At 39.9% G+C, this 263,113-nt stretch overlaps 1 protein-coding gene across 1 annotated transcript; it reads left to right on the top strand.

Moving 5' to 3' along the window:
• Positions 1-25,131: 25,131 nt before the first annotated feature.
• On the top strand, positions 25,132-180,736 carry DDX10 (DEAD-box helicase 10). Its single transcript, XM_036388796.2, has 18 exons — positions 25,132-25,343; positions 29,664-29,724; positions 29,966-30,096; positions 31,689-31,847; positions 32,295-32,415; positions 33,543-33,732; positions 35,762-35,888; positions 37,178-37,340; positions 38,614-38,698; positions 51,241-51,342; positions 58,044-58,131; positions 63,730-63,818; positions 71,676-72,144; positions 123,335-123,448; positions 125,644-125,805; positions 139,782-139,838; positions 170,460-170,593; positions 180,047-180,736. The coding sequence occupies exons 1-18, from the start codon at positions 25,158-25,160 to the stop codon at positions 180,234-180,236; spliced, it is 2,628 nt and encodes an 875-aa protein (XP_036244689.1). The 5' UTR covers positions 25,132-25,157; the 3' UTR covers positions 180,237-180,736.
• The last annotated feature ends 82,377 nt before the right edge of the window (positions 180,737-263,113 follow it).

Genomic DNA, 263,113 nt, shown 5'->3' with positions numbered 1-263,113 from the left:
GACCAGGCTGAGCAGGCTGTGGGGTGCAGATCATCACTGACCACCCTGTAAATGCCATGGGCAACAGTTCTGCTCCCACAGGGACAGCCAGTCTTCAAGGTACACTGTGTTCCCAAGTCACATCTTGCAGCCTGTGTGGCTGCAGACTGCTCCTTTTCACAATCTCCTCAAGCACTTCCTCTTGCTGAGTCTGTCATTCACCTGCTTCTTTTTCCCTCCCCATCCCTGGAGTGTGGGCTGCTCCCTTCCCCCACTTTTAGACTCTGTTCTGCCCACACAGCACATTTCCTCACCTTACAAGTACTGCTTGCTGCTGCTGCCTCTTGCTCTAAGGCCTTCCTGCCCCATCCATTGCCAATATGGACTCCTCAATTTGTTTCCTGTGTAGGGTTGTTTCTGCTGAAATAGACTTCTTGATCCCTTAGAATGACTTAAGGACATCAAAATATGATCTGGTTTTTGCCTACCAGAAGAAAGGTAAGAGCAATGTCCCCAAAGCATATTAGCATTGCATAGCAGCAAGGAAAGGTGGTCATGAGAGAAATCTCTGAAATGGTCAGACTCTGCAGTCTGACCCTGGCACTTCATGACACTACCCTCTGTGTATTTGGTGCTGCTTTGGAAAATGAATCCATGAGACCCCTTTGTTTTGCTTTCTCCTTATGACTGACCATCCTTCTTCCTCCCTTATTTTTAGGATTCAGTTAATCACTAATTTCATTTGTAATACTCACTTTCTCTGGATGGGAGAGAAGAGAATATTGTGAGTAGGATCCCCCTCAGAGGGCAAGGCAGATTTGGCTTGTAGGGTGTTGCTGCAGAGAGCTGCAGCCCAGAGAGGCATACAAAACAGATTGTTACCTTTACAGCTCTGGAGTATGGGAGGGTGAACTTGTTTGGTTGAAATTATGCAGGGTTTCTGCTTTTTTAGAGGTCTGATGTCTTGACTGTCAGAGCCATAGGTTGGCTAGTACTGCATGTAACATCTGCTCTCTTGGCAGAAACTAGGCAACCTTTTCTTCCTCTTTAACTAATATGTGCATAAACATAATCACCAGAGGCCAATACCTGGGACATGGCAGAATTATACATTTAATATATTTAGGTCATATGCCAGTGCATGCAACCTATTAAGACAGGCTTGAGTAAAGGTACAAAGAACCAGGCGTGACTAAACCATAAGGAAAAGATGTCATCAGAAGCAAGAAGGCAACCTTTAAAACACGGTAGTCATATCCAAATGAGGAAAATAGAGCAATTCATAAATCCTGGCTGATAACATATTTTAAAAAAGGGGAAAAAAAATATGGGAGGAACAACTTGCTGAAGATCTCTAAATGAGGACTAAACCCTTCTTCAGCACATCAAGAAACTCATCAGAGAGTCTGTAGGGCAGGTCAATGAATGCTATATAAAAGAAGCACTAAGGAAGACTCAGTATGACTTCTAAAAACAAAACTCCTAGTTGACAGTGCTCTTTTTGAAGGATGGCAGCAAATATTTGGACAAAGCCAAGTTGATGTAATCTGCTTGTACTTTTAAAGACATTTCATAGCACTATCATCAGCAGCTTCCAAGGCAACTTAGTATTATGAGATTAAATAAAAAGTCATTTTATGGGTCAATAACAGGTTACAACTTGGGAAAGAGAGGGTAAGAAGACAGGTTACTTATTATAGTGGAAAGTCAGTGGTAAAAACTGGTCACAACCACTGGTAACCATTGATTTTCCCAAAGCTCTGTGCACACTCTTAGGTGACCTGGAAAAGAAATGAGCAGTGAGGTGAGCAAGATTGCTGGTGTGGTGGTAAAATTTGTGATATGAAGACATTCAGGATAGTAAGGACAAAGGCATACTGTGAGGGACCACAAGCGGCCTTTGTAAGACAGAATGACTAGGAAATATAGTGGAAAAAAAAATCCTGGCTTCACCAGGATTCATAAAAGCAGCTTTCACCAGTAAGCAGTGGACTGTGAGCTGACTATTACCATTTGGATTCAAGGTCTTTATGATACGCATAACTTGTGAAAACATCAGAAAAGGAACCCAAATATTGTGACTTATTAGAAAAGGAAAAAATTCCATAGTTTTCTTACAGCTTATAATGAATATGGAATTCTGTATGGAACATAGATTATATTACATATTCCTATACCATATGAATATAGATTTCTGCATATATATTCTGATTATAAATTCATATATATTCCATATAAATGAGGGAATTAGAATATGGAGTTCTGTATATTCTATATTTCTATAGAAAAGATGGAAAGGAATTAACTTTGGTGTTTCTTCAAGTATAAGAATGAGGGACCATCATTCTGAATTCCAGATCCATGGCTGTAATCAGGAGTATGTGTTGAATGTGGCTGTGGAAGGCTCCTTGTCTTAGAAAAAAAGTTCATGAGGATTCCTCTTCTTTTACACCTAGCTGTTCTGCTAATGTGATCATGACCAGCTGCCATGAGATGCCATGACCAGCCACGAGATTTTGTTGGAGTGGCAGTCCTCAAATAGTTTTTGGATATTTACTACTAGAAGACGTAACCTTAGGAGCCAACAGATCCCCTCTTGATACCAAACTGTTCTTCATCATCAGAGTCTTAAAAATTTTGCAGTTTACCAGCTGGCTGAAAGAGGGGTATCAGAGTTGAAGCAGAGTGGTGTCAAGATATGGATAGATGAGGCTGCTCTGTATGATGGGACAACTTTATAGGATTGGGAATAGACCAATTCAAATGAGCTGTGCATTTTTGCATCCAAACTGCTTTCAGGAATTAAATTCAAACTCAAAATTTCTCTAGTTGTACCTTAATTTCTTATCAAGGCAGTTTTCATGCTTATGCTAGATTCAGGTTCATGTGAACCAGCACATGAGAAACATAGGCAAGGCATGCAAACTCAAGTGAAATCTCATGTGACAGTGAAGACATACTCAAATGTCCTTGTGCTTCCCTCTGCATGTGCAGATAAAAGCTAGCCCAAATCTGTCTGCTGCATCTGGCCTGGTTTTGGCTGGGATAGATAGATAATTTTCTTCTTAGTACCTGGTATCTTGTTGCGCTTTGGATTTAGTATGATAAGACATTGATGTCTTTAGGTTTCTAAGTAGTGTTTCTGTCAAGTAAAGACTTTCCAGCTTCTCATGCCCTGCCAGCAAGAAGGCTGGAGGGGCACAAGAAGTTGGGAAGAGACAGAACCAGGGCAGCTGACCCTAAAGACCAAAAGGATATTCAGTACCACATGCCATCATGCTGTATATAAATTATGGCAAAAGCTGGTCAGGGGCTGCTCTTGGGAAATGGCTGGGCATCACTCAGTAAGTGGAGAGCAGCTGTATTGTGTACCACTTCTTTTCTATATTCTACTTCCTATTATTATGGTAATTAACACTACGATGATTTACTTCCTCTTCTGTTTCATTAAACTGAAACTGTTTTTATCTCAACCCACAAGGTCTCACTTTTACTCTTCTGATTCTGTGCCTCTGGGACTCAACTTCCTTGCTGGATGGGGTTAAAGCAGGACAGCATCATGCCATCTATAGTTCCTGAATGATGAAATGGAATGCATCCTCATAGCAGGTAGGGAAAAGATGGCATGCTGGAGGATCAGGGGGATCTCAACAGGCTAGAGAAATAGCCTGACAGAAACTTGAAGTTCAAAAAGGGAAATTAAAAAAACTAATCAAGCAAACAAAAAAGCCATTTAAAAAAGGCAAGTAAAGCCTCATCTAAAGCTCTATGACACAATGCCGCTGTACAATCTGACAGGCTAGAACAGAGTCTTTTGGGAAAGAAACTGGGGGGTCATGGTGAACAACCCAAACATGAGCCAGCAATGTGCCCTTGCAGCAACAAAGCCTAACTGCATGCTGGCCTGCTTTATTAAGGGTGAAGCTAGCAGGCCAGGGAAAGTGACTTCCTTGTGAACTCAAGAGGCTGTGTCTGGAGCATTGTGTCCAGTTTTGGACTCCCAAATACAAGAAACATTAGCACACAGGGACAAGTCCAGTAGAGAAGCATAAGACTGACCAGAGGACTGTAGCCTGTGACACTTGAGTAGAGGTGAGGTAAATGGGTATGTGTAGTCTGAAGAAAAGGTTAAAAAAATTTACTTGTGTACAACTTTTTAGTGGATGGTTACAGATCTCCTTGGGGGTGCAACAAAAAAGGACAAGTAATAATAGACATAAATTCCCTGAAAAAGTTCTAAGTCACCATTATTAAAAAAAAAAAAAAAACACATCTTGGATTTATTTGGGTTGAAAGGGACTTTTAAAGATCATTTGGTTCGTCTCTCCCAGCCATGGGCAGGGATGTTATTGTTCACTAACTCAAGTTGCTCAAAACTTCACATTGCCTGACCTTGAAAACTTCCTGTGATGGAATCATGGCTGATCCAAGTTGTCTAAGAAAGTTGCAGATGTATAAAACTGGGGAAGGGACTGAGCATCTAACATCAGAGTTAGCCCTGCTTTGAGAGGGGGTTCAACCTGACAAGATCCCAGAGTGCATGTAGATTACTTTATGCTTCTGTGATTGCAAGTAGTTTATAGCATATATGTCACATTTAACTCCTCAAAACAAAAATTATCAGAGACAGAAAATGCTTCTGTGTACTGACTGCAAGATGTAAATGTAATCCATCGTGAGGAAGTTTGTTTCATAATATAGATCAGGTCATCTCTTACTAGAGACTAATAATCAGATTATCAGAGAGAGTCACCAGCAGCAACCCTGATTAGTATCCATAGAATTTAATGATTGCCATCACTGGGTGGAGAAGAAAGGTAATAAATTTTACAAAAAATATTACTTCAATTTTAATTTAATTAAGACAATTAAAAAAAATGAAGCACAATTAAAAAGTCTCAAAATCTATAAAATAAAGTTGCATAAGAAAAAATCTTAATGATATCTTTAGTCAAATTATTTTTGAGCTAAAATCATATCATGCTCTGTTTAAACCCTGAAGCAAGTACAATTATTAATGCCCCAGAGAAAACTCCAGCTTTATTTACTTGCTCTGTCTCAGAGAACAAGGTACAGCAAGTATGATACAGCTAAATCAGAATGCCTCTGTGAATATGCCAGGGGAAATTAATATAAATTATGGCATGAAAATGCCTTTCATTCCAGCAAAGCAGCAGATTATCTTGAACTTAATTATATCACAGATAATTCTGTGTCATTTTTAGCACTTAACTCCAAGAGTGCTTTTATTGCAAGAGAATCACAAGAATTAGGCCAAATCCTTACTTTACCTTCCCTCCTGTGTTTGCATAAACACCCTTAACAGTGGAGGGGAAGGAGTAGCTCATTCACATCCTTCTTTTAAATATCAGTTACTTTTGATGTTGGTCAGCTACAAATACAGCAGATCAGAAGAATAAAGAGCATTATTGAGTAAAAAATATTTTACCTTTGCTTTGTATAGCAATCAAGTGTCATCTGAAAGATCAGGTAAAATATACACTTCTACTTCAGTACCACTACCTAACTTATCCTCATCTACACACATTGATGATGAGTCTAAATACCTTCATCTGCCAAAGAAAGTAATCATTTTCCTAAATATAAACACTTGTGCTGCAGACAGCTCCCTTTAAATGAATTAGCCTAATTACTTTTATTTTCAATGAAGAACACCAAATGGTTATAGTACACAATTTATCTCGTTCCAAAGTAGACATTTAAATAGGTCAGATGAATCATGCCTTAAGAGAGGCTGTTTCTCTCTATTGAGTATAAAGGGAGTCTGGCATGACTAGCTCCAAATTGTAAACTGTATGCATCTAAAGTTAGGTGAGAGGAATCTCATCCCACCTGTTTGTGCACTTAATAAAAGAAGAATACCAATACAGTATAAAATTGAACAAACTGTCCCCAGGCTTTGAAAGAAGTTGTTTTAATCTTGAAGCAATCTGGCTCTTAATTTAGGGTTTGATTTAACTCCCACTGAAGTCCATAGCTGTATGTTTTAAGGGGAATTTAATGAGTCTTGTCAATTACTGCTGTTCACTCTCTAATCGAGTATACTTAATTAAATTCAAGGAGAAATGGATACTCAATGCTTAATGAGAAACAATATTCTATAAATACAGGATTTTTTTGTAAATTAGTTTTTCCCCCTCCATCTTAAAAATTAAATATGTAAGCCGTATAGATAAACCCTTGGTTTAACAATTCTAATTCAAGTTACATCAGGAAATACATATGTTTTTACCTTCCACAGGATTATTAGCTCTTTAATTAATACTTGGAATGTATTAAATAAAGTCCAGCAGGATGTTATCGCTCTGTTTAAGTGACACCTCTGAAACTTGTTTCACACTGTCACTTTTGCAGAGCTCCTCAGTGCTGCACCCCAGGTAACAGTAGGCTTATTGTACTATTTATACACAGAGTGCAATGGAGTTGCACTGGAGTTCGAAAATCTGATAGAAACTTTTGGAGTTCGAAAATCTGATAGAAACTTTTGGGCTCTACTATCAGAGATGGAAATGAATGGCTATCCAAATGAAACCATTGAAAATTTACTGTGTGGCCAGGGTGTGGTTCTAGTCCTGGTCTTCATGTGGGGAACTGAGGAAACAGTGGGTGTGCATTACATGACTGTGACCATGGCATGTAACACAGGGCCTTTGCTGGGAGAGATGAAGCCAGAAGATTTGCATCTCTTTCCTCCTTGATGAATTCCTGCGAAATACCTAACTGGCTTCACAGCTCATTGATTTAATGTGCAAGTGGTATGGAGGTCTTGAAGGAGGAGAGAGAGAGAACTCTGTGAAAGGAAGGAGCTAGCACCTGAGTGATATTTACAAACCCTGTAGTTAAACACTACACATCTATTCTCTAATTCAGTTTCCATTTCTACCTGTAAATCTGCTTCAGAGTAACACATGTTTGAGAAGACAGAACGTTACCAGGAGCTGCATGAGGGAGAGGAGGCTGCCTTGCTTTGGCTCTTTGCTGAGAATTGTGTGTTTCAAGTTCCCCAGAAAACCCTTTTTGGCAACCCTAATGCAAAGGCAAAAGAGGTCAGCTTGGAAGGATTTAAAACATATTAAAAATGAAGTAGCAACTCTGCATATTAATAACAGGATTAAATTAAATAAATGGATCAGTACAGAGGGGCTGAAAGCAAAAGAGTCTCTCCAGTGCACCTGGCAGTTAATGAAGAGGATTTAAGTAGGTGGGGAAATAGAAGCAACTTCAATACATTAGAAACACTGATGCGAAATTGAATGTTTTTTCTTTTATTTAGCCTACCCCATTCTTGTGGTATGAGATTTTCTGCTAAACAAGCAGCTCTCCTATAAACAAGCTCTTCTGTTCCATTTCTAGCTTCAATCCACACAACAACCTTTATTGTGGCACCTGATCCAGACACTGATGAATAGTTGGTCTGTGTAAGCCTGTAAGGGAGAACTGTGTGTTCTGCAGAGCTTTTTAGTGGGGAGCACTGGAGATGATAGCTTGTAATGTTAGCAGGGAACTTCAGCCTCTTTGGTACTCTCCTTCTGGGTAAATCTGTGCTTCAATTGTTCTAAATGTGTCAACATGTATTTAAAAACATTTGGTGCAGACTAAGTAAAACCCTGGGTCCTGAAGGGATGCAGGATGAAGAAGTTTTTCCTGTTCCAATTGAAGTAACGACATTGGTAGTTTTCTTGCAATTTAACACTTTTTTAATGAACCATACAGACTTGGTATTTCATACTGAAAAGAATGTGAAGTTTCTGTGAATTAAAAAGTGACTGTGCTATGAAATCCATTACTAATTTTTTCATGAGGAATAATGAAAAACTGAGAAATTGTATCAATACCCCACAGGGAAGGCATTAGAGGCTACACACACACACATAAATTATGGTTACATTCAAGTATATAATCAAGTTATGTTGGTATAACTGCAGCATTTTCTGGTATTTTTTGGTACAGTGACCAGTGGCATGCTGAAAAATTTATATATGTTCTCATTTTCCTGTAATACCATCCATAAATTTTGCCTTATACTGGTCTATTTCATCAGATGACACAAGTTTTATAACACTATAAAGATAGGATGAGTCTGGCTACTTTAATTACTAGCCCAAAAATGCTAGTAAAAGTAATTTTGATGGCACAAGAGATGTCAAAGCAACTTAATCAGTTTTAACTTCTCATTTTATTTACAAGCTTACGAAATCTACATAGAAGCTTCTTTCTTAAGAGCAAAAGAAAAATACAGAACCAAGATGGCACAGCCTTTAGTAATGGCTTGGCTTTAAAGGCAAAGGGATTTATGAGATGTACACGTTAAGTAAACAATCACATTTATGTACTTGTCTGGGTTTGATGGAAATATTGCCACAGGTTTGGCATGGCAACAGACATTACCAAATCAGTGGAATTGTGCAATAATGATTTTGTGCCATATATAGAATGGAAATTCTATCTGCTCTCATGGGCTAATTTTGCAATGACTTGCCTACCCTGCAGGCTCTTGTATACCAGACCCATTGCAGTATAGAGATCCTTATATAGTGGTGCTAATCTTCTATTGGGTAATGATTCTCAGTCATTCTCTTCTCTTGAGCTGTGGGCTTTGGGAGTCAGTGGGCCCTGAGCCATGGTCAGTCTCCCACTACCAGAATTACCTTTCCCCAGCTGAGGCTGATTCAGCAGAGTTGCTGAGTTGGATTTATTTTTTTCCTTATCTTGTCCATTCTGCCAAATTTCCTGGTGGCCCACAGATTCTGCATTCTTTGAGTTCACTCTCAGTGGTACACTCTCCTTCCTATGTTTTAGTAATGTTCCCCTGGATCTGAGATCATTGAAGCTTGTCAAGCCCTAAACCTTAACAATGCAGTGCTACCAACAACTAACTTGTCCTTCTAACACCCAGACATCCCTTAGAGCTTGTTAGCTGCTATCTGTTTCATGGATTCAATTTCCTTTCTTTTTATTAGGCCTGAAATGACACAAAGATCAAACATCAAAGAACATACCTTCTTAAGAAAATTTTATATATGCCACATTTTGCAACACTGGGACACCTAATAGCATGTTTTGGGGATCAGTTGCTGCCCCAGAAGGTAGAAAAAGGCACTTATAGAATTGACTACTGTAATCTGGCAGAATGGACTATCTGAGTGCCATAGCACATTGAAAAGTGTTGCATCACCTGGGTGACACACACCTGGACAAATAAATAATATGGAGGCAGTTAGGAGCTGCCTATCACCCTTAACTTCTATCCCATGTATGGACAGCCTCTGGTAATAGTATCTAGTATTTTGTGTGATCTTAAATGTCATGATCTTGTTAGGAGCTGGATATGCTGTCCAGGGGATGGGGATGAGAAGACTGGTAATGTAAAAGCAGACAGTTCCTAAGGAGGAGCTAAGTCCTTTTACCCAGAACAGCAAAAAATTCTCCTCTCTCCTTAATTTCCTTGGCACTGTGATGCTTGGTAGAAGATGCTCAAAAAGGAGGAAGAAATAATTATTTGCCTTTGCAATTAACCCTTGCCATGTGCAATTAAGTCAGAGTACCAGAAATGCTTTTTCATTCAAACACCTCCTCATTCAAGGTGAGAGGCAAAACCAGTTCTTCATCCATATCCTGTTGGGGACACGTGTACCTGTTTTCCATCAGCCCCAATGGCAAAGAACAGATCTATATTCATTCAGGACAACAAAAAGACTTTGTCAGCCAAGGCAAAAGTAGTCTGTGTGCTGTAGTGGCTGACCTTGAGCCTAGACTTAGTCTGTTGCTCACTTCTCCCAAGAGAAATGGGAGAGAGACTTGGATGTGCAAAAGCTGAAAATTTGGATTGAGATAAAGAGTTTCATAGATGAAGAAAAATTATTTGCGGAAGCAAAGCAGAATAAAGAATTAATTCACTACTTCCCATCGGCAGAAGGTGTCCAGCTACTTCCCGGGAAGCAGGACCTCACCACATGTAACAGTTACTTGTAATGACAAATGCTTTAACCACAAACATCCCTCTTTCTCATTGATTTCATAGTAGATCACAATGTTATATGGCATGGAAAATCCCTTCAGTCAATCTGAGTCATGTGTCCTGGTTGTGTCCCCTCCCATCTTCCTGTGTACCCCCAGATTATTTGCTGGTGGGGCAGAATAGAGGGGGAAAAAAAAGCCACCCTGGGGCTTTACAAACACTGAGCAGCAACATCCAAACTGATGTGTTTCTAACACCTTCTCATCTCAAACAGCTAACACAGTAGGCTATGAAGAAAGTTAACTCCATCCCAGCCAGACCCATTGCAAGGGATGATCATGTTCTGCTCCTGCAAAAGATGCTGTTGTGAGAGGAGAGGAGCCCCTGTGCCAGCAGACATACCTATGGAGGAGCCTGATATGTCTGGGTATCACTGTAAACCTACAAATCAATTAAAAATCCATGACTTGTGGGTGTCTGACTGATGCAGCCCATGTTGTCTCCTTGTTTCAAGCAGAGCGAGTAATGAATGTATCTGTGTATCTGTTTTATTTGCATTCAAAATTCAACATATCAAGCACTAAACCTTGATGGAGCCAAGCTGTGTTCCACTGCTGGGAAATGCATGGAGGAAGCTGGCAGGGAAGCACAGGGCCAAGGGTGTGTGGAGGAGCCCAGTCCAGGCAGGGCCAACAGAGAGTGTTGTGGCCAGGACCAGGAGTGGCTCCACAGCAGGGGTGTAGAGAGAGGTGCGGCCCCAGGCATGGCTCCAGAGGTGAGGCAGGCAAGAACACATGAGGTCCAGGGTGGGGTGGAAGAGCAGCATGTGTGCTGGCAAAATGCCCAGGTCCTGGCTCCATGCCCAGAAAATGACAAAAGAGGGAACCAGGAAAGGACCTACCAAATGACCTTCTTGCCTGGGAAACCTAATTATGGCTCCAGCGTGGGCTGTGGTGACACCTTGCTGGTGCAGGGTGAGGGTGGAAGCAATAGTGAGGGCTGAGGGTGGAAAAAAACAGGCTATGAGGAAGGCAGATGTGTGGAGAGATTGAGTAAGAGATTAGGAAGACGCCAACTAAGTGTAATTTGATGTTAAAGCAAAATTTTAAATTGGTACTTGCAGCATCCAGACCCAATAGTCACCAGAATCAGTGAGTAGGAGGGAGAGTCAGAGAAACTGATGAAAAGGATGAGACAGCTGCAGATATCACTGGCACAGAGAGGCAATGCCTAATGTGACAAAGCCTACTAGTTGACCCAGCAACATACTTGGAGTAACTTTGAGCTGGGAAAATACTTTTGACTGGGTCATTGATTTGTGTCATGAAGGTAAAGTATTGACCCACTTGTGTGAGGCTTCAGCTCCACTCTAGCGGATGATCAGACCAGAGTGACTCTTAGAACAGGGAGTGGATTTGGTTGCATGAGAATCACACAGTGTAGGTGTACAAAAGCAACCAGGAGATTAGAAAGAGCATTAGAGACCTCTGGAAGTGTGACCTGAAGGAGAACCCAAAAGAAGGAGCAAGTCTTTGTCACTGCCTTCCAGCCCACTTCAAATCTTTTACTGGATTTTTAATTCATATTACTTAATGACATATAATTCTCTGTCATTGCTCTCTTAGAATGACATACTTCTCATTTAACAAAAAATAGTAAACATCAAATTGTTTTCATGCCTATATTCCACTACCAAAATACACCAATAAAATCTATACTTGTAATTCAACATGTATCAAAAATTTTGAACTCAGACCTATCTGGAAAAAGAGGTTAGGCTTCTGAGTATGGAGGTTACCCTCCTGCTATTGTGTATTATTATTGTATTTAAGAAACAGGACTCTGGGTAGATGATTTGCACAGCCAGGGCAATGCAGAGATAAAGCAGGTGTTTTCCTTCCAGTGAAAATGATCCAACAAAATAATCCTGAATACTCTCTAACTGCCTGAGTCAAGGGTAAAAGCAGTTTATGTATACTGAGATATTTGCAAGTTGGCTGAGTAGCTTGTTAAATGAAGATCTACTTAACCATATGCTCACTCTCAATAATTTGTTAGTAACTTGATGAAAGTAGATCTTGTTCCAGTGCAAAGTGACTGTTAATTGCAAGCATTGTTAATAACAATAGCAGTGTATTGTACTCATGTGGTGATAACCCAAACTACTGTTCAAAGTACAAGGCAATAGAGCCATTGAGGATTTTTCTTATCTTCTGTCTAGTCCTCAGTCCCCTGAATATTACTGTTTCATGCACTCCTCCTAACTGATAAAGAGATAAACCCCGTTTTTCCAGTGAAACTGCATATGCTTACTGAGTTTCTAGAGGATTGGAATCTTGTTATGCAGTGTTCTTCGAGTCAAATTGCTAGTGAATTTTTTTCCATAATGTTTATGTGTATCTGTAGGAAGAGTTTGTTTCTCTGTCACCATTACACATAGAAGCCTTTGCAGAATACTAATGAAATAAATTTATCTCACTAAACAGGACGTCAAAGCAGGTATCCATTTAAACATTTGTGAATGATGACACTTCAACAGATGTAGACCTTCTATATATCAATCTACATATCCTCGTATGTAGCTGTACTATGGATATTATAAGTGGCAAATGAGATAAAAAACTACTGTGGTATCTTAGAAAACACAGAGCAACTTTATTGCTCTAATCTGAAGCTCTTGGAATACCAAAATGACAAATTACTAAATAAGTGCATAAATAATTGTAAAATTATTTAAAAGCAAACCAGCATATGCCACTGCCTTTGAAGGATCCATTACCTAAGAAAGAAAAAAGTGGCTTTGTTTATTTTGAAACTCAGGAGAAGAATGTATCTATTACCAGTTCTCATCTCTTTGTAAAATGATCTGGTTAAATGAACAGGATAATAAAACATGAACTTATGTTCAGATAATGGTCTCCTGCTTCTGAAGAAAATAAGTAAACCTAAGAAATTTATTTTGATGTCAATCTAAACCATTTTTGGAGCAAAATTTACACTTTGTCAAGGTTAATCCTAGACCTCAGAATGCGCAAGGAGATCAAGCTTCAAGGTTGCCAGGGCAGCTTCTCTCTCTTTAACAGGAAGAAGTTAACCCAACACAGGAATGTCAAATGAGACTATTGAGATAGTTCAAAAGTAATATACTGTGAATGCTACTTGCACATTTAAGCTGCTAGAGGCAACAGAAATGGTCATAAATACAGTGGAGACTTTTAAAAATCTGCAGCTTATAGTAAACTTAGCTGTTCACAAGAGTTTTAATACTCTGAGTACAGCTGCTTCCTGGCAGACGTGCGGAAGAGTCTCTGTGAACCCATGCTCTTCCAACACTCCCTTGCAGTGTGATGCCCAGCTGCCAAAAATCAGGGAAATGCACTGAATCCCATCATTTTGTGTGCAAGCTGGGTTTGAGACCAGGTACTGCAAGGAACTATTTACCTGAACTCCTTGGATACATGTTTTGTACAGTAGAGATAGCCTGTAATTCCTTTTAAAGATGCAATTTGCTATGTTTATCACAGGATTAACTGGGAGGAACTGCTGACTCCCTCCAAGGCAGGGAGGCCATGTAGAGAGACCTCAACAAATGAGAGGGCTGGGCAATCACCAACCAGATGAAGTTCAAGAAGTGAAAGTTCTGGATTCTGCACCTGGGATGGGGCAACCCTGGATGTACGGGCAGACTGGGGAATGAGAGGCTGGAGAGCAGTGCCACACAAAGGGACCTGGGGCTCCTGGTCTGTGGCAGGTTGAACATGAGCCAGCCGTGCCCTGGCAGCCAGGAGGGCCAACCCTGTCCTGGGGACATCAGGCACAGCAGGGCCAGCTGGGCAAGGGAGGGGATTGTCCTGCTCTGGGGTAGCCTCACCTCCAGTGCTGGGGGCAGTTCTGGGTGCCATGATATAAAAAAGACATTAAACTATGTGAGTGTCCAAAGGAGGGCAACAAGGATGGGAAAAGGCTTTGAGGGAAAGCCATATGAGGAGTGGCTGAGGTCACTGGATGCGTTCAGCTTGGAGGAGACTGAGGGGAGACGTCATTGGGGTCTGCAGTTTCCTCATGAGGGGAAGAGAAGGGGCAGGCACTGATTTCTTCTCTGTTGTGACCAGTGACAGAACCTGAGGGAATGGCCTCAGGTTGTGTCAGGGGAGGTTTGGGTTCAATATTGGAAAAAGGTTCTTCACCCAGAGGGTGGTTGGGCACTGGAACAGGCTCCCCAGGGAGTGGTCACAGCACCAGCCTGACAGAGTTCAAGAAGTGTTTGGACAGCACTCTGAGACACATGGTGTGACTCTTGGTAATAGTGCTGTGCATTATGCTGTGATTGTGAGATTCTGTGATTTACAAAGGGTTTTCTGGCTGTCTAGGAAGAGTATGTTTTTCAGTGGCTTATTTTTCACTACATTTTTCAAAATTCAAATTGATGTTCATGTCCTTCATGAATTACAATGTATCTCCAAGGTCTTTATTTTGCAAAGCATATTTTTCCAATCCATACTGTCTAAGAACTAACACTGATTGTTTTCATCCTCTAGAAGGATTTTGCGGGACCTTAGAAAATGCATTTACCTGCATATTCCAACATATAGCAGTTGCCTTGCCTGCCTCAGAATCTTGAAGACTCAGAGCAGCTTTTAAAAATCCATCTGTAACACCAAACTGCTTTTCCTGCTGCATTTGTTGCCAAATGAACCCCTCCCTGAAGCTGCAGTAATTGGATTTATTGCAGAAAGGCATCCAGAAACAGGAAGTTTCTCTTTAATATTACTGCAAGGAATGGGGTGGAGTGATTTGAATGAAGATGCAAAATAGCTGTTATCAGGAGTGAAGATCAAAGAGAAGGTGATGAATGGGCAGTTTCAGTTGTTATTGCTTTTGAGAGGCGACTGAAGGGAAAACAAAGCAAAACACACACATAAATTGTTGCCAGTAAGTTAAAGGTGTTGGTCTGGATTCTTTGTACACCAAGTTCACTCACTCTGCAGTCCTTAAAACAACTCAACAATAAGGAAAATAAACCTTTTTATTCTTTTCTGTAAGAACATAAATAGTAACTCAAATGCCTCTTCCTTTTCCCTAAACTTAAACTGAAAACCCTCACTGTGTATCCTGGCTTTTCTCCTCTGATCTCTTATTTTCAAGGATGTCTCTTGCTATCTTTGTATCTCATTCAATATCATAATATGCCATATTATGCTGATATATATTACGCCAGTTTTTGTGGCCCAACAGGCAGTAAGCACAGATTTACAATGAAACAGAATAACAATAATAAATGGGAGGAAAAACCAGAAACTTTTTGTGAATCCAAATTTGAGTCCATATTGTTTTCTTCTGAACCTGTCCAAACTACCCCAAGCAGAGGGGCAATGCCAGGTGAAAGAGAACATTCTTGCCAGGACATACTTCTGTGACCACTCAATGTGATTAGATGTGCTCATTACAGTTTTATTAATCCCTAAAAGGAGCTACCTTCTTCCCATGTCTGGAGCATTGCAATCAGAATAAATCCTAAGCCTCGTGTACATCTACAGCAAAACTACGAGCGCTAGATTTCAAATTTTTGCAGTATTTGCATTGCTATATTTAAAAGGAAGCAGGCTAAGCCACTGAGATGCTGTCTGCTTCATTTACCCTTTCTGTGCAAAGTGCTACTGTTTCCCTGATGTCACAAGGCTGGATGCTTTGAACACTCCAAACCAACTGATAGAGGCTGATGGAATGAATGCATGCAATTTTCCTCTGTCTCAGATGTGGAAAGCCAGAACATGGTGTACTCCCTTTGAAATTTTCTGAGTGACACAGCAGTATAAATTCCTCACAGACTGTTTACAGTCTGGGGCAGAAAGTTGAGCAGTGTTACCATTAAATCTCTACATGCAGCCATCCAGCTGGACAACACTCACACACACGACAGAGCACTGGGGCTTTTGTTGCTTTTGCTTTCAGTCACTATTTGTACCTCACAGGATAGCTTCTAGTTAGACAGATAAAAATGCCTAAATAAGAATCTTATGATAGAAACAGTTTCATTATAACACCCAAATTTTATGAGCAGTAAAAAATCAACTAGGCAGCCATCATTGGTACATATACGGTTGGACAGTTTTCCTCGTGTATAATTTAATGTTTAATTACTTTGAATTTTAATTGTTGTTTTATTATCTAGCTAGTTCTTCTACAGTCTTCACAGAAAATCCTTTGACACAATAGAACATACTGTGGAACAGTGAGCCAGGAGTGCAGAGTGAAAGTGAGGCAGGTGAGGACAGTGTCCTCCTCCCTGACAAGGCACAATCCCCCAGTGCCTGAGCAGGGCAAGCAGACCTGGTCCTGTGGCGGTCACCGAGCTCAGCCACATGCCAGTGACCACCAGACACACAAGTTTGTGGTGATCCAAGGTCCAAGGCCAAGCCATGTCCCGTCTGGAAGCCACGAATCCGAGCTCTGCGGTAGGAAGTTTTTTCTGCCAAACCCCATTGAGTGGCAGAGCCTGTTAGCTTAGACTGGGTGGCTGTGACTGTCAAGCTCCTGAATGTGGCAGGAGCCAATCCTTTGTAGAACTGTGTAGAGCTTTTATGGGTTCTGTGTTTGTTTTTATGAGTTGTTGAACCGGTCTAATTTAAGTCTGAAACAGAGATGCTAATATCATTAAAGAATACCGAACATTTTCTGAACTGGATCCAAAAAGTAGCCACTGAAAGATCTGTTAGATTTGTTTTAGGCTTTAAGTTTGTGAATCAACCACATTTGCTGAAACCTGTTTCCTGAGTGTCATTATTGATGGTGATTTAAAGGATTGCTAAATGAAGTGAAACTGGAACACTAAACTGCTAAGAAGCTCAGTGAAGCTTTTTATGCCCGTGTCTTCACACACCTTTTATCAAATCTTTACATTTGGTGAACATTAAACTCTTTGGGGAGGGATAGGGGGCAGTCAGCTCTAGCTTGGAGGCACTTTAATTTCCTGTCTACATGTCATGTTCCCATTATAGTGAGTGGAAATCCAGTCAATTCAGCTAATGGACTCTGCAGGGGGATTCGGGGGTCTCTTTCAAAATGAGTCAAATAGCTGTACAGTTTCCAGTGGGACTGAGGATAAGCATTCAATACTCTAGGATACAGAAGCAAAAGGCTGGCACATATAGTGTGGGGTATATGGGAGATCTGTGTCCTTCTGGAGAAGCAGCTGGGGCTCAGGCAGGGTGCCTTACAGCACCTCAGGTGGCAACTAAGCAATTGAACCAAGCCCCTCCATTTAGATGCCTATATATACATATATCTGTGATCTGGAGCTGAATCCCACACCCGAGGTTTGATTGTTCAGAAATTTTAAATCATTATGTTCGTTTGCCAAACAAAAGTAGCCAGAATCTCCCATGAAAAATGTTATTTTTCTTAACATAGTTTCTGGTTTTGCTTTTTACCATGTTCTTACAACCAGAGGAAGTACAGAAATGTTATTGTAAGATTTAGAAATCCAGCTATTTAGGCACATGTCTTTACTCCATCATCATGAACTGGCCTTTGGTAGAGAACTGTAGACAAATCCACACAACTTCATCATCACATCCTGAAAGAAACCCTTCTAACCTTTCCTTGCATTTGTAATTGTGAAGATGAGGAGATTTAGCACAGCAGCTTTTCTGTCTCTAGTTTTTAGAATGCTGTGATCACTCTGAAGTTTGGAGGTCATGTGGCTACTCATGCTATAGCGACAGCTTCCTTTTCACCTGAGCCTTGTCAGCACCTTCTACTTGAGAAACTGAATGCAACTGAAATAATAAAGCATGAAGATAAATTTATTTTTTATGAGACTTTGCAGTTATTTAAGGATAATTTGGTTTGACAACTTTACAGGTCATGCAGCTGTTGCCCATGCAGGTCCACACAGGACTCCTACAAGTACAGGGATTGTCAGCAGGAATGGCTGAATGGTAGGGACATGGGCATGGGTCCAGTCTCACCTCTGGCAGCATAAGTAGGCACTACCAGGGTAGCTTATCTTCAGTTTCCTTTGCCTTCCCACATTGCCTCTCTGTCACTGACTTCCAGCCTATATCTCGTCTCAAATTTGTCTCATGACCCATTACTATAAAATATCAGTCTAATGAGTCTAAACTTTTGAAACTAATTTAACTTCTACAGTCAGAAACGTGCAGATAGATAAGGCGGGCTGGGTGGCTTACACTTCCCAGTCACAAAAAGAGGTGTTATTAAATCATCATAACTAGGAAGGAAATGTGCACTTCAGAGTTGAGCAATACACCTGGTGAATAAACTAGAGGATCAAAATAATAAACTATGACTCTTTCTCCAAATGCAAAAATAATCAAGCACATAAAAACAAGGATAATAAGGCATAAGTGCTTGTGGCATAAAGCTGCTGTGCCTTTTTTTACATATCTGACAAACCAAGTATATTGTACTATGCTAATGATCTGGGAAAAACAATACATAAATTGTCTCCTGAAATTATTCTGAAATACAGAAAGGCCAAGAACTGTGCTAAATAAAAATGCTTTTTTTCTACAGAGTGCCTTGATAATTAAAGGACAACATTGAAGCATGTCATTTTAATATTAAGCTTCAGTAGCACCACAGTGTGTACTATTCTGTTTGGGGAATGGCATTCTTCCAAAATGTGTGATCATCTGAAAGGTTAACTCATCTTTTGTAATTTCATTTGTCAAGTCTGCATCTCAGTCAGGAAATCAGCTCAGTTGTGAAAGAACTGTCAAGCGTGTTCAAGATGAATTGCATATTTATGGAGTTCCCTGCATTGGAATAACTGCCTGTGCCCTGGGACTGTACAGAGATCCCAGCCATCAGGAAAAGGCAGGCTTGATGAGTTAATGGTCATTCTCAGGATGGTGTGTCTGTTATGATCCCAGTTTATTACTCATTTTTATTTCTCCAGGTCTGTCACGGCCCCTAGTGGCTCAGAGACACCCAGACACCACCGTGGGCCCGGCACCAGCAGCCTGGAGAAGGGTGAAGCGCTGCAGGGCAAACTGTGGGAAGGGGTGAAGTGATGGGGCCTGGGAAGCCTGGGTGTGTTCAACAGCTCTGTGAGTGAAAACAAGTTCCAGCAAATCCCATCATATATTTCTTGCAAGATTGGTCATGCTTATAATTTTCAATAAAAATATTTTTGTTGACTTAAAGGAAAACTGGTTTGATTTTGTATTTGTTTTAACATTCATCTTATGTTTTTATTTAAAGAAACTATGTGTCATAACATTTTGAAGAAGCAGATGATTTATTTTAAACACTGAAAGCATGACACAGTAAGTAATTAATTTTTAAAATTGCTTTCTGTTTTATAGGTTATCTTGTCTGACAATCTGAGTGAAAGCTTTTCTTCTTGTCCATGGAATTGTTCTTGTTGGCCATAGTTTACATCACAGCTTTCCCAATGTTCAGTTGGGCTTTCATTGGCAAAAAGTTCATTCTATGGGCCCTGCAGACTAAATCAGGAATATTCTCAGTCCTCTAGAAAACAAAAAGTACTCTGGCATTCTGGGAGAAATGTGTTTATGCCATTCTAGTTATGGCATCCTTAGCTTTTGGATTGTCTACCTAAATCCAAAGTCCTGTAATTTATATGCTTGGTAAAAGCATTCTTGTTTTATCAGTTCCCCAAGAAGAAATGCATTTGCAAATTCATATTTGTTTCATTGTTGGGAAATAGCTGTTCATTACTTAGAGGAAAATACAAGATCTCAAGTACACCACACAATATTCTTGGTAATAACTGACTGTTTATCCATGACAACTAACCCATTTGCTCAGACCAGGAATTATTGAAACAGTGTTTCTACTGTGTTTTTGAAAATCCATTGTAACTTTCAACTTCAAAAATATAATTTCTTGGTAGCCTTTTATTATGGGGCTACCCAATACAGGAAAAAACAATTCTCTGGGTTTTATTTTTTTTTTTTCCTCTACCTTTTCTCTTTTATTGATTGCTCTCCATCCCAAACACCAACTGTGACTCCTTTTTAGAGTTGGTTATCCTGGGTCCACATGAGAGTATTGAAATTTCTGTTTTGAACTGAGAGCATTGATTTTCTTCTCAGCCTGCAGTACTCAGACTAATACCACTTGGCTAAGCTGAAATGGAGTCCTGAGACCATGGGCAGAAGTTGGGAGAGACCCTGGGGGAAGCTTAGCAGGGATAATAAGGTCCAATAGTGCCCTCAGGGCCCTGACATCTACTCTAACACCCATTTATTCTCTGAACAAGTCTGTCCATCACACCTAATAATGCTAATTTTAAAGTGATTTTTCTTTTTCCAAACAAGATTATAATTTTTCTATGTCATATTGTACATCCTTTGGACAGATAAAATTTCTTAATAATGTCTGATAGGAACATAACCTCTGTTAAAAATAACTTACAAATCTGACTGCTGCTTCCATACTTTTTCCAAACTGCTCTGAATCTGCATCATAGTAGTGCAAATATTACATTGAAGATCCACCCTTTCACTGTGGGTGTCTCATTCAGAGACAGTCAGGCAGAATATTCTCACGTGCTTTCTCTCAAATCTCCTGAAGCACAGCAAGTGAGCCTCGGAAGATAAGAGTACTGAGAGCCATTGAGGAAATTCTCCTAGCACGTGGTTGTTTTACTGAGAAGGGTTTTAATGGTATTTCACTGACAAATGGTCACTTCCTCTGGTTTGCTGATTACTTCTTTAGGTATATAATCAAAATGGTGTAGAAAAATGGAAAGTAAGCATGTTAGTATAAAACAATCAAGGATTTAATGTGAATGCCAAAGTTTAACTTAAACACAGTGATAATTAAAAAAAATATTATAAAATAAAATCAACCTTTACTTATCTTAAATTCCTGTAGAGATTTGCAGAGGAAATATTTAACTGGGGTATGTGGTATGTGAATGAGAGTCTATGTGGCTGTATGAGGCACCAGGAGAAATGGTAGAGCAGGAGTGCAGGGAGTGATGCACTTGCAACAGATTATGACCAACCACAAAATGCAAGAAGGAATATAGGTCAGAATGGAGAATTGGCAACATCTGGGTGTTGGGGCAACTGTTCTAAATCCTTGGCATGAAGAAAGCCCCATGAAACACAGTTCTATAGCTGTGTGGTACAACTCAGCTTGGCCCTGAGGTTTTCTCAAGAGAGAATATCAAGGATACCAGAGATTGCGAACCATTGTCACCATTCAGGATGAACCCAGAAAGTGATGAGGGCTTGATTGTCAGGGCACAGCCAGGACTGGCTGCTCCCTAAGAGCCAGGATCACACAACCCATGAGTGAGGGAGCAGGGTGTGCTCACAGCTGGCAGCTGTGGTCAACCAAGAGTCCACCTCATCAAACACATCTGAAGCAGGTGCAAGGTCAAGCTGGAAAAATCAGTTCCTGGTCAGGGACAGGATAAGGAAGAGAATCAGGATGAGGTCTGGTGGCCATAATGAGGGTCAGATATAGTCACTGATGACTGGGCATGTCCACAGTGACAAAGCAGGATGGAGGTCAAGCCAGGAAGTCATTTTGCAGCTCAGGGTCCCAGCCAGTGGGATCTATGGCCATGGCCATGGCTGAGCTGGGGACCAACATGACATGTGACATAACTCAGACAGGCCCTGAAACTGCAGGGTGAAGCTGTGCCAGGGTGTAGGAGGAGGACTGAGGTGAGGCTGGTCAGGGCCATTAAGGTCTATGAGTGCCCTCAGGGCCCTGACCTTGATACTTGGTGCCCCTTGTCCTCCTCACCATAAAGAACTCTTTCGAAACACACAGATGTTCATGCTTATGAGTAGGAAAGATTGAGTATGCATGAAAGTGAAATCTATGGAGAATGACTGTTCCTAAAATAGGTCTTGTTTAAAGTGAAAAATTGCTGCCTTCTTCTCTGTGGTTGTGTATAGGGCTTTGCTACTTTTATTGTTACAGCTGTAATCCATTTCTTCAAATTACAAGAAAACAACTGTGCTTGAATAATTTATTTGAATCATTTCTCATTTGTCTCTCTCAATCTCTCTCAGAAGGACCTCTGGTTTTGCCACAGTTTTAGGGATAGTACTATTACAAGACAACTAAAATTTCAAATGTCTTATTAGAAATTTTACAAGGTAGAGTTTGTTCCTGTATAAAAGAGAAGCTTTCACAAACCCCTGATTGTTTCTCAGGCAGGCCCGTCACAGTGAGAGGACCAGAGAAATTAGAAGGGCAGTTCCAGAGCCTGGAGCTCCATCCAGCATTTTACCTTGTACTGTGGGACACAGAACAAGACCGTTTTGACTTTCTGTTTTCCTTTCCTGGTATATGGACCTCTTGGCTAATGAGCATATTAATCATTAAAAAAGCATCAGCATGCTTTCATGCTTTTCAGAACCTCTTCAAAGCGTTCATGACAGTAGCATAAAAAGTTGTTTTAGAAATAGGATGGCAAAATATGATTTTACTTTTTTTTTTTTTAATTGAGGATTTATGTCTGTCATGACTCACAGAATACTGCTGCTGTTCTGTTATGAAAGAGATGAGCCCTGCAGGCAAAACACAGACCAGGTGAGCAAAGACAGCATGTTCAAACACAACACTTCTACTGTGCATTTACTCAGGAAAAGAGTAGACTTACTCCAGTGCTTGGACAGCACTGGACAGGAGGGACAGGAGGGTTTTTGCTTGTATGTTTTTCTATTACAGGCAGACATAAAATGCTTAAACTGGCAGCTGAGCCCTGTGACAGTCTGACTGTGCTAGACTGGGACTTTGTTTTGTATGTCACAGTAATGTGCTGTAACTGTGGGAAACATGAGCCATCCCCCAAAGCACACCCTTCATGGTGGATCAGCATCTCCTGCAAACAGCTATTTATCAGGTAGTTTTGGATAAAATAATTTTTGTTTCAAGAACAAAACCTTCAGTTTTATTTATGAATACTTACTTATTCATCTGCACAGCAATAAACCCCTAGAAACAAAACATTGCATTTAAAGCTGTACCTGGGAGGAGAGATCTCCCTGGGGTATATTTAAGGGAGATTTTTCCATTCCCTCCTGAAATTAGTAACTTCATGGATTTTAAAGGGAAACCAAACATTTCTATGATCATAGGTTTCCCTGATCTCAGGGAAGAGGGAAAACATCTTTCAGTGATACACTCAACATATGTATGGCAAAAGTGGAGCTAATTAAGAGACACTCCCTTTTCCCTTGGCTTTCTGGAATTCCAAACCCTCATCAGAGACAGCAATTATTTTGGGAGTCTTTCACTGTTCCCCTCATCAAGGTGTTTACTTCCGTCTTATGCCATTGCATAAATATGTTTGTAATTTTCTCTTCCTGATGTGGCACAATAATTCCACAGCCTGTTTTTGTTTTGAATTCTGTGTGCTGATGAAGGGCTAAAGCTCACTCAGCGAATTGTTTCTGACCGCTGAACAACTGCAGAGCAATGCAGACCTTCTTGTTGGGAGGGGTTAAAAATTGGTGAACGTAAAGATAGTGTAATATAAATCTGCAGGTTGGTTAAATCTAGTTTGTTGAGAGATATGTGCCTCTTACAGACACCAGCATTACATCACGCAGTGTAAGACAACTTTGTCTGTTTGTGGTTTTCCCTGTGACTTTCTGCCAACACTTTGCATAGTTCAAGGCTCTGAGCCAAGGCCATTAAGGCTGACTACAACTGTATTATGAAGGGTCAAAGCGATGTCAGAGCTTAAACCCAGCACCTTAAACACGAGTCCTACTCTGTCTTTCAACTGAGTTTTGATTTTTCCAAATTTCTCAGTTTTTCCCTGTACTGAATGAGCAAATAAAGGATTAACAGCCTTGCCACAGAATTCTTCCCCCTGATTCCAGCTCCAGACTACTCATTCCAGCTCTGGGGTCCTCAGGACAAGAAAGACATGGACCTGTTGGAATAAGTCCAGAGGAGGCCATGAAAGATGATCAAAGTGACAGAGCACCTCTCCTATGAAGACAGGCTGAGAGAGCTGTTTAGGCTGGAAAGAGAAGGCTCCAGGGAGACCTTATAATAGCTTTCCAGTATCTAAAAAGGGGCTTATGACACCAAGCTGGGCGGTGCAGCTGACACACTTCAGGGATGGGATGCCATCCAGAGGGAGCCGGATAAGCTTGAGAACTGGGCCTGTGAGACTTTCATCAGGTTTAAATGCACCAAGTGCAATGTGCTTCACATAGGTCTGGGCAACTCCTGATGAAACAGATGGAGAGCAGCCCTGCTGAGAAGGACTTGGGGGTGCTGGAGGATGAGAGGCTGGCCATGAGCTGTCAGTGTGCTCCCACAGCCCAGAGAGCCAAACGTGTCCTGGGCTGCATCCATGGTGGGCAGCAGGGCCAGGGAGGGGATTCTGCCCCTCTGCTCTGCTCAGAGCCCACCTGCAGGGCTGCACCAGCTCTGGGGCACCAGCACAGGGAGGACAGGGACCTGCTGGAGTTGGTACAGAGGAGGGGCACCAGGATAATCAGAGGGATGGAGAACCTCTCCTGTGAAGAAAGGCTGAGAGAATTTGGATTTTTCAGTCTGGAAAAGAGAAAGCTTTGGGGTGACCTAGCTGTAGCCTTCCAGTACCTGGTAGGGGGCCTACAAGAAAGGTGGAGAGGGACTTTTCTCAAAAGCAGGTAGAGATACAACAAGGTGAACGTATTCAAACTAAAAGAGGGCAGATTTAAATTAGACATTTGGAAGAAATTTTTCACTGTCAGCATGGTGAGGCACGGGAACAGGTTGCCCAGAGAAGCTGTGGATGCCCAATCCCTGGAAGTATCCAAGGCCAGGGTGGATGGGGCTTTGAACAACCTGCTGTAGTGACCGGTGCCCCTGCCCACACCAGAGAGGCTGCAACTGGATAATCTTTAAGGTCCTTTCCAACCAAATCCATTTCATGGTTTTGTGATTCCCCCACACCAATCACACTGCTGAGGACAAAATTTACGCCAGCACTAAACACATACCCCTTTTCTATCAAGGCTTTAATTTTTTTCCCTTTCCGTTTCATAATCTTTATCAGTAACTTGCAGTAATTTCCTCGCTGCGGCACGAACTCATCTCTTTGGGATACATTCCACACTTCCCACCCTGGCGGCGGCCGGGCCGGGGCGGTGCCTGCCGGCGGCGCCGCCCCGGGAGTGACGCGCTCCGGCTGCGCCCGACCCGGCCGTGCGCGACCCACGCGGGGCGGAGGGGCAGCATGGGCCGGCCTGGCGGCGGTGGGGCTGCGGCGGCCGCCATGGACCCCGTGCGCAGCTTCGAGCGCTGGAAGAAGAAGTACACCCGGCGGACGAAGAGGCTGCGGCTGCAGCGCAAGGAGAGGAAGCGGCCCGAGTGGCAGGTGGAGCGGGAGAACATCGGCCGCCTGGTGCAGCGCTACCCCGAGGTACGGCCGGGCCGGGAGCCAGGGGCTGTGCGCGGCTGGCGGGCGCGGCGGTCTATGGAAAAGTGGCTCCTTCCTCGTGTGGCGTGTATGTGGATAGAACCGGGAGGAGGGACGGTATCTGTAGGTCCATGGTCGGCAGGGCTGTTGGAGGTGCCCGTAGGTAAGAGGCGTGCTGGGTGGCACTGCTCTGCGGCGGGCAGCCGGCTCTTACTGTCTCGAGGTCGGGATGGAGCTCTGTTCTTTATCCCCAGGCAGAGGAGCCAGGGGCCGGCAGCCGCAGTTCAGGGGTTTTGGTGGAGGTGACTGGACAGGCTGTGGAGCCGGGGCAGTGGGACCCTCAGGTGGGGGAGTTTGTGGTTTAAAGGGCAGCGAGGAGGAGGAGAGGCTGGAGCAGGTTCTAACCAGGGGCGCTTGGCCCTTCTCACCAGGCAACGTGGGTATCTCCGTGTTGGAGATAGCACACGTTTGTCTCCTTAGAAGACGCACGACGGGCAAACCATCAGTATGAATGAATGTGATGTTTAGCCTCAAGCCAGGAAATAGGTGTTTGAATGCGAGACCTGAAGTGAGTGGTGTTGGTTTTGTTTCTCAGAGCCCCTTGGATTCCTGCGGGAGATAGTCGGCTTTGGAATCACACTGATCAGTGGAAAGCGCTGTAATTGTGAATAACGGGTTAGATGTGTGCTGCTCTGCCTCCTGCCAGCTTTTGCTGAGTTTGCAGGGCAGTTGTTCGTAGTTATGCAGCACTCAGCACAGCTGGTGGTAATGACTTTTTGGTGGTTGTAACTTGATTGAGCAGAAAGTAATGACAAAGATGTGTAGAAGAAACACATCTGTTACCATAAAGAGGTCATGTTAGCTCCATTAGTTAAGATTCAGCAAGTTAGTATTCTTGAGCTTCACTGGATCATTTGCTTTGCTGTTTGAAAACAAACGGCATGTTCCTCTACTCCTAATCTTGGCTATGTGAATGCCTGTGGATGTTTCTGTGTCACTAATGTGACTGCACATGTATCTGTTTCTGGGCCTGGGCGATAGTTCTGCTTCATTGTGCAGCTTGGGGCAGCATAGGTGGGGGTTGGATGGTGGAAGGTTGTGTTTGTGTATGTTTTTGGGTGTTGAAGAAAAGAGGCTTGTAACATTGAGGCATGTTTTCATCAGAATTAAGAAAGAGTAAATGTATGTTTGTGTTAGGATTGTTCTGGGGGCTCATGGTCTCACTTCTTCTGGAGCTTTGCTGTCCTTTTGCTCCAGGATTCTCCTGCCTGTGAACAGACAGTTGAATGTGCACCTAACTTTCTGTCTTCAGTCCTTCAGATAGTCTTTTCTGGTCCTTGACAAGGTTTTCTACTGTGTCTCCAGTGTTTCTTCCATATTACCCTGGATCTGGTTAGAGTAGGAGTGGGAATTGTGAAGAAGTGCCATGTGCTTGGGTCATCAGCGATCTCCAGTGAGTTCTGCGTGATGCAGATCCCTTAGGGACAAGGTAGTAGAAGCTTTTGGGTGAGCTCCTCTCTGTGAAGAGCAGTGGCTGGGGTCTCTGGCACACAGGCTGTGCCTGGGTTAGATTTATGTGTGCATGGAATAGTGGTAGAATGGCTGATGGATCCAAGATGATCCAGCTTGACCTCCTGTCCATGATTTCATGTGTGAGAATGACTGCAGTGGATAAACAAGACAAAATTAATAATGAAGACTCAACCACTATACTTTGTTACTGGATTTTTTTTTTTCCATGTGATGACCTGTGATGGCAAGCGTGTGGCAGCATAGATGGAAAATGTAAAATTTAGTTTCAGTGTGTCCATATCATGGGACCATTTTCTGTGTTATATGTTCATAGATGAGCTTTTTTTCTGTTGATTCAGTAACTTTGTTGCCTGACTGTCAGGCCATTGATGGACCTGGTCTATTCCAAACAGTTGTGCTCATGAAAAGCATTAACAGCCTAACTCATGTGCTGGGGAGCTGTTTGTGAAAAATCCTTTCTAGTCTGCTTGGTGTCAAATTAGTCAAGTTAGATCAAAATATTTGAAATATTTGAAATGAGCTGGCTGCTCTCATATGGAGGTGATTGGAGAGAGCTCATGGTTACAGCTTCCCAGCAGATGAGCAGAGGTAGTAACTTTGGAGAAGGAAGCAAACTGAAAAAGTAGAAGTTGGTGGTGTTTTCCACTGGTGCATGTAGATGTGGAATAGGATTATCAGAAGATCTACCTTAGACATCAGTCCTTATGCCTTCCATTTGGACATGACTTAAAAATATATCAGTACCTTCAGAGTTCAAGTGTTCTACAACATAACATTATTCAGCTCCTGGAAATATGCAGGGCAGAGAAATAATACAAGAAGCTTTGTGACGTGGCCTTTCCCAACATTCCTTGCATTTTCAATACTGTTCTCACTTTTTTTTTCTTGGACATCCTTGAAGGAGCTAGGCTTATGCTTGTAATGATTTTTAAATTGATTTGCAGAAGTTGAGGTTAGAAGAGTGGAACAATATTTGTCTTCTTTTTTGATTAATACATCTGTTCTTACTGAGTCATCTAAAATTAAAAAGAAATTGACTACTGAAATACTTCAATTATTTAGAACAATTTCAGATTGCTGATAGCCTATTTGATGTATCACAAACCTGTTAAAATCTATCCCTTTAGCTGCACATAATCGATTGCATGAATTCTTTTTTGATGTGAGTAAAATGCTTTTCCCTCCTGTAGGCCTACTGTTTTTCTATGCAGAGAGTCTCTTGGCTGAAATGAACCAGAAACTGTACACATCACTGAGTTGTAAATATTTAGCATGCAAAATAGTAAGACTGGGAAATACCAACTGAATTTGAAAGTATTTGTCAAGAATTCCAGTTTATGAAAGTCAAAAAAAGACCTTTTTTATGGTGATTCTGGTAGGATTTTTTCCCTCCTCCAAAATGATGTTTGGCAAAAGTTTAGTTGCTCTGTTAGGACACAGTGAAAGCTTGAAATCTATCTTGCTAGTGCTTTGCCTTGAAATGTATCAAAACCAGGTTTTATTAAGAGCATTTTAACTTTTTACCTGTTTTTACCTTTTATTTATAGAGATTAAATTCATGTGTTAAGTTACTTGTCTTGATTTTACTGGAGAGACTTAGGCTGAAAAGAGTGCTGTTGTGATTTAGATGCTTCAAACAGCTACAACCTCTCAGTTTTCCATAACAGGCAGAGCCTGTAAAATGCTTGGTACTTCAAGGAGATACAAGGCTGATCTGACAGCTCAGTAGCTCTTTATCTGAAACCTTTTCTGGAATCGTTAGCACAAGATGTCAGGAGGGTCTGAAGACTATTTTGCTTGGTCCCTGATTTGGGAGACTTCTGTTCGGCAGTTTGTTAGAGATAAACAATACCTATTAGAAATGCGTGAGTTGTAAGCTCCAAGTTTGATATTTAGAAATCTGGGTTTATGGGTTTTAGTCAGCATGCATTCAAAGCTGTGTAGTCTGGCTTCTTTTTCAGGCTTTATAAATTCAGTAGTCTCTATGTTTTCTTGAGTTTTGTGGTTTTTTTTGTCCTGCTACTATTAGTTGTGAAATTTGCCAGTGAGAGCTGTTCACATCTGCTAGAACAGCCTTGAAAACACTACATTTTTTCCAACAGCTCTACTTGACACCTCATCTTTGTAAATCATTGAGCAAACTCATGGACTCAAACACTTTTTATTGGGAACTCTGTGTGTGTGTGTAATTAACAGCTCTCAAATATGGGTGCATACAGAGAATTAAGTTAGTAGGTGCCAGGACAATCAACTACTTTTTTAGTATTTTTTTAACCCTGTAGGACAGTTCTAAAAAATTAAATTCACCGAGTGCTAGAGGTTGTTGAATCTGGTGAGCTTCAGGACATAAGTGAACTCTTGTCAGTCAGGTAGATGTAATATTGCTGCAGCTCTGAGTACACAAATACATGCTGCAGAGAGGATGAGATATAATCCCAAGCAAATCCCTGCTGGGATCTGAAAACACAGATCTGAAAAAGACATCTGGGCTCTAGTAAGGTGTAGACCATGGACCTCCTGAGGGCCTCTTCAGTCTAAATTTCTCAGTGACTTCATGATGTCTGAGCTTTAAATTGTGCTATTAGCCTGCATTATTCAAGTATATAATTACTTACTAATAGTTTATGGTAAATCTGTGGTTTAGATTAGGTCAAACTAGTATAGATTGCCTGACTAGCTAACTTGAATCAAGTCATACTGAACAATATGTTCACACCAACTTGTAGAATGCTATTCAGTTCCTCTCTTATGGTTGGATTGTAAGCATTGATTAAAATTATTTTGTTTCAGATAAATGCAAGTGAAATCCAAAGATTTTCAGATTTTCCATTGTCAAAGAAAACCCTAAAAGGTGAGTATAGAACTTTTCTTTAGAAAAATAATATAAGTAAAAGGGAATACATAATTTATCTGCATCTGAACATTTTTTTTTTCTTTAAACTAAGTTTTAGGTAAGTATTGCCATGTACAGCATTTTCTAAGCAGAGCAATGCAGTTGTGGACCAGACAAAATTGACTAGCTTTTTTTCTTTCTTCTTTTTTTTGTTCCTCTTCCCCTCCCACCCTCTCTCTTCCCACCCTGCAAATACCAGGACTGCAGGAATCTCAGTATCGTGTGGTAACAGAGATTCAGAGGCAGACCATAGGTTTGGCTTTACAAGGTAAAGATGTACTTGGAGCTGCAAAGACTGGATCGGGCAAAACGTTGGCCTTTATTGTTCCAGTAAGTAATTTACATCCTTCTATTTCTACTCAAACCACGTTATCTCTGAAATACTGATGTCAGTCAGTTTACATTAGTAGATCCTGAGAGAAAAGTTAAAATCCAATTGGTCTGTTTCAGGAAAGCCAAGATACTTAGGAATTGAATAAAGCTGCTTGAGCTTCGGAAAGAAGTGTATTTTTTGTGCTAGGAATATTCTGCGACTTAAAAGTTTCATTTTGATCCTTACATTAGTAGACCCTGTGTGGTTTAGAAAGTGCTTTGTTTTTCTCTCAAGGATGTTTTCCTGGTGCAACTCTAGTTGTCCAATTTTTCTGGCATTTGAAAACTAGCTGTTTGAAACAGAATGGTGGATTTTCAGTTCCTTAGATTTTTTAATGACTGGTTTTCACTCCTTTAAAATGTTACAATTTGGACCTTACATAACAAAGTTAACCTTAGTGATTGTGGACTTCCTGTCAACTCCTTGGAAATCACTTCTAGGGCCAAGCAGAAAAGTGGGATGAAAATCCCTGTAATGGATGTACACATCTGACAGTTTTACTCAAAGCATCATGATCTGCATTTCATTTCTTCAGTTGAGACGTGTGCTTAAAGTGCACATATAAATGGATACAAACCCCAGAGGGGAGAATTTTTTTTTTTATGGAGTTACTCTGTTGAACATTACTTGCATTTTTGTAAGCATAAATTTCTTTGCAGCCTATTACTGTGAGAACGGTAGTAGGTGCTTTGAATACCCTCTCTAGTAAAGAAGATTTATGCTGCTTAAAAAAAAAAATCTCATTAGTAGAGAATAAGAAAATGTAGATGGCTTCACCAGTCTTGTGAATTTAAGAAACAAGTGAGATTACTATTTAATATAAGAGTAGATGTACTTAGTTTTACAAACATTATTTTAAAACAGTTTTAGAGAAGAGGGCTAAGAGAGGAGCTGAAGAGCTGAGAAGTGGAAAAAAATTCATTGTGCAAGTATGAATTACCAGCTCTCTGTATTTCTTCAGATATAAGGCTTCAGATATTCATACCTTAAAGTCCTTGTGTTAGGATTAGCTGACTGATAGAGTGTTTCTGCAGCATCAATTCATAAGAAGGGAAATAATCCTCCAACTTTAGTTGGAACATTCTATATGTAATATGTAGATAGACTGCTTCAAGTCTATAAGCCAGAATGAAAGCTTCAATAATTAATGTTCTTCCAGGTGCTCACTGTATTCCTGGTTCCCACAAAACCTCATGAGCAGAGAAATTTCTCATGTTTTTCTGTACTGATTCCTATTATCATATAAATGGCCTAATTTCCAGAATTTAGCAGAGTAGGATTAATTGTGCAGTGAAGTGTTTATGATTTTCCACTCATTGCTGTCTGTCTTAGATTGGTACTGGAGAATTTTGCTTAACAGCAAGTGTCATTACCATTAGTTAGAATTTATATATCATCAACCATATAAAGTGTGCACTGATGTTTCTTCATATCATTATTTTAATTAACGTGGCTTTGTCTTTTTTTTTTTAAATTACACTTTGATACCAACTTATTGCACATTTTCCTTGTGAGATTTTTGTGGTGATAACATGGTCGCTTCTTTCAGGCTTTGGAGCTCCTCTATCGGCAGCAGTGGACTTCAGCTGATGGCCTGGGGGTGTTGATCATCTCACCTACCCGGGAGCTGGCCTATCAAACCTTCAAGGTTCTGCGCAAAGTGGGGAAGAACCATGAGTTCTCAGCTGGCCTTATCATTGGAGGAAAGGTGTGTGTCCTCTCTTGGAGTTTGCTGTATGCAAGCATAGTTGAGTGCTGTATTAAGTGCTAGTTAAGGAAGGAAACCCTGGGCTTGGAAAGTCAAGGAGGAGAGTGGTTAATGGGAGCCTATCAGTGACCCACTATTTTCTTGTGTGTATTCTGTGTCTTTTCTGAAGCTTTTTGAGGCATATTTAAGGTCTTTGCAGTGTCTGTGGCTGGATGGACCTTCCTGCCAAGTCTTCCAGGACTATCCTCTTAATTTAGATTACTCTGAAATACCTTTTCCTCAAGCCACAGATGTGAACATGCTGAAGAATGGTGGCATATCTGTGGGAAGAGGAGAGCTGCTCCTTGACTATTCTTTCTAAGAGCTGTTAATAGGTTAAACTGGCCTAACTGGTACTGGACTTGTAGTCTGAGCAACTAGAGCTAAGATGGATTAACTCCATTTCAGGATCTGAAAGAGGAGTCTGAAAGAATCCACCACATAAATATGCTAATTTGCACTCCAGGACGGCTTTTACAACACATGGATGAAACATCATATTTCTATGCATCTGATCTGCAAATGTTGAGTAAGTTTTTTAAGTACTTGAAAGTACTCAAGAATATATTGTAACAACTCATAACTGTGTGCAGCACTTCTTTGCATAAAAAGTTTATTCTTGTCATGTTATGTAGATGAAATGGCATTTAAACTTGCACATGTTCAGATTAAATAAGAAAACAGCAAAATCCCTTTCTTGTGTGTACTTTATCTGAAGCAGTTGATGAGCATGCCATCCCTAGGATGAAAAGAAGCAGGGGATTTAGTAAGGAACCCAAACCCCAATGTAGTGCCCCATATAATCTTTTACATTTGTCTTTACTAATGCTAAACTTACCTTTCTGGCTATGGCTCTTGTGTCTTTCCTGACATGATAATTGACTAGCTATATAGGATATCCATTGCAGTGTGTGTATTTTGGACCAGTTCTAGAAAACATAGTCTTTGTTTTAAGACAGATTTCCACTCCTTTTATTCTTTTGTTTGCATTGTTACCATTATTTGTTTTCATCTTTCCAGTCTGAACAAAAATTTTCAGTGTAATGAAAAGGTTTGCCTGCTTCTAAGAGCTGCATAATCTTAGCATAGCTTGAGGAACTTAAAAGCAATTAAGAAGCTAATGAAGCTAATAAAATGTGAAATTATGCTTGCTACACTTAGTACAATTCATGACAGACAAGAATTGCATTAAATGTAGGCGCTTTTAAAGCTTTGTCTCTGTGCTGCTTGGTTTATACCCTATATTTCAATGGTAAATTTAGCTTAGGTGGAGGAGAGTGTTTTGCTCTGTCACAAATACTACAACATTGTTTTACGTTCCGTGCTTTTATTTCAGTAAAAGGACAGGGAGTCTGTTTGCAAATTGCCAAACTGTTCACTTGAGATGCTGATCTTTTTCCTTCTGCATGTGAAACTGAGGGCTGTAGTGCACAGATTATGGGAAATGCTATGATTTCTGTTGCAGGTATTTTTAAAAACATGTTTTATGAAGTACAGGGATATCTAAAGAGATTGCTGTCATGTACAGTAGTTAATTTAATCTCTGCATTTTAAGTACAGATAGAATTTTGTCCTACATGAATTTAATGTAGATTTTTAAAAATAAATAAATAAATCTAAACCCATTTTTTTTGTCAAATTCATCTTTCAATCCAGTTCTTGATGAAGCTGACAGAATTCTAGACATGGGGTTTGCTGATACAATGAATGCAATCATAGAAAATCTACCTAAGAAACGCCAGACCTTGCTTTTTTCCGCAACACAAACAAAATCTGTGAAGGATCTTGCACGGCTGAGTCTGAAAGATCCAGAATATGTTTGGGTTCATGAGAAAGCCAAATTCAGGTATGTTGGGATTTTTTTTTTCACCTTGTGGAAGGTTAGATAGTGATCCTATTTAACTGCTGCTCTGACAGTTCCCTGAATCAGAGGTAGCATTGTGCGTCCATCACTGGATCAGTGTCTGATCCTGCTGTCTGCCTTCCTGAAAGCAAGGAATTTCCAGAGGGGACTAGTTCTGACTGAATCATGCAGGGAGGCTGAACCTGTGCTTGTCTTGACTCCTCAGGCAGCTTCTCAGACTGGAAATCCTTTTCCTCAGGAGAAGGCTGCAGAGTGGATTATAGCCAGTGTGCTGGGTCTAGCAGCACTCAGTTCTGAGTAACTCCTTTTCTGCAGTTCAGCATCCTTGCCTCCCATATGTGTGTGCTTACTGTGCAAAAGCACCACAGATAGTTTGTCTGTGTGCCATTTGTAAATCTGGCTTTCCAAGGATGTGCTTTCCTCTTGGGAAAGTGCAGAATGGCAGTCTTGCTTGTGTATTCAGTATTAGGTGCCCAAAAGAAAGCTTGTGCTGTTAGTTGATGCGTGGTAACTCCTGTGGCTTCCTGATGTGCTGCGTTTTCTATGCATGTTTAGGGCTCTGGCCCTGTGTGCACTAAATAGATTTGTCCTGCCCTACAGTTAGGAGTAGGATGGGAGGTCCTTGCTGGAAGGGAAGTATGTGGTGTGCCATACTCAAAAAATGTAATGTATCACTAAATGAATGTTGCTTTTTGGCACATAATTTTCTTTTGAAATCCAAATGAAGAATGTTATTTTGCATTTCTGTGGGCTCGATCATCTGAGTGTCAAATTACTTATGAGCATGGATGATTCTTTTTCTGCTCTTCTCTGAAATATGCATATATTTCCATACGTGAGATGCAGGAGAAAGGTGAAGCACAGAGATAAAAATGGTTTTCCTGGGAGCAAACAAGAAATCGTCAGGAAAATGCATGGCAGAACCATGCAATTGAATCTTGAAGAAGTTTTTACTATTTGATTTGATTATCTTTGTATTGTACTTCAAATACCTTTTTTTAATCAGTAGTACTATCAAAGGCATCTTAAATAAACATGATTGCCAGAAAAAAAAAGTATGGCTAATACCCTTTTATCAGAAGAGAATGTACAAGCCTCGTATGCAGTCTTCATTTTGGTGACTATCTATTTCACAGATCTCCCATGTTCAGTGAAGTCTATTTTAAAGTACATTTAATTTTTTTAAATATTTGGGAGAATGCAATTAGATAACAAACCAAATTAAAAGAAAGGTAAGTATTAATTTGTTTTAGAGTTTACTGCCTTAGGTTATTGCCTTATAAAAGCAATTTCCTCTGAAAGATGTAGAAAGCAAAAAGTGCTGTGGCGTAATTCAAATTAAATAGCAGAATGAAAACTGGAGGGGTCTCTTGTAATTTCATCCTCCCAAGTGACCACCTTAGAAAGGTAATTTTGAATACCCACAGTCTGTTTAGGGTGAAGTCAAGGAAGATGAGCCTTTAGGTGTGTTTCAAGGGCAAATATCCCAAATAATTTTTCTTGTTGTATTTCTGCTTTTAAGAGCAGAAATGTGAGTTCAGATGACAATTCAGAGCTTTAGAAAGTCACTTTGCATCTCAGTGTAATCAGTAGAAGTACATCAATGCTCTCTTTTTGTGCGTGATTAGACTCTGCTTTGACATTGCCTTAAGCACAAATGATGCTTTAATAGGACTAATAGACAAAACTGCATTTTAAGTCAAGGCAATTTGAATGTCGCTGCTTAGACAAGAAAAGTTTGCCTTGCTGGAAGTAAATGAATTTAGAAGTAACGTCAAAAGTCATCTGTCCCTCCCCACTGGCTTTTAATAAGGGAATTGATGTAGCTTTCAAATGAAACTGATAAAGACTTGTTTCTCCAAGTGGGAGAGCTTGCCAGCCTGATTCCTTTTCTTTTCTCCTTTTTCTGAGTATGTATAAGACACTCTTGGCTTAAAAGAAAGGTGAGATATTTCTGTGATTTATCTAAATGAACTTTTTGGATGTGGGTTTTTTTTTTTTCCTTCCTTAGTACCCCAGCAACTTTGGATCAGAATTATGTTGTCTGTGAGCTTCAGCAAAAAGTAAACATGTTATACTCTTTCCTGAGAACTCATTTGAAAAAGAAGAGCATTGTATTTTTTGCAAGCTGTAAAGAGGTATGTTTTTTCTCTCCCTTCTTCTGCCCCAGAATTTAAAAAATGATAAATGAAGGTATTCATATAGGTATCAATGCATCAGACAGGTGAGATTGTGGACTAATTTGCAACAGGAAATTGGAGGAACAAAACATCACCTACTGCTGTATGTCATTCGGGACCTGGCTTCGAGGCATTTCAGTGACCCAGGCTCAGTGCAGGAAGGTTCTGGAGACCTGAGTGTTCTCAGCCATTTTTGTGGTCTGCTGTTCAAAATGAATGCTAAAAGTTAATGTCAGTAAGGCCCAGCTATTTCAGTTCTGTCTTTTGACATGTTTCATAGTTAGCTTACAAAGTATTTCAGTAATTGTACTTGCTTTCCTTACAAGCTTTTAAATGGGCCTGTTTGAGAAGGTATGATTGTGAAATAGTACTGGCAAAGGTTTTTCTTACATAGGAAGTAATCCTTCAAATACCTGCTTGTGTAAGTGTCCTGGGACCATTCTGTTGAAGCTATTTGCATGTGTTTGTTTGGCACAGGTATTTGTACCTATAACTACTGCATGTATCAAGTATTTTACAGTGCAGGTATTGCTTACTAGTGTAATACAAGGCTAGTATTTTACAATAATAGACCATTTTACAATGGCCTAGTAAATATTCATTGCAGTTCTTTCACCTGTGGAAGAGGTTGTGATATTTTTGTTGTTCTGCAGTTGACTGGGGGCACTGAAGTGGTCAGCTTAGTTGTGCAGAAATTTTTGGAGTTGCAGCTGTTCAGCAGTATACACAATTTATGTAACTACTTTCTTAAAAAGATGCTAGGTAGCTGCCTGCTGTAAAACAATGCTGCATCATGGGTACTGTAGGTAAGAGTAAACAGGCTGATTTTATAAGAGAACATGTTGAAACTTGAAATAGTAAACTGAGACTGTAGACTGATTTAAGTTGCAAGTATAAAACACAGCACCCCTCCAGTACTGTCTAAAAGAAGTGCTTCTCATGGACTTTTCAGAAGGACTTTGGTCCTTTGCATACAGCCTAAGTACTCATGTCCCAAGTTGTTCTTGCTGTTACCTCCTCTGGTTTCCTTTAGGAAATGCCATCAAAGGGCCTGGCAGTCTTTTGCCACAATTGCTTTCATCTTTTAGTACTTGGTTGTGTAACAAGGTCTCAACATCTTTTTTCTCTGATGTGGAGAAAAGTTTATGTAATTTGATGTACAGTTTCAGTTGCTATATACACTGTATATGATCTTAACATGTTTAACAGTGCATGGTAATTCTTTTCCCCCTTGATTTGTTGGGTAGGTTCAGTATCTGTTCAGAGTGTTTTGTAAGCTTCAGCCTGGTCTTCCTGTCCTGGCACTCCATGGCAAGCAGCAGCAGATGAAGAGAATGGAAGTCTACACTTGTTTTGTTCGGAAAAAGGCAGCAGTGCTTTTCGCTACAGATATCGCAGCTCGTGGCCTGGGTAGGTATCCACCTAGGAGGGGAGCAGCAGCTAAACCTGTTGAAGCTTTATCAGACATTATACTCTGAAGACTGACCCAGTTTTTGAAAAACGAAGCTGTAGTTTGCTTAGGAGCTCAAAATAGAGATGCTTCTTAGAGTTCTGCTGTTCCTTTACTGAAGTGGCCCACTTCGTCTGTTCTTATATTTTCTTTTTATCCAAGAGAAATGTGGTAGGTAAACAGTGATGTATCAAGGATGTATTTTTTTACTTGTAAGACAAGATTCCAGCAGTTTTAAGTATTTCTGATATGCTTTCTGATATGCTGTGGGTTATTTCAAAGGATATGAAAAATTGCTAACCTACTGATATGTGGAAATGGAAACCTGAAATTTTAATGTCTGATAGATGAGTGGCATTGTAGGACTGTATTGATAAGGAGACAGAAAAATAAATGAGGGTAAAATAATTTTTTTTCTTTTAGTTCTTGAGGCATTTAAGTATAACACAAGACTTTTCAGGAGTCCAGTCATTCTTTGAGATAGCAAAGTCTGTTGTCCAAAATGTGAGGTTTAGTCACTGTGTTACAAAAAGAAAGAAGGTGCTCTAAAAACTGAAGTCAGGAATGAAACTGGTACTCATACCTTCCATACTGCTGAAATCTCACCAGTGACTATCTAATTTGGGTATGGTTAGTTTGGTTTAGAGTGTGGGTATAATTCTGGAATACTGTATAGCTGCAGATTTGGTTTCAGTGCAAAGCATGCTGCTGCTGAGTGAAGTGCAGCAGTTGGAAAATGCTTATTATTAATACCATTGACAGTCAAGGCTGACTTTTGTCAGGCTTGGTCACCCCCTCCCACTTTTAAGAGGGGCTGTTGTATTTCTGTATGTGACAGCTGAAGTGATGCAGTCTCACCACAGCTAACTTCAGACCCCAGTGGTGTAGCATATTAACAGTAAGGATTAAAAGTGGGTCAGATATTGTTGTATAATTATTAACCATAGGGTGTTTTATCATCTGTGTGATACAAAACATGTCTATTCTTGTCAAGTGTGAAATTATGTTCCATTCATTGCACTGTCATAATTTAGGAAATGAACACACAATTAATTTAACTTACTTTGATGAAGAGAGTGATTGTTTATGTATGCTAATGCATGCAACATTTCAGAGTTTGCACCTAGTGTCTGTAAGTGGGTCCAAGTGATGGTTCTTACAGGAATTAATGCTCTTGCATAGGAGGGTTTTGAGTCCAGTGAACTTCCTTATTGTATTTTCTTCTTTACACAGATTTTCCAGCAGTGAATTGGGTCATTCAGTTTGATTGTCCAGAAGATGCAAACACATATATCCACAGAGTGGGAAGAACAGCCAGGTTTGTTTTCACTTTTCATTAGTATTTTAATGTTTAAAACAAGATTTCTGTAGGGACAGATCACTGGCTAAAGACTCATTGAAAAAAATTAAGATATAAATTAGAAAGAAAAAGGCTGTTATCACTAAGAGACCCTTTTGATTAGTAAGGAGTAATGATTTAACTTAATAATTTCTTAGTGAGCTTCAGAGACTTGTTACAGCAGACAAAAGTATCCCTGATTGTTCCATCTGATTAGGAACGATTATTGGGGGAAATAGAAAACCTTTTTCCCTTGGCAGGATTGCCTCAAAGGATGAGTTGAGTCTGTGTATGTGAGTGGAAAAGCTTGTATTGCTACTGACATTTACAGATAAGTAATGTTTTACACTGTGGATCCAATTTCTTTGTGAAGACTCTTCAAAAGAATGGAACTATTTCTTCCTTATTTTAACTTGGGAGGAAGGAATCAAATGTTAATTACAGGTTAAATTTTCAATTTTCTAAGTCTTTTGTGAAATTATATACTTAAGCATAGCTTTAGTTAAAATATTTGTGGCTAAGCTTTTATGATGGGAGTTACCCAGATACACTGTTGTAAACCAGGTCCTTCATCTCTGAAGTAGATTTTTAAGTGAAATAGAAGCTGTTACTGCATATAATTCAGGAGATCAAAAACCTCATGCAATTATCTGAAGGACGAAATGCAAGGCCTAGCATTATATCTTGTCTCTAATTTAATTTGTTTGTAGTAGAGCTTGCAATACAGGCAGTTGTCAAACCTAATGACAGAGCAGTTACTAGGACTAGGATTTCAACACTATAACAATTTGAGATCTGTGTTCCTGGATCAGAAGACTGTAAATTTTGGTGACTGTACCATGCCAATGCACTTCTCGCACTCTTTCAAAATGTAGATGTTTTAGCCATGTTTTCATTGTAATTGGTGACATTTCTGCCCCATTCTGTCTCTCTGCTCTCAGTTTTCTGATCTTCTATGATAGAAGGGAATGATAAATTTTTAAATGACTGAAAAAAACCTGTCAATGTACAAAGTCAGTGAGTGTTGTATATAATTAGATAAAACACGTAGCTATTTTGCTAATTTAAAATTTAGATGTAATCTTTTGAGAGAAAAGCATATAGGCTTGGTTAGAGTTCTGTTAAATTTTCTTTTTTCTCTTTTTTTTTTTTTTTTAATCCTGAGTGGATTCACAGAAGGCTTGTAATTTTGTCTTCATGGCACACTGTCATCATGGAAGGAAAACAATGTATTTGGCACTGTTTAATTGGCAGGGTTTAGGATACTGGTTGATATTCTTTCTGAGCCATGTCACTCAGTTAAAGCACCTTCCTGGAGTTGTAATCCTCAGGCCTTTTCCCTATTCTCAGTAGGAGCTGAGAAGAGCAATTTTAACTAAGTTTAGCATGGGGAAACAGCTCTAAAGAGATGCAAAGTCAAACAACTCTTTGTCATAATGCTTTTATTCAAATGTCCTCTGAGAGGACTTTAGCCTGGCAACCTTAAGGGTCTGTCTTCAGTGGCCTCTTAAGTGCAGCCTTCTGTGATTGCTTGAGGGACAGATTTAGACAGAAAATTGGGGCAGGGTGTCTGTCGCAGGGACTGTGGGCTGTGCTGGATGCCTTGCTGGGATGTTGACTGCATTTCCTTCTATGTCAATTTTTCAGTAGGGAGACCTTACAGAAATTGGGAGTACATCTGAGCAAGTTGTGTGAGCTGGAGGTTGTTGACTGACAGTGAAAAAAAAAAAATCTTTTCTGTAGGAAAAGCTTCATGGGTATTTTCTCTTTCCTAATCTCAAACAAGGATCAGCAGGTTCTGCCTATACTGGGCATTCATTTTGAAGAAACATACAGGCTGTCTCCATCCTTAAGGTAAAACAGTCCTAGAAGGAAATTTGTTTAGGAAACTTAATAGCATGAAATAAATCTTCAAAAATAAAACAAGGGAGATGTCTAATAATTTTAAGTAAATACTATGCAATAAGTAAATATGCTAATGCAGTTTTTGATGTGGGTAATTGAGAATGTACTTCTCATTGAAATCTAAGTGTTGCGGAGGAAGCTTCATTTGTTTTCAATAGCTAAAGTTCACATGAGAAGCTTGTGTTTCTTCTGGAAACTTGATAAAAATGAAGTGAACTGCAATTTAGTAGTCCTCATTAATGAGGTTCGAGATAATTACAAATTTTCATGGGTTATGAGAATATAATTGCATAGAATGAAAGCTAAATTAAATATCTCATCTAATTAAGGGGCTGTGTTAAACTGTAATTAAAACTGGGATGCCAAATAGTGTTTACTTTTGAAGTCAAATTATTTTGTGATATGAAAGTAAATATGAAAGGAGAGAAAATATGTTGGGGAAGGGGCTGGAAAACCTTTGACTAACAATCATGGACGTGTTCCCACATACATCTTACAATTTTGCAAAGCTTGATCTAAAACAAGAGGTAGCAGTTTATTTTTAAGTGGATAAGGCCACTGTGTTCCCTAAGAAACATTTCATTTGCATTTTACCCTGCTGAAGAACATAAGTTGCAACTCCTGCATTTTTGATTTATTAAGTAAGATTGAGAAAATCTGAGTGTAATCCAGTAATGCTTTTGCTTTATAGTAGAATTGACATATATTGAGTGGGGTTTTTTTTAATAAACTTGAAAGGTATGCTACAATTAGAGTGACTAGAAGCTATTTCTTCCAGTTGCTTTCAAAGTCTTAAATAGTTCACTGACAGACTTTCTAAAATACTGACAATGTCATGGGCAGTCTAGTAAATACTTTTAGTGTTATATTTGCCACACAATTTCTTAGAAGAGTCAGTGGTTTAAAACACTAGATTACAGTGTTTCCTCTGGGATTTAGTTTCAAAAACTCTAAATAAAAGCTGCTTGTAGCAATTGCCTGCAAAACTAATTTCTTCTGGCTTTTAATTTCTATTGATGCCTTCTATTCTGTAACCTATGAAGCCTACAGATGAAAGTATTCTTTCATGAATTTTGTGAAAGAAGTTACGGTGCCACTAGGGGACAGCAGAAGACAATAATTTTTGAAGCACCCTGATGCTCATTTTTTCCCCCAACTGTTTTTCCAAACATAATGTCCAAGTTGTATGGCATGAAAAAAGTCCATAGGGATGTTTGTCTTCCAGTCATGATTGCATTGGTGAGACAAGATACCAAAAAGTTTATTTTATCTTTTTGTTCATGCATAACTACCTTCAAGTTTGGATGTACCTATATCCTGGCAAGTCTCAGTAATTAATTTCTTTCTTTCCTGGCATTGCATTCATCCCTCCACTTAATGTTTAATTTTTTTTTTTTTTGCTTCAGAAGCAACTACTGCTGCTTGAATTAAGTGATTTTCATGTCATGAGTCTTTTTTTAAAGGCATTGGCACTGGAATGCTAAACAGAATAAGCATTTTTGTTCTGCAGTTTTTATCTGTGGTATGTCTGGAGCTATATATGATTTAGATCTCACTGGTTCAGACTTCTGATGGTATTTAATCCAGCCTCGTTGGTTAGCTTTCTTAGGTGCTTACACTGACTTAGGAAAGTAATTGTAATTCTGTTGTTGTCAGCAAACAGGCATGCTTCTTTTCTTTTAGTAAATTATATTTCTGAAAATAAATGGAGTAATTAAACTCCATCTTCCCAAAGCAGAATACTCTGTTACCTGCCATTTTTGTGGTGGCTGTTAGGATGATTAGACTGAAAGAGGTATGACTAAAGCCTCTTAAGAAGAATGTGTATTTTGATGCTTTGTGAGTACTGGAGAACACACACCTATCAAATTATAGGCAAGTGAAAGGGGCAGGTGATAGAATGATCTTACTCTGTCATGCAGTGATAAGCTTTGAAGCTCATTAATGCTCTTTGGGGCTCTCCTTAAGTAATTAATTTCACACATTATATGTGTGAAAGTGAGACTATTAAGCCTTAAGAGTAATGTGACAATAAAGTATTTAAAAATGCAAATGGCTTAATATTATCTTTTTCAATGGTGGAAGCTTGATTTTTATTTCTCTTTTTAATTGGGAAAAATATTTCAGGGATATATGTCTTGGGTCCTGAATAATCTGGGCAGCCAAGATGACAACTCCTTGTTTTGATTATTTTTCTATTTTTAAGACCCACTGAAGCACTTCGAATGTTGTTTAAAAATAAATACTGTATTAAGACCCTCTCACAGTCAAGTCATCATCCTAACTCAAGTTAAGTAAAAATAGCTGCCAGTGGAGGTCACAAGATACTGTTGACATCACATTTAACTTGGAATTCACTTTATTAAATTCTCTAAAATTAAACACTGTATCCTAGCTACATTCTTGACAGTGGCCTCTGATGCTGCATTTGTACTGACTGGCACTGTGTTATCTGCTAGAATTCGCTTCCTAATGGAATGGCAGGAATGTTCCTGTGCACTGAACGATTAAGTGGCCAAGGTTATTACCTGCTGACAGGAAGCTATGCTGTTTGCTGGAGTAACAGAATAAACAAGCACATGTATTTTAACTCAGCAGAGTGGACACAGCTGCTGTGGGTAATGGATTGCTTCCAGGGTAGGCTGGAGCAGTCAACAACCTCCCAAGGCCTTTTGAAATCAGTTTATTCTAAGACTAACTTGATAAGATTGGTGAGCCACAAGAACCAATAATGATTTTTGTCAATTATTTCTTGTGACCAAGACTGGCAAGCAGGGACACTCACGCAGTATGACTGAATGGAGGGGACTGTGGTTCTGTGGGGAGAGTAGAACTCAGATGGTTCTCTGAACTTGGCTACTTTCCAGACAGAAAAATGACATTAAATGGTCAGTGGAAAAGAAAATATAAACTGAATCAATTAATTTCTGACTTCATAGCAAAATTTACTGGTTATTTTTTGGGGATTCTGAACCACAGTGTATTCAATGGAGAATAGAAGTGATCTAAAGCAAAACTAATAAAGGAAGCCAGTTCACATTTTGTTGTTTAAATGCTCTGTGGAATGTCAGACTGTTCACAACCCATGGGAAGAAGCTTCTTTTCCTGGATGAATTAAAGACTTTGCAGTGAACTCTGGCTGTCTGCTGCACTGGGTCAGCTGTGAATAGTCAGACACTTTCTGGTCTCCTGTAACTTTTATTGGGCTGCTTTGGTAGGACTTGCTGTAGATGGTACAGCACAGTTTCAGATTGCAGTGCACCCAGATATCTTATTAAAGGTTTGTTGCTTTAAGCAGAAATGCATATTACAGAAAGAGGCCATTGATCATGTAGATGGGATAGAAATTCCAGTACGCATTTATTTTCTGTGCTCATTTGTCATTTTAAAAAACCAGCAAATCTGTATTATGAAAGAAACCTGGCAGTGTAGAAGTTATAATAAATGGCAGATAAAACTCTTCCTATTCCCACCTGGAAAAATACCGTTTTCTTGGTTTGAAGCTTAGATTTCACCAGTCCTCATTATGTCACAAAGCCCAGAAGGTATTATGATTGGAAATAAATTTCACCTGAACTGAGCCTGGTATTGGAGACCTAAAACTGTTACTTTGTTTAAGAAATATGTTTAGAAATAGTAGCTTATGCAGTCAAATTTAATGGTTGTGTTTTAAAACAAAATATGAATTACTGTGTTCCTGTAGAAGCCCTTGGGGGTAGATTTGGATTTTAGTTTCTCTTTGTTAAAGGATAATGTGTGGGTGAACATATTTATTTGTTATGTGTATCAGATTGAAACAGATCTGCTCAGAATAAAACTATCCATTCTGATATTTTTTTGATATATTTTTATAGAGGTCTTACATTGTTCCATTATACAAAAAGTGCAACACAGAAAATGTCTGCTTCAACTGAATGCTTTTTCCTTCACTTCTGTAGTTGTTTTAAAAAAAATTAAAAACAGTTTCAAAATTAAATATAAATTACATAGTAGAAATAATATAACTTTACTCGCTCTAGCTTTTTTCCTAATCTATCTTGTATTAAGCATGATTGTTAGCTTATTAGCTAATAATTCACTGCTGTTTCTTTCAAGTCTTTGCAGGGGCAAATCTTTGCAAGAGAAACAGGAGTCTGTGCTGCTTTATGTATTTTGCTCACCAGTTTTTCTGCATGATGAAATAGTCTTGTTCTTGACTATTGAAACTAAAATTATGTGCAAAGATTTAAAGAGCATTACTTTTGCAAAATCAAGTTGTCCAGATGATTTCTGTTCTGAGAAGGGTGTGAATGGTTTGTAGTGAATAAATGATTGCCTTACATAGTGAGTAACTTGGTTTCACAGTGGAAATAATTATTCAATAGTTTTGTATTTATAGTTTTGCAAGTATGTATGATAAACAAAGGGTCCATTAGAAGAAGAATGAAAATATATAATTAAAGTGTATCATCATGCACATGCAAAATCAGGCACATTTATTTGGATTGGTTTTGATGTTCTTCCAAATGCTTAACTTATTGTCTTTAGCATTTTGAAGAGAGCAGTGTCTTACTTGCTCCTGATAAATCTCTAGCAGATTTGATCTGGGTGAGAATGAGGCAGTTGAGCAGTTGATCTGGCATCTCTAGTGCTCAATTTCCTTTCTCTGAAAAGATTTTGCTGTTTTTGAGTTTCTGCAATGCTAAAGGTATCTGAAGGTGGCTTGTTGGCTTGGAATGTGATACTTTTGGAAATGGGCTTTGATTTAAGCTCACAAGCTTTGCAATGATACCTTACTTCCTTCTATGTCTTTTGACAGATAAGATGATAGCATATGTTGATGCTATCCATGCTGGCCCAGTTAGGCTAAAATTAGATCTTTAACCTAGTCAACCTGATAAAGTCCTGGTAAATTCAAGTTACAGATTAAAAAAAAAAACAAACCCACAAAAAGCTTGTTTTTTAATTATGGTGGTAAATGTGTGACGTTCAAAGTATAAAAAAAATCATCCTTACTTTTCCTGCATGTTCATGTGTGATAAATATCTTCAAAAACGTAATCACTTCCTGTATATTGCATTTTCTCTAATGGGAAATACTCCAATTCAGGAAACTGTTATGCAAGTATCTTTTTATCTGTAACCCTCCTCCCCCAAATTTTATGACTGTCTCATCCTCTGTTTTGTCCTTTGCCAGTTTTTAAAATAGATGATTTTTTCTTGCCAAGCAAAGAAATACTGCCTTTAACTCTGGTAATTTGGCATCAACTTATGTCTTCTGAAATACAAACGTTAGGGAAACATGTTGTAATACATCTGTTGGAGACAACCTGTATAACATTTTCTATAATGTCTGCATATCTGTGCACCTTATCCTTACAGTTCCTTTTCCATAACTTTTTTCCTACTGGATATTTGCTTTTACAGCAGAACACTGCTGCCTGATGATCATCATGAGATGGTTCCCATTCCTGTTTTATTCTGTTACAACCACAACTCATATGTCACTGACAATTAAAATGTGGTGCATTTGACTGAACCCTGTGTTACATTGGTCATGGCAAGGATGTAGAAGTACTCTGAATGTGGTTACAACAAGCTCAATTCTGGCTGCTTGGCCAGGTGGAATTGATTAACAATCAGTATTGCTATCATTTACTGCCTTTGTGGTAATGGTAATGTTTAATTTAATGATATTGCCTAGGGGTATATGCAGCTGTGGACTGGATCTGATCAAGGATGGGTTAAGATGGGGTAAAATTAGGGAAGAATTGAGTGTCTGTTTGTCGTGCATGAAAGCCATTTTTTCCTCATCCTGTCTTCACTGGACTGTTGCCATTCTGTTTCTTCATGTTTGATACCAGCTGTTGGCTCAGGGTGATTTTTAGAAGTTTAAGATAGATTCTGTCATGGTGCGTAAACTACCCTCTTAGTTTTAGTGGGTTTTTTTCTTTTGGTGTTTTTTTTTTTTTTTTTAATCAAGTGAAGCTATTTGGCAACACTTTGTGTTTCTTTGCTAAGGAAATGGTGTTGTGAACATTTTAAAACCATTTTTCTCTACTGGTAATTAGCCACTACCACATTGTTGTAAGTAATTAATCCCACTTCCTTTTTGTCTGCCTTTGGCACTTGCTCTTGATTGTAGGCATCTTTCTTTTTCTCATCTGCAGTCGCTGTAAATATAACCCTTTGCTTTATAGAACTAATGATGATTTTCACAGCTTCCTGCTTGCAAGTCGTGATTGAGTTGCAGAGAAGTTGTTTGCCTTTTTCAAACATATTGATGTCAGTAGACTCTAGAAAACAAAGCAGATATGAACTAGAAGTGGTTTTTTTTTTTTCCCTCCAAAGACTTTCTGCAAGTAAGATACAGTTTTCCATGGACTTGGAATAAATCATATACCCTTAGAGACTCTTAAGATCACAGTGCAAAGATGAGTCCCTTCTCTGGTTTCTTGATCACCTTGAAGAGATGACAGGATATCATCAATTATTACACAGTCCAAGAAAGTTTGATTACTTTCAGGTTTTTAATTTACTTTTCTTCAGCAGAGTCAAAGTGCATACTTATTGGATAATAAATCACCAGAGTAAATTAGCATTTTAGGACAGATGTTTGGTTTTGGTGATGATGGACAACTTGAAGGCTGCAGTGAGCAAGAATAGGGAGAACTTCTAATATTGTCTCATCTGCAGAGGTAGTCCTCTTGCTGAAGAATTACAGTAACCAAGGTTGTTTTTTCGTTGCTTTATCATCTGTAAAGGTTTAAGCACTTTATTTGTGTGCTGAAAATAATTACAGAGATGTTCCTTTGGTTGCTTTAGTGGAGAACTTTATTCCTGTAGGATAGTAAGGGGTGTTCTTTTCTTCTTCTTTAGGCATTGTAATGGAAACAAATTCTTAGCAGGTCCAACTGTTTTTGTTACTGTTTATGCCAGTTTTTAGTAGCTTGTCCTTTCCTAAGTTTGCCAGTATGGAAGCTTTTAGTAAGAAATATGCAGAGGGAACACTTTGGAAAAGTTAAATTTTACACTGAAGCCTCTCTTCTTGAGATGATTTTTAACACAATATTTTTATTATTAGCACATTATGAGGTTGGGTTTTTTTTTTTTTTTTGAGAAATAAGATAATACTCTGCCCAACTAAATCTCCTTTTTTATAGGCTGCATTTTGCTTTCTTTAACTGAACGTCCACTGAATCGATACAGATCTTCCCAGATGGTATTTAAGATCCTTTGGTTTTTAGCTTTATCAATTCTGTGATGTTTTCATTTTTGTGTTTAGCTCTGAAGAACAGTGTTGTTATTAAACTGTTTGTTTTCATTAAGTCACGATTATGGTATAAAGGGCAAAGACTGTTCCTCCTTAACTTCAAATATTTTTAAACTATTAGCATTTAAAAGAGAATGTTTCCAAAACATGTATGGGAAAGGATTGCACTGCATTAGTTACTAGATGTCTTTCAGTCCTTTAGAATTTCTGAAGACTTAGCTCTGAGAAATATTTCTATGCTGCTTTTTTTTTCCTCCTTAATCGGTGGAAAAAAGAGAAAGTAGAGGTGCTTGAAAACCTCTCTTTTCCAGATCTATATTTTCATGTGGTTGTTTGTTTACTTATCTGTGCTACTACTTTGTCTACATAAAGGCTTTGCAGGACTTAATGTAAACATTGAAATAGTTGGTGTCCATAAATACCAGATGTGATGCTTGGCTTTTTTGGCATATTACCTATGGAATGTGCCTTTAGCATTTGTACTTTATGAAGCAACTACTGACTCTGCATACAAAGAGTTTAGCACTAATAACACAAAATCAATTTTTAAGGGTCAGAGTGAAGGTTTATCTGATCCTGAATCCTGTTTCAGAGAGGCCTCTTGGATACTGCTGGAAAGCTATAAAAACAAAACAGGCATAGAATGGTTTTTGCTGTACTGTATCATTGCAGATTTTGGTTTTGTGGCTTGTAGAGAGGATATCTGCACTCTCTGCCCTTTGAGTATTTCTTCTTAATTTCTATGACACTGGCCTTTTGCAGTGTTTTGCACACTGAATAAAAGAGATATGACAAAGAAACAATTTAATAATGCCAAGTCAGGCACTCTGGGGTAAGAAATACCATGAGCAACAAAACTACACAAATCCATGCCTTTGGCTAACTCTAAGGAATCTGAAAACATTTGTATGTTTATACAGTGCAATCAAGACTTTTCTTGACAAATGACAAAGACTGTTAAGAGATTTAAGAGATATTTTTTGCAGATACCAGATCATTCACGTAGCTCTTGTTGGAGTCCTATCCTTTCATATAATCTACTTTGGAGAGAAAAGTAGAACTGCATTATTCTGTGCTCTAAATTGGTGAGACTGATATTGGCAGCAATATTATCTTTGTATTCCTTTTTGATAGATACAAGAGAATATTTTTTCCAACAGTGCTCTGAGAGCTCAGCTTCTTTTGATGAGTAATTGGGTGTCTTGGTAGTATGATCATCAGTTTTTACAATAAAATACAAAGTCCTCTAAGGTTCAGTGGCTTTCCAGGATTTCATTGCTTGTTCAGATAGTGGCAGTGTCCAACGGGTACCCACCTTGTAGGTATGTAATTTGTAATTTGGTTAGGTTGAAATATATAGAACTTCTGTAAAAGGTGCACTTGGTCCATGTAATCAAGTTCTTTCCAACCTTAGTTATTGTATAAAGGGTGCAGACATTCCATGGGATGTTTGGTCAGCTGGGACAGCATGCTTGGTAAAGATAATAAATAAGGACAAACATATGTATTGCTTTAGAACTCTTTTTTGATAGATGTACAAGCTGATATTTTTTGTATTGAGAACATTGTAGGTCTACTAATGAAATGGATTTAAAGCGTTATAGTTTTTGTACAGTAACAACGTACTTTTATCAATCCATTTATAGTCAGTAAATTTACATGATGTTGGCATGTAACTGAGATTCTTCTCTTGTATCAATTTTATTTCCATGTAAAATTTCAAAATCTAGAATGTAAAGTTTAAAATTTCATGATGTAAACATTTACTAGACACTTGTAGATGATCTTCAGAAGCTGGTATCCAAGCCTATCATACATACATTGAAGAAAAAAAAATCCCAGGCATCCAAGAGCATTTTGTTGTGATTTTTCAAATTCATCAAATGAAAGCAGAAAGCTGTAATAAAAGCTGTCAGACTGTTTTAACTGCAGATTTTGTTTCTACTTGCATTGCTTACTGTGCTGTGACAGATAGTGTTTATAGTTTTCAAACAATTCTGCAGTACTGTTTTTGCCAAGTGATAACTGTTTATCCTTGGAGAAATGTAGGCTCCCTGTATTCCACTAGAAATGATTTTTATCAGTTTTAATGGTATGATTCATGTTTGGTGTGCCTGAGAATATCCTTCTGTGCTCCCTGGCCTCTCTAAAGAAGGGATTTTAAAGCTGCTCTACAGAGCAGCTTACCAGTTTTGTTTTGCTTTGTCCTGCACATTGCTCTCATCAGTTGGTGATGAGTTGAATTCTGTCCAATTCTGGCATATTTCTGAAATTCAGTTGGAATTTTGTTTTTGTAATGAGGGACTGTGCAGTATTTTCTTATCAATCTGTACTCTTAAGAAGTATTTGTAAATATAAACAAGGAAACAGTGTATACAGTGTTACAGTGGATAGAGACTTGGTGCCTGCAAGCTCATCATTACCCACTTCTTCAGGAGATCTTAAACCCACTGTGTTGTTTGCTTGCTAATGCTATTGGGTACTTTTTCCACATGAATGTCCTGAAGTCAGTAAATGTGCCAAAAGCACGAACTGGTATTTTCTTGCACAAAGAGAAAATGCTCAGGAAGATGCTTTAAGCATAAATTAGCTGATTTTTTAATGTCTTTGCTAACCATGTATCTTGAGTAATTACCAGCTCATCTACATTTGATACAGCTGTTAAGTGCACTGAAGAGTGAATGCTAGATACATTCTTATGGCATCAGTCTGATTGTATCTTTTGTTTTGCATCTGGAAGCTGCTTCTATAAATGAAAGAGCTCCTATTTTTATGCTTTACTTTCCTTGATGTCACTGTGACCTGTTAGCCGTTACTGAACATGCAACAAGGGGTTGTTATTTGAGACCAAGGCATTTATCCTTTTTTAACCTTTCCCTGTCTTTGGCTTGCAGAATATGCAAAGAGAATCAGTTTTTACCAAGTGTTAAACCTTATCTATTTGATTTCTTCTCAAAATCAAACCTTACCTATTTGATTACCTATTGAAACCTTAGCTGGCAAATGCTGAATGCAAGTAGCTGGATTTTCTAGTCCTGTAGCCAAAGTACACTTTGATCAAGTGCTATTTGTTTGTCACTAATACTCAAACTGAGGGAGGAGAAGATTCACTGGTCTGAACCCATGTCTTAGCCCCAGATGTTCAGAACTCCAGGCATAGTTTTAAAATCAGCTCAAGTAGGGATATTGGCAAGTCACTTAACTGGTTTACCTCTTCTTTTCCCTTTGTTAAGTGAGAAGTTTTGTTCGTTCTTTGGACTGTTTATAAGGAATCAAATGTAAATTCTCATTGGCTCTTGAAAACATCAGCAAAAACTAATTTTTTCACGTTTGCTTGAGGTTTCTTTTTTTCCCCTTTTGATCAGGTACAAAGAAGGTGGTGAAGCTTTGTTGGTATTGCTTCCTTCAGAAGAAAAAGGGATGGTGGAACAGCTGGCACAGAGGAAAGTACCTATCAGTGAAATCAAGTAAGTGGCTAATGCCCTGCTGCCCTGCCTGTTATTCAACCTTCTTTCTGCAAGAGTAATCTGTGACGAGTCTATGACAATCTTGATAAAGTATTTTTATTGCCTGAAGCTGGACAAATCAGGGAAATGAATTAGTTTTGGTAGTGTTGTAGAAGGAAAAGACCTTGAGAGGTTACCTATTTTATTGCTGTTCCCATAGGCAGGATGAGCTGCACAAATCATTATTATCAGATGCCAATTAATATATTCACAGTTTCCCAAAGAGACCTCATCTGTACTCAACAGTTACTACCTTTAACATTTTTTCTTCAAGTGTCTGATAAGACTTGTAAGTAATTTAAATGAAATATTTCTTTTGCCTTGTGCCAAGAATATATGGAATGTGATGTATTCTCTTACTCTCTGCAGCTTCTTTTTATGTAATTGAACATGATAATGCTCTCTTTCTCTTTTGCAGATTAAACAATTACAATTTCTTTAATCTGTCCCTGTATGTTTTTATAGCTGTTATCATTTTTGTTTCTCTTATCTGTTTTTTCTTTAGTTCTGGACTTTTTCTTCAACTTGTCATGACCTTTCTGAATCAGTTAGTTGAAAGACAGGAAGTGAAAGATGGTAATTTTACATACTAAAAAGAGTGTTCCAAGGGAAACCTGTAAGGAGCTATGTTATCTGTACAAATAGAACTGCTTTTGAAGGAGTTGCAGCAGCATATAACAATACCAGGTGAAAATAAAAAAGCATGTTTCCATTTTCTGTTAAATGCAGAGTAATGGATATGTAGGAAACACAAAAATCCTAACTGTAAAAAATATTAAAAGAAAAGACCACCACTAAAAAATCGATGGTAGTTTCTTATTTAGCAGCTATAGGCAGGAAGGAGTTTACTGTTTTCTGAGCCTGTCGGTCTGATGTTGAATTAAGAGAGAAAAGAGAATGTGAAGGAAATATGGAAGAATTGAAAACAAGCCAGAAAATGTGATATCAGCCTGACTCCATTTTTAACACTTTAAAAGTTCAGGTCACACCATGCCAAAAATTGTAAAGCAGAGATAAAAGAAATCAGAGAGGGATGACAAGGTAGAAAATGTAAGTTTCTGTATGAGTGGATATGAGCAAAGCTAGGCTTGTTTTACTTTGAAAAGCTGTGATTTGCATGTGAAGATACAGATATCTAAGCAAAGAAGGCAATTACCTATACTGAATTTCTACGTAGAACAATTGTTTTTGAGAAGAAATCAAATTAGGACGAAACCTTAGGTGGTTATTTACACCTCATTGCTTAATCTTCAGGTTTGCTCAAAATGTACAGGTGAACATTTCTTCAGAGAACAGAAACAATGCATATAGCACTTTCTGCATTTAAAGTTTAATTTTACTTTTTAAAGTATTTTTGTTGTATAGGATATGCCATTTCAAAGGCTCTTCTGAACTGTACCTGTGACTGCTATTTCTGTGCAACAAACTGAGTACACAGCAGCTGGTGAAATAAATCCACCTTTTCTCATTAAACACTTATCAAATCCATGCAGGATGTGGACCAACTTCAAATATAAACAATTTTTGCTAAAACAGTGAAATAAGGACTAGAATGCAGTCCAACAACTACTTAATGACAACCCAAACAAAACCTCACCAACTGTGGATAATATCGGTAAAGGAACTGAAGTCTGGCATTTTCTTTTCCATTAAGCATCATAGTGCTTTAGAAGGATCTGTTGTATAACCACTGCAGTAAATTTTCTCCTTCCAAACTTCCATCTTTTTTCCATCTTAAAATGGTAGTTATTGAAGTAATTTATCTTTCTTTTATATTCAGTAAATAGATGTCTGATCTCATGCACATTATAAATATTTCTCCTTTCCTGTTTCTTTGTCAGCTACACTTTTAACTTTGTAAGTAATGGTGTTGTTTGACCAGCTTATCAAAGGAAGTGGTAAAATAACCTCTTTAGGCTGTATTTATCCATGTAAATAGAAATACATGTTTTTGTACAGGGATAATAATCCAATTTTAATAGGGCAAATATTTCACCCCCAATAAATGCACATTATATTTATTATCCAAGTTAGGTGAGTCTCTAGAGAGACATTAATGGTTGCATCTCTTAACGTATTGTTGTTAATGTGATGTTACTTTGATGGAAAACTCTGCTGCTTTATTTTTTTTTTAATAATACCCCAGAAATTCCTTCTTGTATCAAGCCACTAGGACATATGTATTTTAAGTACATTTAAGAAATATTCTTAATTGGAATCATTATTAGAAAAGTCAAGGGTTTTGATTAATAACATATTTTAACATCCTGCCCCAATATCCAGATTTTCAATCTGCAAAATAAACTTTAATAGAATTTATAACATTATAATGAAGGGGAATGCTTTCACTTAGAATTGTCTGCCTAGTGTGTTATGATTTAAAATTTGTAGCATTGTCCTTCTAAAAGGCTAACTAAAATCCTTAAAAAGTTATGCTTGTAATTACTTGTGGATTGCAAACCAATTTAATTCTAGAAGTTTTTAACTACAGATTTTCTCACACTGTTTGCTTCCAGCCAGTTTCCCAATTAATATAAGGCCAGTTTGTTTTGTCAGTTTATAAGTTGTTTAAGAAGTTGCATGAACCCATAGATCATGTTCCAGGTCTTGTGGTGAAGTCTTCTCCTGTTGTTTGTGCTTATTCACCTAATTATAGATTCTTAAGAATTCTAACTTGGGAATTAGAAGATAATGAGCATTGCTCACTCCCAACAGAATTTAACTGTTCAAGTTTCTGAAATTCATTCTGAAAGCTTTTATTCAAAAGCTTGTTTCTAAAATGTTGTATATTCAAGTGTTTGTTTGGCTGTTCTTATTGACCTGTTGTCTGGTACAGTGGTCGTAAGAATGCTGTTACTTTCCTTATTTTGTATTTTTTTATTTGCAAACTATTTTTGATGTTGTTTTATTTCATCTAGATAGACCTTTTAAAACAGTTCCATAATTTGAAAGGAGAGAAAGGAAGAACTTTCCTTGATACCTGTTCAAAGGACTAGGGTTTAGGCTCTTTTCTTAATTTTCAATTTTAGATCTAAGCTGCCAGTAGAGGTTTTCAGTAAACTAGTCCCTTCTAATTAGCACAAGCTGCCATATTACAGGTAGTGCTTTTAACAGTACGTAACTTCTTCATTATTCCAAAAGAGCAAGAGAAAGTGCAAAATATGCAATAATAAATACAATAGCTTAGAGCGTTTAAATATGGCAAAAAGGTACTCTGAAAGTATTAAATGGTTTGTACATTTTTTAAAGGAGTCTGTAATCTCCGAGTTTACCATGCAAGCTGTAAATTTAAATTATGTTTGGTAGTATTTTGAGGTTACTTTGTTGCATCTAACTTTGTTGGGTAAAAAGATAAGAGCTGCTTCCTCACGGGTTGCCATAACAGATTTTGTGTCTAGAAAATTTTACCAAAGGAAGTGCAAGTATATAGATACCCATGATGTAGTATCACTTTCTTTAATTTTATGGCAAAAAAGGTGTTTTTTGAGGAAAACAGCAAAAACAACAACAAAACACCTTTTTTCCCTTCTTTTTTCTTTCTCACAGTGGATAACGTTTGGATGTGTATCCCACACGTTGGTAGTATTAATATAGGGGATCTGTTAAAACTGACTGCCTCCCAGTTGCCATAGTTACTGTAAGACTGGTGTCACTGTTCAGTGTGATTCTACACCGGTGTGTGATGTGCTGGGTGAGCCTTCCTTAGGTGCCAGCCCTTCCCCCTCCCTCCAGCCTTCAGGGTGTCTAGTGTAACCATAGGGAGCCACGTTCACACTGAGAGCGCAGAGCAAAACCTGCTGCTGCTGCCTGGAAGCTGGATGGAAATCTGGAAACTGTTCTGCTGCAACAGGGCAACAGGGTCTTTTAGGTGGTTGTTGATCTTTTTTGCTTAAATTCTGTTTTGGAGAAGAGTGGGGGAAGACAATGCCTAGTTAAAACAGTGCTTGTACCCTAGTGTATAGACCAGGGATAATGAGAGGAAATCAAAATGTGTATCAACCAGAAAATTTGGAGATTGCTGTCTGATCATACATAAGGCCAGGCAAGCTGGGTTCGTGTTTACATCATGGCATAGTCAAGTGTGGCCATGCAACTGGTAGGCAAAACTGTAGCTTCAGAAAGTTCTACTACTCCTTAAAGGTAAGATATGTGATCACAGAGTAAGAAATAACCAGCCTACTTAAAATGGCAGACCATGTTGTAAAATCCCCTTCTAGCCTTTGTATAGTAGGTTTTAGCTCATTGGTTCTTGCCATTTAGGCAAGCATATAAATTATGATAACTAATTTCACTGTTTAGCTTTTAGGCTTGCTTCTCCTAATAGTCACATGTATACAATTTATTGTAAAGAGTTTTATTTTTTCAGAAAGAAATAACATACAAACTCATTATAGCCAAAATCCAGTTTAACAGTGGCCAGCTTTCTCATTTTTTGAATCTGAGCGTGAGAGGAAGATGACAGTGGATGACTGTCATGATACAGTGGTGGAGAAGAGAGAATTCAGTACTGCTTCTGTTTTTTGGTAGTCAGTGCTGCAAATTTGCTCATTCATTAACAAACACATAAGCTCAAAATGTGCCTAGGGTACCACGTTCTTAGTTGACATTGCTTAGATTTATACCACATTATCTAGCCATTCTTTTAAATGTGAAGGGTCTTGTTCTTGTTTTTGGGGTTTTTGTCTTTTTCAAACCCTTTTCTTGCAAATTTCCATCAAATTACTCAAAATTTGGATGCAGTCTACAAAATGTGACTGTATTTTGTGTCGAATTGTTGTCTATTATGCTTGGAGCCTCAATGACACATAGTCTCTTAGGAATAATGAATCATATTCCTACAATAATCAAGTCATAGAAAATAATGAGTAATAGCATGTCCAGGTGAAAATTGGAACTTCATAAGCATTTTGAGTTTGACAGTGGCAACAGGAAGTAGTTTGCAGTCTCAGCTACTCTTTGAGAAGTGCTCCAAGGGCATTTTTTCATTAAAGATTTCACATAGACCATGTTTCCCTATTTTATGAGAATGTACCACTGCCAGATACTTTCCTGAAACCAAACGCAACATCTACTATTTCTTTCTCATTCTTAAAACCTGCTAATGCTGCTATGGAGGATAATCAAACAGATGAATCATATTTTGCTTCTGACTAAGCTGTGTTAGGTGTTGTGGATTTGCTTATTTTATTTAGGTCCTTACAAATTAGGTTTGTTTGGTATCAAGAAAAAGTTAAACAATTAACTTCCTTTTTGCCCCTTTTGAATATGAGCACTGTATTTATATGGCCTTTTGGATAGGATTTTTTTTTCCTTCATCTTGATGAGTTGTTAAGATTAGGTACAACTGTGACTCCAAGTGCTTTTACTTTCTCTAGTTGCTATGGAGCAATTTCTTCTGACCCAGCTGATTTATCAGAGTACTTGGTCTCCCATGATTTTGATTCTGGTGTGAGCTTGCACTCTGCTGTAGCTGTTGTTAGCTGACTGACTGCAGCTGCCACTTGGAGTGAATCAAGGAAAAAAGGCACTGGCTAATTTTAGGGCTTTGAGGTCATCTCTTAATATCCTTCCCATAACTTAGCAGCAATCCAACGCTTTTCTGGACTGTCTTACTACTGGTGTTCATATTAATTTTTTATAACTCATGCTATCCCTTCTTTACTTTTTGTATCATTATATTTCAGAGATTTGTTGGTCACTTTGTCCCCCACTCAATTTTTCACGCTTCTTTTTTTCTGTCTTATGCTTTTAAATTTTTAGAGCAAATTATGTGTTGTCTGGAAACTGGAACTCGTGCTTTTTGGTCTTTCACTAAAACGGTCGCTAATACTGCTTCTGTACAGTGTAGTTTTCCCCTGGCTGTATCTGAACAGAGTGAAGAAATTGAAATTGTAAGGGAAAGAAGCTTGATATCTGTTTTCATATTTAGTAAGAATAACTTCCCACCATGTTTGCTAGGTTTTATGATACACTGGGGTGGCAGTAGCAGCTCAAAAGTAGATGAGATCTGGGCAAATAAATCTGCAATAATGTAGGTATCACTGGAATAAGTTTAAAAATTCAGAATCTGGGAGAGGACCAGATATCTTTTTAGTAGGTTTAATGACGATTTTTATAGTGCAGTCAATATTCTTTATTTACTTGAGAAGCTCTTAAATCTGTTTAATCTCAATGTCCTTTATTATTGCTCACCTGGCTATTTTTTCTATGAAGTACTTAAATTTCAGTATTCCTGGCACAATGAATCTTATTTAAGCTTTTAAAAATGCTGACATTTTCCTTATGAAGACTTTTATTTCAGTATAAAGTACTACTATAATTCATTATGCTGTTTCTGTATTTTTGCAGTATTTTTATAAAATCAAGAAGTTCTTTTCTGCCGATTTCTGCTTTGCTTTGTAGTTTCACTACCTTCCGTGAAAGCTGTCTGAATAAAACAGCTGCCATTTGTCTTTTCTGCATTATTTGTTTGAGGAGTGTAATCTTCATCCTTAATATGGTTCCATTCTCTGCTATTTCAGTGGTAATAGCTCTGTGCATATTAAAACAATGCAAAAGATGTGAAGATGCTCCTGAGAACCTAACAGGTGCTTATTTTGAAATCTTATAATAATTAAAGCTTGTTTTTTTTCTTTTTTTGTTTTTCTTTTTCTTTAAATTAGAATTAATCCTGAAAAACTTACAGATATTCAAAAGAGGCTGCAAGCATTCTTAGCTCAAGATCAGGAGTTAAAAGAGAAAGCTCAAAGGGTAAGTCACCTGCTGTAATTCTTGGGGCATGTTGGTTGAGTAGAACTGCAGTTGGAGTAACTGACCAGCTCAGACATGCCCTAGAAGCAGTGATTGGAACTGAAGAACCACCAGAGATAATTGAACACTTGTATTAGGAGAGAAACATAATTTAGAGAGAACCAGAGTCTTCTGAGTGATGTCCAGTGACAGAAGAGGAGGCAACAGGCACAAATTTCTGTACAAAAAGCTCAATTTAAACCCATAAAAAGCCTTTCTTTGTGAGAATGGCTGAACACTAGAACAGCGAGGCTGTGCAGTCTCCAAATGCTGGTTATTAAAAACTGGGTTCCTTCCTGGGCAGCCTGCCCTAGCTGACCTTGGTTTGAGCAGGGGCTTGCACTAGATGGTCTCTGAAGTTTCTTCTCAACTTCAACTACTTTGAGTTTCTTGGGAAGATGGTACAAAAAATGTCAAAATAATGCTACTAATAAAAAAGGTGACTCTAAAAATAGCAGATCACATTACTTGACTTGAAAAGTTAGAGATACAAAACCATGTAGGCCTCAACATGCCCACCTTGATAAATTTTTATTGTCAGGTATCCTGCATATATGTGACAATTTGTCCTTTCTCAGGGTAAAATCGAATGCATTGAATAAAGCATTTTAACTTTTGTTTGGATTTGAATGATCAGCAAAATAGCTTAGAATAGCTCTTCTGGGTAAGATGGAGAATTATGTGAATGGTTTTATGAATGGGATTTCTTTGCCGTGCTGATTAACGCTGGGAGACTTCATGGACAGACAATATGTGCATTTCACCACATGTTTATCAGGTTTGGGGAAGGTAGGGACCCTTCAAATAACTAAGTAGGTTCCTGGATGAGAATGAACTTGGTTGAAAAAGATACTTTCTGTGAAAAGTAGCCTGTGAAACATTTCTGGAAATTGCACTGCCTCTTGCCATCACTAAACGTGTTTGCTGACCTTTCCCTGGTTTTATAATGTTTTTAGGCCACGAACTCTTTGGAATAGAGCTTGCTACTTTTTTTATTGAAGCCCTGCAACATGTTTGTTTTCTGAGGCTGGTTGGTTTGTTGGGGTTTGGCTTTGTTTTTGAATTGTGTATGTCATTAGCCTGTGAATTCCGTAGTTGTATCAAGTCTCTTCAAAACTATACAAAATCAAAAGCTCAAATTGAGATGCAGGAAAACACAGTCTGAAGGATAATAGGCAAATCTTTAATGTAATTTTTTCTTATATATATATATAGGTCAAATTAAAAGTGTACCATCAAAGGCCACATGGTGAGAAATCCAGAAATGCCAAAGCCTGAGAAATACATGATTGCAGAGATTCTGGATTAGTGTTAATAACTTTTTATTTGTATGAGCTAGTGTGGACACTAATGACACTTGAAGGTATACTGGTGAATCTGAGTGGTAGGATAAAATGAGAGGAGGATTGTGAAAGCTTACAGAAACCAAGAGTTTTAAGCTTTCTGTTGAACTGGGACGTAAAATGAGTCAAGTTGAAATATTTAAAACTCTTGAGATTCATCTCACCTAGCTTTAGATGTCCTCTGTGAGTTAGTCTGCCTGAACTTTCTTTTATAGCTGATAGGGTGGAATAAGCACTTCTACAATGCCTCCTGGCACAGATACCTTAAAACCCCTTTGGGATGCATGGATGAATGGTGGTTTTTTTGTGCTACAGCAGAGGTAGGCTGTGTGATGTGACCTATCCTGGAGGCCTGCAGTAGGGACACTTAGTGAGTCAGAGGAATGCCATTCTTACTTCCCTAAAGAAGGAGATTTAAATCAAAGTGCCTGAGGAGCTCAGTGTGAGCTTTGTGAATAAAATGTCTAAGGCAGTGTTCCAAGGGAATGCTTTTAAAAACTATTTTTGGCATTTAGGTATTCCAGGTTTTTGTAGTGCATAAAGCATTACTTGGAGCAGTGGGGAATGTCAGTGCAAGAAGCTTCATCCTTGCTGCACAAACCAGAGGCACTGGTGTCACATTCATCTCCAGCTGCCACGGGAAGTTGCAGCTACACCAATTTATGTCAGAAGTGACAGAGCAGCTGGCTGGGGGAGGATGAGAGTAGGAGTAATCCAGCATCATTTTACTTGGAATGAAAACACCAACAAACCTCTGTTTCTGCCTTTGGCTTTTTAAGATCTCTTAAAAGGCAGAGAAGGATCATTCTGAATTGAGCAGAGGAATGATAAAATTTCAAAATAGCTCAAGAATAAAATGAAACATGGGCTGTCTGTCAGTATTGCAGATACAAACTTAAATTCATTTGGAAAGATTTTAATTGCCATATAATTACCATTTGAGGCTATTTTTGTTTCAGTTTTTAATTTATGGATAGCAGAGAAGTGTTATTCTTGCAGGCAAGCTGTAAATACATTCAGTTTTTGAAAAACCTGAAGTATGGACGAGTGGTTTATCACAGAAGTGTCCCTCCTTAATAAGGTTTAACTATGAATGTTCAGACATACTATGCAAATGTGTCCAAGTAGTCTTACATGTCAATGTGAATTAAACAATAAAATGCATGCAAATGAAATCCTGACCTTGGATCCTTATCTGAAATGCTGGATTTCTCAGAGGCAGGGGTGTTACATTGTCTAGCCTGTCTGTTGCAAGCTGCCAAGTTCTTGACATTTGTAGTGTAAGAAATAAATTCCCAACCTGCATGGATGAGATAGCAGTGAAACAGCACAGCTGTGCACAGAAGTTAGGATAGGATGGTACTCTACCATTGTGTGTTGAGGGCATGAGGCCTAACTTACTGTGTCCTCTAAGCTTGTTGATTTACTTCAAGGTGCCTTTACTTTTTTTGAAAAGAGAAAGTTCTTGATTACTAATTGCTTCAACAAACTTCATGGTTCATTTAGTTGGACATGGCTCCCCTGCTCTTGCTTGGAAAGACAGTTTGAATCAGATCAGGGCTTTTTTGAAACCTTTGCAGTTCTTCTCATGGACTGATGCTGCCTTTTGGCATTTCTTGTAATTTTAATATTTAATATGTCAGTTCAGCCAGTTCTGGAAAACAGCTTAAAAAAAGAATCTTTTTTCTTGTTAGTTTGAATGTTATTGTGGCACTGATGTGATGTCTGTTCATTAAATGCTTCATCACACCCAGAGGGATGTGCAGGGTGTTACAGCTTGAGATTCCAGCCACACCCTGTTGCTTTTGAATTACTGTCAAAACAGCACATCAATTGAATTGTGTGCATTTTAATACTTACAACAGTTATCCAGGAAATAGATCACTAAGTCAAAATTTGGAGGTAGTAAATTCCATGAGCATGGTACTTTTTCCTTATGTATTTCCAGTACTTGTACAATAATCTCCACTGCTTTTGGAGACCTGTGGCTACTATTGTAGTAGAATTGTAATATATTAATGATGCCCAACCATAACATTTTCCATAGAAATTACTGCATATAATATTTCTGCATTGTTCAGTTATTTAAAAAAAGCCTTGAAAGTCATATCAAACAGCAGATATGGCAGGGGACAACAGCAATTGTAAAATAGCAGGGGAAAAGTTCAGACTGACTAAACTTGTTCTCCCTCAGCTCCAGTGTGTGTAAGCAGGCTGAGGAAGTCTCAGGATAACTGAATAAAATCCAACTGAGATGACAGAGTTTTAGACAGAGGTTGAAGCCAACACACTGAAATCAAATTAAAAAATCAAAGCAAATGGCTTGATTTCTCTTGTAAAGTAGAAAGCTCTTCTATGCATTTGTTTGGTGTTTCAATCTTAGTTATTTTGGGGCTTGAAAAGTGTGCAAAAGGTGTGTTCTTTCTGCCCTTTATAGTTTGTTAATTTCTAGACCACGTGTACGAAATACATGTTAGTAAGCTAAGTGGATGGCTTTATCAGTTATCCAACAGATAATGAGATTTCAACCCTGTAGCAAGTAGTGACTCATGCAGATATTCAGATCTGCAAATCTTAGATTCACAGGAAGGATACTTCTTTTTTAATCTCCCTTTTTTCATCTGTCACTGCAGAGAAAAAAAGAGGCTTGCATTGATTTTTGTCACTTGCTAGACAGCAGTAGATTAATGAGATCTGTCAAATTTGAAGCCTTTTCCTAAACATTCTAATTACCTTTGTAAAATGATTAATAATTCAATGTGAGCAGAGAAGTGTTTGATGTAAGTATTCCACATCTCAATCTTGGTAGCAGCTGAATGAATTGAGCTCACACTTTCCACAGCTAAAATTAATTGAAAGACATAATCAGGAAGGAAGCTTTACCCAAAAACCCCTCAGCATTAGGAAAAACAAACAAATGAAAATTTCTTTTCATAGTGAATTAATGGGCAGCTCGCAAAGTATATCTCTTAGCTCTACATACCTTAATCATATTTTATTTAGCTCTACATACCTTAATCAATAGTTTTTATTTCTTTTTACTCAGGAGAAAAGAATGAGTTTATAACATTGCTTAATTTACTGTCTTATCTTTCATTTTACCTTTTAAATGTGTTTTTTCTCTTACAAGCATTTAAAGAATCCCCATAAGACATCAGTGCTCCTGACTTTTGGGTGTTTGCTCCTCTATCTGAGGTTAACAAGAAATATTTTTTTTAAAAAATTCCACATGAATTATTAATACAGTAGTTTTCTCCAATAGGTGCCTGTACATAACAGAACAAGGGTGTGATTATAGGATGCTTGAATATAACTCTGTGAGCTTAACTTCCTGTTGTTATTAGTGTTTGATGGTTTAAGCCTCATGGTAGGAGTTCTGGCATGTGTTAGAAATAAGGTTATGAACAACAGAAATCCAAGGATCTCTTCTGATACTTGAAATATTCCAGTATTTATGCTGCTAGGTAGAACTAGACTATGTAAAAGAAGCATGAGAAGAAGAAGAAGAAGAATCTTTCCTTTTGGGAAGATGCAATGCAAGATTAAGTTATTCTCCTGTGTAGTGCTTCCAGTTTTTTGGAGAAAGTCTATGATTAATTGAGACTTCAACCTTGGATTGGTCTTAGTAGGTGTTGTATAGTGAATTTGTCATGATCAGCTGAGTTGCATTCATTGACTGTGTGCATGTGATGAGTTGATGGTAAATGCAAGGTAATATGAATCATCTTAGACCACAGTGAAGGGCAGCTATATTGAGTTAAATAACTTCCTGCTTATGGCTAAGATTAAGTCAGGACAGCTCAGTTTGATAGCAACAAAGTCTGTTTGAAGTTCCACATAATTTAGATATTAGAATAGCATAACAACATTCAGAAAAGCAAGGAGAAAAAAAATCAAATTGAATCAGTGATGTTTCCTTCTGACTAATATGTCATATTTTTTTCTAGGAAAATATAACATGACATACTGTTGGGAAATTCAGTCAATTCAGCCAATGTGAATGTAATGAAATATTTGAGCACTTGAAGTTGCATCATTTCTGTAATAATAATAAAGTTTTGTCTGATGAGTATTTTAAAATTTCCGTCTGAAATCAATGTTAGACTACCTAATAGTGAAATTATATTTTGTGTTTAGAGCAACAATATAATGTTTGTTTCTTGTGTTGGTAATTGAATGGTGTCTTTTTTGTTGAATACTTCCATTTTTCTTTCAGTGTTTTGTATCCTACTTGCGTTCAGTTTACTTAATGAAGAACAAGGAAGTATTTGATGTTTTCAAATTGCCTCTAGCAGAATATGCTCTGTAAGTATGGTCAACTTAAAATATGAAAGCTGTATAGTGAGATGTTTTGCAGTCTTTAAATAGCTGTATTGATTGTGTTAACACAGAATTGGACTTCTAGTCTTCTAGTGTATTTAGTTTCATATTTATGCTGAGCTTTTGCATATTTTCAAGAGCATTCTAAATGGAAATATGTGTAAAGGCAATAAATGCTGTACAGAGAAATAACTTAGGGCACAAGGTACATTTGCTATATATACTAGAAGACATAACTTCTGAAGTAAAAGGATAGAGAATAATGTTTTGGTGTTTTTTCCCTTCCCAGATTTGCCCTTCAGCCTCATCGCTTAATACCAGCCTGTAAAGTGTATTATTAAAAAAGAAATTGGAGCTATCTAAAGACTATCTATTGGAGTCTTTTTTGAGTATAATCATACTCTTTTTGAGTATGATTCAGATATTTCTCTTTGGCCATCAATTACTTTTCAGAAGATTCTGTGTGTTTGGTAACGATGAAGCATCTGCACTAGACTGAATAGCATCTATTTTGCTATGTCTATTTTTGTACACCTATGTGAATCATTCCATATTTTGTATGGGAGGGAAATTAATTTTGACAGGTTGACTGTACAGATGACAGCCCCTTGAAATTGTTTAAAGATGTAAATTTTTTGAAATCTCATGGGGACACAGGGTAGTCGTAAGGGAGCAGCAAGGTGTTCAAAGGTTCACAGTAAATTAATTTGATATGTGTGGGATTTCATACAGAGAAGGCTAATTTGCCAGCACATGGTATAATGAACTAAAATGTGACAAATTACTAGACTCTGGAACACCTGGTCTTTCTGTGCTGTGCTGTCATTAACATGATTATGCTTTTTAAGATACATAAGCCTATTAGAAAAGATGCTTTTTAACTTCATAGGCTGAGACATTTTGAAAAAGGAGAACTAGCATAAGCTCAAAAATTTTTGCTACATGCAATGCCTGACCATTCTCTTGTGTGGTTTCTCAGCATCTTTAAAATCAGTTGTAGGTCTTACTGTGCTATGAATATAAGGAATAGTGGCAGAAAATTAGGGCTAAGAGGGATAACCGTGCAAATTCAGCCAGTGTTAGAAACAGACTAGCAGATGGTGGTAATGCTGAATTTTCAGAATCCTAGTGCCTCTTTCTGGATTTCAGCATGGTTTGCCATCTAGTATCTGTAGATGGAGTAGTCTGCAGTTCTGTTCTTCTCAGGTCTGTGTGCCCAGATTTGGACCTTCCTCAAAATAGTTCTGAGTCTCAGCTTTGGAAAGCTACTAATGTCATTTCTGTAATAAAATGCAAGAAACCAGTCAGTTGTTTGGAGAGAGTAGGAAAGGTTTAGTCAAGGCTGTGAAATATGTGGCAGTATAATCAAAAAGTCAGAAGATAATAAATCTGGGAGATAATTTGGAGATTCTCTTCTAGTTTGGTGGCACTATTCTTCCCCACTCTCCAGACTGCTAGTCTAACTAAAATACACCCTGCAGTTCAGTGCAGAGCCACTGATACATGGATCAGCCGTCTTCATTTATATGAAAGTCCCTCAAAGTCTGGTATGTTTGAATTTTGCATCCAAACCGACCTTGGTTTCCATTCTGCACACAAATTTATGGCAAAACCTGAAATGAGAATCCTTTCTTCCCTTTACCTTGTGTGCATTTTCTGAAAGTACTTAAGCCTTTCCGTGGAGATTTACTGCTAACTTGATAGATGTTGCTCCACTAAAAATCCTGCAGAGAAAATAGGCTGCTTAATGCCCCTGTCAGGTTTGCATTGCAGGCTGTTGCCCACATTCCCCATTGCTCTCCTGCTTTACATGTCTATGCACTGAGATTCTCTTAAGCTCTGTTGATTAAGTCTGCAGAAAAGCAAGTATTTTTCATTTTTATATCTTAGATAAGATCATGTATATATAAGATATATAAAACAAAATATATAAAAAAACGTATGCACACACACATACATATATTCTAGCGATTGATCACCTTTAAGCTAGGGTGCATTACTATTCTCTCCAGTATTCACTCATTATAAATTGCTATCAAGAATAATTTGCTGGAGGAAGACTTGTGTAGGCCTTGTGTTAACATAGGCAGCCTTTAAGTCTGATGAAGGAGAAGCTCAATGCTGCATTAAAAAGAGAAATTTGTCTTTTGATTGCAAAGGATAGCTCTGAAAGCATAAGAAAAGGTAAACAAACAACAGGGTGAAAAGGAATAATTACATAGTCTGGTCTCCTGGAGAGGAGGCAGTGTTTTGAAATATTTTCTTTCTCGGGCACTTTGTTGCTGGCTGCTAACACATACATATATCTATACATTGTTCTCCAGGGGCAGATCTTATCAGGTGAGTGTGCTGGATGGACAGGTTAGTGACAGTTCTAAGGGGCTGCCAGGGAAGGTAATTTCCTTTGTGACTGTAGTCATGTCTTTCAGGAGAAATGGAGCATATTTTCCTGTTTCTGTATTGGTACATAGAGAATAAATAAAACAAGTTGAAGCCAAATTATTGGGAAAATGTCAGATACACACTCCTTAGTATCCAGATAGTTCTGCAAGTATTGCTTGCAGATCAGTATTAAAAAGCAGTAGGTAGCTGCAGGTGCTGTCAGGACTGAAATGGGTGATAGCAGAATATCTGCTATCATGATCCATCTGTCCACCTCTGTCTGTCCTTTCACTAACCAGGGAAAACACCCACTGCACTCTAATCACCACCCCTGGCCTGACCCTTACTGCATGGTCAGGGCAGAAGGTTTTATTTGTTACCTTGCTCACAGCTGTCTGTCTCATCCTCAGACAGTGCCCATTGCGGTCTTTGCATGTCTTGTCGTCTCTTTGTTGGTTCTTGGCCCTCCTTCTGGCTCTCCTTATACTTACTTTTCTACATGCTAATCTCCTAACTATAAAGATAGCTCCTAATTACTTTTCCCTTGTTGTTTCCAGTCTTCATGCACCTGTAACCAGACTTAGTATTTCTCATGCTGTTACCTGGTTAATGTCAGCCTTGTATGCTATTGCTCATACATACCCCAGCATTCCCTCCAGTCATTTGCAGAGTTTGGGTGTTCCTCATTGAGCTCCCCCTCAGACACCTGAGATCCAGCTGTCCCTTCCTGAGCTTCTGTAACTACTTCTGTAAACTTCTGCCTACAGCTTTCTGCAGAAGCTGCAGTCTCCTCTTTCAAAGTCCAGGGTCATTATTCTCTTAGTCATCATCCTCATTTCTTCTAGGATCTTGAGCTATCTTTCCTCATTCTGCAGCCAAGCTGGCTATTGACCTTCAGTCACCTTGGAAGCGAATGTACTTGCATATGCATGAGTAGCAGTTCCAGTAGAGTGCCTATCAGAGTTGGCTAAGCCAGCTAACTTGGAGAAAGGGTTTTTAATGCACTCTAGAAAACCTTGTTGCTTGTGCTCTGCTGTGTTGCCCTCTGAGCAGGTGTCAGGGTGGCTCAGGTACCAAGGAGCACCACCAGGGTTTGGAACTGCAATGTGGAGGTTCCTTTTCCTTTGGTAAGGAAGGCTGCATCTTGGTCTTCTGAATTATTAGATTGTGACCATGACATCCTCTTTGTTCTCCTTCTCTTTGCTCCTGACCCATGAAGTCTTGAATAGCTTGGCCCTCCTTATTATTAATAGGGTGCCAGGCATTTGAACTCCTTGATGGAGAGGAATAAAGCTGGCTGGTAAAGTAAATAGCACAGCAAACAGAATTTCTCTGTTCATTTCGGTTATTAATCAGAACATCTGGATAGCCTGTTAGTTCAGATTTGTGTCTTTTCAGTTGATGTGATTTCTCCTGTTTTCAAACGGTTGCTCATCCTCTCTTCTGATAACATTTTAAATGTTAAATGTGGATGTAGCATGTATTGCTAGGCAAGTAATACGTATTTCTTCTCTTGAAATAGCTTCTGGGAGTATTTAACCTTTTCCAACCTATTTTAGGTCTTTGTCTGAATCTGTACCACAGTAAAAGTAATCTCTGTGATGTGTTTTTATGCGTTCACATCATTCTGAAGTAGTTCACTAACGGAATATGTCTATATTTAGTAAATGTGCTAAGTTAATATCAGACTAAATCAGTAACTTGTGTAAAATTGTTCTGAAGCAGTTTACAGCTGGCTCATGTTGTAAAAAGGACTAGTAATCTTCTAGGAGCAAATTAGGAGCATTTGTCAAACTTTAAAATTTTAAGTTTTTCTGGTCTTAGATTTGTTTTTTGCAAAGATAGATATTGCTTTGAGTGTCTAAGATTTGGTCTTTCTAAAGAGTTGAGAGATGTCAAGTTTTTCTCTCATCCCAGTAGAGGCAAAGTTACCATGTTAATATAAACACACTCCAGGCCTTTGTATAAGCACAGTTCACAAGCCTTAGAAGAGGCAGTATTTAAAGTCCGTTACACCGTTCATTTAAATTCATTTAAAAAAAAGTTAATTGACACTTGATCTTCAGTATTCACTGGAAACAAAAGTGGAATTCTCCTTAAAGCCATACAGTGTTACTTCTTTGCAGTTTTACTCTTTTAATTTATTTCCTGGAAGTCCTTGTGAACTTGCTACTAAATTAAAAAAGGTACATGAGCATTATAGGTCATTTGTGTAGTTACTTCTATGCATTCCCTAATCAGTGTTAGGGAATGCTGATGTCTAGCCACCTTGGTTTCAGCTGAGGAACTGAACCCATAGAACTGTCAGCTGTACTTTGATTTATAGTAGTGAAACACTCCCTTAGTTTCAGTATTGTCTTTAGAAACTGATTTCAAATGTCTTTCTAGAAAAGCTTGCTCTTAAGAAGTCATTGCATTTCACACCGAAATACAAAACAGGATTTTTTGGTTTGTCAGCTGAGTTGTTGTTGCCATTTAAAGGCTACCATAGTCTGAAGACTACACTGTGGTGTTACTGTGTTTTTAGTGTTGTCTGTTAGGATTTATGAAATCTCATTAAATAACTTACCTGCTTTTTGTCTGTCTTCATCAGAAAACCCTGCATATCTCTTATTCCAGATGAGTATGTGAAATGGTTGCACTAAAGTAAAAAAATATCTGCAACTTCAGTCATAGTAGGATTGTGATCTGAGTGGCATCTAATGAACTATTGAGAACTAATAATGCCCTTTGTAGTTTATGAAAAGGCTGGTTCATACATTGAGTTGTTTCAGTATGACTGAACTATAGATTTGGTGAATAATTAAGAAATAGTTTCAAAAGAAACTATCTTAAAATATGGGGAAGCTTTTAGCAGTAGTAGAATGTCCAGATTTTTCTCCATTTGGAATATACTATGAAAAAGAGGCAGTAATGGACCAAAAGACTGACATTTCTTTGAGAAGTTATGTAATTAAAAGTATTTAATACACTTTTTCTAAGCTTATCTACTATTACTGTCTTACCAAATAAATGTGACCTTTTCTCTCCCTTCTGCCTGAGGTCTGTATTCTTTTGGAAGTAATTTGAATTCTGATAGCACTAGTCTTTTCTTGGTAGGCTTGCTAAGCAGTGAATAAAAAATTGCCAAGACTAACTGACAATTAATTTTATTCAATTATTAAAGTAAGACATCAGTGCATTACAGCAGTCTGGCAAGTGGAATTTCATACTTGAATGAAAAAAAGATCTGTGATATGAAGTCCTGTCCACATCGTGGGCTGCTCTTTCTGTTTTGTAACTTTTGCTGAACAGAGAATAGTTTTTCACCTTGTCAGACTTTTCTATGCATGTGTATTCCTGATCTTTGATGCTAGCTCTGGAGGTGTAGAAGAAAAGCTCTGATAAAATCAGAGTTTTCAACCCTGTGTACCTTGTGCCTGTCTGCTTGAGAAAGAGAAGTGAGGACTGATTGTGTAGTTGCCATACAGTATTGCTGCTTGCATTGCTTTGTCAACACTTGACAGCAATACTTTATGTAGAATAATGTGATATCTGGAAAAGCAAAAAGCATTTGTCTTCCAAAGGATTTGATTTTTGCAACTTCGATCTCCTTGCTGAAGAGATTGAATGCAGCAATCTCTTGATGAGCGTTTTACTGTGCCTGGTGTTAAGGCCCAATTCCAGGTTTGAATGGCTTCCAGCTGCTGCAGTGAAGCATTACATCTGCTGTTTGGTTATTTCCATTACAGTTAGTCAATAGGCCAAACTTTAACACATCATTTCATTGCAAAGGTAATTAGTGTTTGCTGTCAAACAGTAAAATGAGTTTAAGATCTCTAGTTGCTCCAATTTCAGTTCCCAACAGTGTTATCCTCTGCACTGTCAGTAAATATGCAAAATACATTGGATAAAAACTTCCTTTGATATTTTAAAATAAAATTCTATTTGTTTTGTTATTGCTGTTAATTGCATGTAGAACAGTACTGAATTATCAGAAACACAAAACCAAAATTTTTACATTAAAAATAAACTTTATTTGTTGGAATATTTGTTCTTCATCCTAACATTGTGGATTGCTGTTTGGGTTTGTGTCTATTTTTAACCTGTGGCTGGTACCAAAAGTGCCCTCTTTAAGCACAGGTGTGATTACAATTGGGTTTTTTTGTTTGTTTAACCAGGACACTCCTTTTGACTAGCATTTCCCATTGGCTACCATTAAAAGTTCAAGGCTCTCCAGAAGCTACAGTGCACTCTTGCTGCTCTGCAGTGTCTTTTGGGTGCTTAATCAACTTTTTATGACATTTCTGCTGGGTAGTATGAATTAGATATTTCTCCTGTGCTATAACGTGGGTTTTTTTCACAGGCTGTATAGTGAAAATAATAAATTATGCTATCTACTCGAACAGCATTGAGAGGAAAGGTGGTGTATAGCTGTGCATGTTTTGAGTTGAAAGAAGCTGGTCTTTAACAGGTGTGGATGCCTGTAGTCACTGTACATGGTTAAATCCTTTATTCCTTTTGAAGTGCATGTACAAGCACCAGGTACTACTTTCAGTTCTGTATCATGGATTCTCTGTGTGTTCCTTGCACCAGTACCAGTGTCCCCTCACATTTTTTATTCACCTAATGAGATGGCTTATGAACTCTGAAATCAGAGTTGTTTTTTTTTTTTTAAATTTGGAATTGACAGGGTCAGGTGTAATAACAGTGGACAGTCACAAAGTCAGATGGGCTGTTGGAGTCAAGGTATCTGTTCCCATGCAGTGCTCTCCACTATTTTTTCTAGACAGAATTTTTGCTTTTTCTGCAATTTTTGCCCCTTCGTGTAATGCTTATTAGTATAACTTTGAATTGTCATGAATAACTGGGTAAAATAACAGCTTTGCTGGCACTGTTAGTTATGTATGCCATGCAGGTAAAGCCTTGCTGTAGAGAGGTGGAAGCAGATGAAATTGCCTTTAAGGGAGAAATGTCTCTCCCCTAGCTTTCTCTGCAGTTGGTTATTCATCCATACCATGTTTGTTCTGCTGATCTCAGTCACTGCGAGGGCAGGGGGATAATGTTCTGGGTGTGCTTCCAGTAGTGAAGGACACTTGACAGATCAGTGTTATCTTAGTCCTTGACATGAAATACATGTATTTTCAATACCAAATTACATTGGTGTTTCTTCCACCATGTTTTACTGTGAATCATAGATAGTTAATTGGCTCTTATCTGCAACTTAGCAGCTTCTTTGTTTGCTTTCCTTCCTGGGAGGCTTGTAATTGTTATTGAGAGTTCTCAGTTATTTCATCTTGCTTCCCCTTCCAATGTTTACTTGTATTTTAGACTTTTCTAAATGTGTTGATCAAATGTATCAATATGAATGATAATTGAAATTGAATCACTTGAGCCATCAATGGGAGCTTCGAATTGATGCTCTAAATTTTGTGTATCTGCCTTTTAAATTTATTCTTTCTTGTTAATTCCATGTTTTAGGTCACTTGGTCTTGCAATGGCACCTCGTGTGAGATTCCTTCAAAGAGTTCAGAAGCAGCTGTGTGCAAACAAGGCAGCCAATGGGGCAGACCCATTGGAGGAGACAGAGCAAAATGAGAATGCCCTCACCTTGGTAAATGAGGAAACAGTGGAGAAATGTGGAACTAATTTCAGTGGAAAAACATCAGTTAACAAAACAAAAGAGAAGAAGAGAAGAAAAGAAGCTAAGGAATGTTCTGTTTCCAGTGGAAGTGCTGAGGAGAGTAGTGAGTCTGAGGATGAATCAAAAGAAGTGTCTGAGGAGGAGGAAAAAGAAGTTCATGTACCCAACAGATTACCAAACTCAGACTCCATGCAGTTCTTTGAAGATGATGATGATGATGACGAGGATGATACTGAAGGTGTTGATTTGCTGACAGTGAAACAACGGGATGTTTTTGGTGTGGAAGCTAAAGAGAATCCAGCACCGGTAAGTGTGCTTTATAGTAAGGCTTGTGAATCTTAATCATTTTTATTGGACTTGCTCCAAGGAAGGAGGAGAGGAAGAAAGGATATTCTGCTCTTAGCAGAATACTTGTTTGAAGTTGGACGTGTTGTGCATATGTATCAGAGGTCATAAATACTCCCAGAGGATCAGTGATGTGACTGAGCTTTTATCATTTTATGCTGTTAGCACAGTTTTACCTGCATAACAAATATCCTTGTACTCGCTTAAATTTATGAATAATGTGACTTGAAAACCTGGGAAATTTTGACAGTTTTAATTCTCATCCCTTCCTAATTTGCTTGTACCTCTCTAAATAGCTGCCACTTTCAGTCATAATTTTGATGCTGAACCACAGTTTATAGCACTGGGAACTGAATTGCAATACACAATGAGCCACTTCCCAACAGAAATCATAGCAGAATGATCTTTACCAGAGTGTAACCTTCAAACAAGGACTTTTGCTTTCAACAGGACCATTCCTATTAGAATTGAGCCAGTATCAGAGAGAGAGGAAGTGCACATGTTTCTTATGAGGCATGGCTATAAAGGTTTATGGAAAGTATTCATGTAAATCTTTCATTTCCTTGGTGCGTAGCTTTATAATTTTGATTTCTTTGTCCTTGCTATTCTGAGAAATATTTATTTCTTTTAATCTTTAAATACAGGTTACAGGAAGGGGAGTTTTGGTTTTTTTAAAATTTTTTTTGTAATTTCTGTAAAGCAGATTTGGTATGTGCATATTGGGATTTTTTTTTTTGGTGTATCATTTGCTATCTAGCAACTGTATTTCTGTAGTAAAAAGATACAAGCAAAATAACCATCTGGTTTGGCAAGGTTTTCTTCTGCACTTGAATGCATTCAAGGGCAACCTCCTGTTAAGCAAAGTGTTTATTTTTCCAACTGGTATTTTAAATCTTTCTTTTTCTGGACTATTACTTAACACAGGGCACTTACCATGACCTTGAAGCTAATCATCTTACTAGCTGCATTAATAAGCAGCATCTTTCCTTTGGTATGTAGTGAAGTATGAACTAGTTTTATCAGCTGTCATTGTCACAGATGAGCAGTTGCACAGTGATCTGACTGCTGCCTGCACTCTCCTCTCTACTGTGAGGAGGCTGGCACAGGTTGCAATCTCATCTGAGAACTGTGGAAACAGAGTTAACTTTCTCTTCCTGGTATTGTCAGCCTGAGTGGTTCTGCTCAGGCATGGCCACTGCCTGGCAGGAGCTTATATTTATTAATAAATTTCAGTTTTGTGTAGAAAAGAACTTTGTGTTTTAAAAGCAAAGAGGAGTAAAACATCTCTGCCTTATTTAAAGAATGATCATCTCATGGCTTTCTTATTGCTTTTACAATTTTGCATGCTGAAATACGCAAACAATTTAATGCTGATTTTACTTTGTTGCAAGGTTTTGTTGTGGAAATGGTAGAAGGTGAAAGTTTGAGGTAAAAGAATGAACAGAAAAAATTTAATGAAAAATATAAGCGGTTTAGAAAGTAATTTGTAACCATACTGGCTAACCTTTTAAGAGTTTTCCAGCATTAAGCATTTGTAGTTTAGTTTATGTTCAGGTAACTCAGACATTACTTTCTGTGATAAGTGTGGAATAGCTGCTGTAAGGGTTAGTAGTTCATGATTGGTGTGCAAGTGCAGAAGACTTTGTACCACCTAAAAGCTCTGGTATATGGGGGCATAATAAGAAAATACTAAGTTTCTCTTCTAAGCAGCTGAGAATAAAAAAAAATGGAAAGTTTCAAGATCTGTGTCATTAAAAATTTAAATGATATTTAAATAAACTCCTGCAGAAATGCCTATAGTAGTGAAATACGTGGCTTTTAGAAAGTCAAAATGCAGAGCATACTCTGCTTAACTTGATCAACGCATGCAGTGGTGTGGGGTTTATTACCATATGATACTGTGAAAATTATTGATAAATTATGGAATGCTTTAAATGCAAGGATTCTATTTTTAGTAAGAATAAGAGAATAACAGTTTTTGTCACTAACCATATTAACTTTTAAAGTTTTGTTACAGAAATGCAACATAGTAGAAATTACATTAAAAGACTTGGGCATTGCGGATTTTTATTTGACAGAACTCAGCTCCTCATTTTCTGACTGTTAAGACAAAATTGATTATATGCAACAGCTTTTATATTTTTTCCCCATTTCTTTATTTCTTGGATAGAAGTTCTGAAGTTCTTGGATAGGAAGTTCTGAAGTGGTTATTATTGCATTAAAACAGATCAGTTAATATTTAAAGCATTAGCATTCTGGGGTGTGAGAAGCACTGAGCAGTGTGAATGCAGTTTTCCTGGTGCTGTGTGTTGCAGTGTCCTTCTAGGAAGGACTCAGGAACCAGTTTGCTGCATTAATTAGTACTAGGAAAGGCTGCAGAGTGTCTGGGACTATGAGCATAGAGTGTATACTCAGCTGCATTAGTTAGGAGGATTTTTTAGAAAATCTGTTCTGTGTGCTAAATAAGATAGGAGTCCTTTGCAAACCCTGGCATGTGGTTATCTAATTTGGGGTTTGTCAATATGCCCACAAAGATTGAATTCAGTTTGCATTTATGCTTTTAATGTGTATAATTGATTGTGCAATTTCACTATTTCTGCTTTAGGCTTCTCATCCTAAAAGCAGCTCCAAAGCAGTCCTGCTGTGATTATTGAGCTCCAGAACATTTTTTGTAAATGGAAACATTAGGTTTAGTTTCAGTTTTTGAATTGCTGTTGTTAGAGACACCATTACTTCCTCATCCTTGTCTCTACCCTAGTCCCTCCAATGGAAGAAGGAGCAAAGGGAAGTGTTAGACTGGCTCTGATGTAGAGCCCTGACCCTTGATTGCAAGTGGGGTTGGCTCATCCATCTTTGTACCAAAGGAAAGGAACTGGTCAAGAAGAGCAGGGGTTATTTAAACTGATGACGGTCGCAAAGGGGATTTGTGGGATTTTCGTAGAACAGTTTTTTTTTGATGAATGTACACGATACCCAGCCCAACTGTAGAAGAGGTTATGGTGTGAATTGTGACACATCCAGTGTTAATCCTTCTAACAGTGGGACTTGTGGCTCAATTTCACTCTTTCCCTTTCTTGGTGTGTGTCCCTTGGCTGCATGTGTACTTGTGAGAGACTGTGTCTCTGTCATTTTGTGATAACACATATAAAAGAAAAATCTGTTTTCTGCATTGCTGTATAAAAGGAGAAACCTTGAATAAGTTGAAAGACCTTGGCAGATATTGCAATTTTGTTCTGAGCTTTCTAGCTCATTTTTTTAAGCGATAGTCACTGGCTGCTCTTTTTATGAATTTTACTTTGATATGTCAGGATTTTTAGCTGGTGGTCTAACTCATGGGACTTTAGATAAGTACAGTGTTCTTATGCATAAAAAGAAGGTCAGCTATATGCATAGAGCCATTAGCAGATAGGCAGTATTTAGCTGTTGTGTTAACATTATGGAAATTATTCTTTTAAAGTGCGTTTAACAGTATTAGCAGTATTGATGTTGCAAAGACTATAAGTACTCCCTGGTTACAAACTTTGTTTCTAATGCTAATTTTATGAAATTGCTTTTTGCATTTGGCAGTTCAAAAGCTCTACTTGTTCAACTTCTATTATTATTTATTTTGAGAACTAAGGTTAAACCTATAATATTTTTATTGGGTTTGTTTATACTTTAATTTTAGTCAACTTGTCAAACATATTACATACTGTCAGACTTCTCTTCTGCTGTTGAATTTTCTGTTCTAGTGAGGAAACATTACTGAATTCTTAGAATTGCTCTGGCTTCCTCCCTGCTTCCCCATCCCTTGGGCTCCTAAAACTTCTCAGGTGTATTCAACAATTTCTGCTTGGAACACTGTAAGAAGCAAAAGCGTACAGGGGGTTGCCTTGAATAGTACTTGCAGTTTCCTTGGCGTTACTCTGGCTCTTGGAGAGCATGCTGTTTGAATATTGTGGCTAGGGAAGGAAATTATTTTATGTGCTGTGATTCTGTCTGAGCTATCTGGCTTGACTTACAATCCATTTTTATTATTACATACAGTGAAATTTTATTAACCTCTCAAACACATGAAACAAACACTGTAAACTGGCATATCATGACCTGGATATGTACATACTGATAAAAGAAGGAAAGAAAGAATGAGAAAAAGGTAAATCTCCCTAACTAGGATGATGGGTGAGTCTGTACCAAGAAACAGAGAGTGCTAGCTCCTTGTAATGTGGACTTTGCATATGACAAAGATCAGGAAAACATGGTATAATATGCACCAAAATGAGGACATAATCCCTGGAATTTTCTTCTGTGATGTTGAGAAGAAAGCTTGTTACACTCCACAGAAATTGAAATTAATTTTCAGAGATGTGATTTATCTAGATTGCTTCTCTTACACTGTCTTTTCTCTCTGCATGGGATTTCTTTCCTCCTGTTACATGTTATGAGAGAGCTTTTCACCACTCTTATGTTTATATACTGCTTTTTTTGGCATGAAATATCTTCTCGTTCTTCTCACCACCTCTTACTGGCTATTATTCTTATGCTTTCATATTAATATATTTTAATTAGTTGACTTTGTCTCCTTGAAGCTTTTCAGGGGACAGCAAGGTAAAAAATACCCAAAGGATGGAAGAAGCAAGGAAACATGCTGGCTGGCTCTGACAGTGGCATTTCCCTTAGGGGTAGCCTGCTTTGCTCCTGCTGTAGCGGTGTGCTGTGTCCAAGAGAAGAAAGCTGCTCCGGGCAGCCTGCTGGCTCTGAAGAGAGCATAATTCCTTAGAGACATGTTGCAAAGTGAGCAGTCTGGCAGAGAAAATAGAGAAGTTACTTATTTGTAAGTTAAATAAAAGTCAATAGTGTGATGCATTACGTACCATAAAGTCTCCTTCCTAAAGGATCTAAGTGCTTTAGGTTCTCAGCCCAGTAACAGAGTGCTAATATATTTCTAGTTGAATTGCAGCAAGTAATAATTTATATGAAGAACAAAATATTTGCATACAAATGAACCAGGCCTACATTTAGATATTAGCCAAAGTGCTTCCAAGATTCCAGTGTTAGAAAAAGTTATCACCCATGAATGGAGATGAAACCTGCTGATGGTACCTCAAGCCTCTTTATGCAGAGCAGTCATCACAGAACACATTCTGTGAACTGCATAGAAAATTTTAAAGAAGTCACATTTTCTTTCAAAGCAATTTCAGTAACTTCTTCAATGCATCTCAGACTTGTTTTTTTAAGTATGTTTATGATGTCCAGTTTTATGTTCTATGTAGTTTTTAAAAGTCCTGTTAGTCAGGACTCCTTCTGTGGGCCACAAAAAGGACAGAGCAAACCCATTTACTTGTCTTCTTGGACAACTTCTATTTTTTGGATTTGCAGAAAAATTCATTCTCCTGGCTCTACTATTTTTGTGTAGAACACTCGTGACTTGCTTGCTAGATTAAACTGTGCAGCAGAGGCTTTTCAGGCAATCCCTTGTAAACACCCATTACCTACATAAGCTCCAGCTCTGTAGATCAGTCATTGGTTTAGACTTTCTTCATTGCTTTCTCAAGTTAGCTGCTTTAGCACTCTTCTGTTGGCTTCACATGCATCTTCAAATTTCCCTCTAAAGATTTCTATTTCAATTGCATTTTTACCAGCTTACTAAGAACTTCTGTAGTTTATGAAAAAATCCCTGTAAGTTTTTAGATTTCTCATACCTATAAGACAGCACTCCAGGTATTTGTGCTAATCCCTGTGATGCTTAGGTTAATTTAAAAAATCTACAATTAGAAGTCTTGGAATTACTGGTAAACGGTGTATTTGAAATAAAAGGATGCTATATATCCCTTAAAGGATATATGTTCAAGACTGTCATTCTAAATACTTGAATCATGTTGAAAACCTGGATAAAAATATGGGGCTTTTATGAATATTTAAGAATTGTATTTGATATATCTGCCTCTGTCACAGATACTAGCTTCCTGTATCATAGGTTATGGAGTACATAATTCTCATGTGCTGGGCTTTGCTTCTGTGGAGAATTTAACGTGTTGGGGTGCTTTTGAACCACTGTGAATTATGGTCCTTTTGATGCCCACAATCTGTCCTCTTGGCATTTGTTACTCTTGTAAGTAGGAATCAGGCGTAGAAAGATGGTAGATGAGTAGGAAACCTGCTTTGAGGAGCCTGATTTGAGCCAGGAAAGGCTTTCCCAGGTCTTTCCCAGGGACTTGTTCACAAGTCAGTGGCTTTTCCAGCTGGCTGAAATGTACTGCTTGCCATCTAGAGCAAGGGATGTTGACAAGTCAGTAGCCGCAATCTGAATTTTGAACCTGGATGGAAGATATACTAAGCAAGTTCCCAGATGGTACAAAACTGGAAGGAGCTGCTGACTCCCTCCAAGGCAGAGAGGCCGTGTAGAGAGACCTCAACAAATGAGAGGGCTGGGCAATAATGTTCCACAAGGGAAAGTTCTGGATTCTGCACCTGGGATGGGGCAACCCTGGATGTATGAGCAGACTGGGAAATGAGATGCTGGAGAGCAGTGCTGCAGAAAGGGACCTGGGGGTCCTGGTCTGTGGCAAGTTGAACCTGAACCAGCAGTGCCCTGGCAGCCAGGAGGGCCAACCCTGTCCTGGGGGCATCAGGCACAGCATGGCCAGCTGGGCAAGGGAGGAGATTGTCCTGCTCTGCTCTGCTCTGGGGCAGCCTCACCTCCAGTGCTGGGGGCAGTTCTGGGTGCCACAACATAAAAAAGACATTAAACTATGGGAGAGGGTCCAAAGGAGGGCAACAAAGGTGAAGGGCCTTGAGGAGAAGTCGTATGAGGGACAGTTGAAATCACTTGGTGTGTTCAGCCTGGAGGAGACTGAGAGGAGACCCCATTGCATCTCCAGCTTCCTTGTGAGGAGAAGAGGAGGGGGAGGCATTGATCTGTTCTCTGTGGTGAGCAGTGAATGGCCTGAATCTGCCTCGGGGGAGGTTTAGTTTGGTTATTGGGAAAAGGTTCTTCACCCAGAGGGTGGTTGGGCCCTGGAACAGGCTCCCCAGGGAGTGGTCACAGCACCAGCCTGGCAGAGTTCCAGAAGTGTTTGGACAGCACTCTCAGGTGCATGGTGTGACTCTTGGGTATGGTCCTGTGCAGGGCCAGGAGTTGGATTCTGATCCTTGAGGGTTTCCTTTCCAACTCAGGAATTTATGTGATTCTGTAATCTTTTCAGGTTATTGATGATTCATGCTGTGCAGAGTGCTCTGAGCAGGCTGGGCTATTATTTGTGTGCTCAGGTTTCAGCATCTGGTGCAAATTCAGGCTGAAATGAGGTGTGTGCTTTATCTCTCAGTTGAATCGACCTGAAATGAATGAGAGAGATGCATGGTCTTTTATATCAAGAAATATAGAGTATGACTTGTATGACTTGAAATATTTCACTAAAATCTTACTAATTACTAATTTAATACTTCTAGTAGGTTACTCAAGCCTGCACTAATATCTTCAGTTTTATTTGTTCTTTATCACTTATAGCCTTGTTTAATAAATTGCAGCAGTTTCATAGATAAGGGTGAATGAGCAAAATACTCTGCATTAAATCTGCCTAGTTTTGACCAGTATTCTCTAAATATGGAGGATTTGTTAACTATTAAAATGTCACAGTTTCCTTTAAAATCATTAGTCCCTGAATGGTTGATGAGCGATGCCATTGGAAATCTTTATAACTATGACATAATTTTGGATAAGTGTTCTGGAAGTTGAATGCTAAAATTATGAAATACTACTAAAAATTATACAACACTAACTTTTAAAGGAATGCTACTTCCTGAAATTGTAATAATGCAGACCAGCTATCCAGTATGTATCTGGAGCCTTCTATCTGTCAGCAAAGTTAAAATTTTGAGAATTATTCTTTATTGTAGAGTGACTTCTCTGATACAGACATCTGCTACTGTAAGCATTGCTTAACAAACTACCCATGCACATTTTAAACAATACTTTGAGGCACATTTCTAAATTTCTGTCTGAGCTGTGTAATTTTCAGATGGAATAATTTGATAACTTGAAAATAAAATTTGTCGGTGATGATTCATCAGCTATTAATCAAAGTGAGTTCTGGGGAATTCATTACACTATCACTGACATTCTGCAGATTGTAATTTAATGGCTATTTTAAAAAGGAAAAATGTGATGCTCTTTTGGAATAGCAACCTGCTGACTGACCAGGAGCTAGGAATTCTGCTTAGTTGCATGGAGCAGATATTCCATGTTTCCATGAGGCTGTGGTTCGTCCCAGCTGGGAGGAGTTGTACAGCATCCTAACTGGGATGGACTCTCTCACTTTTTACAGCCTGGTCTCTCTGCTCTCCATCTTGGAGAAAGCAGTACCTGCATCCTCTGGGGATAAAATTCTCACAAAGGAGCATTACTTTGAATGAGTGAAAGGAAATTAAACCAATTAAGACTGCACCCTCTAGCTTTATTTCAGTAAAAAACAAATTAAGTATAAATCTCTTTGGGCTAGCCTGGTGGGGAAGTCTTAGAGGTCTTCTCATTCTTCATTACCACACTGTTCCTGTGGTAGTTTTCCATGTATTTCAGTGCAGGGTGGTTTCTCTCCTTTGCCTGAGCTACATGTGTGCTTGTTCCTCTTGCTAGAAATCTTCATCTAGCTGATGCTCAGTGTATCAAGATAAACTGCTTTGCCTGCTCCTTATGGCCCATATGTTCTGTATGGACCTCTGTAAAGTAACAGGGTTGTGCTTGCAAAGAGAGGCAGCTGGCAAACATGCCTCAAGAAAATGAGGTGCATTAGTAAATCCCTGAAAAAAGCATAGATGGGTGACCTTGAGTGGGAAAACAAAATGACACATGGAGCTTTTTGAGGAGCTAAATGGCAGTATGATTTCCCTCAGATTTGTCCCCTGTGTGACCAAGACCACAAAGCATTTTTTAAAACTGTCTTTCATGGTATTTTTCTGTGGTTATATTGTCTATGCTTCTTGCAGAGAGGCTGTGCATGTGAGCCACTGGAGAAAAAAAGCCAATGTCAAGCCATGAAACCACTAGTATTGTGTTTTTTGAAATTAGTTTTACCTGCTAGCAGAGTAGAAGAGGAGTGTGTTTGAGGTACTTGTGCAATGCAGATCTTGCTGTGAGTTCTCAGGGAGGGGAACACAAGAACTATACTCATTTAATAATGAGTAGCTAATACTGACACCATTCATTTTAAACTGGAGTTGTTGAAGGTGCCTTTCATGTTTCCGTAATGTCCACACTGAACAAAATTAATATTAGTTGTTTTATTTTTGTTGACTCTTACCTGAGTAAGAGTGGGAGAATTATGAAACACCAGCTGTGTGGTAGCAGCTTTCCAGCAGCTTTGCAACAGAGACCACATCTTGCAGAGCATAAAATGACAGTATGTGTTTCTTTCTCCACAGGTCTGTATGCATATACATGTAATGCATATACCTCTTACTTCTGGGAAAAATACTGTTTTTGCAGTCACTATTCCTCTGCTGTAAATACATACAATTCTAATACATTCTAATTCTTCTGGTGTCTGAACTTGTGGGTGATATTCTTGCATTTGGATACTTCAGATTGCACTAATGCAAAGCAGGGGTCCTTCTGGTGAGGGCACAACGAATCCCAAAATCCCAGTGTTATTCCCAAGTGTTTTTTGTGGGTTTTTTTTGTTTGTTTTTCTGTTTGTTTTTTAATGGAAGGGAAGAGAAGAACAAGCTGATAATACTAAAATGTGTATTGGCAGCTGCATCTGAGGCTTGTTTGCATTGAGATGCACTGAATACCAAAGTGTACTTCAGCCATAGCTATTTACATGCTTGTAAAGCAATAAGCACATTTTCTGCTGGGTTCTGTTATATTCCAACCATAGGAACTCACTGTGGGCTTGCAGAAATCAGTAGTTCATCATTGTGTATTTTGAGAATAGCCTGCTGACCTAGAATCACATCATTTCTGCTAAAGAACTCTGTGTGAACTGTTGCTGTCATTTCCTGTGATGTCTGCTTCGTGTGAAATTGAGCATGGGAAGAAAGCAACTTCCAAGGAGTTTCATGAAAGTTTACATGTCCTGGCTCACAGATGAGTGCTGTATTTGCAAGACAGGTCTTCACTGTGTTTTGCCATGTCCTGTTTCTTGAGGTTTCCACTTCAGGTTCAAATTTGAGACACACTTGACACATAGATGGGAAGCATAATTGCAAACTAAAGTTAAAATTTTGTGTGTGTTTTGATCAGTGGATTGACAAGAAATACTCATCTCCAGCTTTGGAACACATTCTGAGTGGGAGTTTCTAGCACATGTAGGTTTTACATCAGTTTAGAAACAGTGTTTGAAGATAGAGGCACATTGTGAGGGAAAGCTTTGTAAGTATCTGTCACAGAAGCTATTGGGTCCAATGTCAAGAGGGGATTGAAGGGAGATAGGAGAATAAGGCGAGAAACCTGAGCTGAAAGGCAGTAGTTTTGTATGGGCGTGACAAAGCCATGAAGCATCTTTAGAACCTGACCCTTGGGGAGCCCACAGGATACTGTCTGCAGGTTTCTGTCTCTCTTAACTTCATGTTTCATAAAAACTTCTACCACCCCTTTTGCAGTCATATTTGCATATATGTTTGTGTCTTGCTCACTACCACAGTTTTGAATATTGACTGTTCTACTAATATGTAGTTTATTTTTCTACAGCTTTTTAGTGCTACAGTAGTTGCATTTTATAGATGTAAAGGGACGTGGTCATCTGATCTGACCTTCCTGGGTATTATAACCATGTTGTGTTACTCAATCACTCCTGTATTGAATGCAAAAATTGAATTTTGCATAAGTGTACCTTTCAAAAGGCATCCTTTTTAGTTCTGAAGAGATGAAGAGATGTAAAATCTGCCTCAACTAGTTACTTTTCTCAGTGGTTTAACTCATATGTTCATGTTGTATTGAAGAGGTCGGTATGGGATTGAAGAAAAAAGACAACAGGGGACATAATAAAAGGACAGCAGTGGAGAATGAAGATATTCTAGCAAATACTCCTTTGGCCTTACAAGAGAGACTTTATTTTAGCACAGAGAAGAATGTGAGAAGAAAATGTGATAATGTTATGGAGGAGGTGAATGACATGATATAAATTGGAAATGCAGTGTGCAAATGCAAATTAAGGCAGCTTTTAGTTTATGGACAATTCGTTGCTGAATGTCAGCAAAAGTGATTTGGATGGCCTCCCATAGTTCCTTAGGTGTGGAAAGGGCAGTGTGGGAGTTGAAGATGTATGTTTTGACTGAGTGAACTTGAGTCAAATTTCTGCTCCTTGCTGGTTCAAGTATTATAATTATCTTAACAAGGAAAGCCTTAAAAGAAAGAGAAAAATTGCATATATCACATCTGCAGGTAATTTTTCTCTCTTTGGTTGTAAGATCAGCATGTACTGTAAGCCGAGGAAATGTTATGTTTTCATTAACCAGTTTTGTTCTTGTGGCTCTACTTTCATAATCCCTTTTTAACATAGGAAATTTAAAACATAAATTACTTTGACTTCTCTACATTTTCAAGAAGTATTTTACTGTTTTTAGTGCAGATTAATTTTTCAGTGGGTCATTGAAGATAATCAATCTTGAAATTTCTCTGTTACTGCTAATCTTCTTTTGCTCTTGGAAAAATAACATTCATATTTTATTTTTCCCGTGAACACTTTTGAAGCACTTACAACCAACAATACTCTTCTAAAACATTTAGTGATGTAATGTAGAATAGCTACTAGTGATTAAAATCAAGATGGTTATAATGGAATATTTACTGGGTAAATCCAAAAGAGACTAACTGGTAAATAGTGGTATGAGAAACATTAAATTCTTTTAGTGGAAAAACATCAGAGAATTGGAATGTAATTTTAGCTTGAGTCTTTTATCAAGCACGAGCATTTCATTGAAATGTAAATGCTGACATGTTGCTTTCATTTTTTTCTTTTCTTAATGAAATAATAGTTAAAAGGTATTTCAATTATGCTATTGTTACCTGCTCAGCTTAGTGTAGCGTGAGTGTTGTGGTCTCTGAAATGGATAGGGCTGTCGTGGTATCCACACTGGGCTGGTGTTGGCATGGGAGGTAATGGATGTAGTTGAAAACTGATTGCACTTGTCCTGCTCCCACGGGTCTTCAGCTTGATGAATTCCTTGCCTATGTGTGGGTTCAGGCATCTCTGATTTCCTTTCCTTGCATTATATTCTCTGGTGTTGGAACTTCTGGACTGTAATATCTAGGACCAGGCAGTTCCTCAGAACTTGAAGAAAGGATGGGAAGTACGTTGGAAGAGATTTAATTTTACGTTATGATTTTCTGCCTGTCTGGAGCTCAGGAGGGAATCTAGAAAGGGGCATGTTTCCTGCTCATGTGAGATGCTGGCTCCCAAGCTGATGCAGCAGGTGGTGGGAGAGGAGGGGGCTGGGCTGCAGGAGCTGTGCTGTGCTGGCTGCAGGCTCCTTCCTGCTGCAGTGAGAGGCTCAGTGGGCAGGGCTGGGGCTTTGCCGCTGACTCAGGGCTCGAAACTCGTGCTTGCCCTCTGGCACCGAAGGGGTCGAGCTACCCTGACAGGAGACATCTCTTCTTCCCTTTGTCTCATCTCTGTCTGCCTCTTTAGCTTTTTTCAGGAGCAAAATGCTGCAGCATTTCTTCTCTCCTGAAGAGGTGACTTGGTTACCTAATTCCTGATTGGTTATATGGTAACTGAAGGTTGGCACCCAATGAAATAAAGGGGCGTTAATGGCAAGGAGTTAAGCATTTAAAGTGGAGGAATACTTTGTGCTTGTACTGCTGCTTCCTCTCTCTCAAGTCTGAAGGTAATAAGGATGCTAGGTGAAATTAAAAAAAAATTAGCAAATCCAGTTTTTCTGCACATATAACTGTGTCTGAAGATTTTACAGCTAAAGAATCATTAGCTCTTGTTTTCAGTTAATCATCCAAGCAATGCAGTGCTTCTAAAAGACATGTTCCCAACTAAATTTGTTCACATTTTTTCAGTAGGAAGGCTCAAATCTACATTAAAGTATTATTAGCAAGATTAAATATAAAGTCATATGGATGTTCAGTACATGCTTGGGAGGTTAATGCTTGTATTTACCATTCTAACTTTTAAAACTGAGTTATTGGTTTTATGGTTTAACCCCAGCTGGCAATTAAACACCTCATAGCTATTTGCCCACTCCACTTCAGTGGAACAGGGGAGAGAATCAGAAGAGTTAAAGTGAAAAAACCTCCTGCTTTGAGGTAACAGGTAAAACAAAAGCTGTGCTTGCAATTAAAGCAAACCAAGGAATTAATTTACCACTCCCCATGGGCAGGCAGGTGTTCAGCCATGTCCAGGAGAGCAGGGCTCCATAATGCATACCAGTGACTTAGGAAGACAAAGACCATCGCTGCAAATGTTCCCTCTTCCTTCTTGGTCCCTCAGCTTTATATACTGAACATGATGCTGTCTGGTTTGGAATATGTCTTTGGTCACTTGAAGTCAGCTGTCCTGGCTGTTTCCCCTCCCAGCTCCTTGTGCACTCCCAACCTACTCACTGGTGGGGTGGGGTGAGAGGCAGGAAAGGCCTTAACTCTCTGCAAACTGTGCTCAGCAGTAACTAAAACATCCCTGTGTTGCCAACACTGTTTCCAGTACAAATCCGAAAAATAACCCCATACTACCTACTGTGGAAAAAAATAATTCTCCTCCAGTCAAAAGCAGCACACTAGGCTAAAAATGTTGCCACAAAATCAATGAAATAGTGAGTATTTAATTTCTGAAAGCCACAACTACTAAATCTGTTTCAGGAGTGAACCCAAACTTCATATTCTTAATTCTCTTACCCTTTTCATCAATTCCCTTAGAATTCCATCCTCTCTGACATGTGGTGGGCAGGCATTTGTGATTCACACAAAAAGTGCCATATGTTGCTGAAAGCTGTATATACATTTGGAAAGAGGTGTGAAGCTCTCAGATCTCAATACTGCCTTTATAGATGTCACTGGCCAGGGTTTACCTTGAGAATGTTTAATGAGGTGGCTCAGCATAAGAACAAACCACTTGTTAAGATAGGGGTGACTTGTTTAGGGCGTGATGATATTAATGTATGGTGACTCAAGTTCTTCAGTCATGAGAGCTTATATAGTGGTAAAGGACATTTAAGGTGATGGGAGAAACCAGATTATTTCTAACTATAAAGCTGTAACTTGTTTGTTTTCCTCTATTTGGTTTGTTTACTTTGAGAAAATTCTATGAGCTTAATTTCTATGCTGTGTAAAAATTTTTTTTTTTGTTTACACATAGGTTACTTAAAATTCATTGAGCAATTCTGTGTACTTTAATGTCTGGTATTTGTGGGCTGGGTTTTTGCATTTGCAAAATGACAGAAACCTGTTGAAGGTGAAAGCTTAGGTCTCATGGTAATCTATAATGTGAGTTTGAACAGTGCGTTCAGGCTTTTTAAACTTACCTTTTTTATTTACTATTTTTGTATATAACAAGGAAAAGCTTTATGCTTTATCTCTGGAGTTCTCTGAAATCTTTCTCTCTGCCTAGATCAGTCACTTATGACTGAGATTCCCTGTCCTTGGACAAACTTCTGCTGTTCTCCTGCGTTCAGCCAGAGGCTAATAGACAGGCCTTAACTGCTCTTGTTGGTGGCTGTAGAATAAACCTATTTTTGTACGTGAGCTGTGCCTTACTTTGTGTTCCCTTCTCTCATACTGCCTTTATGTTGTTTTTTATTGCTGACTCTGTCACAAATGCAGGAATTAGCTGACATGGGGGAGAGAGTTTCTCACCAGTCAGTCTTCTTTGTGCAGAAAGATAAATCTGGATTTATCAGTCTTGTATTTAGTCTGAATGTTTGTTGTCAGCTTTTCAGGAAAGAGAGAGAGTTGATACCATATTGAGCTCATTTTTACACATAAGCAAGGCCGAATGCAAAGGTTTCCTATTCATTCTGAACAATGGTAGGAGCTCCTGAACCACTCTGCAGAAATTACTGTAACATAAGCAATCCACCTTACCTTCAGGTGTACATTGAGACATGGAGGATGTGGCTGTATGTAGTAGTGAGTAGCTAGGCTGAAAGAAATCCAACTTATCTCTTTTGGGCCATACAACCAACATGATTTCCTTCAGTGTATGTGGTTATGGTTAGTAGCTGGAACTTCTGCAGATCCCCACTGTGTGCCAGGAGCAGCAGAAGTCACCTACCTGTTGCTAAGCATTAGCTCTAATTACTCACAGGGAGGGAAGGGGTTAGAGTTTTTTAGTTTTGTTTTGTTTAAGGCCAATTTCAGAGAAGGTATTGATAACCAAAAGGCATATACAGTAATGATATAAGAAAAAGTGTGTAGGGATAATAGACTTGAAGAGAGAAGATAAAACCACACTGATACTCAAACAGAATGGGAGCTTACCAGTGGCAATTAGAATTCTTTAGTACTGTGGGGACATGAGCTAATTTAAAATGTGTGAATTGTTAATACTTCACCTTTTTACTGTACTCCTTACTTTGTGTCAGATATGCTAATGGCAGTTAAGGCAGTGAAAACCTACTTTCTGTTTTATCAGAAAGCTGTTGCAGTTGTTAGACATTACTTTATGAACATCTGTCACTTTTAATATTGAGTTGGCAACCCCCCAAATTGTTAATGAATATATGAATTCTAAGATCTGAATGGGTTGTGCTTGTATTGGAAAGCTTTGGTGGCTAGCTGCATACACAGCAGGCATCACTTCTAAATACTGGGTCTAGACTAATTAGGTTGTTCTAATAGATGGGTTGTTGATGAAAGCACTTAAAACTTTTGTTGAAAGAATCTTCAAACAAGCAACAACAACAACAACAACAAAACCCTATCCAAGAACTCCCTCTTGAGCTTCAAATCAAGAAGTGTTGCTAATCCCAGCTGTGTAGTCAGAGTAATGTGCCAGCTGTCCCAGACCTGCATTTGACAGCTGACTGCTGTAGGCAGAGTGACAAGTTGTAGACAGCTGTAGAGACAATTTTTGATAATGTCTGGGGTGAGGGGGAAAGTGCATAAAATATTTTTTTAAATGGTTATTCAGCACAGAATGAGGAAACACTGAAACAACAGCAGCATCCCTTACTCTCCACAGAGGTATTGGCAAACTGAGTGCATCCAGGTGCTGCATTGAATAAGTGTGGTTTTTTGGGAGATGAACTGTTCAGTTCTTGAAGCTACAAAAGAGGTTATTACTTTTTTTCAGTATTTTTAAGGGCATTGTGATACACGGTTTAAGATGGATGAAATATTTTGGGTAGACACAGAGGTGAAAAAAGATAACTCCTTGAGAAGGAGAGAAAATTTCCTTTAAGAAGTGTTAGAGGCCTTTCTGCGTGGCCTAGAGCAGGTCAGCAAATCCTTCTGGCCCTTTTGCCAAGTATTTAATGTATGTGCTTATGCTTGGATGGTTATTTCTCTAAGTGCATTCACAGATGATTACAGGGATGAAGCACCTTTTCTGTGAGGAAAGGCTGAGACAACTGGGTTTGCTCAGCTTGGAGAAGAGAAGGCATGGGGTGCCCTAACTGTGGGCTTCTAGTAACTAAAGGGGGCCTACAGGAAAGCTGGAGAGAGACTATTTACAAGAGCATGTAGTGACAGGACAAGGGAGAATAGATTCAAACTGAAAATAGGGTAGGTTTAGATTAAATATTAGGAGAAAAAATCTTCACCATCAAGGTGATGGGACAATGGAACAGGTTTTCCAGAGAAGTTGTGGCTGCCCCATCCCTGGATGTGTTCAAGGCTGTGCTGAGGGAGGCTCTGAGCAACCTGGTCTAGTGAAAGGTGTCCTGCCCATGGACAAGAGGCAATGGCCTCAAATTGCACCAGTGGAGGTTGAATTTAGATATTAGGAAAAAATTCCTGCTGGAAAGGATTGTTAAGCATTGGAATGGGCTGCTCAAGGAAATGGTGGAGTTGCCATCCCTGGAGGTTATTTAGAAGACATCTCAATGAGGCACCTGGGGACATGGTTTAGTGGTGGACCTGCCAGTACTGGGTTAATGGTTGTGCTCGATGGTCAAGGTCTTTTCCAACCTAAATGATTCTGTGGTTCTGTAAATCAGGTTCATAAATCAGCTCTGTGACAAAGGCTGCAGTACTGAAACTTATATAGCAAATAAAAATAATACCTTGGTCTTGGCTACTGGAATGCTCAGAAATTGGAAAACCAGTCTGCTCTTACATGCTTAAATGTTGAGGCCAACAGACTGCTCCATGTGCACTGACTTTAGCTAGAATTTTTAGCACTCAAAGTATGCTTGTATGTGAGTAGCTTGAAATTTGAAAGCTCCCCTCTCTCTCTCTAAACAGTGTCAACTGCCCAAAAAGGACTCAGGACTTTCTCAGGAGGTGTTTATTCTTGGTGCATGAACTTGCATTTTAGCCTTGTTCAGCTCATTTGACCTGTGTCTCATGATTTTGAAATAGAATTGGTACTTGTATCAGAAACAGGAAAGTTTAAAGGTGATATCTAAATACAGCAATACCAAAAGTGTGATTATTCTCACTTCAGAAGTGCTTCTCAATGGCTGTGGTAGCAGCCAGCTTGAAGCAGCTATGGGTGCATTTTCTTGCATTCACTTGAATGTGAAGATGTACTTCAAATAACCCAAGTTTTGAAGCACTCTGCTTGTTTGGATTTTTAGGAAATAATGGAGTTTGTAATTTTGTAGTTTATGAAGATGCCGTGAGTATACTTGTCTTGGCAATGTGTCCCAAGAGATCCTTTATTATTTCTTGAATGACAACCTAAGTGCAGCGCTCAGCCATCCCTGATGAGTGGGCTGAGCATGTGACTGGGGAACAAAGCTGCTACTGACAACCTGTTCCCTTTAGGTTTGTCTAGGGCAGTAAATAAAAGTTACATAATTTGCATAAGCCTATTAAGTGGTATTCTCAAGGGGAATAACAATAATTTCTAATGCTGTTTTCAGTGCTGACAGTTGATCCATTTAAAAATTAGATACTAAGAAGAATTCCAGTGAAAGGAGGAGGTGGAATGGTTTGTGGCTGTGCCACAGCCGGGTCAGGAAGGTACAGAAAAATGTGAGTCCTTCTGTGAGCAGTGAGTGCCCAGTCTTATATGTTGTATGGAGTGAATGTAAAAATCAAGCTAGACCAGTACAGTTGTTTGAAGAATAAGGTAATTTCAGAGATTTAAATGCAGGCAGAAAGAGATTAATGAGCACAGTATAAATTCCATGTGACTGTCTGTTTTAAGCTAAAAGTATACAGATGCTTGTTTTTCTGCATGAAATGAGACAAAATGAATCACAGTGAAATTGAACATATGTTATTTGCACTGGCTTGTTTAAATCTGTTTCACAACAAACATTTATTGGAGCCACTCAAATTGTGAAGAGGAAAAAATGCTTTTGTGGTCTGTGATGTTTCTTGAAGTGGCATATTGAAAAAGTTCACTACATCATCCTTGTAAAACAGAAAGCTTCTGTATACTGTCTATTTAAAAAGGGACTTGTAGAGTAACTTGATTTGGTAAAAGTGTATGAAAAGATAAAAGTTAACTTTTCTTTAAATTTTTATAGCATTTAGATTTTCCCTATACAAGTCCTCACGTTGTGTTACTGTACCATTCAAGAGGGTGGCACTATGGTATGGTTGGCCAAAGTTTGTGTGATTCTGCCTTCTAGAAGTAAAAATTACTTGTTGATAACCACAGGTATGGAATAAGTATATCAAGATCCTCCCTCTTTGTTCTGAGATGTAAAATGAGTGTATCCCAGATAATGGGAATGCCAATATGTGCTCCAAATACAGCTTTAATGTTGTCTAGGACATTTCAGGAACAAATGTTCAGTTTTTGTTCTCTCTTTACACAAATGTGTAAAAGCATTTTTGGTACAAGTAGTTTTTAAAAACGTTGACTGGTGCAGAAAAGTGAGGTCTTGAGAAGAAAGGAGAGAAGATTTGTACTGTATTAAGCCTCTTCATTATTCTGAAAAAATATTTGTCATAGCTTAAAAAACAGATTTTAATTTGCAGAATAGACAGTGTTATTCCAAGTCAACACTGGATTGTGTTCCTAGGGTTTGAGACTATTATTTTATTAATGCTATGTAATTAAAATGGCAAATGGAAAATTAGAACTCGGCATTTGGGGGTAGTTTTATTGATGTATTCCATGATATATTTTCTGTGCTTATCCAGCCTGCAAATGTGCATAACTTCTTAGACTTTTGACTATTTCTTGAAACTTAAATTAGTGAAAGCTCTTTTGTATTATGGAACAGTAGTAGTAGGTATTGACTTTGTGATAATGGCTCAAACTACAATTATCTTTGGTCTTTTTACGCATTGTGAAATATTTGCATAAGGGTCACAGAAATCTTTAGCAAGTACAATGTATATTTGTTGAGTACTTTCTGGTTTAAAATGTGGTGCTTTTATGCCTAGAATTAGCAGATCAGGTTATTGTTGCAGCAAGTTTTCAGTTCTGTGCCAGTGAAGCTGGCAGCTTTGATTAGATGTTGCAGTGCAGTCAATAGGATTGTAGTTTGTCATTTGAGACTGCTTTGGTTTCAGCATGGAAATTCTTGCAGCAGGAGGAGCTCTCGACTCTGCCAGTGTGCCTGCCTAGCTAAGGTTTGCCTGCTGTCTTAAATGGAAGCATTGTTGGGACCAAGGCTGTCATTCTTTTAGGCACTTGCTTGATCTCTGCTGGAGTTTACAGGGCTGTACAGTATCAAGGTAAAATCTTTTAAAAAGTATTTTGAGAACAGTCAATTTGGTGGTCAAGCAATCCCTGGAACAGTGTCCCCCACAGCTGGATATTTTCAAGAGGTGTCTGAACAGTGTGCTAGATAATCTCATCTTGGCTTCTTTTCCCATGAGAAGAGGTTGGACCAGATAATTTTTGAAGTCCTTCCTGACTCTTTTTTGATGAGGTTATGTGGCAAATTGGTAATACTCCTTATGGACAGACATGTACACTGAGGAGCTTCAGGAGTATCCAAAAATGTTTTGAATGCTCCCAGGCATCTTCTGTTCAGTGGAATGACTTCAGGCTGCAGCACAGCCGTCAGTGCTGGATGCCTCACATGCTCGACAGTCAGCTTCTGATTTCTGGTCTGGCACTTCAGGATAAAGCAGGACACTTTGATAAGCCAAAAACCATATGGTTACGCTTGGCAAAAACTCTGGAGCTGACTGAAGTGCTGTATTATTGTGGCATGAACATGGCAGGCAGCACAGCCAACCTCAGACTGTCCTGAGCTGAGACACCACTGTCCCCAGTCATTAGGGTATGACAAGAAAAAGTGAGCAAGCCTGACACACAGGCTTGCTCTGGAGTTGTTTACTCCTTCATCTCCTCTACTGCAGCGATGCAGGCAAAAAGCAAATATTACTGCTGTTTTCAAAAGGGTTCTGGGGTGGGTTTTAGGATTACACAGTTGCTCTTTTTTTCTTGACTTAGTGTCCGGTTTCTAGTAGAAGTTCAAACTGGTGCAGACAACTGTGCATACTGGTTTAGATGTAGGTGCAAATGCTGCAGTTGAGCATTAGACTTAAAAGCTAGGGATCAGAGTTTTGATTATTTAGGTTGTCATTTCCCCACTGTGCTGTTTTCAGGACACTGGCGGGGGTGGGGGTGGTGGGTATATTAAAAAGAATCTCACTAAAGCCTTCAGAATTATTGGACTGCCCCTAAAATAGAGTAGAAAATGCTATATTTTTCAGTGAAAACACCAAAAGAAATTACTTCTGCTCTTTCAAAGAGGTTCAGGAAGGATAGGAGTAGTTAAATTTCAAAGTTGTTTTGAAGATGGTTAATTAAAAGGTTCTGTAAGGTAAATGTTGACACTTTTTAAAAGAGTCTTCGTACCTGTACATACTTTATTCTTTGTTAATACAGTGCTTTGAAATATTTTTGTGCAAATGAAGTTTTTTAAAAGAGGAGATTTTCTTAGGTTTCCCTGAGTTTGCATGGATTTCAGGACCAAGCTGGAATGATTTGGTTATTCTATAAAGTGACACACATGACTGTAGAAGGGTGGTTGGAAAAACCTGAAGTACTGATGATAAATCTGTGAGGTTAATTTTGCCTCCTGATTTACTTGAAGGAATGGTATACCGTTGAAACATGGGGCTGAAAACATTTTTCATTGTGCTTATGATGAGTCTTCCCTTTGTTGATGTTAAACAGTCTAACTTAGTCTGCTGCCATTTCCTTTACTCCACAGAACAATTACAACAAAGCATTTTGCTGGGTCAGTGCTGTGTTGATTCTGTAGAACACTTACCTGTCTCTGCATTGAGTCAACAAACCAAGTCAAGAGCCTTATGCTGTACTTAACTTTGAAGGCAAATTGTGCTTTTTAAGTGCTGCTGTATTTGTTCTGAGGAGTTTTTCAAGTGGTACTTCAGTGTTACAGAGAGATACTTAGAGCTACTGTAGAATCACACAGGTTTGTTTGTATTTTCAGAGCACCTAGTGAAATTTCTGTTCCTGTAAATTGTGCTTTTATTTTAAAAGAATTTAAATTATAGAGCCAGAGTGCGTCCTCAGAGAAATTCCCAGACCCTTAAGTTAATTCAGACCAAAAACTACTGTCTTAAAATGCCATTCTCATTTTTAAACCTTCTTCTCTCCCCAGTAATGAACCTAGACACATGAATGGGACAGTTTATTTAAATTGCCTTTAGCTGTATCTATTTAAGAAGTAGATGAAAAATCTTTTGCATAAATGAAAACAAATACTAGCTTGCATCCCCTGAACCTGTGTCACTGTAAGCAAGTTGCTGCCAGAGCAGTATGATGTGTTTAATTTGGGACCTTTTCCACTCATAAATATTGAAAACCTAGCTGAAATTAAATTAAATGTTTGGAAGCTTAACTGTACAAAATGAAACTTAAAGCCAGTTGTTGTGTTTTCTTCATTAGATGAAAATGTGCTTTCTTTACAAGGAAATTGTTTTGAATAGAAATTATCGATATTTCAAAAGACTGTAAGCTGAAGGAAAAACTGTGGACCTTGTGATATGCATTCTTGGTTTTCCCTGTTCAGTCTGGAGCTTTTAATGAATTTAAAAGAAAAATGGGTTCTTTATCTTCTTCTTCTTCTTCTTGCTGTTTGTCAAGAGGAGATGATTAGTACTGAAATCCATTCATGCATGTGTGTATTTTTTATATATACATATATATGAAAGCTAAGGGATCTTTCTGAGATATTGATTGTACAGATTCTGGAGGCCAGTGCTTGCCTGGCTGTTCTCCATTACAGGATGCACATGTGTAATCCTATTAAGCTTCAAAATATTTAATTTAAATTATTTTTTCCGACTATATGGCATGTTTTATATAGGCAAGATATAAATGGAAGAGTGGGAGTCTGACAATGCACACTGTGCCTATAAAAAACACACCAGGAATTTTAATAATCTGAAGTGATCGTCTCACTTTGTATTAGGAAAAATGTCATCTTTAAACATCCAGTCCTTAAAACCATTTTTGAGCATTCATGCTTGCTCTCCACCTATTCCAGGATTGCTTTGTTTTCTTGGGAATTATCTACTGTGTCAGGAACCTGCTTAATTGAGATCTAATAAGGTCATGTCTTAACATGGGTTTATAGTGATATATCTAGAATTAACCAACTTTCTGGTAGGGCATCCCAGTAACACATTCCATGTGTTTTATTATGGAATTGTTAGGGTTGGAAGAGACCTCTGGAGATCATCTAGTTCAATCCCTCTGGCAAGGCAGGGTCATCTAGAGCAAGTTACACAGGAACACGTCCAGGTGGGTTTGGAATGTCTCATGTCTCCAGAGAGGGACACTGCATGACCTCCCTGAGCAGCCTATTGATGTATGAATAAATTCCATCTCTAGTATATTGTCTTAGGTTCTCCAAAATCCTCTGATCCTATTTTATTTGGTATGCAATATCAGATACTTCAGGAGTACTAATTCATGTGTGTGGGGTGGATTTTGTGATGAGCTAAGTTATTATGGATTAGTTTCGTGGGAACTAGCGTTGCAGTTGGAAGAATAAACTTTGTCAGCAGGTTGCAAGGCTTTTTTTGGTGTGTGCATGAATTTGGCTAGCAAATACTGTGTGATGCTTTCAGTGGTCTCCAGCCCTTAAATGATTGTTTCCACTAAAATATAGATCACTATGTTAACACTTTCTCCCATATGTGACAGCTCGTAGGCGGGCTGCGTTCTGCCAAAGACTGTATACCAAGCTGGTACTGTGAGGGGACAAGTGGGGACGTATGAACTGGCAAGACATTAAAAATCTGTGAAATCTGTTGTCTTAGATCTTGCTGGTAGAGTGGAAGAACAGAATAATCTGTGGCTGTGGCTGCAGAGGAAGCAGTGTAATGCAGTAAGGGTGGATCTGCAGAGTGAACCCCATGTTTACAGCACACTCCTGTGGGCTTTCATGCTGGGGCTGATCCAGTCTAGTCCTGCCCATAGGCAGTCAGAGCATGTAAGGTGTACTCCTAAGGGCATCTGAAAATCTTGTTTCATCCAAACTGAACCCATTTCATGTGCTCTGAGACTGCTGTAGTGTGCCCACCAAAACAGGTAGGAAGCATCTGCAATGCTGATGGTCTATTTTTTGGTTTACTTTAGGTCTTACTTTTTTTACTACACATTTTTTTTTGTTTTTGTCCTCTCTTCTTTTTACTTTTTATCACTGATGTTTATTCAGTGCAAAATGCCATGATGCACCATACCAATTTCCTTCATTCTTAGCAGAGTATCAATTAGAGGAGTATGTGTATATGGATGGATGCCCACAAACATGCGTGCACGTACTTAGACTGAACAGTTTGTGTGTCAGTAGCCCGATACACTTACAGTCTGTAACCAGTAGAGTCCTGGCAGTGATTAAGGAAGGCATTCAGGATGGAGGAATGTCCCAGTATCACTGATGGGCAGTGTAGGCTTGAAAATGTCTTGCACTGAAACCAACTCTGCATGTTGTCCCCCTCAGCTCTGTGTTGTAAGTGCATTCCCCGGGGCCAGGTTGTCTTCCTTTCCCTGCAAACAAAGGAGTGCACTGTGCTTAGACAGGCTTTGGGGGAATTTCTTCATTAGTCCTTGCCTTATGGGATTACTTCAGGCAGTGGGATATAGTGTCTCTAAGCATACTGGTTTCTCTTACAAGGTCAGTGTCTTTTCACTGCACGTTTATGCCGTTAGTAATACAGTTCTCATTTTTGATCTTGAGATGCTACTGAAATGTGACTTCTACTTTAAAGGAGACAAGGATTTATAATTGTTTGCTCTAATTTGCTTATGAGTCTTCAAATGTATAATTTGAATACCCAAAGCTCCTATTAGATATTCAGATGAGATTCTGTTCTTCAAGGCTCTTAAAACAATAGACTGGGATCACGAATGAAAAATTATTTCAGAGCATGCCCAGCAGCAATCAGTGCATCAAGAAGTGCGGCTTACAACATACAGTTAACTTTGAACAGTCCACAGCTGTCTCTGTCCCTCTGGGAGCCTCTCAGGAGCCCTGGGCCAGTCCCGAGTCGGCAGACACCGGGTGGGGGGGGCAGCCCCGACACGGCCGACAGCAGGGAGACACTCTCTGTGTGTGCCCCGAGGGTGCTGAGGGCACCTGGGCTGGCAGGGAGACACTCTCTGTGTGTGCCCCGAGGGTACTGAGGGCACCTGGGCTGGCAGGGAGACACTCTCTGTGCGTGCCCCGAGGGTGCTGAGGGCACCTGGGCTGGCAGGGAGACACTCTCTGTGTGTGCCCCGAGGGTACTGAGGGCACCTGGGCTGACAGCAGGGAGACACTCTCTGTGTGTGCCCCGAGGGTGCTGAGGGCACCTGGGCTGGGCGCCTGTGCAGCACAAGAGACACCAGAGACATCGGTAGAAGAGAAAGGGCCGACTCTTAGCAGGGGTTAATCCAAGGTTTTATTAGGATCCCAAAGGAGCTCCTGCACCTCAGGGGGCCTCCTGCCGAGAGCCCCTGGAGATGTGCCAAGGTCACATTTAAAGGGAGGTGGAAACCCAAAGCAGATAACATTTTACCAACCAGTGAGTGACCCTAAGGGATGGGTACTGGGGGATAGACATTTAGGACAGCGTATGGGGCAAGGCTTGGGGGGCTGACCCCTGGCCTCTGGCTAATCACTCAACGACCTCGACCGAAGCTTCTGGATGGAGGGGATGGGATGCTGAGTGACTGACAGAGAGCCAGGGTGGGGGTTTGGGGATGAACTCATCCAGGGAGAGGGATAACACAGGTAAAGGGAGGGGGACACACTTTGGGATAAACCATTTGGGAAAAATATGGGGATACAAAACAAAACTACTTCAAAATATTACAAAGTATAAAAACACAGTACAACACACACCAGTGTATTTAATGGAATTTAAGCATCCACAGCAATATGAAATTATTATACTTCTCCAGCTGTGTGTGTGACTTTGCAAGAGTGTAGCTGACACTGTCTGGTGGTATCAGCCAAATGGCAATCATCTGCAAGCTTGGCCAGTAATGGGATTCTGAGAGCTAAGCAGTTGGTTTTCGGTATCTTGAGGATTTGTTAGGCTCAGATAAAACTATCCAGTTGGGTCAAGCATTTGATCTTTTATGCAGGACTATTTGTCATTGCTGGTGATTGGGGAAAAAAGCAGGAAGAGTTTCTGCAGCAAGTAGTTCCAGACAATACAACAATTGCAGTAATAAGAATCTGGAGAGCTCTTTAAGGTCTTCTTTAGCACTAAGTTCTGCCACAGGTTTTCCAGGATGTCACTTCTCTCCTTCTTGAAATATAGGTACACCATGGAAGGGAAGGGAGAAATCAAATGTCTGGTTCTGGACAGCAACACAACATTCCAAATATTACTAGTTATCTGATGCAGTTTTGAAAATAGCATAGTTTGAATTTAATAGTTCTACAAATTAAATTTACTGTACAAAAAGGGTTTATTTCTAGAGTTCAGCTAGGAGGCAAGAAGATTCTAGTATCAGATCTGTGTTGAAACAATATTGGGTCTGTCAAGTCTTCACATCCTTATCTCTCTTCCTGAATATAACTGTTATTTCTACTCTGGAAGGTCACACCGAATTCTGTCATCTTATCACTAAACAGTCCTTCAAACTTTTTTCCTTCATGTCACTTCTTTCAACTCCTTCCTGTGTTTTGGTTGAAGTTCATGGATTTGCAGTGTATTTGTTAAGGGCTGTTGCAATCTAAAATTGTTTTATCATCTTGGAAATTTTTTAGGAATACAGTCTTGGAATGAACTCAGCTTTCAGGATTCAGGTTTCTATGTTTCCATATAGAATGAACATAATCTCTGTTTTTCTGCTTTACAACATAATTGTTTTTTATTTTATGTCTAAATTATATCTACCTGTTCCCATGCAGGCTTTATTTTTAAATCTAAATAACAGAAATTTCTTACTTACTTTTTAAATTTTAGAGGCATATTGTTTGATTCTAAATTGTGTGAGTGAGAGTTTTTAGAGAATTTATAATCTTACCCTGATCCCTATGGTCTGTTTAATATATAGGATTTATTTATGGTTACTTAAGTTGTACTTAAGTTGCTCCATACTTCTGATTATCTGTGTTGCTTTATTCTGTATCTCTTGCAAAGTGTCCATGTCTCTGAGGCAAGGTGACTGGAGCAGATGTAGCTATCAGAATGCAGTGTATAATGAATAAAAATATTGGTTAGTTTTCTGTTTTGTTCTTGATTTATTTTCCTTTTTGATTGCATGTAAGTGGTTAGCTCATGTTTGAAAATTTATGCACAGTAATTTGAGATCTTTAAGGAGTGATGTAGGTAAAGTTCATTAGTGTGTGAGTAGTGCTACATAGCTATTTTTTCTGCATTAATTTGTGTTTTCTGTTATTCAGTACATCATTCTGTTTACAAGTTCAGTATCACTGTGACTCTTCTCAGTAAGTTTGTTGTTGACAGATTTTTCTAACCCAGTCATTCACCCCTGCTTCAAAATTTCTTGGGAATGTGTGGAGCATTACAAATCTTAACTGCAATTTTTGGCAGTTCCTGTTAACAACCCACTTTATGAAAAGTGTCTTTCACTCTTATATAAATTAACACTTTATCAGTGTATAAGGGGGTCTGCCCTCTTATACTGCAGTTTTTCATCCTATAATGGTTTTTCCTGGTCTTTCCAGCTGCTGCTGCTCTCTGATCTTGTTCCTCATCAAATAGAGTTATAACACAGTCTTTGTGCAAAAGCAAGTAATTTGAATTTTGAAGAGTAGTGCCACGACTAATATTTCAGTTGCCGAAGTGGTGGATGTGGGTGGTGGGCAATGGGATGCAGATGCTGATGCCTTTTAGGGAAGCAGCTGCAAGAGGGTGCTGGGCTGTGCCAGGAAAAGCCAGGCTGGAGGAAACCTCTTGGCAGGAATTCACTAAGCATGACTGGAGGCAAGTAATCCTACCTGGAGGGAGATAATCCTGAGGTGAAAGCCTGAAGATGGGCATCAACCTGCCAGGCAGGTTCAGCTCCTCACCTTGTACAATTTCCCACTTTTTTGTGCTTTTCTACTACAAACAAGCTGGTAGGACTTCATTTTGTCAGCAGTTCATTCGTCCCTCCAGGTTTTCATACCTTTCCACAGATGATTTTTGGCTTTTTCTTTTTTCTCTTACATTATGTTGAGGGAGTCTCAAATCATACAGTGGCAACTGCTGGTGTTGATTCAGGAGGTTCAATCATAGGGTGCTTATGCTGTCATTTGCTTGTGCCGCCTACAAGCCTTTTTAGGATGTGCTTAAGGGTTGTGTAACCTCCTCTATAGTCCTGCTCTTAAGCTTGCAGTAACACCTCTGTGCTATCTTCAGTACAGCTAGATGACTCGTGGCTAAATTACACCAGTGTCTCTTCAATTTAAGTAGTGATTTTCCATGTGGCGTTGTATCAAAAGCTATATCGAACGAAATTATTTTATGCATTTCTTGTCTTAAAATAAATTTCTTTGATAGCTAAAGAGTATGGATTTGGCCTGGCATCTTCGGTCAACCCATGCTGAGTCTTGTCCTGTTTTGTCTTTTTATGTCTTTTGTTTCTGTTTCCACCAAATGTTGTTTCAAATCCTTTCATCCCACTGAGTCAGCTGGTGATGGTTGTTCTTATTTTTCCTGACTCTGTATGTGACTATGCTGTACCGTTTTGAAAGCACATTCTGATATTCTGTAATCCTATATTCTACCTGCATAACAACTCCACTGTTATTGTTTTTACTGTATGTGCAGTCATAGGAATCACTGTGATTTCAGTCCTATTAGCTGACTTGTATGTTGTTATTTTCTCACTTGGCTCCCTGTTTTGGCTACTTGCAGGAGTCCTGGTAAGTTGTCTTGTAATGGTTATTTATCCAGAAATCTCTAGAGTTCTACAGGCTTGGTTTTGCTTAGATTTATATTTTTAAGAATTTCACACTTGCTGTTAAACCATCTTCTCTAATGAAGCCAGCCTGTCCTCCAGCTGCTCTCCACTTGCTTAATTTCTCAGCCAGCCCTTTTGGGGCTTGGATTTTTCATGCTCAAGAGTATCCCAGGCAGTAGGTGCTGGAGTGTGTGACACTAATAGTCCACATGTGGGAAGTGTACGTAGGTCCAGAGAGAATGGAGAGGATGAAATGCCATCTCCAGGGACTTCAGGCCATATTTAAGTCTGTGGCTAGTATTTGCAATTCCCAAAAACCTGCTTTCCTAAAGTGCAAACCTACAGATTTTGATTCAGTTTTTATTTGGGTCTTATTTCTTTAGCATATTTCAACAGGAGTATGCCTTGGTTTTCCTTTGAGCTTTCTGTAGCACCTGGGGAGCAGAAAATTAGATTCTTTCAGGTCTGTGTAATATAAGGCATTATTGATCATTAATGGCCAAGGATAGCAATACAAAACCCCAAGTAACAGGAAAAGAACATTCAGTAGGAAAATGATAGTATCTTAGTTCTTGTGATAGATGAATCAATCAATCAATCTTTATTCCACATAGCTATGAAATAGCATAATATACTTAATCCCAAATTCTGTAGGAATTTTGGGCTGGTTTTGTTTATTATTTACTCATGAAAAAGTTTATTTGATCTCATAGACCTATTTTCTGCTTTGTCAGGCTATGCAAATAAAACCATGAGAAACAACCATTGTAGTTGTTATAAACAAGCAAGCATCTTCATCATTGGTGCTACACACAGACATTCAAATCTGCTGTTAACAGATCATGAATCTCTGTGTTGGAAATGAATGAAGAAATATTTAACTTTCTGTTTATCTCCTCTGGTGTGTCTCCTTGTACTCTGTATTTCTGTCTTGATTTATGTGCCTTTAAGCTTTTGGGTGCCTCTCGTGTTTGTTTGCCTGTTTGTTTACCTCCAGCCTAGCTTTTTTTTAAAAATAACCTTCCTCTATATGAAACTGGAAAGTCTTTCAGTAAAGGTTGTTACAGTTTAGCTCTGTACTGCTGTGTTGCTTTTGGGAAAAGAGGATTTTTTTTCCTGTTCTTTTTTCTCTTCTTGCCACATTTCCTGTCTGTGGAAGTTGGTTTGGTATCTTCTGAGCTGCTCTACTGCTCTGTGGTGCTACATCTTGACTTTGTTCCCTTTCTGACAGGACTCTATTAAATTGATTTTATTTTCTTTTTCATCTCTCCTATCACTTTGTGTCTTTTCCCTGTTTCAGTGGGATAAACTCCTGCTTAAAAGAAATTAAAAAGTCATGAGTCTGAGAAAAATAACACTACAAACAGTATATATAGAAGTAGCAAACAAGCAAATGCATGTTTTGGGGTAAATTGATTTTTAGAGAATGAAAAGAAATTTGAGAATATGCTTGTTAAAATTAATGCTTTTTAGTTGTTTTTTTTTTTTTAGATGGCTTTTATTCTCAGAAGTTCCTATTTGTTTGCTGTGCTTTTTATTTACTGTGTTATGTAACCTCCATTTGCTGAAATTTGCATTTCTGCCTTCATGAATATATTATTTTTCAGAAACATTTTGGGTCAATGAAAAACTTTAATAAAGTATCTATTTATTTAGGAAATACATCACTGGAGGCTCCAGAAGAAATAATACCCTAGAATTTTTAAGCTTTGGTATTTCTGAAGTATTTATTGCTTTAACAGAAATTTACAGAGAAGGGGAATAAGAGGATATTAAACTTGCAGTCGGAATAAAAATAGCTTTACAGATATAATTTGAAAGAAATCTAAGGTATTAGAGTAAGTAGTCCTACTATCTCAAATTTCATTAAATGATGTGCAGGCAAAGACAGTAATGTATTTTTCAGCATTAACTGCCTCAGAGGTGAGCAGTTTGCATTTGAAAAAAAAGATTGATATAAAGGCTTAACGCTTGCAGTTTCCTTTTTAACTGCTTATTAAAACAACTGATCAAATGCTTTCTATGAGATTTATTACTTGCTTTCATCTGTCTTAGCCATGTATTTCACTAATTTAGAGTGATATTTTAGCAGAGTGATTTGATAATGGCTCAGCAACAAGGCAATGTCTGATCTGGATGTAAAGGTTCAGTTTTTGATGTTGTGTTTTCTCATATAGCACAGCATCCAGGACACAACTAATGAGGGCTTGTAAACAGTAAAGGAGGTTGGGACACAAAGGAGATGTGCTGTTTCACAGAGGTGCTCACCCAGTGGCACAGTAAATGAGAATTTTCTCTGCAGACCGCAACTACTGCCAAATAACGGTGGAGAAACTGTGGGCGATGAGCACTTACTCTAATTGCAACACTGACAAGGAGGAAGCAACAGGATAAAAATAAACCCCTCATACTTCACTGGGCCTTCCATTACTGTAGCATTGGAGATTTTTGTATCTTATGAGTTAAGGGAATCTTCTGTCCACACATACTTTGGGCTGAGTCCAGTAGAATGTAGTGAAACATTTCAGGTCCAAAATACATTCAAGTTACTGGTTCCTGAGTTCTGTGAACCAACACTAATCTCTGATGTTTATGGAATGAGGCAAACTGAACACTAAGTGGTGTTGAAGAAAACGAAGAGGCAAAATAATGAAAGCAATAGTTTTATGTTGTAGTTCCTCTCTACAATGTAATGTAAAAGACTTGCATTTGAAGGCAAGGGAGCACTAAATACCTATTTCTGTTACTAACTAAATTAAAAAAAAAAACAACTGCATGATTTGTGAATGTTAATAATGTGCATTTTAAATGGTCTGTGCACAGTCCTGATTAAATGTGATCTATATTTTGTTTAGCATAGATTATAAAATCTCTAATTAAAGGTTGGGACTTTGTTGCACTATGCATTTAACTTACTACATATATACTGTAGCAGAGCTGCTGGTTTAAGGTGAGAAAACAGGTGGGCACAAAAGACAGATGGGGAAACACAAGGTGATGAAGACAATTATGGGGGTTGTAATAAGCTGCAGTTGCCATTTACCATCTGCCCAGCTACACAGAGAAATTTTGTAATTGCATTTTTTTGTTGTAGTGCACTAAATTTTCATTTTGCCTTAAGGATGTAGCAGTGTATGTCCATATATAGTTATATGGACTGTCTTATATGGATCAGTGTTGGTTGGTAAACATTATTATTATAGTGACAGAGAGTTGTTCCTCAGCTTTCATGTGCGTTCAACCCCCTTGATTTGTGGGTGCTTGGGATCTTGCTGGAATTACAGTTGATAAGGGGGTATCAGTGAGTGTTGATCTCTAGTAATGATCAAGTAATATTTTTTCCACTCTTGCAATGGAGTATTAGGGACATAAACAAGAGCACTTTTCTCTTATATGTGGTGTTCCCAAGTTTTGCCGAAATTGCAGTATTCATGTGAATTTGTTTTAAATCTATCCAGTGTTTGATTTTTCTTGCCTAAGTCATCCTTTAAGCCCTGGTAGGCTAACTTGACTCAATTCACCAAAGGAATGCTTGATTTTGAATCTGAAAGGTACAAAAATAGTAAGGAATCAAGATAGTTGTGTGGAAAGACTGATGCTGGTAAATTCTGCTGTATGAAATACAACTGGTATTGCCGTCTAGCATCACACCACCTTTTCCTGGTGAAGATACACTAGGAGAGGGCATGAAAAGAGTGTGAAGGTTTCTAGGGAAGAGAGTGTCTAACAAGGAGCTGGTGCTTTTTTGAGGAAATCCAGATGAAAACTGATAGAGCACATCTTGAAGGGTGGGTGAGACTGACCGTAAGGATAATTACAGTTTTCGCTTGTGTAGGCCAGTCATCCAAGGTTACTCCTGTAGTGGAGAAGGAAGATAATGCTTTATATAAAATACAAAGAACAACATTTGTTGCAGGGTGATGCCATTTCCTGTTTCACCTATCCCAACCCCCCAGGTGTGCCAACCTCTCCTTTCCTCTCCCCTGTCCCTGGGCTTAAAAGGAGAGGGGACCATGCGGTCTGGATTCTGTTGGGAGCTGTTACAAGATTCAGAGGTCTGTCATCCTGCAATAAAACTCTGGATTAACACTCTACGGCAGAATCCTCTCCTTTTTCTCTTCACCGTCACCTGAACCTTTTCCACCAGAGGTAAACTGAGTTTCTACTTTGCCTGGATTTGTTCTGAGTGCCCAGCTGCAGCATCCAGCCGGCCAAAGGTATCTCTGGGGTGAAACACCACAGCTGCCACCTTTGGCCCAGCAGCAAGGGTCAGATGAGGCCAGGCACATCCCACCCGGAAATATTGGGATTAATATTCCATATACATTCTTACAATGAATGTGGTAAAATACTCAAATAGGTTGCCTGGAGACTTGATAGATGCCTCATTCCTGTAAGGTTTGAAGGTCAGGCTTGGATGGGGCTCTGAGCAACCCGATGTAGTGGAAGGTTTCTGCTTATTTCAGGCAGACTGGACTAGATGACCTTTAAGGTCCTTCCAACTCAAACTATTTTGTGATTCTAGATTCAGTGATTTCAGGAGTTGATTCAAAGTCCCTGATGTTTTACCTCCTGCTTAAAATCACCCCCTTGGTTTGCAGAGGTAATAAGGAGAAAATAGATTTCCTTTGTTTCCGTGCGTGCTTCTCTGCTCTTCCTGTTTGCTTTGTTTGAGAGTCTCTCGTATTCTGCACTTAGTTAGGAAAAGCACTCAAGTCTGTAAAGTAGTGCTCTGCTCTCTGCAGAATTCCTGCTCCTTGCTCTATAGAATGTTTGGAGAAGGGGGTCTTTGTAATATGTTGGCCTTGTTGATATTTGTAGTGCATTGCGGCAGTGTCTTCATAGTGAAAACAGCTCCTTTGCAGCTGAAAACTAACATGGAACAGTGACTGCTGGATTATGTGGAGTGAATGGGCCAACCCACTAATGAAGCAGTTTGCTGTATAGCTTTTAAACTTCTGCTACAGAAAACATTTAGCCAAAAGAATTGGTGAATCACTGTCCCCTTAGATGTGGAAGGGACATGATTGCAGGTTTTTACAGGATCTAACCTGAAATGTCCTGGCAATGTCTTGGACTAAACTAATCTCATAATAAATAATCCAGATGTCAGAATTCAAAACTGCTGGTCAGTCCACTGCTCACCCCTGTGGTTTTGTCTTGGCTTACATCACTAAGACTTGTTTATAGCTGGAGGAGCAGTGGGACCTGAAGCTGGAACGTTGTAATGATGAAAATAGTTTTGTATTGCAGATCTTAAAATTCTAAGTAGGATTTTTTTTTGCAAGTTCGCCTTTGGAAGAAAAATAGAAAATAGAAGGAAATAAAATTATTATCTTTTTAGAAATGTAGTTGTTTTCCAGATAAGGTTTTTAAAAGGTTTGAAAATCTCATGTCTGATTCCCATTAAAATTGAGTTTATGTCTCAAACCACCCAAACAGTTGAAAATCCTACTATCCTTACAGAACTTTAACCTCCTTGTGATGATTTTAGTAAATCACATACCAGAAAACAAACTCATGGTGGCTCCTTTGAATAACTGAGTGCTACAATTTTGCAAGTGAAGGACTTATAGCCCCGAATTTCAAAAAGATGAAAAAAAAATGGGATCTGTCTGGACCACAGTCCTTGAAAGTGAGTAGTCCATGAAAATATGAAGTAAAGCTTGACCAAGCAAATGTTCCTTGAAAAGGAATTTATTTGTGCTCTGGAAAGTGTACTCACATTTTCAATTGGAATATTCAAAGTCAAGATGTTTTTAATGGGAAATATCTCCTCCCATTTTCGTTATTATTTTTTTTCCCAGGAGGATAAGAAATATTTCCTTCTTTTTTTTAAAAAGCAGCCTACTGGGTGATTAAAAAAAAAAAGTATGACTTTTTTCTTGCATATATTCTATTTTAAGCAGTGAGAGTGGATTTTATTAGAGCAGTGTAAATAAATAAGCAGATGGCTTGAATATTAATAATTTGCTTTGCATGTATTAAATGTTGGTATAAAATTTATTAAGAAGAAATATTTGCTGCTGGACTGTCTCTCGGTAGTAGGTAGTTTTGATCACTAAACATTCCAGTTTTATCCTAGGTAAGATATTGATCTCTTTGCACTGATGGCCCATAGCTGACTCATTATTTTTCCCATAGCACTACTAAATACTGAAACCTACTGATGTTCTAAACAGCAAAGTTTAGATAAATAAGATAATAAATTATGGCAGTTCTCTTCTGCAAGCTGCTAAACTGATAGAAAATGTATTATGGTTATGTCCTTGGAAGAAACTGGCTGTTTCAGTCTAGTGTGAACTTCTTATCAGGCTTCTTGTCTTCTTCTGGTTATTGACCACTAAATACCCTCAGCAGCTTTTTTTCACTTATCAGTAAATCAGTCAAATAACCCTTACTGTAAAAAAAGCTCCATGTTAGACAAAGCGTAAGAGAGTTCCACACTAGACTGAAACAGAAGACATTTTATCCATATGGTCTCTCATATTCTGCCTGTCTGTGTTAGCCTAAACTTGGATATGCTTTTTTATGTTTTTTCCTCAGAGCAGTTGAAAATGGTAGATAAAAAGAATCTTACCCACATTTCTGTAAATGGCTACAGGAATAAAATCTATTGAATGCATAATAAAAAGTTACTGCAGCATAAAAAAGCTGTATTGTTCAAGCATGAAAGCACTGTAAAAAGTGCTTGTAAAAGCATTTCAGAAGTTTTTCTGCTACCAGAGTTATGAGTAAGTCATCTCAGTATCTTCTCTCTTTTGAGAAAAATCAAAGCAATCCAATGCAGCAATACAAAGGGATAGCATCTGTTTCTGTATATTTAGTAGGAAAAATTACTTACATACATATATCTATATATATATATATATCTATATATGAACTTTCATCATCTTGGAAATCAATCTATGCAAGAAATGCATAGGAAAAAAGCATAATCTCAAAGTAATATACTTTGTAGTTTGAAATTGAGTCGTTTGTGCAGAGGGTAAATTTGTGTGTTCTTACAAACTGGTTTGTCTGCAACAACCATATTTTATTACATTATCACTATTACAGAGTTTGAGAAAATACTTGCTCTGGAGAAAAGGGATCAAATTGCTCTGTCATTTGGTTCCATATTGGATTACTGTTTTGGATAGAAAAAGATCACTAGCAATGTGAAGTACATGGTTATCTTCCCACTCAGTAGTGTTTCTTGTGTAGAATCTTTTTTCTGCTGAAAGGTTTTAAGAGGATGTTTTTGTTTAATGTAGAATAAGATGTGTCAGTGTGAATGCACATGTTTGAAATCCAGTTTCCACATTGGCAGTCAATCTACTATTCTTGGTTTTCTTGCTCTTCCTAACTTTTGCTGTTAAAACTGTCTCCAGCTGCCTTGACATTCTGGGTAAGTGAAGCAGCATTTGGGTTTCTTCCAGCTGTGGTCACTGGGTGGCTCTTGGCACAAAGTGAAAACACTTGCAGTTAAAATGGGAAATATTTCTCACCATCCTAGAAATGTCGACTTTCAGGCAGATTATTCTTAACTGAACAAATGTGATCTGCCACACATGACCCATGCATTCTGTGAAACTGCTTCAGAAACTGTTTCTTGAAAGAGATGAATGTTTCTCTTATTTCTTAAGCTAGCTATCTGAATTTATTTTTAATGGAGACCTGTCAGCAGCTACCCCGTATTTTTCTTAGTAGTGACGACAGATTCGTAGTCCTAAACACATTTTTTTCTTCCTTTTCTTTCATCCATTTAAATTTACTTTTACAAACTCATGTATTTTTGCAACACCAGTTTGCTTGAAGTAGGGTGTGTGAAGTTGTTCCAGGTGAACAAGGTGAGCTTTTCCATCTTTCTGGAGTTAGAATGAGCGTAGGGCAGGCTGGGGGGGGTTGGTTCATGACTTCATTGCAGTGGCCCAGTTGTGCTAACATAAGCTGCTGTGTCCCCACTATATTGCTGGCTTCAGGCTGTTTTCTTTGGTGTGCCTCGTGGCTCCAGCTTACTTCTTCACTTCAGGCAATGTAGCAATTTGTGTGTGTGCCCAGGAGTGTAGCTAATGCTCAAATGGGATAAGTCTTTGGTGGTACAGAAGTGAAGTCCAGCCAAGAGATAATCTTTCAACAGAGATTTCTTAATTTAGGGAAATTTCTCAGGAGACCGTGTTGTGTGAATTGCAAGGATGGGAATTAGGCCTGAAAATGAACAAATTGCAGCTTATTTGTCAGTGCTCATGAAAATGCTTCGGAATGGGAATGTGTTGTTTAGTTTCTATTACTTGAATTGGATTGGTCCAGCTCTTGACCTTGGAGCACGGTGTGTCCTGCAACAGGCTTCACAACAATTTGCTGTGCTCTCAGTGGGAAGAATCAAGACATCTCTTTGGATGGCAGAAATATCTTCCATCTCCAGCTGTTGAACCTTTTCTTGTGAATGTTCTGGTGCTTGGAGCTCCAGTCATAATACCATCCCTATTCTCTTTGCTTGTGCTTTAATGCAGCTTTCCTGCGGTGCTGGCCTTGGTGTTAGAACGAGGAAGAGGCAGGGATGACTGATCTCTGCCACGTGTCTTCCCTTTGTTGGGTTCAGAGCATTTTTTGCTAAAATCAGTGATGCATTTCCATTGACTTTGGTTTGTGAAACTGCATTGTAAAATTTTTATGGATTTCCAGTAAGCACAAGAAATGTCTAGGTCTAAGCTATGTATTTTGGTGAATAGCTAACAAGGCATTTTTTCATGTGTTATCCCTGCAGACTTGTTTTTCTGTCTATGCAGAATATAAAATCCACATTTATTCAAAACTAGTGCAGTTAAATTTAAAGGAGAAGAAGAGTATGTAATGTCATACAAAGTTAATTTATGATGATGAAATAACTATAACAAGTAGATTATGTTAATTTCTGAACATCTCTAAGGCCCAGTGTGTTTCTCTAGAAATAATTACTAATTTGATTTCAGCTTGACTTTCTTCCAAGGATTTTAAAATATGAGTATTATGGCTCAGATAGGATAACCAGAACATAAGTTTTCCTAAAAGCTTGTAGCAAAGTTGTACATGCAGCTCAGGAGGAAAGATTCAGTGTTAGAGTGCAATTAATCGACTGCCATAAGCTTTAAGACATTGTGTATTATTAGTGACAGATGTTTGCTCTACTTTCAGAACAAATGTCATAAACTAATTGATCTTGACTTGGCCTGAGAAACTAAGGGTGCACACAGAGCAGGAACCATGGATGTGACCGAGGAGAATCAGTAGCTCCCCAATAATTAGTCTTCCAACACAGATCATTGTAGTCACTGTAGCAGTTCTAATCCTTCACCTCTCTTAACTCTCTTTGACCATTTTTTAAACTTTAGTTACTACTTTTTAGAATGAATTCTTTTAAATGTTCCACAGAAAGTTAAATTGGTTACTCCTGTTATATTGCCTTTGTCTAAAGAGTCAAGAAAAATTATTTTTGCAAATGTGCCTTTGGCATTCTTGTGCTGTAGATTATTTCTTATTCCAATTTCCATTTTGTTTTTGTAATCCATCATTCCTCTAAAAATTGCTTTTCTGCTTTGCATCCTTTTGAGTTCAGTCTGAGGGCCTGTCGTAGCCCGATTTCCTTGCCCTTCACTGTTTCTTCTAAGTGTTGCTATTTCCACTTCTAAATCAACTGTTACATCCAGTAAGAAAGATTCATTAAAAAAACCCCCCACAACTGGTAGAAGATACTCTGTTAATGGGGATTACCTAATCATTTAATGCCTGAATTGGAGGGAAAATTATTTTTTTTTCCTTCCAAATGAGTGGACAGTTTTCTTATCATCTTTGCTGGAAGCTCAGGTTGTCTTTGCCCTTCTAGTTGTAGTGCCAGCTTTCTGCCAGTTCTACATCCTTAGAGCACCAGCTTTTCTCTTTGGGGAATGACCAGTGCTAGCAAAGGGCAGCTGTGGAGTTGTGTAAAAGAACTGCAGGACCACTTGTGGCAGCATTTTAAGTCTGTATTGAATACATGGAAAAAGAAGTCAAAATACTCAACCTTTTTTAAAGAAGAGAAATAATAGATGTGAAATATCTTTCCTGGTTATTATTGTGGTATCTGCATCTGCCTTTAGTTGTGAAGAGCTTCTGTCGGTTCAGATTTTCCTTGATTGACATTGGGTTGAGAGAAACCAGCTCTGTTCTTCTCAGGTCTCTTGGCAGCCGTGAGCAGCTCCCTCAGCTGATCTCCTTTCCTCCAGTTCTCTGGTGTGTTTCTCTGGGGTTACTGAGGGGGCCCTGGTGCGCTTGGGCTCTGCTCTCCTTGTTTGGGAGCAAAATTCGACCAAGCCTCGTGTCAAAGATAAACCCTCTCAGACCACCAAGCAGTCAGTGTTGGATCTTCTTGCTCTCTGTAGTAGTGCTGTGTCTGGGTGGAGGCAGGGGAATGGCTTCTCTTGTGTCTGCTCCTGTGCACTGAGAGGAGCATCACCTTCAGAGGCCTCTGAAGGCGAAAGGGAGGAGGATGTGCCATGTGGGTCAATCAGAAGAGGAAATAAAGCTCTCTTAAAGACAGTGGTGGTTATCACACTAATTACTGCTGAAAAGTACACACTGGTCAAATAAACAAAACTCAGGGTTTTTTCTCAAAACATCTGCAGTCTTTGCTATTTGCGGTCAGAGCCTGTGGAGAATATTTTTGTGGGTGGCAATTAAATGGGCATAGGTTGTGGTTTTAGCTTGTGCAAAAGGAGGGAGAGAGGGAGTTGAGATAATACATTTCTCTGCAAAGTAAAGTTTTTCTTACTTTCTGATGACAGATCAGGAGAATGTAGCAAACAAAATGTTTTGAGAAGCTTCAGCCTTGACTGCTGCTGTGTTCCTGGGGCCAGGCCTGTGGCTTTCTGGGGAGAAAGGAAGGTCATGCTTATCACACACAATAAAATATATTCAGCCTTAAAGAAAAACAGCAGGAAAGTTTGGTCTTCTCCTCCCACCTTTTGATCTAAGTTTCTTCTACAGAGTATTTTTAAGCCATAATTTTAACTATGTTTTGACATTTATTTAAGCCTTGGCTGCCTTAATGATTATGCAGAAAAGTTTTTTTTTCCTATTTTTCCCTAGAATAACTATGTCCTAACTCCTAGAAAATAGTCACATTAAACGCAATGATCTTTATTTAACTAAAAAAAACCCAAATTAATCAGTTCATTAAATGTCAGCTTAGCATTGCCTTCTGGCTCTATCATCCAGTGATTATGTTTCTCAGAATATTTCAATTTAACTGTCTTGCAGTAAGATATTAAGTGTGGACTTTTAGTTTTGCTGAAAATTGCTCCTCTCTCAAAATCGATGAGGTCCAGAACATATGTATGTACTCAGCACACCTCACGACTTAAGGATTCTTTTCATCTTTAAGGGAAGGGCAGCCTTCCCTTTCCCTTCCTACTTGTCTCCCCTCACTCCCATTTTGAGTGTGGCCCTTTCATGTGGAAGACTGAAAGGGGATGGGGGATGAATAAGCAGAATCTTTCACCTGCTGAAAACTTTAAAATATCTCAACATCATCATTGTTGGAGATCTATAATAGAACAAAAGTTGCAAAGAAAGTGCAATTTTCTCAGCTCCTCAACTCCACCTTAGTGTGGTATGGGATTTGGGTTGAGTGTGGTTCTGTTTGATTGAGGGTTTTTTTTAGAAGTGACAGGAGATGCCTAGGTTTGAAGTAATTTGTAATTTTGTCCAATATCAAATACATGATCATGCTGTCCTAGTTTGCCAAGTTGTAACGGAAATAGCATCTTCATGATAGCTTTTTCTTAGCTTGCAAAAATGGAAGCTCTGGAGGGTAAATAGCAGTCAACAAAATAATGGGTTTTGCTTTGTTGATGTTGTATCTACTTCTCTTGGCTGTAGAGGTCCTGGAGAAATGGTGTGCTCAGTTTGGATTTTGTCAAAAGATTTTGTTGTAAGGGTGCATAGCTTATCATGGCAGAGAGGAGTGGAATGAAGGCATTTTGTGCCTTGATCTGGCACTACAGTTACTAATGGGATTCATCATTATTGTATACTTCTTTGATTTTTACAGTCTGAGGCAGTCTGAGTTATTAGAATATCTTGACTTATACATGTTTCTTTGGAGATACATTTTTCTACCAACCCAGATGCTGAATATTAACAAAGCTGTGTTAATGTGTTTGATTTTGAATTACAGTATTCTGGAATGTCTTTATCTTCATTTAGTCATGCATACGTGATTATAACTTAATTTAGTTTTTGCCTAGAAATATGTGAATGGTTCTGTGGTCTCTATTAAACCTCACTTAAATAAGCTGCATGGGAAGTGATGGCCATGTGTTGCTAAAGGGCTAATGCTTTAGAAGGGGATGTTGTTGCTGCTTATGCTCCCAGATAATAGAGATTTTCAGCCTAATGCAATAGCTATACTGAAAAGTTCTGTGTTCCAGTGCATTAAATAGAGATATTATCTAATTATTTTAAAACTCACAAATTTCTCAAGAAGTGGATTTTTTCATGTTGGCTCGTATAACAATAAATGTTGAGGGTTTTTCTTTTGCCTGTGTTTCTTGTATAATAGTCTTATACTTAAAGATTTGGAAAATGAGCTGCAGTGGTTTTGCAGATGAATGAAAAAAATGTTTGTTGGCATATACAGATAGAGTTGTGTTTACAATTACATAATTTATAGTCTGTAAATCAAATGTTTGTTTTGTGGGTTGGGGGGAGCTTGGCTCTTCACCAAGGCATTTCCAGTTCTGTGGAGGAGTTGGAAATATGTAATATAAAAATAAAAAGAAAAAAGCAGAGGGATAGGGTAAGATAGAGGGGGGAAAAAGCGTGAAAAATTGATTGTGCAATGCTGCTCATTCATGGTTCCTTCTGGTATTCTGGGATTTTATATCGGGGTAAAACATTAACATTCTATTATTCAGTATAGAACATGAAAGCATGAAAGTTTTCTCATGAATGTAGGGATGAAAATTCACTTAAAAATACATTTTCATGATTTGGTTTAAATTTTGTAGCTGTTAAATGCTGCTGTGAGGATGCAGGAATTGTATGAATCATATTTCAGGATTAAGAACTGTAACCAGGCATTTCTAAAGTACATGTAAAGAAATGAGAGGAAATGGTTAAAGGAGAATAAACTTCCTAAAATGAATGCAGAGATATGGGAGTGTGTGGAAAAAAATCCTTTCTCTCATCTAAATTCATAGTTGGAAGTACAGAGCTACTGATGGAATCCCCAATATCCTAAAAGAATAGTTTTTTTGTTGAAAATGTTTTGTCTTTACCATTGTATAAGTACTTATGATTTCAAGTAATAATTGACAAAATAAGTTCAGTCAGTTACAGTAAATGTTGCAATATTAACATATTTTTTTTAATATTTTCTCTTTTTACCTACTTGTTAGAGAAACTTTATCCTCCATCTCTATTTTGCCAAAATTCCCATTTTTAAGTCTGGATACCAGCTGCTGAAATGAAGAGTCCTGTATCACATGGAGTATGCATTCATTCCTAGGAAAAGTGTAACAATTCAGTGGGAGATTATTTTAGTTGTTCTCTGTGTTTTAGAAGTATTCTAGAGAAATGCTTCTATGTGGCATCAGAAATGGGAGTAAGATTTATCACTGGAGAGCTATTTAATAAAGACTTCTCTACCTAAGCTTGGCTCTTGTCTGTGGTTAGAGATAAATACTGGACAGGGGCCCATTTACTAGTGCCTGTTTCTCCTTCTTTTCTGCTGTCATAGTCTATATACAAGTAAAAACAATCTCCTAAATAAACACCTTTTTAAAATAGAAGAAATTATAGCAAATTGCTGTCTAAACACAGTGCCAAAGTCATAATGTAAATATATTGCAGAATATTCCAGTTGTTCTAGCAAGTGGCAAGGTTTTCTGATCCTACCTCTTGCATTTTATGTTGAACACTGAAAATTTAATCTTAAATTTAGTTATTTTCAACTTTCCTGGCTTAATTTAATCTGTTTTGGAGAATAGTAGTATATTGTGTAATAAGAAATCAATTCTCACCAAACCCTTGCACCTAAACTCAGAACTGTAATGAAACTCAGATTCAGATGTAGTCTCTTGTGCTAACAGTCATCAAAGCCATCATGTAAGAGTGTGGTTGCCATAGTACAGGTCTGTCTTTGCTGTGGCTTATTTCATCTGTGTCTCTTTCGTTGATCTGAAAGGCAATTTTAACTGGAACACAGTAGTGTGATGAGCTGCTGGTGGTCTTTATCTGTAATGTGATGTGCTGGTTTTGGCTGGGATAGAGTTAATTTTCTTCATAATACTGAGTATGGGGCTGTGGTTTGGATTTGAGCTGGAAATTGTCAATAACACAGGGATGTTTTCATTGCTGCTGAGCAGGGCTTTCACCAAGCCAAGGCTTTTCTGCTCCTTACCCCACCCCGCCAGTGAGGACGCTGAGGGTGCAGAAGGAGGTGGGAGGGGGCACAGCTCGGACAGCTGGCCCCAGCTGATCCAAGGGACATTCCAGACCTTCTGGCATCATGGACAGCATATAAAGCTGGGGAAGAAGAAGGAGGGGGTTGGGACGTTTGGAGTGATGGTGCTCGTCTTCCCAAGTCACCATTATGCATGGTGGAGCCCTGCTCACCTGGACATGGCTGAACACCTGCCTGCCCATGGGAGGTGGTGAATGAATTCTTTGTTTGCTTTGCTTGCATGCATAGCCTTTGCTTTAACTTTTAAATTGTCTTTATCTCAACCCAGGAGCTTTTTCATTTCTATACATCTTGATTTTCTCCCCCGTGCTGATGTAGGGGGAATGGGTGAGTGGCTGCATTGTGGTTTGTTGCTGGCTGAGGTTAAGTCATGACATGCAGTAAGCAATACTGAATAGTGGTTATTAGAATGTTTTGTTATTTACATGACTTTTGTTTCTCCTGTTGCTGTGATTTTGAAATAATTCATGTCTAGGCTATTCTTTGTGCTAAGAGTGCTGTTTTTCTTTTGAATACCACCCTGAGTCTTTCCTTCGTAACTCTTACTGTAAAAGCAATATGCAGTTGTTGATGTAAGTTTTTCTCTCCTAAATAAATGGTCTCTTTTTAAAATCAACATTATGTCACTAGATTTAGAAAGGAAATAATTAATAGATGTACTAGGTAATTTAGCTGTCTAGAATTTCCCTGATCAAACTGTGGTATTATGTAAAGAATTACCAACCAATAACTTCAGCTTCTTGCATTTTTAGCATCTTGCTTGAGATCTTGCATGATACTAGCTGAAAAAAGCCAAAGCAACACACACACACATACTAACACCCCGAAGAAAAAACACCCCAAACCAACAAGACCCACATCAGTCCAGTCTTTTAATTTAAGCCACCCCTTGAAAAATTGAAGATCACGTTGATCTTCATGCTTGATTACTATGCTATAAGAGTTCATAGAGAAGCAAATAGACAACATCTAAGGAGTGTTGTTTTTTCTTTTGAGTATGTCTACCTATTTCCAGATTTTCACAACTGCTGTGATAAAAGCTGTCCTCAGTGACTTCTTCCAATGCTGTGCAAGTTGTTTGGATAGTGTCTGTGAACTTAAGCTTCCTAAATTTTAACATTTAATTAAAAAGTAAAAACTTAGAATACTTCACCAAACCACAATTAGCCACGCTTGTATTACATAAAAAGTAGAACAACAACACAGGCTTAGAAAAGAAGCTTGTTTTCCTAGAGAAGATTGAGGGAGTTCTTTTGTGGAAGCAGCTTTGCCCTGCTCCTTCTCAGTGGCTCTGGCTTATTCTGATGTTCACAACAGTGCAAAGTGGACCAAGATTTATGAGCAGTCAGCAGAAGTTAGGAAGGACAGAAATAGCTGTTGTTTAGAGAAGTGGACTGGAAATCAAAATAAAGACTACCTAGCCATAGCTACCACAGATCATGAAGAAAAGCAGCACCCTTGCATCCCCTTGTGGTCATGCCCCATTGTAGGATTTTTGCCTCTTTGGTCCTCTATACTCAATAGGAATCAAATTGTATTATCAAGAGGAAGCTATTGGTGTTTAGCATTTTGTAGATGCTTGAAGTAAAATGGACAGGACTTCAGAGTCTGACTGTTTTGCTTCTCTTGATGTTTTCTGTCTCATCCATAGCAATTTATGTGTGAGGAGTGAAGTTTGTAACTCACTGCTGCTTCTGTGATATTTTAGATATTTTTCAGGAGAAGTGAAAACTTCTCTCACCTCTAAACTCCTCTCTTATCCATCGTAGGTAATCAAAGCCTTGTAGTCAGAATTTGGGAAGTTTATGGGTTTGGGAGGTAAGGCTTTATGGTGAGGCTGCTTTAGATTAGTGACTGGAGGATAGTTAGTATTTTCAAAGTTCTGTGGTGCCTACTGGATGAAAACCATCTCTGCTTTCCATGGCACAAAGAGGAGCCCAGTGCTTTTCTTTGTCTAAGGTTTGGTAGCTTCAGTCTGCAAACCTTCTGTGGGGAATGACATCTGTGGCATTCACATTCTCTGAAAAGATTCCTTCGCCCAGGATTTTTCTCCTGGGAAGCTGAGAAGCCTCAGAGAAAAGGAAAACTATTCTTACCTCATTTTTTTCTCCTGTGTTTTGCTCATGTGGAATGTGTTTGGAGATTGTTTACCCACAGGTGATTGTTTCATTGGATTCTGGTGTGAGTTGTTTTGACTCATTGGCCAATTGTGGCCAAGCTGTGTTGAGACTCTGGAAGAGTCACATGTTTTCATTATTATCTTTTTAGCATTCAGTAAGTATCCTTTCTGTAGTATAGTATATCCTTTTCTTTAGTATAGTGTAGTATTCTTTAATATAATATAGTATTATAAAGTAATATATCAGCCCTCTGAAAAGATGGAGTCAGATGCATCATTCCTGCCTTCGTTGGGGCATTCCCTGCAAATACAATAGACATCCAAGTCTGAATGCAGTAGCTCGACAAGGGGGACCGACATACTTGGTGATACTGCAGATGTGATAGTACTTGCTCCTCTTGTTTCTTGTTTCTTCAAGAAATACAAAACAAGTCTGTGAAATTGAGTCCCACATTGAGTTTTATTTCTCAGAGGCAGTTGCTGTTAAATTCTTAGTAAAGTAATGTTGGGGAGAGACTGGAAAATACTTCCAGATATGGCACCATTCTTCCTAGGAATTGTATGATACAAGCAGGAGGGAGAAGAAAAGGCCACAAACCCTCTAGAAATGCAGTAATGCTTGTTTTAGCTTGTGGGACTGGAGAATTGATTCTACCTTTTTTCTTTCCTACTGATATTTTAGCCTGCCACAATAATGTAGTCCTGCCTTTAGGCAGATTTTCTAGTGAGTGTTCTGTGTTGCTTTCAAAGGTGTGTTGAGGTGAAATGAAAAAGAAAATTGTAGTTAGAAACAAAGTAACTTTAAGTTGATGATGAGAAACACTCCAAAGGTCAAAGTACATGTGTTTTGTCTTGCTTGTGGTGAGATACTGTTGTTAGATCCTGAGTTACTGAGGATTACATGCTCAAATCTATCTATTCACTTCAAAATTGCATTAATAAGAAAGAATACTACAATAGCAAAATTTACTGATGCCTGTGTTTCTGTACCCTGTCTCTTCAGGAAAATACTATAACTGGAAAAATAGTGAATCTTATTTCTTAAACTTGTCAGTATCTTCATTTAGAAAACCTTTTGTTGTTGATTCAGCTTAAGAATATCAGATGTTTTTAGCCAGAAATCAAAAGCCCGCTCCTTTTTGGAAAAAAGAGAAAAGAACTTCTATATTAGCTGTATTGTTACTGATTCTGTATCAAAATGTTTGAATTTTCTGTGCCTGTAAGAGCTAGGTTTTATTGTTACTCATTAAATAATCCAGCAAACCATCTGGCATGTACAAAAGGAAAAAGAAATTTTGGCTTTAGATTAGTAACAGTAGAAAATCCCCCAATTTTGCAGCTGATCCTACATTTTATGGGTTTTTTATAAACTTGAGTGACTCTTAATTTATAATGTTTAAGTATTATATATCATTTTAAAGAGGCTAATTATTGCCCTGGTTTTTGTTTGATAAATTTAACTGTTGCCACATCTTTATAGAAGAAAAGATGAGATTGAAGGCCAGTTGTATTGGGCATAGGGCAAAATGTCCCTGCTGGTGAGCAGCAGGTAGCCTCTTCTCATTGACTGAGAGGGGTGTGTGCACCAGCTGGTGCTTAAACTGCTGTTTGCAACTTGAGTTCAAATGCAGAATTCTTTCGGTATCTTAACAGCAACATGAAAACCTGAGCCCAGATCACCCATGCTGTTTTTGGATCAATGGCCTATCTGATGGAATAATTCAGCTTTAGAAAGGGATGTACTGAGGTAAATAGTTGAGCAGGACCTGCAATGAGCTGATCAGTGCGGACAACAGCTGTGCCCTCTCAGGTCACTTTAATATGCCCAGGCCCATGGCTTGCTCTGGCACTAGAAGCAGGGTCTAGTTGTCAGCAGAAGCCCTCTGTTCACTTGTATCTGCTGATGTGATCATGCTTCTGCCTGCACAGCCTGTGACCCCAGTTCCAGTGTTCACTGGGCAGAGAGGAGTCAGGACTCCTGCTATCTTTGTATTCTCTACAGAACTTCAGGTTAACAGCTGACAGGGATCTTTTGGCAACCTGCAGCAGTTGGTGGTGCCTGCTGCTGTGGTGAACTCTTAGTGAAGAAAAGAGATGAAGCCCTACAGAATGTCAGCCTGCCGCTTGTCCGTGCTCAAGTATCTCCTAGTACAAAAGATGAAAATGGGAAATGAGTAAGCAGGGTGGCGTGAAAACACAGGGAACCAAGGGTTAGCACTGAAGATTAGGAAAGCCTGAGGTCGCATATCCAGTTGCACGTTTAAAATAGAGCAATCAGACTCCTGCTCGATGGGAAATTTGTATTTCAAATGTGAGGTCAAAGCAAAGACAGGCAGTGGCATTAGAAATTTGGGTGAGAGGGTCACAGGGTGTCATGGATCATTGAGTAGGCCATGAGGTCAGATGGATTTAAACAACCCATCCTGCATCAAGACTTAAGCCACTTGGAGAAACATCTGGCCAGAGGTATGTTCAATATAAAGCAGCAGGAAGTAGGGCAAGAGGCTCTTAGAGTGTGGGGAATAGATCCTCTGAAAAATGCTGCTGGAGACACATGGAGGGAGAGGATTAAGTGACAGAAGAGGGACACTTTAGGATTATGTAGGGACTCCAGAAGAATGTGAAAGAAATCCCCAGAAGGGAATCAAAGCAGCATGTATGGGGTCCCACAGTTGCCCAGGACTGTATACACTCCGTGGCTGATCAGCCTGACTCTTACCCTGGACTATGTATTCTCCCCCTTGGAACAGGGAAGTTATGTCAGAAACCACTGCCCTAACACACCAAAGGTCCCTTCTTCTACTGCTGAATACTAAAGTCATGTAGTTTGGAAAATTGTGCCTGCATCTGTGATGAAAATATTTTGATATCTGAGCCCATCTGGTCTTAAACTATGAGTCAGTCAGGGGAGTGTCTCTGAAGCTGAAGGAGCCTTGATGGCCACCAACTTTGTAGTGTGCTCAGAAAGCTAAACTACCAGTGTAGTGGTGGACCCTGACTGGATGCCTGCACCCACCAAAACCTCTCTATCATGCCCTTCTACAGCTGGACAGGGAAGAGAAGATATAATGAACAGTACGTGGGTTGAGATTAGGACCAGGAGAGATCGCCCAACAAATGTCATCACAGGCAAAACAGACTTAAATTAGAGATGTTAATTAAAGTTATTGTTAACAAAATCAGAGCAGGATAATAAGTAGTTACATCAGACCTTTAAAACAACTTCCCTGTACCCCTCCTTCTCAGCTCTACCTCCTCCTTCCCAGTGGCACAGAGAGACAGGGAATGGGGATTGTGGTCAGTTCATCACATAGTGTTCCTGCCACTGCTTAGGGTAAGGAATCCTTCCCTTGCTCCTGTGTGGGGTCCCTCTCATGGGAGACAGTTCTCCAATGTGAATCCATCCCATGGGCAACAGTTCTCTGCGAACTGCTGCAGTGTGGGTCAGTGCTTCAAGGGCAGGCTGCTCCAGCATGGGTCACAAGTCCTACCAGGAAACCTGCTCCAGCATGGGCTCCTCTCTCCACGGGTCTGCAGGTCCCTGCCAGGAGCCTGTTCCAGCGCGGGCCTCCCATGGGGTCACAGCCCTCTGTCAGGCATCCCCCTGCTCTGGTGTGGATCTCTTCCATGGGCTCCAGGTGGATTCTGCATCCCATGGTCCTCTAGGGGCTGCAGGGGCACAGCTGCCCCCCTGTGATCTGTGCCATGGGCTGCAGAGGAATCTCAGCTCAGTGCCTGGAGCACCTCCTGCCCCTCCTTCTGCCCTGCCCTGCCCTTGGTGTCTGCAGGGCCGTTCCTCTCATGAGTTCTCACTGCGCTCTCCTCTGGCTGCAGTTACATCTGTGCCATTACTTTTTTTACTCTACTTGAATATGTTATCACAGAGGATTTACCATCATTTCTGATGGGCCCTTGGCTGGCAGCACATTCATCTTGGAGCCAGCTAGCATTGACCCTGCTGGACATGGGGAAAGCTTCTGGCAGCTTCTCACAGAAGCCACCCTTGCAGCCTCCCTGGTACCAAAAGCTGGCCATGCAAACCCAATGCAGTGTCCTAATAAAAAACCACAGTTTAATCATCTAAAGACTGTGTAGTGTTTTATACTCATACTGTTTTTCTGTAAGTTTTCAAAAATTTTGATCCCTTTGTGTAATGCTACACAAGGAGTATTATAAATCTGCCAGATTCACCCACTGATCCTACACTATGCTTTCTGAGTCTATAGTGAGGGAATTTAGCTTCCCATTTTTTTCTTCTCCTCCACTTGTTCCTCCTATTTGTTTGGAAATTTTGAACTATCCCATTTTTCCCATGCAACTTGACTATATCAAACTCAGAGGAAGGAGGGGGGAACAAGGTACAACTGGAAATGTTGCCTAGTTGTGCATGTAAAGACAGCTCATTGGGTATTTGTGCTCCTTAGCTGGGAAAACCCTTTTTAAGAAATGTAAACAGCTGAAATTCACAGTTAAATACAATTTTGCAAAATACTGCTGTACCAATTTCAATCTTACAGTAATTTTTTTATAGTAGCATATTTTGCTGGTACCAATAATACTGGCAGTGCAGAAAGAAAGGATTATTTATTAAAAAAAGAAAGCCAAAAGCAGCTGCTGAAAGAAAGTGCTGCAGTAGTGAATAGTATTGTCCCACCACCTTGAATTACATCTCTCTTTAAATTATTTCTCTGGACAGCTCCTGTTGTTCTACTAAGTAGTTTGTATTCTGAGGTGAGGGTTTTGTGCTAATGCAGCTTCTGAAACAATTTGTTTGTAGGGTAAGCAGCAGTAATGAACACAGCTTTCCTAGCTGTTACAGATGTACCTAACCTGTGGTAGCTGCACAGTGCAGCAAAAATCATTTGACAATGCTGAGGACAAAAGTGCTGCTACTGTTACTATTTTCTATAATAGATATGGTCATTATTTGATATCACAGGCAGTAGCTGTCACAAGCCATTTTTCCTGTTAGAAGGACTGTAATTTTTCTCTTTTATAGTTCATATTTCAGTGCATTAGTGTGCTGACCATAATGACAGTGACTTTCTGAGTTAATGTTTTTTTTGCTTCTTTATATAGTAGATTTTGTATAGAACTGGAAACGGATTAAAATGACCAAAATAAAAAATGAAAGTGAGAAAAAGTTCAGTTTTTTCTTTTTCTTTCTTGTTGCTTTGACTGCTTTCTGTTATTTATTAGAAGTTGAGACAGTTTAGTGACTGTTTTTCAGGCACTTTTCTTCTGAGTAGTGGAGAGATTGCAGTCTTAATGGGATGATGAATGAGTTGTGGGCCTTGTCCTAAGGAGTCTCCACACATTCCTTCCGAATATTTTTGCTATAAAATAGTTTTGTAATGTCAGTTACTGCTTAAAATGTCCTCTGTGTATTGTGCCCTGGTAGATGTTAGAACACATTCAGCCTTTTTTCTTGAAAGGAGATTTCTGGGAAGAAGAGTTGGGGGTGGTGAATCTCCACATTCTTTAGTTCCTTGATGTTGCCACTAGATGAGTGCCTTGGGGAAACATAGATAGGCCATCTGTGGATTTCACTGTTTCTGTGGATTCATTCATTAGTTGCTCTGGAGTCTTCATCACTTTCCCCCCCTACTTTCTTTTATGATGCTAGTAACTTTTATGATATTTAAATGGTATTTAATTCTAAACACCTTCTGGATGTTCTGCAAGAGACAAAAGTTATGAAGTAGCAGTATTCTTGCATGGCCACTTGTGGCATTCATTGACACACACATATTTCAGACTGGTTTACTGTGGTGCCTGGGACAATGTGATGACAAGTGAGATGAAATTGGTCTCTGATCAGTTGTAGTTACTGGCTTCAAGTCAGTTATACTGTATTTCTTGTCTGATGAGGCTTGCTAACAGCATAAGCTGGTGAATCTGGTGTCCTTGTCTTTAAAAGGTTAGTGAGATTTGAATGAGCCAGGTGTCCTGGCGCTGGCAGGATTAAAATTATGCTAAATTTTTATTAGAGTAAATGAATTTCTGTTGATGCATCCTGCTTAAAGTGCTTTTATGAAAATGTTTGTGGGCTGATTTTTACTGGAAATGATTCTTACTCATATTTTAGGAATTAAACTTTCATACATCTAATTGCTTTTAAGGAAGTTTGAAGTGTATACTCTATGACTAGTAAAAAACTCATAAGAAACCTTACTGTCTTTTATGCAGACCACGTCAAAATTAAAGATGAAGAAAAAAGCAACTAAGACCCAAGAAGCCAAAAAAATCTTAAAGAAGAAATTTAAAGTTAACACAAAAATAGTTTTTACTGAAGATGGAGAGGTAAGATCACTTAAAAGTAATTGTATTTTGGTGGGAATTGAAGTTTCTATATTTCTGTATTCTAATTGTAGTTTCTATAAGGTCAAAAATGTACTTTATATCTGTATAAAAAGACACACTTCTAAAAAATGTGTGGTATTTGTAATTGGCTTACCTTTTGCAAAAGAGTTCGGCTTCCATTTAGAATTCAGTTCCAGTGAGAAAAAGAGAAATGTTGAGCACTGACCTCTTTTCATCTTTGTATGTGTAAGATACTTGTATGAGAGCTGTAAGTGGATGTACAGAACTGTATCTCTTTTCTCCCTATTATCTTCAATTTCAGGTGGAATCAAGAGCTTGGATTTTTTTCTCACAGAAATGTAAAACAATTTTCCTGTAGCTGTTTGCTAAAGCTCCCCCAACTCTTGAGTTAATGTACTGGAATTGAAAGAAGACCCGTGGTTTTCTTCCCAGTATTCACTATTTCTAGATAAAAAGTTTTGTTAGAATAGCTAAGGAAGTACCAAATTTTGGCTTACTGGTGCTGGCATAGCAGTGCTTGGAAATTTGCCGGTTATTTGATTTGTTCTTTTAGTAGAGCAATAGAAAAATTTATTGACTTTATACTGAAAGGAACTGTTGTGGATGCTAGTCACTCTAGGGTTCCCTGTGGAAATAACCTCACTAGCAAGTGTCCACATTCCATGATCTTTTCTATAATTTGATTTCACAGCTTCAGATGCTGTGCATGTTGTTTCTTCCATTTCCAGCAGTAAGATAAAAGTAGGGTGGGTTTTTTCCCCTCTTTATAATAATTTCAGTAAGGCATAAAGAGAGGTCACATTTACAAGTATACAATTTGCTTTTTTTCTGACAAAATAAAGCATTTTATATTGGAGGTGAAGGGAGTGTAGCCATATGCATAATTACTAACATTAGGCAGAATGTAAAAGGTTTTAGAGGTTGCCCCATTGACTGAAAACAATGTCAGATATTTTTAGATATTCACAAGCTGTTGTGTCAACTTAAAATTCATATGCAAATGTTTTAGGTATCTATGCAATGAAGCAAAAAGGTGGAAGAATTGAGAGAAAAACAATCACAAAGATTGTAGTTTGAAAAGCAGTACAATAGAAAAGGGGTGACATTTAAGGAAACACAAAATTTGCATCTGTGGATGTTCTTGCTTTTTTTCTCCCTGACCTGTGTAAAATTGTGCATTGAAATGTTACTGTTCTATTCCACATGCTTCTCTTTGATTAGGCCCTCTAAAAATGTATCTTTCTAGAAAATACAACTGCACAAACTCAATTTTACAAAAGGATATGAAACAATGAGTTGCATTTATCTGTACCTATTAAATAAACAGCCAGTGTGCATTAGGGAGTCCTAAATGTGTTTAGTTTTGCATTCTCTATTTTCTGCCATGTACTTTCCTTTCAAGAGTTAGTACTCTACCAATCCATGAGCAAGAATGATTTTGCAAAGACTTTCCCTTGAAGGTTTGTGCTCATACCCTGAGGTATAAGCTACTAGGTCATAAGATAGATGGGGATATTTTTTGGTGAATATTTAGTCTTTGTCTTGAATTCAGAGTTTCAGATATTTAGGGGAAGCTGGATGTGTTCAGTGTGTCATCCATCAAACATTTCATCAGCATGAGTCATCAAACATTTCCAATACAGTCTTAGTACAATAATCAAAAAACCCTTCCGTGTCTGTTCTCCTTGCTCCCCTCAAACATGAGCCTGCAGTCATGTTTTTTTGGTTTTTGATTTTTTTTGTATTCTGGAATAAAGGTTTGTCTAATTTTTGTCTTGGTTAATATGTTGGAATGTTGATTGTTTACATGAAAGGTACTGTTTAGATTTACTGACATTTTTTTCTGGGAGTCATTCTTGAGAGCAAGTAGTTTTTTCTCCCCAAATGAGTAGCAGGATTAGAAATTACTTGTCCTAATCAGGAAAGAGGACAAAATAAGGGAAGAGATTGAAGTGAGTTCACTAAATAATAATGTGAGCTAATGAAGACACTTCAAAATAATAAATTTAAACTGAGTGTGGTGTTAAATAAGGTTTATTAATTTGTTTCCTTTGCAGATGACTTTTTTTATTTGGTGTGAAAAACTAATGTATTGGAATATTTAAGACACCAAAAGTGTGATGTGGAAAAAATTATTCTAACCATTATTTTTCTTGCTGGCATCTCTAATTCAGTTAGTGCAGCAGTGGCCACCTGTGCAGAAATCCAATTTGGCACAAGCAGATGACGAAGATGATGCCAGTGGTATCAACTTAGATAAAGCCAAAGAAATCCTGCGTGAAGAAGACAAATTTGACAAAGAAGAATATAGGAAGAAAGTAAAGGAAAAACATAGGGTAAGTTGATTTCTCCCTCAATTACTGAAGTACAGAAGTACTGCGCTGTGGATTGCTCAGTGAGGAAAAATACTTAAATACATTGTGAAATAAGTGTAGTACAAGTTCATTTAAGTTCTTCAGTTTTCTTCAGGACTACACTGCTCACAGGAAAACTTCTTTAATAGCTGGATAGCACAAAGCCTTATTCAGCATTAAGTGTTGGTAACAGTGGAATTTTATTTACAACTTTAAAGTTTGGTGAATTTAGGAGTATCTTTTTTCTAAACAGTGTTCACTGGAAAGGTTTGTTTCACCAAAAGAAAGTATTATTAGGCATATATGCTCTAAAACCTGCTGGCAGTGAAAGAGTATCTCTGAAGTGTCTTCAGACTACCATTTGCTCAACATTTAGTGTCACATTTCAGCTAGGCCAAAGTGTTAACTTTTTGTGTTAGTGTGCTTAGTGCTATCAGAATTTACTTAATGAATTACTCAAACTACATGATATGATTTTGGCTGTGACTTGAAAAGATCAGTATCTGCAGTCTGGCTTCTCTCTGGTGTTTAAAAACCTTTAAAAGTTGCAGACCACAAGTTTTCTGCCTACTTCTCTATTATTTGTTATGGACCAAAGCAGGGTTTTCTGACCTTGCCGTGTACCTGTCATATAGAACACAGCTGTGTCTTTGAGCTCAGGGGTCATTCTGTTAGTGATTGTGAGATGGGTATGGCATTCTCCAGATAATGGATGACTTGTAAGATTCCACAACTATGTGTTGTTAAAGGCCTGATTTATACTCAAAGCTTCAAATTTCCAAAGTGTTAGAAAGTGTTGTTCTATTGTCCTGTTCTGTAAATGCTGACTAAATTTAGTTTGACTTTCCACTGATTGTAAGTAGTTAGTGCAAGATCCTCCAGTGTTTGTGAGTGTTTGAGTTGGAACAAAATAATTTGGAAGGAATTTGTGAAAGTTTCAAGTCATGTTTTGGCTATGAAGTATCCTAGCTAATGTCAAAGCGTACTTCACACATTTAATTTGAGTCTGCTCCTCTAGTCCTGTTGCAGTCATTTGACAAATACAAAAAAACTCACATCATTTTTAGCAAAGGGTTCCATTTGATAGGAGGTGAAAAGAAACCATGTTTGCTGTGCTCTAAGTGAAATAATAGTCGTTTACAGAAAACAATGCAATCAGATTTCAAGGATGCACTTAATGAACAGGGAAGGAGAGACTGATTCTATGACTTTGCAGTCAATCTCTTATTCACTAGCAGATTCATAGACTTTGAGTGTAGGTTTGGCATCAGACTTCAGTGATAAAATACTTCATCTCTTGGTCTGTTAGCACAGCTTCATTGTTATAGTGCTGAGGGGAACAAATGATGTTGACCACATATTTCCCTGCATTGAAGAAAAATACTTAAACTGTTGAGATACTATGAAAAGAGAATGCCTCTTTTTAAAACTGAGACAGACAAAATTACCAGACTGGTCACATCAATGTCATTGGGTTTTTTTTAATTATAGAAAGTGTCATATGTGAAGCTTCTTGCAGATTAGCGCATGAGTATTTTTCACACTCCACCTATTATCCTTTATGAAATGAAATAAAATAAATAAATGATAGTATATAAAAGGAAGGAAATAGATTAAAAAAAAAAGAAGACTTCTGTTTGACATCCTGTGAAATGATTGTCTAGTATTAAGGGTTGCCATTCAGTCATTGCATGACTGACACACATCTGACATTGTTCCAATTTTTTATTTGAAACGTTACAGTTTGAGGTGAAAAATACATAATATGTAAATTCTCTGTACATAGTGAATTACTCAGTTACCTGATTGTGATTTAATTTTTGGAATAGTCTTATAACAGTTTAGAATTATAACATCCAAATTTAAATAAGATGAAACTTGCAAAGAAAGGGCAGGAAGGTGATGGGTGTTACTCTGGTAGAACCTCATTTGCCATCCCATTGTCTCACTAACCTTTGTGGTTAAAGATTAATCTCTCTCCCCACTACAAAAGGCATTTAGGATACCAATTCATTTCATGTATTAATTAATACAGGTTATATAAGGTAAGGCTGACATACAGATTGATTCTCTTGCTCCTCCTTATTACTGAGTCATCAATTTATGTTTGGGATTCTTGACTGTCAACTGTTGCTGCTTAGGAAACAGCTGTAGTAGTAATTAAAGGGAAAATATGCTAAGCCCTGCTCTTTTGTCTCATCCAAGGAGAGACAGGCATACCTCTTTCTTTTTGGATCATCTTTAACTGGTCCTGTGACCAGAAGATGCCTTCTTCCAGTGATTCATGAAGAAGCTACATAGTTACTAGGTAGAGAAGATACTACTCAATTTGTTCATTACCAGAAAATGTGTAATTTTTAAAATTCACGCTGTAGGGGGAGGTTCTGTGGCATAATTCAGAAATCATGGGTAAGTGTCATAGATAAACATCATTTTAGCCATTTCAGTCATTGTTTTTTCACTGATATTTTTGGAATTGATTGTGTTGTTAATGGGCAAGTCATTTATCCTTCATTAACGAAAGAATGCCAGGGAAAAATTTGTAGTGCCTCATGATAAAATCGAGCTACATGGCCATTTTCACAGTGACTTCCCAATGGTATTTAAAAATTCTCCCACCTCATAAGGTTTCCCTTCCCAAAAGATAATTGCTCAGCAGCAGATACTAGTTGAGTCTGAATCTTTGGCTTACATCTCAGTGATATGAAAGAAGAACTATGCAAGTCTGTATCATGACTATGCTGTGGAAGCCTGATCAGGTACCTGATGATTGTCTGAATTTCTTATTAAAAGTTTGGTTGTTTATGTAAGCCTGACAGGCAAGTGGTCTAAGTTATTTCTTGCCCTCATTTGGAGTGAGAGGGTGAAACCTAAAAGATAAATATTCAAGTGTGTTACCAGTAAAGGATGTGAGAGCAGTAAAAAGACTAGGAGACTTTATTTTCATGACTTTGGATTTTGTGTAAGTGCATATGTCTTAGTGCCCTTTCTTGTGTCATTGAAAGAGGAGCTTTTTAAAGTCACAAACTTTAATCCCATCGTATATATCCCTTTGCTGGCACTCAGCAGAACCCTTTATACAAAGTCCTAAATCCATCACTTGTGACTGTCGTTGCTTCTTTTTAAATCCTCTCTGCTTCACTGTGAGCCAAAATACATCATGTCATAACATGAACTTTGTTATCTGACCTGTCCTTTCTGCAGTAATGCTAATTATTTAATTCTATCTTTGTTTAAATTTCCTTCCTGCAAGCAGACTGCTGAAGATCTTTGTCCATTTGACATGTTCCAATATCAGATGTGACAACTTTGTTTTCTTGGTTTTCTGACTTGGCTGCTGAATTCTCCTACAACTCATTTTCCTAGCTTTTTGAAAAAGCTATGGCTGAATCTTTCCTTTCTGCTTTTGGTTAACATTTTCATCAACTTAACTTTCTTCTGTTCCTTCACTTACATCAAGTTTCAAATATATCTTAATTCATATTTCCTCTTCTTAATTCCTTTTCTTCCCTACTGCAGCTGATACCTGGTGTAGTTTCCTGGTGTGTGTGTGTGGCAGTTGTTTTTTTTTTCCATTTAAATCAAGTTTTGAAACATGCTAAATCTATTAAAGTTATCAAGGTTAGCAGACCACTAGAGACAAATGCATTTTCTTTCTAATTAATCAAATGTAGCAGTCCGATACTTGGTTATTTACATATAATCATAAAGTCCCCTCAAGCTGAATGTGTGTTAATAAGTCTCTACATTGGCTTTGAAATGGTGACTTATAATAACAAAACAATTTACAGAAGGCTATAAATGCAGATGTTATTTGATCTGGGTTTTTTTATCAATAGGTGGGTTCAGTTTTTGATTTAGGTAATGAGTGGATGTAGAAAAAGCAGTGTTTTCATTAAGCTTGTACTTTTATAGGTCATCTTCAATTGAGAATCCCTTTCTTAAGGTTTCTGCAGTATAATCTTGAAGATTAGAGATCTCTGGGAAAAAAAGTTAACTTCTTGAAATCAAAACATCTCTAAAATAGCTTTTTTTTTTTTCTAAGGGAACATGGCACATAAGCTTATTATGAACTTTCCTTGCAAAGCTGTTTCTGATGAAGAACAAAACTATTCAGAAGTATCCACAGGCCATTGCTTTTAAATCCATTTGTGAATGTAATTTAAATGAGCACAGTTTCCTGTATGATCAGAAAAATGTTTTGATGCATTCATGAGATGCTCGGATTAGAAGAGTTGTGTGTTGCAGCGCCTTAAGGCTTGTGGCAACTTGCAAAGCATCTACACTATAATTAGGTTTCCTTCATGAGTCTCACATTTTATTATCCTCCTTGCTCTGCAAATATGGAAGAACTGAAAATCAGATGGATAGAAGTAAATAAAACTCTGAGGTATAATTGTAATGTAATTAATGCTTACTGAAGACTTGGAAGCTAAGTAAGTTTTAGTGGTTGAGCACAAGGGAAGGACAGTAACACTGATCAAGATGATGTGAAAAGAATTCTGCATTAATGGCTGTTTAATGAAAGCCATTTGAAATGTGTGTAACGTTATAAACAGCAATAAAGGAAAAGTGAATAAACTATTCAGAACATGTTTTGGCACTCCATTTTTCAAGTTTTCAACTGAAAATGCAGTGTTGTTAGGAGGAAAATAGTGGCAGAGGGGGATTCATCTCACTTCTTAATAACCTCTCTTTCCCTGTACTAACTCAAGCTCAGAAAAATGCCTGTTGGCGATGAAGGAGAGATGAATAGGAGCCTTATTTCTTACCTCTCTTTCTCACCAGTAAGATAGACTGTGAATTTTGAATGATCGGTGTGAGAAGAAGGCTAGAATATTTTTTAAAATATAATTTTATTTGGGCAGTATTAGTAGAAATCAAGCTGAGACTGTCTTCAGGGGTCTGATACTGCAAGATGCAGTTGTTCTGTACCTCCCTGGAAGACCTTAAAAACTATATTTATAGAGAGAAGACTCAGTTAGACTGCGGGTGACGGGGGATCTTTCAGAAGGTACTGCACTGTACCACAATTCTGTATTTTAAATATAATATATCCTTTGTATTTTTGAGATTCCTTGCACAATCTTCCTGGGATACTGATGTTGCTCTATGGAATCTGGAGATATTTTGTGGCCCTTGTGCCGCTGAAATGATTTTGATTTGTACCACTTGATGTTTAGGGCTGTATGTTCTCAAAGTTTTGCTTATGCTGTTCTTAGTTCAGTAGAAAATAGAGAATTATTTTAGAAACTGAAACAAAGTACCTCTCTTCTGTTTGTCTCCTGCACCCTAAATGCATTTGTTACTGGCATAGTGCATAATTTTAATGAGGAGCAAACACTGCAATGTTTCACCCTTTGTGTGTTTGCTCTCCCAAATACTATTACTCTATTAACTGTTTCCAAGGCTAAAAGAGAAAATTCTTTGTACCAGACTTAGGTAGGGACTATAATAAAATAAATAGCTTTCATTTTCACAAAGAGTATATTGAATTCTGATTAAAATTCATTTTTGAAAATGGGAGATTGCAGACTGGTAAGGGACCCAAATCCCTTGGGTTTGAACTCAGGCAGTTTCATCTGCAGGTGTTTTTGATGAAGCCTGCTGCTGTTCCAGGCTGCAGAGCGAGCCCCCTGCACATGTATTGCACAGAGGGACACACACACACAAGACACACTCTGGATGTCCACAAAGACAAGAGAGGCTGCACTCATATAAACATGCACAGCACAGGCAGCACAAGCTTATTTCTTCTTGTTGACTGATAAGGGGTGATGTTCACCAGCAGGACTAAGAAGATCTCATCACTCCTTTGATTGATAAGCACACTCACCAACACATTAAATAGTAGAGTGGATCCTAAATATGTCTTATTTCATACCTACATCATAGGGCCCTTGTGTAGTCACTGACCTTGGGTTTTTACTCATGCTGGTCTTTCTGCTCAGTCTTATAGTACCTTTCAAATACTCCATTTTAAATTTGCTCTTTCCTATGAGGCTGATAAACATAGATAACCTGTTTTCTCTTTTTCTTGCCAGTTACAAAGTTTTGTGTGAATCTTCCCAAGATTGTGTGTGGTTCCTTAAGTGTTCATCTCTCAGTGACTTACAAGTTCACATCTTTTGCTACTGTCTGCCTTACTGCTCATTAGGGTTAGAGTATTTCATATTCACTTTAGTACTTTTTCTCCTTCTTGTCTTTGTCTCAGTTGTTATAGGCCATCATTGCAAACTGCACGTTTACATTCAGCGTATCCCTACCCTCAATGTGTCCCTAGGACTTATTCCTTCCTTTGGCAGCCCCATTCCAAATGGAGCTCTAGGCTCTGCCTCCCTGCTTTTGCAAGTGATTTCTGTTGATGGCAGAGTAGTTTTGATTGAAACATGTTTGGTTTATAGTTTTATAAAATAATTCTAAAAGTTGTAGTGTGTTGTAATAAATCATTGAATAACATATATCATGCTCAAGAAATGGAAAAGACTCCACAGGGATTTTTTTTATTTTATAAAATAGATGTTATATAACACAAGCTGTTCAATATGGTTGAAGATAAATGCTCCCATGAAAAACAGTATTTTTAGTTTGAAATCGGTCATTAGATTAATTCTAAAAGAAAGTTGCATCATATTTCCAAGGAAGTAATCTGAAGGAGTAAAAAAATTGCCATACAGGATTATGCTCTTTATTAAATAAAGCACCTGAATAGTCCTGCACTTTGAGGTGGAATTTGTCAGATTACCATGTGTACAGTTGGTTTAATGTGGTACTGGGTGAGAATGATAAAATTCTCTCATGTAAAGAGTATGCCAGCGTAGGAACAAAATATAAAGGGAAGGAGGTTTCTGCTGAGAGGAGTGCTCAGCTGAACAGCAAGGAAGAGTATAGATGGAGAGATGTGTAAAATAAATCAAGGAGTATTACTTTGTTAGAAAGCCTGTCTGAGCTCTTCCATAGCTTTTGTGTGCAGGCAGTGCTGCTGTTATGCTCCAGATGCACAGCTATTAAGATAAGGGTGATGGACACTGAGAAATGGGATGACAAGCATCCTGTTTCAGCCTTAGCTGCAGCATCCATCTGGTCTCCCTGTGGTGCCAGTGGAGGCAAGGGCTTGCTTGTTTATCTTTCACTTCAACAGCTGAATGGGCTACACTTAGAGCTTGAATTGTTCTTGGATGTTTTTTAAGAGTCTTGCAGCAAAATTAGAGTTCTTGACCTCATCTTATTGGTGTGAAAAATAAGAAAACGAGATCACAGGTGACAGAATATTCTGAGTTGAAAGGGACCCACAAGGACTATTGAATCCAGCTCTGAAGTGAATGGCCCATATGGCAATGATAGTCCTAGCACCAGGCTCCAACCAGCTGGTTTGTGTACACAACTAGTCAGATGAATGCCAGGAGGACACAGCTGTGGGTAGAGGGTGAAGTAGTTCAGGCATAACCTTAAAGTGGGCCTTTACCAGCCCTAGTGCTGTAGGGGAGCTTCCATGCCAGGCTGCTTGTCCTGCTGAAGGATGTACTGGAACAACAGCCCAAAATGCTGACCTCTGTGTGTAAGGCTCTGTGAGGTACCCTTGCAGCTTCTGGCAGGAGCTGCACCCTTTCTTGCTGAGGATCCCAGTGCTGCTGGGTGCCTGCATGAGCAGGCACAGATATGTGAGGGGCTTCTCTGCCTTCTCTCAGAAGCCCTGGGCTCTGTGGTTTTTGGAACCCAACCCTAGGCAGAACCCTAACCCCAGGCAGAGCAGTAAAAGCAGCCTTGGGCTAAGGCTGGCTCAAAGGAGAAAGGTGTGGAGGCAGCCATGCTGTGGCAGTTCTGTGTTCCCCTTGGCATGCCTTTTGCAGCTGCAGTGTGCTGGGAGGCCTGGGCTTTGTGGTTTTCCTGGTGTTTGAGCTGGGTATTTCCTTATGGGTGGCTGCATTAAGACAGCTCAGGAACCTGTGACCTCTATTGATAATGAATTTTCCACTGGCATCATCCCTTCAAAGGCTAAAGCAGCCACAAAATGAGATGAAGGGCATCATTGTAAATTTTCCTCTATTTTTCTCTGGAATATACTAGCATGGTTTGCAGTGTGACTTCCATTGATTTTTTGTTAAAATTTTAGTTCACAGCTTTAAACATTACTTTTAATCGTTAACTAACTAGTTAGTTATCTACCTTCATTCATCATGTAATTCTGTTGTAGCTGTATTTTGAATTAGTGCTACCTTTATCTTGCACTTATATGTTTGTGTATGTGTAGGTTCAGTCCCACCACTCTCACAGTAAACGATTTCTTTGTAATCTTCAATCTAAACTAATCTAAATCTCTTTCAATTTAAAGCCTTTACCCCTTGTCCTGCCCAGTACATGCCATTGTAAAAGTTCTTTTCCAGCTGACTGACTGGAAGGCCACATTTAGGTCTTCCCAGAGTCTTCTCCAGGCTGAATACTCTGAACTCTCTCAGCCTGTCTTCATATGAAATGTCTTCCAGCTCTCAGATCACCTTCATTGACCTCCTCTGTACCAACTCCAACAGGTCCCTGTCCTCCCTGTGCTGGTGCCCCAGAGCTGGTGCAGCCCTGCAGGTGGGCTCTGAGCAGAGCAGAGGGGCAGAATCCCCTCCCTGGCCCTGCTGCCCACCATGGATGCAGCCCAGGACACGTTTGGCTCTCTGGGCTGTGGGAGCACACTGACAGCTCACGGCCAGCCTCTCATCCATGTACATGTTTAAACCAACTCACTTAAAAGCTTTAGAAAAAATTCCCTATCCTTAAAACCTACTCACTGTGTTCAGGTCTATGTGGGAAAGGAATTATTTTGATCTTTGTCCACTGGTTTCTTGTGTTGGTTTTGTTCCAAGAATGTCCTTTTAAGGGTCAGTTTCTTCTAGCTTCTGTTTTCTTCTTTTTAATGAGAATGCTTTTTTTCACTGCCTCTAAGACTTTTTCCAGTGCTTGTTTAATGATTAAGATTGTCCATATGCTGTTTTTCACATGCATTTGATGCCTACTCTGTGTTGCCTTAAATTGGTGATTACTAGGTATTTCAGTTTTCCTGCCTTTAAATAAACATCAGCTTTACAGATGAGGCTTACATCATTATGTTTATATAGCTTGTTGTTTAAAGAGATTATTTAATAGGTTTCTAAAACCAAACATTGAGATTAAAAAACAACAAAACAAACACAAAACAATGGCAATGGTTTTGCTTTTTTTCCTGAAGGTATTAAGATTTATTTAATAGCTACCAAAACTGTAGTTATTTCCAGATTTTTTTAAAAAATAGTATTCAAAGAAATACTAATAAGTTTATGCAGTTCAATGTTTGAGTTAGGAATGTTAGTTTGTTTTGGAATGTTTGTTAGGAATGTTAGTTGGAGAAGTGCTTGCATGTAGCTGGTTTTCTAGTTTCTGTAAGGCGAAATATTAAGCTACATAGCAATATAGATGTAGCAATGAGCCATGAGCATGGAAACAATTCAAGCTTGGTGTGAAATCTTGGGGAAGAAAACTGTGGGAAACACGTTTATTAAATCAGTTTTCAAGCACATTTGTGCTTCAAAATTTTGGTGGAAACCAGCTCTTGACTATTGCAATGCCGCTGTATGAGAACTGCTCTGAACTTTTGAACAACTCTGTGTTTTCTGCAGCACAACTGACTGAATTTAGCTGTGTCCCACTAAAATAACAAAAGATAGTTGGATACCAAGACAAGGTTCCACTATTGACCAACATGTATTTACAAATGACAGACAGATTTTTCCAGGCAATGGAATGATTTGTTCCAGAACTTGATCACCTGTGAAGATCTGTTGTGTGGTAGACCATTACCTCAGCTGTTAAATAGAATGGGTTGGTAGCTCCAAATTATGGCATCAGTATGTAAAGGAATAGTTACTAAAAATCTAGTGTTAAAATGATGGATCAAAACCTGAGGGAGTTCTTGAGTATTTAAATAAAAAGACTTCAGAGGACTCAGATGAGCATGAAATTTTTCCAGGAAATAGATTTGCCACAGGCTTTTTAATGCTCTCAGAGCTAAATATGCCATAATATGCATTAGTTTTGTTGAGTGAAACTTTTATTTGTCTTCAGGTAAGGAAATATAAGAGGTCAGTGAAATTTTAGGGTGGAAAAACAGCAGCTTGTCACCAGCTAAAAGAATTTATTGAATGTAAATCTGACCTATGCATAAGTTCTTTAAAAGAAAGAAAGGCGACTTTTATTGTACAAATTTTCTACGTCTCAAAAAAGCTAAAAGTAAAATTACTGCATGAAACAAAGCTATTCGTAATAGAAATAACAGAAATAAACACTGTATTTTTTTATATTGCAGTAAACCCTAAACCCTCTGTACAATGTAAAATGAAATCCTAAGTGTAGAAAGAGGAGAGTCCAAGGAGGAGGGGATTTCCTCTGGGAGGAAAGAAAATTGTTGGACTTAATTTTTTTATAACTAAAAACTTGGGATTTAAGCTCTCTATTAATGTGTCTTTGACATATTCCTGACCTCACCAGCTAGAGAGAGCTGCCGTGCTACAGTTAATTATTTTTTTGTCTCAGGTTGAGAACATGGAATGTAAATGTTAGAATATTTATTTAAGTGTGTTGGAGTTTTAAGAATGAAATGAGTTTTTGTTTTAAAACCCAACAGTAGAAGGAAGGAGAGATTAAATGTGAAAAGAAGCCAGTGTCAGACTTCTTAGCTTCATGGTTAAGAGCAGTGAGCATTTTTTCCACATATTAGACACAGCTTTATCCATGGTTTGGGCTCCTTTTATGCAGAGCTGTTTCTGTTGTCAGTTCTAGTGCAAAAAAGTGTTAGAAGGTTTGCGACTCTCTTTAAAGCCAAGTGATTTAGCCATATTACATGTTGATGACTAAAAATTTTCATCCCTTTGATTACTGAGGCTATAACCGATCCTTTTAAAGTAGCTTTGAAAGAGGGAAGAAAAAAAGATAATTTGCAGTAAATTTAAAAAGCTGACCAAGAAGATCTCTGAGCTGTATAATACTATTAATGAAAAACTAAATGAAAAGAATACAATACTAGCCAGTGAGGGTTTGTAGGAATTAGATGTATAGTGAGTTACATGTTTTTGTCAGAGCAGAACCTTGTTTGTAAATACATTTGTGGAATACACTGAAATTTCTACATGGCTTTTCACATGAATGTTCTGATTAGTAAATTAACATGTCACAAATTAAATGGACCAAAACCTCTGGCAATGGCCATAAGGAAAACAAGAGATTCAGCATGGATTTATGAGGAATTTTTCTGTGTGAGAGCAGTCAGGCTGTGGCATGGGCTGATCAGAGATGATGTGCAGTCTCCAGCCTTGGGATTTTGGCATGGCTGGATGAAGCGCTGTGCAGCATGACCTTACCTCAGAGCTGACTCTTCTGTGAGCAGGAAGTTGAACCAGAGAGACCTCCTGATGTTCTTTCCAGTTGGACTGATCCTGTGACCCTGTGAGTGGCCAGTGTTGTTCAGAGTGTGTTGGTGTCAAGCAGCAGAAGCAGCCTGATTAGGACATTGGCTTCTGAAATGCACTCCTAGCTCCAGCTTGGGGCCAGCATGCATGCATCCTCTGCAAAATCTGCTTTTGTTTTTCACTGACAGGGATCCAAACCCTTTCTCCCCCCTGCCTGGGAAAAAAAAAAAACAGGTCTTGACAGCATCTCCTGGTGATTGCTTCTCTGTCTTGTTTTTCTCTTGTGCTCCTTATTTCAGTCTCTGGACCTATTAACTTTAGAATCTTTTTGTGTCTTCACTGTCCTTTAGAGACAACAGTTTATAATGCTGCCTGTGTTCTCCTCTCCTGTGTCCTTATGTCAGTCTTCTGCTTTCATAGCTGTCTTCTCAGGGCTCTGTTATAAATCCCTTGAGCAGGAACTTTGCTGCTATATTTGTTCAAGTCTGTAGCTGTAGTTAAAACACTGACATTTCATACACCATAGAATTTTTCCATCAGAATTTTTCTATCCAAAATTTTCTAAACTGTCCAAGTCAAAAGCTGCTTTGTAACATACGGTGTATTACTTTCTACCTATGTCCTCTCTGTTTTTTAGGGGTTAAGTTTGAATATTACCACAGTTTTAGCAGAAAAATGAGAGAACCCCAATGGTTACCCCAAAGAGTGGAGAATGTGCAGCTAAACCATGTGGGATGGAGGAAGTGGAAAAATTAAGTGAATAATTAGAAAAGCATAAGTAAAAAGGATCAGAAACTTATATAAATTTGACTTGGGTGAGAAGGAATCATAATATGGATGATCATGTTATGACCATGATGCATAGGACTACTTAGTTGGAGGAACTGCATGTAGACCAGACATTACTTGGTCCTGGTGGCTTTTGTTGTCCCATATGATGCACTTGTGACCTTAAATGTAATTTTTTCTCTCTCTCTTATTTTTTTTTTCTTTTTTTAATTATATTTTTTAATACTTTAACACACCTAAATAATAAGACAGCTATGTTGTATGTGTCTGCAGTAGTGTGTTTTTTGGGTTTTTTTTTTAGTTTCACAGCATGCATTAAAGGCTCTGGTATGTAACCCTGAGTGTATTGAGCTGTTTGAGTCAGACAGCTTTGCACAAAGCATTGGGGAATTGTTTCATTTTGATTTGGAGAGAAGAGGTTGACTTACACAGAAAGGGATTTTGAAAATAAGCTAACACTTGTATAGTGTGGGCAATTGGGAGACTAGAAAATGGCACATACCTGGCAAATGTCTCAAAAGGCCCTGAATTTATCCACCAGCTTTGAAAATCTTGGTGGCTGTGTTCTCTTTTTCCCATGTCTGCAGTCAAACTCTGCTTTTCTGAACAACTTTGTGTGATACCTACCAATATGTTTTGGCAGCATCATTGTGGTGAAATGGCACCAGGACTACTGAAACTGTAGCTTTCTCCTTACTCCCATGAGTGAGCTGATTTGTAACTGCAATTCAGCCTTCTCTGTGCTGAAGTGCTGACCCTGGACTGATGTTAATGTCTCCTTTTATGTGGATTTGAGTCTAAATGTGCTGATGCCAGGGTGGCCTGTATTGCTCAGAGAAACTGAGTTGTATTTCAGAAACATTTTTATGCTAGCATAAAAGAGTTTCAATACCAATGTCATCAGGATCACTAAGATAAGAAGAGGGAACCATGTGCTTTTCTAGAGGATGTGCTCTCATTTGAATTTCTGTCTTTTCCTCATGAAATAAAGAATTTAAGGGATGTTCAATTACAAGGACCTGACAGTATAAATATAGAGATAATACTTTAGTTGGTGTAATAATAAACAAAACAAGCTGCAATAAATGTAATTTGATTTAAATATCTTGGGCTCTTCTGTATGCTGACAGATCTAGCAGGTGGCTTTGGATGAGTTTTATCTGCATTTAGGTCATTTTCCTGCAGCAGAATCTTTTTGGTTAAGAGAGCTTTGTTACGGTTTCTGAATCAATGCAATTACTAAGCAAATGCTGTTTTAAAGTGTTTGTTGGTAATGGACGTATGAAAGGCAGAAGATGTTTTAGCTTTCGCTTCCCAGTTACTTAAGCAGTTTTGAAGTTAGGAAAATTTTCATTTTAGTTTAAGTGGATTTTATTTCATTTTAAGTCACTGAGAAATAAGCAAAATTGGATCTCTTAGTATAATTTTAACTACCTTATTTTACAGACAAATACTAGCTCTGTTAAATTACTCAGCCGCATTATTCCTTTAAGAGTAGTAAGTCTTGATAAAATATGAGCTTTGACCATTCTTGTAGTTTTATGATTTCCTTTAAGAGCAAGAAGAATAGTGTCTCATTCAGATCTTTCATTTATTGTTTTCAATAACATGTAGGGTGAATACCACCAGTCTAATGTGTGCATTAAAAATACCTAGATGGCTCAACATTAATCTTAAAATATTAAAGAAAAATAAAAACAGTGCAGGAGTTTGCTTTAAAACTGTACATCTTGTTTATTTCAGGAGAAGAGGCTAAAAGAAAAAGCAGCAAGGAGAGAAGCCAGGAATAAGAATGCACAGGTAAGGGGTTTTGTTGTTTTGATCAAGCTACTGGTTGAGGTTTGAAATGCTTTTTAAATTATTTCATTCCTTTCTTTAATAAACAGTGCTGTGATTAACTGCTCTTTAAAGGCATTTTCTCTTTGCTTGTCTTTTCTTACTCCCTTCCTCTGATGTGGTTGTAATATCTTGGTATAGAAGGATTCCGATAAAGCATGAATATATATGTTTGTGTGTGTATAAATACATAAAATGTGTGGAAGCCTTTTGGAATTTCATCCTCTTCATTATCTATATCAGGTGAGTAGCAATTTCAGCTGAAGTACTGATGCCATTTTTTTTCTCTGACTTGGGTCATGTTTATGATTTGTAGGCAAGTGCGATTATTTTTTTTGTGTGCCAAATCTTGCTCCGACCTTTTTTCTGCTGAACTTCTTTTTAAACAGCATGTATTTACATGGAAGTTCATTCCTTCCCCTCCTTACCCCAGACAAAACCTGTGTTATCCTTTTCTTCATGTATATGTTACTAATTTCCTAGAGGCTGTTCTAGTTTCTCATGTTGCTTGGATTGCAATAAACTGAGGTTTCATTCAGCTGCAATGATTTCTGGAATATGGACATGGGGATGTGTGACACTGCATCTACTTTTGCTACACGTGAATAGTTACAGTTTCTTCTTGACAGTTGGCAAATATCTTACTCCCCTGAGAAAATCGATAATGTTCTTTGTCTGATTTTTGCAAGCTGGCTGTGCTCTGGGAGGCTTTGGTGTAGGAAGATGCTCCATTGTGTAACTCTGAAGTGGAAAGTAATTACAGTTTCAGATGAAAAGCCTAGTTACGCTCAGTTTTAAGTATGATTCTGCCTTCAAAGATGGCAAGCTATGAGAGCTGTTGGCATCGTGACTCCCCAATCAAGCAATAGAAATTTTCTGCCTGTAATTGAATGTATAAAGATGCATACTTTTTAATGCATTTAGCAAGCATTTTAGGAAAATTATGGAATGAATAATTAACAAACATCTTAATAAAGGGAGAAAGCATTGATCAAATCAGGCTGTATCACATTCATGAATACTGCTTGTTAATTTTGCCTCTTTTTAGGGAATAAAATATTATTCAGCAGCTGTGGAAAGAAATCCATTTCTTTCAAAATTATCTGCTTGCTGATGTACATCTCCTATCCTGTTCTTGGCCCAGCGAATGAATCTGTCAGTGCTATTGGAAAGTGAATGAAATTGATCTCTGTTGAGGAATGATTGGGGGGGGGGGGGGGGTTGTTTTGTGCCCATGGGCATGGTTTGAGTTAAATGTGGAGCCTTAGCCCCAAGCCCACAATTTTATTCACTCTTGCCTCTCTTCTGTGCAGCACTTGCATTTGGAAAGCTGATTTACTAGTGCTGGTCTGGTGTGAGATTGGCACATGCTCTCCTTGAGGGTACCAGCTGTGTAAAGCTGCTATTGCTTTGACTTCTTTTTATTCTGGAACCACTTAGCTCACTCTCTGCAATAAGGTGCAAGCCTCAGGAGCTGACATGTCTCCTTGATGAAAACTGTTGGGATTTTTCTGTTGTTTAGAGGCTATTCTTGCCAGAACTCTGTGCAGCCAAGTCCTGTCATTTTCAGTGTGGCTCATTTCAGGAAAAATGCTTCCACTGGGAAAGGCTGCCAGCTTGGACCTGGGCTGTTCATGCCTGGAAGTGGAAGGGAGCAGCAGACAGTAGATAAAGGTGCCAGTTTCTGTCTGCTGGGTGTCTGAGGAATTAATTAAGAACACTCCCTGCTTCTCAGGATCTTAGACATGAGGCCATAGTAGTTAAAGTTCTCCATAGTCTGTGTGGGATATGACTCAAGCAGCTTGTACAAGATACCCAGGGGAATAAAGAAAGAGGAACAGTAAAACGCAGAAACTCCAGTTTAGAAAATATATGCTCCCTAAGTCAGGAGTTCAGAAAGTGTTAACATTTTCACTAGTGCTTTCATAATATGGCTTGTGACCCACATACTCTGCAATACACTACTCCTTTGGCAATTAGTAATGTTTCTTGAAAGGGAAAGCAATAAGGAGAGCCAAAAAAAGTAGAAAAGGTATTTTTAGCCATGTTAATGCAGTTTAGCAGCTGGAGAAAAGGACTAGATCAACAATTATGAGTAGCCAGTCACTTCAGAGCAGCTGTGGCCATAATTTGTTTTCCACATCTATCTGCTTTATCCTCTTGTTAGTTTTATTAATTGTCTCCCTCGGTTTTTAACCCTTGGGTTACAAAGTATTATTTTGCTGTCTTTCACTAATACACAGCCCACCAGGTCTGACATGACCAAAACAGAAATTTACTTTACCATTCTTAGTATTAAATAATAATTCTTTGTGAATTTAGGTGAAAAAAAGAGAAGAAAAATTATAGGAGAGAAGGATATCCTCTCTTTTCCTCTGGTGCTGCAGGAGCAATTGCAGGGAAGATTTTGCTCAGCCTTTGTCATGCTGGGACAGGCCAGGCTTGCTGCAACTGGAATTGACTAACCAGATTTTGGCACGCTCTGCTGAGTGTGCCTGAGCAGGAGATTAGATGAGTAGGTAGCTGCAGTGTTATTGACTCCACCTTGGGTAAATCTCCATGCAATAAATCAACTAAGTAAGAAGTGAAGACTCTTAAAGGATGCTTTGGAGAAAGTATTTCTAGGTATTTATGACCATTAATTAAATTTGCATGCAAAAGACTGTGAAAACAGGTAAAAGAAGTCTTCTCATATATTCTTATTGAAGAAAAACTGGAAATTTAGGGTTTTGGTTTTTTTTTTTTTAATCTTAAGATGTTTAATTGTCTTCCATTTGATGAGAATTTGATGTGATACATCAAATTGTACTAATGAAAATTTTAAGATGAAAAGAAGCACATACTTTGTCCTCACTCAGTACTGATTAAATTATAGTTCTCAAACCCTCCAACAAATTTCAATACTGTTTACTTGAAGAGAGTGTGGAGAAAATTAGGCAAGAAGTAGTCTTTTGAGCAAGAAGTAAAGCACTGAGCAGCAGCAGCAGGGAGCAACTGCTGGCTTAGGAAGGGAGCTGGCTGTTACTTGGTGAAGCCAGCCTCTGGCCCAAGCAGGACATCCCTGTGCTCATGACTTTGCACTTTTTCTTCTAGAATCTACACATACTGATTTCGTAATCTGTTTAAAGTACTTTCAGGTTTCAACCAGTATTTAAAGGTCCTGCCCTGCTAGCAACTGTTAGCTGCAATGAAGCTGAACAGGACTGTGTTTCTCCTTTAGTGATTTTAGTCTTTTGCTATCCCGATGCCTTAGAGCACTACTGATGTGTTGAACATTATGTGAAGTGAGGAAGATTTTGATTTCTTAAAAAAAAAAAAAAAGTTTTTGTAGGAAAGGAATTTTCTGGGAGCAGCTAAACAGGTCTGTGCTTCAGGGGTGGAGAGCAGAGCAGGAGTAAAGAGAAGGTGCTGTTCCCTGCCCAGCACTGATGTGCTAGGTGATCCTCAGCTATCAGCTCCCAGCATCATGCAGGAAGTGATACCTGGTCCCTAAAAGAAGGCATTGATTGCTGTCTGCTAGAAATAATTTGGATGCCATCTGTAAGCAGTGTCAGGAGGTAAAACTTGCTCAGTCATGGCAGTTCGGTGCATTGATTCAGGTTTTGGCAGTCCTGTAGCAGTTACACCGTGCTGGTGTCCAAAGCAAAACAAAACCTGAAAAAGCTCTGACTAGCAGAGCAAAAGCTGTTTATCCAAGGTCCATAAGAAAAATGGATTAGCCTGCTGAAAACTTAGAGAAATACAGCTTGAACACATTTTCCTTACTGAGATGTTTTTTCCTGTTTTCACTGGACAAAATTGAGGATGGGGATTCTTGCCCAGCTGGAAAACTGACTTGTGGAAGAAATCCAAGAGCTCAGTTGTCAAGGGTGCTTTTTCTCGGGAATGAATGGTTGCTGAATAATTATAGAACATTAAAAGATCAACAGCAACAGCAGGATAATAAATATGCTTTAACTTCTCTCCTCCCTTTCTCTCCTGTTCTCTCCCTAATATATTTTGCTGTTCCCACAGGAACTAGTGCTTGCATATGAGATTTTACAAAATATATGCTGTATATATAATTGAAGATTTTTCAGAGTCACAATCTTTCTGCTGTGAGCACATCTACAAAATACACGTGGGTGAGCAAGGGGCATATACTCAAAAGATATGGCAGATTCAGGCATTGATACCTGCCTATATCACATCTCTGCAAGCTATGATGCTGCACCCCTGAAGCACAGGCCTGTTTAGCTGCTCCCAGAATGCTCAATATAGCATTCTCTTTTCTGTGCCTTGTTCCATACTCTGTTGAGATTTTAACTAGAAAAATACTTAAACCCACCATTTTGTTATAATCTCCAGCACCTCCCATGGAATTTCAGATACATTTGCCAAATGTAGCTCAAGAAATCTTTGTACCACGGGGGAAAATTTAAACAGGAAGGGGGAAGTCAAATCCCTTGAGTAGGTGTGGCTGGTAATCCACTCATAGCAATATGTACTTCAGAATATTGTGAAAATTCTTCATCCATTGTGGATAATTCCTGTAGTTACTGGGTTTATTGCACCTCTGCTTCTGCCTTAAATTTCCCTTTTCTTGAGATCTAGCCTATAGCTCGTGGCTAGGCTGGAGACACTGGATTCAGTATGAATGTGAACAGTAATTTCAGTGTGGAAAGGAGGTTTACAGGAGTGAAGGAGGAATTTGGTCTGTCTCTCCTGTGAATCCAGGTTCCCAAATCCCCTTGATCACTGGGGCCACTGAGTATTCTTGTGAAAGTCTCACAGGATAATTGGTGGTTAATAGTGAAGATGCATTGTTCTGTCTCTTCTCATGACCCTCTCATGGATGGTGTTGAGGAGGCATTGCTTTAGCTCCCTGTGATTTCTGGAGCTGGAGCAGGGTTTCAGATCATTCTGATGGTCTGGAGGATGTTGAGGTTGTGGAATTTGTTGTTCTTAAGGAGGAGAGAGTTGTGTTGTCCTGGTGTAGCCTCAGGACAGGCTATGTCTTGTCACTGCTGTTTGATAATCACTGTGAAGGACTTGACATTATTCTTCATCAGTAATTATTTTTGATTCTGAAAAACACAAAGAATGGCAAAAAAATGAGGTCATGTTCATCTACAAAACCTTGCAGTATGTTTAATGTGAGGAGCTTACAACTGAAATTACTGTGTCAATTTGATCCCTTTTAATAAGTCAAACTTCTTTCTTAAAACAATCTCATTAACCTTAGTTTAGAAGTAGTTCTGGTCTGTTAACCCTTGTGTTCTGGATGCATATTCAAAAGCTGTAAGTAACTTTATTTATTCAGTGCAAGGTTTGAGTGTTTTGTATTTCCTTGAGAAGCTCTGTGAATAAACAGAATAATTTGGAATATCAACATCTTAACATACTAATTTAGGAATTCCATTTCAAAGTCAAGTCATGGAAATGGAAAATGAATTCCTGATTCTGAACTACTCGTATGCTGAAACCTTTTGTAAAATCAAGGTATTCTGCAATATTTTATGTTTGAAAATGGAAATGGAAATGCCTGTGTGGAAATGTTACCTGTGTTTTGCTTTTTGAAAATAACATTGATTCCAGTTAATATAAAAATTGAATTGCTTTAAGTAAAGCTATAATAAGTCCTGTCTTTTCTGCAATTAAGAATTTATATGATTAAACCAATATTTCAGTGTTGTGACCCTGAACAAGTTACAAGTAAGAATTCTGATGGATTGATTTGCCAATTACCCATGCTTCTGTAAACCTTTTCATTGCATCCAACAGCACACTGAGGATTTCAAACATATTTATCAGATTGACCATTTAAACTAATTGACCATGGCTATAGCAATCGAATTTTGTGAGTATAATGTTCACAACTGTTATTTTTAGTCATATGTGGTATGTGATGAGAGTTTGCTGCTCTACATGCCAAAAGCTGATGTTTTTTCAGTCACTGAGGTGATTTCTTCAGAGACCTGGCACAGAAGCATAGCAGTGGGACTATTGACCTTGCAAATACTCTTATTCCCTGAAGGTCTGCTGGGATGAGGTTGATGCACAGTAGATCAACACAAGTGCATCTTTCATTACCATTTCTGTTATAACTATACCTTATTTCTTGTTTTGTGTTCACTTGCACATTTATGGTGAAGAGAGGAAGCTTCTTTTTTCTTCAAACTTTTGGGATTTTTTTCTAATATTGGTGGCTTGCAGGGGAGCTTTTGATGAAATATGTAATGTGGATTTTTAAGAGCAGAGTAACAGAATTTCTGGCATGTTAGGGAGCACAAAGGTTATTGTCTTACTTGATTGTAAATGATTGTTGAAAATTTCTAGGGCAATACTGATGAAATTTCTCCAGTAGACTCTAGGAATATTACACTGTTAAATTCATTGTTCTTCATGAAAACCTTTTGTTTTTAGAATGTCTGTGTAAGTTTGATTGGAACAGAGGTTTTGGAGACAACTGCTGAACTTCAGAGCTTTCAATGTGTTAAAGACCACACAATTTTATTGATTTCAGAATCAACAATAAATTGGCATTTTGAGGGGGAAAAGAAACACTTGTGTTTTCTTATTGAAAGTTTAGGCTATAAAAATTGCAAACTGAGTAATTATGCCTTTCGCTCTACCTCATGACTTACGTGGGTTTGTAATAATTTATTTGTATCATATAGTTACAAATAACTCTTGGTAGTTGTAGAATTGAGGAATGGGGCTCAGCAAAGAAGTGAATGTTTACTTGAGTTGCTGCTCCACATCCATCCCTCTTCAGAGCAAAGGAGGTATATATTACTCTGTTTCATTTTTACTCTTTGTCTGTCTCTGGGGCTATGAGGAGCAGGGTTCCACCGTCAGGTGTTTGCCTGCATATGGCAGTGTGGTGTAGCACAGGGAGAGCAATTCAAGAGCTCTGCTAGTCTTGCAAAGCAGCATAATTTCTTCCTGGCTTCCAAAATTTCTTGTTCAGTTTCTTCACGGATTTAATACCCTCCTCAATAGTCTCTCTCTGAGCAGCACATGAAATATTGTTTTGGTCCTCCCTGACTCTGGCCATGGAATAAAAGGCAGTAGACAGTGCTGGAGCAGCAGATCCACCAGTATGAAAAGAAGAAAAAAAAAAAAAAACTGTTCTCAAATGTTATAAACCTTTCTTTGAGCGTTTTCTTCTTAGTAAATAGACCACTACATGAAATTAATTATAATTATACTTTATTTGTTTATCTATGTTACTATTTGTTTAGCTATGTTACTCCTTAATAGTGTTTAGTAACCAGTATTTGAAATTTCTTTGCCTCTAAAGCACAAAATTTAAAGCTGTTGCTCCAAGCTCATTTGCTGTGTTCCATACATGCGTGGAGCAGCAAAATGTTGTATATTAGTGTGGAGTTCTTCTTGCCTTTGGCTCACCACAGTCCTTTAATGCCATATTCAACACAGTACAGAAGAACTGCCTGGAACTGGACTTCTGGAGATCTTCACCCTCTTTTCCACCTCTGCTCATAATCCTGAAGAAGTGAGAAACTCCAGCCAAGGCAGACATAATGACCTTAGGCTTACAGCAGCCTTCACACAAAGCTTTTATTTGGGAAGTAGGTGTTTTCTCTGGACTGAGGGGTCTTTTCCTGTTCCATTGTGAAAAGCCGGGTGTATTCACATTCCTCAATTCTATCCATAAAAAACATTGTGCAGGTGATTGCATTTCACAAGTAAACTGTATCAGTTAGTTCAAACTTGTTTATTTTGCACCTTGGTTTGTTCTGGTAGTACTCTGAGCTGCTTTGCAGTTTTCCTTATGTGTTTGAAACTTTCTTAGATTGTAGACCTCAGATGCAGGAGTTCTACTTTGTTCCATATCTCAGATGTGAACTTCAGAATGAGTTAATTGGCTGATGAGCAGGGGTAATCTTTCAGATGTGTTTTGATGACATCTTCATGCAGCACACAGTGGTATTTAGTTTTAAATTAAGCAGTTCTGTTTTCTCAGCATCCCCCCCTGTTTATATTCTTGGAATGTGTTACTTGCAGTATTGTACATAGTCTGCTATAGCAGTTGTAATTGCTACTAGTGATGAAAATTGATTTGGGCAATCAGAAAACGATTAGCTGCATTCTGACTGATAATGCTGCAGTTACCAACATCTTAAGATTCTTCTGATGGTTGTTTTTTCAGAATGCTCTGGGGTCATGCAGTCACCAGGATTCCAGTTGCTTTATGCTGAATCTTAAGTGAGCATTAAAAGAGAAAGAAAAAGTTCTTGGTTGTTCTCTCAAATATATTTTTTTCCCAGAGTTTTTAAAGATTTAGTGTTTTGTCAGTCCTCCCATGCCAAACATATTAGATCAGGAGTAGTGCAATATCCCTTGTTTTACCACAGTGTGCAGAGATTTTAATAAGTTTTCTGTTCTTTCACACTATCAGCTGCATTGATAAACCACGCAGTTTGTTAATAAGAAATGCCAAGCTAGTAACTAACACGTGGTTATTTAGTACCTCATGGGAAATCTGGTAAGCCCATACTTCCCCCAAATGAAGCTCATCTTGGATATGGAGTCCATTAGGACTTGGGTCTTTCTGTGTTGATTCCCTCAATGTTCCTTTTCTTTAAGACCTAATGTTTCCTTTTTGTATTGTTTTTATTTTTTTTTTCTCTCTGGTCTTTAATGAAATTTGTTGTGGACTTACAGGTTTCTTATCTCCTGCTGTTTCCTTACCCTGTTTTCTGTTTCTTTTGAAGGAGCTAACTTCAGGCTGCTATTGCTTCTATTTGGGTACTTTCTGCTGTGGGGAAACCCGGAGCAGTAGCAAAGGGGAATAACAGGAAGAAAGATAATAGCATCATCTAGTAGCAAAGCCTTAGGAAATGTGCTCTGTATTTTTAGAGAAAAGTTTTGAGGGGCTTTTTTGTTAGCTTTATTTCTTCATACTGTGAGGTTTCTTATTTTTCTGATGTTCCTTCAAATGAGTATATAGTGGTAATATTTTGCTGGGCTGTTGCTAGGATTCATGTTTTAAAAGATGCCTTGACCAAATGAAGGTGCAAATGAGACCATATGCCAAAGTCAAGAGTACAGATTTTATTTAACAGTAAACCTGAGGTACAGGGAGGAGTGGAGGGGTGAAGAGAGAGAGAGATATAAGTAGAAATAAAGTCACCACCATACAGGTCCTGCAGCTTCCTGCTGACCCTTTTTCTTCTGGTCTCCTCTGTGGTGGGGGTCCTGAAGTGTTCTTATGGAGTCACCACTTTTGCAGTGTCCAGGTCCCAGGTTTGTACAGAGTGTCGATGCGTTCCTACAGCTGGAGCTGCCTGTGTATAAGAATTGCTTCCTTTCTCACAGTTTGCCATGGTGGGAATTTTGGTAGATTGATAACTGATCCTTCCTCTTACTTTAAGGAAAATACTTACAAATAAGTAGAATTTTCTTATAAGCAGCTTTGCAAAGCAAACTGTTATGACTGATAATAAGGTAAGTTGAGCATATGTCAGTAAGGCAGTCAGCAGCATGTAATAGGATTAGACCTGGTTTATACAAGTATATTACTCTCCTCTCTTCATTCTTTTTGGACAATCTGCCAAGGCTTTGAAATTTTCAGCAAGAAAAATTCTGGGTGGACAGGGGAAGATGATTAATTACAGTCACAGTAAGTCACAGTAAGCTTACATTTACCTGAGTGGCTATTTAAGGTGAAAGCTCATAAAGATCATTAAGTTTCATAATAAATGGAAACCTCAGTCCATTTTCTTTGCTAATTCACGTGCTGTTAAAAATTACAAAAATTTTTAGCATTTTTAATTTCCCATCACCTAATATTCTAGCAGACTACGTATCTACAAAAGTAGTGCTAAGGGTCATTATAACTATTCAAGGTATTTAGTAACTTAAGAAATGCATAGAATTTATGAAATTCATCCTTCCTGGGTACCTGTACAGCGTAACTCTATGAATAAAACCAAAGCTTTCTGTTTATGAATTAATTTAAGTCATAGCCAACCAAATCAGAGTAGGATAATGAGAAAATTAAAACATCTTTGAACACCTTCTCCCCACCCCTCCCAACTTCCTGGGCTTAACTTCAATCCTGAGTTCTCTACCCCAAGCAGGATGAGTGGGCTGTTAATGTGGTTGTGGTCAGTTCATCACACATTGACTCTGGTGCTCCTTCCTCCTTAGCAGAATGACTCCTCACCCTCTTCCCCTGCTCCAGCATGGGTTTCCTCCCAAGGGAGACAGTCCTCCATGGACTTCTTCAGCATGAGTCCTTCCCCAAGCTGCAGTTCCTCACAAAGTGCTCCAATGTGGGTCCCTTCCATGGGGTGTAGTCCTTCAAGAAAAGGATGCTGCAGTGTGAATCCCGCATGCAGCCCCAAGTCCTGCCAGCAAATCTGCTCCAGGGTGGGCTCCTCTCTCCATGGGGCCACAGGTCCTGCTGTCATGGGTAAGAGAGGGGGGGACCTTCAGACAAAGTTTACTAGAGAATCCATCCCACTGAGTCACGAGGTGCAGAGAGGACCCCCTTCCTTTCTGAACTCCTTTGCAGAGAGAAGCCTGGGTGAGGCTGGATCTGATCTTAGCCCTAGACTGTCAGTGCTTTAAGTTACTCTGTCCTACAGGATTAAAGATGGAAAATCAGATACATTTATGTAAAATGAATTATTTATTATGACAAATAATTAGATAAAATATTTTAATCAGAATTATTTACTACACAGTTTAAAAGCTAAAAATACTAGTACCATTTAGTATAGTATAGTACTCTATGTCAAAACAATTATATTAATACTAGCAAAAAGAAGCAGTCATTAAATAGAGATTGATGTAACTTGCCATACCAACAGTTGTGGGCAGATCTCTTTCACTCCACCACAAGGAGTATCTGTGAAGGGACATTCCCACTTTAAAGAAGGGAGCTTCATACCCACACTCCAAGAAGGAGTATGTTAAAAGAACCCAAAATGTGGAAGTGGACTGGACTGTTGAAGTGTAAAGTGATTGACTGCCAGTCATATGTCTTCAGGTCACCTTACCTGCCAAGTCTTTGGCTTGCTGTCAGGGTTTGAGTTTGGGGTTGGTGAGACAGACTGGTTTTAGCATAATTCAATACCAAACCCAGCACATGATGCCTCCTCTCAGCCCACCACTGATAGCTTGCAAAACAGGGCATTGTTTGAGTTGTTTGACCACATTCCAAGAGCCCTGCTACATCTGCCAGGAGCCTCCTGGAGTGTGGGGCTTCCCACAGGATTTACAGCCTCCTTCAGGCATCCATCTGCTGTGACCTGGTGCTCTCCACAGGCTACAGATGGGTCTCTGTTCCTCCATTTAGCTCCATGGGCTGCAGGTGGGCTCACCTGGTTGGCACCATGGAATAGAGGAAGATCTCTGCTCTGGTGTCAGGGCACTTCCTCCCCATCCTTCTGTGCTCAATGTCTGCATTTTTCTCACATTTGCTCACTCCTCTTCAGCTGCAGCTGTGCAGTTTTTCTTCTTCCTTTAACTTTATCCCAGAGGCACTGCCACCATTGCTGATGGACTTGATTTTGTCCAGTAGTGGATCTTTCTTGGAGCTGGCTGGCATGGGCTCTGTCAAACCCGGGGGGAGCTTCTGCTGGCTTCTCTCAGAAGCCACCACTGTAGCTCCCCCCTGCTACCAAAACCTGCTATGCAAACCCAAGACAAGGACCCAGCTGACAAATGTAAAGCAAAGAAAGACCTAAAATTAGAAGAGGTAAAAATAGAGGATGGGAAGCTCTCTGATTGATCTTACAAGCAACACATTTATGCTTAATTCTGTCAGTTAGGTTTGCTGTATTTGTTAGGTCAGACTGTGGCTCAGACAAAGTTCACAGAAAAGCAAAAAGTGTCATGCTGAAAAACATTGATTTAAAATTTGTTTTGAAGTCTATAAAAAATTGGCATGTCTTTAAAATTGGTTGATAAGGCCTGGTTGTTCGGATTTATCCCGTGACCAGATCAGAAGGACCAGATCACTGTTTCAGCCTCAAGACAGGAAGACAAATTACTTATTAACTTTGAAGGTAGTTTACTTTGATGTTTATCAGAAATATTCATCTATATGATGCAGTTGGTGAAAGGACTTTTGATGTCATAGTATTGCATCACAAAAAGGAATTTTCTAGTGAGTGTATTTGCGAGGGAATTCCATCCAGTTCCCTCTGTTGCTAGTGAATGCAGAGTTTGTCTGTACCATGGCAGAAAGACAGGTTCTGTATTTGTTTTCCCTTTTTCAGAGTTGCCATGTGGATACAGGTGAGGAGTAAGCTTGGAGCTGTACTTTTCAGGATGCTGGCTTCACTGTATGTGTGTTTATTCATTAAAAGCCAGACACCCATTGCTCTTCTGAGACTGGGCTGCTCTGACTGCCATGGGTTGAAAGCACTTTCTGGGTAGTCAGTGTGGGATCATTGTGACTTCCTGCTGTAGTTCATCTTGAACTGTGTTTTAATGTCTCTGTTCTCATAATAATGCCAATGATACTGAACAAATTCAGGAAACACCTAAATGTAGACAGAGAGCAAGAGATTAGTGCAGATACCTGATTCACCAACTAAAATATGAATTCTGTTAATTTGCTCTGCCTAAAATGAGTTGACGTACTTAATTCATTACTACAGATTGATGAGATTAGTTTTTCAGGGGCTAAAGAAAATACCCTGTATTGTTTGTTCTGAAAGGCATTTGAAAGACAATTCCCTGTGTAATTCATTAGGCATTGCATTTCAAATCCAGTCTTCAGTTGAAATTGTTTTCAGATTTTTACAGATTCTGTAATTTTACAAATTGCTAACTGCATTTGAGTGTCAGACGCTGAGTGAATTAAACTCCTAGAAGGCTTCTTGGTAGGAACATAAAGAACATTAAAAAGATTAATGCAGCCTGCATATATAGAAGTGCTTGGGGATTTTTTCTGTCACTAAGAGCATTCACAGTAGCATCAAAATATTCTAGACTTCTGGAAAGATATCCCTTTGTAAAACTGCCTAAAAGATGTATAAATATCACTGCACCTGTTAAAAAAATGTTTAAAAGAATATTAGATAGATAAATTACTGTATATTCCAAGGCTCTGATCTGTCTCAATAAGCAGGTATTGACTTAATGTAAGGATTATTTTGTGGCCATCTGAGACCTATATTATTCCAGAGGCTTTCCATCTTAAAATCTATGAATATAAGGATGGATTTCTGTGTTAAAGGATTCTCTTTCTGCTTCCAATTTTTAGCTTTTTATGTTAGCAAGAGGAATCAGAAAAATCTTGTTCAATTCTGGTTCTTGATAGCCAGAACAAAAATAATAGCTGACTCAGTAACCCATTGCTCACTTATGGATAATATCTAGTGAAGCCTTTTCCAGACTGTGAATGGTATGCCAGTTTTGGAGCAGGTCTGTAAGTCCCTCTGGAGAAATGAGGTAGATCAAAGTGACTTTACAGATGCACTGGGAGTGCCCCTGGCTGGGGTAGAAGATAAGAAGCTTTGGTCTGAATGGATCTGCTGAAGCATTTCTAATTGACAAGTAGAAACTAGGAGAGTGATTCACTTAATACTTGTTCATGTTCTCTTGTAGTAACTTCCAGAGAAAGGCAAAGTACAGTGTAAGCTTTCAAGCAGCTTGAGTTGTTATATAGTGAGTTTTAGTTCCTTCTCTAATCTGGTACAGTGACTCTTACTGATCATTCTGTTGTTTCCTGTCTCATTTTAAGCCTGAAGTTAAAATACTAATCATAGTACTGATAAAATACCAATTCTCATAAACATTTTACTTTTCACTGTGTGTGAGAAATGCTACCATAGTCTTCTGGTTTCACACATTCTGGGTATCTTCTGGCTACAGCCTGAGCAGCAGGGTCCCAGGAGGAAGAGCAAGCTATTTCTTCAGTAGGTAGTGGCAGTTAGGCTTTCCCTGGTTGCAGTTAGGCTTTCCCTGTTTCCTGGAATGAAAGAATGATTTGGGTTGGAAGGGACTTTAAAGATCATCTGGTTCTAACACTACTGCCATGGGCAGAGGCACCTTCCACTAGACCAGGTTGCTCAGAGCTCCATCCACCCTTGCCTTGAACGCTTCCAGCCATGGTGAACCAACAGCTTTTCTAGAAACATCTTCTAGTAAGTCTGGAAGTATTCCAAAAAGAAGAGTATTTTTTAATTATGTATGCTATTAGACAAAGATGATTTGGCCATAGTGAAAAATCTATGTTGTACATAAATTGTCAGTTCTGTAATTTTTCTTAGTGTATATCATGTAGACCTCAAAGCAAACTGCAGCTATTTTCAGTAGTATCTCCAGAATATGCACAAGAGAATAGTTTCAAACACACAGCGAGAAATTGCAATTTTCAAGTTTGGCTTTTTTATTTGCTTGTTTTTTCTGCTTTGTGGTGATGTTGAGTAGGACTTTTGCTTTGTCCCTCTGCATACTGATGTCTGAAATTACCTTTGGCAGTAAGATGCTTAGCGTGTTTGAAGTTGTCTTACTATAGTACTGTCCTCAGAAAGAGACTTTTAGCTCAAGCATTTTTCAGATACTTGAGTCACAAGCTCAATACTAGAATGAAATAGTGTCATAAACAGTATTAAAAAGAATTATTTACTTGCCCTGATATTTTCGCCCTGATGTGTTTCACTATAAAAGAAAGAGACGCAGCAACTTTGCAGAACCTTTTGCTCTCTTCCTGGCTCTTAATTGGTAGCTTGAAACATCAGTAAGATCCATAGCTGCTAGAGCTATTCATTTGTTACCCTCACCATTCAATGGAAAATTTTCGGTCCGTTTTTGCTTTTAGGCTGCTGTAAAATGCTGAAAATGCCAGCACAGAAGTCTTTGTCCATCAACCGCTACAGATGTGACTTTACTGTAATTAAAATACATGTACTTTAAGTATGGTATTTGTAAGCAAAGATAAAAAGTTGCCTGTTGGAAAATTGTGTCAAAGGCTGGTGATAAACTACTTCTATTGCAATACCAACAACCATCTAACTTAGTGAAGGAGCAGGAAATGTCCTCTGTAATTCTAGTCATATTTTCCAGGCTGGCCTTAGAAAAGCTTTCTTACTGTAAGGAGCTTCTAAACCAAATGAGTCTTTCATAAGTCTAACTGAAGGTATTTCTACAACACTCATTGCTGGTGAATGCAAGTGTTATTTAAAATAGTGTTATGTAAGTCTTCGTGGACTGAATTTTTAAATTGCCATTTAGCTTTGAATTCTGAAAAGCTTTTCCTTGCATGCTACGTTGACAAGTTAATAAATTGTTGTCCAGTATGTTAGACTCTTTAAATTTTGCTGACCTTGTGACTAGTACTAAGTGCCTTGTTATCTTTCAGTGTGTTTTTTCTCACAGCAATCTGTAATCAGGATTTACTTCTGTTCACATGTGCAGGCAAGAGCAGAGGGACATATTGAATGAATTCCTTGGACTTTTTTTTTGACTTGGGGCTGGAGCAGAGATTTGAGTAGGTTTTCCCACTTTTGTCATGCTAGTTGCTTGCTTGCTTGACAGTCCTTCCTCTCTCTTATCTGAAGGGCTTTTAAAAAGAGAAACAATAGAAAGATGGAGTTAAAAAGAAATTTCAGTGTATACATGATGTGAAGATGGTACATGCTTTTATTCCAGTAACTGTAGATAAGTCAGGTTTCTACTGCTCTCTGTATCTCCTGCTGGTAACATCACCTTCCTGTTGAGAGGTATTTCCAAAGGTGTTTTTCAGGCCATATTATTACACTGAGGGCATCAGAATTTCAACAGCTTTGTCACTTATTTAGCAATGAACCAGACAAACTGTCAGATGTGTGTGGATTACAATTAAAAGTGTAGCTATGGATTATGGTGGCTTCTTAAAAGAATGTTCTTAAAAGAACACTTAAAAGAAGTGTTTTTGTAAATGTGTTATCCTTTCCAGTTAGAATACTGTATAGCCATCTTAGCTTTTCCTTAATTGACTGCCAGTGTTTTTATGGCACTATTCCCTGAATTATGACAGTAAAGTTTGCTTATTACAGTGTCAGTCCAGCAAAATAGAAAAAACATCGTACTCAAGGTCAGTAATAGATTTTACTCTCATTTGGAGAGTCAAAATGCAAAGGTATAGAAAATGCTGGTGCAATGCTTGAAAAAATCTCAAGGCCCTGGATACATCTGGATACAGAAGGGCATCTTCTGCAGTACATATGAAGGAGAGAATAGAGGCTGTAACTTAATTTTACTATTTTGCCTGAAATGTTCTAAACTCTTCCTTTGGATAAGGATTCTTTGGAACTCTTCAGGGAAGTCAGACCACTTGAAATTTTGATGCATTCTTATTGTTTGTGAAGCATCCTTGTGAGTCATCTTTTCTGGGAATGGTTTTTAAAAGGCAGTGGGATAGATTACATAGGAGTATTCTTTATAGTCATCAGGCAGTATCTAGTAGTTCGAGGAACAACTGGAATTTTTTGTAATTTTTGGCCATTGTGTATCTATTTTGTAAGTTTATTCATCTGTCCTGTCTTGTAGCTTTGAAAGCTATTTAAAATGAAAAATTCTGTCCTAACACACTATTAAAGGTAAGGCCTTGACTTTATGGAAGCTCTTTTTAAATGCATTTTTGAAAGGAGAGCTTGAATGTAGTTTACTTTTTTTTTAATATCTGATGATAAACTTTTATTTTACCAAAAGAAGTAGAAAGTATTAATTTGGACAGTAACAGATTGGGTTTTTTCCAAATCAAAATCTTCTTGTATTATATGTTCTTGTACAAAAAATATTTTCAAGTAGCTTAATAGTAGTAATAGTTGTCTCTGAACAGCAGTACTGATTTATTAGCTGAAAATGGTCTTAAAAAGTAATTAAAATGATTCATACCAATGGCATGAATTTCCATGGTCAGGTGATTAGACAGGCTATCAAAAACTATATCAGTAAAGTGCATTTAAAAGAATCAGGATGAGATACATTGGTTTGACTTCCATGATCAGGTCATTAAGTTATGACTAAAGTTAAAAGCAAGTGATTTGTTTATCCTTCACATTTATAGAGTAGTGATACATTCCAGTGTTGAATTTTGCTTGTGACTTTCTGCTTCCTCTGGAACTGAAGTTGGAATATATTGCTGAGGAGAACTTAGAAGTCTTTTAGACGTACCTCAGGGGTACATTTTGCTCTTGGGTTCAGGATTCAGCATGTCACCAGATAGTTTATATATCTGTTTCTTTCCGTCTGAATCATGAGGATTGAGGGTTTCTTTTTGTTTTGCTCTGTAATTAGAGGAACAGCATCCTCTGAAAATGTCCCTCTAAAAATTCCAGGCTTTCATGAGAACTAGGAAAAATCTTTCTGAGGCATTTCATAGTTTTTTTTCTGGTACTCGTGCAGGATCTGAGGTTTTGCCTTGTTAAGTTTTGCTAAGTGTTCCAGCATGTGGCAGCAAGGTTGTTATGAAGTGCCTATATGTGCCTTCCATTCCTGCATCAGTTGAATTTTGATACTATCTAGATTTTGTTTCAAGCAATTGAGTTGTTTCTACATAATAAAAGATAAAGATGATGTTGATGCAGTGGCACTTCTGACATGATACTGCTTATAAATATTCTTGCTCTGGATGTGATACTCACTTTTTCAGTGGTATCAGAGTTTAACTAAAAAATACAACCAGTTGCATAATATATTCTGTACTTTAATCTCAATTACCTGAAGTCATGATTGGAGTAGGTGTTCTAATTTCTCACTTTTCCAATTACATATATATATATATATATATATATATATGTATATCTAAAATCAGACAAGAAAAAAGCTGAAATGGTTAATCCTGATACTATTTTTGTGTACGGATAGGTGATTTCTTGTTGATGTTAAAAGCCCTAGCACTTTGAAATGGTTTATTTCCTCTGTAGTTGTGACCTTGCCTATTTAAATTCAGCTCCAGTTGAAAAGAATGCACAACCATCAGTCTACAGGGTAGCACATCATAGAAATAAAGAGAAAACATAGTTATTAAGCAAGTGGCTTGATGTAAATGCATTTAGTTGAAGGTGTTGCTCTGGCCTCCAGTCATCCAAATGTTGTCCTGAATAATTTTTTAACAAATTAAACTTTTTTTTGCATATGCCCTTATGGCAGCTTCGTTAATTATAGCTGCACTAAAATAATTGTATGCTGATAACAGTTTTTAATTTATTTTACTTATATGAGGTGTTCATAAAGAACCTGCTCTGTAGTATATTTCTTGGAGTGTTGCAACATTGTAAATTAAATAATATTTCAGCTGATTCTTGTAGCTGCCTCTTCAGTGAGACACAGTGGACTTCCTATCAGGGAAGCTTGAACCGTACACCCCTGACACCCCTGACTAGGTCATGTGGTGTCTGACTAAGGCTTAAGATTTCTTAAGATAAAGTAAAGTATACTTGTATTGTAAACTTTTTTTTTTGAGTCTTAAATCACAGGCCATTTAATAGGGGTGATTTAATTTAAATTTAATTTTAATTAGTGTGCAGCTAGAAACATTTAAACAACAGAAGAACACTGGTTTCCTCTGTCCAAGGTGCTTTCAAAGAAAGAATGCTTGGAAGCACAGCCTGTCTCAGATATTTCAAAATTTACAAATAATCTGTGCCCTCTGTTACCCATTGAACTCATTTATCAGCTTGTTGTCACTGGAAGCAGTATTTGGGGTGCTAAAAAGGATTGCCAGCAAGGTGCTGAAGCTCTCAAAGAAACTGATCACCTTCAGCAGTGGTGCCTCTTTATCACAACTGTGAAGCAGAGTTATGGAACAGTGATTTGAATTACGCCTTTAAGAAAAGGCATCTACAAATTACTTTTTAATCTTTTTTTTACTTATACATAATGTATAAAGCAGGATTCTGTACTTATTTAATAAAAATAGACTTAATACAAAAGCAAGTTTAATTAAAACTCATAACTGGAGATGTTAGAATGCTGATCATAGGTCTGAATATACTTCTTTCTAAATTTAGTTATATATTCTGAATTTCATGATGAATATTATGTACTCAGTGCTTTGGGAAGTCATGCATAATGTAACAAGGATATTCAGTTAACAGTACCTCTTGCAAATGTTCTCTGTGCTAATGTTGTATGCCAAGTACAATGTGATATAACAAATTATTTATTTATTTTCAATAGATCATTAAATTTTATCCTCAAAATTTTGTGAATTTGCTAGAACTTAAAAAGGAAGCGTAAGCCATTTAAGGTACATGCGTGAGGAGATAGGTTTGTGGGTGCAATCAAATCATAATTGGATTTTATAATCAGATTGCTCTTCTGAGGCAGAAATAATTTTAGCGACTCCATAATGCTGAAATCCTACTCTTCTCTGTGGCAAAGACTTGTAGTCCTGAAGAAAGCAAAAATCCTACTTTGAAAATAAAATGTTCCCCTTGCAAAGATGTGTGACTGTGCAAAGAGAACCAGGCACTTATGGCCCACCATTTCTCAGTGGAGAAATTCTGCAGTGTCTCTGAAATCAGTTTAAAAGTCACAGTTCTTTTGTTTGACTGTCTTTATTTAACATAACAGATGCAAAAGGTTTCTAAGGAAAAAAAGTGTTTCCTTTCATATTAGGTCAAGAATTGAAGGATTATGCAAATCTAAATCACCCACCACAGGTAATGGAGAAAGTAGCATTTGAATATAATTTCTCTTTTTGAAGTGTGTTGTGGTTTCTCCCTTCAGATTTTCATCAAGACTGAAATACTAAGGAGCAATGACTCGAATTGATCCTTGAGGATGGGTCTCAGGGAGGAATTAACGTGGCCACAGGAAGCCCTGCCTGACCCCTCGGCAGTTCAGGAAATACTAAGCACAGGTTTAAGCATTGGTTTCTGCCAGAGGTGGAACACCCCAGCAAGGCAATATGTGGCAGTGTATCTACACTCCAGCCAGTGGCTGCTGGTCCCAGTACTTACTGATGGTTGGAAAATGGTGATTGCTAGCAGACTGTGTAACACCAGAAGGTTGGAAGAGCAGTTGAAATGTTCGCACTGGAGTTCAGAATGGGCAGTAGAGTTAAGCTAAAATGACTTTTCCTGACAGCTTTCTAAGCATGTTATGATCTATTTTCAAATCAGAGAGATTAATATTTACCCTTCTTGTTTTCATTTCCTTCACATATTCTATATATGTTGCAAATATTTGGGGGAATGGGAGGAAAAAACGTCTTATATTTATTAATAGTGTGATAGATAAAAATCACCGACTGAATAACAAAAAGAGTTATTAAAATACATATTTTGAATTGTTAGGTACATTTTTTATTTTTGAAACTTTAAAATGTGACTAAAATGAAAATATTAAGGAATGACCAAAGAAAAAATTTGCTAGAAAAATCGAAAAAATTATTCAAGAAATCAAGTTGCTCATTAAGTTTCAGATAGAGATGTGATTTAGAGAACAGTAGTAACAGAGAAAACTAACTGCTGTTTCATCTCAACTTGTATCCTTTCCTCATTCTGAAATACTTTATTTATTCGGTAAGTTAAATTCAAGGTGTCATTAAAAGTTGAAAAACACATTAGGATTTGAGGAACTGGTCACCTTTGTTTATTCTAACAATCCTCTTTCAGCCGGTGAATGTAAATTGGGTTTGTCTTTTAGCCATACCAAAATCTCATAAGATATGGTGCTTAGAAGTAGTAAATTTTGCTAGCAGCAGAGAATGTAGACATAAATGTTAAACTTACAATACAGCATCTGCTTGGATCAACTGAATTTTGCCTACATGTATGTGTTGTATTTAAGGTGGTCCTGTTTAATTATTAACTTCTAAATAATATGCATACAATATACATATTTTAGAAAATAATTAAAATTCTGGTTGGAATGAGTTTCAATTTCAGATGGAATAGAAGTCAGCTTGACACTAACAGTGATTAAAAAATGAGTAATAATCCACTGGCAAAAAAGTGATGTCTTTTCTATCATTTGCTAATGCAAAAGGAAAAACTAGGAATTTAAATTATTAGTATAAAATAGTGCTACACATTTTGTGTTAAGTCCAGTGTAAAACAACTGTGCCCCAGAATACTGGCATTAAAAAAAAAGTAGCAGTGATTACATGTGAAACAAACTGTGAGAATTAAAAAATTCCAGATTTTAATGGGGTTTATAATTAGTGATTCAAAGCACTAGTTTAAATTGATTCCCCTGATGTTGCTGTCTCTGATTCCTTGAGAAATGGATGTCAAATAGCATTGCTTTAGTACAATGTGAAGAGGGAAAGTTTGTACCTGTCTCTGTAATGTTAATGACATTATGTCTAACCATACCTAAGTTTGATCATTCAGACAGTTTTACCAAAAGGTAATTTTCAGGGAGTTAGAGAGAGCCATGTTTCACAAAAGCTGTCCCCACAGGAGCTAAATGCCAAGGTAATCAATCATACATCGTACTGCATCCTTTTGTTATGGATAAAGTACATTATTTGTGCAGTATAAAGATTTTTTAGATATTGTTGAAATGAACAGACTAGCACATGACAGCTCTAGGTTGTAATAAGTTACATGAGCTGCAAATTGCAATTTCATAGGTTAAAATTTGTATAGATGCCTTCCATGCTTGCAGCAAGTTAGAAACTGATTTGCTTCAAGTGTGGACTTCTGGGGAGCAGAAAATTCTGTTAGAAGTCTGTAGTATGTCAATTACATCTATAGATGAGTATTTGTATACCACTTGTATTTCTTACTGAATCCAAGAGTTGTTACTCAGTCACTGGAAATAGGGTAAAACTTTTTGGCAGCAGTACAAAACCCAAGGACTATGTTTGAGGGATAGCACAGTTGAGGTTCTTCAGCAAGCCATTGCATAGGATATAATTAGGCACAGGCTTTTGATGGAAAGTTGTCTCTGCTTTCAATTTTTCCCTCACTGCATTGTTCCAAAACATTTTGGTTTTGCTGAGAACAAGATAGTCATCTTCACCAGATTCAATTAATAAGCTGTTGTATTTGTATGACAAGCCCTAAAAGACTGATAGAAAATGGAACAGTGGTGGAAAAAATAATGGCTTCCATGAAATGAGGGTGACCTGCTTCCCTTCTTCCTGTCAGATATTTTGGTCGGTTTCAAGGGAAATTTGCAGTCATACCTGTAGAAGGATTTTCAAATTGTGACCATTACCCTCCTTACCTTGCCTTGATATATTTTATTACTGTTACCTATGTACTTTTTGAGCCCATGTAAACTCCTGAATACTTTGGTGAAACATTCATGGCTTTGGTAATAGAGAAGAGGTGCCTTTGTGTATTCCACCATGCATTCTCTAGTTCTGTTGCTGTTGATTTCTTTCTTCTATACCTGGGATGTCTTCCTCTTGGCTGTTTTTCTACATCCTTTGCAGTCTTGCAATCAGCTCTTGTGCCATTCTCATGCCTTCTTACTCTCCCCATTTCCTACTCTCTTGCATTTTTAAAATAGATTTAGACAGCTCTTCTCTCCCCTTTGGCTCCATTTGTCATCACTGTCATCTCCATCAGATCTTCTCTTGGTAGTCTTCCTCTCCTAGGCCCTCTCACTTTTGCCTTACAATTCTTCTCTGTTTGTCTTTGATTCCTATTTCCACACTGGTCTTTTGTACTTTTTGAGCTGCCGCATTTCTTCATGCCCTTCTGTTAATTTGCAACGTACACATGTTTCAGTTCTACTCAACTGTTGCAGTGTGACGCCATTCCCTGTTTCACCTATCCCAACGCCCCAGGTGTGCCAACCTCTCCTTTCCCCTTTGCCCTCCTGCTGAGAGCTGTCCATCAATCTTAACATTCCAGCAGGGTCGTGGTGTGGTTGGCAGAAGTTCAAAAGATGCCCCTCAGGTCCGGGCTCATTGGCCTGTCCAAGTGTCTTTATCCCTCGAGCCTTCCCCTCCTCACACCTGGTTGGCCCTCACCTGTCCCTTTCCCTCCCCCTGTCCCCGGGGCTTAAAAGGAGACGCGACCATGCGGTCTGGATTCTGTTGGGAGCTGTTACAAGATTCAGAGATCTGTCATCCTGGAATAAAACTCTGGATTAACACTCTATGGCAGAATCCTCTCCTTTTTCTCTTCACCGTTGCCTGAACCTTTTCCACCAGAGGTAAACTGAGTTTCTACTTTGCCTGGGTTTGTTCTGAGTGCCCAGCTGCAGCATCCAGCCGGCCAAAGGTGTCTCTGGGGTGAAACACCACAGCTGCTGCCTTTGGCCCAGCAGCAAGGGTCAGACGGGGCTAGGCACGTCCCACTCAGAAATATTGGGATTAATATTCCATACTCAACAAACATTAATCAGCCTTCCTCTCACTTGTTGGTCATTCACTTGGCCTTTCCATATCCACTCCAGTTTTAGGGGGTTTGCAAACGTGACCACACTCTGTTCTGGTGTCTCTCTTCTCTAGTAGCTCCTCCTTTAAAATATTCAGTCTCTTTCTGTGATGATGTTTTGCACAGCCTTTTGCTTTTTTCCCCTCTTTTACTCATGGAGAAAAATATAAATTCGTGTCTGTATTCAGGAGTCTTATTTCAGTTTCTCTACTCCAGCTGTGCCTTTCTGCCTAAATTAAAATCTTAGCTGGCAGATTTCGTGGATTAGGCAATACTCAAGAAAAAAATTCGAGCTTCTTTCTGCCTTCTTTCGCAGTCATTCTGTGTATGACCACTTTATCTCACTTCAGTCTAGGCCTTAGCATTGCCATGGTCACTTTCTGGTGCTTATGTAAATCCTTCCTAATTCTCCATTTGTCTTTTCATTTACCAGAGATCACAAATGTGTTCTCTTCTTCCTGAAAGTTCTCCTGTAGGTTCTCTCTGTACTAGCGCTCCCCAAGCCTGCTGCACATATATTATGACATTTTACTCAATTCCTAAAGTAACAGTAACTCAGCAATTATTCTTAATTTGGGTTGAAGTTTTTGCTTTGAAGTTGCTTTACATTATTTTAGACCTGAAAATTTGTTTCTTTCAATTAGTTGGCCTAAAAGATCTTGCTTCATATAAATTTTCATGTTCTTCATAGTTGTAATTTTTAAGACATGCCTGTCATACTTTTTCATGTAGATAAAATTATTATTAGGGGATATTATAATTTTCTGTCTGCTGGTGGATGGCTGCCAGTCTACCTCAGAATCTTTTTCAATTTCTTCATTGAGGTTCCCCTGTGCAGAAATGCTTGTGGAAATACCAGAGGGCAGGTCTGTCTCTGTATCATGCCCATTGCTCAGATCTTCCCCAGGCAGCTTGCTTCCTTGTCGTTCATCAGTCTGGATTCATCTGTTCTCTTGTGGTTCTACGTAGAGCTAACACTTTTTGTGCCAGCAGTTGTCTTTTGCAAAATTTTGTAGACAGAGATTCATGGCTTAAGAAGGTGAATTCAACAACAACAAAAGCGATTAATAATAAATGACCCTGCAATTCTGCAGCATTTACTTGTTAGTTGTTTTGAAATTTGAACAAATATGAAACTGTTGCAGCTGCCACATAGGTCTGGAACAAAGGCACACCAGGTCTTGTTCTCACAGCAAGCAATTGAGCCAGTGCCATGAGCAGCAATGCCTCTTCTGTGTTTCTTTTCCTCAGTTCATGTCAAATCACCAGAAGGAGTTCAAATAACTTTCACTGCCTGGAATTAATTTGATTTCTGTTTTTCTCCCTGTAAGTATGCTATTCTATATGCATATTTTGTACAAGCATTTAGAGTACGTGACTTAAGCAGTACAGTGAAAGCATTAAAGTGGTGTCGTTGGACAAACACTTAATGGCAGTGTAGCTCTTTGTTGTGTACTGAATACAAATCAGTTGTTTCAAGAAAAGAGCAGAACTAACCAGTTTACAGAATTACGTGACTTAAAAGGCTTCCTTTCTAATTATTTCATGTCAGTGCTGCTGTTGATCTGTTCCTTTTTGAAAAATACCCATCACTAAGCAAAGAATGGTTCCTGCCTGCAGTCTCTGCTGTGAGTAGTGCTGGTGGTGGGACACTGCAGCAGGTTTGCAGCTCCCCCAGCCTTGTGCAGAAGTGCTGGAAAGTGATACAGAGAAGATTCTCTCGTGTGGGTACCATCTCTGGACGTATGCTGAAATCCCCTGGAGAAGGCAGATGTGTTGAAATGTTTGAACACAGACACTACTTTGGAGACTTACTTTGTGTATTTGAGCTGACAGCCATGACTGCTCTGAACCTGAAAGTGGAGAGAAAGGAGGAGTGTAAAGACAGCTCAAGGATTATGTTTTGTGAATATAAGTTCAAAAACATTGTTCTGTGCTGTAGTTTTCTAGTTGGAGTTTAGCTGGTTTTTTTGGTCCGGTTTTTTTTGTTTTTGTTTTTGATTTTTTTTTTTTTTTTTGACATGGCCATAGACTTTCAGACAAGTATGCTGGCATGTTTAATTCTCCCAGACTTCAGTAATTTCTTTTAACACTGCTACTTTCCAGAATATAATGCATTTCAGTGTGTATTTTGCTTCTAGTGCTACCTACCTAGCAACTTAGTTTCTTTTCTGTTGTATTTTCATGTCTGTAACATGAATTACACTTAAGGTAACAGTGTAGTTGTTTTATCCTGATACTAGTCTTCCCTATTGCTAAAATCACATTGATAATTGTGGCTAATAACAACTTGAAGAAACTTGTCTTTACAATAAGTATTCTACATGTGTCATAGAAGAACAAATTAGAAAAGGAGAAGTGTAAGGTCTAGTTCTGAGACATATCCACATTATAATTGAAATCCAAATACATTGAAACAAAAGGTCTCTGAGTAGATTTAGAACATCTCACCAATCTCTATGAGTTTTGTGTTTTCAGTGCTTCTGAACTGTGCTTTTGGCAGGAGCCATTTCCAGCACAAATTGCTTTGCTGTAGTTACACAGGAATTTGAATGTCAGAATATGTGCATCAATGTCTGCTAGTTTGGAACACAGGCTTGCCCATTCACTGACCATGAAATGTGAGGCATTTAGGAAAGCCAAGAAAGAAAATTAAGTATTCTCATGTGTGTTATGTGAGAACACTGGTAAAAGTAAGATTCTGCTGGCTAAAGAGGTATACTGTATTGTTTGGGATCTCCAATGGCTTAAAAGAAATAAAAAATGACTGCATGAAATTGGACCTTGATGTGACTGCTAGTCATCAGGAATGGTGAATGATTGAAGATGAGGCTAAGAATTATCTGTCCCTTCTAGTGAAAACCAAGAATCAAATTCTCTGAAGTTGTAAAAAACAGGAACTATGACCGACTCATTCCAGAGCCCAAAGATCAGTGAAATCATCTTAGTGCAAGGATTGTGTCTGGCTGACTGACCTGGAACCTTGATTTCCCCAGTTTTTGGCTACCAGCCTATTGGGCCAGAGCCATGGAACATGGATGCACCTTAGATGGTAAAGAGGGGAGATGTGAGTTTTGGCACAGCTTGGACAACTCTGTGTTTGTCAGACTGTGTGTAGTTTGCTCCACTGGCTCCCAGTCAGTTTTCAGTTTATGCTAAGGCTTTTGTCTTGGTCTTCAAAACAACTGTTGGATCAAACACCCTAGCAACATCAAAGGCTGTATTTCATTTCTGAAGTGCCAGAAAAGCTGTATTCCTCTGGGGCAATGTAGATAATGAAGTATTAGAGCAATCATTCATCAGCTGGGGACAGTGTGTTGGGTTAGGGTACAGGCTATGAAAAAAAACCCAAACCTGTGAGGCGATCAGGTGAATCCACAGTAACACATTTTAAAGGAAATGTTATAAAACCTCTCTGTATGTATTAATGGGTGCCATCATAAACATGATGCAAAAGCAACTTCTGTTTTCATCTAAAAAATAATTGTCAAAAAGAAGAAAATTGAGAAAATTTGGAAGGCTGTCAGTCCTTAAAAGATACTTTATTTTTAGATATCCTGTTATATGAGCTCAACTTCTGAAAATTGTGTACCTGTGTTGGGTAACCTCCTAGCAGTGTTTAGAACTTAGCTTTTCTTGGCATTACAATCACAGGCATCACTTATTGGGAGAGGCATAGTAGCAAAAACTAAAGGGTGGCATAGCTCAAAAAGGACAGAGTATTAAGTGTGATGGACTCGAGTGTGATCAAATTCTAAACAAACCTTAAGAGTTTTGTTTCCAACTAATTGGAAATATTCTCCCACTGTGCTTTGTAAAGTACTATCTACAGAACTGATAGTGCTTAAGCAATTATTTCTCCCCTCTCAACCTGGTTGTTAGAAACTGATAAATGGCCTAAAGTGTTGAACATCAAAAGTGCAACTCTAGACAATTTAATTAGAAGGAAAAAACTTCTTAAAGTAGAAAAAAAACCTTCTTAAATTAGATATAAATTTAATACAATAATAAATATGTATTTTAGAAATTAAATCTAAATACAGTATTTTTCTATCTACAGATCTTCATGATGTGTTTTTCAGTTCTCTCTTTTTTTTTTTCCTTCTGATGATAGATAATTTCCACCTGAGTGCCTATTGCCTGATAGAAATGAGACATCATTCTGGTTTTTTTGAACATTCAAGTCCCTTGGGTGTCTGAGGTGCATCAGTTTCTTAATTTTAAGTTTTTCTTAGCCTGTCTAACTCATTTATCTGAGCTCCATCAGCCATTCAGGCCCCCTTAGGAGGAGGGGAAGTTGTCATTACATCTTGTAAGAAAGACAAAAGATGAATTGGAGGTATTTTGTTGATAAACATGGCAAAAGCTCTAGAGGAGCCTGTCTTATCTGTGTCACAGGGTGTATGTTTTCAAAATGACTGCAGTAAGGTCAAATGTGATTGTTGGCTTGGTACAATGTGTAATGTTGACGACAACAAGGTTTCCAAAACTTCCAGCACAGAAATTTTGCTGCATTTTTCTGAAATGTTGAGTTTGCATAAGAAGAATCTCTTCTTCAGAGGGAGACTGTGTGAATGCAAAACTGATTGCATCTCAGTGTCATGTTCAAACTGAAAATCTTTGTGCAGGTTTCTGTGGAACTAGAATTACAGAATATATGGCCTGGTGTGGTACAAAGAGAGCTTGTCATTCCTGAGCAGAGTCCCACATTCAGTTCTGGCCAGCCTGATTTGATGTCTTTGATGTCAAGCATGGCAAGTTTCCTTCCACAGTTGAGTTTCACAATAAGTACACACTCCAAAGTGGGTGTTACATTGCAGCCAGCCTTAGACATGAAGTACAGGCCATCAAAATCTCTTCTTCTATACTCTTTGATGGCAATTGCCTGCAGACAAGTCTAGTCCCGAGTCTGTAAATTGCATCCTAGTTGTGTCTGAAGAACTTTTACACGTGTCATTTTGAACTATGATTTTACTTCTTTTCTCCAGCTCTTGTGGTGAGTAATGTGAAGTCACAGGATTTCTTCTTTTTGACTGGCTGATATAAATTTGAAGTGAGAGAGGAAAAATAATGAGTTTCTGTTGTTCAGCTGTGGATGATAAATGTTCCTGCTCAGGTTCTTAACATTTTCAGGGTCTTAGAAATATTTTAATGAATATGTAAGCAGTGATACTTACAAGAAATACAGCCTCATGATTCCTGATGAGTGGAAGTTTAACACTTCTCTGCATCTTTTCTGCTGGACAAAATTAATATGAATGTATAATTAAAGCGAGGGTTTGGTCTGTGTGTCATAATGGAGAATATTAATGAACAGCCCCAAGTTTTAAAAGACGACTGCCAATAAATGTTAGTAGTGCAGAACTCTGTTGCATGGTGTCACGCATACATATTAAAAATGCATTATTTCATACAAGAGCTTTGAATGCTACTTCTCTTTTCTTTTCAATATAAGATTGGCATGCATCAGCTATATCAAAAGAATAGGTGCAATTGGAAGAACAAGTAAAGAGCAAATATTTAATGTTGTAAGAAATTAAAATAAGCTATAATTTAATGCAGAACGATTTTCAAATGAGAAGATTCATTAGCAAAAAGGTGACCTTCAAAATAGTTTTCTGTGGAGTTAGTAATGCTCTGTAAGATTGTACAAAGAAATGAGCTTGAAGACATTTTTTTGTAAGCAAAAACCCTGCAAAACCAAAACGAACTTTCTTGTGAAGTGGTACCTGAAGTTCCCAAGAATCAACATGCTTTTCTGTTGGTGGTTGTTACCTTAGGAAGCTTACAGTGCTGGAGTCTGACAATGCTTTTAGTCATTTTATACACCCAGCTATATATATACTTTTACTGGTATTTAAAGTAGTGAAGAACAAAGTGTGTGTTCACTCTGTTTTTCTTCTGCCTTCCTCTGCCAGATTGCAAATCTGGCTTTTGTCCCTTTCTTCTACTTGCTTTCCGTACACTGCAGAAGTATCACTAGTCAAGCAAGAATGGACTCTTGCAGTGGTGGCTAATCTTACCCCTCACCAGCTCATTGCCTGTCACTCACTGTATATGCACATACAGAAGAGACCACTGGTATGGTTTCTGTTTGACTTTTAAATTTATTTTTATTGCAGGAAGGTACATCCACATAAAGACTGTTCTTTAAAAACTTGATGATAGAAATGGTGAAAAAGCAAAACAAAAATTAACTTTAAAGATATAATGATGTGAAGTTATTCATAGAATGAAAGACCATTTAAATGAGTACTGTTTTAGAAACTCAGCTGTGTGCATGTTGATTAGATATATAAACAAAAGGTAGCAATGTCTTTAATTATAATTTCTTGGAATTCGTTTTTGCTTTCCAGCATAAATATGCATGGATCTAGGGTTCACGTTGCTTAGAAATGCCTGTAAGCTTGCTGTCTGCATTTCTGTGTGGATATACAATTGCACGTGCCCTCCAGTGTATCTGGTTCTTTGTGCCTACTAGCAAAAATTTACAAGAGTGGTACCATCAGTTCAGGATTAAGTGGAGCAGAACCTGTATCTGCAAAATTAACCAGCTTTTTTATATTATCCAGGACTTCTGTGGAGCAGCATCTTCTGTGCTCTCTTTGTTAAAGAATTAGTGAGGCACTGCCACACCCTGGGGAAACTTGCCAATGGCATCAGCCCATCTGAGATGTGCTGTGGGGACAGAGGGAAGCTGAGTCCTGGAGAGGAGGGATGAGGGGATCTGGGAAGACGCCTGAAGAACATGTATCTCTTGCAGAGGATGGCTGAAACTCCCTTAGAGCAGTTAATTCAGCTTCAGCAGCTTTTTGGTTTTTAGCTGCAAGGACACTCAGATGAGTTTTAAATCAGACTATTTCATTAAATCCACCTAACAGCAGTGATTTATGTGTCCACCTGTGAGTGTCTCTTTGCCAGTGTGTTTCTGAGGGACAGTAAAGCTGCATATTACTTAGACACTTGCTCTCAGATGGCTGTTGATTAGTTGCTGCCCAGATCTCTCCTAGATTTCGTAGATTTAAGATTACAATATTGGAAAGTAGAATTTGAACATAAATCCTTGTGCTTCCTTTTTTAATAATGTTTCTTCAACCTTTAACAAACAGCCTTGGAGGAGAGTACTGATGATGACAGAAGTGATTCTCTTTTCCTGGCTATGATCCTGGTGGTGTTTGACTGCATTTGGGGGCGGTGGTTTTTGTTACAGCCTCCCTGTTCATGGGGTTATGACAAGTAACATGGACTTGTTTGCTTGTCTAGTAATTCTCCATTTGTCACCTCACAGGCTGAAGAGGAAACGGTGGCCTTTCTTGATCACAGTGGAAGTGAAGAAGAGTTTGATCCAAGCACTCTCCCAGATCCTGATAAATTCAAAGACTCTGATGCAGAGCAGGATTCAGAAAGTGAAGACAGCTATAGGTATGCACCATCTTCCATGTTTATTTTAAAATGATGGTTTTTATGAACTGTTTTGTTTACATGTTAGGAATTCATTTTACAGTCCTCTTTCTCATGGGATTTAGTATTTGACTTACAAAAATTTATGTGTTAGGTGCTGAACAGAGCTGAGCTAAAGGCTATTATTTTCTTTTGTGAAGTTGTATAAGAATGATTTTTGAGTCCATATTGAAGGGATCTTGGTGAGGCTGTTTCACACGCAAAAATCTTGACTAATACCCTGGAAGTTTCATGTGTTTCTATGGTGGGTTTACCCTCTCTGGATGCCCAGTGCCCACCAAAGCCACTCTATCACTGACCTCCTCAGCTGGATAGGGAACAAAAATGTAGTTTACAGCTCAGGGGTTGAGATAACACCAGGAGAGATTCCTCACCAGCTACTGTCATGGGTGAAGCAGACTTGACTTGTGAAAAAAATAATTAATTTATTGCCAATCACATGACAGTAGGGTAATGAGAAATAAACCCAAATCTTAAAACACCTTTTCTCCACATCTCTCTTCTTCCCAGGATTAACTTACAATTTCTTCTACATCCTCATCCTCAGCAGCGTAGAAGGATGGGGAATGGAGGTTGCAGTCAGTTCATCTCATGTTGTTTCTGCCACTCCTTTCTCCTCAGGAGAGGATCCTTTCCCTGCTCCCATGTGGGGTCTCTCCCACAGGGGACTTCTTCCATAATCTTCTTCAACTCTTTCCTGTAGGCTGCAATTCTTTGTGAGCTATTCCAGTGTGGATCCCTTCCATGGCATTCAGTCCTTCAGGAGCAGGTTCCTCCAGTGTGGACTCAAGTCCTGCCAGCAAATGTGAACGTGCTACAGCATGGGCTCCTCTCTCCACCGGGCCACAGGTCCTGCTAGGAGCCTGCTCCAGTGTAGGCTTCCCAAGGGATCACAGCCTTCTGGGGCTGCAGGGGCACAGCTGCCTCACCATGGGCTGTGCCATGGGCTGTGCCATGGGCTGTGCCATGGGCTGTGGGGCAATCTCAGCTCTGGCACCTGGAGCACCTCCTGCCCCTCCTTCTGCACTGACCTGGGGGTCTGCAGGGCTGTTTGTCTCACATGTTCTCACTGCTCTCCCTGGCTGCTTTTGCACTGTTTATTTTCCTTAACTATGCTATCCCAGAGGCACTCCCACTATCACTGATGGGCTCAGCCTTGGCCAGTGGTGCATCTGTCCTGTTTCAGAAATGCATTTCTCTTCTGTCACATTGCAGGTTCTTTCTGGGTGGAAGGAAAAATGTTGAAGTAGTTTAAGGATTTCATGATCCCTTTGCACCTGTGCTGTATTAAATAAATTTGTGCAGGGTAAAACTTGATAAGTTCTATGATTCAGTATTGTTCAGACTCTTCATGAGTCAAGTGAACTGGACTCTTGAGTGGAAGTAAATGTATAATAATAAATTAATTCAATTCAGTGTTTATAATTGCATGAAGCAGAAGAATTTGTTTCATGTAGCAAAAAAAAGCACAGGGTGGGAATGAGGATCTGTACTTGATACCAACATACTGTGGGAAGATGAAGGGATACAACATGAAATCCTGTGTGGTTCACTGCAACAAGAAGGCCACTTGTGTTTTTCTGACAAATAGCGTATCATGATTGAGAAGGATGATCTTGACACCTAAATGGGAGCATAGATGTCTAAGTTCATAAAGCTCTTGCTTTTCACATATGAGTTGGGTGAATCCTGGGGCTAGATTGTCCCTACATGTGTGTCACTGTGTGTTGTGGAGTCAGTATGCAGGACGGGGTGTGGGACATGGATTTAAGGAGTAGATAGTCCTCAGTTAACAGGCTGTTGGCCATGTCCCTTGGAGCCTGTTCACCAGTGAATGCCAGCAGAACTGACAAGGATGGGGAAAAGCATTGCTTTTTCTGAGCAGCAGTAAATCTCTTCTTCTTTGTGTGAGGGGAGTATGTATTCATACATCACCTTTTGTATTGATCCTTTCCTCAGAATGTCAGCTAGACTCAAGATTAGCTGCACTTTAAGAATAAAAGTTGACAGAGATGGACAGATTTTTGGCAGTGGTAGTAAGTGCAGACTTTTGTTGGATCAGTGGCTGATCTGGCCCCCCTAGAGTCAGGTCATGCGCTCTTAAGGAGAGCAAGGACTCAAAGAAAATCAAGGTCCTTGATAATCTTCCCTTCCTGTGGAGTAGATTAGGAAAGAAAGAACATACACTGAAGGAAACCAGGGAGGTTTCCTTTAGTATATCTCTAGACATACCTACACTGAGCATCAAAGCTGCCTTTGGAGCTGGAGAACAGACCACTACACACATTGAAGAAATGTAGTTTCATCAACACTGCTTACTGGAAACAGTCCTTGGCCTGTCTTACTGCACCAAAATACTGAGACATTGCCCAGAAGAGCTTTAGTTGGCACCATGTGAAGCTGCAGCAGTTGTGGACAATCTCATGCCAGTACTTGTGCCTGCACCATGCCCAAATCCATTTTGCCTGTAACAACATGACTGATACTCCCTGGGCAGGCCATGGCCAGCACAGGATTATCCATCACGTGCTGCACTGTCACCAGAGTCATCAATGGTGCTGCCTTCCAACACACCCCACTGAGGCACCCCTAGAAATAGAAAAGCTGTTTGAGAGCTGCTCCAAAGTCAGCTTTCATGCTCAGTGTGGATAGACATATCCACATGGTGTGGTGCTCTGAGCACCCTGTAGAAGACTTTTGAGAAAGAGCAAGATACAATGAAGGAAATTAATTTGAGGGTGTTAAATCAACAGTCATGCCTCATGCAGCTAGCTCTCTTAGAATTGCTATTGAATTGTATGATGAGTTGCTTTTGACCTAATGATTTTAACAAAAACAAATCAGCTGAGAGTAGCAGACAGTCAAATTGGGCTTTGAGATGAGAAAACACAATACTATGCTGTTTTATATTTCCAAAATCCAGAGATTTTGCTTAAAGAGTTGGATTTAAATAGAAATATGTTGGGCTACACTAGCTGCTCCTTGCTTTAAGGGGGGGAAAAAGCTTCTAAAAGGGATAATTCATAGTAAGTATGACACCTAGGGTGTCTTCCTTCAAGAACCTTTAAAAAGAGACTATCTGTCCATGGTTTCAGAAGTCAAAATCTTCTCTCTGTCCTCCCACAGAATTTTTTTAAACTGGGGGAGCTGTACAAATCATGAGTTAAATTTGCCTTTGCATAAAAATTGCCTTCCAGCCATACCTCTATAAGCAGAGTAATTAATGACTTCAAGCATGTAATATGAGATTAATTTTTGTATATCTAGGAACATTCATCATATTTGGTTTAAGGCTATCAAATGTAAATTGTTAATGAGGTGAAAAATCTAAGAATATAGAACAGGGCGAAAGAAAAGCAGCTGGATTTCTTAAATATTCATTTTGCAGTTAGATTGTGGTTTTGGTATTTTTAATTCTTCAGCTTCTTTAAATAAAAGTATTGAGGAAGAGCAAAGTTCCGATTGACCTCATCATCTTCTTTAAATCTTTAATGGGTGAGGCTGATCACATTAACTCCTAGATCAGCATGGAGAAGATCTTGGACATGAGGGGAAACATCTTAGTTCTGGTACTGTTTTGTTTGTGACTTCATGGACAGTCACCAGCTGACAACTGTGCAAGTTAGTAGTCAGTGCTACTTTGCTGTGTGCCTTCCTTTATTTATGAAATTTATGGGCAAATTGCAGTTTCTTACAGCTTCTTCTTACAGCAGGATGCTGATGTTCACCTGCTAAGTTCTGGGTTATTCTTGATGAGGTTGACGTTACATTGTCTTTTGAGATGATTTATCAGCAAATCATGGTGCTCCTCCTAAAATGGATTATTCAGGTCATATCTGTGACTTTGTGAAGGCCAGAACTTAACGTTGTGATGGCCAGAAAAGCACCATAGGAGAGACATTATAAAAGGTCTCAGTTTAAAAGCCTTGGTTATTCTGATTAGCTGCAGAATTGGACACTGAGATATTGCTCTTGATAGAGGCTTATATATTCAGTTTTAGAGGTGTTTTGATTTATATCAGTGGAATGGCCAGTAAGGGAATCATAGAATCATTTAGGGTGAAAAAGACCTCTAAGATCAAACTGTTAACCCAGCACTGCCAAGTCCCACTAAACCACGTCCCTCAGTGCCACATATACAAGGCTTCTAAAAACCTTCAGGAATGGTGACTTCACCATCTTCCTGGGCAACCTGTTCCAGGACTTGACAGCAATCCTTTTGGTGAAGAAATATTTCCTGTTATCCAATCTAAACCTCTTCTGGTGCAATTTGAGGCTGTTTCCTCTTGTCCCTGTCACTTTTTACCTGGCAGAAGAGGCTGACCCCACCTGGCTGCATCCTCCTGTCAGGCAGCTGCAGAGAGTGATGAGGTCCCCCTGAGCCTCCTTTTCTCCAGGCTGAACACCCCCAGCTCCCTCAGCTGCTCCTCACAGCACTTGTGCTCCAGAGCCCTCCCCAGCTCCGTTGCCCTTCCCTGGACACGCTCCAGCCCCTCAATGTCTCTCTTGCACTGAGGGGCCCAGAACTGAGCACAGCATTGGAGCTGTGGCCTCAGCAGTGCTGGCTACAGGGGGACGGTCACTGCCCTGCTCCTGCTGGCCACACCTGGCTGATCCAGGCCAGGATGCCATCGGCCTTCTTGGCCACCTGGGCACACTCTGGATCGTGTTCAGCTGCTGTTGACCAGCACCCCCGGGTCCTTTTCCACCTGGCAGCTTCCCAGGCACTGCCCCCAGCCTGCAGCGCTGCCTGGGGTTGTTGTCAACCCCAGTGCAGGACCTGGCACTTGGCCTTGCTGAACCTCCTAGAGGTGGCCTCGGCCCATTCATCCAGCCTGTCCAGATCTGGAAAATAACACAGCACAATATATTTTAATTACCATTTTTATGTGCTGTAGCATTCTGACAGCAAGTAAGGAAGAAGCTGCACTGGGCTTTATGGAAGGGACTGCAGTAATTAATCTTCATTAGGATTGCTGCCATGGCCTTGTGAATTAAAATTTATTACATGGAAAAAGTTTTGGGCACAGCATGTTTGATTAGCAAAATGCCAATATTTATGGGATAAATTATTCCTAACTTTTCTGAACTGTATTTTACTAGCAGATTCATTCATTATTTGTGTACATTTCTTTGGGAAAGAGCTTGTGTGCTTTATTGCAGCCTGGAAACTTGACTCATGTCCTGTAGTTCAGTGGCGAGGGTGGTTTGTTTCCAGAGGAATGCTGGTAATCCTATGCTCCAAAGCATCCTCTGATAAATGTTAAGTGAAGCAGAGTCTGTCTAGAGATCTTGCCAGGATCACGTTGTTTAAACAACAGCTACTTGGCTCTGTGACTGCACATTTCAAATGGCTGATTCTCAAGCATTTAAAATCTAAATGTTACAGCTTGTTAAGACATTGCTTAAAGCCCAGAAGCGAGTTAAATACAAACAATTAAAGCTTTCTGTTTTTCCCTGGTATTACCTGAAAGCATTGTGAGTTTATTTTGTGGTAGTTTAAAATTTGAGTTTCTTGGTGTATAGCTGTCAGGGTCATAGTTAGATCCCGTTTCCCAGATGCCATTCAGATACACTGGTGTTTGTTTTAGGGACAGGATTCATAAACTGTACTTTATGTTTGAGTAATAAATATTTTGTACCAAATTGATGGCATCTCACTTAGGTGTTAGAGCTGAGCAAATGGTGGCCACAGAAATTACTGTGCCTGTTGATAAGTTGGCTATTGATAGCTCCTCACCTGTGTAAACACAAAGTAAATCCTTTCATCAGGCAGCCTCAGACTGCATGGATTGTTCAGGCAGCTGAAAAGCTTAATTTCACCAGATAGTAAAAGGAAGAAATTGTAAGCCAGATGCACATACCACTTTTGAGATGTTATTAGTAGAAGACAAAAGGATCCACTGGCCTTGGTTTGGATCTGAATTGGGGATTGCTTTCTAACTGAGTTGTTCTGATAGAAAATAATTTACCTTAGCATAACTTTTGTTGGTAATTTGTGAACATTAGCTGGTAGTACATCAGTTTGTGTGTTTGTGAGGAATGAGGGGCCATTTATGTCCATGGAAACGATAAAAGGACTGGCTCTACAGAGTGCCAGGCCTTCAGTTAATGGAGACTGAGGAGGAATTAATTTGACAGTAAGTGCAGAAGTTATTCCCTTATAGCTGCTTTTGCACACTGAGTCCTTTCACATGTGGAGCTGAGAGTTGTGCCTGTTACAACTCCTCCAAAGAGCTTTCTGTCCATACAGCTAGGGAAAAGCACCCTGAATAAGCACAGGATATCTCTGAGCATCATGATGCCACACATTTTTCATCTCCCTTTTAAAATTGCCACTATCACCTCTTGTAAAAGCTGCAACTCCGACTTCAGAGCCCCTTTTCACACCACCCAAACCAGTGCTGGAAAAAATCCATCCTGGAGGAGCAAGGAGGGGGGTTGGACTTACTGTTCTTCAAAGGTCCCTTTCGACCCAAATCATTTTGTGGACAGTCAGTCTGTCTTTCTTCTGCATCTCAGAATTAGGAACATCTTATTCACATGTTTCACATGATTCTCTGTTTACCGGCCGAAGCTGTTGTGAACAAATACTGGTTTGCATCTACATTTTGTGCATCGTGAAAACACAACTATTTTGCTCTCTTCATTGCTTGTTGCTTTTGCTGCTTCCTGTGTTATACATTCCTCTTTATTCACTTCTCCAGTCCACAACCCAGCTGGGGTCAAATTAGTTTGAAAATACACTTGCCTGTGTATAGATGCATCTTCTGTTTACACTGCTAATCAAGCTGCACAATCCCTCAGTAACAGTAAGGAGCAGCTGGACTCAGCAGAATCATCCCACAAAACTTATGATGAAAATTATTCATAATTGTGTTGATGTGCTTTTGTTTGTGGAAAAAGCTGAGGAATCTCACAGTTCAGTTCCTTTGGAACGTGTTTTATATTTAAATGTTTTACCTTATAGATATCTATGCCTAAGGTCTCTGAAACTCCAGAAGTGATTATAATTTTTGGTGTTTAAAGTCTGCTGTTTCATAGCTTGTAGGTACAAATGCATAGCTTGTGAGGTTTCTGCAGGGTTTTAATTGCTAAGATGTTTTTAACTAATGTCCTAGATGAAGCATTAGTCATTTATGAATGCAAACTGGGCTTCAGAGTCCATTCAAAGACTGGAAATAATTGGCTCTTTTGCAAACAAGCTAAAATGCTTTTACTTAATGAGGCCTTTCTTGAGCTTTTGAAGTGAACCCCTACAGTCTGTCCTGATCAAAATGAACGGCATGAAACTCCAGCCCAGACCCACACTGTCCACTTGGAAAAGTGAGAATTCTTTCTGCTTCAGTATATTTTCATATCCTGTCAGTTTTTTCATACAGCTTCAGCATTTATGGAATCTCTTACGCCCTACAGAGAGAAATATGAGAGAAATATTCCTTTCCTCAGAAAAGAAATAAAATGTTGGTAGCAAGCCCTGAAAAGCCACCCCCATGCAAATGACAGCTCAAAGCCAGCAAAGTTGCTATATCCTGTGAATTACAGGAAGAGTGAGTATGTGGAGCAGACATCATCTATTCATGAATCATCACTGAATGTTTTCTGTTGGAAGGAACCTTCTGGATCATCCAGGTCCAGCAGTCCCTGCCGTGGGCAAGGACGCCTTTCACTAGACCATGTTTCTTTACACTCTTTTCTTCTTTTCTCTTGGGTAGGCAAAGAAGAACAATATAAAGGTAGGGTATTTCATTTGCCTTAATTGTGGAAATGCAGGGTGTTCTTTATAGGATTTCCCTCCTTCCTCTGGGCTCTGAGTAGGCAGGAGGTGGCACAGTTCCTCTATGAAAGGTGGGATGGATGAGAGAGGGAGGCAGGTCATACCTGTGCAGCCCACCAGCCAAAGGCCATCAGATCTCCTGTAACAATTCCTTCATCCCTATGGAGGGGCAGCCAGAAAGCACGGTGCATACAAGCTGCATAGTGCTGCTGATCCCTCTCAGAGAGCATTTGGGAACTTGCTGAAAACTGCCATGGTTGGGGTTAATGTTTGAGTTAGGCTGGTTTCTAGTGAGTGGTGAAACCAGCATTTCACGGACTGTTAACTAGCCCCATTAATGGGAAAAAATAAGGTGGGCAGCTGAAGGTGGGTTGAACTGGGCTTTGCATTCCTTTGCTGCATTGATTCTAAGGACAGTATTCCCCAATTAGAGCTATTTATTGTAACTGCTGTTTCTAATTGTTAAATGTCTAAACAGCATTTCTGAATGGAACCGTTCACAAGCATTACATTTACGCCATTGTAAAAACTATGGACGTGAAAAAATTCTTGTTGAAATGTTTTTTTTAAGTAAGCTGAATTTTCTGAGTAGAAATTTGACAAATTTTAATTGGAAATCTGAATTTGACCAGCTTTTTTAGAAAAGCCTTAACTCCGTTTCTGAAGTTCCATTTCAATTTTTGTTATATTTTTAAAAATACAAACACAAAAAGCTGAGAATGCTGTTTTGTTCCAGTTTGTTTGGATGCGATGATTTGGGGTGTGGAGGTTTGCACTTTACTAGTTTTGGGGTATGAATTCTACCCTACAGCATACAACAACCAGCTCTCCATAATCTGGTTCACAGATATATCTTAGAATAGATTTTATTTGATTGTTTTAAACTTAGATAAGAAGATTTATAGCATTTTTAGAATGTTTTGGACAAAAACCACATGAAGATACATGAAAGCTCTGTCTTTCCTCCCATTGTTGTCACATGGCCGTGTGGTAGAAGCCAGGGTGATAAAACAGATTGGCAGCTGTTTCATCCAGATTGAAGGCTGCAAAAGGCAGTTCATTCAAGTCTTTAAAAAGAGCAGAAGAAATAGGAATTCACCTGGGAAAATTACTGGGTTTTCCTCTTCCTCTCATGGCAGAGAGGTGTTTAGTAGCTTCCAAGAGAAATGTCTGACAGAAGAGGAAAGAGTGATGGAATTAAATAGTCCTAGATCAAAACTGCATTAAGTGTAGGATTTGCCAGTGAAAGAACAGTTTTTATATTTTTATTTTTGGTGCATATTTATTGTAGGCAATATCTTGAAAGCATGTCAAGGTCCACTGACACGTCACAAAATCAGTTTTGTCAAGTTGTCTGTTGCTGTATTAGGCAGAAAATATTAGATAAGACTTATGGCAATATCCAGATACACTGTAATCAATTAAGACAGCAGAACATCCACCACCACCTCGGTCTGAGAGCAGCTCTAATTTAGACATTCAGAGTTCATCAGCTTCCATTGCTTCACCCTTTTGAATTGTAATTTTGTTTGCTCTTATCTTGACACAAATTTGCCTTGTTTAAAAGGAATTGTTAGATTACATGATGATATTGATTACCACAGTTGTTAAAAAGAACAATTGATTTTTTTCTGCAGTGAACTTGAGGAGAAGACTGGAAGAAAGAAGAGAAGCTATAGCAACAGTGCCACAGCAGAAGAAATGCCACTGAAAAGAAAAAAGATGCATTTCAGCCAAGAGGAGGACCCCTGTTTGCCATTAGATACTGGGCTTTCTCTGGCAGAGGATGAAGAGCTTGTACTGCATCTACTCAACAGTCAAAACTAATTATTTTTTCTGCAGGTTTTCTTCTCTGGGACATTTCCACAATTTTGTCAGTAGTTTACACAAAATGGATTTGGCATCTGGGCAGCTGGATCCCTGTGAATGTAGATAAATGAGTTCCACGTGCAGTGGGATTGTGTTAGAGTGGCTCACAGGTCATAGACAACATTTAGTTTGATTTATAAGGCTTTCTAAATGAACTTTTCAACCTGAATCCCCAGGTGTCATTTTGCAGTAGCCTCTTCATAATTTTAAATCTCCAAGTTTTGAAGCAATTACCTTCTTTTATTTTCATCTTGCTTTAAATGAAAACTGGATGTTCCTTTCTTGACCATGCCAAGTTTGTTATTTTGGAAGATATATGTGTACTAAAATTTTTAAGGAAGAAATGCTGTTGGCAGCTTAGATCATATTACTTAAAAATAAAGTATGTACTTTCTTTTGTGTATAAGACACACATTTAAAAAATATTTTAATAAAAATTTCTAGAGCCTTGATGTAAACTTAACTGTCTCTTTCAGCTTTGTTATGAAAGCTTATATTTATCCTTCAGGTATCACTTCTGTTATGATTCTGTCACTGATGTTAGGCAATTCAGAAAACAATATTTAGAAGCTAAACCAGAGTCTTTTCTTTGAATCCCATATGAGTGAGAACACATTGTCTCATAGTAGTATCTGTTTGGTCTTTCCATATGTCCATATGAACATATTAAATACTCCTTTTTTGTCAATATCACTTTCTTGATCATAGGAATCTATCATCAGCTATTCAGTACAGCCCCTTCTTCCTCTCCCTATACTCTGTTATCTTTTAGCTCGTTACCAAAACTGAAAATATACTGCAAATTCTTGCCTCCAAATGTTTCTTCCACCATTCTGCCAGCAGGCAGGGTATCATAAAAACAATATTATAGGCAGAGCACATCTGCCATCTGCTCCTTCCTGACAATGTGGAATGAGAAGAAATGACTGAGTTTCACAAACAGCTAAACATGAAAGATGGGACCTGCTTGGCAGCTGATGCGCAGTGTTTGTTTAGTCTACAGTGCCACAGCGGGCCTGGAAAATGCTGTGATCTGGGACCAGCATCACTGATGAATCTGTTAATGAAGAAGGATCTGCTGTGGTGCTGCTGTGACTGGTGCACGTGTCCCGTGTGCCATCCTGTGAATGGCTGCACTGAATGTAATGAGCAGCCTCAGCAAAATATCTGTTTGTGTTGGGTTAGCAGAGCTCCTGCTCCTGTAGCTGTGGAGGAAGACAGAAAACTGCAGTGCAGAGAGCTCCACCAGCAGAAAGCTGCTCAAAGATGATTTAGGTAGAGACAACAATACATACAGTGGTGTGTTCTTCCTGGAGATATTCAGAGACCCATAGTGTACTTGGTGGTGGTCAGTTGTCTTGCACATCACCTGATGGATGTCTCTCAAATCAAAGCTTTGCTGTAAGGAGCATGAGTTGTTGTTGAGGCAAGCAAGTAAAAAAACCAAAATACTTACTGTTTCTGACTAGGATATTCTTATTTGTATGCTGAAGTGGGAGAGATGTTCCTACCTACTAAACAGTAAGACTAAAATTTAAATTATATATGTTGGAAGTATTGCGGTGCACTTCTTATCTTGTGATGATTTTTTAATTGTCTGCATAAAAATAATTTTCAAGTGCTTTTACTTTTGTATTTCTGTATAATGAAGTTTCTAATGTATTTGTGTTGTTTGATACAGAGCCAGTGTTTCTTGAATCCTTATGAATTTGCCCATCTACTTCAAATGTGCCCATCCTTGAGGGTATGGTGTGCATATAAAAAGTGAGGCCATGTGAAAAAGAAGAAAAAAGGGGCTTAAGGCAGATGCTCCATGCCACGAGTGTATGTAAGAACAGGTAACTGCTGCATATGCTAGAAATGGTAAGACAAAAAATCCAACATTCAGCATATTTGGAAAGCAGCTGTGGTTCTGGGTTATCATTCCTGTGAGCTATAGATCTGCTTTAAGGGGCCCCTCACCAGCCCTGCTTTTAGCAGTGTTTTTCTGGTCTAAGAAAAGAAGCACAAATAGACAAAATAAATGCCAGTCTCAGGACTGACTAGGCTGAAGGACATTTTCCAGGGAGCTTGTTTCAATTCACACCTGGGGACCTTTCCATCTGATGCCAAAAAACCTGGCTTGTGTGTCCAGGGCTAATGGCCAGGTGGAGCAGGGCTGGCTGGGCATGCCACCCATCATCTATCTCCTTTTCTCCTGGTCCCAGGCATGCCACTGTAGCATCAGAATAAATCCCAGGCTTTTGCAAGGTTGTACTTCATGAGCATTATAGTCCCAGCTTACACAGGAGAAGTGGAAGTGGGGAAATCACAGCCAAAGGCTTCTTTGATAACTTTATGTAGTTGATCTACACTCCTAAATCAGTTGTGGATTACCAAGAGCAGCCTCCCACTTGGCATCTGAGCTGATGCTGTCCAGAATTGTAACCTTCAGGTGTTGCACTGTCTGCTGGAGTGGGTTTCAGGCTTCTTCACCCCTGTAATTGCAGTCTATGGAAAATCCCCTTTGGAGACTTCTTCAGAAGGGGTGGAAGAGTCTGAGTAAGGTGCTGAGTATTTTCCAAGGCCATTGGCCAGGAGGCATTCTTAAACTGCCAAGCAGGAAGTCTTGTTTTAATTAATGCATTTTCAGATCAGTTTGCATTTTTGTATTATATGAATAGTGGTTGATTTCCTTCTGCTGCTAGAATGGCTCTAGTGTGTTGATTTATAGCTGGGTATAGTATTAAGATCTATTACATGTAGCTAATTCTCAAGATATACATTAGGCATTTATGTAATGGCATAGTTTGGTCAGCTTTTATTCAGAATCAATTTTTCTCTTTGTTGTGTGCAAAATAATGAAGACTTTTGTTTGCCAGATAATTTATTGCAATTTGTTTGAAGCCTCTTTGGATGAAAACTGGAAGTCAGGTAAAAGTCAGGAGAGCATTGAAGAGTTTGGGTTTTTAAATGGGTTAAATAGACTGACCCTAGATGTGCTAGGTACTGAAGACCCCCAGCTTGCAGTATTTTCATGAGGCACATAAAGTGTGTCATAGCAGAGGCAGTGTTAACCTCAGCATCATAGAAGTTTCTGTTCAGTGTTCACTTTGTAAAGACCTTAACCTTATTGATGCTGCACATTAAATTGTGTGAAGAGTATAAGAAATTTAGGCTGTATCATAAGGGATTGCAAATTAATATTAAACATTTTACATGGGTATTTTTCTTTAAATATTATATGAATAGAAATAAAAAATAATTCCTCCTGCCACTGACTGAGTTCAGCTGGAGCATTGATTGGTGTGTCCTGCCGTCTGGCCATACTCATAAAGAGAGAGAAATGCCTGAAGCAACACATTAAAAACCAGAGAGCTGTGGTAGGGAACATTCATTTCAGGCTATAAAACATAGTACAAGATCTGAAGATACTGAAGTGACCCTGTGGGTTCCTGTAATCCTGGATATATATGACTCAACTGATACTAAATACAAGAAGAAAATGTCTCTTAGTAAAGGCTGCTAATGGGTATTTTTCTTTATCGTGCTGACCTGAATGATGCTTATATCCTGTGAGAGATGGAGTATGGCCTTGGAGCAGGGATGCTGAGCTGTGGTAGGCTGCAGCTGCTGCAGAAATGGCCACTGTGGCTCAGGGTGCTACTGCTTTTATGCTGCAGGTCACTGCCCCAGCTGTAACCTTCCTGTGGCAAATAACCCGAGGTCTAAAATAAGACACCGAGGCTGGTTCTGTCCTGGAAGAGATGACTCCTTACACTGCTCATTTTGGGAATTGGGCAGAAGGCTTGTGACAGGCAGCTGAAGGACAGCAACACTTGTGCAGCAGCCACTTCTGTTGCTTATTTGATAGAGACCCTGTGCAGAGTGGAGCCAAACCTTGCACCCAGCCTGCTTCAAGCTACAAGATCCAGAACACAGTTAAGGTAACTCCAAGGAGACACACAGTTTGCAATAAACAGTCCTAGTGAGAAAAGACTATTACCTTAACTTTTGGACCACATTTCATTAGATTTGTTTGTTATACTGCTCTCTTCTCTGGTGTTTGTAGCTCCTCTGAATTTAGTCTTATCCTTCCAAATTGATGGCTTATTCTCAGAAGGATCTGCAAATTTTATCTTTAAAGGTGGAAGTAGATGCCAGAAAAATGCATTGCCATCATTTTTGTAAGTCATAAAAAATGCAATCAAGGCATTAGTTTATACCATGTGGATATTTCCTTATAAAGTAGTGCACACTTTTATAATGAAATGCTCCTTCAACTTCAAAGGCAAATCAGTCAGTCAAAACCATCAAGGAATTAGAAAGCCTAATGCAGAAGAACATTCTTTTCAGGTCTGTTAGGAGGTATTGCTACGATTAAATCAGATAGAGAAGTTGATCTGTTCCAAGAATGCCTTGTTCATTGTCTATTTTTGTCCATGTCTGGCCAGAAGCCATTTTTCACAAAGAAAACTATTCATCAGATTCAGTCATGTAAAAATGATTGCTTAAATTACACTGGGCTATCAGCTAGCAGCTTTACCCAGGAGTGGAATCTCTTGGGTCAATGCTATCTGTAAGTTTTGCACATTGTCTGAGATGTGCTTTGTCTCTAAAATGTAGATAAGTTTAATTAAACTAAATGAGTTTTGTTGAGCAATTTTTGAAATCCTTTCGTGCTGAGATGTAGCTATGCTGAGATTTCAGAAAAATGGAGAACTGTTAAGAAGAAAGTAATGAGCATTGTTCTCCTAATCACATATGGGATCCTGGAGGAAGATAATATTCCTGGCTGTGGCCTCTCTGGGACTACAGGAGTCCTCTCTCTCATGCACAGCTTGTCCCTCCGATGCTAAACCCAAGCTTCTACAAAAAAAAAGCAATGTGTAAGTACAGGCTGTAAATTTGACTTGCTATAAATTGAACTTGCTGTTAAGCATGTTGATGTGCTTGAGCTTATCACACTTAAGGTGATATTGAGTATAGCTCAGTTTTTTGCAAGTCCATCATATATACATTGTGCTGCACTTGCTGAGGAAGTAAAACAGTTCCTCTAGTCTGGATGGTTAATGGCCATACTCATGCGATCCCTCCCACCAAATGCATTTGATTGTACTGAAATGCAACTTGTTTTTATCCCATGAGCTCAGTGAAAGCTAATGAGTAGGGCTTAGGAACTAATTTGAGCTTGCTAGTCATCACAGATGTCTCAACAAATCACACTTCAGCAGGTCACAGGCTTTTTATGCCATTTCCCTGAGTACAGTTCTTATCTATTTGAAGAGGCCACCAGTCCTTTGTGGAATTTGGTTTTGAGAGGACTTTTTCCTCTTCTTAAAGTCGATACTAATGTGAATCCTTTCCCTAGCAGTGAGGAGAGTCTACTCCAGTACACTCTCAGTTGCACTCAGAAAGTTGCCAGTGTGCTTCAAATTGGTGCCCTGCTTGCCAATGAAAGCTCCTCATGGGTGGGAAGAGGCTGCCACAAGGACCTTTGCAATGGAGACACTTGTCATTAGAAAGCAAATAATCATCCAGTTGAGAGATGTGATTCCCCACGTGAGTGTTACCCTGCATTTGTTCCCCAAAAATTTAGGGTTTTTTTTCTTTAATCAAACAGCCAGAGTGTCTGTGCAAACCTAACCTGATTTATTTGACTGAAATGCTCATTAGTGTGTGCAGAGAAAGCAAAGAAACGCTTGGAATTAAGTAAATGATTCGGTGTCACTCCACTCAATATCACACACTCAAATGGTGGCAGGTCAGCTTGCAGATGGGCCCTGTTTCCAAAGGGAAACCAGATGTCCTGCTCTCAAATCCCAGGCCATGGTAAATGGCACAATTTCTGCATGGATGCTGCTAAGCTTGTCCTTGGTAGTCCTGGCTGTGGAGATTGTTGGTTGGTGAAGACCTGGGACATGGTTGAGAGTCAGAGTATTGAATTAGCAGTGAGGTTACAGTGAGCAGCCATCATCCTGTTTCACTCTGACACTCTCTGGAATGCACAGGGCAGTGCACATGAGCCCTTTTTGTCCTCTGAGAGATAAAGAATGATACTTCTCTTTATCTATTCTTTTACTTTTCCTTTGTAAATCTCTCCATCCTCCATCAGGGAAATAACATTCAAAAGAGCATTGTGGGGAGCTACCAAGCTTGGCTTTGGCATTCTCTTGCCAAAACCTTTCCTCACCTGTCACAGGGGAGAAGCAGTCCCAGGCAGAAGCACAGTGCTCTGGCTGATGTCCCTTGGCAAACCTGTGTGCTGCAGTGTAAGGCAGTGATGAGGTGACATGAGGATGTCAGCTGTCAGGGGCTGGCCCGGGAGCCTTTTTTCCAAGCCTCTCACTGACAGCTTTTTTTTTAAAAAAAACTCTATAATTTGTTTTCCTATTGCAATGCCTGGCAGAGAGGCAGTGAAGTGGATTGCAAAGGAGCAGTGTGCAGGGGAAGCTTGGTGTGCAGGGGACAGTTGCACTGCTGCCTTCCCTCAGGCTAAGCTCATGTCCAGCATCTGCTCAGTGCCCGTGGCTGCTGGGAGAGATGGTCCTTGACCCACACAGCTGTTCAAAGAGTCCTCTTTATAAAGATGAGTTATCCAGCACAAGGAATAAAGTGCACTGGGTAGGATTAAGAGCTTGTATTTCTTAAATATATGTGAGAACACGCTAATCCAGTTCCTTGCTAATGACTAATTAAGCCCATTTACTCTTTCTGTTGTTTCTTGTAGATGCTGATACATTTTTTTGCAAACTGTTTTGCTTCTTCAGCACCCAATTTCAGCATAAACAATGGCAATCTGTTAGTGCTGCAGAATTCCCTTGGCTAAAAGAACAGCTCTCTCCATAAACTTGCTAAATAGAATCAGGGGAGGGTGAAATTCTGCATTCAGCTCTCTTTTTTTTCCTGCCAGGCATCTGAGGTTGTAGTTTCTACATCTCTGTTTGATGTGGAAGCAAAGGAGTGCAGATCTTGGCCACCTTCAGCCTGCTGCCAACCTGCTCTGCCTGGGTCTGAGCAGCTCCACAATCCCACTGTGGTGGGACCCTGGCAGCAGCGCTGCTCTGCCAAGGGATGGCACCAGGCATGTGCCCAAGCTTCTACCAGTGGTGTTGGCAGCAGTGTGGGCTCTGCACACAGACAAACAGCACAGGGAAATCCCAAGCGCTGGGAGAACCCTTGGGGGGACAAAGAGTGGAAACACCAAGAAGAGGGAAGCTGGAAGCAGGGAAAGGTTGGGGGGGGAAGGTGGCCTCTGTCTCCTGCCTGCAGAAACTGACTGGGCCCCTAAGAGATGGCTTGAAGAGGTTTGGCCATGGGGACATTCCTCTCCTGGCTGTCAGGGATTGCCTGGGGTGGCTGTAGCTGTGGGTGCAGCCATGGGGACAGGCTGTGCAATTGTCCCACAGGGCTACCATGGTGACCAGTGCCAATACGGTCACTTAGTCTTTTCCAAAACTCAATCAAATCCTCTCTGGTTTTTTGATGAGTGTGATTGGCCAGCTATGCCATTTGCAGAAGTTCTTTCATTGAATTAGCTATTCAGAATTATTTTGAATTTTCAAAATCCAACTCCCTCTGTGGTAATATAAGATTTTATATATTTAACAACAATTCCACTCACATTTCTGTTGGATAATATTCAATAGCTCACCTAAATACTCTCCTCTGTATTGTAAATATTCATTATTTTCCCCATCTATTCCTGTCTGCCTGCACAGACACTGAAATTTCCTTTCTGTCACTCAAGTCATAAAGCATTAAGAGGGGCAGTTTTTCTCCACTAAGTGAAAATATGAGCTTGTCTATTTAGCTCTGCAGAGATGTTAGCATTCATTCTGTGTTCAGTTAATGTATGTGGCTGCAGCAGGCACAGATTCTGCTGGAACAAGCAGCACAAAAAAAATCACATGCTGAGTGTTTTAATAGGGAAATGCAAAGCTCAGTGTTTGATCCCCTATGTTAAGTCTTCTAAAATACCCCCTCCCCACTTCTCAGCCCCCTATCTCCCCATTTTCTAATCTTCTATGTGCTATTGAGCATTACTGCACATTTGACAGGAAATATCTGCTCAGCAACAGCCCAAAAATTTGCTTATGGTCCTCCCCATTGAGGGGCTGGTGCTGCCTGTCCAGCCTCCCCAGCATGTTTGCCACTGCCCTGGCTCCTCTCATGTCTGGATTTGTTCCCTGAGGAAGTGCTGGCTCCCCTTCCAAATGCAACCATCCAAGCCAGGCTGAGGGGTCCCTCTGAGGATGACTGGAGCTGTGCAGGGCAGAGGATGATGCTGCAAACCTCTGCAGTGCTCCTGTACATTTGTGCCTGTGCAAGGATGGCCTTTTCTGAAATGTGGGGTTGCTGTGAATTCTCTTTCGCCAGAGGCAAATCTTCCCCCACCTTAGTCCTTGTGTGCTTCAGGATAGGATCAGTCTTCAGGCAGCTCATGGTCTGTCTGCAAAGGGTTAATCTGCTGTCTGTGGAGAGTGGCCTTGGTTATCTGTGTGTTCAATTTATAACAACATAAAACTTTGCAGGCTCATCATGGTTCATGTGTGCTTGAAGTGAGAAACGTGTCACCTCTTCACTGCCAGCTCTCACTCTTGCCCATCAAATGTCATCTGAAAAGTGTGTAAGACTCAGTGAAGCAGCAGCTAATGAGCAGAGGAGCAGATGTGCTCCCTAAGACACAGTGTCCCCTCCAGCAGGACCACTGTCCTTGGGTGATCTCTGGTCCGCTGTGAGAACTGTTAAGAGAACATCCTGGCTTTATTTGGCACCTCCACAGTGTATCCCTGGTACAACAGGTGCTCTCGGACAAGTGGTGCTCTACAGGGATGCTGAGACTCCTGGACAAGCCTCAAGAAAATGACCTGCATTTTTAAGAGGCTGATGTTATGCACAGTTTGAGAAAGATTACAGAGAGTGGAAATGAGCAGCCACTCACTTGGAGAAAGAAGAGAAAGTTTTCACTTTATGAAATGTGAGTTGCCACATCATTTCAATTAAAAATAGGTGTTTCACCTGCGGTTTGCCAATCTTGGATTCAGCTGTGGCTAGGGAAAGTGCACTCTGTGTCTCTGCTGAGGGTTTTAAGGATGGTATGGGCAGGGCTCTTGTCCCCAAGTGAATGCTGAGCTAGCAACAGAGCTGAGAAGAGAACACAGGTCTTTATGCTGTGGTCTTTTAGGTGCACAACCTGCAGGGGCCTCTGACTTTTGTTCCAGAAGAAGACATCAGGTCTGTTGCCTTGGGAGAGTCTGCTGGTAATTCCCTCTTGGGCACATCATGCCTGGAGAAGTGCTGGCATCAGCCTACTAGCTTTGTTTGAACCTGCAGGATGAAGGGAGAACTCTCTGTATATTTAAGTAGTACTTCAACTACAGCTTGGAGCATCTGAAAGGGACTGGGTCACCTCTGAAATGCTCTGTACTTTCTGTGCCTCAAGGTCGGTGATAAAATTCCTGCTGATTTGTTAAGAGCAGAGGTGGCCTCAGGGCTGATGTTGCTGAAAAAAAGACCTCAATTTTGACCCCAGCTCCATGGAAATGATCTCCCAGCTTGTGACCTGTCCCCTGTGCTCACGAGGAGCAGCACTTACTGGTTTGAGCTGCCTTCAAGGATCTATATTTAGCCAAAACATTTTAGTGAAATGTTAGTGAAAAAACAGTGAGTGAGGCTGTCTAGGGGGCAGCTTTGGGGAACTGATTTTGTTTTCTTGGCAGGGGCTCAGTTGTATCAGCAATGGTGGGAAGGCCCAGATGGAGGAGGGAGCAGGATTTCAGCTTTCATTACAAGTATTTTATTTTATAAACCAAATTCTGCTTGAATAACACTTCTCAGTTTAATATATTGATCTGAGCAGCAGCAGCAGCCAGGTTGTGATAGGCTGTTTGTAGGCGATTGGGAAGGAAAACCATTTGCCGTGTAAAACAAATTAGGAGGTGAGTGTGCTCAGGTCAAGCTGTGTGCTGAAATGCTTTAAAGTTTCTCAATGCCTTGCAAGAATTCAGCACTATATGGCCAGTGACCAAAATAACCTGTAAATCATTAGGGACACCATTGATTCCTTTCTCATCACTTATTGGTGACCTGTCAAAGTAATTTTCTGAATTTGGTGGAAAAATTGTTTGTAAATGAGAGAAAAGTACCTGGCTGTTTTCTGGCACATGTTGACTGTACCTTGGAAATGCAATTGTGAAGTTGACTGGTTAAATTTACCTGCCTGTACCTTTTGTTTAGGAACAGTTTCTGTATTTGTTACTCTTTCAGGAACTTACACTTGATACATATGCAATTCAAGTGCAAAAGTAATTACATGAAGTCACAAAGGGGTTATAACTCATTGTAATGTTAAAAATGAGAAGCTATTCAAAGGTGCCTTATATTCAGGAGAGAAAACAGAAAGTTCCTTTGTTTTTGAAGCAGATTAGCCCATGGTCTGAAAATATTCATAGCAGGACCTTGCTCTGAAGCTACTGTAGGGAGTAGCAGCCTACATTAGAGTTGAATGTAGACCCTGAGCTCACTCCAAGTTAATTTTTCTTTCTCTCCTGGAGCAAACAGCAGGTTTATCATTGAAACTGGTGCCTGGCAAGACAAGGATGCAGAAACTTTTGGAATGAGACAAGGGATCGATTTTGCCTCTGAAAAACCTGAGCTCAGATGTGAAAAACCCATTCTAATCCCCATTCTGCTGCTGGTCTTAATTTTTATATATTAAACATAAGAGAGGCTCTGCCAAACAGGAGACATGAATCCAGTCAGGCTGCTTCTGGGCTCATTCTCCACCTAGATGAAAGTTGCAGGGCAGGTGGCACTGATGGCCATGTCCCAGAGGGGTATTTCCAACCTCTGAGGAATAGGCTGCAAAGAAGGGCATTTGAAAAGATTGACAAAGGAATAAACCCCCTTTGCCTGGGGCAGGAGACTTCTGTGTTGCTTCTTCTTCATCCAGAAGTGTAGCTGGTGTCTACCTTCATCACCCCAAATGGAGCTGTGTCAGTTTAGACCAGACATGGGTTTTTCTGCTCAATATGTTAATGTCAAACATTAGGAAAAACTTGGAGCCTTCCATGCAGGAGATGAAGGGACTGAAATCAAAACAGATTGGCAGAACAGATGACCAGGGAGCAAGGAGAGATGGGGAAGGGGATGCTCAGTAGTGGATGCTGGGATTTGCACACTCTGAAGCCCTCTGACTCCTGTGATCTGTGATGTTACTGCCCTGCCTGTGCACTTGCTGCTGTTTCTCAGCATGTATCCAAACACTTCACACTAATGATCCTTCATTGCTAGCAGTCATGCAAATGTGTTCTTACCAGAAAAATGAGAAATCTGCTGTTGTCTCAGCTTTTCTTTTGGTTTGACAAGTACTTCATAGCAGGTGATAACAGGCCCTGACACAGCCAACTTGCTGCTGCAGTGTTTTGACTCAGTTTAGCTGAGCTGACTCGTGATCCATTTTTGGGGCTGATGAGAGACTTTTCCAGGATTTTCCTTTAGTGGTGGAAACATTTCTGTGAGATATTTTTATTGGGCAACAACCTCTTGGCTGATCTCTAATTGCACATCTTGGACAGTGTCACTCTGAGAGCAAGGCTCTTCTGTGCTGAGCTCATGCCTGCTCTGACAGGAACAGACATCTGGAACAGACCTAGGTGAGCCTCAAAGTGCAAATTCTGCAAACTTGGCTTCAAGGAGTTTCAGATGCTGCTCAGATGGCCATGAAGTACATGGAATTCTAAAGAAGTGAACTTTAATGGTCACTGTCTTACCAGAAGTATGGCTACTCCTGGAGGGAAGTGGGGCAGATGCAAAGGGATTGTGGGCAGATGCAAATTTTTGTCATTTTCCTTTTTTTTCCGGTATTACAAACAGATCTTTTTGGCACCAAAGTAGCACTGGAAGAGAGTTTCTCAGAAAAATAGCTTTGCCATGTATTGCATAGATTTCAGCTCAGGATGGTGATTATCAACATTAGTGCTTTTGCTGCTGCTAGGACAAGTGTAATTTTTCTTCAATAAGAAGTACCAGAAAGAAAAATATTGCTTGAATGTATACAAGTGATGTTGTTCGGTTTTGGGACTTCTTCAGGACTGATAATATTTATTTGATGACTGGTCCCATTAAAATTGCCATATTGATTCATTTGCCATGAAAATAAATGGGTGGATATTTCATATAATACAGTTGTATTGATCTTCCAGAAGCTGGTGAGACAGAGGCTTTCATCACTGGACAGCACATTATACTTTAATTGATATATTCTGAAAGCTAATTAGAGGCCAGCTGGATTCCTTGGGGGGAATAATATTTATTTTTGATGTTGACAAAGTGCTCCAAAGCACAAGTCATATGGTGTGATTTAACAGTGATTAAAACTTGGCTACAGACATAGACTACTTGAGGAGACTGCCAAGGAGCCGAGACCAGAAAGAGTGAAGAGCTAGATGTGTGTAATCCCTTTGTGCTCTGTCACATACACACACCTCTGCCTATCTATCAGCCAGTGAAGTGTCTGGAGAGAGGCTGCAGCACTTTAATTATTCAGTGTCACTCACCCTCTAACCAGCACAGACACGTGTGTGTGCATGTGCCATGTGCAGCCTTGTCTGGAAACTCTCTGCAGAAGGAATTACTAAAGTCCCACAAAGAAATACAAGTGAATCAGGAAACCTAAACTCTTCCACTCATGGTATCTTACAGTGATATGATCTTGTTTCTCACCTTATAAAATAAAACATCAATTTTTTTTCCCATAACTCCTTTGTGTAATCTCCTCTATGCATATGCTTTGCACTGCTCACAGTGCAAAAGGGGAGGGAAACAGGGAATGACAGGAGAAACCTGCTGCCATGAAATCTCACCAGTGGACACACAGAGCACCTGGGATGATTAGCTCAGGTGTAGACATCTGCATCTCATCAGATGGATCCAAACACTAATTTTGTGCTGTCTGATCTTTTATATCTCTGCCTCCCAATTTGCTATATGAAGAATTATCTTCCCAAATTTCCTCCAGTGCTTTGGATGACTCTGGCAAAGAATTCACTATATTTTCAGTTTATTATATTGGAGCTTTTATTTGATTTCTCTAGAGGGGAGGTGTTCTTGATGACAAGGTTAAAGGATTTCATTGAAAATTGCAGGTGAGCTTTACCCACAGCAGGTCTGTTCTCCTGCAAAGAGCAAAGCCAAGCAGCCCTGCCTCATCGTTGTGTGCTTCTGCAAGGTCTGCTCTCAGCCTCTCATCCAGAGACCAAACCATTTTCTTTTTATTACTATTGAAGGCTGTGACTGTTTTCCAATTTTCTTTCATTTGTGGCAGGTATGAGCTCTATCTGTTTTTCTGTAATTGATTCCTGTTCTTATTTCTCCCCACCTGCCTTTGGATGAGCTCTGTGCTCTGCAGAGCTCTGTCAGTGTCTGCTGTCGCTGGAGCTTTGCCTGTGCAGCAGCTGCCTCTGGCCAGCTGCCAGCAGCATCCTGGCCACTGCCTGGGCTTCCTCTGCTCCCTGGGACACCCTTGTGCTGTGCTGGGATTCCTTCATTCCATTTTGTACTGTCCTGCCTTGCTCCTGTGCTGGGGGCAAGCAGCACCTGGAGCAGACTGGAGAGCCTGCAAGTGCCTCTGACACTGGAGGAGTGTCTCAGTTTGCAGTCAGGTCACCTGCAGCAGGTAATTCCAGGCTCCCCCCAGGGTGATCTTCTGCATCTCTTACTAAAGGAAGTGCTCACTGGCTCTTGCAAGCTTGGTTACCTTCCTAGGAGCTGAGCTTATCTACAATTCAGTGTTGCTTCTGCTGTAGCCCTGTTGATTTTGATGAATTCCAGTTGTGCCTCCAGGAGTTACTGTTGGAGAGGGAGTGTGAAAGAGCAGAATTGTCTTGCACAGGACATCACCAATGACTGGCATCAGTCCCATACTCTGACAGGTAGCTGCAGCATCCTCCTGAGAGGATTGCTCCTTAACTGCTAAAACTTAACCTCCTCTCCCTCTCACATGTAATCTCATCACTCTGACAATTGAGCAGCTGCAAGAGGAGAGAGAATCTCCTCAATATTTACAGAAAGATTTTCTGTTTCTGCCCAACAGCAAAAAGCCATTAAGAAAAGATTTTGGTTCTGTTTGTCTGGGCAAGGAATTTGTTTGTGAAACTGAATTTATGTTTTTTCCTGGCAATGCTCTCTTTTGGTAAATCTTCATGAAGCCAATACTATAATTCCTTTCAAAGTGTCTTCCCATGTTACCATGAGCACAGACTTACATCCATCCAGCTTTGACAAGTTCCTGGTGTGGGTAACCTGGGGGGTTTCCTCCTTTTCAGCCTGGAGATGAAAAGCTTTTCAGCTTCTCAGCTTGAGCTCTCAGTGCCTTTCCAAAGTCCTCTGAGACCTGGAGCTCCTCTTATGCTTGTAGCTCCTGAGCTGGAATATGATACCAGTGGCACTCCCAAACGGCTCCATCCCCCTTGGCTGATGGGACTCACAGGAAGCCCCTGCCAGAGGAGAGCCTGGAGGTGAGCAGGGTGCCCCAGCCAGTCCCAGTGAGGTGGCCTTGGGTGCTGTGGGGCTCTGTCCCTGGAATGGGGGCAGGTGTGACTGAGTCATGCCTCCATCTCCCCCACTGGAAATGTCTTGAGGGATTTCTGTCACTCCAGAGCTGCTAGGTACCAACTAGCACTGTGTCCTCAGTTAGTGCCTGTTTTCTCTTAGGACAGGGAGGGAAGTATGTTTACTCATTTCTTTCTCTCCTCCTTGAAGTTTTCCAGGAGAAATGGTGCTGGGGCAGGTTGGGAGGTAGGATTGCCAACACATGTAGGAGTTCTGTGGTGCACAACTCTGTTGCTTTGATGCAACATCACAATTGTTTTGTTTTCTCCCTCCCACTGGTTATTTTCACACATGTGTAAGAGAGTCTGAGAGGAGCTTTTTTGGGGGAGTTACTGTCATGAAAGGACCCAGAGTCAGTGACTATGATGTTGGTATTCATTACCAGTCACCAGTGCTCTTTAAATAACAGACACTATGGCTACTTTGGCATATGCTCAGTTAAAAGCAGTAGATTAATTGGAATATCTGCAACCCCACAATATCATGGATATGTTTGGCTTTTTCAGAGAAACAGAACAGTTAGGGCAATTCAATTCTAATTTGGCTTTAAAAATACTTTGTACATTTTAATGTTCTGTTTGAATAAGAATATAAGAATACAAATATGTATTTCCATGAAAATATGAATTTCCATTTTCTTACCCAGGATATAAATGTCCAGTATGAAATCCCAGAGTGAGGCAGTATGGTTTCTCTTGGACAGAGTGTCTCAGTTTAAGTGTTGTATAACTCATACTCTGCTCCTGGTATGGTGGCATAGAAACTGTTCCTTGTATATAGCTTTATATAACTGCTGTATATAACCTGCTCTAGCTAAACAGCAGCAATTTAAAAGCAATGACAATTTATTCCCAAGTGTGGTCCCTGATCAAAGTTGGAGTCTCCATTTTAGGTGTTAAATATTTATTCAAAGTGCAGATCCCATATTTCTGGTACTGTGCAGGGAATTTATGATAAAGCACCATTTCAGGCTGAACACCAAAATGTCTTCTACTCCAGCATTTTTTAATTTTTTTTTTTTTAAGAGCAAAGTAATTGAACATAAAATAGAATCAGACCAGTCCTTTTGCCAGTAAACCTTTAGCTAGCTCTCACTTCTACAGCATAAGTGTGCAGGCCCAGGAGCTGTGGGATGCTGGGTGTGTGCCTCCTCCCCTTGCTGGGTCTCCTGGTGCCTCTCTGGGGGTTTGTGCTGTTGCTGACAGAGCTGACAGTGCTGTGGGGCTGGTCACTGCTCGTGGTCATGGCAGTGCTGTGTGCCAAGGACAAAGGCTCCTCTGTGTGCCAGACTGAAACTGGCCTGGAAGTGACCAGTACAGGGGGCTGCAAGCACAATAGGCAGGGTGAGCACACACCTTCCATACCCAGTGCAGAAATAAGGAGGGTGAAGGGTGAGAGGTGGGCACCATCAGTGGGAAACTTCAGCCAAACTGAGGGAGGAATCTGAAGGTGTTTCACTCTCCATTTGGTACAGGTAGAGCCTGAACAAATGGGGGACTAAATTTAGATATCTGAAGGTAGCTGAGTGGAATCAATCTGAGTACAAGGACACACAGGACAGCTCTGCAAAGGTGGAAACAGCAATGCAGCACTCGTAGCATTCCATCATTTGTAGCTCAGCATTCACCTGGAGGAAGATTGCCCTTTGCTGATCGACCCATGGTACTTTCCACAGTGCTGACCCAGTGATCAGGCTCAGGTGAGGATTTGCCTTTTGGCAAAACTGGGAAGAGTGTCTAGTGCTGCAGGTAATGTGTCCAACAAAATTATTTGGTTTGGCAGATGGAAGCCATTTTCATAGTCCATAATTTTCTTTCTTCTATGACCCTTATTGTTTCTAATGTCAGTAATACTGGTATGTATTGTTTGCTTCATGTACTGTGCAGTGTGTCTTCCCTGAAAAAACTCTTTCATTTATCTTTTGTTCTTACACCCATGACATTGAGTCAGGGGAAAAAACTACCTGACTTTGGGGTCAATAAATGGCCAGTTAGCTGAGCATTGACAAATTAAAGAACTGGCAACTCTTGTTCATCTTGCTTGTGAACAAATCACAAAATAATTTAAAAGGGGCCTCTGGAGAACAGCCAGTCCTATCCCCTTCTTGAAGTGGTTCCAGTTAAGTTAGGTTGCTCAGCCCACTTGAGTTTCAGACATCTCCAAGGATGGAGATTGCCCAGCCTCCCTGTTCAAGGAAAGGCGGCAGCAAAAGCATACACATAGAGAGGTGAAAAACACCTCACAGCAACAGGACAGTGCAGTGAGCAGTGACCTCAGCTCTCCAGGACAGCAGTCACCATAAATATTTCACTTATCTAGTTCCTAGTGACACAAAGCACTCCATTTAACCCAGGAGCATTTCCTTACGCTATTGAACTAACAGAAAGCATGGCTGCTTTAGGCAGCCTTATTTAGAAGGGAATTTCAAATATTTAGGCACTGCATCGTCTCTACTAAATAGAGGTCTCATGTTTGCACAATTAAGGGTGAGGGTCATGCTCTGTATCTGAGGAAGTTAATGCCAGCTCTGACTCTAAGGATCAAACCCTGAATGACTCTAAAGGAACAATTTATCATCACAGGAGTGAAGCATCATCTTCTTTCTTGTGTAGCAGAGGTTAGGACAGACACTCATTGACCTTCTCCAGGAGGAGAACTGGGACACATTGAGATTCTGATCACTGTCATGTTGTTGGAAATTGAGAGAAAATCCTTTGAAATGACATTGGAGCAGAGCAGCAATAAGCAGCCTGAGAATGAAGCCCATAATCTCTCAGTCCCTATGTTGTACATGTTCTTCCTTTAGCCTTGTTTAAAAACAAAATCTTAATTTGTTTGAGAAAACCAAAAGTGGCTGCTGTGGTTAATTTATCTGGGGACACACTGGTGCTGATGAGCTGGAGGAGGATGTTATCTCTGTCCTTTCACAAGGAGACAGATAATACCATGATGTATGCAAGAGCCAAGCTCTGGCACTGTAGGTTAAGAACGAGATAGCTCTTTTGATTCCTGCAAAGCACACTGCAGGGCAGCTCTCTGAGGATTCCTGAGGCATGGGGAGCAATGGAAAATGGAGGTTATGTGTACTTTTATCCCCTTGTTCCCACTCATGTGCCTGTGACAGTAACGACCACTGTGTAACCTCAGAGCAGAGCTGCCAGGAGTAGACCCCCTCCTGATTATCAAAGATGCTCCACAGGGTGGCTGTAGTTCACTTAACCATTTCATCCTACAGCTGACTTTATGCACAAGGACCTAACAGGTTTCTTTCCCCACTTTTTGGACACAGTGGTGCTCAATTTTTAGAGCATGACTGCACAGGTGTAAATGTGACCTGTTCTGGTGGGCCAGGCTGCCTGGGCAATGGCACAAAGGGGATGGACGAGGAAGAGTTTGCTTGGTTTCTCCTACAGAAGCAGGGAAAAGGACTCCAGGGATATTCCACTTGTGTCTTGCCAGCTTCTGTTTGCCCTCCTAGGAACTCTTTGTTTTGTGTTGGTGCTCTGCCCGACTCTTTTGGGCATTAAAAGAGGAGAAGGGTGCAAGGCCATAAGTGTATTGTACTAAAAAATGTGTTAGGCAATGGGGCTTAACACAGCTCCTTCCTGTGCTGGTGGGTAAGCAGGAGTAACCAGGTGTCCAGGAAAAATAGTGCCAATGACTACTTCAGAGGAGGTACTGTCTGAGAAGTGTTCTCCCAGGTGAGAGGAGCCCTGCTCCAGTAAGCCAAGGGAAGGTCAGCAAGAGCCTGAGCTGTCTGAGCATCACTTCTGGTTTTGCAGCCCTCCAGACCCCAGGTTACCACCAACCCTGGTGGCCCCAGGCAGGGTTTGATGGTCTCCTCTGTGATTAGTAGCATCTGAGCTGGATTTCTCTGGTGGTACTTGTGGTGCTGTGCACCTGAGCCTGGTCTTCTCTGATCAGAACCTGAGGGCCAGTGGCAGGCTGAAGCAGAGGGAGGCTGCAATGTCAGTGTGGCACCTCTTGGGTTAAGTAAGTGTCTGGGTAAAAATGTTCAAAGTGTCTCAGTGACCTGGGCAAACAGCTGTCTGCCACAAGTATCTCAAAAATCCCATTTATAAATGGGACTTGGGAACCTTAGATAAAGGGACATGTTTGGAAATTGTATCTTTCATGTTTAATGAGCAAGAAATCAATACAGTAGGAGCAATCAGAGAATCTGATGGAGGTGTAATGAAATAGAAAGTATTTGCCATCTACCTTCTGTTCCCTGTCCAGGCTGTCTAAGCTGTGCATGCTGGAAGACTGAGGTTTGTTTATTTGTTTGGTGAGGGCCTCGCTCACATGAGGCACATGCACTTTGGCTGAGGTTTCCAGGTGCTACTGAAGTAAAGATCCCTCTTCAGCTTTTGGTTACCAACTCTAATTTTGGTGCATAAGCACCAGAAGAGATGGCATTGGTTACATTTATTCTCTGGTTTACGTGGAGAGAAAACCTGTTGCCTGTTCATTTAACTGGATTTACTGTATCCCAAAGACTGTGCATGTGGAAGAAATGACAACTATTTGACAAAAGGCTCTGCAGTTAAATTCCCCACTTTGCACCCTCTGCTCCAGATAAAATGACATTAGTCTGCCAGGAAGCATAAAACAGCAAACTGCATAACTGCACAGTTAATTATAGATAATGACCAGAGAGATGGGGAACCCTTGGTAGCATGGAATCAGACAGTGGCTTCCTTGCTTATTTTACTCCTGATGGAAAAAGAAAAAGTAGGAAAAATGTCCTCTGACCTGTGGTCCAGTATTTGCTGTCAGTCCATGGGACAGCATGTTGTGTGATATCAAAAGAGCAGTGGGTTGTGACTGGATGTGACACTCTGGGTTTCAATAGAAAATAGTCCTGCAAGCCCCTGTTGTTCTTACCTTGTTAGCTATCAGAAGAAAAGACGTTTTCAGAAAATTCCTGTTTTCCCCTTCTCAATTATTTTAAAACACCTCAGCCCTAGACCAAGTCTGGAGAACATGGGAAAAGGAATTGCCCCAGAAGATACCCCCCTTATGATCAAAATTCCAGCAGAGGAGGGTGGTAAATTCTCCACATGCTAAAACATGTGTTGAAGAGTAGAGCTGCAGAAATATTTAAAGTCTATTGTACTCCAATGTCTCCTCATCTATTAATGCACCTCAAATGTAGCCTGTCAGCTTGCTTTAGCTCTGCAGTGAATCTTTTTTGTCATTCTGAAATCTGTAAATAATGAAGGCCATCTATTAGGAAAGTATCAAAGGTCTTTTTTAACCCAATTCATAAAGGAGTCCTGGAGCTATGATTTGGAAAGGGTCTGGGCTGCTGTAACTTGTTTGAGCCCTAATGTGATAAAATTACGAGTTATGAGATGTGAATCTTAAGTTCAATCTCAGTGTTGGCACAAATGAGACAATGAAAGCATCTGTCTGATTAGGCAATTAAACAAGGAGAGGTGACTCAAAATATCCTTTCAATTTCAATAACTCCTGTGAGATTAGGGGCCCTTTGAAAACCATGTCAAACTCCCTTTTTCTTTAATGCACCTGCATTTAATTGAAATGCTGTGAAAGAGGATGAAGGGAGTTGTAACCTGAGCAGCTTCGGGTGCGTTCCAGTGTCACACCAAGACTTTAAAATGGTTGAGGAATTAGGGGTGACAGACTAGTCCCCTGAGCAGTTGGTTTTTATACCCCATCTTTGTGCTTTCCAGGTCTCGCTGCGTTTCTCCTGTGCGGTGCAATGTGTTTTGTGGGTCAGCAAATCCTCTGGATAAGTCAGAAGTGCTGCTCAGAGAGAGTAGCAAAGTGAAGCTCAAGGTCTTATCCTGAATTGCTGGATAGGGGATGCAAGATAAACTCAACTCCAGTTTTTCCTACTCCACCCTTTTGGTGCAACCAGATGTGCTGCTGTGATTGCCTTCATCAGATCCCTCAGCCTTCTCAGGAGGACACAGGCAAGCCTTCTCCTGCCTCCCACAGGCATCCCTGCTGTGGCTGCAGGGACCCTGCTCTCTGCTCAGTGTCCCCTGTGCCTCTGGTGCTGCAGGGACACTGCCTGGTATGTGAAGTGGGAATGCAAAGGGGGATGGTCCCCAGCTCTCTCTGGACGATGCTCCACACTAGGAGCACTCAGGGGGCAGGACAAGCCCCGCTGCCCCTCAGGAAGCGTGACATGCTGCTAGCAGGCAAAGTAAATGCAGAAAGGGCTTTGCAAAGGAGATCCCCAGGTTGCTTATAAACGTGTCTCTCCTTGTTCCTCTATGTTACAGTGAATTATTTGTCCTGGTTTAGATATAGAATAAATTGCTCTTGTTCTCCTGCCTTGTACATTGTGTCCTGAATATCTTGTTCTAATGGCTTTAGGCTGCCTATAGCTTCTGGCAGGGTGAACAAGTAAAACGGGTAAAAAATGCCATAAAGTACCAAACAAAATTTTCAACTAGCTCCATTATATTGTTTGTACTTGGCTGGGTTATATTACTGTGTTGGGTTATATTGTTGTGCTCTTTGGATGAGGTTGAGTCAGTGCTGCTCCAGGGCAGAGCTTTGTACAAGATTGACAGAGGCTGCTGTGCAGGGTCAAATCTATTGTCCAGTTTGAGTCCTACTTTTCTGAATTTCCTGGCAATGCATCCAGCATATCCCAGGAAGATCTAGAGAACATCTGCAGCTCTTGAGCGAGGTCTGCAGTAGGCTCAGCTGTAGACACTCAGCTGCAGGTGAATTGAATAGAGCAGATCAGGCAGGATGAAGAGGAAGCAGAGATCACCTCTGAAGGCAAGTGAACAAACACATGATGGAACCTGTCAGAGACAGAGCTCCTTAGTGGACAGACATCAAAATAAACTTAAAGGAGCTGGGAAATTCACAGTCAATGTAAGAGCATTGCATTTTGTCCCAGTTAGATCTTAAATAAACATTTAAATGTTGGAATGATACTGTGTGAAATGAATTTAAAATCTGTCTAATGAGTATTGTGCCCAGTGAAGTTCTCTCTTTAATCTACAATCCTCCCATAGGAGGCTATCTGCTGATTTTTTTCCTTCAGACCTTCAGGAATTCCCACAAGGTACAAAATGTATTCACAGTTTTTGTATTGAATATTGATCATAGCTTTGTTTCTATAAATGCAAATGTACATGATTTCTGTATGAATCTAGCTTTTCAGTGAAAGCAATTTTTTGTACTGCCTTAGAAATAACCAGCTGGCATGTTTTTAATGCTCTTGATTATTGTGGAATGTCCAAGGATAGAAAGAAAGAGGATTCTAGAGTAATCAACATACAATAATAATTAAGGATTTGTTACCACAAATTGAACGAATATATTTGAACAAACTCAGCTTAAATTCATTAGTCAAAGTGGTACTTTCTCTACTGTTTTGGTCCAGATACAGTAATGCTTACTCTGTAGCGTGGCCTTTGTAAAGTTAACTGGAATTTTATCAAAGCTAGGATATGTAAGGTGAAGTTCATTGTCTGTTATTTATTTATAAAGAAACAAAAATGTGCTAGTCCCTTCAAAGTGCCAACAAACAAACGAACAATAGCTATTCCCTGTACTAGAGACCTTATACTCTAATCTAGACATGTGAAGAGGGGTGAGAGCATTACACATTGTAGAAAGAATTCAAAAAAACAAGACAAGTTTTATAGTGAGAAGTAGGTACGGCTCTGTGGTTCTGTTACATACCTACACTTTTACAGGCTTAAGATGTTGAGGTGATGCAGAGGGCAGTGAGTTTTGAGAAGGCATGGGACTAAGGAGAGATTATTAAGAGTTTTCCTCTTTCAGTTTTTCCAATGTCACTTCCTGGTATTGTGGACTGGAATGCTGGTCTGTTTGTAGAAGAGGCCTTGACTGAAGAATCAGTGCCACACTGTGCAGAAGCTGAAGCCCAGGGGATGAAGCACAGAGTGTAGGAGCCCAGCTGTGCCCTGCAGGCTGGCTGCTCACTGGTGTCCTGTGCCCTTGGACCGCTCCACCCAGGTCTCATGGTGCTGATGCTCTGAGGTGCTGTGTGTGTGATCCTTGAGGCAGGAATCGCTGTCCAAAAAAGGACTTGTGTGCCATGATGCTTTTGTGTGTTTTGTGGTTTTACTTGCTATGCCTTGGCAGCTCATTCCAGAGCCCCAGGTCAGGGTCCTGTCTCTCTGCAAGGTTCAGGGAGAGATGGAAGAATGGATGGGCAGGAGCAGGAGGCAGCATGCTGAACAGGCAGTAGCTTTGCCACTTAACAAAGGTCCCTTCAGATGGGGACATGTTTTAAATTGTTGCCTTCACTGGGGCTTAGATCTTTTCTCAGAGCTAAGGGAAGCACATTTATCAGTCTGGATTTACAGTTGATAGCTTTTCCTGAAGGCTACTACTGCAAAAATAAAAGGAGAAGAGATCAATTTTTTACTTTATTTTACAACCCAGTATGTGGGATGAGATGCTCTTTCTGTTCTGCAGAGGACCAAGGCCAAACTTATCCTAGTCTGATGAAATTCAGTCTATTTATCTTCATCATCAATGAGGGATTTTTGTCCTGTGCATGAAAAACTCATGGGATGAGAGAGCACACAAGTGAATGCCAGTGACACTTGTGTTTTCACTTGAAAGATTTGGGTTCCTGTTTTGGCTATACGAATGCTTTATACATTAATGCAATGTCTGCTTGACATGAACCACCCTGAATATGCCCCTCTCAGCAAGCCTGGCAGCTGGGCACTTGTAGATAAGGCTTTTCCACTGGGAGACAGGGAACAGATCTGAATTAGGCTTAATTAAATTTTACTTCCCCTTGTTTGGAATAGCTTCACATTTTTCACAGATAGAAAAAGGATAGTGATGTTTTCTGTTTAAAATACCCTTATGCAATTAAATATTATGGGGGAAATTTCCTGTTTCTGTATTAAGGCACTTATCCAGTGTATCATTAAGGCACATGCATTTGTACAGGGAAGCAAAGATGGTGCGGGCAGCCCATCAGAAGTGGCAATTTATGTGCTATAACAGCCATTGATTTAAATAATTTTATTTTTTCTGGTGCAACATGCTTTTTCCTTTATCTTCTATCACAGATAGATTAATCATGGAACGTGCAATTGCAATATATTTTGTTTTACAACTACCTAAATAGATGGCTGACTTCCTTCCACAAAGTTTTAGGTAAAACAGTTTCAGCATTGTTACTTTTGTTTACTCACCCTTAAAACAATGTGTTTTTTAAGTCCTTTGAAGCCATTTTTTTGGTTAGTTTTAAAAAATAAATGCTTCTGCTAAGAAAAATTGTACAATGCATCAATTATTGTACAGTTACAATACAATAATGTATTCAAGCTTAAAAAGAAGCAGTTTCCTGATTTCTTTAAAAAATAAGTTAAGAACTGAGTCAATTGTTTCTTATTTTATTTTGACAGTGTTGTTTATGTTGATCAGCACTGTACACTGTACTCCACGCATGTTGCCGCCGTAATTAATTTGAAACGGATGATGTGTGTGGCTCAGTTCAGAAGATGACACTCTTTCACCCCACTGAGGACTGGGAACCCGCTTTGTCACCGAGCAGCTCCATGACCAGAGGAGGAGCAGCAAGGAAGTGACCAAACGTGGTACCAAGCCAAATGTTCTGAGGAGGATATGCAAGGCCTCCCTTTTTAATGCTTTGGTGTAGAAGTGGTCCTCTACCTGAGCAAAGACATTTCTCCGTTTTCTGCCTACCAGCTCAGCACCTCTGGATGTCCCTGGCCCAACAGGTTGCAAACCAGCTCTTGCACTGACTGTCACTCCTCCGTGTGGCTCCCCAGCTTCATCCACTGCAGGCAAGGGTACCTCTTGGCTCTGTGCTAAGCTGGAGCTACTTTTGATGCTTACTTTTTGCTGAGCTGCACCTTTCCTAGTCTGAAAATCGTTAGGAGATTCCCAATGCTCATCTCTCCTTGTGGCTCAGTGCATGCATTTACTTCCTGTAGATTTCTCTTCTATTTTAAGATGGAGGAAGTCCAGTCCCAGCAGTGGGCTTCTGCCAGTTTGAGTTTGAAGAAAACAAGGCAGTTTTGTTCCTAAACACCCATAAACATACTTCTGTCCGTTTGACTGTCACTGATGTCCTTCTCTGCTCTGTCACTTGAATCTCTGTGACATGGGGACATGATTGTTCAGCAAATGATCTTCTCTGTTTATAATATCTTGTGTATTATTTGAGGGCTATTACATGAGTCAAAACTGTTGTGTATGAGGCATTTGCCAGGCCTTGATTCCACCTTACAGGAATAATGGACTGTGATCCTAAATAAGCAGAAATAGTTAACCCCAGTTTTGATCATGAATCTATTTTACTTACTGATGACTGGTGACTTAACTTTGCTGTCACTTTGCAAAGTCTTACTTGTACATTTTATTCAGTTTACTATTACCTGTATTTCCCTTCAGAGTAAAAAGACACCCGACCCCTCCTTTGTCCCTCTCCTTTGGCTTTAGGAAGGTATTTCTAGAGAAGTAGGGGCCCAAACTGAACCCTTTCTTCCTCCATTTGTGCTAGTGTTGCTGCTGGTGATGGTCCTTGGTCAAAAGTCAGGATATTTGGGTTATATTCCTAAACCCTGGATTTCGCATGCATTTTTCCCACCGCAGAGTGCTTGGACTTTGGACTAAAACCATTTTTTCACCTGTTCTTCATTCATCCTGGAGACTCTTCCACCTCCCCGGCCCCAGGGCAGCTGTCAGTGTTGTCTCTTGAATGTTGAAACCACAATTTGGTCCAACCAATGTAATCAGGTCTCTGGATTATTTTCTGAACCTGGTCCCTGCTGCTCTTAAGCCCTTGCTTGTCCTTGGCAGCTGTGCCTCCCATCTCCTCTTTGCCTTGCTCTAAAGTCAATGTTACACTGTACATTTGACCTTGACATACCATTCTTAAATTTTAGAAAACTGCAAAGCTCCCAACTCCTGTGTTTTGAGGGGGGAGCAAATGCCTAAACCAGTACCCTTTACTGGCACAGACACTGAGGAAAAATATTTTCTGCTTGTCTATATTTATTGTCTCGAATGCAAGGAGAGAGTACTGCAGTCCTTCACTATATTGCCAGCAATACAAGTTTTGCAGTGAGCTCCTCAATTTTCTCATAAACTACCCCTCATATTTCTTCCTCATCACCAGTTTTTTAAAGGGATCATTAAGTTTCTCTCAGATAGACTCCTCTGATGTTGCAGGATGGGACCCTTCTGCTTTATTGCACTGCTTCATGATGTATGGGCAGAAATACTGCTTACCAAATAGGAGGTGAAGTGAAGCACTGGCTCTGCCATGCTGTCATATGTTGTAGAACCCACTAAACACTCCTTAACACTGTTTTAATGCAGGGGGAAAAAAACCCCAACCCAAATATATTTTGAGTGGCTTGAAATCATTCCAAACCACTCAAAATCAGAGAGAAAAATCAGAGCTGTGATGCAGCCCACCAAATGCCAAGCATTCCTGGGACTGCCCCTGCAGGGGCCAAGCAGCCCCTTCCACCACCTGAACCCTGTGGTTCCTGTGGACAATGGTAGGCAGTGCTCATTAGCCAAGTCATATTTCACCTGAAGGGGAAAAAAGCAGGAAGATAGCACCTTGTGAATTTGAAGATCAGAGCCACTGTAGGAGAGGTTTGTAGATTTTGTCTCAAGGGCCTACGATCGGGGTCCTTGTAGGAGTTATGTGTGAGAAGCATCAAGGTGTTCTGATATTCAGGTGGAATTGTTTTGACAAGTCTAGAAATATGTGAGTGAGGAAAGGTAATGAAATGAAATCTTCCCTCAATGAAATTAAGGAACTTATTAACTCAGCAGCTTTGGGAAAATACTTTCAATCTAGATGGACACCTGACAGGAGCCCTATCGAATTTTCATAGATACAATTAACTCCTTCCATTTAGAAACACTCAATTAGAAGCTTCCAATTAGGTTGCACAGTACACCATTAAAGTGCTATTAACCCTCCAAACCACTGCTACTGACACTAAAGACCTGAGAAGGAATGATTGAACAGCTTGATCTGAAATGAAAGCAGCTCACCTAAGGCAAGCCTGGTGCCGATGTGAGCACTTTCCTTTTTTCTTTTCTTTCCAAAGTAGATCATTTGTACAGTGGCACATGGAAGTGCTTTGCATTGCAAGCAGGACCAGCTTGTGGTGAGCCCATCCACAGGCCAGGGCTGTGGAGCTGTCTGGGAGCCCCAGCAATCACTGGTTGGTGGGAAGCCTGCTCCAGACCTGGCCTGGGCTTCCTTGCACAGGGCCACATCCTGCAGCACAGTGTCACCCCTCTGGCCTTGCCAGCACTGTCCTTCCCAAGCCCCCCAACTTTTTAAAAATGCTTGGAACCCCAGATACTTCCATGATCTCGCTTCCACACAAGTGACTTCTCTGATTTAATATCACCCCTTTGGGCAGAGTTTTTCCTCACTGTTGGCCTGAGCTGGTACCTTTTTTGGTTTTTAGTGGGTTCCTGCACTTTTCCTTGCATATAATGTGGATAGAAACAGACCAGTGAAAGACTAGTTCAAAGGTTTATCTCATAGAAGTTGGTGGAAGTGGTGATCTTTTCTCAACTAAGGTAAAATGTGTGCTTAGGGAACTGAAAATACACTATTGACAAATGGCTTAAATGCTTACTGTTAAAGGCCTCCGTGAAATGAGGGGAGGGGGAAGGGAGTAAGAGGCCAGGTAAGTGGTGGCTTGAGCAAAAGACCCCCTTGGGATGTATTCTGCTGTTTCACATCTAGGAGGCACTGACCATGTTTAAATTACTCCTTATCCACCTAAGCAGGTCTTGTCAAACCTGCAGGTTCTGGCTAGGATAGAGTTAGCTTCCTTCACAGTGGCTGATACGGGGCTGTGGTTTGGATTCGTGCTGAACAGAGGGCTGATAACACAGAAATGTTTTTGTTATTGCTGAGCAGGGCTCACACAGAGCCAAGGCCTTTTCTGCTCTTGTACTGCCATGCTGGGGAGGGGGCTGGGGTGCTTGGGAGTTGGGAGGGGACACAGCCAGGACAGGTGGCCCCAAGTGACCAAAGGACATTCCAGACCATCTGACATCATGCTCTGTGCTTAAAGTGGGGGGAAGAAGGAGGAAGGGGGAAACATTTGGAGTGATGGTGTTTTTCTTCTCAGGTAACCATTGCATGTGATGGGTCCCTGCTGTCCTAAGGATGGCTGAACACCTGACTGCCCACAGGGAATGGTGAATTAATCCCTTGTTTTGTTTTGCTTTGCATGCATGGCTTCTGATTTCCCTTTTAAAATGTCTTTATTTCAACCCATGAATTTTCTTGCTTTTACTCTCTGATCTTCTCCCTGATCCTGCTGGTAGGGGAGCAAGTGGGGCTTGGTTCCTGGCTGGGGTTACACCCCAACATCAACTTACATAGAAAGGATGTGGGTCACAAGAAACTTCTGGTGCAGCCAGAGTTTGACACATGAATGTACCTGAGCTAACTTGTGATTGTTTGCCTGCCTCTCTGGGATCCATCCTGGTGCCAACAGGATGACTTTGCCAAATGTACCTGGAGGCAGCTCCACACTTGATATGTGGTATCACTAGTGGCTCAGAAATTGATGGAAGCTCTTCAGTTAATGCCAATGTTGAAATTTGGTACTGTGAATATCAAAACTTCTACTGAAACTTTGAGAAAGTTGGTGAATGTGCCTCTTAGCAGATATTTCAAGGTAACAGATCAAGTGTTTTTAATTAATTGTATTTCCATACACACAGAGATAGCATTTTCCATTCTGAATTAATGACCTGTGAAATCCTGAGTTTAAATACAGAGGTCATTTGTAATTTACTGGAGGGCAGAAAAAGCGTCAACTCTCCCTTAATGATTCCACTGGTTTTTTTATTTCCCTTGACCTCAAACAACCAGAAGGCTTTTTCTCTAAAAAACCTTTTGCTTCCAGCGATGAGACTCTGTATGTTGAGTTTCAGCTGTGATTGAATTTATACTAGAGCCAAGTTATAAACCCTCGAAAATAGGATTTATAATGGAAATTCCAAGTACAATCTTAACTGCAACAGCCAGCTTTATACGCAATCCTACTATTAACATTCTTCAAACCCAATGTTCAGGATGAGTCATACTGATCTAATTCTTTACATAACCCTTTTCTTTTCTGCAGCGCAGGCCTACTCTTGTAATTTCTAGTCATATGCCAATGGATACATTTCCTTAATTTGGGGGCACACAGGACACAGCTGATATGCAGTGCCATGGAAATAGACACTCTTTCCAGCAGGGGCATGCCTTCTACACATGTTTATTCCACTAAAGGACAAGTTTTGAACAACTTTCCCTAGTCTGAATCATTAATGTATTTGTTACTTGTATAATGTCTATGGAACCTTCTAGTTCTAGTTTTCTAGCGCTTAGATAATCATGTAACATTTAAAATTACAATGGTGAACAAAAAGTTTCAGGAAGCTGTGAAAGTGAAGATAGGAGAATTGTAACTCCTTCTGCTTTCTACCTGATCTTTGTAAAAGAGAGGTGAAGAATAATTGGCATAATGTGAAGAATATGACATGCACTGTCCTCAGTGGTGCTGTGCTGCTATAAATGCATAAGGTGATCCTAAAAAGGGAAGGTGAATATCAGGGATAAGAACAATGGTAATGAAATCACTTTGCTTGTCCTGGTCCCTGCAGCAGAAGATTTGATGTTGCTGGCCAGAATGTAAAGATTCTGGTTTGTGAGTATTATGGAAGTTTTAGAATTTCACAAGTAAATGCAATTTAGACTTTATGTAAAAACTCATAAGACAGCATCTAAAACATCTAGCAGTTTGGGAGGAGAAGGGCCAAGCTGACACAATGTCTGAGAGTGGAATTAGTGGGTGAAAGAAAGGCTTGAGTCCCACCATTCCCTCATGGCAGGTCCTTGCCTCTGCTACCTTGTGCCAGGGAGAGAATGAAATATTTATCTGCATATATGAAGTAGAACAAATTGCTCAGGTGAGATTAGGAGGCTGCCTGAGGCTGTTGGCTCCGCTGTCCTTATTCCATCCATCAGCAGAGGGTGAAGGGAAAGAGGAGGTGCCAAGGATGGCCAAGCTGTCAAGAGAAGAGCACGAAGCACAGGGCAGCTGGACATCCCTCTCCAAAGAAACACTGGTTTATGGGAACTTGAATGAGTGTCTGGAGAAAATCTGGCAGTATGGATGGACCTTCAGTTCAGTCCTACTATAGCATAGACAGGTGCATTCCCTTTTGCTGCATTTGTCCTTTCCTTACATAGCAAAAGTTTCCTTGCAGCCCATGCTGCCTTATCCTGCCATTAGCTGTTCATATGTGTGAAGCATTCTGCTAATTGCATCTGCTGGTGATGAGCTTCTCCTCCCACCCACGGGCTCACCAGGGCCTGTGCCTGAATGTGAGTGCAAATCCAAACAGAGGTGACACTTTGGGCATGCCAAGGGCTGACAGCAAGCTGCTTCAGCATCAAAGCAGTGTCTGTCCTCAGCAGGGCTGGATACTGCTCCTTAAAGCCTTAATTCCCACAAACTCTTTCTGACACATCTGTAAAAGTAAACAGGTAAAGCAAGCCTCTTGTGAGCAGGTTTGTGTTTTCTTTCATGGGACACTCTGCTGTAAATTTTTAGGGGTCTGAAAATTGGAGAAGGTCGACAGCCACTGGATCACTTCTGTAAACAGCCAGAGAATAGTCAGGGGAAAAAAAAATGTCCATATTCTCTCCATCTCTTCAAAACTGAGACATAACTGGTGTTTCCAATCCTTGTGGAATTGAGCTTCTTTTAACATAATCAATTGGGAAATTTTAATTTCTTTCTTTAATAGGTCATATTATCATAATTTAAATTGCTGTTCTCCCACAGATTAAATATATCTCCAGATTTATCCCTGTGATCTTTTCATCAACTTTTTCAGATCTGAAGTGTCAAGCCCTCTGGGAAAAAGAGGGTCACTAGCACTAATATTTGATTGATGCAGTAATATTGCCACTTGAATTTCTATGATACTCTGGTTTTATGGGCCTTGAGTACACATTAGTACCTGGTTGTTAGTTTAAGCTGTGTCTCTCTGGATGTATAAACTGTTGCTTTTGAAGTTATAAGCATAAGAAAAACTTTACTTTCTACTTTACAAAATAATCTTTCAGACTGTTGAAATGATTTGTGATGTTGTTATGATTTTGCAGAGAAGAAATCACCACTGAGAAAAAGTACTTTTACATATTTCTGGAAAACCTTTGAAAAGTATATGATTTATAAAGATTTGAAAGTCATATTTGAAGTCTCTTGGGTATTTTAGGAAAGGCTTAAACTCTTCCAAACAAGCCTTCCCGTCTGGGGGACAAAATTTCTGCAGCTATCCCACCTACCTGATGTTTGCTTCTTCACACATCTGTGAAAAGTTTTTAACCTCTTGGTTGCTCTTAGACAAACTCAGAAGAGGGAGAGGCAGCTCATGGGCCCCCAAGGAGCTCTGCAGAGAGAATTCCTTAGCCAGGGAAGGAGGATTCCTTATCCAGGGAAACCCAGGTGAGGTGTAGGCCAGGGGCAGCTGCCAGCATCCCATGGAGTGGTGGGTGGCACACGAGGTCTGTGCAGGAGGAGAGATGTGGCTGCTGTGCTTGGGGAAAAGCCTTGTGGACCAGAAGAAAAGCACACTGGACTGGGACAGGTCTAATGCAGGAGATGAGGGGAATCAGAGCTCTCTGTTGTAGGTGGAGTCAAATCAGCCTCTGGCAGGGAGCACAGACTCCTGCCTGAGCCACATCTGTAGGAGTCTCCCGACTGAACTTGACCAATGAAGAATAAAACAAACCAACCTTTAGGAGCCCTTGCCTGGCTGGATGTAGATTTTGAATTGAAATGGTTTTTTGGCTGCCATGAGACTACAAAATGCCTTTTTCCTAGAAGGAGGACAACATGTATGTATTTTCACAATTCGTTTTGGAGGGTTAAAAGAAAGGCCTTGAACATGAAATTGCATAAAGCTATGCAGAGGAGCAACCAGAAGACTTCAGTGTACAGAAGGACCACACTCCTCACCTTTCCCCTCTCCCTGTGAGTGCTTGGTGAGGTGAGCCAATTGTCAGTGTATTTACTGCACTTCTTATCCCTGAGTGATTTGTTTTGGCTTACCACTCCAGCTCAGCCAGGAGCTGTCATGTATTTGGGAGGAAAGGGCCTTTGCTCTATTTGCAATAGACTCTGTACGACTGGAGATGGGGCTTAGATTGGAGCAGGCACGTTTTGCTGCATGTGTTTGTTGTTTGACAGGTGTCCAAGGGATTTGGAGATCATACAAGGTTTTTGGAGAATCACACTCTGGACCAACTGCTGTTTTGGCCTTTTTCAGGAGAAGCCATCTCTCTGACTCAAGCTTCATGCTGTCAACCTGCCTTCTTGGCATTAGTCCCCTGGAGCCTGACACAGTGTTGGGGGTCACTTTGCAGGGGTACAGAGGAGGAGTGGTGGAGATTCATTCTCCTCCTTCTGCCAGCTCTGTGCCCTCTTTCCTGGCTCCTCTTTGCCTGTGACTGTCACAGTGGTGGCACCAGAGTTATGGCTGCTTATACTCTCTCATATATCCTCCTTCAAGATCCTTGATTATAGGTACTTAAACTTAATTACTGTGGATTTTATAGCACTCTGGGACAAGATAAAGGAGAATGAAAACTAGTGAGGCAAGTGGCCCTTCCTCTGCTGTTCAGGGAAGACTTAAAGGTATTTTTTTAACAGGTAATTTATGAAAACTTTGATCAGATTATGTAGCTGTTTCCTGCTATCTCAACATCATCCTCATGAGAACACTACCAATAGGGCTTGGCAGTAAATTTCTGGAGATCTCTTAATAGTATTAGTCTTTCTGCATGTGGGAAAAAGTTTTCTGATGTGAATAAATTTATATTTGTCCTGATGAACATTATTAATTTCAGGCTGTTTCTTCAGTTTACCAAAATTAGAGCATATTGTCACACTGTTCTGCTAAACATCTCTGGTTACTTGCAGCTTTTCTATCACCCCTTTGTTGTTTCCAGCTGGAAGTCACCTGATTGAACTGATTTGATTACTGATTTGAGAATTTTATCATGTAAGATTTGCAACTTAAATTTTTATTATTGAGAGAAAATAAAGAGGAGAAAAAAGAAATCACATGTCCAAAGAGCAAATTCCTGGCAATTTGCCTGGAGGAAGAGGGAAGGCACAGAGGTGTCCAGCTGCAGCTGCTGTGGCCTGTATGAGGACTCTGCATCTCATTCAGCACTGGCTGAGATGAAATAGAAACTTCCATTTACCTTATCATGGAATGAATCTGGATCCTTTGGTAAGTAGCCTTTTTCAATAGAAGAAATGTCAGAGAGAAGGAAAAGAAATCTCTGCTGTTCTGAGATCTTAAAGCTCTTATTTAAGATATTTCTGGTGTGTTGTCTAGAAAATGTTTATAATTTATACGAAGAAAATTTGATTAATTTATTTGTGATTACCAGCCTCATCAAATAACTTGCTCTGCACTTGTCTCTGAATAACACTAGGTCGTTTAGAAATTCAACTTACTGTTTTATTTATTTTAATGTCAAGAACCACTAATAATTAAAAAAAAAAAAGTTCCATCTCTGACAGAAGTCTTTTAGTGGGAGTTCAAGTAAATTATTCACAAATCAAATGATGATTTTATTCCAGTGGGAAGGTGAGAGATTGCATTATTCATTATTAATTCCATCATTCCATAATACTGCACAGCACTTTATGCAAAAAAATGAAACCATCATTTGCAAAGAACAAATGCCTCTGGAAGCAACATGCACACGGAGATGAGCAGAAAGGGGCTATGATGAGCCTCAGGTCTTGCATATCCCCTCCTTCCTTTTCTTTTTCTTTCTCCCACTTTCTTTCTCTGTCCCTCCCTGATTTCAAGTCCACCATTTTGGAATGGACAATTTAGATTAATATCTGATCTAGAAGAAAAGGCTTTGGAAGACAATGGAGAGATGCAGATGTAAGAGTGAAACTGAGCCTCAGGACATGCAGGTTGCAGCAGAGAACAAGATTAGAGGCAGCTGCTCAGGAGGGGAGGAAACAGGAATTGAACAGGAAGAAAAAGCTTGAGGACTGGAGATGTAGGTCATGACCACTATTTTTGCAGTCTTTGATGCATAAGTAGGATCTGTGTGGGACACAGAGCAAAGTATGAGAGGCGAGTCAGAGGCTCTAACAACCTCTAACAAGCAAGGCGCATGTTACCACCTCACAGACAAGAATAATCCCAGATCCTTTCCCACATTTATGCCCTTATTCATGGACCCATACTCCCTGTCAATCAAGTAGGATGTTCCTGTGAAGGGAAGGCTGGCAGATCCCTCTGGGATATCTACAGCTTGCTTCTTGATGAGCAGGGTGGAGTAATGATCCCTGCTCTTCTTCATCCAGGGGAGCCCTGGCAGCAGGAAGGAGAAGAGTGGTATTAACCAGACTGTGACAGAAATATTACTTCAACATAAAAGTAAAATGATTTTCCTGTTTCTGCTCTGGTTCCAAATAGGATAACTTAACCGTCTCTCTGTATCAACCCATCTTCCTGGATTTATTTGTTTTGTGACCTTCAGGATAAATACAAGTCAATATTGCAAATCGATGTTAAAACATTGGCTCTCTAAAGGGGAATGCTGAGTTTATGGTGAAGTGATATTAAGTGATGAAAACCAAGGTCATGGTGCCTTTTGTACTCTGTTCTCTGTAGGCTCTGGTATTTCACTGGCCTCCTAGGACACCTGAAATATGGCAGCAACATATGATGAGGCCTCATTAATATCTGGGGGATGAAGCTTGCTCAGTCTCTCAATCAGTGTGCAGAGTAGAAACTGGGGATGTGGGCAATGGAGGAGAGATTGGTTTTTGTTATTATATGTCTTGCTGTATGCTAGAAAAGGCAAAAACAAGGGGGTGTGTTGTGCCACATTTTGCAAAGTGATATGGTTTGTAATGGCCCGTGGGAGCTCATCCACAGCCTCAGGTCTGCCTGACCAATGCTCCATCTCCTGCCCAGAGATTCACTTTTCTGGTTGAGGTCCACAGTAGGGACTCTGTCCTGGACAGACCTCTGGGGACCAGCACAGACCAGAGCAGATGCTCAGGCCCTACAGGCAACTGTCTGGGCACCTGAGTATTACTCATTTATTGACTTGCCCGTGATGTTGTGCCAGTGATTGACAGGCATTTGGGCAGCTCAGCAACATGGCATATTCTTGCAACTTACCAAGAAGGAAGGAAAAGAAGAAAATCTATCACAGATATTATCTGTTTTTTTTGCTTTTAGGTTTGTTTTTTTGGGGGGGGATTTTTTGTTTGTTTGTTTTGTTTTGTTTGTTTGTTGTTGCTGATTATTTTTGTGGTTACCCAACCCGTCAAATTCAAGGCCAGTCCCCCCTGTTCTGTTCGGTTATTTGTGGCATTACCTCCTTGGTAAAACAAGAAATTCTGCCTGTGTCAGAACTTGTCAGGAATGCAAGGAAATATTCAAACTTCTCTGCAGCTTTCATAAATCAGCCATCATTGCTCATGGTGAAATATGGCATGGAAAGTCATAGTCAACAAATACAAAGGAAGGAAAGCTTCAGCAGGCACCTCTCTCTTACTAAACTTCATGACTTTTCTTTTAGCACAGGAGTTAAAGAGAACCTCATGGAGTTTTTTTTTTCCACTGCAAGGCTTTTAATTTGAATTTCTGAGCTATTTGCAGATCAATAAATTGTGTGTTACTACAGGTCTGTGCAGAAAAACCTGGGATGTATAGACCTGCAGAGACAACAGCGCTGGGGCCTTGAGAGCCTTGAGGCAGCAAGGCTTGTTTGCATCAACCTGCTGCCATCCATTGAGAAGATGCAATTATGCAGGGACAAATTACCCTCCAAGAAAACAATCAGCCCCAGGAGTTTTTCAACTGATTTTATTTGAAAACACAGCTACACACATACATATGATCACTGAAACCAAAAGGATTTCTACATAGTTTCTGTCAATACAGGCAAGGGCTTCTTGATGGAAAGTGGAGCCTAAAATTAAACCCACACCACATTAATCCTAGGTCTTGTTTTTTGAGGAGATTAAACTGTTTCTGATGTGCATCCAGTAATAAGCTCTAGCAACAGCCAAGAGACTCCAGGTGGCTGTCTGTTCCTCTGGACTGAGCAAGTCATGATAAATAGGAAGTGAGGCTGGCCAGGGAGAAACTGCTGTTCTGAAAAATTATTTACTGACATTATGGGGTGGACCCACTCTCCACAGACCTGTCTCTGGATTCTGTCCTGACTATTGTCCTCTGTGTTGCCGCTGCCTGGTGATGACCCCTATTAACCTTCTCAGAAGTGCCAGTACACTGGAGGTACCACCTAGCTGCAAAACTCTAGTTATGACACCCATGAAGGACAGTCATGTCTGCACAAGTTTGGGTGGGTTGTGCTTCCTATGAGGAAATTAAGAATGGCCATAGCTGTCCAAGAAGATAACCATTTCTCTTGGGGGTAAGGATTGGTTAAAGACACTCCTTAGAGGATGCTACAGTGGTGTGAAAATTAGTCATCTTATGGGAAAAGCTAATTTTAGGAATTTAAGGAATTACCCTGCTCATGTTGAGCTGAAGTGAAAGGACCAATGAGAAGACAAACCAGAAAACATAAGGCCACAGTGGCTGGCACTGGAACTAAGGTAAGTGATCTCAGCTTTGGTGTAACAAGATATGACTAGGACCAGGGGAAAAAAGATATTCCTACCCACACCTGGGTACAGGGCTGGTGGATCAAAACACATAATGCTGCATGAGTTATTTTTGATGGCCAGTCCCAAGGAAGTTGCTGCTTCTTGGTGTGTGTTTGTCAGAAATCCACCTTGAGCACAAAGGCAGGACATGCAGTACATTCCAGTCATGCTAAAAGCCCCTCATGTCCCAGAGGGCTAAACTGGCATCACACCAGGGGATGATGTCTCTGCTGTAGGGTCTCACCAGAGCACCTAGCAGAACACCCAGCTGTCTGTCCTGGAACAACTTGACACAGTCCTTTCTGTGTGAAAATCCTACAACGCACCTTCCATGGCTGAAAAGAGAGGGGCTATGATCAGTAATGTTAAATGCTGACAAAAGAACCACAGAAACTAAAGGGAACCTAACTCTTCTGCCTTTAATACGTTATTTAGGAACCTTGAGATGTGTTGTCTCAGCCTGTGATGATTACAGAAAGCCTTGCTGAATTTTTCTGTGGAACTAAATTAAATGAATTTGAGTTTGCGGTGATTTTGCAGCTCACTCCTTCACCAGTGTGTCAGCATTTGGTGACTGTTTGCAAGGGGCTCAGAGGAATTCCTGGTGGCCAGTGGAGTGCAGCAGGGAGAGTGCTGTTGTTTGCAAGTCATGGCCACTGGGAGAGACACAGAGAACACCTTCCACCTGCCGTGTGCCTATGGAGCACCTCTGGGCCTTGGAGCATTGGTCTTGCAGGACCTTCTTTTCAGCAGAAGCCTATTTCCCCCTAAGAGACCAATTTGCTTGGTGGGATTGAAATAATAGTCTAAGGAAGTTTATATTCCATGGAGGGCTGCCTCATTTAAAAGTCTCCTGTCATTAGCTTGTGCCGTTATTGTAGAGACTTTTCAGTGCAATGTGCAGATGAAAATACAGCCCAGGAGATGTACAAATTAACACTTATAATGACATTTTTAAGGAGTAAACAGAATTAATTTTTCCTGTGGAAATTAACAACTCCAAAGACAATATCTAAGTGGTTGCCTAGGGGTACATCCAGCAGTTTTGTCAGTCAAGGGCAGAAGGGTTATATCTTCCTTTTTAGTTAATAGTTTTCTTTGCTTCTGATGAGGAGTATATATTGAAATTTTTCTCTGTCATGGACCGAACTTTGTTGCTGTGTTTCACATCATTAGTGGCAGATCAGCTTTCTGTCCCAGTGAAACCTTGCCTGTAGCCCTGCAGCCCTCATGAGTCTGTGGGATCAGGGCAGTAATGCCAATGCAGACATTGTCTGTGTCCTGGAGGGAACGTGGCAGGTTCCCTGCCTGCTTCCTTATGAAGCTGGCTTCTCCTTCAGAGCAGCAGGGCAAAGATCATAGCAGATGGAGCCAACCTTTTTTTAATTAGCTAATTTATTATTTCAAAGAGAGAGTCCCTGTATTTAGTCCAGTGCAGATGTATTGGAGAACTGGCTTGTTAGCATTATGAAAGTGGAGGCACTTTTACATCCCGTTCTCCTCACACTTCTGAACAGAATTTTTTTGCAAAAATGTTGGTGGTGTTTCTTTGTCATTTCACATCTGTGCTTTGTTCTATGGTGCTCTGCTTTTGAGCTGCTTTTGGATGTGGAATGGTCACAGAGCTGCTGTACTCTGTGTCTGGAACAATGACCTGGTTTTCTCATCTGAGACCCTGTATTGTTTCCCTAACATTTATCACAAATGAGTTAATCCCCTGGCATTAGACAAGCACATCAATCAGCCATTTTGTCCAAATTGACATCATACTGATCAAACACTTCAAAATATATTCTGGTGGAAAGTTACCTTGGTTAGAGCAAAACGAGGAGGAAGAGGAGTAAGAGGAACATGCTGGATTTTCCAAGATCTTGTCTGATTTGCTGGGGATTTTCCAAGATTGGAATTTCCATACTGGATTTTCCAAGATCTTGTCTGATCCTAGGCCAGGGCAGGCAAAGCTCTGTTTAGATCAAGACCTTTATCTGACATTGATCACTAACAAGAGCAGGAGAAGAGGTCAAACATGTAGTGATACCCCCCTAATCTCCTTAAGTCCCCAGATCCAGCAATCTGTAGCTGAAGAACAGAAAGAACCAAAGACGGCACATTTTTTATTAAAACCCCTGCATACATTTTTCTTCTGCACTTATTCAACCAGTTTTCAATGTATTTATATTTTTGGGTTCTGCAGTTTGCTGGTGAAGAAAGTGCTCAAACTGGACCATATGAACAGTTTTCTCAGTTGTAAAGAATAGTGTGACTTCTCTCATCCTGTTTTTTCTCTAACCTGTTGACATTTTATGGTGTCCTTTCTGTGATCTAAAAAATTTCTAGATGTTAAAAATCCATTATTCCCACTTGGTCCACTTGAATGGGGTGCTCTTAGGCTCAGGAATCTTCTCTATTTGTCTTTTTTGTCCCTCAGTTTTCTTACTCTCATTTCTCAGGCTTTGGAGAGAGATGGCATGTTCATGCATAGCAAGAGGAAGAAGTTAAGGAGGGCATTTTCTCCTCCATCTCTTCCATGTGCTTTCATCAAGCACAACCTCAAAGATCTTCCTCTTCCTCCCCCACTTCCTGCCACACACCTGTATGGCAGAACTTTCTTCCAGAAAATGTTTTCTTGTAGAAGCTTGGTCAGGGACCCCTCAGGCATTGCTTGGGCTGCAGGGCTCTCACAGGGCTGGGCTGGGGAGCAGAGCTTGGCAGAAGGGGGCAGAGGGCTGTAGGGAAGGCCTGGAGGCTCTGCTGTTGGGGTATGAGAAGTGGGAGTGTTTTATTCATAGTACAAACAAAGATATTATTTGCCCTTTGTATTCTTTGTTGTTCCAACTAGTAACTTCAAATGTAGTTGTCATGTCTTCCACCATGCACAGTTTCCACATACACACATTGTATTTCTGGCTGCTGTCTTCCCAGCTCTGTGAACACAGCCCTCATAAATCCCCTCAGCCCACACACCTCCCTCTGTTTCAACACTCCCACAATGAGAAGAGTGAACTGAATGAATCCTCCTTTTCCAACAGCTGTACTCAGCCAGGTCCCTGAAATGAGCCATCTCAGCTATTCCTCCTTTCCTCTCCTGCCTGAAACCCAGCACAGCGCTCAGGGCTGCCTGCATCTACTTTTTCCAGAGTCTGGAGAGGGAAGAGGGCAGAGCATCATTTGGGAAAAGACCTGGCAGAGTCCCATGGAAACTTGGTTTTTTGTTCATCACAGGCAGAAGCCAGTCAGCTGCAGAGCTGTGGTGTCTGGCATCTACACAGAGCATGCAGGAAGCAATGTGATTTGCCCTGTTGCAGCTGCTGCCTGCTCTCCCTGCAACTCCCATTCTTTGGCTCCTCCTGCACCATGTCTGTCCTGCAGCTGAGCTGGGCAGTGAGGCTGATGCCTTTCCCCTCCATGGGGTGCAATGCTGTCTGGGGCAGTGCCTCTCTGGCAAGATTCTGGTTGTCCTCAACCCTCACTGGTTCCTGTCCTAGAGAAAAAAAACGCTGGAAAGCTCAGAGGTATAAAATAAAAGATATTTCTCGCCTTTAAATACAAAGTGATTTGCCTGCCTTTAAAGGTGAAAAACATTGGGTCTACATCTACATCATTGCATCTACACCTAAATATTGCATCTAAAGAGCCCCATGTGTGAGTGAGGAGCTGGCAGCTGCTGCCCAGCACCAAGACCGGCAGGCAGGCCCTTCTCAACTCTAAATAATGTGGGCACAGGCTGCCGTGTCTGTGTTGCTGGCTCACTGAAATTGCCTGTCTCTGTGTGAATGTCAGAGCCCTGCTGCTTTCCAAGTGACTGATGGTTCCCCCGTGTGTAGCTCTGAGACTGACCCTGTGCAGGAGCCTGCAGACACGAGTATGGAAGGAGCACAGGAGCCTGACAGCTCACTGGGGACCAGCAGTGCAGGAAGCTGACAGCTGGAGCTGATGTATGGCCCTGTTGCCCACCTGATGCATTTAGTGAATTATGGAGTAAATGACCGTGGCTGTCAGTGAAGTCAGGAGATTTGGCAGGATGCTTTAGTGCTTGGAAGCTCACAGGCTTCCTCCCTCACCACAGTTTGCAGTGCTGAAAGAGAAGGGAGGTGGGCAGTGCTTGTGGGACCAGTGTCAACACAGTGCATTCCCTTGGGGACCCTGTGACTGCATGCAGGGAACACCTCAGGTGAGTGATTGAGGGGAACCATGGGTCTTCAGGTACAAGACTAAAGTGAGAGGCTATATGACATTTGGTTTTCTCCTCCCTTCACATTTACAAACAGCTACCTCTGTGTAATGGCATGTTTCCACTGGGAAGTGAAGAAGCCTCCTGGTGCTGGCTGAATTGACTGCACAAAAACCCCAACCTGATAGCATGGTGCTAGAGCAATGGTTGGCCCAAGAGATGACTCTTTGCTTTACAAAAGAGGATGCAAGCAAGGGTCAGCATGGCTTTGTGTGGGTGGTTCAGACATGGTAGAAGGATTCCTGCACTAGATCACTACCAGTAGGCAGTAGTCGTTCTGCCTCTTTATTTCTTTATTTCTAAAGTACTCTTTATTTTTTAGTCAGTAAATGCAAAATAATTTTTCTCTTATTAACCCAAAACTTACTTGTTAATTTGGAGGGTTTTTTCTATAGGTATGGATAAACTATTATTTGTAGCTGATTACTGAGAAATGTGCACAACTTACAGATAGCTTGATATGTTGCAAGTATTTACTGTAAAGGCAGGCAACAAATCAGCTGTTGATCAGGTATGAGATCAACTCCTACGTGATGCTTGTGATGTTGAGGTGTTCTGGTAACTGGAGCTGATTCTGAATATAATGTTTAAAGCTCTCCTCCCTACCTGATGATCAAAGACAGCAGAGTGCATAATTCATAGCCTTTCATATTCATGTTTCTATTTTTGGTTTATGGTAGGCGAAAGCCTTTGCCATATTAATGAAATATATGCCCACCCACTGCTCAGTTATTGAAAGAGGATTAGCCTGATAAATACATGTAGTTATCACTATCACAGTATTCATCTTCAGTAAGGAGGTTCTTTTTGAGACAGTCTCGCTGCTGGCAATTCTGCCAGGGTTTTGGCTTAAGCATCTTTGGGCCACTGGATCTCTGTTCCTTTTGGTACAATTCTCCTTCCAGTGCTGCTTATGCTGATGTGTCTATAGGCTAAAAGAAGGCCTAGCTTTTGAAACTGAGCACTGTTTGAGATAATTTTTTAAGGCCTGTGTGACAGCTTACCTCTGCTCTGGGGTGACTTGAAGGTGGTTTTTTTTGTTTGTTTGTTTTTTGGTTTTTTTTTTTAATTGTTTCTGTTTTCTTTTTCTTCTTTTTTTTTATTTCTTAGATTTTTTAATAAAAAATTAATTGAGTAATAAATAGTGCCATAATCCTTGCAATAGCTGGTTTGGCTCTGATAATCTGTACCTCAATGATGACATGATAAAACTGGAGCTTTATCATGAGCTGTCAATGTGCTCTCACAGCCCAGAAAGTCAATGGTGTTCTGGGGTGCATCCAAAGCAGTGTGGCCAGCAGAGAGGGGATTCTGTCCCTCTGCTCTGCTCGGACCCTGCCTGCAGGGCTGCATCAGCCCTGGGGTCCCAGCAGAGGAAAGATGTTGATCCCTTGGAGTGAGTCCAGAGGAGGCTGCAAAGATGATCAGAGAGCTGGAGCACCTTTCCAGTGAAGACAGGCTGAGAGAGCTGGGGCTGCTCAGGCTGGAGAAGAGACAGCTCTGAGGAGACCCCAGAGCAGCCTTCCAGTTCCTAAAGGGGGCTTATCAGAAAGATGGGGACAGGCTTTTTGGCTGGGCCTGTAGTGCTAGGACAAGGGGTTTTAAACTAAAGGAGGGTAGATTCAGACTAGATATTATGAAGAAACTTTTTTACAATGAAATGGTGGAATACTAGAACAGGCTGCCCACAGAGGTGGAAACATTCAAGGTCAGGTTGCACAGGACTCTGAGAAACCTTCTAGTGGAAGGTGTTCCTGCACATTGCAGGGAGACTGGACTAGAGGACCTGTAAAGTTCAAAATAACTCAAATTAGTCCATGATTCTATGATATATCCATGATGTACAAACTCACTCACAAGTAGTTTGCACCTGGGTTTATTGTCAAAATGTACATAGGGATAGTGTACCCTTTCAGGCAGCTTTGAGACATTGCCTTCTGCCCATATTTAATTATAATTTTCTTTGTCTTTTCTGGTCTCTATTCACATATTTAGAACAACAGCAATTTTGATCCTGATGCTCCTGGAAGAAATGGGGGCTTGTTACAAGAAACACAGAAGGATAGAATATTGAGTTGAAAGGGACCTATGCTGATCATTTAGTCCAACACTTTAGTGAATCCCCCATATAGAGATCAAACCACAACCTTTGCATCAATCACATCGAGCTCTAACCAACTGAGCTAATCTCTTTTCATAGCTGTGTAACCAAAATAAAGAAAGCTGCTTGCTCTGCTTTCACACCACACCTGGTGCAGAGTAGGGCAGAAAATGATTCACTTCTGATGCTTCTTCTGTTAAGAAAATATATGAAACACTGACAAATGCCAGCACTTCCCTTGTGCTAGGCATTTCTCAATAACACTTACCTGGCATTAATATGCTCATAATGCTGAGCTGTGGGAAAGGCCTGATCAAGGGGTGATCAGTCCTTGCATGAATGCTCATCTGGTAATGGGGGTTTTCTCTCTGCTGGCTGTTAAGCCTGCTCACTGTTATGCCTTCACTTTGGCCTTGATATGCACAAATTTCAAGAGCAAACACTATCTTCTAACCCACATCATCTTCATCTAGAATTAATTTAGCAGATACAGCATAGTCCATGAGACCATATAACATAGTCACTAAAATATTATTCTTCAAGGTGGTTTTAACTTTGCAGCTTCATTTGCAGAAGAGAAGGCTGCAGGCTGACTGTGGCCTTCCAGTACTTGAGGGGAGGCTACAAGAAAGATGGTGAGAGGCTATTTACAAGAGCATAGAGTGACAGAACAAGGGGGAATGGCTTTAAACTGAAAGAAGGTAGGGTTAGATTAGATATTAGGAAGAGATTCTTTACTGTGAGGGTGGTGAGGCACTGGAACAGTTGCCCAGAGAAGCTGGGGATGCCCTGTCTCTGGAAGTATCCAAGGCCAGGTTGGATGGGGCTCTGAATGCCGTGGTCTAGTGGGAGATGTTGCTGTCCACAGCAGGGGAGGTTGGAATTAGATGACCTTTAAGGTTCGTTCCAACCCAAGCCATTCAATGATTTTGTGACTTTCAATTTGTGCAATTAATATTGCAGTTGTTCTCACTGATCTGTTCAGTTAATGGGAGGTGGTAGAAGGTGCTTTCTGTGATTAACATGTCTGGTCAGAGGGGAGGCATGAAATTTTCAGCATATGAGTGTGGTTGAGTGATCTCCAAGCTCAAATTGGCCAGAAACTCTGTAGAAGTGGAATTTGGGGCTGTAGTCAACATTTAATTGTTTCTGATGGACAGTACTGATCCTTGGAAAACTGAAAGGAGCTGTACCCACTACAGCCTTGTGCTCAGCTGGTTCCACTGAAGATGAACACAGTTCAAAATCCTCTTCAACATGCACATGTGAAGATTTTGAAGCCTGTGACTGGCACTTTTGGGACTCTTGTTCTTGGCTTTTTACATCTGATTTTGCTTAGGCATGCATACATTTGATATAGATTACAATTCTGTATGAAGCGTGGTCCTCTGCAGCCTTGGAAGTGTCTTGTGGTGTGTTCAAAACAAGCTCATCAGAAGTTTGGCAAATATTGTGTTATGTCATTCACTACTGTGCTGGAAAATGTGAAGCTTAGCTGAATTACTTGGTAAAAATGACAGTAATAATCAGCTATCATTGCACAGAGCTTTGCTGTGCTCAAACAAATCAGTTGCCAATTTCTGCCAGACTCCATGAGGAGTACCACAAATTATCAGCAGCTCCTTGCATTTGAAACAAATGCAGCACATTCTAAACATGTGTCCTCTTTTCTGAATTCATGTAGGGCCAGAAAAGTATGTGTTTTCTTGGCGTTTTTTTTTTTTGTTTGTTTGATTGTTGGCTTTTGTTGTTGTTGGATTGGGTTTTTTGCATAAAAATCCCCTTATAATCTTCTCTGTCCATTGTTTCCTTAAAAGTTAAGATTTCCTGATGTCAATTAATCAATTTTAGCTGTGGTCATTATTCACACAGAACTGCCTTTCCATCCCCAAATTAATAAATGTGGCAGGGAGCTTGTTGCTCTTGTGCAGACTGGCCTGATGACACCTATTTTCTTAGAAGTTTAACGTGTATCATAATTTCATCTTTCTCTCACAACTTTTGCTGACTGTTCTAATATCATGTGTTTTTGTTCTCAATTCTCTCTTCTCTTTACTATTATGTGAGAAAGAATCTGTTAGCAGACATGTTTTATTTTTCCTTTTTAATGGTGTTTTGTAACTGTGAGATGATGTATGGAAATCTTGCTGGTAAAGGAGTCAGACTTCACCAAAGGATATGCCCAGGAGATTTGATACCTGTTGCAGTCATTATTACTGTGGTGTTGTGCACATGTTGATCAAACTTCTGGCTTCCAGGGCCAAATGAAAATTGTTCCTCTTTGGTCCAAGAATGATATGGTTTGTTTTGTTTAGATTTGTTCCCCACTGGAACAATTTTGCTTCAGCAGCTCTTTGTGAAGCCAGTCACTGAAGTGCTGTTTTTGTGATAAAGCAGGTTTGCTGTTAGGGTGACTGCCTCTTCCCTACTTGACACTGCTATCCCATTGGTGTCTTTTTTCAGCTCTTTCAGGGGGTTGGTATTTTTATCACTTTCACGTGAGTTGGATCTGTCCCGATTCCTTCATTTCCTAAAAGGTGGTCAAGACTGCTCTCTACATATTGAACTGTTCTCTGTTGTAGTCTGCTCTGAGCTCATGCTCTCTGCAGATGAGTGCTTCCAGGCTTTATTGTGCTTCTTTTTTGTGGTGCTAGAGCATCACCAGGTGACCTCACCTCTTGTCAGCTTGTCTGGAGTGCTCTGTCCAGTTCTGGGCTCCTTAGGACAAGAGCGACATGGAGCTCCTGGAGCAGGTTCAGCAGAGGGCTACAAAGATGATAAAGGGACAGGAGCATCTCTCTTATAAGGAAAATCTGAGAGAGCTGGGCCTGTTCAGCCTTGAGAAGAGATGTCTGAGAGGGGACCTCATCAATATCTAGAAGTATCTACAGGGTGGATGTCAAGGGATGGAGCCAGGCTCTTCTCAGTGGTCCCAAGCAATAGGACAAGGGGGAATGGGTAGAAACTGATGCACAGAAGTTCCAGCTGAACATGAGGAGGAACTTCTCTACTGTGCAGGTGACTGAGCACTGGGACAGATTCCCCAGAGAAATCGTGGAGTCTCCCTCACTGGAGATATTCAAGAGCTGTTTGGATGCAATCTGTGCAATGTACTTTAGGAAGACCTTGCTTGAAGAGGGAGATTGGACCAGATAACCCCACTGTCACCTCTTCCTGCCTTACTCATTCTGTGATTCTGTGATTCTGTATCAAGAAAAAAAATATGAAAAACACGATCACCACAAATTACTTGTGATCATGTTTGTGTGCGTCAGCTGCTGGATAAGTACAACCTGTAAGTACATTCTCATCTCATGACATGTCAAGGTAAATGCCAGACCCTGTTTTTCCCTTTTCTGGCAACCAACCTCCCATACCTCCTATTTGTTGAGAATGGGACTATTTGCAATGTTCCTGGTGCTGGGGTAATGCAGGTGTGGGTGTTGACAGACGTGACCAGATAATTTCAAGTTCATTTATTCTTTTCTCCTTTGGCTTGATTTTGTTTGTTTAGCTGTTTTTTCCCCAAAACTGGCCTTTCTAAAGACTTTCCAGGGAGGTCTTCCATCAGATCAGGAGGGTCTCTGAGCACCCTTCCTCCCTTACTTTCCCTCAGTTGTTTCCTATGCTCTCTTCAGTCTCTTCACCTCTAGTTTGCTCTCTGGTGGCACTCTCCTTCCACCAGCTCTGACAGGCTGGGTGTTTTCTCTGCTCCCCGCCTCGGGCAAGCTGCACGCTGCTGCCTGGCTGTGCCACAAGAGCAGCTTTACCTGCTCCTCATTTCACCACGTCTTGCACGTTTAATCACTTCTCCTGGTGTAGAAGTTTATGGAGGGTCTCTGGTGGCCAGCCCCTGTGGAGCAGGGACAATTGCCAGTCAGCTCTTAATCTGCCCCTTGGCCACCTGCTAATGGCTGATAGTGTTTAATGCTCACAGGCTGCTTGATTGAGTACGGTTCCTTCTAAAACAATAAACAGGGCCACATCTTTCTTCTGCTTTTATTCTTTGAGTACTCATAAAATCAGAAATGTAACCTAAAAGGAAAAGTATGATGGGTTTTCATGCTGGGGAAACAGAGCTGTTTTCAGTGTGGACAGACTGTAAAGTTCCCAAGTGCTTAAAAGTCTGTGTGTCTTTAGATTTTATAGAACTAAGCAAATACTGCCCTTCATGGGTTTTTTTTGTTGGTTTTTTTTTGTTTTGTTTTTTGGGTTTTTTTTGTTGTTTGGTTGGTTTTTTTTGTTTGGTTGGTTTTTTGTTTTTTGTTTTTTGTTGGTTTTTTTTTTCCCCTAAAAAGGCTCTCAAGATTAATACCTTTCAATTTTAATTTAGACGCCTTGATTTACTTTCTGGTTACTGATAACTATTCAAAACTTGAATGTGTTTTCATACAATGTTACTTCAATCTGTTTTTGAGTAAGAGGCTTTTCAATTTTTCAAAAAAAGTCTAAAGATGGAAAATTGGAGAAAAAAAAAATCTATCAACTACTTCATGAAAGATTACTTTCCCATATTGACCACAGAGCTACAAATAACTTTAAGGAGACAAAACCATACTGCAATGCTTTAAGCCTCACATGCAAATTGTGTAGACGAAGGCTATGCCACATTCTTCTCAATTTCTAAAAATGTATAGCTTTTAACAATTATCCTTGCATTTGGCCCCACTCCCAAAGAGCATACATGATGCTTATCATATTATCCAATATCTAGTCGTGTTATTACCCAAGGCTAAGAATTAAATTGTAAATAATTAAGTTTTTAAAAGGTTTTGAATTGTCTTTAAGTTTGGTAAATAATCTAACCAGAACTTTGTTAAGAATGTTCAATTTTTTTTTTAAATTTGGCCTGTACATGTCCTACATACTGATGTCAAAATCAATTGAAGAGGTTCTCAAAGGAAGTAAAGAAATCACAGCTGCAATTCCATTAGCAATAATATGTTCATGGCAGACAACATTGTCCATTCTGTATATAGAGGTTTTAGACTCTGATTTATTTGTAAGACCTTAGGAAGTAACTCAGTCATCATTTGTAGCTCAGTGAAGATCTCTGGCTAGCACAGCATGTAGCTTAAATGCTACATCTTATGTTCATAGAACCATGCTAGCATTTCAGATGTAAGGAGCAGCTGTCTGCCTTAGTTTTGAACTTACACTACACCACAAGCACAAGAATGATTCATAAGTGGATTTAACAGCCCAGACTGAAAGTTTGGTGCGATCTAGGTTGGTAATTTTGGAAGTACCTCCAGTACCTACCTAGGTTATTCCTGCTGCAAGGTGCATACACCTTGTTCTTAGTGAATGGAAAATTAATGGGTGGTGCCAGGCAGTCCTCTCGATACCGGAGGATGATGGAGGGCTTTGCCAGGGTGCATAACTGCAGGTAAGATGAACGACAAAGGAGAAATAATAAAAGTTTTAAAAAGGACAGGAAAATGAATAAAGAATGTAATACTTCAGCGGCTTTCCAACTACAGAGACTTTTAAAAGGTAATCAGAACTTACAAAGAGAAAGGTTATGTGTTGGACAAATGTGAGATATTCAAACCATCTTCAGAAAGAACTGGGTGACCTTGAGGACTGCAATAATTGAAAGGGACTGAAATTTAAGAGTACAAAATGAAAGGTCAGGTACTTGCCATCTAATAACAAAATCTTTATTACAAACTGGGATCTTAGCAGCTGTGAATGACAGAGGAGGAAAAGCTTCTGAAGGAATTGGCAGGTCAGAGTTGCTGTAAGTATCCATAATTATGTGTCTGGCAAAAAGCTGTTCAACTAGGCTATAGCTGTCAGGAGTGGTGGTGGGAGAACATCAGTGTCATTCCATGAGGTATTCCACTCATCCCAGCTCTAGCATCCCAGGCTGCTTTGAGCAAAGTGTTGATCCCTCCCTCCTGCTCAGCCTTAGCAGACACCTGGAGGGCTGTGTCCAGTTCTGGGCTCCCCAGTACAAGAGAGACACACTGGACTTGCTGGAGCAAGTCTATTGAAGGACCATGGAAATGATTAAATGCTTGGAGTGTCTGATACATGGGGAAAGGCAGAGAGAACTGGGACTGTTCAGGCTGAGGATGAGAAAGCTCAGGGGGATTTATTCAATGTATATATACGATGGGAGTAAAGAAGATGGACCCAGGCTTTTCTCAGTGGTGTCCTAGTGATGGGACAAGAGGCAATGGGCACAAGTTGAAACATGAAATTACATCTAAACATGAAAAGAAACATTTTTTATTTTGATAGTGACTGAGCGCTGAAACAGGTTTCCCAGAGAGGTTGTGGAGTCTCCATCCTTGGAGATATTCAAAACCAGCCCAGGCATGGTTCTCAGTGACGCAGTCAAGGTGACCCTGCTTTGAGCAGGGGATTGGACTGGCTGACCTCTGTTAAAGCTTTCCCACCTCAGCTGATCTGTGCTAGAGTGATTCATAGGAGATGAATTCAGATTGCAGAGAGGGGTCACAGGAATGAGAGGGGTCCTAGAGTGACAATCCTTCATGGTAGGCTGAAAGTTCTATCTAAAAAATGTATGCAGTGTGTGAAGGGGAGATTTAAGCACCACAAAGAAAGAAGAAATATTTATTGCAAAAGGCCATGGTCACACAATAATAGCTGGGTTTGTGCTTGTCATAATAACTGAAAAGTTGAAGTCAAAAGGTATTAAGTATACATCACAGCAATCACATTTGCTATCAACTTTCCAGGCAGCAGGGACAAAAAAAAAAAAAAAAGTAGCAAAATCTAACCTTTTTTAAACAGCTACTAGAAGTCATTGAAAATAAATGCTATAATGCAATATCTTCATGAAGTGGGGGTCCTTCAGTCCTCAGTGAGGAGCACTCAAATATAGAGGTCCTATTTGGCTTCTTCCAGTTTCTGTTTCCTTAAGGAAGAAGTGAATGCTAAGAAGTGAAATTGTTGATCTCTGAGCTCACATCTGTATGACATTACTAAAAAGGGATAGTGAGGACATAGAGGAAATGAGGAACCCAAATGCATAAGAACATTCAGATCTTCTGTATTTTAACTGGCTTAGCCATAGTAGAAACTTGAGCAAAATCAGTCATATGTATTGGAACATTGCTGTTCTGGTGGGACTCAATAGGGTGAGAGCCCTGGAGATGGTGCTTTAAAAATACAAAACATGTTTAATTTAGTTTTAAACTGAGCCTTTCTTATCCTTCTTTAGAGTCCCATTTTATGCATTACAATAGGAGATGAATGGTTTAGGTTATTTTCCAAATGCCTTGCTGAAAATCGCTAACCCCAGCTCCAGAAAGTTGTGTTGGAAAGTGGTCTTGCACACCTTCGAAAGAAAATTTCAGCTAAAATTCTTCTTTTCCTGTCATTTTTGTTAAAGATAGAAATTGGCTGTGGCATTTTTGACCTCTGTTGATTGTCTGTTATGTGAGAATGTTATGAGGATAAGCTGCAGGTTTTTTCTCTCTATTGTTGCCTGCCTCTAGAAAGTATTTTCTAGCACCTCTTCTTTCTAATTCCCCCAGAAAATTCAGTTTGGTTCCAAAGGTCCAAATCAAATTGAATAGAATGCATATGGAAAATTTATCCTTTGAGCATAATCTCTACATCCACACTTCCATGATATACAGCTCATTCAAACTATGTGGACAATTGAACAGGAGAGAAATCTCATGAAACTGATAACAATTAAACTTCACACAATTGTTAAAGCAAATTACTCTCTTCATCATACATAATTACTATAATTTATATGGAATCATCTGTGGGAAAATAGAAGGCAAAGAGAAGCACTTTAGAACAATTTTGTAAGGCTGTAAAATAAATTTATTTTACAGTTTTTTAAAGATGTAAAATAAATTTTTCCATGATAAATAGCTTCAGGCCCAGGTGCTTGAGTATTGACCAATGCCCAGGGATCATGCAGCATCTAGGGCTTCCTCTTCATGGTAGTGGTTGCTTGTAGCCCTGGCTTCCCAGTTCTCATGATGAATACAAGTTTGATGAGTACATTTGCTCCTGGCTGATCATTTGGCTTTGGCTCCCTTATTGCCACTTGTGCACTTCTCTTTTCAGAACAAGAAAATGTCTTGCGTGCCAGGGATGTCTATTGTACATCATTCTGGGTACCTGCTGATGAAATATTCTCTGCCACCTGAGACTGGCTTGGTGTTGCTGCACCTCCTGTGAAGTAAAGCTGCTGAGACTGGCTCACTGTTCCTTTTGGGAGCTGCTCTCCTCACTCACCCTCATGCAGGCACAGCTCAGTCCCAGGCATTCTCCAGCCTTGCTCTTGATGACAGGTTCCTCAGTTGGGTGTGCTTGAGACACACCAGGCCTTGTTCCTTGCTCTTTTGATGCATTCAGGTTCATCTCTTGGCAAAAACCAGTGGCTTTTGCCTCCTCTCAAATAGTCTGGGAAGAGCTTTGCACATCTGCAAGATCTGCAGCTCTTTACTGCAGCACATTTTTGCAGGCAGCATGGGGAGTTTGATGGAGTGTCTGACATTGAGCCTCATCTCCCTTCCAGCTCATCTGCCCTGTTGTGCCTACCAGAGTATGTGGTGTTCCTGTGCAGGGAACACTTGATTCCCACTGCAGCCAAGCTCCAGTCTTCCCCATATCTTTGATGACTCAAACTTCTGCCAGCAAGTTCTATTAGGTTCTCCATCACACTGCAAAAGGCAGTGCACTGTTATAAAACTTTCACCAACTTGTAGGCAAGTGCTGAGCAGTGTCTTTGGATGTGCGGTGACTCACATCAACTGGGATGCTGGTGTCTTTTAGGTATATTTACAGGCTCACCCAGACATCAATACTTTATCATGGTTTTGTTCTCTACTGTCAGAACAAATGGACTGCAAATCTTCCAACACACCTAGCATGTAAATCTTCACCTGTATGGTTTCAAATTTAGTCAGTATCTCCAAAAACGCTCAGTAGCTCATGCTGGGAGAGAAATGTCAGCAGATATGAGTGCATCAAACCTCAGGTTGAATAGAGAGGGACCCAGAAAAAATTGGCAGTGTGGACTTTGCTGCAGGTAGATAGTAAAGGCCTGATGTCCAGCCATCAATTTTAGCATTAAGGCTACATCTTAATTCCTCATACAGAATGGTTTTGCTCTGTGTGTCCTGCTTGAGTCCCTTCAATAGGCAGCACTGCAGGAAGGAGGAGCCACCTGAGCCAGCTGTTCTGTGATCTGAGGATTGGGCTTTTCTTTGGTGTATTGACTGATCGAAGTGTGATGCTAGCAGTACTGCAGGTATGTAAAAGGGAATATTCCTCTATTTCCAGTGGAGAGATGGTAAGATTCATTGCAAGGTCTCCTCCTGAGTATGTCTGGGACCACTTGTGCAGCTCTGCCTTTGGACTGGAAAAGGTCAGGAGAAGAATTACTCTGTGTAACAAGAGAAGGAAGAGCTTTTCGTATCAGAAAAAAATAAAGGAGCTTCCTTGTTTAGCTTAGCTGAATGGAGGCTGGAGGTAATGCAGCTGCTGTCTATGAAAATGCTGGTGGGAAGAACAAGGATACTCTGAAAACAGACAAAATCACGTGAGAACAGAAGATATATCAACGGGCCAGGAGCAAAATCAAACTAAAATAGGAAAGGTGTCTCCTCATCATTACAGCAGACAAGGAAGAGCTTTCCAAACAATACACAGCTCTTCCAAAATGTACCTTGTTGTGGCTATGGAACAGTTTCATACAGTGTGATGCCAGTGGCAGACATCTATCATGAAGAATTCTATCCCTTTATATATCTGGTTGCTAAAATTGCTTTAAGTTCCAGTTATTTTCCTCTCCAAGGGAAGATAGCCACCATGAGAAAACATAGCACACATGTAAAGTGTGCATCAGCAAAGTGTCAGGGGGTGCATTAGCCTTTTTTGGAAGAGTGTTCAGGAGCTTGCAGAGGTCCCTGCTGATCTGGCCACTTCACTGTAATATCTGCGCAGATTACAGGCAGAATTTAAATGACACAGGAAAACAAAAACAAGCGAGCAGGCAACCAGCAGAGAATCAGTGCAGTGAAATCTAGTCCCTTCTACTCAGGGACTGGTGTTGTCACAGTCTCCAGGGCTCTGTGTTGTGCTTCCTCTTGGGAAGTGGAATAGTGAAGAGGCATCCTGTGAATCATGACACGCTGTGAAATACGGGTTTTAAATTTCACAGAACATCTGTTGCAAAACTCTTGTTTGCTCAAGGTTTGCTCTTTATTTCTTCCATTGTCTAGAGGAACTTAGATATGGGAATATTAATATTTCATGTCCATTCACAGACAGGTCTTTTTTCACACAGGTCCCTGAGAGCAAATGTTCCTTATCTCTTGTCTATTAGAGGACTGCTATTACCCTCCAGCTGTCCCTGTTTTCCTGCAGACCTTAGTAAGGAGAATTTTCTTTCATATCTTGTTGTACTTTTTAAAATAATTTGATTATCCCTCAGACCTCAAGGATTCTCCACATTTTACATTTGGATGGACTTGTGGCTAATGGCCAACTCTAATGAAAGCGACTTTTCTGGGCCCAGGAAATATTCTTTTATTCCCTATCATTTTCTGTTTCCTCAAACTACAATGGAGGCCTGTCTGCCATCTTTAGCTTTTTTCTGAGACTATTTTCATCATTCCTGCTCTGGTTATTAACCTAGCAAAGTATCATCAGTCTTGTTTTAATGGCGGGATGTTATGTATTCTGATGGTACCACGAGTGAAAAGGAAGTTTCTGCTTTTTACAGGGTAATGTTGAAACAATGACAACTGTTTGGGTTTGTTTTGTTTTGTTTTGTTTGGGGTTTTTTTGTTTGTTTTTGGTTTTTTTTTTTCCTTTTTTTTGTTTGTTTGTAAGCAGCTGGGACTTTAGGATGCCAAAAACCTTCAGATATTCTGCTTTTTTATTCTGATAAATGCACTTCAAAAACTATTTACATGTAAGAGAAAATGCTCCAGAGCTCAGAGCTCATAGAGCCCTGCACAGTTCCCTTTCAGTTCTCTTTTCAAGACATTTTTTGTAGCCCTTCTACCCCCCAGAGGATTCATATTTTTTGAGTAAGAACATTACCTTCTGCCTGAAGCCTGCCTGAAGTCAAGGAAAGGTCATAAACTGACAGCAGTTGGTACTGGATCTAGGTGTCTCACAGTCCTCTGGCAGCTTAAGCAAGCTTAGGCAACTAGAAAGTGTTTTTCTTGGCAGAGTACTTTATTTTGAGAAATATTTTATTTACACTCTTTGAGTTAAAAGGAACTAAAAAACTGCCTGGAAATAGGAGATTAGGTGAAAGCAGCTGACTGTCCAGCTTAGATGCAGACATGGTCTTTCCTCTTTTTATTTCCCTACTTAAATGAATTTGTCATGCTTTGTTAGTAAGAAGTTAATGAAATAGTTTGTGCATCACAAGAGGTTAAGTGCATGTAATTTCAGCAAATCAAACCAGGGCCTGAAGTGTTAACATGCAGTAACTGGGCCCATTTGGTAAAAGTGATTAATTCTTCATTTTATCTGCAATATTCTGGTCCCCTTCTTCCAGACATTTCTTTACATTCTTTGCTGTAATTCTCAAAATTAGGTGTCATAAAGTATGATGTTCTGGAATTAGATGGGTAATCATCTTTAACTGTTAGTGAGCACTGGTCTGTGTCAAGCTTACTTTGGTGACAAGGCATACTTCTTCATTTCTCAAATTTTTGTCCTGTCATAATCAGCCATATGAATTTAACAAAAGTTGAAGTGAGACCTCTGTGCTCTCTGGCAGCCTGTGTCTCTGTGCCCCTTCTTCTGTTGCTGGGGTAAGCTGGGTGCAGAAGGACCCTCTGGCATGTGCAGGACTCTGGAGTGTCCCGTGGGGAAGACACAAGCAAGTCAGCAGAGCAGGCTGTTGGGCAGACTGCACTTGCAGAGGATTACCAGTCAGGAGGCTGGAATCAAAGGGCATTTCATTTTTGAAGCACCTTCTAGCTGTTTATCTCACTGAGAAAACTCAGGTCCTATACAGCCCTGTGCCATTCCATAGCCCTCATCAGTTACTCTTTGGAGCAGGAAAGTGGACTGAGTTTGTTGCAGTGTTGCAACACAGAGTAAATGTCATCTTGTGAGTGCACATTCACCCAGCTCCAATAAAAGGAAGACCATCTCTGAACAGCTTCTTGGCTGTACCTATTGACTGTTTTTGCTAATACTTAGCAAAGGACCTGACATCTGTGTGCCTTTCAAATGGTCAAGGAGAGAAAAGGTTGCTCTCTTTCTCAAACAACTCATGGAAAAATGTTTGGATGACCCTCTGTAATCCATAGTGCTTCCTGTGGGTATTGTCAGTCCTCCTTTGTACCCCCTTTCTGTGTACACAGTGGCCCATCCCAGATGTTACCAAGGCAATGGCCTTGTTGCCTCAGGACCATCTTGCCCAGGACACTGCCTCCACCAAGAGCCAGCAGTGCATGCTTGGAAGAAGCAAGTAAGAATGATCACTGCCCTCCAGTAGCACCCTGATCCCAGCACTCTGGTTGTGGACTTTCTGGATATGGTCCTATCTATATGGTGTGGTAAGGTGCCATGCATACTGCTGAGTTTAATGGCCACAAATGACTGATCATCCTGGAATTCTCAAACTTGCTCAACCCTTCAGCCCTCAGAGTGTTCTGTGCCGCTGAGTTCAACAGTGACATCATGAATACTGCAAAAAGAAGGTTTGATTTTGTTTCTTTTGGTAGTGAGGCGATGTGGATTATGATTCATAGTTTACAGTTCAGGATGATGAGGAGACCATGGCTGCAGAGTTTGCTGGGTTGGTGCAGAATTGCTGCTTGCCAGCTAAGCCCCCAGCCATGGCAGGACAAAGCTGAGGGCCTACTAGCCCTGCATTTGGGGACCCAGCCTGACATCCTCTATTTTCACACCTCTCCAATGACCACTGTCCATCACTGTAGTAACTCATCCAGCATGAGCTCTGACCAGCAAGCTGGGAAGAGACATACCCCCTCTCTTCCCTGAGGAAGGGATAGAGCCACAAGCCAGGCTTCCCTATGGAGAAAGAATGATCATATTGATACTTTGCCTAAATTAGGCAAAATTAAAATTTCTTATGGACAAAAATAGAAAACAAATTATGTAAGTGAGGCAACAACTGAGAGTCAGTTCCTTTATTAAAGCCAAAATCACTAAATGGAAAGCAAGATGAATCCTTGGTTCTTCTTGATGTAGAACTCAACAGGCCCCGTCCATTCTTCTACCTGTTCTTATCTATAGAATTGTCACTTTTTTTTAGATGCAAGCAATGCTGCAGTGATCCAGGCTGTGCCCTTTGAGTTTCAGTCCTTGCATTGTGCTCTGCCTGGGGAATGAAGCAGCTGCTTCCCGACTTGGCTGTGCTTTCCTCAGAGGACTTGGTAGCATTTATGCTTTTGAATCTTCCTGGCTTCCAGTTTGGTTCTGGATGAAGTTCAAGGTGTTGATTTTCAACTTAAGATAGTTTGCATCGTAGTGGTGAACTTGCTTCTCACAGTATGATGCTGAAGGATCTTGGGTAACTACCTTGGCAGATGGAAAAGGGATGGTATTTCTGGTGAGGATCTCATCACCAGCATTTTCTCTCTCTTTTGTTTTACCCTAAATCACTTCTATTATGTTTACTTTTGAATCTCACCTAATTTTCTGTGGAAAACCCTGGGGTTACATTTGTGTAAGGAAATGAAAGATGCCTGGAACGTGTCCCAGTAGGGGTAGTCCATGTCCATGGGATTAAATTCTCACCCATCCAGCACAGGGTGGCCAGTTGCTGACTGTACTTCTTAGCCATGCTATTTCCTGTATCAGGGAAGTTTCTAGATGACCTGGAGCGAAATTGTCTCAAGGAGCACTGGAACGAATTAACAGTCCAAGTGATTCAGTTCCACTGGTTGGGAACATTTCCTGGCACTGCTTAATAGGGATGACTGATTGCCAACAATTAGGGTAAAGTTTTCAGAAGAACTAATGATTTTGAATTTAAGAATACGGTGAGAAAATGATGAATTTCTGATTATTGGCTTGGAGACATCTGGAGAGATCTTTGGCACAAATAGTCAGCCTGAGTAAGAAAGTCTGATCCAGAGCAAAAACTGTGGTCCTCGGGCTTTTGGTCTGGGTGATGACAAAAGAGGTGGGAGAGGATTATTTCAGTGTGCTGATACATCTGTGATAGCTCACAGTTTGTTTGGCTGCACCCTGTGGGGTCCAGCAAGGAATGCTGGATCACCATAGGCTATGGCAAGTTCAGAAAGGCTAGGGAGTCACTGGAGCAGGAGGATCCAGGTGATTTAGAAGAACAATTCCTGAAAAAGCAGTGAGGTGGAACCAGAATGCGTCTCTGTGGCATATGGTTAGTGCTCTTTCTGAGAGCTTAAGTCTGGTAAGTCCAATACCTATCAAATCAGGACTGGATTTGACTCTAGGATTGAAAGTTCAGGAGCAACATGACAAATATAAAGTATTAGAGGTCAGGAGAGACGCCATTTCAATTTATTTCAGGCATCCATCTGGAGTTCTTGTTGGTGTTGTTGTTATTCTTTCATAAAGCTTACCTGGGATTTTGTGCTCCAATCTGGTTTAGAAGGGCAAGGCTGAGGGAACTGTGGCTGTTGAGGGAATGGGGAAAGATGATATAAAAGTGATCATTTGGATGTGCAGGTGTTTGGCAAAAGAGAAGTTTAAGGATTAAATTCTACTGGGAAATAAACCAGCAGCCAGCACAACTCAATGCCTCGTGCTCCTGACAGAGGTCTCTGCCTCCAGCAGCAAATTCCCAGTGGCTCCACACACAGCCAATAGTTATATGGTAATAATTCCAAAGTTTCTTTAAAAAGAGAACTTTTCTTCTTGCCTAGGGGCAAGAACTGACTTGTCTTGGGGGTTTCGTTAGTAATTATTACATTTTGGTTCTACTGTAACATAAAGTAAATCCCAAAAATTTAGGTTAAAGCTTGACTTTTATTAGTCCAGATGTTATAAAAAACACTGAGTACCAAACAGCTTTCTCTCCCCTAGGCTTGTGGAATACTGGGGTGTGCTCTGTTTTAGGTAACACAGGATGTCTCTCAGGATTTCATTAATGTGATGCTTCATAAAAAAATGTGATACTGTCTTGGGATCTTGCATATGGCCATACTGAGCTTTCCTGAACGCTTCTGCACCCTGCATTTCAAATACATATCTGGGTGACATTCCCTAAAACCACTTCAGATTCTTAAATTGGAAAAAAGAGAGCTAAGTTGAGCATCTTTTGCTGATTAAAGGTCAGAAGGAAAATGTTATTAGGAGGAGCTCGGAAGGGTCATTTGTCTTCTGTATTTTGCAGCAGGATGAAAAATACTTGCAAATCTCTGGACACAGCTTTAAGAGTTCCAGAGCATTTTGGCAGTTGGGATTATAACAATCATATTCTGAAACTGATGGCAGATTAGGGAATGTCTTGACTGGGAATTGACAGGCCTCCACTAGTCAGGGTTCTTTTTTGTGCCATATCTGAACCAGAATCTAGGAGTCAATTTGGCAGCTGGTTTGTGAGTTAGGAGAGTCAAATGCAGCTTTTTTACTCATTCGAATTGACATGTAGTTCAGTGTGATCTAGGGTTTGTTTATGTGTAGTTTTGGTTTGGATTTGTTTGTTTTTTATTGTAGTAGGAATTACAGACTTATTGTAGTGTTGTGAAAATGTTTGGGAAATGTTTTATTTTTCCTTTTCTTTTTTGCCTCCTTGGTTGGATCAACTAGTAAAAAAAAATCAAAACAATTACTATTGAATCCCTGAGTAAATGGAAATTCTTTATATTCAAGTGTTTTCTATAGTGTTTTAGGCCTGGGGACGTTCCTCATGCACCTCTGTATTGCAGGCTGTGCAGATCATCAGAAAGTGCACAAGTGTTTTGCAAAGATATGGAGAGAGTAGTCACACACAGCCAGTTCCTGAATTACAAACTGGGGTTTTACAGAAGCCCAAACACAGTTTAAAAAGATCCAAAGGGAAAACTTTATTAGGCAGAATTCATGTATTCCTTTTGGAACTCTGAGCAGTGTAACTACCATAGAGTAATACAGCATATTTAAGAAAGAGGAGACTTTAATTAGAACCTGCTTTTATCTCTCCTTTTGGAAAGAGGCACAGCTCATGTCATGATGCTACAACTACTGTACTTTTTAAAGAAGCTGGGTTTTAATTGCAGGTCTCAACCCCAATGCATCTACTACTGTTTAGTTTATCACATGCTGCAAGTATGTAGCCTGTGTGAGGGGAACAGCAGGACTTGCATTGATTTGAAGCTTCTCTGCATTGGAGTTATAAACTTTGTAGGGCACTTTGGGTAGTTGACTATCAAAAATCACATTTGACATTTAGTCCCTCAGCAGCACAACCAGAAGTCAAGGGATGAAGAGCTGTAGCAGATCACTTTGTGCCAGGTTACTGCTTGCTTGGTCGTTTAAATGCTCTTCTTTTTTTCATGCAGAATATTTTATAATAGAGTGAGAAATTAGGTAAATATCACATGGCATTTCAGATGTGTATGTGGAGATCTGTATTCAAATTGTAGAAATGGTAGGTCAGAGACTGCTGTTTACAGCAGTGCTTGATTAGAGGGAAAGGTTTTTTTCGGAAATCATCCAACAAAATGTAGCTCTGTGGTACTGTCATCACTTGAAGTGAGGAATCAGCCCTAATCCTTTCAGACCAAACTGACAGCAATTTACAAAATGCAGCCCTGTTAGTGTGATGCTTGAAAGTTTTCTTTCATCTATTCAGTAAGCTTTAGATTTTCATTTTTCTGTGACTTGCACTTGATTCTGGGGCTTCAGCTTACATCAGTCACAGACTTTCAAACTCTGTGTCTTTATTCCCCTTTTGATGACTTTTCCTGCAGGCCAACAGCCTGGATCAGCCAGGGTGTGGCCAGCAGGAGCAGGGCAGTGACCGTCCCCCTGTAGCCAGCACTGCTGAGGCCACAGCTCCAATGCTGTGCTCAGTTCTGGGCCCCTCAGTGCAAGAGAGACATTGAGGGGCTGGAGCGTGTCCAGGGAAGGGCAGCGGAGCTGGGGAAGGCTCTGGAGCACAAGTGCTGTGAGGAGCAGCTGAGGGAGCTGGGGGTGTTCAGCCTGGAGAAAAGGAGGCTCAGGGGGACCTCATCACTCTCTGCAGCTGCCTGACAGGAGGGTGCAGCTTGCAGAGTGGGTATTGGTTTCTTCTTCCAGTCAACAAGACGAGAGGAAATGACTGGAAGTTGTTCCAGGAAAGGTTTAGATTGGACATCAGGAAATTTTTTTATGGAAAACACTGTCAAGAACAGGAATAGGCTGCCCAAGGAAGTGGTGGAGTCACATCCCTGGAGGTATTTAAAAGACGTGCAGATGTTGCACCAGGCAGTATCAGATTTATGGTTGGACTCAATGATCTTAGAGGGCTTTTCCAGCAAAATCATTCTATGATTCTATGACCACTTGAAAATGGGACAGGAACCAGTCCCTTTTCTCAGCTGGGTGAGATTAATGAGGCAGCATTAATTAGCAATGGTCCATATTCTGCAGCACTCTGTGAGTACTGTCTTTTCTATACACACAGAAGTGGCAGAATACAGCCCTACCTTGAGGGCAATTTTTGAAGCCCAGTATGGAGATTTAACCACACAGCTGCAGTTCAAGCCAGTTGTGGTTGCACCTCCAAGCATTCAAACCCTGCCCATTGCTCTGGGAAAAAAACCATCTAGACACATCTGACTCTGAAGTGAATAACAACAGAAATGTTTGGCACTTCTGAAGCAGTTAACATCTGCTCATGTGTTAGTTAATTAACAGAGCAATATTAAGCTTTGAAGAAGCCTCGTCTTTCATCAGATATAACAAAATAAAAGGAGCTAGCACTCCTTTACTCCTTTACTCCCTGATACAAGACTTGCTCAGGCTGCACACCAGTGCTCACTAAACTGCATTTTGAAGCCTCCCATGGACTTACTCCACCTGGCAAAGGGCCCAAGTGTGACTTGTCTGCATTAGTCACACTCTGGCTTTAGATAAGTTTCAGCTTCTCTTAACTCCTTCTAAATGATGTTGTGGAAGTAGCATTACTGCTGTTCCACCTCACACCAAAACTTGCATATATTGGCTTTGCATATGTGCATTTGATGAAGTGTTCACCCTCAATTGTTCAGAATTAGTTAGAAATTATGGGACTTCAGCTAATAGTCATTGTAAGGTAAATGTCATGAGCTTCTTTAGCAGTGATACAGCTCTTCCAATACTAAACATTTTTCTCTAATAACACTTCTGTCAGAAAGGGACAATGTATTGTCACCATCTCAGTGACACACAGCTGAGGTACATGAGTTGACTTTCAGCTCCAGATTCGAACATATACATTCAGATATTGCTGACTCAGTGTCAGGAGGTATCTAGACTCCTGTTACAGTTGAGGGAGACCTAGTTCTTCAACCCCATAGAGCCTGGAGAGGAGTTATCTTCATGCTAAAACAGATAACTGTTGGCTCCTCAATGAATCATGGAATGTTTGGGCTTGAATGGACCTCCAAAGGTCATCTAGTCACACCCCCCTGTTCAAGCAGGGACACCTAAAGCTGGTTGCCCAAGATCATGTCATCTAGCTTTTGTGTGTTCTCAAGGATAGAGACTCCACCATCTCCCTGGACAGCCTGTGCTGGTGCTTGCTCACATCACAATAAAAATGTGTTTCCTAACTCATGAATAAGGACCTGTGTGAGAATGGGAATCACTCAGAGAAAGTGTGCTGGGACACTTCAGCCACACCTTCAGCTGCTCAGCACAGCATGCAGCAACAGAGGTCTGGGAGTGGAGGACAAGTGTTATTCTGGGCCAGCTCTGGAGGTTTGCTTTAGGAATTAGCTTGATCAAGGACCAGTGAATCAGGGACCTCTGCATCATATGCTTTTGGGCAGGGCAGATAAAGCCACAGGATTGCTTTGGCAGTGCCAAAAATGGAATTCCTCCAAAAGCCCACTTTTCTTACTGCTGCAGTCAGTGAACTATTCTTCCTCTTTATTCAACTAGAAATGAAATGCAAAAGAGAGGCAAAAATGTCTGTACATGCTCATTCTGTAATCCCAAAGTTATGTCACTTGGTGGGTGATAGAGAATAAAACATCCATAAGGCACAGAGGCCTAACTTGTGCAATTGGTATCAAATTGTTCAATAAAACACACAGAGATAGAGAAGACTGCAAATATCACTGTATTGACATAACATGCCCACTGGGCCCTGTGATTGAAATGGCAACCAAGCTGTAGAGAGCATACCTAACCAGAGTTTAGAGAGAGAAATGAACAGAGACACAACTGTGAGCAGCTAATACTCAATAAAGACAAATGTTAGAGAGGCTATTTAGATAAGAGAAAAGGAAAAATGCCTCCTTTCCTGAAAGAGAGATGTCTTTATTACATTAGATCTGGAAGGGCACTTTGTGATCATTAAGAAGTCTCTTGTTTTCAGATAAGCGAGGAAACATAGGAATAAGACATAGATCTCTGAATCTTCCTGCAAAAATTACCAGAGGTCATAGAGAGATTAGGTGGTTTTAAAGAAAATAAATACAACTAGCCCAGAATTCTGAAATTGGGCTGGATATAGAAAAATAAAAGAACATACGTTTGCCTCAGTGGTTTTCTTTTCTGTATCTAGGCACCAACATAATTTAGAAACATAAAATTGTTAATGTTGGAAAACACCTTTAAGACTTTCAGGTCCAGTCATCAATTGAGCACCACCACCATATTCATTATTAAACCATGGCCTCAAGTGCTGTATCCACACATTTCTATAACACCTCCAGGGATGGAGACTCCCCCAATTCCCTGGGAAGTTTGTCACAATGCTTCACAACTGTTTCCATGAAAAAAATTCCAATACCTAATCTAAACCTACCCTGGCATACCTTGAGGCTATTTCCTCTTGTCCTGTCAAATCTGATGTGCTAAAATAGAGAGGAAAACCAGTCAAATTATCTCTGTCTCAACTGGACTCAGACACATTTTTCAACAGCAGGTGTTGCTGAAAAACCAGTAGACAAATCTGTACTCTGTTTTGTATTCACTTTTTGAGTGTGCACAGTGAAAAACTATATATCTAAATGGAAAAAAAAAAAGTTTATCTATTTTCCTACTGATGCTTGATACACTTGGACCTAAATAGTGTTGCTACCTAAATCCAGCTAGGAAGCCAGAATTTATGTGCTAGGTTCCAGTCATAAGCAAGTCAGGTACTGTAAAGATCATTCTGTGCAGTGTTTTGGAGGATTTGCAAATAGATGGGTTTTTTTCCTTTTTTCCTCTATGCTGGGGCAATACAAGTGAGTGACCTCAGAAAAACCATGATCAGTTATTTTTATGCTTACTCTGTGATATTTATCTGGAGCAGCAATTTACAGGGGTAACGAGCTGTGGCTCTTGCACTGGTATTTTGGCTCTTCATTTACTGATGAAAATGTTTAGCTAATTTTGTTTTCTGCAAAATGTCCCCACTGTCCCCAGTACTGGCCCCTATAGCTGCAAGGATCCACAGAGTGATTTGTACCCATGGCTTTTCTTCTGGTTCATGCTACTTTATGGCATGCTAGTGTTTGAACAGTAGAGAAAATACTACAGGAGATCTACTTATATGGAGCTATCTCTATTTTTTTGGTACAGCTGGACTGCTGAAGTTAATGCTGAGGTTAAGTGACTCCAGATGCTTTGGGCCATCACAAGACCCCATTGGTTTAATTTATTAGGAAGCTGAGTAAACCTCTGGCCCATAACAGTAATATCTGTCTAGCAAAGGGCAAATGCATGAAATTGCATTGCATCTGATGGTCATGCATGACACACCTATTTCAGCTCTCTCCTTTCAGGCCACAGAACCAGGCAATTCTCCCTCAACTCTCCTAGAGTTGCAGTCATATGTGTATCAACCCATGGCTACCTCACTTGGTCAAACTTATGTTCAAATGTGCAATTCTTTTTCATCATAGGCAACAGTAGTAGTTATGTGACCAAATAACATCCTTAAAACTTTGTATTTGTTGTTTAGGATAAATGTATTTTCAGAGAAGCATATCTTCAGGAAGATAAAGGGCTCTGAATGCATATCTTGTCCCTTCCTGATTACTCCTGTTCCTTATACTGTGGGAAGTCCTCAATTGCTCAATCCTGTCCAACTTCCCAAGATCTCTGCTAGCTTTTGAATTTCAGTCCTCTCTTGATGTACAGTTCCTGTCTTGACCAGAAGGAAGGATGGAGATCTATGAGGAATAACAGAAATGTTTGGTCTGGCCAAGTCTCACAACAGTTTTAAAGCAAAGATACAAAACTATTTTAATATGGTGTATAAACAAAATGTATTACTGTTTTAACAGGACATTAATTATCATGTAAAAAGTTATTTCTCTGACACCAAAGTTATTTCTCTTACCATGACAAGTTATTTCTCTCCATCTACCTCCCCTCTTTTGCCCTAGCCTGACTTTTAGACCCCAAGCATGTGCTGCCTCAGCTGCTGTTTCCACATCTCTTGCCCCAGAAGGGCTGGGGAGATGCCACTGGAGTGGATACTTCTCTTGCCATCTTGGTGTGGCAGTGGGGAGGTGCCACACATAGCAAAAGAATTGGGGTGCCTCTGGTGCTGAAGTGAGCTGGACTGAGAAGGCCCCTAGGTGGCCCTTGTAAAGCGCAGCAGGGAACATCTCTGAGTGAGGGACACTTGCAGAATACATCACGGCGCCTGAATGCTTCCAGTTTTGCCTGAAATGAAGACTTCAACCATATGTTCTGCAACACTACGTTGGCTGTTGATTAAGTTTGTTTGCCATTAGGTTTCTAATTATTTTGCTTTTGCATTTGCAGCAGGTGCTTGTTTTTTTATGACACTATTGCACATGTGCTTGAGTGTTCTGGCTTGTGCAGAGGCTTTATCTGCACTTGCTTATTCTGTGATTTTTCTTTACAGAGCTGCAAGTCCACATTAACATCAATGAGTATCCTGACATATTTGCATTTTGTGATTTAAACGTGAATGAACAGATCCTTTTACTGATGTGCTCAGAGACATGGTGAGGGGTGTGGTATAGCAATCTGGGTGATGAAGATTTGTTATGACATTCCTCCTAAATTATTGAATCTGTCTTGCTCTATGCTAATTAGATGTCTCTGTTTGGTGATAAAACCAGACCTGGCAGAAAATGGGAACTTAATTGCTTTCATGAAACATTTAGACAATAATAGACCTATGAACAAGTAGTTACCTGGGTTTACAATGCAGAAGTCTTACAGTCTCTTTTACTTTTAAGCAGTTGTAAAATTAGTTAATGAATCAGCAACAATTGCAACATATTTGGATTTGAATAATTTTGTGCAGTATGTTCTGGATTTTTGTAGTTAAAAATAGTTTGGATTAACTTTGCTATGAAGATAATGGCATAATATGAATATAAAAATGTGTGCTTTAATGAATCAAAATGGATTAAATTATTGAGAAGCTTCTATGGGATTTTATTTGATCCAATTTCATTGAATATTTTCCTTAATGATCTTAAAGAGAGAGGAAGCTGCATCATAATGAAAGTAGCAGTGTTATTGAGACCAGAGAATAAATGGAGATAAATGCTACAAAGGGATCTAGACCTACTAGAAATTTGAGTAGAGAATAATGAACTGAAATAAAACATGAGGCATGCTATGTAGTAAATACAAAGCCCAGGGATCTGCAAGAGCAGAAACTCTGTATAAATTGAAGATAATTCAGAAAATAAGGAGAAAATATATTTGATTGCTGTAGAGATAAGTGCACAGAAAAGATTAAAAGGGCAATTCACCTGTCCTGCTTTGGGATGGGAAGTGCTGGGGCCAAGGCTGTTGTGTTCTTATGTGCTGGTTCATGCAAAATCTGTGTCTCAGTTCAGAAGTCAGCTTTACCAGGGTAACGTGGGAGCTGTGAATCTTGCCTGCTGACACATTTCTGCAAACAGGTTCTGCTCAAATGCTCCAGAGGCACTACACTTTGGTACAAGCCTTGCATGCAAGGTGTCTTGGGAGGGAGAGCAGGCATTTGTCTGTGAAAGTTTGAAAGGTATGAGCTGAAAGGATCAAATGCACCACTAGCAAGACCAAATTCCAGCCTGTCAGATTCACCTCAGTAGTTTCAAGAGCACTGTAAGGAGCAAATGAAGAAGAGATTCAAACAAAAACGTCAAATCCAAATGCTCCAAGTCTGTTTGGATTCATGTATAGACTGTGTGCTCCCTTTCTCTGTAAGGAAAGAAGATACACACTGGATGTGGACACCTCCCAAGTGGTGGCAAAGACCTCTTGATTTTTCCCCCATCTTCTAGTCCCAGGATCTCTTTAACTGAATAGTGTTGGGTTTTAGCCTCTTTTTCCTGCACTGACTTCACAAGTCCCATTCTCTTCCACCTTTACAGCTTGCCAAGGCCCTCTCAGTAGAGAGGCAAACCAACTCCTCAGAGGAATATGGGTATTAGGTCTGGGTCCAACCTGGACCACAAAGGAGCATTAGCAGAAGAGAAGCTCTTCTTCTACCCTGTATCAGCAAGAATGTCATTGTGTGGTTTTTGACTTGGATTTCCAAATCAATTAAGAAGGATATTTCTGACATTACTTCAATCAAGATATGCTGATAAACTGGTATTGTTTGTTTGCATTTCCTTTTACCCATCTCTTTGCAGGCATGATACCACATCTGCTTATTTTCCACGTGCTGAATTTCAGTTCCATAAGGTACCAGGCGGGGACAGCCTCAGAGCTGTTCCATGTTCCCACCAGTGCAGTGGGGATGTCTGTTTGCTCTGCACAAAAACGCAAGGATTTAGATTAATCCTTAAAATCTTTTCTTTGAATAGGAGTTAAAAGGTGATGGCAACACGATTCACAATAGTAGTTAGCCACCTTATTCTTGTGTGAGGAAAAAGGAATGGACATAAGGAATAGTTGCCAGATTTTCAGTGCCTGGCCTGGTGCTCAAGTGTGGTGGGCAATGTGCGACCCCGTGTGAGACCTTTCAGTGCCCGGTGTGGGCTTGAAGTACATCACCAGAGTGGAGTGCTTCAGCCTGCTGTGTAGCAAGGGCTGCCTTTAGCAGCTGCTGGTCACCTGTGGTCCGAGCATGGGCAGCAAATGTCCCCACTGTCCCCAGGCACAGCCAGCACTGGCTGATGCACAGATGCAACTGCTCACCACTCTTTTGAACCTGATGCCAGTGTCTATTTTAGGCGCTATAATGATTGGATCAAATCTTTATTCCTGTGTCTCTGATAAATCAAGGTGATATTCTTGCTTGCTTCCAAGGTATAGGGCTGTCCTCTGCTGCTTCCCAGAGTGAGGCCCTGTGCTTATTAGGAACAGTGTATAAAATAGTAATAAAAAGTGCAATAAAGAAACTTGCTGCATGCCCTACATAAAAGACCTTTTTACATAATTTTATTTCATCTTGGGAGAGCAGTGTCTCCCAGAAAGCAGCTCAGAGATTGACTGTGCCCTCATGCCCTGCTGTCATTGCACGTAAATCTAATTAAATCAAAGGTTCAGATTAACCAACACAAAGGTCTCTTCTGCAGGGCTCAGTCCCACTCTTCCTGCTGTATCTCATTCCATTAATTTATTCAGTGTCATGTCTCATTACTCTGCATCACTCACTACACCCTGCACAATGAGATGCAAGTGTTTCCTGCAGTGCCCTGGCAGTGCCACAGCAAACAGCCCTCGAGGGCACCCGCAGCTCACTGCCAGGGCTGTACCAGCACCTCCACAAAGAACCCACATCAGGGCTGTTTGCTGGGATTACACGACAGAATTTGCTAATACACTTCCCTAGGAAGACTTTTATTACAGAACAGAGCTGGAAGTGTGAGAGCATTGCCTAATGCTTTTTTTTTTGGTCTATAATAAGCTGACTGAGCTGAAATTTTACTACCCTGGAAAATGCGCTGTGCCTTCACTTTTTGTTTTACCTTGTCTGAAAATTGCCCTTTTAGGGAATGGACATTGGCTATGCATACTTTTTCACTTAAAATAATTACTGGTTATTTTCATATAGCAATTTCTGCTATTTTTGAGCTGGACTGAGAGGAAAATAAAAGCAGGATGGCTCCTGGTCTTTCACCAGCTTACATGATTTCACTGTCATATTATCTGTAATTTTTTTGTTCCATTTTTAACTCACTAGTGTATTGTGCTGCCAGTTCTAGGCCAGTCTGAATCTTCCATTCCCTAAGCAGACTTCTAGTTCTTTCAGTGAACAGTGTTTCAGTAGCTCTTGTACATGAGGTTTGTGCATGCAGATTTCTGCAGCTCACTAACCTGAATATTCCAGTTCTTCTGATTGCCTGTTCTTTAAGAGTTCCTTTAATGATGTCAGCTGAGGTGTATCTAATAAGAAAGTTTTATAATATCACTTTGTGCATTGAGGGGGGGAGGCTGGGCTGTATATTCTTAGGTGTATACATCTGGATTTCTATTCAAAAACAGATTAGCATGATCCTGTGGAAAAGCAAGCTGTGAAGGATGCTGATAAGCTGCATTCCTGCAATCAATCAATATTAATTTAAACTTAAATGAGTGGAAAAATATTATATTGTTGAAGCTTCAAGAAAACAGCTCACACCAAACAATGACATACAAACAGAGTGCCATAGGCCATATGAAGAAAAACTTTGCTCAGCTCCATTGAGATGTCTGGTACAGCACTGTGTCCTGCTCCAAGTACCATTCTACAAGTTCAGAGTAGAACAGCTGCAAAGAAGGCAAGGGAAAGTAATAAAATGCCTGAAATCTAAACCTATGAATTCAGAGGGAAGGCTGGAAGAACTGTGTTGGGCAAAAGGAATTAGAGAAGTTACTGAAGTGAGACCAAATAATCTTCAAATATGTAAGTCAGAACTGCACTAATGGCAGTTGAATGTAATCTATATCCATTACAAAGATGAAATAATTACCTAGAATTCCAGCAAGGGACATTTAACTGAGAGTTAGACTGCATTTGCTATCCATGTGGCTTGCTGCACTCTGGAGAAAGCTGCTGTGGGGCCTGGGCTTCTTTATCACTGGAGGCTTTCAAGAGGCAGAGACAGAGCCAATCCTGCTTGGTGCATCGTGATGAGCTGGATGACCTCTAAACCCCTTCTGGTCTGGTTTATTGCAGTCCCAGGGAAAATTCTGAAAATGTTCACAGCTAATGTTCACATTGTCTGATAAGGACAGCAGCAAAAACCATTCCTCAGTGATTTGCCCAGGATGCTTTTACTGCAAAAGTTAGCAACTTTTACTTTCAGGTTTGTACTTTTGTACTTTTATGAGAGAGAGAGAAAGTGGGTACAGATAGAGGATGGACTACAGTTTACTTAGTAGTGCAGTCTCTGAGTTACCCTTTCTAGCTAACACTGTAAAAATATCAATTCAGGTTTCAACTCTGTCATTTCTCTCAATCAGAAATTAAACCTGCTTCTGCCAGCTGCATCCCTTCCTTTGACTGATAAAACACCACTGAGCTGTTCATCATTTTTGTTTGCTGGCCAGCCCAGAGATGAAGCTCATTAAAATTCTCTCTGGTGGTTATTCTGTGAGAAATGCTATAGAATTGCAAATCATTATTGCTGGTTAATCAAATACCTTTCAGCAAGCAACAATATCTTTTGGCTACCAAATGTCTCTTTGGTTGCTTCATCTTATTTCCAGTAAGAAAAAAAAAAAGAAAAAAAGAAAAAAAAAGAAAAAAAAAAGAAAAAAAAGAGAAAGAGTTTTTTGCAGTTCTTTTTCCTTTTGCTGACTTTTAGTACTCTCTTCTGTTTTTTGCCAGATGCTGAAGCTGAATAAATTATTTACTGGGAATATAAAATCTGACGAATGTGCCAGCTCCTATTTGAAAATAGTTTTGAATCAGCAGGGATTTCTGCAAATGTGGTTGGTATTTATATGTGGTTGGTAATCTGGAGGAACCTGCTGATGTCTGGTAAACCTCAACAATTCATTATTCATATGGTTTAACTGAGCTGTTATACCACAGTGCTTCTGTTGCCTGACTAGAGAACTGGAAGTTTTTAAATGGATAAATGGTGAATAACAAGTGAAAAGTAATAGTCTTGTGTGCAGAAGAACCTTTTGTCATAATGGGAAACAAAACAGCTTTCATCCTCTAAGCAAAATCCCACTTGTGTGCACACTTCCGCACGCAGGCATCCATATACATTCATCCTATAGCAGCTGGTTTGCATCCATGTGCCAGCTGCCCTGACTCTGAGCCAGAGGCTGCAGAGCAGCGCCATCCGCCCCCTCCAGATTCCCTCCTCCTCCCTCTTGGCCTCGGAGGGGCTGATGGAGCTGAGATGCATCTGGCAGGCTTTAGAGCATGTTAGAAACTCTCCTACTAGGGGTGAATGTATCAGGGTATGTATCAGGGCTGCTTCAGAGACTACCAAAATTGTGTGTTGGCTCGCAGCCATTCAGAGCAATTTCCCTCCGTTTGCTCAAAACATCTGCAAGGGCTCAGCAGATGTCATGGATGCCCATCCCTGGACGGGTTCAAGGCCAGATTGGAGGGAGGTAGTGGAAGGTGTCCCCTGTACATGGCAGGGAAGCTGTAAATAGATGATCTTTAAGGTCCTTTCCAACCTCAGTGCCTATAGTTATGGGAAATGCTGTGACTGGACTACTGAAGCATGGTTGGGTGCCTGTAGGGTGTGCATCCTACAGTGTATTTTGGCAATTCACAAGCTCAGAGCTTGCTTGAGTGATCCTTGCCAGCTCCTGCAACAAAGCTGACAGCAAAATTTTGATCAGCACTTGCTAGTCAAATTCCATTTACCCACAACTAAGCACCAGTGCTATCTTGGCTAAACTTTTCAAAATCTCCTTGTCTCATTGGTAACTCTGCATACTGGTGCTGCTCCACTCAGCATCTGTTACATCCTTCTGGCAACTTTGCTTCCTCAGCACCTTCTGGTTTCCTCGTCTTTAGATTTTGTCTTTGATTGATATAACCAGGATTCTTTGTCTGCCACAGTGCAGAAACTTCAATTTTCTAACTGCCTGCACCATTGATTTCCCACAATTCGTATCCTCCAGTTGTTATGGAAAAAATGAGGCTTTCAGTATCTTTGCATATTTTGTGATACTGCAAGGTTTTCATGAAGGAGGACAGGGTTTCCTCATCTTTTCCTAGTTTCTCTAGGTTAGTTTAATTTCTGAAAGAGATAAAACTGCTGTTTCTGAATTATTGACTGAAACTGTAGCCTTTACCCTTTGCCTATTATTATATTTGCTTGTATCTTGTTTTTAATTACTGAGTTATTTAGTTCACTACATTTGGAAATAGCTTATGTCTCTTAGTAAATTTTTTTACTGATTATAACATTGCACTCTTTGAAGAAGCAACCAGAGCCAAGAATGACCTGCCATTAGTGAACTGAAGGTCACTTAGGATGTTCTGCCACAGACGATCAAATCCTCCCCTGGCAAGCTTTACAAGATTATGAAAACACTGGGAGATGTTTCAGTCTTTTTTTGTCCTAAGATTGGTGAAATGAAGAGTTGGCCATGTGCTAGCTTACCCTGGCCATCAGGAAGTGCAAGCATCAGCATTGCTGGCCTTAGTTTTTAATCTTGGCTATGCAGAAAGTCCTTGATTTTTATTTTTGCAAACCTGCATTTTTTCCCCCATGACCAGACGTGTATCATCACACGTGGAACAACAGCAACTGGGCACTGTGTGGACTTTTACACCATTGTACTCAAAATGGGCTATCCCAGAACCATGTCTGGAGCTGTCCCTGTGATGCAATCTGAGGGTTTGAATATTTCAGCCCAAGGAGGACATTGACCCTGGTCTCCAGTGCCCCAGCTGTTGAGCTGTTTGCCCATAGGGAATGTCATTGCCACGGTTTGGTTTGGGTCTGTCGTTGTGATACCTGATCTCCCACACATCACTCAGGGTGCAAAGATGGAGTCTCATTTCTGCAGAGAAACACCATAACTTGTGCTCTGCAATCCCCCCTTTGGTGGATTTATCCATCCATAGTGTCAGGTGCTGACTCGTGGTAGTCCCTTGGAGTCTCCTCCACCTCCTCTGCTGGTGCTTGAGAGCTCAGGGCTGTGTTTGCTACTCCTCACTGCAGATGCCTCCTGCTTAGATCTGGCAAACAGAAATATGGCAGTGACAGAGACTTTCTGTGGAAATAGCCCTTAGCACTTATGTCAGTTTGGTTATTTACTGAGGGTTTGCTTGTTGGTTTGTTTTTTTTTTTTTTAATGCAGATAATTTAAAATATATTATAGTTTTTATGTTTGTGACCATGTTAATCTATGCATGTTCAGTTTTTATTTTGCATCCAATTCCCACAAACCTAGTAGCAAGTGGAAGCAGCTTTCCCCCAGCCATACTGAATTTCAAATGTTTCCATATAATTTGTCACTGCTCATCAGAATGATTCAGATTTTTAAAAAATATTGATTTAAAAAAATATTGATTTATGGTTTTCTGCAAGTGGCCTAGGTGAACTTGAATGGAAGGAAGCTCTTAAATCTTGTATTCGACTCTCAGAAATAAAATCTTTTATTTCGACTCTCACTGGTGATGCACTCAGCATAAAACAACCAGCTCTGAGGGAGCCTTCAGCCTTGCTGGAACAAAGCTCCTCTGGTGAACTGTGCCACCAGCACTCAACACACATGGAAGTGTGTAGAAACAAATGGAAATAAATGAATGGTAGATGTCCTTGGTTCCAGATTTAGGTGCTGTTATAGCATTTGATTTCATAATGAAACAAACAGCCTTGTAATCAGATGCCTCATTCAACACTCACCACTGACAAACCTTGACTTCCATCCTTAACCTTGCCATTTGAGTACTTTGTTAGATTAAAACACTATTCCTTTTAGGAAAAAGAAGGAGAAATGCTCATGTTATGACAAGAGTGTAAGTAAAAAGGGAAAGGTGAGGTGACATCTGCAGCAGGAATGCTGTGTTTATTAACACTGCCTCTCTGAGTGTAACCTGTAAATACAAAACTGGGGCTCTGGTGACTATACTGTGCTCTTTTTTTCCTTTATTTTTTGATAGAAAAAAATGCAAGCAAACAGCTTAAATCATAGGAACAGGCAGCTGAATATGAATAAACTGTTTCCTGTGGGTGAATTTGATGGGCTCTAACCAATGCCTTCAGCTTGTCACTATTCCCTGCCTGTAGATACAAGACACAGAGCTGACATTCCAGGATGAGTTCTGTCATTAGTAGGGAATTTGATCTATTTTGCTTCTGCCAATTAGGATTTTGACTTCCATGTGCTGGGCAATCCTGTCTTCATGTATTTCCTGGAAATGATTCCCAGCTTTGGGTTGTAACATAATTCTTAACACCTGGGGTAATTGTAGCACTCTGTAAGCTGTTAGACTTACATTTCCCCTGTAATGTGCTAAACAATAGCCAAAAAACAAGAATTGCTGCTTTTTCTTTCATGCTTTTAGTTTCCTAGCTATCCAGGCTTTGCCCAGCTCAGTGCACACAGCTGTATCTAATTTAAATACAATGCAAATGCAGATGCACATAAAAGATCAGCAGAATTAATTATGTTCAGAGTGCTGGAAGAGCCACTGGGAAGCTTCTTTCAGCATCTCCTGCCCACTCTGCTCGGTCTGTGAGCTCTGGATGACATCTGACTCAAGCACTCCTTTAATTTATAACCCTGGCAATTAAATGGCAGTTCTCCAGCCTCTGCCCTAGGGAATAGAGCTATAATAGGCTTTAGAGGTAAAGCTACTATATTGCAGGATGAATTTTGGGTAAAGTGCTAATGTTATCATGTTGATGCCCTTCAGCAAATACAGTTATTCAACAAATTAAACAATTTTTATATTCTCCTTGACATTTCATAGCATACTTTAATAAGTTAATGTATCTCTGCAATTTTTTTTTCTGCTGGCACCTAGCAATCCAGAGTAGCTCTAATTTGCAGGTGTTATTTGCCATGCTTGTGATGAACTGATAAAATAATTCAATCAAAGTCTGCCAACACATTGGAGCTTTGAATACTTCTTTAATTTCTCTAATCATTTATTTTAATTGCTGATAAACCAGAGCTGAAATAACATTTGGTTTTAGTGTAGAAAGTACTGATTATACACTTGTTTTGTTGGTGCTTTGGTCACTGCTGTTGTTTATGCATCTGTAGTTTAGTTAGGCCACTGGGGCCAAATCACCCATTACTCTCAAAGTCCTTTAAAATTTATTGAACTGGAACATGTAGCAGAGCTGCTACATGATTCTGTATCTGATAATGGAAGGAGAAGAATGTAAACCAGAGGAATATTCCTAACAGGGTATTTTAAGTTCTGCCAAGGTGTTTAACAGAATGGGAACCTTGATTCAAGTGTGTGTATACTTATTTGGAAGGAGGGCTGGAGGTGTGAAAGGCAAGTAGCAGCTGGGACCTTATTCTTAATCTCTTTATTAAGATAAGAGTGGGAGCAAATAGTGGTCTTTGGTAGCAAATGGCAAGGTGGAAGGGGAAAAAGCTGCTTCAGCTGTCACATAGTTCTGTGCAGGAGAGAAGAGGTTTAGGTTCTCCATGTGAAGCCCACTGCTGGTGTTTGCATCAGGCAAGCTCTGCATATTACTCCACTGCTTTATTTTAAGCTGCTTCTGCCTTGCAGTCAGAGTGTAGCTTGTTTTGGATTGCACTGCAGTGGTGGGGTTTATGCTGATTTCTTTTGAAAGATACCAGCTCTGAAATGGGTATTTGTCACTTACCTCATGCAGCTCAGAGACGCCTGTCACGTGTGTGTGGCTTCTGGGTGTCAGCAGGATGGGAAAGCTGTGCCCAGGGTGCTCTGTCCCCCAGCACCAGTGTGATCTGCAATGGGCAATATCAATGAGATTGAATCGCACTTTATAATGGCTGAAGGCAAGAACCAGAAGGAAGAGGTTTAAGGATTTTACCTTTGTGCTTTTCCTGTCCTTTGATCTGGCACATAACTGATAGAAGGTTCTTGCACAGTCAGAGGGGCTACTATTTAATACACTGTACTTCTGCAGTCTGGAATTGGGGGGTGTGTTGTCTGACTGACATTTCTTTGGCATCTTTGTCTTTAATTCCTGCACACTTTGATCAGACCACGCATTTCCTGTTCAAATTATAATGCACTGAACATCTCTTGTGCCAGCCCTGAGCCACACCTGCATAAAGCTACTGCTCTGTTAGGGGGCCAATGCCTTTATTAAAGATTTCCTGTTCTAGGGGTCTGAAGAGAAGTGTGCTTCATCCTGAGGTCCAGCCTTGCTTGCTAGATCTAAGCAGCAGATCTCTGAGCTATGCAAATGGGCCAAATGATCTTTCTGGGGATTTATCAATTCTGTTTTATTTTTAACTATTGATTTTTGCAGTCAGATATCATATATTGCTTTTTGCCCAGTCAGCACTGCCCCACAACTAAGTCTTTCAGAAAATTCATTATTGCCATGCCAAAAAATGAATTACATGGTTTTTTAATCTAAAGTCAAGCATTTTTGTAATATAACCATCCTGGTCAAATTAATTCTTACAACTGGAGACAGCAGGAATAGGTGCCAACATTTTGAGTCTATTTCAATTTGCTTTAATTGGGTGTATAATTATTTTTCTACAACTAATCAATCCCCATACTATACTTGCAATTATCAAATAATGGAAAGACTCTTTAGAAATTTTGTAAAGCAAGATCTTGTTAAGATTCTGTTAAAAAAAAAATCTGTAAACTATTTCAATTTATTTTCATTTCACCCCAGAGGATTTTTTTCCCCCCATCCTAAGTCAAAGGGCAAAATGCACAAAGGTAATTGGCAAAGATAAATATCTTCGGGGTGATAATGACATTCAGGAAAATGCATATTTGTGTCTAATTCAAAATATTCCACAGTGTCTTTTTGTTCTGGAGTAAATGCAGGCTTGTAAACTGTGACTGCATCTGGCACAGCATAAGGAGGGGAAACTTGCTGACTTTATCAGCAGTGGACAGAGGAGAAGGTGCACAAGCCAGAGGGAAACAGGCACCTGAGACCAGTTTCAGATAATGTGAGGAGATGCAAATGTAAGTCATCTCCATGGGGACATTAAATCTGATGGACAGTGTGATACTCTCATCCTTGGACCATTGCTTTCCAGAGATGGGTGTGACCAAGGGGGAATGGGACAGGTACAGATGAGATAAGGGATAAGACAGCAGAGGATCAGCTGGGAATTTCCATGCACCCATGTCGCAGACATCTTTTCATTAAAATCCTTTTCTTAGGATTTTTTCTTCCTGAGAAGCTGAGAGGCTCCAAGAACAAAATGTAAACAATGGTTATCTGCTGCTGTGGAATGCAACAGGTGCATCTGTGATTGGTCTTGTGTGGATGTTTGGATTTAGTGACCAGTCACGGCAGAGCTGGCTCTCGCGCTCTGTCCAAGCCAGCTGCCTTTGTTTTCATTCTTTGCCATTCTATTCTTAGCTTAGCTAGCCTTCTGAGATGAAACTTCTCCTTCTACTCTTTTTACTATAGTTATAATGTAATATATATATCATAAAATAATAAATTAAGCCTTCTGAACATGGAGTCAACATTTTCATCTCTTCTCTCACCTGAAAACCCCTGTGAACACTGTCACACACCCACAAAAGTGCTGCATAAAAGAGCTGACAAATTATTTCTGGCCTCAGGCTGGGCATCATGTGGCTAGAGCTTCTACACATCTTTGGTGTGAAGTTGTAGAGTGCATCAACCAATCTTCTTGTAAAATGAAGACTCAGCTGACTGAATAGGAGGATGTTAAAATGTTTGGCCTGCCACTGTCAGAATATAAGAGAGGCACAGTAAAGAAAAAATCAGGTGATATGAAGTGTGATAATACTGGTGTTTTCTGTGTGATAATGCTAACAATCCAGATCATAATCCTGCCAGCACCATCTCTATTTGAAGTGCAACATTTAGGATATAAAGAGAAAAATCTTGTCCATACAATTTGTGTCACAACTCAGCTCAGAACTTCTGCCTCCATGGCTCGATCACCCTGCAACATATTTGTTAAAAACTAGATCCCAGTCTTCATTTTTTGCTGCTACAAAAGGACATTATTTTTGTTATTTCCCTGTGGCTGCTGTACTTCCAAACATATCCCAGCAAAACAGGAATTAACATCAGTGAATATTTACCAAAATGGGCCAAAAATTGCCAGGATAACCTGAATCCAAATGGGTTAGTAAAAAAGCCATCACCATGGTAATCCTAAACTCAAACTTGAGTTTTCTTATTCCCGAGTCATGAAGTCTAGAAGGACAGTCTTAAAAACCACCTCATCTGCATGGCAGAACAAAAGGAGAAAGGAGTAGTTAAATGAAGTTCTGCCTGTGGAGCAGCAAAGCCAGTTATCCATAACAATCTCATTGCCTGCAAGATGCAAATGCAGGATTTGTGATGGTGTGAAATAATAAAGAACAAGATGGGAGTGAAGGCAGAGTCTGGAAAAGACAAGTCCTGCCAGACTGTGATGATTGTGAAGCTGAACTAGGGAAAAAGATGAATGGGAGAAAAAAAAAAATCTGTGAAGCCAGCAGCAAACAATGGCCACAAGAAGCTGCAAATGCTGGAAATGAACATCAATGCAATTACTGAAGTAAATTAAGTGACAGTTGTCAATGGACTGAGAGCTTTTCCAGAGAGGCACTGCGAGGAAAGCTTAGAAAGAAGATTGAACTTTGAATTTGATGTTTTCAAGTACAAGGTTTGGGTGTTCCATCAGAGCTTTGCATCTGGCTTTGTCTGAATTCGGCCCCTTCCCTGGGCACTGCCAGCCCTGCTGCTCAGTGAAGCAGTGATGCATTTGGGCTGGGGAGCTGTACAGATGTTTCACATCTCTAACAATCTTCTCTACTGTGGTATTAAACACAAATGGGAAAATGTGAGAGATGCTCCTAAACAGCATGGCCTTGTGGCAGTGTGGTGCACCAGTGGCTACCTTCAAGTGCTGGTGATGATGGAGATTCCAGGGATCTTGCCTGGCTAGCAGAAACCCCAGAAACCCCAGAAACCCCAGAAACCCCTGCTAGTTGTCATCCATATCTAAGCACCCTCACGCAATGCCAGTTCCTTCCAGTTTTGGCACCAGTTGAAACATTGTGAAAATATTTACTACCAAAAAATGCTTCATACTTTGGGTGGATGTCTACTATACCAAGGGACTTTGTTTTCTTGCTTTAAACTGTTCACCCCCCCATCAAGGTGTGTACATTAGAGCTCCCTAGCCCAGGCCATGGCTCAGCTTGCTGTGTCCCTGGGGATGGGGATGTCTGCCAGCTGTGTGGTGGGGAGAAGGATCCTGCTGGTTGTCAGCAGTGCTTCAGCTCTGGGACACAGTCCCTTGCCTGATTATATAGAATGATGGAGGCTGCAACCTCTGTATCTGCACTCTGTTTACACCTTGTGACCACCTCTTTTGCTTTGGTACATATGCCTTTTTCCTGTGTTCAAAATTTTTTCTTCAGGTTTCCACCTTAGGAAAAAAATTGGTTCAAAACAGCAGCCCAAATACTTAGGAATTAATCTAATCAACACCAAGACCCCAGTGCTGCACAGAGCCAAGCTGTCTCCTTATTAGTCTCCTGGTGTTTACAGTTTGATTTGACCTATGCAATAAATCCTAAGTGGCCTGTGGGCTGCCTACCAGCAGTGCCTCTTCCCATGTGTTGCCTCTAGCAGAAATGCTGCCCACAAGGTCCTGATACTATTAATCTCTCCCCAAGAGAAATTAAAAAGTCCCAAAACATTTCCTTAACTCTAATCCTTTTGTTGTTTTTCTGTCATTCAGTTCACCTTCTGTGTGATTTTCAAGCTAGAGCTGACCAGAGTTGAAAGTAGTTTATAATGAAAACATGCTCCAGTGCTTTATTTAATGGCATTAGGTTACATCGACCATAGAGCACACATCTTATTTTCACTGATGATCAGACTACAAAACCAAATTAAAAAAAAAAAAAAATCTACCTGAAGCAATCATAACATTTTTTTCTCCTTGTGCTGCAGCTAGGCTATTAACAACCTAGAAATCTGCCCTGCCCTGTATCTCGATTGATTTGAAATATGGTGGAAAACAAGCTTCCAGTATTACTAATTGTGCATAGCATTTTAACAGCTGCTGAGTTTCATCATAAATCTGTTTATTTGGGAGAAGAAGCTGAGGGTTGGTGTGTGCAGTGAAATGGCAAAAGCTCTGGGTTTTAAAAATATTAAAGGTTACATGGGTGAAATGTGCCAAGAACTTAAAAAAAAAAAAGAAAGAAAGAAAGAAAGAAAAAAAGTCATTGTGTGTAATTTGCAAAGCAGTTTTTCTGTTTGCTTTTTCTCTTTTGCAAACTCTTAAGTTTTGCTTAAGGTCTGCTTCTGCCAGACCTGCTCATCAAAAGCAAGCAGCCATCAATCTGTCAGAGCCAAGGTGGAAATGTGTAACTCCCACAGCAGTGGCCAGGTAAGGGAAAGGGCTGGGGACAGCTTGGCTGGAGTGGGAGGGAACATCTGTCCCCAGCACCAGGCAGCAGTGCCCAGCTTGGCCTGGCTCAAGAGGGTTTCTGCTTTCCTTCTCCAGCCTTGCTGACTGCAGTGACTATGCCAGCCTTCATATTGCACATCTGCTGCACATGGACAGTGATATTTACTTGCCATGGATATTTTATGGAGACAAAACACTGATTCCTGAGTCAGTCAGCAGACCTTCCACTATGAGTCCTGAGCAGCCAGTGTGTGTGGTGCATGCTAAAAAGGAAAAGCAGAATTCTTCAAGTTTATTTGCTCTTGTTGCATTACCCCAAGGCAGTACAGCAGAGAATCAGTCCCTTTCCAAGCCATGCTGGAGGTAGGAATGTAATTATCATTGCCTTCAGTGCTGAAAAACTTCTAAAAGCTCTTCCATTTCTGGGAACAATGGTCTGTGAATCTCTCTGGACTGAAGATTAATGCACCTCTTTCTGCATCCCTGTCACTTGATTCAGTCATCTCCCTCTCCTGGAATGTGTGTGTTTGCCACTGTAAGCACACCAGAACTCCAAGAGCAGGCAGCCCTTGCACAGACCTGGCTCAGGCTGCAGAGGCACCTCCAATGTGTTTAAACTCCTGGAGAGGACTTGCTCTAAACTGCTCACTTTGGGGACAAAGCTAAGATTTTTTTTCTTAGAAATTTGACTGAGTGACATACATTATCCTCATCTGAGGAAATCTCAGAGTTAAGTGGGGTTTGATCTTGGTGGTGGCTGCAAAAATACAGGTTTTAATGCATAAGAAAACTGATTTTCTTGCTGACTGATTTTCTCAGAAAAATTCAAGGCAAAACCCATAAAATCTTCAGTACTTTGTGCATCTGATCACATTATCACACTGCTTATCTGCAAATCTCATTTTGATCGGCTTATATTGTCTTTTTCAGTATCTTGCTGATGACATTTGCTTCACATGGATTTGTTTGATGTCTAGTAGCCCTCTTGTGCTGCCCTTCAGAGTTTTTATTTAATAGAATCATAGCATAGCTGGCATTGGAAGGGACCTTAAAGATCACCTTGTTCCAACCCTGCTGCCATGGACAGCAACACCTTCCACTAGCTGACATTGCTCAGAGCTCCATCCGGCTTGGCCTTGAACACTTCCAGGGATGGGGCATCCACAGCTTCTCTGGACAACCTGTTCCAGTGCCCCACCACCCTCACCCTCACAGTAAAGAATTTCTTCCTAATATCTAATCTAAACCTACCCTCCTTGTCCTGTCACTACGTGCCCTTGGAAATAGTCTCTCTCCATCTTTCTTCTCTTCAGGCACTGAAGAGCCTCTTCAGCCTCTCTTCAGGCACTGGAAGGGCAAATCAAGCTACCCCAAAGCCTTCTCTTCTCCAGGCTGAACAATCCCAATTCTCTTACCTTTCCCAAGAAGAGGTGCCAAAATGTTTATTGACATAATCTCCTTCTGTCTGAGCAGTTATGCTTTATGAAGAGAGAATAAAATTAATAATTTTTTTATTGAAACATTATAAATTACACCTTAATGAAGGCTGTGACCATGTGGGAGGTGTGTTATTCCTGAACAAAATGGCTGCACCTCTGTGCTTGGGTCAAAAAGCTTGGGAACAGACAGGCATTGAAAGCTTCACAGCATTCCTGGGCACCCCACAGGTGTCTGACATGTAAATGACAGTATAATTCTGTCCATGAGAGACAGAGGAAATTATTCTATTGCTAATTTTCTCTACATGAAGCCAGGTAATTGACTGGATTAAAAAAAAGTTGTGCACAATATAGTAAAGGCAATTTGCTGTGTAACCGATATTTATTTTACAGGACACCTCATACATGCAAGAGAAACTAGAAGAATTTGTGTTCTGTTATATGTATAAAATTATCCTTAGGAAGAGGCTCACAAGGTGAAATCTATCTCAGAATTATATGAAATATCTCACATGGAAAACCTGACCCTCTCACATAGTGTTTTTTTCTGCCCACCACACTCTGTGATCTGCAGTGTCTTCTCTCAGGCATTGCTCCCAGGGATGGAAACCTGCACAGCAGAGTGGTAAATAAGTGAGTTTTTGAATTTTCAAACATGACAACCTACTTTCAGCTGCTTGACCTAGCACAGAGAAAGGAAAATGCAGAGAGCAAAATTCAGCACCCCATAACTGCTTCTTACCTACATTTTCACACTCTTCCTCTGTGTGCAGAGGAAGTAGTCCTGTAGACACAGTAGTCCTGCAACCAGCAGCAGTCTGCAGATACCAGCTGGAGTGTTCCTGCTCAGGGCAGTGGACCTTAATCATGAGCTGTATGTTCATTAGGTGGAATTCCCTCTCTCAGCTGAATTAAGCATTCCACATAAGCACGGGAACAGTACAGCATTATCACCTAATGCTTGTGCTGGTGTGGGTGGTGTCCTGCCAGTTCTGATGGCCCCTGGGAGCAAAGTGATTGCTTTGCAGGCTGTTCTAGCACCCCAAACAGCTCCTAAACTCAAGTGGCTCCCAGACTCTTAAATAGAACCTAAACTAATTTTCTCCAGCTTTTTTCCTTTTACTTCGCTCACAGTCAACTGCTTTTCCAAGCAAGGTGGAAAAGCTGTTGGGTTTGTGCAGGGTGCCCTGATCTGAACATTTTTCTTAGAAATGTCACTCTGGTGTCACTCTCATAATTTCTGCAGGTTTTTTCTTTTGGCAGATATTAGCAATTGTTTTGTCTCATGCTCCTGTTCCTCCATGTCTTCCTCCAGAAAGGATCTGTTACAGGAATTTTCTCACCCAAAGAATTGTACCCTTGTAAGGGCAAGCAGTGAAGTTTTCATGGTGCAGAATTTTGCCTAGGATATTCCCAGGAGATTTGAAGCCTGCTTTGCTTATTGAGATTGCATACATGCTGATTAGACTCATCTTTTTCATTTTCCAAAGGAAAATATTTCATTTTTACTCTGAGCATGATTTTCCACTGTATTGGTTTGTTCCACAGCAGATGTGCTTCTTACATCAAGTTTGCTCTAAATGCAGTGGAAGAAGCTTGTGGAAGCATCTTTAGCTCTACTATTTCTCTGATTTCAGTGTAACCTTTTACTCCCGTTTTGTGAGTCCTAGTCTCCTTCACATTTTCAAAGAACTGACTAAGATCAAAACATTAGAATTATCCATAATGCTTTTGCTCAGTCCTTGGAGACATTCTGTGAACTTTCTTTTGGTAATATGAACATCTTAACAGGTAGGTCACCAAAAAATTTTTCAGAGGTTTATATTTCTATTTTATTAAGTACACTTACAATGACAGTTTGGTCTTACTTTTTTTTTTTCTGAGATGGAATTACACCCAGTTGGTTTTGCATTTGAATTTTGCATTTTATGTTGGCTTGCATTTTATGTTGCTCAGTTGTACCTTTTACTCCTGTCTCTTCTGAGAACTGACCTGACTTAAAAATAGCTTATGGATGGTCATAAATTGCAATTCTTAGCAAATTTGCTATTTGACACAAAACTGCCGCCTCACTCTTCTGAAAATCACTTTGCCTCAGGTCTTGTAAATGACCAACCCTATTAATTCCTTGCACTTGCCTGTGCCTCTGCCTGCCTCTCGTTCCAAGACACTGTATATCACTTACTCCAAAACTCAGTGTGTTTACAGTGCCCACGGGAATGAAAAAG

Source organism: Molothrus ater, chromosome 2 (assembly GCF_012460135.2).
Source record: "Molothrus ater isolate BHLD 08-10-18 breed brown headed cowbird chromosome 2, BPBGC_Mater_1.1, whole genome shotgun sequence".
NCBI classification, from domain to species: domain Eukaryota; kingdom Metazoa; phylum Chordata; class Aves; order Passeriformes; family Icteridae; genus Molothrus; species Molothrus ater.
The sequence above is the reverse complement of the archived record's forward strand: the minus strand, read 5'-3'. Positions and strand labels throughout refer to the sequence as shown.

Coding starts and splice junctions, on each gene's coding strand:
- DDX10 (XM_036388796.2), top strand. CDS start 25,158: ATGGGCCGGCCTGGCGGCGGTGGGGCTGCGGCGGCCGCCATGGACCCC. Junction 30,097..31,688: donor CGTTGGCCTTTATTGTTCCA/GTAAGTAATTTA, acceptor CGCTTCTTTCAG/GCTTTGGAGCTCCTCTATCG. Junction 31,848..32,294: donor GCCTTATCATTGGAGGAAAG/GTGTGTGTCCTC, acceptor ACTCCATTTCAG/GATCTGAAAGAGGAGTCTGA.